Here is a 263,804-nt window from a genome sequence, read left to right as displayed (position 1 = left end):
CTCCTTCTCATTCTCCTTCTCCTTCTTATTCTTCCTCTTTTTCCTCTTCCTCTTCCTCTTCTTCTTCTTCTTCTTCTTCTTCTTCTTCTATTTTAATTCCATGTAAATAACCATACAAAAAATGAAAGTACATACCTACTGAGCACCATGTTACGAGTCAATTTTGTACATAATTAGCTTAAATTTCATAGTTTCAATGCTTTTGCAAGGGAAAAATCCTAGCTTGAAAAACCACATCTTTAAATACATGATTGTAATATGTAAAATATTCTGATATTCTATGCAATAGATTATATCTAATGTGCTCTCATTCTATGTATAGTGATTCTTGTTGGAATGTGCACTTTATTTGTCAATTTATCTTCATGAATAATGATGGAGCCAATTATCTTATTGTGCTAAATGCTTGTTCATTCTTAGTTTTTTTGGAGTTTTTCATCTATAGTTGCACAATGCCTCTCTTGTGAAAAATCAGAGATGGGACAATTCTTGGTACATTCATAGAGATTTATATTGTAAGTATGTGGATCATTGGTGGTTGCATGATTTGATAAGTTGTGAAACATCTTAAAGTCTTTAAAAGTTCCATCAATGTTGCATCGATGAAGTTACACCTGCACTACTCTTAATTTTGTTTGTTTTCTTCCATTCCCTTTGAAAATTTGAGTTGCAAATAGATTGTCAATGTGGCTCATGTCTATTTAAGATTAATTTTTGAGCAATTTAAAATTACCTTATCTCATTTGCAATTATTTACAAAATCTAGTTAACTTAGCTATTCATATGAGTTGCACACAAGAGATTAATTTCATTAAAAATTATACAATACAAAATTCATGTTTTCTACAAACATTTTTCAAGTTTTTGCATAATCACATATTGATCTTATAGAACTACCAAAGGCCTCCTTGTGAGAAAAAATATTTCTCTTCAACTGAGTCATCTAGGCAGCTGAAAATTATCCTCCCAAAAAATTGGAGTTGGTTATTTTATTAGCTTTTGAAGAGAGAAATCTGTAAGGATTTCTACTATTGTAATCATATCACAATGACGCTTCATAGAAGAGATTCTAGAAGGAGGACCAAAAAGAATCTAAAATTTAAAGAAAGCTGAAAAATTATGAGTTTTCTTCCTCCCCATGCAAGTTTGAGCAAGTACTAAGGTCATCACCAAACAAGGGAGAGTTTCTAGATCTCAACCACTTCTGCAAAACTCACACCAACAAAGAGAGTTCCAAATCCATTATGTCTCTTTGACTTTCATTTATTCCACCTCCTTTTCTACATTTATCAAGTGCTTCTACACAAATATTCATTTTTCCTATCAATCCACTAGCTACTCAAAATCACCCACCTCCACCCCCACTATTGTTTTCCAATGCCCAAATTTTTCCATTGAATGTCCAAGCTCAAATTTATGAACTACCGATGAACCTTGAAAAATGTTTTGCATAATTCATCTATCGAGAGTCATGAATAGGAAAAGAAAACATCAAGGCCTTTAAGGAGGTCTGCAAATGCAAACAAATTCAACATATGGATGTGGCCTTCCATTTTCTCCTTTACAATTGGGTGAAGCAACATTTAACTGGTACCTCAATTTGTTAGCTATATTGATTCAAGACTAGAAAACTTTCAAAATCAAGTTTCTAACACAATTGAAGGTGTATGTAGACCTATCAATTTTGCATCACTAGATCATATCAACAAGGAAAGATCCCTAAGAGCTCATTTTGATGTTCAACCATTATTTTCACAAGTTGCATATGAGGCCAAAGGCTTCCTATACATAGTATGTTGTAACATATTTACCTCAAGGCACTAGATTCATTAATTTTAATTTTTTTGAGAAAGGATTCCCCCTAGAGATATCAACACCCTTAAAAAGGCCTTTGATGAATATGTCAGATTCATGTGATAGATGGGCTTGCATGGTAGAGGAAAATTTGGGACACATTATGCTTAGGTAATGCAACACCCATACCACCATATCCAATAGGAATGCAATTGTAATCAAATTAAACACCACTACTAAACACAATACCCAAACTACAAGATGCTACTCAATCACCCATAATCACATATCCAGGGTATGAGCCCCATAAAACTACATTGTTTTGCAAAAATTTGCAACACTTGATAAGCCAAAAAGTATCCTGGCAAATAAGTTCAAAGTTAGGGAAGAAGAAAATCTATTATTTTTCCAAAGAACTCATGAGAATGAAGCTTTTCTAGGGATATAATCAATGCTATCAATACTCTATTGCTACCTAAAATAGAAATACATATGTACTGAATCAAAATTGAAACTATAGTTCCTAAAATACAACAATGATGAGAAAAATTGTAATGCACAATATTTCAAGTTGCTAATAGATTGCTCGTCCAAACAATAGTAGTATTCCTATTGATAATGCCAACCATGTTGATTTTCTTAACACAAAATTTGTAGGAACAACCAAAAATTCAAAAAGTATCAATGATAACTATTACTATAATGTCAATAATGGCCAATATCAACATCCTTGAGTTTCCAAAAATCCCCTTTTCAACTCAATTTCATGGTGTTAGAACCCTATGACACACCTTTAGCAGGGAAGGATAAATATAAAATGAGGAGTTCATGTTTCCTTTCAATCAAGGAGCTAAATGAGAAGTTGCATAAAATTTTCCCTTATGAAATGATAATAGGAACACTTATAATACACACAATAAGAGAGAGCCCTTGATTGATGGTATTCCTCTTTAGTCTCTTCCCACTCCATATCCATGGGTGATCAGAAATCTAGTGCCTCATAGGTATTAGCACAAGTCACTCAAACATTAAACAATACCCCTAGAATAATTAGAAATACAACATGGCATTTGATAAAGTATAGCATGTAATTTAAGAATTCAATAAGACCAAGGCTAAAATATCCATGTTTGGCACATTACAAAATTGTCCCAATCAGTGGGTGGTTGTGTTAAAAAATTTGGACCACACAAAATTTGTCACAACCTCAAGGATCAAAAGGAAACCACTCCTAGTGTTAACAAAAAAAAAGAAATATCCTTGATATTCAAAGATAGATTGGGAATACCTCCATATATACTAAGTATTAGGATCCTTGGTAAAAATATACATAAATATTTAATTGATTATGGTTCTTCTTGCAACATCATGTCGCTATTAATATCACAAGGTCAAATGTCATGTCATATCCCACAAACAAACTAGTGATACAACTAGACAAAATAAATGGGAAGGTGATAGATGTGCTAAAAGACATACATATACAATTAACAATATATCCTTGGAGTAAGGATGTAATTGATGATCACATAGTGAACATTTTTGAAACATACAAAATGCTCTTGAGAAGATAATGGAAAAAAATCCTAAGAGACCATTTTCTACTAATTTTAAATAAGTGTGGTTATTTTGGAAAGGGTTAAATAACTAGATTAAGATTAATTCAAATCCAAAGATAAACACAATGGTTATAAAATAAAATGTTTTGAGCAAAGCCCTCTTCCATTAGTGTGATCTAGGATCGTACTAAATACTAACATTTGATGTTCAAGAAGTGGAAACATCCAGTGTCAACCTAGTAACTAGTAGGATTACAAGAGTTCTCAATTAGTGATGAGGTTTTTGGGCATGACATGGATGACATGATAAAAAATTAAGAGTATCTTGGAGAAGATGTTAATCCATATATATTGATATTGGCCAGACTTTTTCACCTCCATCATGAGAGCCATTTGGAATTTGAGTGCCCATGGTATCAACATGTTGTATCATGGGTATTGGAAAGGGTGGGATCATAGAGAAATATGAGTCAAACCACTGATGTTACCAATTCCCCCACTAAAAATTTGTGCATATAGACAACAAAGGAGGTAGTGCTATCCCAAAGTGAGAAAACAACAAAAGATGATGTTGGTGCTCATGATGTAAAAGTTATGGAAAATACACCAACACTTGATTATAAATTTGACACAAAATATTTTCTCAAAAGTAGAAAAAATTATTTTAGAAGAATCACTTTTAGAAGAAGAACCTAATGCTTCATGCAATGACACCTCTACTAATTAAGGAGTGCTCCTACCAAGATTTGATGGGTTAGTGACCATATGTATGTGGCAATTTTTTATAAATGGTCAAGGTTTGATACCTATGGTAATCATACTTAAATAAAGTACTTCCAAGATCACAAAATTGATAAGGAGATTCAAGTTAAACAAGAGTAACATAACCTCTTTCTAAAATAAAATTTGATATCATTCCTATACAAAAGGGAAATACCACCCCAAAAAAATGGAGTGGAGGCCCAAGTCAATGTTCTTCTAAGAACAAGGTGCAAACAAGTGAAACCAAAGGTAAAAAATAATCCAACTAAAGATGATGGATTTTGGACTCTAGGATTTGATGGTTCCAAGTGTAAACAAGGAGTCGGACCTAGGATGGAGCTAATAAACCCTAGAGGTAACTCTTATTATGCTACCTATTAGGTACAATTAATTTTCACTAATAATGTTGTAAAATATAAAGCTCTTTTACAAGGTCTACTCATGGCCTTAGAAATAAATATGAAGGTGTGTATGGTGAAGGCTGATTCACAATTAGTAATCAAAAAAATTAGAGGAAAATGTTCATGTTATGATAAGAGGTTACTATCCTATAGAATGAGAGTCTAGGGTTTTATGGATAATGTTTATACTTTCAACATAAAATCTATCCCTAGAATAAAGAATTTGGTTGTCAATTCATTAACCACATTAGCAAGTACATTGAAATCAATTGAGATAACTAAGCTAAAGAGGTTCTTTGTGGAACTAGGTGCAACTCCCTCAATTCCTAACAACATAACAAACATCTAGGTATTTTAATATGATCAATACATTCTAGAATTTGTCATGAACAATGTTATGCTTGAAAGACAAAAGATAAATGATGAATTGAAAGAAGGAGAAGACAAAAATGAAGTCAAATATGAGGATGGGTTTATAAATTTGAAAGGGGCTAGTTGAACTAGAAAAAATATTTGACAAGAAAAAATCTACACAATAAAAGAGGCCTCCCATTGAAAGGGAAATGATAATTACAATTCAAATAATCTGGGTACAAAAGAAAACTGTAGAATGGTAAAGATTGAAAAAGATTTCAATGAACAAGAAAGAAAGAAAGGAGATGTTGTAGGTGTTAGGTGAGTACAAGGATGTCATAGAATGGAGCTATAAAGATCTCAAGACATATGATTCATACATTATTATGCATAATATATCCCTCAATACAGATGCCAAACCATTCCATCAACGAGAAAAACCAGTTAGATTGGTCATTAAACCATTGGTCATGAAGGAAGTAAAAAAAATTACTAGATGTAAATCATTTTCTTGATAAAAAATTATACATGGGTCATAAATATTGTCCCAGTGCATAATGAAAGTGGGGAAATCAAAGATTTGGTTTGATTTCAATATTTTGAATAGGTCTTCATAGAAGGACAATCACCCCCTACCCTAACTAGATGAGGTTTTGTAAATCATGAATGGGTCTAAGAGGATTTCTTTCTTGGATGGTTATTTTGGCTATAACCAGGTGATGATCTAAGGAGATGATAGGCTAAAAGCCACATTTACAACTAAGAGGGATACATATGTATAAAAATGCATGTCTTTTGGATTGATGAGTGTTAGGGATACATTTCAACAGGCTATGGATGAAGTATTTAATGGGTTAGTGAGCATATACATAGTGATTTACATGGATGATTTTACAATATTCTTGAAAAATAGAGCCAACCAAATTGATGAATTAAAACAAGTACTAAAAAATGTTGGAAGTATGAAATTTATCTCAACCCAAGAAGTGTTCATTTGGGTCACTAAAGTGATGCTCCTTGAGCATATAATATCTAAAATAAATGGGCATCTCCATTTACCCAACAAGAGTAGAACATTAATTGAAACTCCTACCACCCAACAATTGGAAGGATTTGAAATTTTTTTTGGGAAGATAAATTTTACTTGGAAATTCTTTAGTATCTTTGTAGAGATAGTGCACCCATTAAATGATATGCTCAATAAAAATGCTAAAATAAAATGGACATCAAAAGTGAAGAAGGCATCCAAGGATACACAAATTGTAAAACAAAAAATGATTACTTGAACTATCCAAATATGGATAAATAGTCATTTGCCTTGGTGAAAGCTATCAAGGAATTCAAACAATATATCTTCCAAAGTAAAGTATACATAATCATGCTATTACTTTTGATGTAGAATGAGCTAGGTGAAAGAAGATGCAAGGGTTTGATATGGAAACTCAACCATTAAACTTGTTTGATGGTAAGGCTAACTAAGATGATCACTAATACTAAGCAAGAGTAAAGATTGGTTTCATATGTTTTCACTAACAAGGGAATTATTTCAGGTGTTTGGTACAAGGATATCTTTTAGTACTTGTTGTAGAATAGATGTCTTGAAGGAACAAATCTCAGGGTAGAGAACTAAAAATGAAATATGGATCATACATGTTGAAAGATGGGTATCTGTACAAATGGAACTATGAGGGTATATATTTGAAATGTTGGAACCATAATGAGGAAAATCATGTACTAGAAAAATTTCACAATAAATATGGTATCAAGGATGGCTCAGCTGAAGTTACAATACATCAAATATAAGGACCTGGATACTACAAGCTGACATTGTTTAGAGATTACCTAGGAACATGTTCTCTCTTGATATGTAAAAGGTGTTCCCCTTAACAAAGTGTGAGCTTGATTTTATTGGGCCTATGAATTTTCCATCTTCTTAGGATATACGTACATTCTTATGACCACAAACTATTTCACATGATTGACTAAGGTCAAGACATTCCACAATTATACCACCCAAGTTGTTACCAGCTTCTTGGATGAACAAATTGCAACAAGGTTTGGAGTGCCCTTTTTTCTAGTACATAATAACAAAACCTCTTATGTAGATTTAATTATCATAGAATGGGCATTGCAAAATTAGTTAATTATCAAATTATCTTCTAATAACTATCCACAAGGAAATGGAGTTCTTGAGTTGACTAAAGAAAATATGATCATAGTTGTAAATCATTTACTTGATGAAAATCCAAAAGATTGGCACACACATTTGAAATATGCATTAATTGTGGACTAATAGAGTTACAATTAAGAGTGTCTTGGGTGCATCCCCCTACTTTTTGGTCTATGGTCAAGAGGATGCCTTCACTATGAATCTGAAAAATTCTCATCTTAAAATTCATGAGAGGTTATGCTGAAAATGAAGATAGGATCCAAGTTAGGCTGATAAATATTTTGGAACTTGACGAGAAAATATTGTTGCATTAGAACATATAGCCAAACATCAAGTTGTTGTCAAGTGCTAGTTTGAGAAGAGATCCAAATTTAAAGCTTTTAGGATCTCTGAGTCCTCATGTGAGATAAGGTGAAAGAAATATAGACAAGTCATAATAAGTTTCATTTCTTGTGGAAAGGCCCTTATCAAATTGTAGAGATCTTGGGAGCTAATACTTTCATGTTGTGTTCTTTAGATGGAGAGTTGGTCCCATTTCTTATCCATGGTCAATTCCTTAAATATTATTTCAAATCTTGAGTCTCTTTTCTAAAAAAAAACTTATATGTGTCTGTAGTTTGTATCTTTTCAAAAAAAAAGAGTCTTAGAGTTAAGGAGTTAGAGTGTTTTGTTGTGGTTGTTCCAAGCATGTGATCCAATCCAACTAGTTTAAATTTCTAGAAGAGGTATTTCTTGGTCAAAGAACTCAAGGGCTCTATCTTGTGAGAAAATTTTGATAGGTATCATGGAAAGAATGGTTGTTCTTTGGTTATCAAGATCAAATCCAAATTTTTATCATTCTCACCAATTTACATATTTAAGCAATGATACATAGGTTAAAATTGAAGATTTTAATTGCAAGATAGGGAGGCTTTGTTATCTCTTTTCGAACTTGTGTTTGGTTTATAACTTGACTAAATTTATGGGTTCTTTCCAATAAATATATGTCTATTTCATTTCTTCCTTTTGTCAAGGATATTAGTTGTGGTTCCACAACACACACCCTATTTTTATTTTCACAAATGGAGACAACACTTCTTTTATTTTTGGTCTTGCATCCTCTATCTTCTAGATTTTTCAGATTATAGTCTCTTTGAAGGCACCTCAATGGTCAAGAAGATCTAAGTCTTTTCTATTAGATCCTTGCTTTAGTACGTTTTAGATTTTTTCTCCTTGGTTTAAGTGATATTTGCACTTGCAAAGATGCTAAGGTGTGCATATTTTATTTTTTCTAAATACCCTTGTTCACCTTGTGTAGGTCTACAATGTCTAATGGTCTATTATGGAATTAGCGAATTCCAAATTTTCTTTTTATGCAGCCATTGACCTTGCACACCTACATAGGTGCCCAACTCTAACACAAACCTAGGAGGGTATAATTTTTGATGTTGATTTCAGTATTTTTTGTGGCCCATAAAATGGGCAATTGAAGGCCTCATTTGTTGATTTATTTATCTTTTCCTTTGCATCATTGCTCATCCAAGATCCAAGGTTCAACATCTACAGGTGGTCTTCTTTCATAACTTTGGCTTCCATGCTTAACTAACATTGCATGTTTTTCTTTGTTGTGTCTTCACCATGGCTTTTACAATTTGTGCAACATCAAACCTATATAGTGTTATAAAGATTAAAATAACTAGGGGGGCTGAATCAATTATCCTCAAGTGCATATGTACAAATTCAACTTTTTAAAACTTCAAAAAACCTAATCAAACTCATAAAATAACTCGATCCATATAGAAATCATCAGTAATTGAATTTAGTGTATGTGGAATTGCAATAAAATATAACAATAAATAACATGGAACATGAAAATAAAATCCATGCAAGTATGACACCAAAAATTATTTAAAAAACACAAATTGGGAAAAACCACCAAGTAACATGCTACCACTTTTTCACTCTTCTAAAGTAAGATCAATTAAGAGATAACCGGTTTCAAAATACATTGTTAGGTGTGATTTATTATAAGGATTTAATCACCTTGTTAGGAGTGGTCTTGTTAGATGTCTTCAAAAACATCCCATTAGAATGTCACCTTGATTATAGGATTTACAGAATGATTGTTAGGGCAATCTTTATTAAAGGATTTTACTACCACAATGGTTAAAACTAACATCAAGGTTGATATGATAAATAAAAACTCACTTTTCATGTTCAGATATTCATTCAGTTCATTCCCAATTCATTGACTAGTCTTCATCACATTCTTTGTCTCTGATCTACTTGGCAATATACCACAAGTAATCTCACTTTCACCAACTTCTCATTTTTCCTCTACAACTCTTGTTCTTCTACTTATTTTTCAAAAAAAATCTAGCCAACCAAAAAAATAAAATATCTCATATGCCTTCTTAAATAGACAAGTTTAATCTTTTTCTTCTTAAACATAACCATAGATCTTAGGGTTTGAATAGATTCATTGAATCAATTCATCATTTTGTCTTTCTACTTCTTTCCTTGAAACTTCTAGACACTTCTCATTGAAACTTCTCCTTATATTTCTTAACAAACCTAATTTATGAATTAAATATGGTAGCTCATCAATTGTTAGCTTTAGCATGTTTTGACTATTCCATAAATTCAACTATGTCAGCCTCAAATCTTGATTCTTTCTCAAACTATTAATATGGTGACACTCGATCATCACTATGTTCTTTAGCTTGGTCATCACTAGCTAGCTCTGTCACTACTAATTGGTCTCAATCAAATTACACTGGATTTCTCAAACATCTCTATGCTTGGTCACTTCTTCAATTTACCTTCATTTTGCTTGGTCATTACCATCACTCGACTAATACTTAAGTTCGCTAATCTTTTTCTTTGTAATGTTTGATGTCTTCATTGACCTAGTAACCTTCTACTTGGTAAAACTAGAATTTTACTTAAGTTTTAATCATCTCTTCTACACTTAATAAAATGATCAAATAAAATATTATCTTGTCAAATACCAAGTGATCAAGTTCCCTTTTTAGTTCCATCATACTTACTCCTCTTTATTCAACCACTTTACTAGTTCATCTTGTTAGCTCTCTTTTCAAATCCTTTTCATAAATCAAATTGATATGATACTCTACATTATTAGCAAATGTCTTACCAGAAAGGTTTGACATTTATGATAATATAAAAATTGTTCCAAAAATCTCCCTTTGATAGAAACACCTTTAATTACCATGCAATGGAAAAAGTGTTCATTGGATTTTCACTATCAACTCTTGACTTTTATTAATATCGTTAGTTTTATTTGATTCTCATCCATGAAATATTCATAGTTTTATTCTAATTCTCATCTATATGGATCTCTAATATGCTCCCTATTTGACATATTTCTCATTTCATTTCAGCTTCTCTTGACATGTTGGATGATAACTTGACACACATCTCCCTATTTGACAACAATGCCAAAGACATCATGTACACATCTCCCTCTTTATCTTATGTACTAACTATTCTTTGAACTATCTCTTCCTCTATCATCATTGTTTGCCATTTCCCTTGATTATATCAACATGTGTCTAATTGGTTTGCATCTTTACCAACTCTTCCTTATTTTCCTTTTCACAACTTTAGGAACCTCCTAAAGTGTGATCTCCTACATCAATATGTAAGATATTCTAATCATAACAATTGATGCATTGTTGCATCCCTTCTTAGTTTTCTTCAAAAGGGGAATGGCCCCTAGCTTACCTCTTAGAAACACAAATGAATCCTTGGATAATGCCTTAGTGAATATATCAACTATATGTTCCTTGTTATTCACATATTCGAGTCTTAATTCTTTGTCTTGTACGAATTCCCTTAAGTAATGATACATGATTGCAATGTTCTTTGTCTTTATGTGCACCACATGGTTCTTGGATATGTTTATAAAACTTATGTTATCACCATATATCACCTTAGGTTTAGTACTCTCTTCCTTCATACCTTCCAATAATTGCTTGATCCACACTATGTTTGAGCAATTAACTATTGTTGCAACATATTCAACTTATGATATGGATTATGAAATACAAGTTTTTTTCTTTCTTGTCTATGAAATCAATTTCTTTCCTAGGAAGAAAGATTCTCCTCTTGTACTCTTTCTATCATTGATATTTCCATCCCAATCAACATTTGTATAAACTTTCAACTCAAACTTATCATTCTTCTTATACCATAAACCATAGTCTTATGTTCATTTTAAATATCTCGATATCATTTTCATAGCAATCATGTGATTCTCCTTAGGATTAGCATAAAATCTTGCAATAATTCCAACAACTAATGTAATGTTAGGTCTTCTATAAACAACATATTGTAATTTACAAATCATTGACATGTACAATGTTTGATTTAATTCCACAAAATCATCATTCTTTGAAAGTGGTCTTTAATCTACCATTCTAAAGGTCTTTAGTATCTCCTTGATATATTTTGATTGTGTAATGTATATAGATCCTTTCATTTAATAGACTCGCAAACCAACAAAGAATTTTATCTCTCTAAACATTGACATGTGAAATTATTTCTTCATCTCATTAGCAATGATTTGCACATTAAGTCTTGTCCTCTAAATATGATATCATCAAAAAATATTTTAGATAACAATATCCTATTCTCATATTCACTTTTCAAGTATTGATTTCTATTATCATTAATTCTTGCAAAACCAATTCTCACCAAATATGCACATAATCTTTCATACCATGCCCTAGGATCTTATTTCAAACCATACAATACTTTGTACAATTTACATACCATGCTTTTCTTACTAGGTTCAAAAAATCCTTTAGGTTGTTCAATGTAGACTTCTTCTTGCAAGATTCCATGAAAAAATGCATATTTGACATCCACTTGATATACCTTGAATCTTTTGTAAGCAACATATGCACGTAATGTTCTTACTCCTTCCAACCTTACAACTAGAGAAAATGTCTCTCCATACTCAATTCCTTCCTCTTATGCATATTCCTTACAAAATCAATCTTTCTTTGTTCCTTATGACTTCACTTTTCTTATTCAACTTGTTTCTGAATACCCGCTTGGTTTGAATCACATTCTAATCCTTTGGCCTTGGAAACAATGTCCATGTTTTGTTATTCTCTATTTGATCAATATCCTCATTCATTTTTATAATCCAATATTATTAACTATTCTTGGATCAAACTCACATAGTAGACATGTATCATTCTTCAAATTGTTTCTTGTAATGAAATTTGAATCTTGTTCTACAATGATTTGATTAGGTGTGTGGGGTATTCTCACATATTTTGATAAAAATAGGTACAAATTGTCTTTCTTTGTGTTGTAGTTTACTTGGTCTAGTTTACTCATCTTCTCTAGGTATTTCATGTTGTAACTTGGCTTCCTCTATTTGATTATCAATCTCCTTTAGCCTTAATTTCTATGACTTAACTTCTATAGCCTAATGCTCAACAACTTGCTAGGACTTGGAAAAGCTTTTCTATTGTAACTCAACAATGCCTATCGGTTGATGATTGATGGTCTCTTTCTCTTGTTTAGTTAAAGTACTTGGTTCTCCTTCATATATGTATACAAAGTTTTTCGTAATATTTAGGTTCCTTCTTGCATTCTTTTCTTCAAATTCATCAACTCTAAAATTTGCACTTTCCACAATTTTGTTAGTGATAGTATTCAAAAACTTGTATGCCTTGCTTTTAATGGGATATCCTAAAAATATACCTTTATCACTCTTTGCATCAAGTTTTCTATACCTTGAATCCTTCAATTTATAATACTTGCTTCCAAATATTTTTAAAAATTTGACATTAGGTGCATAGATATACTACATTTCAAAAGGGGTTTTGTTTGTACCTTTCTTGACATGAACTCGATTAAGTGTATAAAAAAAAATACTTAGAACTTCTCTCCAATACTTTTGTGAAATATTATTTTGCATCATCAATGTTCTTGCACTGTCCATGATTGATTTGTATCTTCTTTCAATTATTCCATTTTGTGGTAGAGTCCTTGGTTCGGATATTTTTCTTTTAATTCCTCTGTCATTGCAAAATGTTTTCATCTCTTCTGATATGAATTCACCTCCTATATCTTATCTCAAGCATTTTAGAATTTTACCGATTTAATTTTCAACTCTAGCCAAATACCACTTAAATTTTTCAAAAGCATCAAGTTTTCCTTTGAGAAACATCACAACTATCATTCTAAAGAAATCATCAACAAATAGAATAAATTACTTATCACCACAATAAATTTGCACTCTAATAGGACCACATAAATCAGTATGAACCAACTCCAAAATATCATCAAAAGATTAGGTCTTTCTCTTGAAACTAGACTTTGCATTTTTCCCATTTGACATTGTTTGCATATCACTTTATTGGGTTTTCTCAATCTTGGTAATCTTCTTACTCTATCCATCTTACAAATGTTTAACAGATTATCAAAGTTCACATGACATAGCCTCTTATTCCATAACCAAACATCTTCAAATTATGCAAATAAATATGTGTTTTTCAAATAGGTCTAGATAGAAAAAGTTACCTCTTGTTTCCTCTCCACTTCCAATTAGTTCATTAATAGCATCATAGATTTTTGCCTTCTTGTTTTGAAATTCAACTCAGTAGTTTGAACTATTCAATTATGCCACACTCAAAAGATTATATTTTAGTCCATCAACCCAATATGCATTATCACATCTGATCTTGCCATTCAATATAATAGATCCTTTACCTTTTACATAACATGGTGCATCATTTCCAAACTTAACACAACTTCCATTATAGTGTTCTATCTTTTCAAACTTACCTGTACCACCAATCATATGATATGCGCAAACACTTAATTATCAATTTATCATTTTTACTAACATGTGAAATAAGAGTTTTTTTCACAATCTTTTCATCTTTCATTACAACATAAATAACTTCTTCATTGTGTTCATCAAAATCACTTTCAAAACCATCTTCTTTAGCAATGTAACAAGATTCCTTGCCTTTTCCCTTGTATTCTTTGTTACCTCAATTGTCTTAGTTGTCTCTATTGTCTTTCCTTCATTGGTATCTATTGTATTTCCTTTCCTCCTTTTCATCTATTTTAGGAAACCTCACAACAATATGACCAACTTTATTACATGTAAAATAGATTTTATAGGAAATGTACCTTTGTATTTTCATTTTCATCTTGGTAGCATTCTTTCCAATAATACTTCTAGATCCTCAAGGTCACCATCTAATTCACTATCATTATCCACAAGATTTTTAAATTTTTTTTTTCTTATTTTAGATCCATCAAGGGTTAATCGAGACTTGAAAATAGATTCAACACTAGAAGGTGTATAATTATCAAAATTTGACAATTCAAATGCCGTGAGTCTACCAACTAGACTATCCAAAGATAGGTTATTATCAGGTGTTCTAATGGCATTAATAGGTAGTAAAATTATTTATACCTTTTTGATCATAGTCTCTTCAGTTATGTCTTCTCAAACACCTCTAATTACATTCACCACTTCTTTGTTTCGACTACAATACTAGGCAATATGATCATTCTTTCATCCTCTCAAACTTTTAACTTTAGGCCTTAACACATATTTCTCTTCTCCATAAATCTATGCCAATTTATCCCATGTTTTCTTTTCAGTAGTACAATATTTCACATAGTCAAACTTAGCATAACTTAAGGAAGATGCCATATCTATCATCACTTTATTGTGCTCCTTCTTTTCTTTTACATGCTTAATTATCATGGGTCTAGGTACTTCTCTGTATTCATTGTCCATGTATTATAGTACATAATTGCCAACTCTAAATAAATGTTATCTCATCAATAGTTTTCATGCTAGGAAGTTCTATTTGTTTAGCTTTAATACCTCTCTTTTCTATGTCTTGATCTTTAGCTTAAGTCCCTTAAAAATTTTCTTTAAAGAACCTATGCTCTGATACCAATTGATAGAATGATTAGAATAATTGAGAGGGGTAGTTGAATCAATTATCCTCAAGTCCAGATGTAAAATTTCAGCTTTTATCAACTTCAAACAACTTAATCAAACTCATAAACTGACTCAATCCATATAGAAAATTATTAGTAATTCAACTTCTTCATATTAACATATATCTCTTTGTTTTAGTGTATGCCAAATTGTAGTAACATATAATAGTAAATAGGATGAAACATGAAAACAACATTCACACAAGTATGACACCAAGATTTAACGTGGAAACCCAATTTGGGAAAAAACCACCAAGTAACATGCTACCACTTTTTTACTCTTTTGAAGTGAGCACGGTGAAGAGACAATCTTGTTAAAGGTTAAAAAATAGACTATTAGGGTGACCCTATTAAAGGATTTAATCACCCTTTTAGGAATGGCCTTATTAGAGGTCTTCAAAATATCTCACTAGAATGTCACCTTGATTAGAGGGTTTATAACATGATTGTTAGGTCAACCTTGATTAAATAATTTTACTACCATAATGGTTAGAAAGTAGTAACTAGGTTGATCTAATAAATAAAAATTTACTTTGCATGTTCAGATATCCATTCAGCTCATTCTTGGTTCATTGACTAGTCTTATCACATTCTCCATCTCTAATCTATTTGGAAACACATCAAGTAATCCCACTTTCGCCAACTTCTCACTTTTCCTCTGTAACTCTTGTTCTTCCACTTATTGATTAAAAATTCACCAACCAACCAATACTGTAAAACATTTCATATGGCTCCTTATATAGATAGGTTTAATCTTTTTCCTCTTAAACATAAGCATAGATCTTAGGGTTTGATCAAATTGATTAAATTGATATATTACTTTTTCTTTGTACTTCTTTCCTTGAAACTTATAGAAACTTCTTATTGAATTTTCATCTTAGGTCACTTAACAAACCTAATTCAAGAATTAAATGTGCCAAATCATCAATCCTTGTCATTAACATGTTTTGACTATTCTGTAAATTCAACTATGTTAGCCTCAAATCTTGATTCTTTCTCTAACTATTAATATTTTGACAGCTGGTCATCACTATGTTCTTTAGCTTAGTCATCACTAGGTAGCTTCCTCACTACTAATTTGTCTCACTCAGCTTGTATTGGATTTCTTAACCATCTCTATGCTCAACCACTTCTTCAATTTACCTCCATCTTTCTTAGTCATTACCATCACTCGACTAATATTTAAGTTCCTTAATCTTATGCTCAGTAATTCTTGACTTCTTCTTTGACGTAGTAACCTACTACTCAATCAAACTAGTGTTTTACTTAACTTCTAATCATCTCTTCTACACTTAATACAATGATCAAACAACATATTATCTTGTCAAATACCAATTGTTTAAGTGTCCTTTGTAGTTCCATCATATTTACTCATATTTATTCAACTACTTTACTAGTTCACATTGTTAACTCTCTTTCAAATGCTATCCATCAATCAAATTGATATGACACTCCACACTATTAGAAAATGCCTTACTAGTAAGGGTTGACATCAATAACAACATAACACTTGTTCCAATTATGGTTCTAGCATATATTTGCATTAGTATGATGTCAGAAAATGTCCCCTTGTTTTTTCTACTTCATTTTTTTCTTTCTAAGTCCATAAAGAATCATATCTCTCATAGTTGTGGAGCTACATATCTTCATAGGTCATAGAGGTGCTCTAGTCTACCTATTTTGACCAACATCACGAGAATTAAACCTTAAGTCCCCTTTTGGGAGTTCATACCATAGTACTATGCACACCTACACAAATGAAATGTTTATTATTTAATGATTTATTTTTTTACACTCATGCAAGTCTACACCTTCATAAAGTTTGTAACTCTAAGATTGCACTTTTCTTCAATATTTGAGTCTTTTCACCTTACAAGTTAGTCTATTTAGGTCTTTTTAGTTATTTTTCAAGTATGTCTTATAACCTATACATTAATCATTTATTTTTGTGTACATAATCAATGACACTCATTTACGTAAAATTTTGTGGATCTATATGTAGAGATCAAAGATGCAAAATCGGGCAACATTGATTAGAATCATTTCTTGGCTATTTTCAAAAATCCCCAAGAGGGATAAAAAAATTATATTCTATGGTTATGGTAGGATTGGTTATGTTGCCCCATATCATGCTTCAATCTAGTCTTTCAAGATGATCATGACAATGGCCAATCATTATGTGTTCAATAAAAGAGTGCCAAAGAGTGTTATTGGGAGATTCTTCTTGACATTCAACCTAATAATATATAGAAATTGTTTCACTTCCCCCCTTAGATGAATATGATGTTATCTCCCTTGAGAGCACCCAGAGATGTTACAAGGAGAACCAAAAAGTAGCGATTGAGTTGGTACATAAGATTTATCTAATCACTCCAACTCCACATGGTAGAGCTAACATGGTGGGCTTGAGAAAAGGATACATGGTGGATGATATAGGATACTACAATTTTTTTCTCAATAGATTAGTGGGATTGTCTATATGATATATTTTATTAAAAATATTAGAACTAGGAGCAACAAGATTGATTAGGGGACCATAAGTAGTTATTCTCTTGATGGGAAACTCACCTTGATAAAAATAAACCTTGAGTTCTATATGAATTATTACATGGTATATTTATTGGTAACTCAGTCAAACTACTCAAGTTTGACAAAGAGGGTAAATATGCAGGAAGGGAGGAGTTAGCCTTATATTGCTTACCCATAGTTGGTACAAAAGAAGCTCCTTGAAAAGAGACCCAATTTTTGTATTGTTAATAATACCTTTATTTTTCTATAATAAGATTTAGTAAATGAGATTATGAAAAGAGGTTTTCAATGGAAGTTTCTACCAAAGCCATGCAACTTGGTTCCTATTTCATCATATTTAAAATATTCACATATATTAGAGTGGTGAGATCAACATCCAAGCCAAAGAGGATCCTGAGGTACCCTATGGATCAATCGGTGTTATTAGAGATTAGTCAATGGATAAGTTTAGCCTATTAGAGATGTAGAAGGGAGTGCCAAAAGACTTGTGATTATCCCATCTCTGGTGCAGGGGCCCAAGGTCATCACCAGTCAAGTCAAACCACAATTTTGATATGCTAGGATGGTAATAAGTATCTAAGTTGACACAAAACAATATGTTAGGTTTCAAGTGTCTTTAGAGTCATTTTAAGCAATTTTAATCATGTTTGTAATTAGACCTATATTTAAGGTCTAGGTCAGTCAACATTGGTCAATGCTAGGATTTGACCAAAATTATGAATTTTCATGTTTGTAATAAGTCTCTTATGTTTTAGAATGCATTTGAATCCATTTGGAGGTATTTAGAGGTTAGAAGCAATAAATATGAAAAGTTGTCAAGCAATATTTTTTGTTGCTGAGCAATTTTTATAACTTTTTGACAATTTATGGAAGGCCAACAATCATGGCCATTGTATGGTCAAGAAATCATGTAAGAAGGTAAAAGGTAAAATTTCATGAACTATATCTTTTTGTATTCCAACTGAGGAAAGGGTTGTTGGTTGAGGAGTTGAAGCAATAAAGCAATTTTCAAATTTTTGGTGAGAAATTTTATGCATAACAATAAGTACAATTTTGGCATCTGATTGTTTTTTGTAGTAGTTTTTACATGTTTCAACCTAGATAATTTCCTTTTTAATTTTAGGAGATGTGGTACATCATTTGGGTTGTTGTAAATAAGCTTGCACAAAATTTTGGATTTGTTTTTCTTCATTGGTTACCCAAACTTGCAACTAGGATTTGGAAGCAAAATGGACTCTCCCTCCTAAACCCCACAATGGAAAATATTGAAAAGTAGTATGCATAAGGGGTATAGGATTTATTACAACATTTTATAGCTTATTTTCATACTACCCACTAGCTTGGAGCCTTTTGGAGGTCAATAGTCTAAGCATTTTCATGTGCTTAGCGAGTAAACAGTTAAAGAAAATGTTGCAAAGAACAAAAAACATGGAGTGGATGCTGGAAACCATGGAGTTGGAGTTGGTTAGAGATTTCACTAGTTTTTGCATGATCATTTGCAAGGTGGGTTTTAGAGTAAGGAAAGTTTTAGAGCAAATTGTGATTTTAGCCCTTATTAGGCCTAAACTAGGGCTCGATAGTTAAGGCGTAAGGATGACAAAAAACAAGTCCCATATTTTGGATTTTGTTAGGGATAATTGAATTATGAGAGATTCCTAAAAAAAATTGGTATTTTCTTTGAAATATTTGTGAATTTAATGGCCAAGATAGTGAAATAGGACTACAAGGAAGAGCCCCCAATTAGGTCTCCTAGTGCAATTTGTTGCTTGAGCTTCGGAGAGTGCCCAAAACCTATTGGTTGGTCTTGAAACTCGGTGGAAAGATGGAAGGTAGTGTAAGGAAGTGTAGGAAGGCTTAAGATCTTGGAAGGTGCAAAGGAGTTAGGTGTAATTTGAAGTTTGGTTTCCTTTTGAAGTCTTGTGGTGTACCTAGAAGGTAGAGATGGTTTTGAAAGGTGAATGTGAAGTACTAGAAAGGTCATTCACCACATCTCTAGTCATTGGTAGGTCCTGAGGGAATTTAAGGAGTATTGGTAGGGATTAGGAGAATCCCAAGGAAGGAATTGGTAGTGAATTTTGGTAGTTACACTCATTACTTTCATCATAAGTGGTATCAAAGCTTAGCTTGGAGCTTGAGTGTTAGATGTTTTCACTTGATCAATGTTCTATATTAAATAAGGACAAGATGGCGATGAATGCAAAGTTGGAAAAGGAGTTACAAGAACAAAAGGATGAGAATAGGTTGTTGAAAGAGAGGCTTGAACAGTTGGAAAACAAGGTTGGGGTCGTAGAGAAGACTACAGAGAAGATTGAAGAAAATCTCAATAAAGGAAAAGGAGAGACTGAAGAGAAGGAAGAACAATATGTGAATTATGAGTATGAAAAAATGCATGTAGACCAGGAAACCTTCATAAAAAGCCTAGAATCTTTTTGAGAGAATCAATTGACACTCCTATTTTTTGGGGGAAGATGGATCTTGATGCTATAATGGATTTGATGGAGGATCTTGAGAGTCACTTTGAATGCTTGGAGATAACAAAGGGAAGGAATGTGAGGCTAGCACAATCAAGAATGAAGGGAGCATCCCTCACATGGTGGAACTTCATTTAAGAAGAAAAAACAAGAGAAGGTAAGAACAAGATTACCTAATGGAAGGTAATGTCAACCAAGATTAGGGACACATATGTTCCTAAGGATGATGAAGTCCAATTACATATGAGAAGACAAAACTTGAGGCAAAAGGAGATAAATGTGAGCTTGTATACTGAGAGTGTGAATGTGGCAATGTTTTGTCTTCTCACATGTAATTCAAACTTGAGTTAAATGTGATCTTGTATACTGAAGTCCAATCACGTATTAAAATATTATGATGACAATGTGGTTAGACTAATCAGAGGTAAGGAATTCATTTGGATGACCAAGGAGGGGTATTTTCAGAGCTATGTCCTAATAGTAAAGCCAAAGAATGACGTTGTAAACAAAGAGCCACTACTTTCAGAGGTTGAAGACTTGTTAAGACAATACCCCTCACTAGTTTTAGAGGAAAAGCCAAAGGAATTACCACCTGTAAAGAGCATAAGACATCAAATTGATTTGGTACTTGGTGAAACATTTCCAAATAAACCTACCTAAAAACTCACACCCTATCAAAATGAAGAAGTAAGTAGACAAGTGTTAGAACTAATAAAAAAAGGATTGGTGAAGAAGAGTTTGGGCCCATGTACATGTCCTTCAATTTTGGCACCTAAGAAGGATGGTAAATAGAGGCTATTTTTTGATTCAACAATAATCAATAAGATTACAATTAGGTATAGATTTCCCATGCCAAGGATTGAAAATCTAATGGATTATCTAGGAGATTCATGTGTATATTCCAAGCTTGACTTAAAATTAGGATATCACCAAATCAAGATCAAACAAGGAGATGAGTGGAAAATAGCTTTCAAGACTAGTGAAGGACTATATGAGTGGTTAGTAATGAAATTTGGCTTAAGCACTTCTCCTAGCACCTTTGTAAGATTGATGAATGAGGTACTAGTGAAATTCATTGGTAGATTTGTGATAGTATATTTAGATGACATCTTGATCTTTAGAAGGAACAAAGAAGAGCTCTTGAAGCATCTTGGAATGGTGTTGAGGAAATTGCATGAAGAAAAGTTACACATCAATTTGGAAAAGTGTGAATTTTTTTTAAATCTGAACTAGTTTATCTTGGTTTTGTGATTTCAAAAGGTTGCCTAAAAATAGATCCAATAAAGTAGAAGCCATTTTGAATTGGCCTAGTCCTAAGATAGTGTTTGATGTTAGGAGTTTCCATAGCTTAGCTACATTTTATAGGAAATTTATTAAGGGGTTCAATGGGATAGTAGCTCCCATAGTTGACACCATCAAGGTGGGTAGGGGGTCAAATGCAAGTTCAAGTGGATTGAAACAAAAGAGAGGAGTTTTTAGTTTTTGGAGAAGAAGGTTGCATAATTGCCCACTCTAATGTTACCTAGCTTTGATAAGGTATTTACTATGGAGTGTGATTCTAGTAAAAGTGTTATAGGAGCATTCATAAGTCGGGAAAATAATCCCATTGCATTCTTCTTAGAGAAGTTGAATGAAGAAAAGTAGAAATACTCCACTTATGATCTTGAACTATACTTCATGGTACAAGCCTTGAAGAAATGGAAGCACTATCTCATGCCAAAAGAGTTTATAGTTTATACTGATAATCACACCCTTGGCTTCCTAAATAGATAAGACAAGCTCGATCACGGACATGTCAAGTGGATGGAACATATCCAAGCCTTTACTTTTTCTATAAAGCACAAGAAGGGGACTACCAATAAGGTGGCCAATGCTTTGAGCAGAAGGATACTTGCAATTCAAGAAGTCAAGTTTCAGAATGTGGGATTGGAGTAGATCAAATACCTTTATAAAGAAGATTCTAATTTTAGGGAGGCTTATAAGACTTATTTGGATTATGCTAGTACTTTCCATGGTGAGTTATCTAATTATGTATTGCACGATGCCCTAGTTCAAAGGTAGCATAATATGCATCCTTAAGTCATCAATGAGGGAAAACATCATCAAATAAAAGCACAATGGTGCACTTGGAGGTTATTTTGGGTAGACAAGAAACTAGAACAAGTGGCAAGATTCTACTATTGGCCTGGAATACAAAATGAGGTAAGGAGATATGTTGATATTTATTTAATTTGTCAAAGGTCTAAAGAGACATCATCAAATGTAGGGTTATATCAGCCCTTACCAATACCTACAAAACCTTGGGACATTATAAGCATTGACTTTGTGCTTGGGTTAACTAAAACTACTAGGGGAGTGGATACGGTGTTTGTAGTAGTTAACAGGTTCACAAAGATGGCTCACTTCATCCCCTGTAGAAGCAATCATGATGCCTCTCAAATTGAAAACTTTTTCTTCAAATAAATAGTAATAATTTATGGGCTTCCAATGACTATAGTTACTAATAGAGAGAAAAAAAATTATTGGACACTTTTGGAGAACATTGTGGAAGAAGCTTGGTAGCACACATCTGACCTATTCATTAGCCTATCACCCTTAGATTGATGGCCAAACTAAGGTAGTGAATAGGTCTTTATGAAATTTACTTATGTGTTTAACAAAGAAAAATATGCCTACAATGACTCGATTAATAGATCCATGGGGAGAACACCTTTTGAAGTAGTGTATTTGTTTCACCCAAAGGGACCCATGGAACTAATTTATATACATGAATGAAGTCAAGAAGTGCCACAAGAGAGACACTTGTAGAGCTAATGAAGATAGTGGATGACCAAGTGAAGGATCATCTAGAGAACTTAGTTTCCAAATATAAGAACAGGGAAGATCAGAAGAAGAAGGAGGTTCATTTCAAGGTTGGTGACCTTGTCTTGGCATTTCTAAACAAGGATAGGTTACCTAAAGGACTGAGTAGTAAGATCCAAATGAAAAGAATTGGTCCATGCAAAATTTTGCACAAATATGGCAATAATGCATATGAGCTTGAATCACCACAAGGGATAGGTATCTCACCTATTTTCAATGTAGCAAATCTCACATTATTCAAAGGGGATAGTAGTAGCATGAATCCAAACAACAACAACAGGGCATATATTGAGATAGAATGGGTGAAGGATTTACCCCCAACAAACCATTACAATTGGAGTGCATATTGGACGCCAAAAAAGTCAAGAAGATAAGAAAAAAAACTTACAAGGAGTACCTAGTGAAATAGAAAGGCCTACCAAAGTTTGAAGCAATATGGATGACATAGGAAGACATTGTGAAGCATGGCACCACTCTTCAACACCTAGCAACTCAAGGGACTTAAGTTTTTCAACTGTGAGAATATGGTGCAGGGGCCCAAGGTCCTTAGTAGTCAATTCAAACCAAAAATTTTATATGTTAGGATGCTAATAAGAGTCTAAGTTGACAAAAAACAATATGTTAGATTTCAAGCGTCTTTAGAGTTATTTTAAACAATTTTGATCATGTTTGTAATTAGATCTATGTTCAAGGTCTAAGTTAGTCAACATTGGTCAACACTGGGATTTGAGCAAAAATATGCATTTTCATGTTTGTAATAAGTCTCTTATGTTGTATCATACATTTTAATCCATTTGGAGGTATTTATAGGTTATAAGCAATAAAAAATGAAAAGTTGTTAAAAAGTTGTCAAGCTACAATTTTTCTTGTTGAGCAATTTTTGCAAATTTTTGACAATTTTTGGAAGGCCAACATTCATGGCAATTGTATACTCGAGAAAGAATGTAAGAAGGTGAAAGGTCAAATTTCATGACCCATATCTTGTTATATTCCAACCAGGAAAAGGGTTGTGGGTTGAAGAGTTGAAGCGATGAAGCAATTTTCAATTTTTTTGTAGGAAATTTTGTGTAGGATAGTAAATACAATTTTGATATTTGATTGTTTTTGGTAGTAGTGTGTACATGTTTCAACTTATATAATTGCCTTTTTACTTTTAGGATATGTGTTAGATCATTTGGGTCATTGTAAATAAGTTTGCACAAAATTTTGGATTTGTTTTTGTTCATTGGTTACCCTAACCTACAACTAGGTTTTGAAGCAAAATGGACTCTCCCTCCTAAACCCCATGGTGAAAAATCTTGAAACTCAGTATGAAGAAGGGTATAGGATGGAGTTTAATATTTTTTACATCTTATGTTCATACTACCCACTAGCTTGGATCCTTTTGGAGGTCAATAGACTAAGCATCTTCATGTGCTTAGCGAGCAAACAAAGAAAACATTGCAAAGAACATTAGAGGAGTGGATGCTTGAAACCATGGAGTTGGATTTGGTTTGATATTTCCTTGGTTTTGGCGGTAATTATTTGTGAGGTGGTTTTTAGAGTAAGGCAAATTTTAGAGAAAATTGTAGTTTTAGCCCTTATTAGGCCTAAACAAGGGCTCGATAGTTAAGGGGTAAGGTGGACAAACCCAAGTCTCATCTTTTAAATTTTGTTAAGCATAATTGACTTAAGATATATTTTTTAAAAAAATTTGGTGGGTTCTTTACAATATTTGTGAGTTTAATGGCTAAGACAATGAAATAGTGATACAAGGAAGATCCCCCAATTAGGTCTCCTAGTGCAATTTTTTGTTTGAGCTTAGGAGAGTGCCCAAAGCCTATTGGTTGGTCTTAAGACTTGGTGGAAGGATTGAAGGTAGTAAAAGGATGTGTAGGAAGGTTTAATATCCTATAGGGTGCAAGGGAGTGAGGTGTAAGTTGAAGTTTGGTTTCCTTTTGGAGGCTTGTGGTGTACCTAGAAGGTAGAGATGGTTTTGAAAGGTGAATGTGAAGTGATAGAAAGGTCATTGACCACATCTCTAGCCATTGGTAGGTCTTGAGGGACTTGAAGGAGTATTGGTAGGGCTTAGGAGAATCCCAAGGAAGGAATTGGGAGTGAATTTTGGTAGTTACACCCATTACTTGCATCAATCTCCATAGGGGCATACACTATCAAAGAGTACATAAGATTGTTTAGACATTTGAACCAGATTGGGAGTAGTATCCAATGGAAGGTATTTTGACTTCTTACCTAGGTTTTGATCCCATTATAATATATTCCAATGTGATGGGAAACAAGTTCATTCATGATGTGACACTAAAGGATCACTAGATTAATTGTAAATGGTTATGAAGTGAGAACAAAGGATTACAATAGAGTGTAATGTCCTTTGGTAGAGGCAATTTCAGAGGTTCAAATATCCTAGAGAGAATAGAAGAAGGATTCTTTCAATGTATTGGATCCTCTTTTATAAAAAAGTTAAGATCTTTGATTGCCAAATTATGGATGCCAAGGTGGATAAGGATGATAATAATGATATTGAATTTCATGCTTGATATGTTGTGGAGTTAATGACCATATGGGTCACAAAGCCCTTTCCACTTGATCCAGTACCAAACATACCATCCTTAGCCACATTTGCACAACCAAAGAAAGGGAAAGGGAATAAGGTCAAGGTTTCCATGTGGAAACCTTCATCACCAATTAAGCTAAGTACTTCCTACAAGCACAAGAGATTCATGGCTTACCTTCAACAAGTGGAGAAAGGTAATGGGAAGAAATGAAAGTCTTTTTCTATATACAAGGATCCATCCACCAAATAACATATCACTCCCAAGAAGACAATACTTGAGAGAAAGAGGAAAATCTTAGTAATGAAAGAGCCTAAACCTATAACGGGGAGGGTATACAAGAGAAAGAAGAGTAGTTCCACTTCACCTTCTATCCTAGAATCAATTACTGAGGCAAAAGAAAAAGAGGATCTAGATTATGATGTTTCTCTCATTAGAAGGATGCTAACTTAGGCTGGAAAGGTTATAGAAGCTGAGAAAAGGAAAAGGAGTCAAACAAAAAATCCTCCTATTAAACAAGGAGAACTAATTCATATTGATGAACCTAGGGATCAAGGAAAGGGAGAAGCACATAAGGAACTCTAGACATATTTTTTTGAGTTGTAAGAATTTGATTCACACTAGTGACAAGGAGGAGAACGACATAGGAAATTGAGGAAGGAGAGACAAGGGATGCAAAACTCATGGAGGATCCTATGGGAGATGGCTATGATATTTTAGTCCTTCGAAGGAATACCCAGCCTCCTTCAAACCAATAAAAAGGGGTTCCTCTACCACCTCTTGACAAAATAGCCACTCCTCTACCTCCACCTCTAGAACAAGACAATGCAGTTGTAGCCTCTTCTCTTAATGAGTGATCAAGACCAAGAAATAGACCAAGGGGAGGAAAATACAAAGGAGGCAATACAAGTGGAACCTGTTCTTCAAATATCTTTGGTACCATTGCCTACATCACTGCCTAAATAGATAGAGACTATACCGATGGTAGAAAAAAATCAATTGACAAAATTTTGGGGCAAAGAAAAAAGTAAAGACAAAGCGCTTGCAACCATTGCTACAATGTCTTTGTTGGAGCTAGAGTCTTCATCATAGGACTCCCAACCAAGGTGGTTATCAAAGGTTATTCATCCAAGGAGTTGAACTTATACCATGATTGAAATTCTATGTACTCACCATTGGTGAGATATCCTAAGTTCTAGTTATCCCTTACGAACCCTAGGTGATGGCATTTGTTACTATGGACAAGAATGGTAATGAGAAAGCATAGGTGGTCATACCTCCTTCACATAAGGATGTAGAAAATTAGCCCCGAAAGACTATTGTACTAAGGAAATAATCCTCGAGAATCCTCACCTATATAGAAGGAAAAGTATTGACTACACTTAGAGTGAGGCATCTATTTTGAGAACTAGATAAGGATGAAGCAAAGATTCAGGCTCTCTGGAAGGAAAAAAAAGAAGAAGCCTAGAAAGATGTGTGTGTGTGTGTGTGTGTGTGTGTGTGTGTACATATATCTATATTTCTATATACATATATATATATGTGTGTGTGTATCTATATATGTATATATACATGTGTGTGTGTGTGCGCGCGCGCATGCACATGCAAAGGTGATGTAATTAGAGGTTTGATTGATCGAGAAGAAAATTCAAGGCTTAAAGTGTGAGAAATCAATTTAAGCACATTAAAGGAACTTTTATTGGATTTATAGATAGAGCAATCTAGACCATCTATTGTGGATTTTAGTTTATATGTTTTATAAATATAGTAAGCATCTATTTTGTATCTAAGGAGTGAGCTCGAATTCATATTAGTTGTACATTATAGCTACATTTCTTTAAAAGAATACAAAATACAAAAACATTGTTTTCCACAAATATTTTTTAAGTTTTTGTAGACTTATAAATTGATCCTACAAAACCAAAAAATGTCTCCTTGTGAACATAAACATTTTTTTTCAGCTAAGTTATTTAGGTAGTTGAAAAATAGCCTCATGGAAGTAGCTTGGAGTTGGTTATTCTATCAGTTGTTAAAGAGAGAAATCCATTAGAATTTATGTCATCCTCATCATGTAAAAATGATGCTCAAGATTCATTTTGAAGAATTGAATATATAATTGTTTAAGTATGGAAAAGAAAATAATTGACCATGTTCAAAAAATGGTTTAGTACAAATTCCCAGTTTCAAGTTTTGAGGTGCAAATCGAAGAGCTTGTTAGAGGTATAATATATCTTATTCCAACTTATTAACATAATGTGTTTATTTGAGTAAGTTATGAAAAATTATTTATCAATTTCCTAATTATTTCTAAAATAATAGAGATAGAGTTTGGTAGATCATTATAAGATCCTATTAGGTTAATTTTCTAATTGGTTTATGAGCTCAGGGACATAGAGCCAACATAAGAGAATGGTTAAATGTGATTGTTGGAGGTTTTTATTATGTTTTTCATATGGCATTGATAGACTCATCACATGCTACATTAGTTGTTCTAAGGTTGACCTAGTGATGATCTTAATTTTCACACACACACACACACACACACACACACACACACACACAGTTTGAGTAGTTAAATGGAACTTTTATTGGATTTGTAGATGGAACAATCTGAATCATCTATTATGGATTTTATATTTTATGTTCTATAAAGGTAGTAAGCATCTCATGTATATGAGTAGTGGTCTCTAGGCCATAAGATTGAATACAAGTGCATTCCCCTTTTTGTATGTAAACCTTTAACAAGTTTAATACTTCTACAAGCTATTCATTTTTGAGTTTCATCTCCACTATGGTTTTTTCCCTAATAAGGTTTCCACAATGAGAATCATCATGTTATGATTTTTTGGATGCCTATATTTTTTTAGTTGTATACATTTCATTGTAAGGTTGAATTTAATATTGTTGGTCACATTCTTTTGGTCAAAATTTCCATAATCACCTCCCTAGTTTTATATAAATTCAATGTCTACCTTGTACTTGACATTTTATTGTGGACAATAGATATTATTGTATAGACTTAAGATGCTCTTGTGTTGTTGTAAGTAGTCATTTTTTTGTAGTTTTTTTGTGCTCCTAATACAATCTTTCCGTCTTAAAATTTGCATATCTTTAGAAATCATGGGGTTTTTAACAATTTTATTTTGTTTATGATTTCAGAGTTTATCTCTTTCATAGAAATATTTTCAATTATCATATTTTCACAATTCATTTGTCATGAAATTTTGCTTCTGGATTTGATTGCGTGTTTTTTTTGCAATGCAAAAAAAAAACACAATCAAATCTAGAAGCAATTCATGAGAAATATTTTGGCTATTCATCTATTTTAGATTTTTAATGCTATAAATGAATTTTTTTTAACACATTATTTTATTAAGATATTGGAGTATCTGCATGATCTTGTAAATTTTCATATGCTCTTTTCCAATGTCATATAGTATGACCAATAATATTAAATACATAAATTGTCTTATGGAAACCACAAAACCCTAAAAATTATCAAAAGATTTCATGAGACAATGAAGATTATAAAATAAGTAAAAGAAATAGAATATTAAAAACTAGTTGTACTAGAATATTTTCTTCTTGCCATGAAAAACATCCAAGAATCCTAAAAGTTTGAATGGGAGAGAGAGGTGGGAGATTGGCTCTAGCTAGGGTTTTGGGTAGTTTCTCCACTCCATAGTTTGAATCTTGTGATGAGAAAAATGATGGTATGGGGAAGGGAAGCAATCATTGTTTATTTTGTAAACTTGAGTGACCATTAGTTTTTGGTTTCTCTTGTGGTTTGGTGTTGTAGGAAGGGGTTAGTCATATTTGTTTGTAGTTTTCTTCTTTTATGGTGCAGTTTCATGTTTCTTCTGTTGCAGTGGTTAACTATACATGTTTTGCCACTCCAACCCCACCATTGGAGGTAGTATATCCTTAGACCTAGAGTTGTAAGTGCAATGAGGTCAGTATACTTCATGTTAAATACTATTTAATGTAGCTATAATTAGATCATGTTTTTATTTATTGCTTAGGTCATATTTTTATGTTGGTATTTTATGATAAGGTTTTAGATCCATTACATTCAAGAATATCGGATTAATAAGTTATGATGAATGTCATTGATTCGTTAATATAGTATCTTATATTCTATTGGGTATCTCATGGAAATTTACATTGATAAATGCTCATGTTGCTAGAAATTATTACTTAGATGCTTTAAAGTTTAAAAATAATGTTAATGTAAATGTATGAGGTGTACTTCCTGACCTCACCATCGCTGTGCATTTTCCCCTTGGTGTTAGTTCAAAGTGAGATAGAGTCATAGTTGTTTGCTTGATCTACACAATGTCTCATTCTCCTTTACTATGTGATATCATATATTTTATGTGTTTTGACTATATAAATTTTATGCGCTAACATAGGAAGGAACCAAACATCAACTTCACCCGGTTACACAAGATTGAGTGTGCTTGTTTCCCCAATAGTGGTTAACAAGAGATGACACATTAGTTGATTTACATAATCCTATCATTGGCGTGCTCAAGTGAGAAAAAGTTGCCTTTGAAAATATCCTTATTACATCTATCTACCACTATATGATAAATCAATAACCCTAACCCTATATGGATATCTCGTCACAAGTGTCTTTGTGTTGAGACACATTTCATAGGAATTTTATTGTTGATTATGAGTTCCTGCTAAATAAATAATTTTTTTAATTTAAAGGTTGATTTTGATTAAGTTCAAATAGAATATTATATGAATTTGAATGATGAATGGATGTGTAGATATTATTTGGGGCACTTGAGAATAATTGGGGGTTGAAAAGGAAGTGATTCCTTATAAAATCTACAATTAAATGTTATAGTGAATTCTAACACAAAATGGTTATTAAATATTTGAAAGAGTTTAATTGATATTTTAAAAGAGCTAAATATGGCACATATATGCTGATTTTGATATGAATTGCATTAAAGATGTAAATTGGGCATTTGGAAATAGGTGTATTTTATTAATCAATTATTTTAAATGTTTTCAAATAGGGAAGTGAAAGTCATTAATTAAAAGGGGAAAATAATTCATTTTGGACATAGTTTTAGTTTGGGATCTTGGAGCTCTCAAAACCCTTCTTCATGGAAAAATTGGATCTTTTTGTTGGGAGAAAAACCTATTTGAAAGATTTAAGGAGAAGCATTTTCAAGACCAAATGTAAGATGGTAGGAAAATATTACAAAGTGATCATCGACGTGGCAGTTCAAAAAATCTGGCATTGGAGGAGTTGGTTAAAAGTTGTAGTTACAGAGGTTGAGACACCCCAAACCCTATCATGTTTCATGGATCAAGCATGAGCATAAATAGTTGGTAAGTGAACATTGTGTTGTGAAATTCAACATTGGAAACTACTTTGATGAAGTTTAGTGTGATATTATGCCTATGGATTGTTGTCATATTCTATTGGGTAGATCTTGGTAGTATGATAGACATATGGTGCATGATGGTAGATTCAATCAATATACTCTTTGGGTGAATGGAGTGAAGAAAAAATTGTTTTCTTTGATTAAAGTTCCAGATGATGTAAATTGTACTACTATTAGATTTTGTATGATCAATGGGAAATAATTTAAGAAGCAGAGGAAGAACCAAGTTTTTTTTTTTGTAATTCCTAGGGGGTTGAGTTTTGGTAGTAATGACGAAGTGGTAGAATATAATAAAGGCCAAGCAACAAAGGACAGTAGAGGCTGAGTGATAGAAGAAGCTAACAGTGTTAGTAAGTGCCAACAAAAATTGAGAACTTGTTGAATGAGTAGAAGGAAATTGTTGCTGAAGATATACCTAATGTTTTACCACTAGCAAGAAGTACAAGTCATTTTATGGATCTGATTCCTAGAACTAGTTTTCCAAATAAAGCACCATATATATTGACACCTATAGAGAATAAAGAACCTAACAAACCAGTGCAAGAGTTGTTGCGAAATTGTTTGACCAGAGAAAGCTTGAGTCTAGTGTTGTACCTGTTGTATTGGCACCTAAGAAGAATAGAGAATAGAGAATGTGTACTAATTCCAAAGCTATTAACAACATAATAAAAAAGTATAGATTTCCTATGTCGAGGATGGATGACATAATGGATTGTTTGATTGGAGCAAAGTATTTTACCAAGATTGATTTGAAAAGTGGTTATCATCATATCATAATTAGGGAAGGTGACGAGTGGAAGACTACTTTCAAGATAAAATATGGTTTGTATGAATGTTTGATTATGCCTTTTGGTTTGACTAATGCACCAAGTACTTTCCTGAGGTTGATGATTGAAGTTCTAAGGAGATTTTTGTGTAAGTTTGTGATTGTATATTTGGATCATATTCTAATATTTAGTAAGACTAAGGAAGATCATCTTGAGCATATTAGGCAAGTATTGTAAAGATTGAAAGAGGAGAAGTTGTTGAAGAAGTGAACATTCATTTATGAAAGAGGAGAATTGTGTATTTGGGATATGTGATTTTAGTTGATGGTTTGAGAATGGATTCTGAGAAGGTTAAAGTTATGGAGTGGCCTAAACCTAAGAATGTGGGTGACGTAAGATCATTTCATGGTTTGGCTAGTTTCTATAGAAAGTTTATAAAGAATTTTAGTTTTTTTTGTAATGCTATGACTGAGATTGGGAGGAGATAAAAAGAATTTCAAGTGTACACATGGAGCTGAGAAGGTTTTTGAGACTTTGAAACAAAAGGTTGTTGAGTTACATGTATTAGCTTTGCTTGATTTTAATAAGGTATTTTAAGATGAGTGTGATGCAAGTGGTAGTGCAATAGGAGTTGTGTTAAGTCAAGAAGGTAAACTTATTGCTTTCTTTAGTTAGAAATTGAATGATGCTAAAAAGAAATATTTTGTGTATGATCAAGAGTTCTATGTTATTGTTCAAGCCTTGAAAAAGTGGAAATATTATTTGAATCCTATGGAGTTTGTGTTGAATACTGATCATAAAGATTTATTGTATTTCAGAAGTCAACATAATCTGAATCAAAGACATACAAAGTGGGTTGAGTATTTGCAGAGTTTCACATTTGTGATCAAATATATGAGTGGAGCTACTAACTGTGTTGCAGATGCATTGAGCAGAAAAAATTCTTTATTGATCAAGATGAAGGTTGAAGTTCTTGGTTTTGATGAGATGGAGGAGTTTATGATACTAACCCTGGTTTTTCTAAGGCATTGAGAGAGTGTAGAGTACCAAATCTATCAAATCAACTGAGTAAGTATGAATATTATTTCATTCAAGAAGGTATGTTGTTCAAAAGAATTCAAGTGTATATACCAAGAAGTTATATGAGAGTTAATTTGATTAAGGAAAAGCATTATGGTGGATTAGTTGAATATTTTGGAATTTATAAGACATTGAGTTTTCTTAAGGATAAGTATTATTGGCCACATATGTATAAAGATGTTCAAAATTTTGTAAGGATTTATGGAATTTGTCAAGTTGCAAAAGGAGTAAGTCAGAATACTAGTTTGTATACACTTATTTATGTTCCTTGGAAACCTTAGAGCAACATCAGTATGGATTTTGTTCTTAGATTACCTAAGATAACAAGAGGGTATGATTCCATATTTGTTGTTGTGGATAAGTTTTATAAGATGACACATTTCATACCATGTAAGAAGACATCAAATGCAATGCATATTGTTTAGCTTTTCTTTAAAGATATTGTTAGATTGCATGGATTACCAAGAAGTGTATCTCTGACAGAGATAGTTTGTTGGTTACATTTGGAGGACTTTGTAGAAGAATATGGATACTGAGTTCAAGTTTTGTTCTCCATTCCATCCATAGATAGATGGATAGAGAGAGGTTGTGAATAGAAGCTTGGGTAATTTTTAAAAATGTTTAGTTGGAGATAAACCGAGTAACTCAGATATGGTATTGGCACAAGCTAAGTTTGGATATAATAATTTTGTGAATAGGAGTACTAGAAAAACCTCTTTTGAGATTGTTACTGGAATGTAGCCTAGAGGTATTTGAGATATGTTGTTGATGAAGAGAAAAAAAGTATTGAAGGGAACGTATTTGTTGATTTTATGAAGTCTTTGCATGAGGAAGTGAAATTGAGGTTGTAACAAAGTAATCAAAAGTATAAGGAGAATGCAAACAAGTCAAGAAGACATCATGTTTTTTAAGTTGGTGAGGTGGTGATGCTTCATTTGAAGAATGATAGATTTCCTGTTGGAACATGCAGTAAGTTGAAAATGAATTAGTTTGGTCCTTGTAAAATCTTGAGGAAATTTGACAATGGTAATGCATATGAAGTTGAGTTACCCAATGACATGGAAATATCTCCTATATTCAATGTTGTTGATTTGTATAAGTATCATGGGTCATAAGATGAAGTTGTTGTTCCTAATGATTATCATAAGAAGACAATTGAAGAGGTTGAACAAATATTGGATTAAAGAATTGATAAAAGCACAAGTGGAAAAAATTACTATGAATATTTGGTGAAGTCAAAGAATAGACCAGTGGAAGATGCTACATGACTTTCTCAATCTGAGTCAATGATTCAAGAGAATCATGTATGTCAACTTTAGTTGTTTGATATAGGAGCATCTTCGACTGCCTTACTATCCTACTCATCTTTGTTCATTATGCCTATTTGAGTCAAGTTGCAGTTAGTGTCGAGTTCCAATGGTTGTTGAGTTGCAGTTGTTGCTTAGTTTTGAGTTGGTTGAGTTGTTTAGTATTGGCCGAGTTGCCCAGTATTGACTGAGTGCTATGGTGGCCAAGTGTTCCTTCATGTGTCGAGTGAAACCGATGTTTGGTTCCTTCTTTGGCCAAGTTTATTTGTAATTGGTTCTTAATATGAGCCAACTTGTTCATTTAATTTGAACCATAAATTTAATATAAGGATTATGCATTGGGATGTGTGTAGACTATTGTGAGGTCGACCTTCTCTTATGTAATGATAAAGAATCTTTTATAAGTCATTTTGGTTTGATATAGGAGCATCTTCTACTGCCTTACTATCCTACTCATCTTTGTTCATTATGCCTATTTGAGTCAAGTTGCAGTTAGTGTCGAGTTCCAGTGGTTGTTGAGTTGCAGTTGTTGCTTAGTTTTGAGTTGGTTGAGTTGTTTAGTATTGGCCGAGTTGCCCAGTATTGAATGAGTGCTATGGTGGCCAAGTGTTCCTTCATGTGTTGAGTGAAACCGATGTTTGGTTCCTTCTTTGGCCAAGTTTATTTGTAATTGGTTCTTAATATGAGCCAACTTGTTCATTTAATTTGAACCATAAATTTAATATAAGGATTATGCATTGGGATGTGTAGACTGTTGTGAGGTCGACCTTCTCTTATGTAATGATAAAGAATCTTTTATAAGTCATTTTGGCAAGTATAAGTAGAGGTGTCTAGACTTAGGTTAAGTATCACTTAGAGAATACAAAAAGAAATATGAATGATCATAGATGAGCAAGTGTAGAGCTAGAATTAGCAGAGATTGTGGATCTTGAAGTTGTAGTCTTCTTGTATTGGTTGCAACCTAGAAAGCCTTATGACTAGGCATGTTTGTTGATAATTTGATGAATCAATAAAGACATTGTCATTTCCTCTCTCCTTAACCTTGTTTTTTGTTGTTTACTTTTGTTGTGTTTACTCTACAGGGTATTTGGACTATTAATTGTATCTTTGGCCCCAGTTTTCCCAACCATACCTATGTCAACCTTGTTCTATCTGGAGTAACGAGCTCCTTGAAAGCCTTCTAAACCTCTACAAAGTTAGGGTCCTTAAGATAGAGATTCTTTAGTTCATTAAACACCACCACCTCAACCTGCATTTCTATTAGTAATATTTGTCTTCTAATAAATGCATCTCAACCCTATTAGATCATCCACTTCTATTTTCCAATACAAATATATGGCTATGCGAGAACTCAACCCATATCAAGTATCTATAGTTTAATTTACCCTAGCTATTTAGGTTTTATAATGCCAGGTGATCAATAAAATAAAACAAATTTTTTTGGCAATAATTAGTGCCTTCATTTATTTATTGCCTAAACTATTGCATAGAACTCTTAATCATAAACACAATACTTCTTATTTGCATCATTTAATTTCTCACTAAAATATGCAAGTCTTAACTTCTTGGCTCAATACAACTCCAATGGCACTACCATTAGCATCACAATCCACCTCGAAAACCTTGTTGAAATTGGGGAGTGCTAATATACATTACCCTAACACCACCTTCTTTAACAACTCAAAACACTTTAGAATTGTCAAATGACATTAAAATAATTTAATTTGGTTTTTAAGAATTTTGAAAATGCCAAATGGAATTTGTTATTTCAAATTAATCTTTAAAAATAGATATTATCTATAACTCCTACAAAATCTTTTTTCTGGAATGCCAAATGGCATTTCATATTTTTATTTCAATTTTAATATTCAATTTCAATTGTAACTGTCATCTGATCTTTTTTCCTTAAAATAGATATTATTAAAACTCAATTTCACATGACAAACTAAACCCGCTCACATTTTCACCAAATTTGCTCAACGTGAAATCAATTTTCATTAAAAAATCCAGCTTTAAATTTTTATCAAATGTAAGGCTTAAATATTCAATTCAACAATTGGCATTTAAAAATAGATATTATCTATAACTCCTACAAAATCTTTTTTCTGGAATGCCAAATGGCATTTCATATTTTTATTTCAATTTTAATATTCAATTTCAATTGTAACTGTCATCTGATCTTTTTTCCTTAAAATAAATATTATTAAAACTCAATTTCACATGACAAACTAAACCCGCTCACATTTTCACCAAATTTGCTCAACGTGAAATCAATTTTCATTAAAAAATCCAGCTTTAAATTTTTATCAAATGTAAGGCTCAAATATTCAATTCAACAATTGGCGACTTCTGTATGTTTATAATTATCTACTTCAAAATTTAGACATTGTCATTGTTTTAACAATATGTTTTAAATATTGCCTTTAATCTCATGTTCTGATTTTGTCGGATTCTAGATTTATTAATTCAAAATTTGTCAGATTCTGGTTTTGTTGAGCAGAAAATTTGAAAATTCACATTTGATTTAATTCCAATTGCAATTGACAATTCCACGTCCACCTCTTGAGATGGAATTAACAAATACTAATTTCAGACCAAAATAAGAATTCGAAACCCATATTCCAATTCCAAACTAAGGATTAAAATGTTTTAGAATTTGCCCCTACCAATTCCAGTTTAAATCCAGCAAGTTTGCAGCCCTGGTTTTGCAGCTACAGATGTATACCTGTACTTGACCTAAAATTTTAGACTTTCACCTGCTGCACTGGCTTCTGTTCTGAACTCGTCAAAAAATCAGCTTTGATAACTATATTTACTAGGTTCTTGAAAGATTAAATCAAAAGGGTTATATCTAAACCAACTCAGAAATTAAGTACTCATTGCTTGCATGGTTAGAAGGAAACAATATTTTCGAGTACATATAATCAAATCATGTCATAACTGTATAGTTGGCTAAATATGCATGGACAATGTAAATTATAAATTTTGAAGCTTAGTGTAAAAAGAAGTACACAACCAAATTCACCATAATAACCGTCAACTTACCCTAGCTTTAGAGTAACAATTATATACAAGTGGAAAAAACATGATGGAAGTAGTGACAATTAAATCTCAACAGAGTTGCATACATTCACCACAATGCCAAAAATTCCTACAACAATATGCAACCAAATCTCAAGGGAATACATACCACACAACAAAAAATTCCTCCAAAAAATGTAATTACTGATTTGTTACAAATCCCCAAACAAGAAGTATCATACCACTACAACCATATTTGCATCTCTGAAAACAATCTAACTGTATTGATTTGTTGCAAACCCAAAAAACGTATGGACTCACTTCTCTCTTTCATCCAAGATCCTATCTATAAAATTGAATAGTTAGCATGTACAAATGATGAAACTGTATCGAGTTTTTGCAAATACCAAAAATAACTGTGACCCCTAATCATCTGCCTATTGAAGGTAATCTCTATAAGATTAATACAGGAGATTTGTCAATAATTTGACCAGTTTCTGTTGAAGATGTGTAATTGTAGCTGTATCCGCACCAGATCATGTATCTTTGAAAATTATGAAGCATGTCATCAAAGAACATGCATAAAGAGGCTTTCGAAATCTCATGAAATGTCATCTGAAATCTCTGCAAAGTAGTATCAGCTCAATTTCTTATATACACCTCGAGATTACTGTAAATTTATTCAAAACAATCACTAATACAGACCATTTTTGCCTTTAATATCATGGAAGTTCTAATAGTGATCTATGAGCTGAATGAGCAATAACTACTAAAATAAACAGCCTCAAAACATGATTTGACGAGAACTCAAGTCGAATTCAAATCATGATTCAGCTTCTGATCACACACAAAAAGTTTCGGGAGCTATATTACTTATAGAATGCATCGTAATATATCTTGCAATTCCTTTTTTAAACGTACCCAGTAAAAAGATGAAGTTCAATTATACTATAAGGCAATAAATATTTGAATATAAAATAATGGAACCAAAAATGCACAACAAAATATATAAGGCAATAATTACATGATATATGAATAGAACATAAAATGTCTCACTGTGTGGCCAAAAAACCTGCAGCAGTGCGTCCAAGGATTATTAAACAGATGGAAATAACATGGTAGAATACATCTATAATCAGCTAGATTTACATTTTACACAGGACACCCCTGAAGGTGCCTAAAGATTACATATGCATGCAATGCACCAACAGGTACTAAGCATTCAACTTTTTGAAGTTTTCCGGAATGCTCATAAGTATTGCATTAACTGTAAGGGCCGAACTGGGTAATACACTCAGCAAGATCACCAATAGAAGAACAAGATCAATATTACATTAACTGTCTCAAGTTAACTCGAATCTATGGCATCAACATTACAACTGAGAGAAGTGAAAGGAGAAACATCACTGCCGACACTCCTTTCTGCCCTGCAATAAAGCATTGGGAAACACAAATCATTAAAGAGATCAGACAAAAGACTACTAATGATGACTCTTGAAGATCTTACAATTTAACAAGTATAAAACATCTAATTATGCCCAAATAACTAGGTAATTTAATCTTTGCAACCTCGATGTCTTGCTAACATTCATCTTGATATTGTATTTAGACAATCTGGGTCCTTTCACATTGTAAACCAACATTGAACATGTTGGTGTCTTACAAACAAACAACCAAGATAGCATTGGTTGACAATGTGCAACTTAAGATACTAATCGAAGGAAGTGATGAGTGGTCAATACCTTACACAAGACAGTGCAGAGTATGGGGCAACTGACATGATATCATAAGCTTGTGAGTGGATTTTTTAGAGATTTGAAATAAAATAAAACTTAAAACTCAACTTTAAATTTTGTTTGATCTATGATGTAGAAAAGTCATAAAAAGAATGCAAAGCTGTGGAATTAATCACATTTGATATATAGTACAGGAAACGACATATTGAACTAAAAATAATACAAATAAAATGCATCTGTGCCAAAAGATTGCAGCTCAATTGGTTGAGCAGAATTCCTAAGGATGATGCCATGATGGTATTGGACTAAGATACCGATGTGTCACGTTTTCTGAGGATGCGGATGCAGATGCACGCAGATGCACAGATGTTTTTGGATTCTGCATGGAGGTGGGCAAGAAGCGTAACCCCTGCCCACCAATGCGTGCGGGATGCTTCGGAAAGCATCCACATAGCATTGGTCGAGCATCCGGCTGTTTTGAGCGCCAAGTCACTTAAGTGATTCAATAAAGCACGTGTTAAATTGTTTTTTTTAATTATATTTTGCCTCATTTTTGCCCCAAAACCCTAAAACGGCTTAATATAGGCCATTCATTGCTCATTCTTCTCATTTTGTTTGCAGTTGGGGTCTCTTCTCATTTGGTCTCCATTGTGGTATTTTGAAAGCAAGGTCATTATTTTGAAGAGGATCATTTGTAGGGTGTCTATTGAGCTTCCACAAAGGACAATTAAGCATCTAAGGTAAGCATTTGATCCATTTCATCAGCTTTTTTAGTGATTTTTTTGAGATGTTCAAGAATTTTTCGAGTTTTTTCCTCTTTTATTTTGAAGAAATTAAGGAACAAGTTTAACTATATTTTTTTTGTATTTTTGTATCTTATATTTGCACTTGTATGTTACATGTTCATAGTTTATTTAAACATTTCTAAGTTAATTTTTTTATTTTCTTATTAAATTCATAGTTTCTATTGTGCTAGAATGGCCGCTACTAGTCGTCAAGTTCAGCAGCAGGGCAAGGTGAACGAAGTGATAACTTCAATATTGATGTGGCATCTCCATTATGGAGACACACCACAAGATTATCACAGGTTTCAAGAGGTGGGTCATACATTTGTAAATGCACTGTATGTCATAATAAACCGTTCAATAGCTCATATTCTCAGGTCAAAGCTCATTTTATGGGCCCTCCTAGTAGAGGAATAACATTATGCAAGGGAAGCAAACATGGAAAAGGGATGAGCAATGCACAATTAGTCGGATTTATAAAAGAGCAAGAAGCTGTTGATCGTTTGGTGAGCAAATCAAAAACAAGTTTGTATAAACCTTCATCCACAAAGAGCAAAGTGAATGTGCCAACTGATCATGTTGCATCCTCCAAACATCCATTCTTGGAAGTGGGACAAGAAGATGAAGAAGTAGAAGTTATTACCCACAAAAGAGGTCCGTTAGATCAAGCATTCAAAATGGAAGCAAGAGAGCTTGCTAATGAAGCAATTGCACATTGCCTTTATGCGAATGGTCTTCTTTCAATTTGGTAAGATCGCCATATTGGAAGGAAATGGTTACAGCCATCTTTAAACCACCAACTGATTACATTAGCCTTGGGTTTGAAATTATGTGTACTACTCTTTTGCAAAAAGAAAAGATTTCTACAAACAAAGCTCTTCAACCAATTAGGAATTTTTGGAAAACTTCCAGTATAACTATTGTGTCTAATAGATGGAAAGACACAAGAAACTGACCATTAATCAATGTGATTGCAATATCCCCCAAAAAGGCAATGTTTTAGAGGGCAATTGATTGTAAAGGACAAGTTAAGGATTCACAATTCATTTCTAGAATTCTCAATGAGGCAATAGAGATGGTGGGCAGAGAATGCAGTCTACACGATCACATATAAGTTTATAATGCCAAGAATTGTAGGGGTGCAAGTGCTTTGGTTGAGTCTCGATACGACCATATTTTTTGGACACAATGCACTATACACTCTAAACTCGGTTATGCAACTAATTAGTACCCAAATAGATTGGGTGAAGCAAATATACCAAGAGGAAGAGGAGATACAAATGTTTGTGACAAACCACCACATGTCACAATCCATATTCAAATCATTCTCCAAGTTGGAGTTCTTGAAGGTAAATTTAAAATTGTTTGTAATTACTTGATTTCATTTATTTATTTATTTTGAATAAGTTTTATATGCATGTTCAATTATCAAATCATTTCTTGTTTATAAGTTTGCTTTATATTTGCTGTCATATCGTCAACTTGCTTAGGTTCCTAAAACTAGATTTGCATCTCATACTAGTGTTGTGAGACAACTCCTCAAGGTGCAATCAGCATTGAGCCAAATGGTTCTTTGTAACCAACGAGGTGTATGGAAGGCTTCATATTCAGAGAGAACCTTGAAGGTCAGGGGTATGGTCTTGGATGAGCATTGGTGGGCTCGTGTGCAATTTGTATTGAATTTCACCGAGCCTATCATAACTATGCTACGCTTTGTTGACACAAATGCACCTTGCTTGGGGGATGTGTATAATGGGATGGATACCATGGTAGAAAAGGTAAAGCTTTCTATACAAGCACATGAGACTAACCTTACAGAACGTGAAGCCTTATGCAATAAGGTGGAGGCAATCAATCATCATTGTTGGAAGAAGATGACTACCCCATTGCACCTACTTGCATATGCCTTATCTCCAAGGTACTATAGCCAAGAAATACTTGCTATGTCGGATAGAGTTGCACCATATGTGGATGAAGAAGTTGCTATTGAGTGCTACACTGCATTTGCGAGACTCTTCCTAGATGATGAAATGCACAAAAAGGTGAGGCTAGAATTTGGCTTATTTGCTTCACGATCAAAACTTACTCCATATGCAATAAAGGACCAAAATGAAATGAAAACTATCACATAGTAGTACATGTATGGTCAACCATTAAAAAATCTACAACCTATTGCAATCAAGATCCTCTTACAAGTAAGTTTCCATCTAATTTTTATTTAACAATTGTATTCTACAATTTAGTGTTTAACATTCTTTAAATTGTTTTTCATTTGTATGTTTAATTTTATGAACACTATCCAAGTTGCAAGTTATTTTGCTGCTGAACGGAATTGAAATACATACTCCTATATCCATTCAGTGAAGCACAACCGGTGGGGCTCAAAGAAAGTCGAGGACTTGGTTTATATGCATACCAACTTGTGTCATTTGTCACATAAGGAGGATGGATACAAGGAAAAGGGTCAACCAAGCTTTGGGATGTAGCCCTTGAATGTGGAAACTTGGATGCAACACTTCAAGATCTTACTGTGATGACAGATGATAATGTTAATAACATCATAGCACGTGCATCTAGCACAATTGGAACCATGTTTGGTTTAAATAAACTTGCATGTGTTGCAGCAGAAGGAGATGATGAGAATGTGGATTTTTTTGAGAATCCTTATAATTCTGGTTAACTGATTTTGATTTGTGAATCTTGAGCCTTGACTTTAGATTGATCAACATTGAACCATAAACTATGTTTTGAATTTGTAATTCGAATTGCATTGGAATCTTGAACTTGAGTAATTTACTAAATAGACATTACTATTATTTCAATTTGAATATGCTAATTGCTATGGAATGGTTTAGTTTTGTTTATTTATTGCATTTCTTTGCATACATAAATTATAGTATACACACACACACACACACACATATATATGTACGCACACAAACGCATTCAAAATCCCAAAAAACAAACTTCGCACATCAGCAACCTGCCCTACATCAGCATCAAAACCAGCATCGGTAACTTAGGTATTGGTTATTAGAAGCCATCCATCAAGGTCCTAACCTCTAGAGGAACTTACAGATCAGACTTAATCCTTAGATGAATTTAACAAATTGGGTCCCCATGCAAATGATTGCTTAGACGAAAGAGGCTTGTAGCTTAGATTTATGCTTACACAAATTGTTGTTATCCACTGTATAAAGGATGAGAAGCTGGCATCTATGTACGCTGACATGTTTCCATCAAAAGATCAAGGTCACCGAGAGACAGGGAGACCTGGAAGTCTCTGGTACTAGTACTGGTACTGATATGACAATTTTCCAAAAATAGGAGACGAGGGTACTTGGAGAAGGCGATTTTTTTTAATAATTTAAACAGTCTAATTGGAGTAAAGAGACTCGCTGCAAGTCGAGCAAGTCTCCCGAGTTGGCGAGTCAAGCAAGGCTTGTTAATTCCTTGTAACTTTGACAAGACAAGTGTTCTAATTTTCAGATCGGTCTGATCTGGATGCATGAGTTCCCCTAAGTATTGGTCACTAGAACATATTGTCCCCTCTAGATAGATTGGCATTTTCCTTGTGGCTTTAATGAGCCTTTTTATTTACTAATGTGGTTAGTTAGTTACTAACCATTAGTAATTCTTGGAATAGGCACCAATCTTGAGGAAACCATTATGTTGTTAAATAGGCCAACCTAGAGAGGGACATGTCCATTCAATGGACATGCCCTTTGAGTTAGGTATAAAGGAGGGCTAGATTGCAGATTAGAAAACACACCGAAATCTATAAGTCTGCTCTTCTAGCAATCTACCCAATTAGAATCATCTATACAAATGTAAGTATTTGCAGAAGATCCATAACCTTAACATGGTATCAGAGCAAGGTTCCTTTGAAGAAAGCTTTACCACTTAAGAAAGATCATACAGACTTGAATACAAATGTTGCGAATGAATGCAAAGGAAGAAAGTTATGTGATAGACATGAAAGACATTTTTGAAGTGTACAGAAATAGTACAAGGTACCTTAGAACAGAACCTTGGAAGAATATTAATATATTAAATAATTTAGAGAAGGAATACGAACTATCATACTCATATTCCCTTTATAGTCAACAACATGCAAATCTTTAGTGCAATATGATTGTAATCGCAAACTTCATCATCAATGGGTAGTATGTTTGATTTGGACTCACTAATAATAGAATACTGGAATCAAATAAGAAGAAGAATGTATGAAAAGGATAATATCACAGAAATATTGAGAACAAAAAAAAAACATCATCAAATGATAGAGGGGTGGTAATGTTGATAACTATTGATTATAGGCAATGGCTGCAAAGATAAATGGCATAGGAAATATGTGGCAAGAAAGACAAGAACCTCATTATCTATATTACAAGTCAATACATTTCGTATAACCTCAAATTCCTGCTGATGGAATGGAGTTTTCCATGGCTGTCAGCAAGAACGATTTGCAAGTTAGGAGGCAAAGTGGCATTTTGTCATTGCGGGCATCACAGAGGGAGAAGCTACTTTGCTTTGCTTTGAAGCTACTTTGCTTTGCAAATGACAAATCTTAAATAATAAATTATCATCTCAGGAAAGATCAAGGTATGATTGAATTGTTTTGTATTATTATGATAATTTATATTATTGTCAGGATATTGACTGTTATGTGACTTCACCATTTGTGTTTATTATTTAAGAGGTGATGACCTCTAAAATAATGCACACTTGTATAAAGACATTATAAGAGATGACAATATTTGAGGTGATGTTCTGACCAGTAGAGAACTACTGGCAGATTTGGATGAAATTAAGATCATGTTGTGATGGAGGCATTTCTATGTCTATGAATCACAATTTGGATAAAGGAATAATTTAATTATTCTCCGGATTTTATCCATTGTACTTACAGATCTTAATTCAGGTACATGTGATATGAGCTTGTCAGTGCCTATGAGTCACAACTTGGATAAAGGAAGAATTTAATTATTTTCCAGATTTTATCCTCTGTAAGGCAAGCATTCTAACAATGGATTGCTGGTAGGATCTAGATCTTGGACGAAATCAAGATCATGTTGTGATAGTGACATTTCTAAAACTCCAGATGTCACAACTCGGGTAAAGGGAGAATTTAATTATTCTCTAGTCTCTATCCTGAGTATTGCATTCTATGCAATACTATTATCACAAGTTTAGGTAATACTTCATATCACAAGCCTTGTCAAACACCGTGTTACAAGCCTAGGTGATTTGATAGTTTGTATTACGAACGATGCTTAGCGATTTGATCACAAGCTCTGGTGATAACTTATATTACAAGATTTGTAATATGATGTGTTTTCAGGTATCATTTGTATAATGATACATCATGCTTGAAATTAAGAAAGGTATAGAGTGTATATCTATGCTTAGTCATCTCTATTGATGTTGCTAGATATGTCTCTATCACTTATCTTATCGAGTTAAGAGGGAGTGTTAATTCCTTGTAACTTTGACAAGACAAGTGTTCTGATTCTCAGATCAACCTGATCTGGATGCATGAGTTCCCCTAAGTATTGGTCACTAGAACATATTGTCCCCTCTAAACAGATCGACATTTTCCTTGTGGCTTTTATAAGCCTTTTTATTTACTAATGTGGTTAGTTAGTTACTAACCATTAATAATTCTTGGAATGGGCACCAATCTTGAGGAAACAATTATGTTGTTAAATAGGCCAACCTAGAGAGGGACATGTCTATTCAATGGAAATGCCCCTTGAGTTAGGTATAAGGGAGCACTAAATTGCAGATTTAGAAGACACATCAAAATCTATACGTCTGCTCTTCTAGCAATCTGCCCAATTAGAATCATCTATACAAATGTAAATATTTGCAGAAGATCCATGACCTTAACAAGGCTTGCCAGGTCAAAATGACTCGTGACTTAGGCTCGACTGGTCAGGTCAGGTGACTCACTTGACTCGCAAGTCAAGGCGTGACGTGCAGGTCACAATTGTCATGACCCGGCCATGTCAATCAAGTTTCGGCTAAGACAAACAATTAAAAAATGGTTTTTTAAAAATATTTTTAAGGTGATGGATTTCATGGATTTGATATACATTTTGATGGGTTTCATGGATTTTATATATCTATGTTTTCTACTTCCTTCAGCTACTATTTAGTATTTAGCAATTTACCTTTGTACTTATGTAATCGATGTATGTTTAAGTATGTGATCAAATTACCTTCTATTTCATGATTTTTTGCATCCTTAAGCTTTATTCAATAATGGGTGCATGGAATGTTTTTTAAATCCTAAAAAATCTCAAAATTTCAAGAGTTGTATCAGTTTGCCTAGTCACTGCGAAACCAAGCCAGATCACGAGTTGAGTTACCCTTGCCGAGTCTGAACTGATTATGAGTCTTGATACTTTGAGTCTAGTACTAAATACAAAATTTGAAAATAGTAATACTATAAAACTAAAAGACTGAAGTAAATAATAATAGTAATGAAACATTACTATCGAGTCGAATATTTCAAAACTCACATAATCACAATATTGTATGTCACTGGTCTTAATTTTTGCATTAAAAACATTAAAATGAGGGCTAAAATATATAAAATTATTTAATATTATATTTTACATTTATATTTTATCAGGAGACTTCGGGGAGACTTCACTTTTTGGATTAGGAGACAAGGAGACTTCAAGAGACTTCAACTCAAACTGTCCAGCTTTTTTTGAGGTCTCCAAAGATGCGAAAAGTCTCTGAGACGCGTCTTGGTCTCCGAGATGCGGCTTTTAGGGGGAGATGGGTCCCCCCTTAACCATGAAAAAGATGTACAAAAAAAAAGTATTTACCAGTAAAAAAATAAATCCAAGAAAAAGATGAAAACTAGAAACTTCAAGTAGTACTGGTTTGATTTGTGTAGCCTTCTATGAATAAAGAGAGGAAGAAAAGGCACCCATCAGTACTGTAGCCTGTACTCGTGTATGAAAAAAGGAAGAAAAGGAACCCATTAGCAGTATGGCCTGTACATCAACTAGCTGACTAATTAAAAGTGGTTTCTCCCCAACAAGTCACAGCCTCAGTATATGGAAGATACGACACTACTCAAACAATAAAAAACAAATAACATATAACAAACCAATCAGCAGTATGGTCTGTAGTTTAGTTGAACAATTAGTAAAGTAGGAAATATTTTCCACAAGTCAAATTGTGAAACTGCTATCAGTATTCAACTGTAGAGTTTTTTATGAGCTTAAGGGGCTCTAGAATAAATGTTTCATAAGGCACAACACTTGTTGAAGGTTTTGCAAATGGGGTATCAAGCTAAGCAGGTTTAACCTTGCTAGAAACTCCATGGTTATGCATACTTGAGTTGAAGTCGCACTGGGATGGGTGACCTTCGAAGAAAGCCCAATACTTCACATTTGAGCATAGCAACATCTCCTAGGTGATTCATTCATTGTCATGAGAGATGGGTTATTGTGAATCACTACTCACGAAACACAGGTCAATGAATTTGACTCAAAAATTACACATTTGAATACTGATAGCAATATTACAATTAGGAACAGTTATGCCCTGACAAGTCTCATGCTTAGTATCTGGTAGATATGACAATAATAAACTGACACATAACATTATAGGCATCCTATGTTATACTTGTTACATGGGTAATAGCTGATGAATATTATTCAGAAATGTAACAAAGACAAGTCATAGTGATGATGTTCACAAGGTTTGGTAGATTTTGGTGTCTTGACCACCATAAGTTAACATTCCGAACAAGATTGTCAATGTTCGGAAGATAGTATCAAGCAATATTGCATATGATAAATAAAAGATATCACTGTGAAGTCAGAACAACTAAACTATGGCTTAGGTGCATGAATAAGCCATCGAATCCCAACAAAATAGTGATGAATCACCAGATGAACCAATAATTGGTTAATTTTCTCCATAAGACATTTGTAACTTTTGTGCACCATCCAAAACGATCCATTCCAATTTAATCACAAGATCAGCTTGACTTCATAAGATTTATGTCTGTTTATGATACAAAGAACAGATAACTGACAAGAAATGTTATTAGAAATAAACAGAACTTGCAAGATCCAGCGAAAAAGATGGTGGGTAAATTGAGGACAACTTGGAACTTCCATACCCAAAATGAAGCATCTTGAAAAGGCATTAACCTAAACTAGCTAACAAATGCTAAGGACATGGCTATAATAGTTAACATATGCAAGGTAGGTTACACAAATAAATGCTTTGACATTAAAAGGGCCAGGTCAAGGAGAACACAGAGGTTTGAACCTTTTGCGCTTTCCTTGGGATATGTGTTCACCTACCCATGTTCCAATGGAAGAATGGAAATTCACAACTTGCCACAGAAACATCATGAAAATTTTGAACCGCATCTCCATGAGTTCCATGCAATCAAAAAACATATTCAATATGAGACTATCTTAAGGCCATATCTGGGGTAGAGAAATGATTTATTAGGCTTGCATGCAGCAAAGGTAAGAAATATACATGCAACTTGCAAAAATGTTTACTAGTTTCCTCCTCCATCAAAAGATGCTTCATTCCAGAGTTTCCAAACATCTGGAAGTGCTAAAAGCACATGAATCTACAGATTCCAAAACTTAAATTAAAGATAAACAATGAAATGATTAACAATCCAGTTGATAGAGACCCTAATTTGCAGGCAATCACTTCTTGAATCAAGAGAACATCAATACTCCTGGACTCGCAATGTGGGCTGCCAGTGGCCAACTTACAGTGTTTAAACACAGAAAAATAGAACCCTGTGGAAGCAATTTGTGACATCGTATGAATCTAGAGTGGTAAAACCTTCGTGATCTTGGAAAAAATGCCAAGAGACAAACAAGATAACCATAAATAGCCCTAATATGCAAGAAATGCTAATCACAAAGATCTAGAGGACCCAATATATAAGAATGGGTAAAATGAGTAAGATCTGTATCAATAGATAACAAGCCACCACCCTTGCCAATAACTGTGAAGGAACCAATGTAAGATCTAGTTACATACCTGTAGAATTCTCTAGTCTAAAAGGCCCCGCTTTGAAGATCCCAGGGGGAGCCAAAAGGATTTCCCCTGACGAAAAGGCAGTTCCATTATGACACTAAAAGGAGAAAATTGTAGGATCCAAAATTGGTGCTGGAATGAGAAGATCCTGTGCAATGCCCAATAAATATTCATGGCTCCATTGCAAGGCATTAAATGTAAGTCTCTACCTCTGAGGCCAAAGGGAAATGAACTCAAAGTTTGATCACCAATGAATACTACCCAGGATTCTTTTCATGGAGAATGTAGAAAGAATTCTTTTGGTAAATGGTAGGTGAAAGGCAGACTCGTGCACTTGATCCCTGATATTGGCAGTCAGAATCTAAGTTTTGTGTACTCGCTCATCAATATCTGGGACCAAAAACAATGCTACATGCTAACTCTAAGTCAATGAATAGACAAGAGAAGGGAAGGCTGCCAAACTTGATGAGTGAGACTTACTTTTGTAGAATATGAAGTACAGGCTTTCCATTTACCTTAAATTCATGTAGCACCTTCTGCTATCACAGGTGCAGTCTTTCGGAAAACCATCCTATGATACCATATCATGGTCTTGAATCCAGATTCTAAAGTATAAAAGTCAGTGAGGAAGAAAAATGTCATTAAATACTTGTGTTTACACGAGAATTGAGTTTATTCCGAAGAGTCCAACAAGTCCTATTAAGGGGATGATTTTGGCAACGTTTTAACAGAATATAAATAATTCAAAATGCATAACTCATAATGATAAATTAGCTTTTAAAGGCCAAAAATGTTTGTTGTGAAATAAGACAAGACAGATCAGCAAAGCTTCCAACTGCAGTTTTCGTGATTGTTTAACAATGATAAGATGAGTTTGAAAATGCTTTCTTTTGTGGTAACTTTTGGTATGTAAGCAGAAGAATTGGAAATCTATGTAAGCAGGGAATGCCGAGTGTTCATAATAATGGTATGTGCCCATATAATTGTCACAAGCCTGTGATTTTTCTCCTGCTAGAACCTATCTTAGCTTAACTCTTGCAGCAATTAAGTACAGTGTAGGTGGCAATTATGCCATAAATAGTTAATTGAGACTTTTTTTAGTTAATAAAACGTTGTCCTGAAGGGTGTCAGTTGTGTTGTCAGTTGGTGATGGTTGGAAACTTAACCAACCCTGTCGAGTCTGTTTGTATGGAATCTCGAACAAATGAAGGTGTGGTTAATGTTGGAACTACTATGCTATGAAACATATGTCATTCAGTCATTTATGGTGTGAGATTCTATGTTATTCATGCTATTGTTGTATTTCATTTATCTCTGGTATTATGCAATGATGTTGAATCTGCGCACACAGACACACACAGTAACCCCTAGGGGTGGGAGGAGGCTATGGGGGATTCTAGCAGGTTAATGACGTAATCTGAAGGGTTAGAGTGGTAACAGGTGGAAGAATGGAGGCATAATGGGTCATACTTTTGACGAGCAAGTACTGGTAACAGATAGCAACATCAAGCAGGAAGTAACTCGAGAGCATCAATTGACACAAGACCATGCTCAAGCATGGGATGTAGAAGAAGACAAGTATGTACGACAGGAGGCAGAGCGAAGGGCTCTCCCCACCAATACAGTAGGTGTTGAACTCACACTAAATGAGGCAGTGTACGATCTTCTTTCCACGGTACTCACCTACAAATTGGTGGAAGTCAAAAGGCAATGAGAATCAACAGAAATAGAACAGTGTAGAAAATAGATACAACAATGGTACGAAGAGAGGAACCCGAGGGAGGAGGAAACACATTGCACTAGCAGGAGTAAGTAACTCCAATGATTAATGCCCAACCTACCAAACAAGGACATAAGGCAACGCACAAAGCCAAAGACAAGAGGAGATAAGGAAGTTGAAAATATCGTACAAAGGTCTTTGTGTATCCAAGAGCAAATCGAGAGACAGCAACGGCTACAACAACTAATGAAATAGTTTGTTAGTCCCTCATCATAGGCATAGGGTGACAAAATACAACCGTCAAAGAAATGGGAAGAGATTACCAAAGAAATACCACTCAAGCAATTCTTGGGTGCACCAAGGATATGACACTAACAGTTGGGAAGATGGCAACTCGATACCAACTGAACCATCCATACACTCAAAAGAGGACGATAACCAAGAGGGAAATGTCGAAGGGAGGGAGATGATTTATTTGAGAGTACCTTGCAAGGCATCAGCAATCTCGTTATCTAGGAGGGATCAAGATTAGGGAGGAAAAAAGTAGTCTCTAAGGAGAAGAGAGTTTTGGATGATTGAGAGGCGGAGAGGGGTGAATCAATTATCTAAGGCCCTTAAAACAATTGTGTACCACTTTGAACTTATAAAACTTATCATCAAACAACTCGATAAGGAATTCAACTGGCTATCAACAATACACAACTTTAAGCATATGAAAACATGAAATAACATGCAACACATCCAATCGCACATTAACACCAATATTTAATGTAGAAACCCTATTTGGGTAAAAACCACTACAAGAATTGTCACCCACAAAGAAATTTACTCTTTTGAAGTGAGCTTGATTAAGAGTCAACCTTGTTAAAGGCTACAAACACATTTGTTAAATGTGACCCTGTTAGGGGATTTTCGCCAAAGGTCGAACAGATTTTTTAACCTATTCATGAGCAACTTGGTTAGAGGTCTTTGTACATAGGATTTACAAAAAGGATTGTTAAATCCACTTTGTTTAGAGATCTTCTGCTACAATGGTTAGGAAGTAATAGTGAAATAATATGTTTGAAATAGGCTTCTAGAGTTCCGAGAATCACCATGAAATCACCTGAATCACCCGTTTGGCGATTCGATCCAACCTAGGCGATTTTTCATGAGTCGTGAACTGGATCAGCCAATTTTTTCTCATGAATCGCCTGAATCGGCTCCATGAATTGGCCACGTGGCAAGGCATAAAGTGGACTTAGTTTTTTAATAAAACACATGTTTTCTTTTTTGTTTTCTTTTTGGCCTTTCCTCTTTGTTTTAACCATAAAGGGCCTTCTAATTGTTGAACATGAGTAGAAGAGAGGAAAAGTGAGAGAGAAGAAGAGAAAAGAAAAACCACAGATTTCCAACCAGCGAAAAAGAAGAGCACCAAAGACATCAAAAGTCCATCTGAGGAGGCCATAAATTGCATTGGGAGCATTAAGGAGCCAATAGCAACACTCCTCAACTCATTTGCAAGAGGTAAGTGTTGATTTTTTTTTTGCATGAGTGTATTATGCATTTTTTGTTAAATATTTTTAGTTTTCATTTGCAAATCTTGAATGTTTTTTAGAAATTGCAAACTAGGGTTTGTTGTTTTGTAGCTTTTGTTTATTAGTTTCAAACTTGGATGTTTTACTTGATTTTTCTTATTGCAGCAGCTCGTTGCTTTCATTTTCTGCAATGGGTCAAAAAAATGAATGTTGAAAATATACCTAAGAGTTTCCTGGAAGAAGAAAATTTCAAACGAAATGTATGTTTTGTAAATAAATAAATTCTAGTGATATTTATAGATTCAAATACCACATTGCTGCTATACCTAGACATGATATTACAATTTGCACTCAACAAACTGCTGAGCCAAAACGCACTTCTTTAGTGGCATTAGAAAAATATGTAACTTGAAGGGTTAAGGGCTATTGGCTCCCATGCTCCCGTAGCCGTATCTGCATCTGCATCAGCTTCCACATCCATAGGTTGTGTTGGAGAGGGTTCTTCCAGGCCTCATTTTTGTCCTAGTTCTAGTGCTCATGCGAGTGTTAGTGCTAGTCGGTCTTATACTGAGATTGAGTCCAACTCCAACCTATTGCAGCCTACAGTGCGGGAAAGCAAAATGGATAGTTAATTTGGCCCCGCACTACTCATGGCTCACAACCCACACTTCAGGGCATGCGTTTGAACAAAGAGATTCATGATGCTGCCAAAAAAGAGATTTGCAAATTTTGGTACTTTTGCAACATTCCATTTGTTGCAGCCAAATAACTGATTCTTTGTTCTTTGTTTTCTTTAAGGTTAAACTTATAGTAAAACTTTAATTATATCTACTTGTTTTATGATTCATTGATTAATCATAGATTCACTTTACAAGCTTACATAATGATTTGACATCTAAATTTCTAATCATTATCTATTTGTGATAGGGCTCCTTATTGGCAAAACATGATAGATGCAGTTGCTATTTGCGGTCCGAGGTTTAAAGCCCCAACTGAGTCTGAGTTGAGTGGATACCTCTTGGATTAAATGGTAGAAGATATGAAGGTTGAGCTTGAGGAGTACCCAAAGAAGTGGATCGAAAAGGGTTGCACCATCATGACTAATGGTTGGACAGATAGGAGGAATAGAACACACCTCAATTTTCTTGTTTCCTATGGAGGTGATTGATCATTCTACATTCCTACACACATAATTGTGAATCGTGATTGAACATTTCAAATTTTGATTTTTTGATTGCTAATTTGTTGATGATCCATTATAATTCATTGTTTTGTAGGATATACCATGTTCCTCAAATCCATTGATGCTTCCGCTCATATAAAAAACGCCACATACTTGTGTGAGGTTATTGAGGAAGTCATAGCAGAGGTGGGGGGTTAACATGTGGTGCAAGTGGTGACGGATAATGCAGAAAGTTATGTTGTTGCAGGTAAACTTTTAACTTTTCAAGTTTTCAAAATAAATTTATTTGAATTTTGAACTTTTTCTAATTCTAAGTTTCCTAAATCCTAAAATTTTTGAATATCTAATTAACTTAAAATTGTTGTAGGTGAACTTTTGATGGGAAGGCACCCCACCATATTTTGGTCTCCTTGTGCGGCATACTGCATTGACCTCATGTTGGAGGAAATTGACAAGTTTGAGTGGGTCAAATCATGTGTCAAAAGGGCAAAAAATTATTGCAAGTTTATTTATAATCATTCATTCGTCCTTAGCACAATGAGGAAGTACACAAGTGGTAAGGAGTTATGTAATGTCCCCTTTATAGTTGTATCTCAAGTTGCTCTTGGTTCCAGTTTAAAGATTTCAAATATTAGTTTTATATTTGAAAATTATATGGGATTTGTAATTATCTTTAATAAAATTCCAATCTTTTAACTAATATACATATGTCTATATTGATAATTTGTATGTGAGATAAATTATAATTCGAAAAGCTCTCCTTATTATAATCAACTTAATATTCTTCTCATATTAATAGTTGAGTCAACATCGATATTTCTCTCCTATCGACTAAATTGAAATAATAATGAATCTGATTATTGTATTGAATGTAAATGTGAACCTCAAGAACGATCGGGCTTGCTGCTCTGTACCTACGTATTGTCCAGCGCACAGTGACTGTGGATTGTTTATTGTTTATATTACTTTGATGCTTCGTACTTTCTGCCTTCTTTCCTAAGTCCACGTCGGCACAGTGAGTGTAATATCAATGCTGCTGTTTCTTCGTACTTGCTGTAACCAATCAATGTCCTCCCAAGCCACTGCCTTATTCACCTTGACGTGTCAGGTTTCTTCCTTCTTATTTCCCCAGTGTCATTCGGTGGTATATATTCCTTCCAATGTGATTCCCTTTTTTTTTTCCAAAGTCGTACTACCACCCTTACATTTATATCGATATGTATATTGGTCTTGAATGGACGTGTCCAGATATGACATCAGTTTATATATAGTCTATTGTATTAGAGATATATATATATATTGTTTAGCCTTTGGTTAGTTTATTTTGTATTTTGTTTATTAAATTTATATTTAAATATCTATATGTAAATCTCGTCGGTTAGATTTAGTTATTAAAATATGTATACTATATAATTTATTTATTTATTAATTTATATAAATAATAATGTTTATATATTATTATGAATGATAATGAATAATATAAATAATTATGAAAGATAATTTATGTTATTATGAATAATATAAATAACTTATTATGAATGGTAATTTATATTATTATGAATAATATAATTAAGTAAAATAGATCATAGATATTTATCTATATCAATATTATTTCTTTTGTAAATAATCAATAATAGTATATGAATTATTATTAAATTTTATCCAATTATAATTATACGATTCTCTTTAGGAGGGGTCATGATAGTCTCCCCTTCTCAAAATTGCTTGTCCTCAAGCAATATTATTCATATGCCAGCTATTTCATAGACAAGAAACATATTTTCATACAAAGGCCTAGAAGATTTTATAAAACATACATCTTTAATGAATGAAAACATGGAGCAAACATGATGCAGACAGATGAAGACACGAAGCAAACACGATGCAAACACATCATACATCCTTTATAATTTTACACAATTAAGCAGAGTAAAGGGAATGATTTATAACATATAGTTCCCCAATACACCTTTTGATTGTGGATCTTGCACACACAAATAGTTATTAGCATGTACATGTATATAATAGCTTCAAAGAAGAGATTAGTCATGATAGATTAGTTCTAAACCAATTTCCTACCAAGCCTAAGAGCGAAACTTTAGCCCTCTTGGCCTTGATGGCAGCCTTTAGCATCCATCAAGGTGGTCTACTTGGCAGATTCTTAACTGAATTAAGTTGACATGATGTCAAATCTTAACTTAACCAATCTAAGCCCAGGAGCAAAACTTTGGCCCTCCTGGCCTTGATGGCAGCCTTTGACATCCATCAAGGCGTTCTACTTAGATGGTAATTTTATTCTTCCTACCTAAGCCCAAGAGCGGAACTTTGGCCCTCTTGGCCTTGATGGCAGCCTTTGACATCCATCAAGGTGGTCTACTTAGGAGGTAATCTTATTCTTCTTAAATATCCTACCTAAGCCCAAGAGCAGAACCTTGGCCCTCTTGGCCCTGATGGCAGCCTTCGACATCCATAAAGGTGGTCTACTTAGGAGGTAATTTGATTCACTAATTTTTATAATTCATTTTATTAAATACATATATGTATTCTTAAAATTGCAGCTCATCCAGTTCTTGTTGGTCCTTCGCATTTTCATTATGTTCTTGATTATATTTAGGTCTCTTATTTACTTTGTCCTTTGCTTCCTCATCAAGTGTAGCATCCATTTTTCGGACTTGGCTTCTCTTCCCACATGTGTGTCCTTGTTCCCAACTTTCCTTGCAACGAAAGCATAAATTTTTCCTTTTTAGTTTGTCACGATAGCTCTTGATCTCTCTTCTACATTTATGGCCACGTTCCCATGGTTCCTTGCAATGGTGACATAACTCATCCTTTTGGAAGTCCTTGGAGTGATTTCTTCCCTTTTCATAATGTTTGGAATGTGTGCTAGGTGTATGGTTCTTGGACCTATCATTTATTTGGTGCGTATCAAATTTTAATGCCTTTTGGATGGCATCTTCTAGTCTTTTTGGTTCATGTGCTCCCACTGCACTCTCGATTGATTCCTTCAATCCATCTATAAATAAATAGGTGAGTCTCCTTTGTGATATTTCGGGTACCATGGCCGATAACCTTTCAAATTCCCTAGCAAATTCCATCACTGATCCCTCTAGTCTATGTTGGGTTAATCTTTTGAAGTACCATTCTGCGTCTCTTCGATCAAATCGCTTTATGAGTTTTTGGGTAAATTCATCATAACTCTTTATTTTTTTATGTCCTTGGTTGTTAAAGCCATGTTGCCAACAATCTTGTGCTACTCCTCTTAAATGAAGGACAGCAAATTGAATAGCACTTTAATCTTTTGAAGTACCATTTTGTGTCTATTCAATCAAATCGCTTTATGAGTTTTTGGGTAAATTCATCATAACTCTTTATTTGTTTATGTCCTTGGTTGTTAAAGCCATGTTGCCACCAATCTTGTGCTACTCCTCTTAAATGAAGGACAGCAAATTGAATAGCACTTTTTTCTGTCATAGGATTTAAGGAAAGATATGTATCCAACATTTGCACCCATGAGCATGCTGTAGTTCTTTCTGCTCGATCAAATTTTGGAAGACTTACTTTACTTATCTCTTCTCTTAATCCCTTCTCTTGGTGTATCTGTTTCTCTCTATTAGATAGTGACTTCATCCGAGCATCACAATAATCTTTAAACGGTATCTCCCTTCTAAGTTCAGGATCAATTCTTGAGTACTCATTTATAATTTCATTTATATTATTTACTCCATCTACCTCATCCTCGTCTTCTTGTTCTTCTCCAAGTAGGAAAGGGGGTCTCCTTGTAATGTCCAGGCATCACAAGGTTTCCCTCGAATTTCATCACACTGCAGTCCTTGTTCACATCAAGGGACGATTTGAGGAGCATGTTTGTTGGGCGGGAGTGGATTTCATCTTCCTATGCTACAACCACTAGGGGTAGATGTGATCAATTGCATTTTTGATGATGATGGTTTTTGGAATCCTGCTAAAGAAATCCTTAAGGTAAATTTATTGCAATTTAACATTTAGTATTTAAAAATTTAATATTTAATTGTTTAATGATTTAGTTTTACTTTAAATTATATTATTTAATATTTAAGTTCTGACTCAAATAATTTTTTTACATTATATGCAAGCCACCGAGCCCCTTCTATCTCTCCTACGAACTACTGATGAGGAGAAGCCCTCTATGGGCTACATTTATAAGGCCATGGACATAGAGCCAAGGAGACCATTTGAGCCCAGTATGCAGGAGTGTAGAAGTATGCCCCTGTTTGGGATATCATTGATAAGAGATGGTAGAATCGGCTCCACCGACCCATCCATGCAGCAACTTACTTTTTGAATCTAGCATTTCATTTTTGTCCTGACTCCAAGGTGGATGAGGAGGTTCTCACCAGCTTATATACAATGATCCAGAGGTTGATTAGTGATGAGGATAGTGCACCTGCAACCATCGAGCTCGACAAGTTCAATAATAAATAAGGGCCACTTTTCTCTAGCAGGATAGCCATAGATGCTCGAACAACAATACAACTAGATAAAAATTAAATAATATATTCATGAATCTAAAGTTTATGACTTATAAGTTGTGCATTTTAATTGTTGATTATGTAATTTTAAAGTTGTAAATGAGACTAATTGTTTTTGTTTTCCTTTACTTCAAATAGATGGTGGCATGTGTTTGTTCCCACAACACCAAAATTTTAAAAAATTGCGATCTGTATTCTGAGTTAGCGAAGCAGCACTTATGGATGTGAGCACAATTGATCAATGTTCGAGCACATCCACTCGAAGAGGAGAAATAGGTTGACTATGCAAAGGTTGAATGATCTTGTTTTTGTTCATTACAACCTTCGTCTTAGGATCATACAGATTTTGAGCATTGTCTCCTCTCCGATCATTCTAGAGGAGATTGATCCAAAATCAGAGTGGCTCACTGAGGCTATAGATCCAGTCTTCATTGAGGAAGACCATGAGTGGGTTGCCCAGGTGGACAGAGAGGCTGAGGCTGTGGCCATGGCAACTAGAGCACATTCAAGCACTGGTAGACGCACACGTGCACACACAAACACAGGTCGTAGTGATGTTGTTCATGAGCCCATCTTACAGACTGGGGATATGGCTTGGCAGTCCTCTAAGACCTACCTTAGACGCCTCTCTAGTAGGCAGACTAGATACTCAGAGGCTGAGGTTGAGGCTACGACCAAGCTTGAGGATGATGATGAGGCTTCAATTGGAGCCTTGTTTTTTCATTTTGTTTATAAATATTCGTAGACGTACGTTTCATTGATCTTCATCTTAGATTCTTACATACATTTATGATTTGATGTCTTATGGATCTTCATCTTACATACATTCTATGATTCGAATCATTATGATCATATGATTTCTCATAAGTTACTATGTGATGGATGTGTTACGCATGTGATGGATTTATCATTTATGTTCCATGTTTATGTATGTTAACTTCTATTTGATGATGTTATAGTATGTTTAAGTTATATTCAATAAAGAGTGCATGAAATAAGTTTAAATTATTAAAATCTCTAAATTTAAAAGGTTTTTTTTAATTTGCCGATTCATAGCCGATTCATGGGCGATTCACGATTCGATTCGGCCTTGCCGATTCCGAACTGATTCCAATTCTCATTACTTTGGAAATAGCACTACCTCTGCTTGTTCAGATCTCGTTTCTGCTATATTATGTTCTTCAAACCCTTCTTTTCTAAGTTGATCAATACACAATTCAACTCTTTACTTTCCTTCCCCAGATTCGTACTTTCCTCTGCTCAGTGACTCTTTTGTCTTTGTTCAGCTATTAGCAACCATCAGCAACTTGACCAGCACCTTCCACCTTCTTGCTCAATCCTTATATAGGCAGATCTTTGCCACTTAATCACATTCATTAGGGTTTCATTGAATTCCTCTTATCACACAATCAATTATCAACTCATATACATTGAATCTGTCACTAGGTAAAACAATTTATGCATCGTGCCAGGTGCAATTTGTCCAGGAACTTGAACTTTTCCTTGGATCACTAAACCTTTCCTTAATTATTCTCCATGCGATCTTACTAACCAATTTTATCCGTAGATTTCACTAACAAACATATTTCCTTCCTTAGAGTCTTCTACAACAATCCAGCTCCACACTCAATGTCCTCCCATGATTGATTTTACCTAAACCGTCTTTCGCCAACATGTGTTCTTCCTTTACCGAATAACCTCGTCAACTCAATTGACACTGCATGCTCGTAAATACTATTTGTTTGGTAAAAATTACTTACTCAGTGAATACACATTCTCAATTCACTAACCTAACATTACACGAAACAATACACCTCACTTACTGACCAACATTTCCAACTCAGTAGCACACAAATTCCTTGCCTTTTCACTTCACAACTTTTCTCCCTTTATTACAAACCAATGCAACAACTTTGTGCATCATCTTAACACTTAATCATGTAAAACAATCAAACCAATATTATCTTGTCAAAGACTAATTCATCAATTGCCCATTTAAACTCAACACTTCACGTCACTTCTTCATCTTCATCTTCTATCTTTACTCAATCATTTCTTTTCTCAACACCACATCCTTCAGATGATTTGGCAACTTAACACAAATCAATATTGTCAATCAACTTGACATCAATAGCAACATAACAATAGATCAAGTTCTCCTACATGCCTTTCATAGCTTAGTATTTAACCTTTCAAACATTATCAAGATCAATTGGTCTAGCAATCTCCCCCTTTGGCTTTTAATGGAAACACATCTAAAATATACCATCCAATACCAAACTTCATCAACTTTGATCTTTCTCAACAATACACCTCAATATCAAATTTTCTCCCCCTAAGGATAATCTCTTCATTGCTTAGTCATCTCACATCTTACTTCTTTAGTTCATGTACTCCATTCATTTTATCATCTCCTCTTATACTGCTTCTTGTATGCTTCACTCCTTATAGCTTCATCTCTATGCTTCATTGCTTCACTCCCACTTTTGATATTTTCTTCTTATCTTCGTACAATATTTCTTCCTTTCTTTGCTCATCTCCATCCTTTCTCTGCATGTTCTCCCCCAAACTCTACTCATCTCCCCTTTGATAACAATGCCAAAAGTATCTACAAACCTTATTTCATGTAGTTGTACCTTGTTTGCACTAAATGCTTCTATTCATATCTTTCACCTTCTTCACAAGTTTCGGCAGCTCCTAAATAGTGAACATTTGCATCAACTCACCAATAGATATCCTGATGAAACATGAATTGATACAATATGCATCTTCTTCTAATGAACATTAGATAGGGGAATGAACCCTAGTTTACCTCTTACATATTCAAAGGCAAACTTAGGTAATGGCTTAGTGAAAATGTCAAAGTCTGCTCCGTGGATTTTAAATATTCTAATTGAACTTGTTTTTCTTCTTGTTCTCTCAAATAGTGATACTTGATTCATATATGCTTTGTTTTGGCATGCATCACATGACTCTTTGAAATATTTATAGCACTTTTGTTATCACAGTAGATTATTAAAAGACCATCAACTTCTTCTTGTATTCCTTCAAGTTACTATATGATCCACACAATGTTATAACAATCAATTGCAGCAGCAACATATTCAGCTTCAATAGTTGACTGTGAAATACAACTTTGCATTTTACTTATTGTGTCACTAATCTTTCTCCTAAGAAGAAAACTCCTCAACTTGTGTTTTTCCTGTTATCTACATTTCCTACCCAATCAGCATCAGATAAACCTTCAATTCAAAATCACCATCCTTCTTATACCATAAACCATAGTCCTCGATTCCTTTCAGATATCTAAAGATTCTTTTCACAGCAGTCATATGTGTCTCTTTAGGATTAGAAAAAAATATTGCAAATACCAATAGCATGAGCAATATCAGGTCTACAATGTACCACATACTATAGCTTGTCAATCATTGATCTGTACAATGTCTCATTTACCTCAATAGAATTATCTTCTTTTGACAATTTACAAGCAGTTATCATCACTGTTCTCACTACTCTTGAATCTTTCATACCAAAAGTTTTCAGCATCTTACTTGAAATCCTACATTATGGTGTCGTCAAACTCTTCCCAATGATATGAATTTGAACAACTATTTGTTTCCTCCCTATGTTGATCGTCAATGACATCAATTCAATGACTTGTTTTGCCTAGGGTGGTAGCTCAATTATCATCACTTTTGAGTGTCACCGACTTTGTTGATGATCACCGCTCTCAATTGTCGGATGCTTTGAAGTAAGTTTGTCAACTTGTGTAATGATCCCATCATAAAATGAATAATAAATTAAAACTTTGTTTATGGGCCAATTGATTTAGCATATTTCAGACCCATTTTTATTTTAATTATTTCCGTAGGAGTTGTCATGTTGCCTGTCAGCACTTAATTTCTCCCTTGACGAGGCATTTATGTCTGTGAGGTTGAGTTGTTTTGGTATGCAACTTTGGATTATTCCTTCGTACTACGAATTCCTGTTGGAGATCAATATTGTTCACCATTTCAAAAAGTGAAAGATCCTCCCTACTTGGGTGTTTTCAATTTTAGTGGGATTCAACCCTCACCCTATTTTGATCTATATTACTTTGCTCGGATCTGGCAAATTGGAGCACTATCATTATTTGCAACTATAATCTATGTTTTTCTATTAATTAATGCTTTGTGTGCACTCAGTGATTCATTCATTTGGCAACTCAAAGGTACTCATCAACCTTTGTGTTTGTGGCAATGTTGTTGATCAATTCGGTAACAACTATTACAACTCTACAATTCACCTCGGTTGGACCCTTACACTTGACCATAAGGTCACCCTCTTGCATATTCCACTCGTACCAACACAATCCATACAACCACACCAAAACTACACCATTGCATCATTCTTCGTCCCATATAGCTACAACTCTGAATGCCCATAGCATTTCCTCATCGTACCCCACACCCCCACTCTCTCCAACCATACGTTCTCTTCCCTCCCACCATTCAATCTCTTTGTCCACCTCATAGCGTACAGAAAATACTTTCCCTCCAACCATACAGTCTCCCCCCTCCATACAACAACATTCCCAACACTATTGAACAAACAATCCCTCAAGTACAGTAGCTCTCCAATCATCCCCCACTAAACAGATCCTTAGCTCTTCCCTTATCACCTACTGAACAAACATTGGCAGCCATTGTACATCACTCCACTGGCCATACCCATACGAACCTTGGACCAATTTTCTGGTTGATTTGACGCATACAAAAGCAAAATGAGTTTGGAAACATTACACCTCGATTGATGGTTCTTTGTAGCACCTACTATACCATGGTGTTCTACTCGAATTTACAAGAAGGTACTAGTTTTATTGGCAGTTCACCATTCCTCATTCTACTTCTTTGTAAGCTTGTCAAAGTCATTACTTCTCCATACCAATATCTGTGTGAACTGCCTTCCTAATGTAATGTTCTGCAAATTCTGAGTCTTGAATCAGACTTATAATTCAGTTCTGAGATTGGCTGAGAATGATCTTCTTAATATTATCAATATTAAGTATGTTGTTGAAGGTTTATCTTGAATGTAGATTAAATGTTCTATTTCCAAACAGATAATATATAATATTGCAGACTTATTGATTGCTGGAAGTGAGATGCCTATAGGAGCAGACTGTTGTGAATTGTGTGTCTTCTAATCTGCATCCACAACCAAATATATACCTTGCTAGAGGGTGTGTTCCTTAAGGGGCATAACCCTTCACTTGATATTTAATAATACCTCTTCCTAAGTCAGCAATTTCAGGAGACTTAGTTTAGGATTTAACTAACTAAACAGTAGTTTAGTCAAACACAAACAAAGACATCCCTAGAAAGTCACTGGCACCTCTAGGATAAACAAGTATAAATATTAGATGCCAATCTTGAGATGTATCAACACTAAGAGAGGTATGATCTGTACTGTCACACCTATAGGATTATATAGGTTAGAATCTTAACACCTAACTTTCTCATTAGATCACCAAAATTACCTCGTCTTGTTCCTCCACACCCAACATACTAATACTCTTTTTCTTCAAGTAGTCACCTCCATGGTCACCTGGTCCACAAAATTTGCACAACACTACCACTTTATTCTACTTGCTTTGGCATTCCTTAGCAAAATGACCTCATTCATTAAATTAACGACAATAGATCACCAGTCTTCCATTCACATCAAATTGAAAACTGCTTCTTGGTCCATATTTGTTGAACCAATTATATTTCCTGATCTACCACAGTATCTATTAAGAGATGCATTAGTGATATAGTTTGTCTTTTCAAGGTGTAATTGGTGGGGTTAATTATTTCCCCTCACTGAAGAGGACTAATGTTCTTCTTGTCTCCAAATTGTGTGAGAGTTTTGTTGTGAGGTTCTCACACCATCGGCCCAAAATTTTTGGGGAACCCCCTTTTTGATCGCCTCGACAAATTTTTGGGTTGTCCAAAAATATTTGAGTTTTGAAAATTTCACGCCTTGGACACCTTCAGGGCCAGTCGAGAAAGGGCTAGATTTATTTTCACCCGGTTTCAACTTGATTTTCCAAAGCCACCAATTTCATCCTTAGGCCGGACAAAATTTTAAAGAGCAATATTTGGCAGGATAAAATTGTAAATTTGTACTTAGACGTTTTCTTTTGAAAATCCGGATATAACTGTGAAAATTTGAACAATCTTTCAAAAGGAGAATTTTATTAGACTTAAGTTTTGGAAAATCTCAAATTTTGCTTTGGTGAAAATTTTAATTTTGTAGAAATAGGGCTAAATTGCAAAATCGATTTTTGGCTCTAGAAGCAATTTTATTTTATTTTTGTCAAAAAATTTCTAATTGGCATAGCAAAATCGATTTGGAGGAAAATTGCAAAAAATTGGCTTTAATAGATTAGTATTGCCTTGAAAACTTTTTGCCTTTAATGAAATTGGTAATTTAATATTGAAAAATGGCTTTTGGTTAGCCAAAATCCAATTTTAATGACATATTAATTACTAAATCTTCATTAAATGGAAATATTTAACATCTTCGAGGCACCATTTGATTTCTTTTTGCAATTTGGAGCTAATTGATAATTTAAAAAGGCAATTTTCCTTTTGGCAAAATTAAATTTAGCTAAATATTTAATTGAGGGCCTTGATTTTGATTTAATTTTGTTTTTTCTCTCCTCCAGGACCAAGTTGGCTAGCTTAGAGGGAGTGAGAAGTTGGGTACAAGAGGAGGTCTCTCTCCTACTTCTTCCTCACTTTTCATTTTTCCCCTTCATGCTTTGGCGAATTTCATTGAGTAGTAGATTTTGGGTGTTTAGCGATTTTGTTTCAAGGCAGATTTCCTCTATTCCTTGTCGATTTTTTTTCTTGGAACAGAATTCTCATTGTTAGAAGACTTTGCAAAAGGCAGATTTCCTCCATTGTTTGGCAATTTCTGCTAGGACAGATCTGATTTATGTGCCATGGGCGATTTGTGTGAAGGTCTGATTTTCTCCATTAAAGACTGCACTTTTTATATCAGACTTAGGCGATTTTTTTTGGGAAAGTGGATGCATGAGAAGGTCTGATTTTTTCTTTGTGGACAGGTGGAGGATAGCTTTAGATGTTTAAATTTCTGATTTGCAAAGGATTTGAAGTTCTTGAGGTCTAGTCCTAATTCGGAAAAGTCACTGTACGATTATTGGTTAAGGTGAATTTTCATCATTTAGAGTTGAAAGGCGTCCTTAAGCTGACATCCTTCTTTCGTTCTAGTCTAAGGATTGCTTCCCTTGGTTCTGCTTGCCTTCTGGTCCACCACTCTACCATCCCGTAATAGGGCGACAAGCATGGAGGATGTTAGTGCACGTAAGAGTCCCAAGCGGACAAACACTAAGAAAGACAAAGAGGATATGATGTCCAAAACACCCTCCTTCTTGAAAATGAAGAGAATTATCGACACCAATATTGGTACAGTGGACATGATACGGATGAAGGACAAACTAAAGGAAGGACAATCACCCTTGGCAAAGAGGATATACAGAAGCGAAATTGTACATGCGACAACTTTTCCTCCTACATTGTCGTGTCCAGAATTGATTATGGAATGTGCATCCAAATTTGATCTAAACAGTAAATCCATCATTTTTGATGAAGGGAAGAGAGTGTTGGCCAACATCGGCAAACAAGCAATCGAAGAAACATTCAACATTCCCCAATACAAAGGCATGACGGTTGTGATGATGGATCAGGCAACCAAATCATTTTAGGATAACCAAGAGGCCTATTTCACGCATATAAAGCAGAATTGGATTCACGAGGGAAAGAAGGGTGTTAGCAGATCATCAAGGTTCACAATGGCAAATTTCAAACCAGAATATGGTGATCTTGTTGTTCTTCTCAGCCGGATCATGCGCCTAGCTCAAGGGATGTAATTTGAAAACTCGATGTACTTCTTCATTGATGAGATTGAAAAGGGGAAAAGAAGATTTGATTGGGCTAAGATCACAAGCGAGAACTTAGAATTGCAACTCAGAACAGTACAAAACCAAAGGCAATTCTAAATGGGCTCCTATCTGTTCTACCTAATTGCTAGATTATACAAGAGTTTGGGATTAAAGGCCTTAGGAGAAGTTGGTAGTGGGTTAGGGCAATAGTTAGTACATGAATGCTATCTGCAGCTCCATTTGCATAACAACAAGGATTACAAGATATTTTGTGATGTCTTATTTGGTACATGAATGCTATCTGCAGCTCCATTTGCATAACAACAATGATTACAAGATATTTTGTGATGCCTTCGCCATGAAGACAGTAAGGGTATTACAAGGGACCCCTGCTAAGAGACTTTCACCGGAAGCAGAAGCAAGAATTAGGCAGTATGGGAGTTGGTTCATCCAATTTCCGCAATTTACATACATTAGAGTGGCAGGAAGTACAGTTTGTCCCAAGAGGCTTCCAAGGTACCCACCCACAAGATAGTTTTAATGGAATTGGCTAAGCAACTTGAGCACTATGATAGGATGATGAGAAATGAAGGGAAAATAGGTGTTACATTCTCAATCATAATTGGCAATGATAGTTGCCCAAATCGGGCCTCCTTTGAAGCTGCAGAGAAGGAATTGGAATGGTATCCTCTAGGATGGTACAGAGCAAGGCAAAGATTTGATCCTAATGGTCTTATCAAGGTATCTCATGGAAATGAATTCAAGCATGTTCCCACCATAGAAGACTTTTGGGCCAACGCCAAAAATGACTTTCACGTGAGAAAGCTAGCTTTCTCACGGCTGTCGATGAACATGATGAGGGCTATCAAATGGAGAGGCCTCGATATCCCAAATCAACTGGAGGATGATGGAAATGTGTTGAGAGAAGACTATGATACAGTTAGAAGGAACAGAATTGAATCCAGTGGATTCGGATGACCATCAAGATCCTTTCTTGGAGGCAATTACAAGGGTCGTAGATTTACATACTGAGTCATGGTATAATGAAAGACTAAGGAAGCTGCAAAGGCAAAGGATTCCCCTTACCTATGAGATGATGATGCCAAAGGAGAGACAAATAGAATCGGTCGGACAGAGGAATGAAGGAAGTAGCCGACAACAAGAAATGGTTAGAACCGGCAAGAAGAAAGTTTTCGAGGTAGAGAAGGGCAAAGAACATCCGGAACCTCCAGCCAAGAGACAGCACGCAGCACCATCAAGAGCGTATTATTGAGGCTAGAAGTCAAGAGGTCAATTCAAGTGATAAAGGGGTTGTGGTGGAGGTGAGCTATGATTCGGAATCAAGTGGCTATAGTGAGAGCACCGAGTACTCCCCTCTCTCGGAGAACCAACAAGGAAATGATATGGCAGAAACGAGTAGAGAAGAAGATGGGCCAATCAACATTGAGGCAACAAGTCAGGCACCCGAGGCTGTTGGTGATGCTTTGTTAGTGGAACCGAATCTAGATTTGGGGAGATGCATTGCACCACTATAGTTAAGGCAAATGCTTATGCAAAGAGGCGAGATGGTAACTGCCCATACAGTTGAGGACATCCAAGGGTTAATGGAAAAAGGTGATAGCGAGAACCAAAAACAAATGACAAAAACAGTAGCAAGGGTAATCAAGAGCGACAGTGATGGTCACCAAAAGGTTCATATTGCTATTCCAACAGTCAACAAGGTAGTAGATGAGATTGCGGCCCCGGAATATGAGATAGTAGAACATAACTTGGGAAGGAATACAGATGATATGGAATGTGAGGAGGTCCAAGAAGGTATAGCATCAATCAGAGAAAGGTTGAGGAAGGCAAATAAAAGAATAGTAAAGTTGGAGGCTGAGAACAAATATTGGAGAGATTGCCAGCCCATTCAACAACTACACCAGGCAACCCTTCCTCAAGACAACGGAAGCAATTCAGAAGAGATATCAGCTTAGCTACATGAAGTCAGGGGTTGGGTCCATGATACAATCCAAGATGGGCGAAATTTCTTACCTACCTTCATCTCGACATTCTGATCATTAGTGGTTGTTAGAGACAAGTTCAGATCATTCGAAGAGGAGTGGAAGGATTTCCTTCCCATCAAAGATTTAGCTATTCCTACGCTACAAGGGCTCATTGGGCTATCAGAGGCATATTTGCAAAAGGCCAAGTTGGTTGATGAGAGAGGATTGAGTATAGCTGAATCTCAATTTGTTGCATTGACTACCAGATTTAGAACACTTGAAGAAATACATAATGAGATTGCACGGCACAGCCCATGCGTTGACACTTCTAATTCAACCATGATGAGCGACGTTGGGGTGGCACTTGATTTTGAGGATATCAGAGAAGAGGATGTCAATGAGACAAATTTTGGATCGAAGTTGGATGAGTTGGGAAAGGTTGCTATCAAAAAAAAGCATTTGGGCACCCTTTCCCCTCTTAGTGCTTTTATTGGATTTGCGAAGGAATATGAGAAGGATCACAAAAAGATACTACAAGCAGCGAGCAGTGTGGCAAAGTCAGTAGAACTCAAGGCGAAGCACACACCTTCTCCTCCTATGGAAGAAGTTAATGAAAGGCTAGCTAAGTTCATTGTCTTAGCTAAGAAAATGAAAGAAAAGGGAAGAGTTATACTAGAAGATCATTTGATGTAAGCCCACGTGGCAAATTTCTCTTTCTTCTAGAATAGGAAAAGTGTTTATTTCTGATTGGCCACCATTTTGGTGCCTTCTCATTGGTTGCCACTTTTTGCACTTTTTTTCATTGGTCCATTGACGAGGTGGCGTCTTCTCATTGGCCAATGGGCTGGCAACCCTAATTAGATTTTTTTGGATCCACTCTGGATCGTTGATCTTGTTTTGATCTCCACCATCCGTTGTATTTTTGGCCCCTATAAAAGGCCATTTGCTCTCATTTGTAAAGTGTTGGAGAAATTGTTGCTAAAATAATACCAAAATCACTCTCTTTTTCATTGTTGTGACTTGCATGGTGATTAAGAACATTGGGTGTTATTGCATGTTTATTACTTCCACATAGTTAGATTTCTTTCCAAGTTGCTTTAAGTGAAGTAAAAGTAGATGGATAGTTGTATGGTAGCATTGGTAGATGTTTGATAGGGATCAAGACCACTAGCATCCTAGTGGCTGGTTGGGAAGCCTTGTGTGGTAAACTAGTTTATTATTCCTTCAAATCATTGCACCTGTGGAAGTGAGGCCGCTGGTCAGCGCTCATTAGGTTCGATCCCCGTTCATTTGCTAGCCTTCCATTCATAGGAGTACGAGTAGAATAGTAAGTAACGATGTAGTCGAAGTTCAGAGAAGGAAGTTAGAGAAGTAAGTCAAGTATCAAAATACATCCATTCATCTTCCACCAACATCATCATTGGCAGACACATCCTCCATCATCACCACCATCGACATTATCTGCCCCGCATTTCACAAACCAAACCACCACCTTCATCACACCTAAGTCCAATTCATCCTCAACAATTTGCATAAGGCCGCCTACGTGATTATCAGCAAATCACATCGATAAAACTAAGCGAGTATCCACAAGAGTAAGAAATATTGGAGTTATTCTCATATCCCATGAGCAATAGCTTTTCAAGAGAGGAATTGTATGTTTGATACTCTCTATCGGATATCCACTTACTAATATGTTATGTTTTCTCTATGGATGGTCCCATCACATGACAAACGTCACTAAACAAATTCTTTGAACAGTATGCTTAAGTGTGAACTTCCACTTTGCACTCTGGCACCATTATTCTTGAGGCTCTTGATATTTCTTTCACGTCTTTGAGCTTTATTGTTCTCATCATACCTCAAAGTAGGGGTTAAGATATCCTTGATTCTTTGTTATCACTGTCAAATGCACTCTTGCCATATTTGTCTTTTGCTTCCCATGAAGGAATGCCTTTTCCTCAACCTCAATTTATTGCCTAATAGTAGGCATCAGCATAAGAGCACAAAGGAACAACCTTCATTTCTTACGCAATGAAGGGATCAAGTATTCAATGAATGATCGTTTCTTCAATCCATCTTCTGACTACTCCAACTTCACTAACAATTCTTCAAGCCTAGAATTATAAGCTTATATATTTGCATGTTTCTCTTGCTTGGTGTTGTAAATCTCTACTATGATCTTATTGTCATCTCGCAGCAATTTAATTTCGACCTCACACTTTCTTCAGTGCATGCCATGAGGTTGTGGACTATGCGCAAGTTTCATGAACCAATCTATGGCTATACCTCATTGCAATACAAGGAATACTCAATCAATATAATATTTGTCTTCCTAAGAGCTCCCTATCCATATAGTCTCACATGTTTTACAATGTAGTACAAGATTCTCAAACCCATCCCTCATGAACTTTAAGAGTTTTTGTATAACAATACTTGCACACATAATTAAGCATTATTTTCAACTAAAGTATTTCTTGTGTGTTCTTAATTGGACTATTGACCTATATGTTTCAATATCTCCATTGCTCTCTCAATAATGTATAAGTCCTTAGCGCATGCTCCTTCAAAATCCCTTGCACTCTAGTTATCTTCAAAATCATTTTTACACTCCTTATGTTCAATAATCTTTGACTCAACTACTACAATTTTTTATTCCTCTTAAATCAAAAGCTCTTATATTTGTTGTATGTTGTTCTCGAATGTTCCAGTTAATTTGTTTCTAAGGTTTAGTTTCCCCTATTTGTTTGATGTTGACTTCTGGATGAATTCAGCAGTTTGACTTGTGGATGAATTCAGCACTTGGTCAATGAGGTCTTCGTATGCTTCGTTAGAGAATGATAGGTGTCTAGCTATCTCTTTCCACTCTCCCTTCACATGTTCTTCACTGAAAATCTTCCTTACCTCCCAACGATGGTTTTAGCTTTTGCTCTATGCAAGGCTTGGACTGTCCATCGAAACTTGTTTAATTTCTTTTCCAATTCTCTCAATATTGTTCATTGTTTTCTTTATGTACTTAGCTGAAGTGATCTTCTTGTTGAGTCTTTCGTCACTTTGTAATCCCTTGGAATACAAATCTTGTCTTTGTTAGGCTGCATAGGCATTAATTCTCAAAGATACACCTCATATTGGTGTCATGTTCCTGTTCTTCTAGTCATTTCCTCTCTTCATACCATGCAGTATTTTTGCCTCCATTGCTCCTAATGCCTCAGGTTATGGTGCCTCAAGTAACAGATAAGGCAACTTCCCCTTGTTCTCCAACACATCCTATCACTGAGGAATTGGAATGTTCAATAGGCCCCTCTAAGGGGTAATTAGTGCAAAATATTGAAGAAATAGAAAACAAAGTTGTATAGGTTGAGTGAAAGTCAAAAGCTCAGAAAAAGGAAAATTTTCAAACAATTCTGTATTATTTAAATGAAAAGGTAGATGTTAAATTGGCTAGTATACATTCTTTGTATTCTTTATCCTTTGAAGCAGTGCACAATTTTGACCAAGATAAAGAGATCACTAGGTCGTTATTTGACAAATAGGTTCAGAGGGCAAATCAATTGAGGATAATTAACCTAGGGCCAAACCACCATAAAAAAGAGGCCTCTGAGGATTCAGCCCACAGTTAGTTTTGTTAATGCAGGAATATTAAATATTGCCAGAGCATATAGAAGGTAGGATGAGAGAGATAATTAATAGTTTTAATGGAATGATAGACTTTCTCCTACCATGCATCACAGAGCAGAATGGGAAGGTCAAACCCTTGCAGGCCTGGCAAGACCAAAGCCAAAGCAAACATTGAGGACCAGGTTGCTGCAATTTAAGAGGATCTTGATGCAAGTAATTTGGAAAGCAGTATGGATAAAATCATCAGCACTAGTGCATTTTTAAAAGTGTTGAAAGGGAGGTGAAACAATGTGTTGTCAAATAGACCCCCTACAAGAAAAAGGCTGATGAGGTAATAAATTTTGACTGGCCTACTAATGACAAATATGCTGACTGGGTCAAGATGTACGCTGCAGATTTGATAAATCACAAGTTAGTCCCGCACTACTGAATAAGCCAACATGACATAAGTTTTGGCATCTGTTGTTGCATTTTACCTTTTTGGGCTAGATGTGCAATCACGAGTTTCAGAACCAGATCCTCATCAAGGGATGTGGTGCCAGAAGTTGTACCATGACGAATGTTCCCTTCATGCAGCTGCTACTTTTGTCCTCTTCTGCAAAGTGGTCTTCTAATGGAATTGTAATGTGTGTCAAACAAAAATATGACACTCGTGACTTCTCTAACTCAAAGCTTGTTGCTACCTGTGTATATATAGGGAATTCACGGCCAGGAGAAAAGGATTCCTAACTATACTAGATTTCATTTTAGTTTTCATGTCTATGTCCTGTGAGTCTAGATCCCAAAGTTAAGTTAGGTCCCAGAGTGAAGTCTAGGTGCAAATAAGCACAATTTGTAAGGCATTTTACAGAGGAAAGAACATCAAAGGATTGTGTGCCTCTTTCCTGCAGGTTTTAGTTTATGAATTTTATTTGTTAAATGACAGAATAGCTTTTCAAAATTAATGAAAATATCTTTTCTGACTCATGTCTCCCCTTAATGTTTTCTTTTTCTTTTTTTAAATGATCTAAATCAAGGATTCATTTCATTTAGTGCATTGTTATGATGTATGCAGTTTCTATTTGTGCTTTCGTTCAAAGAATCAATTAAATGCTTGAATAACACTTGCAGATTCTTAGGGTTTACACAAGGATAGTGATAAGTAGTTTGAATCTAATTGTAGTTGAAAAATGTTGCAAGGCAACATTATCTCAGAACACTGAGCTATTCCATTTAATTTTGTTGTGTTGCAGTATATATTTCATAAATTTGCTGCCCAATGGATTAAGGCACTGGTCATTATTTAAAGTCTTAGTAGGTCTATGGGTTTATTTCACTTACTTTACTGCAAAATTTGATAAATCGTGTTATATCTTGTTAAGTTGATGTTGTTGTTGTGTTATCTCATGTTCCATTGTAGTTTGGGATCAATGGATTACTAGCCCTTTTCCAGTATTCTCCTAGCAAAATTTGATAAATCATGTTATATCTTGTTAAGTTGATGCTGTTGTTGTGTTATCTCGTGTTCCATTATAATTGAGGATCAATGGATTACTAGCCCTTTCCCAGTATTCTCCTATCTATGTTGAGTCTTATATGAGAGATCTATTTGTTTATGTTTCATGTTCTTTGGTGCAAATATTTTAATAGAATTCAAGGATTACCATCTCGGGTGTTGTAAAGCCAAAAGTGCAGAAAGGTAGAGTTATCCTTGTCATTTAGTCCAAGAGCTACAGATTTCTAATCATTGGAGTTTGCTTCTCCATAGGCCATTAAAGGATCATCTTGGTTTCTATCTTTAGAAAACCCTCTATCCGAGGAACCAACACAATCATTCATCAAATGCAGAACAGTCACAAGAATTCATGCAAGTGGTACTCGATTATTTGTACAATACGAAATATATAGCCAAGACCAACACATGGATCTGATCTCAAATGCTAGGTTGGATGGCCTACATCATAGTGATTATCATTGGAAAACATATTACAAAGCAATCATGTCTCAAGGGCCATTCTCATTATTTAAGGTGGCTTCCTCTAATAAGAATTGACAATATATAATTGCTCTGCTCAGAAAATATCTTATAGCTATTAGAATAATATTTGCATATATAATTTAATGGTCAATAATGTATTTTTAGTTAGATTATATTTGTTTCTAATTTAGTCTTCAACATTCAATTGTTTCTTTAGGAAACATCCACAAGGTAATTGCGTATATATGCATGTTTCATTCTTTCAATAGAAGCAAGTAATTACCATTGTATCATGGTATCAAAGAAGTAATCTAATCTTAGGCAACAAAACCCAAAAAAACTTGTAATTTGTTTTTGACGTGAGATTCCTCTAATCTTTGTTGCAATTTTCAAATTTTGAGAGTTTGTTTGAAGAGGTTATTATGTGTTTGTTTGTGCAAATCAAACTACGCATTTCATCTGCCATTGTGTGCATTTTTGAGGCATCGCTTCCATGCATTTTACACCAGTGCAATGTAGAGATTTTTTTCAACCTGCGGTTTTGGAAGTCATTTTTGCATTTATTCTTCCAAGTTTGCAAACAAAATCATGTCATTTGTGCACAATTTGTGACTTCAACACACAATGCCATTGCTTGTTGTTTCTAGCCCACACATCCTCTTTCTTGGGGGTGTCCTCTACATTTTGCCATCCCAAACTTGTAATTTTTCTTCCCTTTGCATTCGCAACCCACATTTTAATCACAAATTACTTCATATTTCTCAAGCATTGTTTTTCTCTACCCTATGGTTACCACTTTCTTTGTCACATTTTTCGTATGCAACACTAGTTTTGTATTTTCTTGAAGACACTTGGTTTCAATAATCATCTATAATCTCTAACATGCTAGGGTTTCTATTTTGGACCTTTTTTCAAAGCCAATTGTGGAAATTCACAAATCTTTTGGTTGGCATTTTGAACTAGGGTTTTGGTTGCAAATTATTTTGTGACCTAGGTTTTGCAGATATATCCATGTTTTTTAGCATGTTCATTTATTATGCCTTGAAAGTCATGCTTAAAAATCTACCTCTATTTTCTATCCATTAGAATCTCTGCCTCGAGTTTCGTGCAATTAAAATTAAGCCACTTCGATTTCACCTCATTTGTTGCACCTTGAAAAGCATAAAAGATGGCTTCTTTGACTAGCATAATGTTTGAAGGTGGTCTAAAGTTTAATGACCTTAACTACAACACATGGAAGTAGCAAATGAAGACGACTTTTGAATATCAGTGCCCTAACCACAGTTTTCTAGGCACGTCTGCTCATTTTACAACAATAGGTCCAGATCAAGACAATTTTGATGAGTCGAACCAAAAAGTTGTGATGCTCATTAAATTGTCATTCACTAACGATTGGCTACTCAAGTACTCTCCAGTAAGTCTATTATTGCAATATGGGAATTTGAAATCTATACATGAAACATTAGATAAGAGTTGTGTGTTCGTTTGAAAGAATACGCCTTTCTAGACCATGATGGACATTTGTGATCAGTTCAAGGCAATTGTTTAGGTGATGGAAGAAGATATGTTAGTAAACACTCTAAAAAGTCAACCAAAGTCAAACGAACACTTTACTGAGACACTCAGCATTACATCAACTAATGTTGATTTGAAGTTTCCAGATATTTGCACCAAACTTTTGCAACAAGATCGATGGAGACAAACATTTGATAGCGGTGCTAGTACATCATCCAAAAAACAAGCTTTCACAACAAACTCCTCTACTAAGGACAAAGGGAATAGTCAGTTCTTAGAAAAAAGGCCCAAGTCAATCCCAAGACAGATCCAAGAAGAACATTCAATAAAATTATTGCCACCAATATTGGTGACGCGAAGAAAGAATATTAGCATTGATTGGCTTCTGAACAAAGGAAGCAAGGAGGGTCTTATCCAAAGGCCAAGGTAGCAAAGCACATTAAGAAATAGACTCCCTTCTATGCCTTTAAGGCCAAACGACCAATTGATCACACCAAATCATCTATCTAGTACATCGACTCAAGTACTTCTCAACACTTCACTCATCATTGAGATTGGCTCACTGACTATGGAACATTTTACTAATTCTGTTATTTATGGAGGCAGCAAAGAGTATACTATAGTTTGCAAGGGAAACCTACAGATTCAATCATTTTCTTCGATGTATTCTATGTTCCAAGCATGGAACTCAACCTTCTCTCTATCAATCAGCTTATGAGACACTCTCCTTGGCTACATATGGTATTCAGTTGCACAAATGCAGTATTGTTGATTGCAAGACATATGTGTGATGTTCCCAAATTCATTTAACTCCAAAGAAACATGCACTGGATCATGATAGGCATACAAGGTGAGATGTACGATTGGGCCAAGTTGGTGTACGGACTGCTTGGGTCGTACGGTAGATGCTTGGGACGTTGTAAGTGCTTTCCTTGGAGGACATACAATAGTATATGAGGGTTGTATGGTTGAGGGAACAACTGTTGGCCGTACGAGGAAGGCAATATGGGTCGTACGAGTTGATGGTGTAATGGTCATACTATGAGGAGGTGGATTGGTCGTACAGTATGTTAGAGTAAAGGTCGTATTGTAAGATGAAGTAAAAGTACAAATGTGGAGTTCTCAGACCGTTTGATAGGGTAAGGTTGCAGTACGGAGGAAATGGGCTTTGTGTTGTGGGAAGGGGATGGTGTACGGCTAAAGGGAAAACTCAATCATGCAATCCTAAACTTAGTGTTCCAAATTCATCAGATAAAACCAAACAATAATGGAGATTAGAACAAAAATAACCTTCAATTGATATTTGCCAAAAGATGGTGCTCTGCTTTGCTAGATCCGAGCGAAGTATTACATGCAACAGAATAGGGTGAGGGTTGAATCCAACCCAAACCGAAATAGCCAAATAGGGAAGATCTTTCACTTCTGAAATGGCAAATAATAGAGAATCCCAATGGGAATTTGCAGTACAAAGAAATATAATCCAAATCACATACCAATGACTACCTACCTATGTTACCCGAGGATGCGTTTTCGGCAAAAATTGACCCCGTCCCCACATCGGAAACTTTCGGAAACCTTTCCCTTGGCTGTCCCATAAAATTTATGTTTTAGTTTTGATAATTTCTTTGATTTTCACTCTCATGTGAACTCTAAAGTTAAATTATTTAACACAAACATTATATGTTAAGGTTTTATAATTTATATAAGCATGTGTTATCTATGTTTTTATATGAATATTTAAAATTTCCCTGTATATTTTAAATTTTCCCTACTTTTTATTCTGAGAAAAAAAATCCGTCCCGGAAACCCATTTCCCTATCCCCACGTCCCCCGTCCTAGAAACCTGGGGTAACATAGCTACCTCCAAGCCATGCTTAAATACCCATAGGGAAAATCTTTCCAAGGGTGTACAAAGATAGCCAACGGCTACACATACCTACGGAAACAAAAACAAAAATGGGTCTAAGATATACTAAATCAATCAACCCATTAGCAATAGTTTGATCAATTAATTTATATTATGACGGGAACATTTCAGTCCTCCCATCCCAAATTTTTCTTGTCTTCAAGAAAATGCAATGTCAAATGCTAAAGAATGTGCTCTCCCTCCCACGTCGCGTCGTCTAATGCCCAAGTGTCTCCAATGTACCAAATATTCCTTCACCGTGCGATTCTGCAGGGTTTTCTCACGTATTTTAATGATCTCAGCAGGTTCCAATATGAGCTTCCTTTTTTCATTGAGCAGCAGAAGGACTGCAGCTACCATGACATTCTGTCTCACGGCTTTCTTCAAGAAGGAGACATGAAAAACATTATGAATATGGCTCCCCTCTAAAAGTTCCAACTCATAGGCAACTTCACCGATGCAGCGAACTACACAACAAGGGTCATAAAATCGTGGCTTTGGTTTTTCTTTCCCACTTTCCTTCAATGAGGTTGATTGTTGGTATGGCTGATGTCTAAGATAGACCAAGTCTCCCACTTCGAATCTTCTCTCTATTCAATGTTTGTCAACGTACATCTTTTGTTGATTCTATGCTCACTGTAAGTTTTCCTTCAAGCATCTCAGGATGTCATGTCCCTCCTGAAGCTAGTCCCTCGCCTTTGGTGCGCAACTATCACCCACTACTATGCCAATGAATGAAAGGGGTTTGTACCATATAGTGTTTTAAAAGGTGTCATCCCGATGGAAATGTGGTAAGTTGTATTGTAACAATATTCCCCTAAATGCATCCATTTGACCCACACTCGTTGTTGTGCCGAAACGTAGTTCCCAAAGTAGCCTTCAAGCCACATGTTCACAATCTCTATTTGTCCATCTATCTGAGGGTGGTAACTAGTACTTGGCGACAATTATGTTCCTGCTAGCCGAAACAGTTTAGTCCAGAAGACACTAATGAATTGTCTATCCCGAGCACTAATAATGTTTCGAGGTAACCCATGTAGGCGAAAGACTTCTCTAAAAAATAGATCCATTACCTGTGCGGCCTAAAAATTTGGGGGGATGGCGAAGAAATGTGCGTACTTTGTCAATCTATCAACCGTCACTCTGTCAACCACCACGAAAATACAATCCTTTTTCGTTCACCTTGGGAAGTCCACTAATAAAATCCATTGAGATACTTTCCCACTTCTGTTCTGGAATAGGTGGAGGTTCCATTAACCCAGCAGGTGGAGTATGTTCAGATTTGTTTTGCTAGCAAACCATACACTCTCTTACATACTACAATAGGTCACCTTTAAGACCTTTACATGAAAACCTCTCCCTGAGACGTCTGTAAGTTTTGAGGAAGCCCAGGTGTCCTACCAAGGGTTAGTCGTGTACCTCTTTCAAAATTTTCTACTTCAGTTTGGATTATGGCACTAAGTATATTCGATTCTTATAGTAAATGATGCCATCCACCACTTTGTATCGATCATCCTGGGTGTTGCCATCCTAGCTCACATGCAAATGTGTTTTTGGAATATTCCACCAACAAATGTGTTTTCTAGTTAGCTAAAATCTAGGTCAGTAAGCAGATGGCATGTTTCCTAGACAAAGCATCTGCAACTACATTGTTCTTTCCCTTCACATATTCAATATCAAAATCAAAATCTTGAACTTTGCTTACCCATTTTTATTGCCTCTCGTTCAAGTCCTGTTGCTCCAGAAATTATCTCAAACTATTGTAATCCGTACGAACAACAAACTTTCCACCCACCAAAAACTACCAAAACTTGGTCACTGCGTATATGATGGCCAACATCTCTTTGTCATAAATAGAATATAAGTGCTTTGTTTGCATAAGCTTCCAACTCTCAAAAGCTATGGGGTGCCTATCTTGCATCAGCACCATGCCAATGCCTTCTTTGGATGCATTACAATCCAGAATGAAAGGTCAAGTAACACAAGTACGGGACAAGTGTTCATTACTTCTTTCAATTTATCAAAAGTGAGTGACGCCTTTTCATTCCACCAGAAGCAGCCCTTTCTTGTCAGATTTGGTAATGGTACGCTTGAGCTGAGAGAATCCTTTTACAAACCTCTGGTAATAACTGCACAGTCCAAAAAATCCTCACAACTCCAAGACTGTTTTTTTTTTTTTTTGGGGGGGGGGGGGGGGGGTGTAAATCAAGGATAGCCTGAATCTTCTCCTAATGAACCTATACTCCATATTTACTAACAACGTGCCCCATGTACAATATTTATGTAATACCGAATTCACACTTGGTTCGATTGGCGAACAAAGATTGATTCTTCATGGTCCGTAGGACTTCATCCAAATGCTTCAGGTGCTCTTCTTATGTCTCGTTATATATAAGGATATAGCAGATCCAGATGTTCCCAAATTCCTTTAACTCCAAACAAACGTGCACTAGATCACGATAGGTGTACAGGGTGAGATGTATGATTGGGCCAAGTTGATGTATGGACTGCTTGGGTCGTACGATAGATGCCTAGGATGTTGTACCATTCTTTCCTTGGAGCCCATACGGTAGAATATGAGGGTCATACGGTTGAGGGAACAACTGTTGGCCATACGGAGAAGGCAATATGTGTCATAGGAGTTGGTGTAATGGTTGTACGGTGAGGGGGTGGGCTGGTCGTATAGTATGATAGAGTAAAGGTCGTACGATAAGATGAAGCAGAAGTACGCATGTGGAGTTGTCAAGCCATTCGATAGGGTAAGGTTGTAGTACGAAGAAAATGGGCTTCGTGCTATTGGAAGGGGGTGGTGTATGGCTTAAGGGAAAACTCAATCATGCAATCCTAAACTAAGAGATCCAAATTCATCAGATAAAACCAAACAATAATGGCGATTAGAACACAAATAAACTTCAATTAATATTTGTCAAAAGATGGTGCTCCGATTTGCCAAATCCAAGCGAAGTATTACATGCAATGGAATAGGGTGAGGGTTAAATCCTGCCGAAACCAGAATAGCGAAGTAGGGAAGATCTTTCACTTCCGAAATGGTGAACAACAGAGAATACCAACGGGAATTTGCAGAACAAAGAAATATAATCCAAATTGCATACCAACAACTACCTACAAGTGGTGCTTAAATACTTGTCGGGAAAACCTTTCTGAGGGTGTACAAAGATAGCTGACGGCTACACATAGCTATGGAAACAAAAACAAAAATGGGTCCAAGATATACTAAATCAATCGTCGCAGTAACAATAGTTTGATTAATAATTTATTTTATGACGTGAACATTACAATGTGCTCTGTAATGCCCCCAATTTCTAGGGCTGAACTTAATAAATAATACCTATTAAAATAATAATAAATAAATACACTAATATTGTAATTTATTGCTTAATATATTTATCAAATTGATATAATATTATATTATATCAATTGATATATAATGGTACTATGCAAATAGTATAATATAATATAACTACTTGTATTAGTAAAACAATATAAAAGAATTCCTAAATAAATATATCATTCATAGTAATAAATCTATTATTATTATTATTATCTGATTATTATAAACATATTGGTACGTAATATAATGCATAACATATACATTTAGTAATAAATCTTATTAGCCTATCTTAAATATATATTATAATTAAAATATAAATATATGCTAACCAAACATTTTAATATAAACAAAACCAATATCCAATATGCTAAATGTAGACTTATGAATAGTCACAACTTTTAACTTATATATTAGAGAGGAAGATTACACAGAATAGGAGGGAGGATTATCAAGTATGAAGGAGATATATTTTGGAACTGAATAATTATATACAGAGAAGCATATACAAAAGAAGACGGAATAGACCAGGCATCCTTGAATTGGGAATCCTATCCAACAGCAATAGGGCGAGGAATAAGACATATGGAGACAATATAACGGAGAGTAGGAGGGAAAGGCTAATTCGGATGCCAACTAGATCGATGACGATGAGTTTGATGAGCATTTGGAAAGACATCTGGGTAGAGAAAATCATATGAGTACGACTGGAAATACTATTAAAAGCTATGTTAAGTATGAATCACTAAGATCTTAGTGAGAGAAAGTATAGCCAGCCAATGACTGGAAAGAACTGTGGCATCACTAATGGGAATACCAGAGACGGTGTTATGAGTATCATGGTAATATATATAACAAATTCGACGATGATATAAATGGTACTTAGTGTCAGCAAAGAATAGATGATGGGTACAAACAGTGAATAAGGAAGGTTTGAAGAGGAGTGGATTGGAATCAACACAAACACACTCATATCTGTGATACTGAGATCTCGATCAGGATTGTCAGCTGCCAAGAAAAATCAATATACTAAGCATTTAGGAAAGAAATTAATTCCGCGTTGAGTCAACAAAGATACTCTTAAATCATAGACTCACAGGAAGATATATTGCCCGTGGACCAGAGTATGAAAATGACAGAAGACAATCGACAACCAATGATATCAACTAAATCTGATCAATTAGAGGAAAACATAGAAGTTAGCGAAGAATCAGAATAGTCGTTCAAGCTACAGGTCAGCATGGTGACACTCAAACAGGAAGTCAAAAATCTAATCAGGGAATGAGTTGATTGGAGGTGCCCTGCAACATTCTGGCACACACATTCAGGAGAATTCTCAGGCCATTACTATAATCATCATTATCACTACCAGTGAAACTTAGATAATTATCCAGTTAGCAAGAACTGCTCCATTATTAGTATTTTTCCTACCATTGATCATATATAATCACTGTCATGACAAACATAAAACATGATATAGAATCCACAGAAGCTTGGAGACTGGCAACATCCAACACAGAGTATCATCAGGCAGATAACAGTGAGCACAGTACTAGAAAATAGTAAATCAAAATTTTCTCATCATCTCTGCAGCCACCAAGCAAAGAGCATAAAGGGGAGACTCATTTATAGGCATCAATTGAAGAGGATACCAGTCAGCAGCAGAGGGCTTGAGCTGTGAATTACATTGCTTATATAATCAAAATAGTGAATCAAAAGAAAACCACCAATGGACACCAGCATCAGTCTCTGAATAAATATTTTGTTATTCTAAGTTATACAGTGGCAAGTTGATCACATGACAAGGGGATATTTCAAATACAGATTATAATCTACCCTTGATATTAATCATAAGGAGCTAATAGCAATCCCCATTTGATTCACCAACTTTTCTATAACCTGAAAACATCTCCGCCATGTCAACAAGTTCATTAGTCATTTTGAATAAAGACTTTCCAAACATAATTCACTCATTAAAGTGTTAAATTAGAAAATATTTTTACAAGGGACATTACATGCTCAAGTTGTTCTTGGTATTGAGGATCATGGTCTTTACAGACTTATTGACACTAGTGATATTCATGAGCATGCCATGGAAGCCAAAAATTCTTCCATCAAAAAGTTCTATCATGAGCAATATGGGCATTTTAGCAGAAATTGTCTCTCTCAATTAGTTCAGGAGGATCCAGTTGTAAATTTCCTGAGATTCAAACTCAAAATCATGCCTTTGTAGAAAACAAATCAGGGTAACAAATAATAACTCTTAGATCAAACAATGGAGAGGAATTTTGTTCTTCTGATTTCTACATCTCGCATAAAGTATCCTAGATTCATTGGTTTCACAGACAAATGAACTAACAACAAACAGTAGGTGGTAGCTCTTTCCTCAATTGAAGCAGAGTATCAGTGAACTAACAAAGCAGCTTCTGATGTAGTATGGCTTTGAAAGACACTTTCTGACATGCACACATCTCAAGCAGGTCCTTGACAAAAAAGGGTTGCTCAAACATTCCAAAAATTCAGTCTTCCATGAGCAAATCAAGCATGTTGAGCTTCACTGTCATTAAACCTTGTAGAAATATAGCTCAGCACAATGGCAGTATGTTCCAATCAAGGATCAGACTGTAGACATTTATATAGGTCTCAGGGCCCAGAAAATTTGTAAATTTAGGGGGCAACTTGGTGTAGTTGACAAACCGACCATCAAGCAAAGGTATTAGCATAAAATTAAAATATTTGCATATATAATTTTATGGCTAACAATTTATATTTAGGTAGATTAGATATGTTTCTAATTCAGTCTTCAATGATCAATTGTTTCTTTAGGAAACATGAAAAATGTATTCTCTATATATGTACATTTCATTCTTCTAATAAAATCAAGTAATCACCATTGTAACATTAGCACATATGGCTGTGACTTTTGAGCTCAATGAGTTTGACCTCTTTGCCCATGAAAAGATAACATATGCAGAAAATCTAGACCAAGCTTGGAGGCACGAATTGTCTGAGAGATCTACTTCTGTAACAAAATGAAGCTGCCTTGGTTTTATCGCAAACAACAATCTCCATCATTAGTTGATCCTCTATCAAATGACGACATTTATTCAATCAATAAAGAATTGAGCTGTTTGGCAGTACAACATGAGCAAGAATTAAAAGAAGTACAACGAGGCTGGAATTTGAAAATTCTTTAATTAATCAAAAGACCATTTACAAGTATGTAGTGGGCAAGGAAGGGATTTCTTTTGTAATTGATTTTCAAGGTTCAATTACGTTCAGAATAGGAGAGAGACTCTTCAAATTGACAGCGGATCTTTAGGTAAAGTATTTTAGTGATTTATCAGATTAGAAAAACGTTTTGGTGAAATTCTAGACATTTCTTATATTCTCATACAGACTCTGTAAAACTGATATGTAAAGAGACTTTTGGCTCTGTAATTGGAAATTGAATACAGAAATTCAGTGTATTGTGGATCATCATTTCTGAAATTGTGCATTGTTATTGTGTTGAATGTGCAATGGTTTTCTTTATCATATATGTTATTTCATTGCTGTGAGAGATATTGGCAACTTTTGTCTACCCATTTGCTCATCACAGAATGATCTTTTTCTTATTTTGGAAATATTCTGGTGATGATTTGAGATAATTACGTAGGATTTGTGTTAAGTAAATAGTTGCTTGTAAGACTATGTACCCACCCTTCATTAGATATAATCATCTTTGCTGCTTTCAACTTATAAGCGTACCCCATTTTATTCCAAGCTTATTTTAAAAGGGAGCTCCCCATTTCAACAGGAGAAGAAGATTGCTTGCAATCAATCCAACAGCCAATAAGTTTTCCCAATAGGGCAAGTTACATATACAAATTGCTGGCAAAAATCTATGCACCATGCATGAAGATCAAAAAACAAAAGATAAAAAAAAAAAAAATTATAGCAAAACCCTTAGAAATCAATGAATCTGATGAGGGTACTGAAATTGGCACTTCCAAACCCAAAATATTTGGAGCTCAAATCTTACAGATCAACCCACAGGATTTTGCAGCAAAATCTGTTTCAAAAACAATCCAAATCCAATTCCAGGGCTTCATAAATTTGGTAACATGGTATTATTTCAACACAAAGTTACCGAACCGGCACAGGCACATATATAGGCATGTTTTGGGTACGTAACATCCCAAAATTTAATCCTAGTTCAAATTGCCTACAGATTCAACTAGGTTAAATGATTTTCTTGCCAAAAACATTCATAATTTCTTGCAACAAACTCAAGCAATTTCATTACTCAACCTAGCAGCTCAGAGGCACATTACGAGTCGTTTTAGTTTTTTAGCCATGAAAAGACTTAAAGTGCAACCAGAAAAGCAACATAACAACTTTTGGGTGATGCATGAAGGAAGAACAGCTAAGTGCAAACAACAAAGGGGAGAAAGGAGGTTAGCTATATTCTTCTTACTCATCAGCGAAAATTACATGGCATTGAAATACTTGCAATGCACCCCGCTCTCATTGCAAGTGCATAGTTAGTTTTGCATTCTTGTCAACTTTTTAAAGTGTTGAATGCTCATGCAAATGGAAGAATTGATCTCAAACTACCTTTCTGGTGGCCCCCAAAACTGCAACTCACTTTAACATTGTGCGGCAAAAGATACAGTTTAAGAATTAAAATAAATCAGCTTTGCGTACAAGTATTTAAAACATATTTATATTATAATACTTTAGTTATGATATTATTAATATTTTTAATATTAATATTATCATTAAATTATATTTAAATATATATATTTATTAGTTATCTGTATACATTATTTCGTAAAGTAAACTAAGATAGATTCATAACCATTTTATATTTATTTATATTATATAATTTAAAACATTATTATATATTTAAAACATTATTATTATTATTATTATATGTTTTTGAATAAACAAACCCGGAATATATAACCAGCCCCTAACAAGATTGTCATAACACATCAAACCCACATACCTGCACCAACCTCAATTCAGTAACTTAGTCAATACATGTGAGACTAGCATATTTTATAATTTCACTTGTCGCAACATTTGATAAGCAAGCAAATGATTATAAACAGTTAAAACCACACTTCAAGGGTCAACTTACTTTGTTATTTACTTGCTGGCTAAATGTAGCAAGTTGGCAAATACTTATAAACATTTAAACCCACATTTCCACCCGGGCAGCTACCTGTGGACCCTTTAAATAGCAGTTCCACATATAGTATCTATGCTCATGTCTTTATAAATTATGAATTAGAGAATAGGAAACTAGATCATATATAAGGTCCCTGTAATGATACCCTTTCAATAAATCTATTCTTCATAAGAGTCAGGTCAAGGGAGAGCATTTGGACTAATCCCTTAAAACCTGCTGTTTATGAAAATACTTCTCTCCTACTAATGTATGTTTTGTCTGATTATATATCCCTTGAAATAACAGTCAGAGAAGTACATCACTGAATTCTTAGTATAATGAGTAGTACAATTCCTTGTTTATTAGACTCAAACTTAATAATTATTGGTTAGGTATTAAGTCTACTGATTAGGTGATTAAATTGCTAGCTATAATTGATCCTGGGATAATCTATAGGCTTCCACAAAACATACTTCCTAAAAAAATTGCTCCAATATTAGCTTGGCATTTTATTAATATCTATGGTGCAATAATCTATCTTGGAACAGAGGTGAAATATTGGTTTTTTATCTTCAGTGCTCAGAATACTAATTCTCTCATCAATATTGAAAATAACCATTCACTGTAAACTCAAACTGTATATGATTTCTACTTCATCAAAGGGGCTGATTTGAAACTTGATCTCCACACTGGTTTTTTTTGCTGGTGGTACCCCCTGATGATTGGATTAAATTCAGCATAGAATGCCATATTATAGATGAGGATGGATATTACTTATGTTCTCCATCATTATATCATGTATTACCTATTCTCCGCAGAGTTTCCTGGACGGGGACAGGGATGTGTTTCTGGTAAGAGTACCAGTTAAGGCCAAAATTTAGGGGACAGGACCTCAGGGGACGACAATTAAAAACGTAGGAGATTTTTTAATATAGAGAGACAATTCAAATATGCATACCATAACATTGATAAACCATTCACCATAGATTTTGGAAGATCAATACATGGAAAATTATTAAATGACAAAAACTGAGTACTTCCATTATAACAATATCACATACATAAATAGCAAAAATCAAAATGCCTAAAGGATTAAAGTATCATGAATGAAATCATAATGAAATAAAGAGAAGTCCAACTAATTAGTAGTAAATACTAAATGTAATCTTTCCTCACTGCTGCTGGTGTTCTATGTTTTCTTCTTCCTCTTAGCAAGTATGTCAAATCTAAAAACAAGTAGAAGAGTTTAGTGTTTTAGTATTTTAACGGACCAGATATGGTTTGCATATCTTTATAATTTCTTTAAGACAACTAGGGGCCCATGTGGACAGCAAATTTTTTTTTAAATGATTTTGTAGGGGTGTTCTTTTGCCTTTACCGGACTGGCTGGAAAAATGAAATAGCCAATAGTTGCGGGGACGGATAGAGGACAGCAAAGCCATTCCCGATGCTGCTGGTCGTCCCCAAATTTCCTACAAAAAAACGTGACTGTTTCGGGGACGTTTCTGAATTTGAACAAAAGGAGACTGGCTCTGGGGACAGCAAAAATTTGTCCCTGCATCCTCGTTTCATCCCCGGGATAGGTACGACCCCAAAATCATAGGGGACACGTCCCTCTAGAACATTGTATATTACAAATTAGAGTCTTCATGGAATGAACCTCAAATTTCCTCCTCCATTATTTGAGATCTTTCTTCCCTACTCACTCGTATGTTTTGGTTGTAGACCTCCGTTGATGTTAATTTCCAATTGTGCCCACTCATATGCCTCCAGAATATGAATGATGTGATTTCTATATGTGATCTTTAAATGTGAATGTGATCTTGTGTATAGGATCTTAGTATGCTTCTGACTTCAAGGCTGTGAAAACTCATTTTGCAATTGAATAGAATATATTTGATATTATTCTCATATGTAATCGCTATTATAGTCTCTGCTGAATTGTGATCTTCATGTTTTCATTGTCAACGCAAAATATAGATTGATCAAGTTATTATGGAAATGGCCAAAGCTAAGTCGGTCTGCCAAATTATAGTATATGTTCCCTGTCCCTTTTTCCCTTTGAGAATGGACCCAAGTCATATTGTATATGTTCAACATACCCTTTGGTATGGGACATGACTCCTTCACTTATACAATGGCTTTAGTATATCGTTTGTATATTATTATTTATAGTGTTTAGCAAATATGTGTATTAGTAATAAACAATATGACTGTATAATAATATCCATATAATGTTGTATGAATAGTATTATATTATATGATAATACTATGGTTTTTGATATTATATACTATTTTATTTTTAATTATAATCATAATTATTTTCAATTCATTACAATGAATTATATTATATTGTCTTATTTATTTTTCTATTTTATTATCTATTATTTCTCTTTTATTGCTATGTATTTAGTGATAATTTATTATCATTATATAATGATATTAAATAAATACTATTATTTATTATTGAATCTATGTTTAAGAAGGGGACATCACAGGATATATATCCATGTATTTTAATTACAATTATATTTTTTATTTATTTATTAGTAATTATTAATATAATTCTTCGTTACTATAATAACAATCTAACTGATTATATGTATAATGTATTATTATTTATTATTTATTATTTTATTCAATTACTGATTTAATTATGTATTTTCTCATTATTTAATTGTTTAATCTTATATTTATTTCCTATCATCGTTTAATTTTGTTTTGAAAAGGGGACATTACATCCACAGGCAGGGAATGGTGCTGACTTATACAAGGTCTTTCTTGCACTGCTTTATGCCCAACTTACTTGAGATAATAGAAGTGTTATTTGTGAAATTTTAGTGTATTCATTGCTGACATGAGTTTTTATTCTTAATTTGTCCACCGACTGTGATGGAGCCACAAAATTTTGCCTCCGTTTGGAACATAATGTTGGATATTTATGATATAAATCTGAAAGATGCAAAGGTAAAGAGGGAGTAATTCTAAGATAATGTTGGATATTTATTTCCCATCATCATTTAATTTTGTTTTGAAAAGGGGACATTACATCCACAGGCAGGGAATGGTGCTGACTTATACAAGGTCTTTCTTGCACTGCTTTATGCCCAACTTACTTGAGATAATAAAAGTGTTATTTGTGAAATTCTAGTGTATTCATTGCTGACATGAGTTTTTATTCTTAATTTGTCCACCGACTGTGATGGAGCCACAAAATTTTGCCTCTGTTTGGAACATAATGTTGGATAGTTATGATAAAAATCTGAAAGATGCAAAGGTAAAGAGGGAGTAATTCTAAGATTGCAAAATCTAAATATAAGTTATCATCTCTTAGATTCAAGTGGAGGTGATTTTGGTGCTGCTTACCATGCGATATTTCAATGAGAGAAGGCAGCCATAAGGAAAATGAATATGCAGACCACAAAAAAAGTTCTTACCTGAACTTAAGGTTCTTACACATATTCATCACTTGAACCTGAAGCCAGAGGTGCGTCACCAATACTACCTACATCTCTAGTTGGAACATTTGGACATTCCCCCTAAAATACATTCGATTTGGAGATGTCTCTCCTATGGTGGATGCTTATGTATTTTAAGCTGTTTTTATGAAATGGCTTCAACCAATGAATCATTATTCTGAATATGATTGATAGATCAAACATGGATGACTTATTAGCATGAAACATTGATAAGTGATGAATTATTACAGTGCAGCTCCAGCATAATGAAGGTTACTGTCAAAGCTATGTTACAGAGATGCAGAGATATAAGCATCAAACTTTCATTAGTAAATAGAATAAATATTAATCAACTTTCATGATAAAATCCCGCCATGTGTAGGAAGGCTATGAAGATGTTATGATTTAATCTTGAAAATAATTGCAATCAAAGAGTACGGAATTGTTTAAAGGATGAGCAACGATTTAGTCCCTACATCCACAAGAAAACAAATATGGACCAAGAGATACTTTATTATCCATACTTAGCGGACACCAGGAGTTAGCGGATTGAAGCTTCAACAGCACAGTAGAGATCATTAGAGTCAGAACCAATACCATTACTGGCATCTAAACAAGACAAGGAGCATAAAGCAAGGAAGATTACTGCCAATGATAATTTGTTCAAAAGGTTAATCCTTCACATACAGTGCCCCTAGAAGTCAGAAGGTCAATAAAAAATCAAGCATAATAAAGAATGCACGGTGACAAAGAACAGTGAGTGCATATCAGAATATTGTGTATGAAGCGATTGGAGTTTCTACGCATAAATAATGAAGACAAGACAACAACTGTCTTCAAACTATGATTGTTTCCAAAATAATGAAGTAGCCAACAATTCATGAAATTACTACATTTTCTATATACCATTGGCGCTGTCAGAACCAAGGAAAATATATGGTAGAACAATGCCTTTGACGCACGAAGCAATAACAATGAGAAATAGATGAAAGTCATCGAGCACTCCCAAGGTGCCTCTGTTTTGGCTTGGTTAAGAGATTCATTTGACAATGATCATTATGAGGATGAACATCTATCAGTATCAGTAAAAGGACGAGTATACTTGGCCTGAGTAGAAGCATGTATATATCCATCCACAAACAGGACCTGAGTTATTGTATGAGACAACGGTGCTAAGGATACCATCAGGGGTCGAATTGAATAGGAGACGGATTGCATACGTAAATTCCGTCAGTCGTGAATGAACAGATGTTTCGCCTTTTAAACTTCATGCTCCCACCACAGTTAGGTCTCAAAGCACTATTAAAACATTTTGATGATACTTTATTGTTTCTTGCAGGTTGAAAGACCCCGTGTGGACTTAGAAGATGGAAGCAGTCAAATAGGAACATTTTCTTGAATCAAGCACTTCCAGATGATAATCTATTGAGGGCGTGTCATTCATGCTGAATATGTCACAGTTAATGGAAGAGCCCGGTGATTCTAAATATGCGAAGGAGGAAAGGTTTGCCTAAAATTGGAGCATAGGATTCTCACATATGGAGCAATTTATTCAAACCATTTAGGCCACCACGTAGGAAAAGTATAGACAAAGTTATAAGAATGCCCTCCATATTAAATCAAAATTATATCCAAGTTTTTAGTTATTTGTTAAGAAAAGGTGCAAATCTTTGAAAGGCACTCGACACCCTTCTAATTCTATAAATCTGGAAGCAAAAGATACAATTCATATGTATTTCCAAAAAAAATTGCATACTTTGTACTATACACACTATTGTCATATTATTCTTTCAACTAGAAAAGAAATGGAATTTTTGAACTAAGCTCATGGATGTTGGATTATTGAATAAATTTTTATGCTATTTTCGAGTCACACTGCACTAGATTGATCTGGATTGATCATCTATAAGGAGTGGCTCTAGTGTGCTTATTTCCAGCATATTATGTAAGCATAATTATTTATTTTAAGTTCTAGAGTTGAAATATTATTAAGTTGTGTCCTTTATAATTATTTTAAATTCTATAAATAATTTATATGATAGATAAGTGGACAAGGACAATTATAGCATTTTAAAATCAAACATCATAGATATAGTGGAATACTTAATTGTTCCTATATTTGTGTTCGGTTTGTCTCCTAACCATAAGAGTAAAATACATTCTAAAGTTAAAATCAAACATCATAGATATAGTGGAATACTTAATTGTTTCTATATTTGTGTTTGGTTTGTCTCCTAACCATAAGAATAAAATACATTCTAGACTATTTTAAAATCACGTCCATATATTTGATATGTTGTTTTTTGATTACTAAATTGTTTGACTAAGGTGTATAGAACTTTATAAAGTTGTACATTTTAAACTTATAATACTGACTCTATCGCCCTTTTAATTTCAGCACTGGTCTTTATGTTATTCATAATTCATAATCCATACGCTGACAATTATTTCATATCTTTTCTTTGAAGAATTAATATATTCATTTGTTCCAATCATCTATAATAATTATTTTTATTTAGAACACCTTCAAATTCATACATTCATTTAGTATTATCAATTCATAATTTGCAAGTTTGAAGTTTTCTCTAATCCTTATCATTAGGGAAACTTCTATTACATTCAAATTCTAATCGATCTGTTATAAGTATCTTGGACTGGAGTGATTTGCTCAAAATCAGGTGCACCTGCCTTGGCCTTGCAAAGCCAAAAGCACAAGGAACTCAAATCACATTGTTCAATTCCGTCAAGTTGGCCATGACCAATTGGATATCCCAGCATCAAGTTGGTAAGACTTGTAGGATTCCAATCTGCGGTTTTGGGAACCAACAAACTGTTTGTATCAAAGTGTGGAGTTTCAGTTGCTATCACAAACCTTGATAGCAAATCGCAATGCATCTACACTTACTCTATTTACAATATATCCAATCTAATGATACAAGCTAAAATTACCAAACTACCAAGCAAACCCATGCATTGCATACTATTAAATCAAAAGGCTCATTCGATAGATATCACAGAGTGACTCCATCAAACAAAGAATACCACAACTAGAAAATGCAAAAAATCAAAGAAAGACATGGATGGCATATCTTCAAATACTATAGCAATTGTTGTATAAATGAAATTGTTAAGGCAAGGAATAAGAATTATAATAAAACAAGCTTGCAGCATTTGCTTTCCTTGAGTTAAAGTTATTAAGGTAAAAGTTATTTTATAGGTTTTGAATGCAGTTTGCTTGTATGAAAAATTCAATCTAGGAGGTGTCTCTAAACTATGCTCAATGATCTTATTGTGTATATTAAAATTAAAAACGATTGTTTATGTATTGGCACAAGCCAGCACACCAATTTTGCATATGAAAGCCCCTTTTAAAAACAAGAGGCTAAATATACACCTTAACTTATATGTATATAGCTTCAGATATACATTTCATAGGTTAAGGTGATTGTTTATGTCCCAGCCTAAGCCAGCACACTAATTTTCCATAAGAAACCCCTTGGTAAAACAAGTGAATGATTTATACACCTTATCTTATATGTATATAGTTTCAGGTGTACACTTTCATGTGTTTTGACCTCATCATTGAACTCAGAAATATGCTGGGCCATACCAACCTAGCTAAACCCTCCGAGGCAGGCAATGAGATTGACTGATACCATTTGGAAAAATATTCTTGCAGTAAGGGTTTTCTGACTTCCATGTTGAGAAATACTTTAAAAGTTATGGTTTAGAAACACAACTGTGCTATGCAAGGTAAGAAACCCATGTAGTGCAGTAGAAGAATTGTTTATAAATTTTAGAAAGTAATAAAAACCCCAACAAGAAGAAACCAACAATTAATGCACACATACAAATTTAAGAAATAATCTAATTTCATATCTTCATATATCCTCAAACCACATGTCTCTATCTCAATGTTGATATGAAACAAAGAGCATCAAAAATATTATATTTGTCAATTAAAGGCAAGAGGGAATGTGTTTTCTAGCAAAAGATATCACATAATGTGAAATGACTTGCTCAAAAATAGGTCATGTAAACGATCAAAATTAGAAAATTTGACAAACAAAAAATAAAACATATAACATCAATGCAACCAGGAAATGATTAACCACTCGTCAAATAATTCAAGAGGAAAATTTGATGTTAAGTTCACAAAAAGAAATTCAATCTTATGATGTCATCCAAGCATGAATACTCACCATGCAAGTTCATGACTCTCTCGCAATGAACTCAATCTAATTTAGTAAAGGAGAAAAAGTATTAAAAAAAATGAGGAAAGACAATATTTATTTAATTATTTATTAGTATATTACTAATGGCATACCATTACAGGCTGATGTTGCAGCTGGAAAAGCTGGCATGTTAATTGCTGCACACATGAAAGGGAATTGTTCCAGTATCAATCCACTAAATAAAATATTTGAAAAATTAATTCATATTTGAAAAAAAAAAACTCGAGTCCAATAAGACAATCATGTTAATGTTTTAATATTTCAAATAACAAGAGTGTTTATTTACAAACAAAAGACAAACACGTGACCAGAAGTCAAACTTTAATAAAACTGATTGATTAATTCCAAAAAATCAATTCAAGAGCCAACCACATGCACATTTATAAACCTCAAATGGAAGTATTCCAGGTTTGCACTGGCATTCCATTTATAAAAACTACTACAGTGCAAAAACTCTTCAAGAAAAATAACCAAATTCCCATCTTCCAAGCAATAAGAACATTTTTAGAACTGTACTTCAACAGTCCAGAATGTAGAACACCTACACAGTGCAGAGGATGTATACTAAAGACTTTTGTAAACCTACATTTCACATATAAGTAATTGACAGAAACTTGAAGCTGAAGGAAGACAGCTATATTCAAGCACAAAGGCAGTATACAATAACTAGACATAGAAATTCCTGAGAAAAATCAAATGACAACAGCAAAAAAAACGTTTTATGACATTAATTTACACTAAGACCCTAGGATGTAAGCTAAGGTTGCAATTCATTATCTCAAAAGAATACAGCAATTTATATTGGAAAGCTTAGAGTATAATTCATTCGGAATAGGTCATGCAAATGTCATATTAACTATATTTACATTAGTCATGCACAACCATAACAATAAAGAGATAATAACATTCACAAAATGTTTCTGTCATTGATCTGAAAGTAGATTGATACCTTTATTGCAAGATGAAGGTGTTGACGAATGAGAAAAATGAGGCCAAGGAGCAGCAATATTATCATTTAGGTCACATGTGAAACTTATCCCAGAAGACTTGTCAAACATAGCATCTGAAGGCAAACTTCGAAGAAGACAGCCTGCATCTGAGATAAAAATTTGAGTCACTGAATCAAAACATTCATTTAAATGAATAAATTTATTTTTAAGGAGGACTACCACAAAATTACATCACATAGCTCAAGACAAGCAAAATAGATTACCATGTAACCATTCACAATGTTGGCTATATCATAAGGAATTTTAATGCAATTTTACATAATTGGATGCTAAATGCAAATCTCTTTCCCATTTTACAATGCATCAAATTATAGTAATGATTATCTTGCAGACACATATTATTAGATTGTAAATAAACTAAATACAGCTGAACTTGAACTATAATTCAGATATATTAAGCAACAATTAGTACCTTGAGATCCGAAAGCTATCGTACAAAGATGGGGGCCCCAATCACAGTCACAACACAAACAGAAAAGGATCAGATTATAACAAATATGACTCAAGTTATAGAAATCTAAAATGATATGCACCAGAAATATCAGATTTTGATGAGCCAATTTGAAGCTTCAATAAAAATATGCAGCATTACTATATTGTGCTTATTGAGAGGAAAATTGTAAACAACCTTGAAGAGAGAAATCCTTCAGGTTTACATGACAAAGAATGTAAATGTTCTCTGTAATATTCTTTCTCTGAAGCATAACACCAAGAGAGGAGGCACAGTCGAGAGCTTGCAGATTTGTGATGAGGCTTTGCTGTTGAACTCCAGAGATATAACTGTCCAGTGTCGTACAACATTTTGATTCATTTTTTAAGGCCTGAGAACAGTCTTTGGCCACCTCTGAAGGATCTGGGAAATCTAAAGGACAGACTGTGGATTCAAAATAGCAAAACAGCTGTTGTTAAAATAAAGTGCACTTGATCAAGAATAAAATACTAGAGACCAATGGTAGATAAAACATTCATTGTGTGTGGAATTCAACCCTCGTCAATAAGCTGACCATATGAAAACTAAAATAATTTAAGCTGCTTTAAAAGGATATAATTGCTTTCAAACCAGGTTCAGAATCCAAGAAAGTACTGTTGAACATTAAAAAGCAATTTGGCCAAGATCTTTCCTTGTGAACAAATTCTAAATGCATTGAAACTCAACAAAAAAATATCAGTTGCAAACAAGAGCTGCCCCTGAAGACCTGTCTGCCAAAGAACATCTAAAAAGGGAGAGAACACCATTTTGCTCAACATTCAATAAAACATGAAACTAAATTTCAGTTCCACAAGTAACACATATAATGCTCCATCTAATATGTGAAATCTCAATAATATGCATATGCATACCATGAAACAATCAGGCTCAAACCGTAATATGTGGTTCAGAAAGCATTTTATAATAGAAATTAAATATTTCATGTCCAAGTACAGGCATCACAAGCAGAGTATAACACAGATTTGCAGTATTAACACATGTAAAGCTCCATCTAACATGAAATCTTGAATCCATACGTATTCATATAAAAAACATTCAGGCTTACAACTATGTAGTTGAGCAAGCACGTATAATAGCAGTACCATTTTTAAGGTCACTAGTGATCTCAGTAACAGTTACATTTTTCATAGTTAAAAACAAGCATCACAAGCAAGCATAACACAGTTTTCCAACATTAACAAATGTACTGCTCCATCTTCTATGAAATTTTCAACTCCATACACATTCATATCCCAAACCAATTGTGCCTACACCTCAACATGTGGTTAAGAGAGAATTTGTAATAGCAGTTGAATTCTTTAATTTTTCAAGCCAACAGGGAACTCAGGAGTTCATGTTTTCTGCATGCCAAAATGCATGAGAAAAAATGTACAAGTATGACAAGGAAAGGTATAATAGAGTTCTACAAACTTAAAAGTTCAAAGAAACTATGACAGTCATCTGCCAAATGAAAACATCACACTTGATTCTGCATCTGAAAAATGAATAAAAATTGAACACGGGCATTTATTAACTCAGAACAATTGTGTTCCTAAATATCATAAATATAGGCTTAAAGATGAACTAAATGGCACATTCAATGAAATATTTTTCCATTTGAACTAAGCATGCATGCAATACGCCTCATATGCACATATACCTATTGGGCTCTGTATCTAAAAACTTCGTTGTTTTCTCTTAAGCCAAATGGGGGGGTCTTTGTCAGAACATCTTTTGTGGAAAACAAATCCCAGGGATCAACCCATCAGTCATACAAATTGTGGATAGTAAATAATAAAAACACATTTTCTCTAATCACCAACAACCTATTGCCCTCTAAGCCTGTTAAGAAAATACCGAACTCTGACATCAAAGGTCATTCATGCTTATTGTACAAGGAATGTCAACAAAAACAAATGAGTCAAGTTACTTCTAGAAGCTCATAAAGTGCATGCTTCAAGGTACAAACTGCGATTCTACTCCCACTTCACAACCACAAGGAAAGGTACAGTGCTAATACTATCAAAAAGATAAAATTTGGGCATGTGAAGCGAGATTGTAGGAAAAGCTAGCATGACATATTCCAGAGAAAAGATGCCTATGTGGTGACTAATGCTAAGGAAGACAACGATGAGGATCTGCATAAATGGCATTTTCAAACTATATTTAAAGCAATTTTTGACACTTTGTTTAAAGCAAAGTTGAAAATCGTGTTCTCTGCAACTAATCAGCAAGGCAAAAAAAGAAAAGGGAAAATATCTCTGTAGTTAAATTGGTAACATTTTGGGAAAATATCAGGAATTTTTAAAATGACTTAAATTTAATTGGAAATACATTTATTTTTTCCAAAATTCAATAAGGAGATGCACTAATGAGTAAGTATATGAGTAAACAAGCCCAAAAAGCTGGTCTAGATATATATAAATGTGATATGCAAAAAAACTGCATCCTCATGTGGAATGTCTATGGCTGGTAGCCATAGTCAAAGACTATAAACTCTGAAGCAAACTAAAAGTAGCAAATTATCTTTATAAAAATATAAGCAAATACAAATGTCAAGTACAATATGAAAATAGTCTACACCTTCCTCTTCCACTTCCAAGTAGCTCTAGTAAAAACTATGGGAGTAGTGGGAGGGTGTCTAGCCCTAGCAGTCCACTGTGGCTGTGGTTATGGCTGTGACTCAATATCCATCTTGAATGTAGTTGGTGTTGGCACTGGCAATGACTCATCATCTGTATCCTCACTCTCAATGTCCTTAGTGTCCTCACTCTCACTACCCTCATCCTAAATGTCCTCTACTAATTGCAGTGCAAAACCACCCTCCTTTGAATCTAGATTTGCTTGAAAATTTTCTTTGAATCCCCACTTTGAATCCACTTCAAATCCACTTACGATCGATCTTCAAGGCTCCCAATGACTATTTATCTCCATCAAAACCCTTCTTCTTTGCTCGAAAGGCAGCAAATTGTAAAATGGGCCACTAAATGATATCTTGCTAGGCATCCTAGTTTTACGGGTGTTGCTTGTGAGATTTTTTCAAATTATTAGATGTATGCAACTTCTTGAGAGAAGTATGGAACTTCTTGCCGATAATTTGAAAACTTCTCAAAATCAACTTCTAGCAATCTTGTTTTCCAAAACTTCTTGCAAGGAACGAAGTTCTCTATCACTTCTTGGCGAGATTTTGATCTGTGGTTGAAAGCACATCTGAACACTTCATCTGTCAAAAGACTAGTACGTCAAGTTTACTAGTGAACACAAAATCTTTGTAATGCTCCAACTTATTATCAGCACACCATGGCTCAATTTGGAGAGTCTTGTTTGAATGCCTAGTAGGATGGCATCTTCCTCCAATGAGTTTCGCGAAAACAAAGAAGGGATCAGTGGCCTTGCACTTCCTCACACCACAAAAGGAAATCAATTCTTCATGAAGCCTTGGAGAAAAGAAGTTTTCACTAAGCTTCTTAATTCCTACGCAATAATCTTACAGGAGTTGTTGAAGGACAACCTGGTGACCCTCACTAAGACTCAACCTCTTCAAGATTGTTAGGAATAACAAGGCAACACTTAGGGTGGCAGGATGCTTTAAAAAATTCCCCACCATTAGAACTTAAACTAAAAGATAAACATTAATGCACAATAGATAGCAACACCATAACACATAGCCAGATTTTTGCATGGAAACCTTGCTAGAGGAAAAACCATGGTGCAGATCAAAAGCACTACATAATGTACCCACACATATACCATGTTAAAGGTAGAAGGGGAATGAACATGCATTTCAGCAGACTGCCTAGACCTCACTACTCAAAGATACAAAAGGGCAACAACCCTGAGATTACAACAAGGTAAACCCTAAGATGTTTTCAGTAAGTTGATTAATTCCTATGCAAGTATCCTACAAAAGTTATTAAACGACAACCTAGTGACCCTCGAGAATTAACCTCTTCCAAGCAACCGTGCATACTATTGATGTAAGTTTGTGACCATTGCAAATGCAAGATAGAGTACATGTTTTTTTGTCCTCCCTCAAATAAGGAAACCTTATATGCTAAACAATTTCACACCATGTGATCAAATAAGGCAACCAAAAGCTTAGCATTGTGAATTAATGACTTTGTGTTGGATATAACTCAATGAATGTGATGTGATTTGTTGGTAACCACGAGGGGACTTACACTATTCATCTAATAGTACTTCAACTTTCTAAATGCAAATGATTTGACAATTCAATCTTTTCAACTAATCCTAATAAAACAAAGTAGAAAAAGGATCCACTTTAAGAAGCCAAGACAACTCTATCTCATTCTATCAATGCATGAGACTATTGATGATGAGGTCAAACTAACTAGCCCTTGCTTTGCCAACTAATATAACTATGCAAAGGAGGGTGTTATTTCCTAAGGACGTGTGCATAATCTTCAAACTACTCATGCACATTAAACCATAAAACATGTGAATCAATGAACATGAAGCAATTGGCATAAGTGTCTATGATGGAGTTAAATATAACCTTGCACTGTTATTTTCAGTCAACAAGTACTAAAAGAGTGACAACACAAGTTTCATCATGAACCACCAACAATTAGATCTTTCATCTTCTACTCAACTACTCAATAACTTCCACTCAACATAAACAAATCCAAGCTAAAAGCAGGAAACAATGCAACACTCCAAATTAACACAAGTACCACCATGAAACAAGGAAACTACAAATACTTTGGTAGTATCTAAACAACAATTTATCCAAAATCTCCCTTTACAAATGATTAATGCAAGTCTTATATATGCATGGATGGCTCAAATTGATTTGAGATCAACAACCCAAATTATTTAAATATCCCTAATTAGGGTTTGCCCTAACTACTACTTGCAAGCATTAAATATGAGCCAATGAAAATTATTACATTGCTTGGTCATGTTGAGGATCGACAAATGAAAAAATGCAATAGAGATAATACAATAAATGCATTCCACTTGGCAACTTGATATCTTGATTAGTTGAACTTGAACATGTCAACCTGCAATCTAGTGGTTGATTGAAGATGAGTGGCCACCACCTCGTCATATTTATCTTGTTATGACTACACTTCATCCTCTTCATTTGGACATCTTCTCATTGAAATGTTCTTGAAATAGTGCTTGTCTTGATATCTTGGGCTTGATCCTTCCTTTAACTTGAACTCATTTCCCTTGTTTGGGCTTGACTATGATGTCTGGCCATTATCTTCCATGCAATCACTTTTGTCTTTCAATTTGGTTTTCATTTTAACTTTCCTTATTCCATAAGATGTGTCTAGTTACAATTTGATCATCACCCTTAGCTGAGGTTTCAAAAAAAACCAGATATCCAACATTCACCATCACATCAATTGGGCCTTCTTTTTCCATGTTGCTTTGATGTTGTCATAACTTCCCTCTCAAGCACTATTGACTTAGGCCATTGCACTTGCAAGTTGATAATCCAATCTTCTTCACTTTCTCAGCAAAGGACTTGCAACTACTTTACTGATGGTTTTGTTTTGACCTATATATTGCAATCATCTCCATCTGAAAATCATATTATTTTTATTAGAAGTATTTTGGTAAGAGGTTGGTCATTAACATTTTTAATCAAACTTGAAAGAATTCAAATTGTGAAGATGTCTTCCACAGGATTCACAAAATTAAAACCTTATGCATCTTACGAAATCAACTTCCAACTGTTAGTCTAAGTCATGATTTTCTAAGTTTGAAGCACCCAACTTCCCCTTGAACACACCCAACAAAGGATTAGTTCAATCAGGGCTTCATCTTATATTGATACCTTTTAACAAGGTCAATCTCCTTCGATGAGATTTAACAATTTAATCTCAACTTTGATTTTCACCTACTCTTAACTTTGGTCGACAATTTGGTAATTTTTTTTGGGATTGCATTTGAATGGAACCAAGATTAGGCAATTAGCCTTTCTTTCATATGCATCCCTTCTAATATTCTTGGTGATTGGGCTTAAGGAGACCAACATGTCCTTAGGTGTTTTAAATTTGATTTGACCATCACTCTTTCCTTAGAAGGCCGACTTGATTGCATTTTGATTTATTTTGAGCACCTTTCTCCATGGTCAACTTAGTTTGCATTTTCAAGTTTTTCCTTCAATGAGGGTTGACAATCATTTGCATTTTCACCTTAGTGTAAAGCATTTTGCATTCTAGAATTCACCCCAAGTGTTGAGCAGAAATCACCATGTTCTTGGGCTTGAAACCATGATGGTTGGAATTTGGACATTGTTTGGGCTTGGAGTTCCAAAGGAAGCTTGGAACTTTGACCTCTCTTGGGCTCCTTATCAAAATCAATTTGCCTAAATCACTATGTTGAAAGGATATTTCATTTTTGACTTGTCCTTGGATTTTTAGTTAAAATATTTATTAAATTTCAATGCTTAACTTTGATTCATACAAATGTTTGCTACAAGTCAAAAGTTTGCTTGCAAAAGTACAACAATCAAATTGGATCGTTTAATGTTTGGCAATTTTATGCGCATAACTTGATCACACCTCCCATTCAAGTCTATTCTTGATTGCAAGTCAAACCTCACCATTGGTTTAGAAATTTGACCCCAATAGCTAGGCTGAAATCACCATGCCTTTGGGCTTGAAGCCCCAAAGAGAGGTCAAAATTTCAACTTATCTTGGGCTACTACATTAGGCTCAACTTCAAAAATTTCACTTAGTGTTGGATACTTCTCTTGCAACACCCAGATTTCATCTTGTTTTCAGTCTTTCATTTCAACATTCAAAATAAGATCCTCTTCACTTAATTGAAATTTGCATAAGGATTCCGTGAAAGTGTATTGTCTTGAAAAGCCAGCACCCATAATTGGATGCTTAATTAAGCCCCATTTAGGTGGTTTCAAGATTTCATGTACATGATGCTTGACCCGATTACCTATCTCCCCCTAATTTTGCACCTATCATATCTTCTAGGCTTCCCATTTGAATAATGCTTAATCTTTGTCCCACTCAGCATTCAAAACAAGCTTTGAGCATAGCAGGGCATCTTTATTCCAATTTGCACATTAAGAAAAGGATAATTATAATACCTTGCATTTTACCCTATATATACCATCTTTTCTTTATGTACATTTTGTTGAACCCGATACATGACATTTCCATTTTCATTTTGGTGTTGGATACCATTTATGTATATTGGATCCTCAATCTTGTTTTATAAATAGATGTATTGTTAATATGAATTTACATGCAATTATGTTTTTTAACTCCATTAATTTTTACATTCCTCTTTCAAATTTCATGCTTGCATTTGCTAAATGTATCTTTCATTTCTTCTATTGTCTATGAGAATTATAACGTTAAGCCCTACCTATAGTATTTTTGTTAGGAGAAGTCTCAAACTTATGGGCTCCTTTGATTCTGAGACGTCCTTATTTCCTAGGAATCTTGATGAGACACACATGCCAACTAATGACATTCCTACAATTGTTGAGAATCCTTCTTCTCACTCTTCTCATGATGAAAATGAATATTTAAGAGCTCCTCCTACTTGAGTGCAAAATCACTCCCATGAGTTTCAAAATTTTGAACATGGTTTAAGTCCAAAAAATTCAAATTTGCAAGTTATTTCCTTACTAGAAGGTTTAAGGAAGTTGATGCACAATGGTGAACATGGTATCAACTTGTTAAAAACTATTTCCCATTTCATTGATAGTAATCTTGAACCTTTGAAGGATTGTGTTCAAGATCTAGGATTAGGTCAACCTCCAACTACTGTTGAGACTTCCCACCTCTTTACCTAGTGTTACTACTTGTGATCCACCTCTCGTGACTACATCTACTTCAAACATTATTCTCATACATCTTAGTCTTGGAAGCATTCCTAATCCTATTGTTTCTCCTCTTTCCAGTATTCCATGTATTTCACAACCTTCATCCATACCTACATACAACAATGTTCCATTTGCATATTTCAATGTTCCTTATATTTCTCACAATGGTCCTTAACATTTTACATACGTCTCATACCATACTCTCTACCAAATCCACTACCAATTCTCTAGCTCAAACCATTTCATCCTTGCACAACAACAAATAGCCTCTATGAATCAATTCAAATCTAACATTCCTACATGTGGAATTCCTAACCTTTGTCCTTGAGCATTATCCATGTTGTTATCCATCAATACACAGAAATACTTCACTTACTTACATTGTTGGAAATGATTGAAAAGATCATGAGGAAAATTGTTGGAATGATCATATGCAACTGGTAAAGAATGTTCTCAATCATTGTTTTGTCATCGATGTCAAACTTGCTACTTGCAGGAATGACAATTGCTTTAGTGATCCAAATACTATCAATTGGTTGATTGACAAGGAGGAGGCAACCAATAAGATGTAACTAGAACACCTAGAGAAAGGTTGAAGTTATGATGTTGTAATGAAGTCCAAGGATCAACTAAGTCATTGATGAAAAAGTGTATTGATGACATACTCTAAGACACAGAGAATAGGCACATTGAAACATATCAAAGATGTAAGGTTTTAGCTAAGTCATTTGTAAAGACTAACTGAGATCATTAAGGAGCCGAACAAATTCCTAGTTGAAGCCGAGCAAGTGCCGAGTGAACTTCAGATGCCGAGCCAAATCAAGTGCCGAGTGCCAAACAGAATCAAGTGCCGAGTGCCGAGCAGAATCAAGTGTCGAGCAAATACAAGTGCCGAGTAACACAGAGGTGCCGAGCATCAGTAAACCAATAGTGCCGAGTTGCTGCATTATTTCGAAAATCGAAGATTCGCCAAATCTAAGCCGACAAGGTTGTTATCTAAAAATCTGTGAATTAAATGGAAGATAAGAATGATGAGCTGGTGGCACAAAAAACCATGTAGAACGTTTTTGGAGAATACAACTGGACTCTAGACGAAGTTTTCTAGATAAAAGCAAGATATGGGGTAGATACATTGTATCCTACCTAATCCATCTGAAACCCTAAAGTTGGAAAGGGAGAATCGAGCGGCAAAGGCAAACTAGATTTCTATTTAAGGAATCATAAGGTCATGAAGAAGAATAGAAGACGTCAAGCATGAAAGCATAAAGTGTTGAAGGAGGTGCTAAGGAGGAAGAAAGCACAGTTACTCTGCTTCAACAGATGACCACAGATATGGATGCATTGGTATGATGAGTAAGAAGACTCAAGGAGACAAAGCTTGAGATGACAAGCTATAAAAACTGAAGTGATTAAAAGCCAAGCAAAAGGACTGAATTGAAGAGTGATCTGAAATCTGCAAAGTATGTTGTAAGTTGTATCAGATCAACAATCCATTATTGTTACTCTCTAGCAATTGTAACAGATAGTTTAAATCCTATGGACTTAGGTTGGTTTAATAGCCATGTTGTAAATCCTTTAACAGGGTGACATTCCAAGTGAATGTTCTAAAGTCCTTTGATCAGGCCCATTCCTAACAGTTTGGTGAAATCCTCTAACAAGGTCACATTTAATAGTGTGTTGTAAGCCTTTAACAGGGCAGGCTTTTAACAGGGCATCACTTTAGAAGAGTGAATATCTAGTAGCATGTTACTGGTGGTTTTTCCCAAATTGGGTTTCCACGTAAATCATTGTGTCATGTGTTGATCTTGCTTATTTTATTCCTACATGTTGATTTGTTGTAACTTGCTAAGATGGTTGATTGAAGTTTGGATGGATGAAAAGTGTATGGATTCATCATAAGTAGAGAAAAAAGCATTATTAGGGCATTTGGACCTTGAATAACTGATTCACCCCCTCCCCCTCTCAGTTATTCTAAAGAATTCTAACATACATTAGTAAGGTGACCACTTGACCCATGTTAAGACCTTTCAAACATTTTGTAGTGACTTTTCATTTTATCATAAGTTCATGGCTAAATTATTAACTAAACCCTTTCAAAAGAAAGCCTTGCAATACCTCCTTCCATTGATTCGGTCCAAATATATGTTACTGCTTTCATTCAACAATTTCAAAGCAATATTGGTCCCAAGATTCCGTTGACTGATTTAATGCATTGTAAACAAAGTGTTAAAAAAATGATTGATTTCATTGGTAGATTTAAGCATTTACATTGATGCGCAAATGGCAGCATCATTCGAGGGTGTGGCTCCTCTGTCATCTTATTTGGAGCTTCTCGTAATTTTACATCTCTTTCTAAATCTTTGCATAATTTGATGTTGAAGTTGATTAATGCTAATGTCTTGACACCTCCCCCATTTAGTTAATTGATCCTTCCAAACAATTCAACCAGAACAATTATCCCCAAAAAAAATGGCAATATCATTGTCAACCAGATCATGATGCTTAAAAGTGTTTCCATTTGAAATCCATTGTTCAAGACCTCATTGATTCTAATGTTATACATGTTGAGGATGTTAATGGTCGAAAACAAATCTGTTGCACTTCCCAACCAAAACTTCCAAATTTACACCAATCTTTTGCCTTCCCATTCAACCAATACCATTGAGTATATTCCTTCTTTCAGTTCTTCATCTACCCATGTTGTTGACTCTCCTAAAATTATGAGTTATGACACTAAGTGTACTAAAGCCACCAAAGTTGTCAATCTTATTGATCAATCCCAACCTAAACCCAAACTCAAACCCAAACTGGATCTTTGCATTACATATGATTCTAGGGAGACTACTAGAGCACCTAGCGGTCCTCTTTACATAGATGCAAAGATTAATAATTTTCCCTCTCACAAAGTCCTTATAGATCCTACTTGCATGGTGAATATTATAACTCCAAAACTTCTTTACACTAGACTAGTCTAGGAAGATTTTTATGACAAATCTGATATGATGATTAAAACATTCAATGGTTTCACTTATCCTTTCCATGGTTCTATTAGTCTTTCCATAGAAGTTGGTAAGAAAATATTAGATGTCAAATTTGTGATCATCCCAAATTCTCATCAGTTTCAAGTTAGACTTGGCCTTCCTTGGCTCACCTCCATGAAAGATATAATCTCTCCTACCCAAAAGTTTTTGAAATTTCCTAGTGATGGAGAAATTTTCATGACAAAACATAGACTCTATCAACGTCTCGTTTCTCTACGGAACTTTGACCTTGACTTATTTGGCCTACCATGTCTCAACCAGTCCAACTCGAGTAGATAATGATTTCTTATTCTATCATAAATTTTAAATTTAGGAGACTTGTGAACTTAGCAACTACTAACCTATAGATCTATTTCCTTGCCCTGGACCTAGAATTCTTCCTAACCTTCTACACCTCTTATTTATGCTTCAATCCCACATACTATTTCATATAAACACTTTGCAACTGCTATCTATCAACCTAGTGCAAAACCTTTTATTCTTCCTCCTAAAGAAAAAAAGGACCTGATGTTGATTGATCCTAAACCAAATTAAATTTCAAATAAAACCAATGTAATTGTTGTGCTTTTGACTGTCATTGTAAATGTCATGCTAAACTCTTTTGGCATGCTTCCCAAAACCTTTACTCCCCTGAGAAACCTATTGATACTTGTGTGCCCTTCGATCAGCCTATGCATAACCCGAAGGAGGAAGTTAATTTTAAAAACATGAAACTGAATAACCATGATGATTCTATTCAAATTAGAGATCTTGTTTTGATTAATTTCGATGAAGAAGATACTCTTGATGATTTTAATGTTTCTAATGCAAATGATGTTCATGCAAGTGATTTTGATGTTATGTATGAGCTTACTGACATTAATCATGATTTATCAACTAGATTTTCAGCAAAATTATCTCTTGTTCCTACTGACAAACAAAAAGACTCATCCTTAGAGCATGGTCTTTGTTTAGAACTTTTATCGTTCTATATGTCATGCTTGATGTTGCTCCTCTTGTGTGTTGCCTACCTTCGCTAAACATTATAGACCAATATGTACAAATCAAGATGGGTCTTGATCAACTCCTCTTGTGTGATGGATTCATTTGCATTTGTCTATTGTAATGTATTTCCCCTTTGATTTGTTACTTGTTATATGTTTTGTTTAGATTTCTTTAAATGATCCCTGTTACTCCATTGGTGCAAGGTGATAAAGGAATCATCCTTCCTAACTTTCTTCTATTTGTATCTCATTTCTTATGACATATACATTTTATCTTATACATGTGTTACTGTTCGCAAATATGCCTTTGTTTTCTCTAAGTAGGGATTATACAAGATAGTAGCTATCATTCTTTTTGGTCACCTAATATTGGCCCAAAAAGACTTTCTTTGTATCTCTTACGTGGAATTCTTTCATTACACTTGAAGTTCTATTATCTTTGGGGGATCATGACAATTCAATTTGATATAATTGTGATATACATCAATCACCCTTCGTACACATGCAAGCCTCTGTCTTCGTGATCTTCATACACGTACACCACTTTTGTCGTCTTATTTCGTACGGTTGGCCTTGTGTGGTTTTTGGGTTGCTTCCTCATATTGCCCTTCCTTTACAATGTAGTCGTCGCCTTCTTGTGCTTGCCTAAGCGAGCTCCCTTCTTTCTAGTACAGGTTAATGTATACGAGCTTGACTATGTTCTTTAATCAGGCTTATGTGGTCTTACCACCTACTTCATTTAGGATTAGGTTTCCCTAATTGTTTTTTCAACCTTTAGTTGTACTTTCTTTTCCTTTGGTTTGCTCAGCTTTAATCTTATTGCATTCACTTTCTTTGTTCATACAAAATATACCTATTAGTTCTTTATGTCTTCGTGATGTTTGTTTTTCGTCTTAGCCACTGTAGGCCCCTCTGACAACTCTTCTTGTTTATGTTTTATTCCCCTCGCTTCATGACTTCAAACCTTTACTTCTAACGCGTACTGTCATATAGAAGTGCCTAGGAATGAGTGGTAGCATTAATTCTCGCAGCATGTTCCAAGTATTCCAAATCAAATAAAAAATCTTGTGAGGGGGCGTATCCCACCCCTTTAAAACTCCCATTTATACACCTCCCTCCATATCTTTGGTACCACTCTACTTCTTCCCCATTTACTATTGGAGGTTATGTTGGATTAGGGCTCACCTTCCATAATGCATTAGATTTCTTATTGTAGGGTGCTTCTTCCCTTTCATTCTTGCACTTCTAGATCATCTCATTCATATATTTGTCTCCTTCGCAAATGAATGAATCCTCTGCCTTTACTACTTGCTTTCAAGGGTGGTCCCACGTCACACGATATTCCTCCAAATCAATTTCTCCCTCTATGTCTTACTGTCATATCGAAGTGCCTAGGAATGAGTGGTGGCATTGATTCTCGCAACATGTTCCAAGAATTCCAAATCAAAAACATATTTCGCAAAGGGGTGTATCCCACCCCTTTAAAACTCCCATCTATACACCTCCCTCCATACCTTTGGTACCACTCTACTTCCCCATTTACTATTGGAGGTTATGTTGGATTAGGGCTCACCTTCCATAATGTGTTAGATTTCTTATTGTAGGGTGCTTTTTCCCTTTCATTCTTGCACTTCTAGATCATCTCATTCATATATTTGTCTCCTTAGCAAATGAATGAATCATTTGCCTTTACTACTTGCATTCAAGGGTGGTCCCAACGTTGCACTATATTCCTCCAAATCAATTTCTCCCTTTACGTCTTCCCTATGTCCATCCTCCTTGGGTGAGTGCTTCTTTGCTTATTCTTTCTCTACTTCTCTGTTAATATCATATGCGATAAATCCTTCACTTCTTCCCTCGTAGGGTTCTCTCAATTTACAATAGTCGTTAATCCTTACAAAAAGCGCAAGAGGAACAAACAAAGCATAAGATGTTTGTGTACTTGGAATTAGTACTGCTTCAACATGTTCTCTTACTAACCTTTCTTCAGGGTCTACCATTGCCTTCTCCCAAACTTGATCTGGCCTATTAGGTTTGAGATTGATTACTAGATCTTCTTCTATCACTCCTTGGTTGCTAATTGTCCAACCACCTCATACCCCAACGTGTTGATCCCCATTGTGTGATCTTTCGTTCTTGGTGGCCTTTAGTTTAGATCCGTTTGTAGATTCCTTGATACGTTTGTTGTCTAGTGTTGAAAATTTCACAACCCTATTGTCTCCTACTTCTCTTATCATGTAGGGTCCTAATCAATAGACTTTAAACTTACCACAATTGATTTTGTTGCAGCCATCACATTTGAGAACTAGCTAGCTTGGCCAAAAGTTCATTATGGGTAGGTGTTTATTGTGCCAACATTTTGTTCGATGTTGGGCTATGTAATAACCCCAATAGGTTATAACTTCTTCCAACACCAAAAATCTTTATACTTCAGTTGTTTGACATTTCGTCAAACACTTTGCAAGCAAGGGTCCTCTGACTGATATAACTTTTCAGATTGCTGCAGTGATTCTTGTTTGGATTTGCCTCAAAGAGAATGCTTACAAAAGACTCCAAATTGTCTAAACAATGACCTAACATAAATATGCAACTAATTTTGGCAATAGTAAATGCATATATGAGTTCTAATCATAAAAATGATCACCTACAGCCAACTAGTATTTTAACAAACAGTTGGTATGCAAGCTAACTGGCTCATTAAAAATGATATATTAACGCTCAAAGACAACTATTAATGACCAGCAATTGTATCTCCTTAATTGAGAATGAGTATCCAATACAATATTCATACTAAGGTAGCCAAGACTCTTGGCATTTACAAAGATATCAAAATATGATGATTGCTGGTAAAGTAATATGCACCTACAGCTGCCAATGAAAACTAATGCAACACTAAATATCTATCTTCAATACTCCCCTACAGCAATACGCTAATCACATGCATGATTAAATACAACTAAAGCCATGGATTGCTGATACCATTGTGAGGAATGTAAAAATGAATGATGTATCTATTAATGAATGATAGGTCTGATATGAAATGACAATTACAACAGCACTCTATAGTGAAAGGCAACTATGAAAATACACATCAGACCTGGCATATGAGGTCGCCTTAGAGAATAGATGTATTGCAATACCACTGAACAGAAAATAACCTCCTCAAATGCCCAAGTCGTGCCTCTCTAGCTGCCGCCCCTGATTGTAGATGGTTGTAATAATTTTCTTTGCTTTTTCGAATTTGCTTTTTCGGATTGCTTTTTTTTTGGATTGCTTTTCCGGGCCTGCTTTTTCAGTTCTGCTTTTTTGGCCTGCTTTTTTCAGACTGCTTTTTCGGCCTGCTTTTTTCGAACTGCTTTTTCGGCTTGCTTTTTGTATTCAAATATTTTTCCTCAATGTAGCACAAATAGAAGACTGAAGTATCATCCTCCCAGCTGCAATAATTCAAGTGATATTTCACACCCTCAAAATTGCGTACCAATTGAGAGTTTTCGTTCTCAATGGCCAGTTGTGACTATTACAGAAACCCTAGGCTCCACAATGCACATCAACAAACATCAACATCAACAACAACAAATCTGGATGATTAGAATGAAGCCCAGGGTGCCTATTTATTCTTTTTCTCTACTTTCTCCAGAAACTTCTAGAACATTATTTTATTTTATCTACTAGTGACTTTATAAAATATTTTATAATTCAAGTCACTTTATTAAATTAATTAAATATAAAGTTACCTTTTCATATTTATTTATTTGATAACTTTATAAATAATTAACTTAATACCACTTATTTATTTAATTAAAATAATTAATTAGTCATCCTCATAAAATATTCATTATTTTGGACAACCTAATTAATTAAATTAATTAAATCAAATTGCCTCCAAAATGGGGACATGACAAGCTACCTCAGTTGACCATTGCAAAGTCATTCGTCTTTCTTCCAATTTCATCAAGTTGATTAACCGTTCCTTTAGGTTATCAATATCTCCCCATCTATTCTCCACTACCACCTTGAGACTTGGCACCATGTATTCTACTAGTACGACAATCTCCAGGTCTTACATCAACTGGAAGGGTGTGTGGCTCATTGTTGCTTTATAGGTTGATCGGTACGCCTAGAGTACTATAGGTAGTCTTTCGTCCTCCTCGCCTTCTTCTACCCTACATGTCTTATATACAATTGACCCAATATTTTATTGGTGGCTTCAGCTTGCCCATTGGCACGTGGGTTGTACGAGCTTGACAAATTGTGGAATATGTAGAACTCCATGGTCATAGTCCAGATTACCTGATCAACAAAGTGTACAATTTATTCATATAAGAATCAAGCAAGAATTATTGCAGTTGTCTAGAAGTGCCCTCGCCTCTACCCATTTAGTTGATTATTATGTCGCCACCACAATGTAGCTGCAACATCTCATCATACTCGTTCTTAGAGGCCCCACAAAATATAACCCCCATCTTTCGAACAATTTCTGGGATTGTAAAGGGAACAAGGGCATAAATTCTCTTTTGAGAGTTTTTCTCGTCCTTTGGCAAGTGTCACAATCCAACACCCATGCCTTTACATTTGTACATAGTGTTGGCCACCATAATCCAAGGAGTGACACCTTCCAAGTTGTATCATCTAGACCCATGTGTCCTACTCAAGGCCTTCATGTGCTCTTGTAGTACAATGGGAATTTCCTCCTCCATGATGCATCCACGAAGTACATGGAATGGTGCCATTTTGTATAAGAACCCTTGGATGAGTTGATATGTCTTACTTTTATAAGTCAACTTTCTTTTCTCATTTAGTGGCATTTCATGTGGGGATGAGCTCGTAGAGAGGTACCTACCAATACGTTCATACCAGGAGGGTAAGATGGCTATCTGGAACAGGTGAGTATCTAGAAAATCTTCATTCACCCCTTTTGCAAGCTCATTTGATTTCCATGATAGATGATCTTCTGTGACATGGCTCCTGCCAGGTCGCACAAAAATAGTGAAAGCAAATTCTTGGCGTAGGAACGGCCAATTTGCTACGCCTCCTTTGTATTATTGCTTTATTCACGAGAAACATCAGTGCTTGATGATCTATATTAAAAGTAAAGGGTGTGGCTAAAAGATAATGTCATAACTTTTGAAATACGTACACCATACCTAGCGCTTCCATTTTTGTGATATTGTAGTTTATTTCTGCTTTTGACAATAGCCGACTAGCAAAATATATTTGATGCTCTAGTCCTCTTATGCCTTATTGAGCCAAAGTAGCCTCGATGACTTAGTTAGAGACATCCACATGTACATGGAATTCCTTGTTCCACTTCGCAAAGAAAAGGTTTTTATTGGTGCCCCTAACAACCTTGACTTCAACTCCTTGAATGCAGTGGCTTGTTCTATCCCCCATATGAATGGTTCTCTCTTCCTTGTGGATTTCTCCAAAGGTAAGAAAGTTTCTGCAAACCCTTTGATAGACCACCGATAGTATCACAGATGATCCAAAAAAGACTTGACCCCTATTACATCCTTTGGGTCCTCCATCTCAATAACTACTTTGATTTTATCTAGGTCGATCTTTAACCCCTCCTTACAGACGATGTGACCAAGCAGCTTGCCTTGTGTTATCATGAACTAATATTTCTTGAGGTTCAATTCGAGGCGTTCCCTTCGACACCACTCCATGCACTCCCATAATGTTGTGAGGTTCCTTGCCACTAAATATTGACCAGTCAACCAAAAATGCCTTCAAGTTTCCAATAGACAAATTGTCGAAAATTTGGAGTATATTTCTTTGAAAGCTGGTTGGAGTGTTGCATAAGCCAAATGGTGTCCAATTATATGCATACGCTCCACCTTCCACCACAAAGGTAATTTTTAACTTTAATTCCTCAGCAATATTGCTTTGATTGTAGCTTAAGAATTCATCCATGAATGAGTATATTTCATGTCCTTCCACCTCCTACAATATACCATACGTGAAGTGGAACGAAAACAGGTCTTTAATTAGGACTGTATTTAGGCATTGGAAGTCTACATAGATCTTGATCAAATTCACTTCTTTAGAGAGAGGACAATTGGTGACATCCACTCACTTGTCTATACTTTAAAAATAGTTCTAGCTTCCAACATTTTACCAATTTCCTCTTGTATCTTTGATGCATAGATTTTATTCATATAGTACAACCTTTTTCATATCAACCTTGCTCCTAGTACCATGGGTATTTTGTGTATACATAATTCTAATGGCACCACCTTTAATCTTTGTATGTCAACGCGAACACATCTTCATATTGAAGAAAGATTTTAAATGCAACTGCTTTTAGTACTAGGTCCCAATTGTCCCCCAATAGGATCACCTTCAAGCATTCTTCTTCACCCAGGTTTACTTTTTCTATATTTGGTTCCCTGTACTTGACTTCCTCATTTTTCTCAAATTGATGGGTAGGAGTCATCCACCCTTGCTACCCCTTCCTTATAATCCTCATATTTTGTCGAGTGTGTATCTATGTACTCCTCCATCTTTGTTATCTCCAACATGTGGCAACTCGGCTAGAGCATCTCATAATCCTCCATTTGCTAGTGGATTAATCCATTATGGGAGCTTGTTTCATCCTCGGAGCAGCTACCAAGTCTTAGTATGCCTTCATCTAGTTCCATCATTCCTTCCTCACCACACTCTCCTTCCTCCAAATGCAACTTCAATCGCGAATTCTTGGCTTATTGTTTGGCTCCGCAAATCAATGACATTTTTCCTTCGTTTTCAATGAATAACATGTTCTTCCAATTATGGTTGACCTTTGTTGTGATCAGCTATTCTCTACCAAGAAGAGTGTCGTATCCCATTTTTTCTAGGGCGATGACTACAAAATCTAGGAGCTATTATGTTCCAATGGTTAATTTATGGGCCATGAGTGTGCCCAGTGGTTCTATGCCATTGGGTCTACTCCTACCAAACAAAAGGTTGGCAGCCATAACAATGGTTTGCCCAAAGCCTTCCATGTCTTCTCCGGGAGTACATTTACTCTAGAGCCTCCATCCACAATGGTATTAATTAGTTTATGACCCTCGTGACCTCTATGTCCACTACAGTAAGGGTCCTTCCTATCTCCAACAACAAATTGAGAGGTGCGAGGTCCCTTTGTGGGGTAAGTCCTCTTCCAGCTTCTCCTTCCATGCCCTTGTCTTTCTTTGTATTGTTATTATTCTCTTCCACATTAGAGATTGCTACTCTTAATTGGGGTAATGTTTCATGTAGATTTGTTGCCCTTACTAGTACAATGGCTTGCAATATCTATTTATGATGTTGGCCTCTGTTGCTCAGAATATTTGTTGCCTCGTGAGTTTGTCTATACTCTTCTTCCACTGCCAATTGTGCTTCCTTCAATATTTCCTTTTTAGTTTGGGGATTCAACTACGTAGCTTTCTTTGCTTGGAGTTTGGTACTCACCATCACTCTCTCCTCTGGTTCTGTGACTTCTAGCATGTTCACAGTCTTCCCTTTCGATCATTTAGCATCTTTACAATTCCTCGACCCACGCCACTTGACAGTTATACTTTCGCCACTTCGTTAGCTTTAACATTATCGAGCGAAGTAGCCCCATCCATTGCATCTCTTGCATTGTATGATTGGGCACCCTTTCACATCGTACTAGGTGCAGCACTGTGGTGTGTTATTGTTGTAATTATTGCCTCCACATTTTTAATTTCGATAACCTCCTAGGGAGGCATTGCTAGTTATTACTCTAGATGATGTGTTGGGTGGGGTTGCTTGTTTTGTGGTTAGGAATACTTGCATACTCCTTACCTTCAAATTGTACACGCACTCCTTAAAGGAGTGTCCCATCACCTAATAGATGTCGTAGAATGATTGGTTTGGACAACTGGCTCCTGTATGCCTTTCGTTTTAGCATTATATGCACCATAGTTCTTTGTTATCATCTTTCTTTTTCGCCCATCATTTCCTTCATCATTTGCATCATGTCTTTGCGCAATGCCTAGATTGTTTGAAACTCTTCATCATTGTCCCTATCGCTGCTATCATCACTTACTTTCTTCTTAATTATTGAGGTTGTGTTCTCACTTTCGATATCCATCGGTTGATCAAAGACCTCCTTGTACGTGAAGGGGGTACCACCTTCATTTTCTTCCAAACGAATGGAGTTAAACCCTCCATGTGTTAAAATTAGAGCCCAAAAACTAATGATAAAATACAATAATCATGAAATCATTAGAGAGAAAATTGACACCAAAAGATATCCTGGGAAAACCCTTCAAGAATGAAGGGAAAAACCCAGCCACACAACAAAAATATATCTTTATTGAAAATGAAATGTCGAGTGTTCAATGCCCATTGCTAGATGTGATATATATAACTTAAGGAGACACTCTTTCCATATCAACCAAAGGTCTCTCTAGATTCCCAAAACATCACTCTATTACAATTATAATTACAACTCTTCAAATTTCCATGCCTCAACACATGTCGAAAGACAGGTCATTACACTTAATAAAACATAAGTGTCCTTTTTCCGCTGAAGGTGACAATAATGATAATAACATCCATATTTCAAGAGATAAAGATCTCTATCGCAGCTACAAACCTTACACCATGAACCACCTCTGTTTTAATCCATAGGTTGGTTTATTCTCCAACTTGCTTATGAGCTCCTTCAACATACAATCGTAGTCCTAAATAGTCTCACTCTTTCCTTGGTGTGTGTCATATATTACCTCTACTACCTTATCATCTTCCCACAACAACCTAAATTTTGCTTCAAAGGTTTTCTTCAAATTGTACTAGTTTGTCTTTTGTATGGTTGGAAGGTCAATGTATAAGTCAATGGCTATACCTTGTAGAGTGGCAAAAAAGGCCTTCACCCATTAATCTTCATCCTCCTCTTTAGTTGCCTTCTGAATGGTCACGCATGTCTTACAATCTCATGTTGGGTCTTCCGACCCATCACCATTAAATTTGGGAAACTTTTATTTGTTTGGAGTGTAAGACATTTTTCTCCTTTGATTGGTACCCTATGTATTCTCAAAATTAGGTGGGTCGGTTGTTCCTCGGTCCCCTCTTGGTACCTCTCCCGTATTGTTAGAATATGAGTCTTTCTATCTCCCACCGTCTTTGTCTATACCTTGGCGGTACTGATACTCCCTCCTTCCTGGGGTCTTTGACTTTGTCTGCCCTATCCTTACTTTGTTGGATATGGCTAGCCCCCTTATCCAAGATACCGTATTCTCCAATAACTCAATCATCTCTCCTTCCAAACTTCTTTTTTTGTCACTAGCTTTGATGTGCACAAAGGACTCTGTTTTCACCGCCCTCACTTCCCCAACTATCTGTGTCTACATCATTTAAGGTAGTACCACGTATTAATTATGCCTTGGCAACACCACTAAGTGGCAAGCCCTCCTTATGGTTCTTAATGGGTTTGTGAGGACTATAGGACCCTCCCACAACGCGTTGCAACCTTCGTCGTCTCTCTATCTATTGTTGGGTGCCTAAGGGTCATCTCATTCTGTCTTTGTGTTCCTCTCCACCATAGTTACACCGCCCTGGGGGACGGGGTGACAGTGAAACGGGGGGACAAGTTTTGGGGACAGGGGGACCTTAAATTGGGGACAATGGGGGGACGACGAGGAGATGGTGGCGGGGTACAAAAGGGGTTGTAAACACCATACATATGGTACTTAAAATGCTAGTTATAAAAAGATGTATTGCAATATAAAATGTAAAGATGTAAAAGAGTAAATGCTTGAATATTGCATTGAATTGGAAAATTAAACATTGAACATAAATGGTAGAATCAGAAAATAGTCAAAACTAGGACGTTACCCCATCCTTGGCGAAGGTGGCAAAATCTGGTGGCACTGCTGGGGATGGGAGAACGGAGTCCCTAAGTCCCCGATGTGTCCTCGTATCTAAGATGTAAGGCAAAAGGGGGGGGGGGTGTGTCCCTGTGTTACTATGCTCTCCACCTATTTGTGTCACGGAGTTCCTCCTCGCATCGGGTCCTTTCTTGGTATCGTTGTATTTGTTGTCTTCATTGTTCTCTTTGGATAGCCTCTCTCTCTTCTTCTATTCCCACCGACCTACATACCGGTAACCTCAAAAGGCTCTCGAAGTGATCTTACACTGCTTTGTTCACCATGAGTTCCACCATACTATACATGTGGGAAGAGCCCTATACTCTACCTTTTGTCGTACGTACTAGTCTACCACTATATCCTACACCTAAACGAGGTCATGTGTCAATTGATCCTCTCAAGTCACTTCCTCCTCAATGTCATTGTGTTATCATTACTTCCTGGTTAAAAGTACGACCACTATACCTCCATCCTTTCACCCATCACCTCAAGACCTCCAAGCTCGTACTAGGAAACAATGCTAGAAATGTTACGAGCCAAATATGGAAGTGATGTTATTACATGCCGACTATGTAATTGATCTTAACATTGTGCATATGTACTAATGTAGCAAGTTTATGATTAACAGAAGAACAACAAAAATAACAATGTCAAAGAAAACACATGACAATGGCAAAATATACTTTTATTCTAAATTGCCAGTTCGGATTTTGGTTCAGAGGCAGGTTCAACATTCGCGTTTGGAATTTGCTCAAAAAAAATTTGGTTTAAGTTTAGTATCGTTTTGTTTTTATATCTATGTAAAAATATGCTGCAACAAATAAGTTCACACACCACTATGCTAATATAAAGCTATGTTCCCCGAGGATGCATACCCAGCCTAAACCTGGCGTTTCAAGGACGGGGACGTCCCGAGGACGGGGGGACGAGTAGGGGACGTCCCCTAGCCGTCCCCAAAAAGTGAAAAAATGCAAGGGATGTCTTGGAAACTTGGGGACGGCAAAGGAAAGAAAGGGGGACGGCCAACCGTACCCGGTACGGAAAGGGGACGTTTGGAGGTCCCCTTTACGTATTGGGTACCGCTGGTCGTCCCCCTTTTTTGTTTGCATAAAATTAAAATATTTTAACATTAAAAAATATTTTTAAGCCTCCAACTTGGTCAGCCAGGTTGGCCCCACCCCTCCAAATGCCCTAAAAGGTAGTAGAGGCAGAATAGGAGCAGCAGGCTGCTTCATTTTTCTATGTTTTGTATTTTATGTTGAACATGAACATGATTATGATACATTGATACTTATTACTTTATGGCAGCCCTCTACCCTTTGGGCCTATAGCTTTGGGCATATTTTGATTTTGATTTTCAGATTTATAATGTTTATCATTATGACATTATCATATTGACAATTGTTAATGTTCATTGTTCAGTGTTCACTGATATTGATATGCATTTTGACAATTGGGTACTAAAATCGGATGTTATTTCCTAGATGGCATTCAAATGTTGTATGTTATGATTCTGTAATGTTTAAATGACATGCTCATATGAATGACATGTATATTTGCAAATTTCAATGTATATTTTAAAATTTTCCTATATATATATAGCCGTCCCCGTTTGTCGTCCCCCCCCCCGTCCCCAAAATTGCCGTCCCAGAAACCCGTCCCGCCGTCCCCTGCTGTCCCCATACCGAAAACTTGGGGGAACATAGATATAAAGCAATTTATCAAAATACACCAGCAGATATATTAAAAATTTTGTTTGAATGGCATGACAAAATGTCAAAACACACAACCCTATGAATGTTTTGGTTCAAAAACTTTAAAACACCAATGTCAACAATACTAATCAATAATCAGTCAAACTCATATGTGATCAAATATCAATGTATCATCAAATAATAGCCAAACCAAGCCAATAAACGGGGACAACCTCCTTCCAACAAGGACCAGACCAAGCCAACAACAAACATACACATCCAAACTGCCGCTGCCAAAAATCCCAAACTGTCGCTGCCAAACGCAGGTTGCAATATGGAAAAATCCCAAACAGCATTGTTTTAGGTTTTAATATGTAAATTGCTACCTAAAACTAAGTTGACAAGTCAATTAGACGAGGTGGGCTCGAAATTCGTTTCACATTCCTCTCGACCTCTACTAATGACAACCAAATCCGCTCAGAATCCCTTTGAATTCTACCAGGGTTCAAAACTACAAATTTACAAGGAATTCTGTGATAACAGGCGAATTTGTAACAATTTCGAACCAATGCCGAATTTCTTGATTTTTAAGCGAATATGATAACTTACAAAAGGATTGTACCAAATTATTACATTACCAACAATACCAACATATCCTTCATTGTTCTAAACCATAGTAACGAGAATCGCGTGAATCGACGATTCAGCGATAAGATTCAAGGTGGGCAATTTTTTTGGAGTCGGGAATCGCCACACCCGATTTTTTTGGATGAATCGCCAGAATTGGTGATTCATCAAAAAAATCGCATGAATCGCATGAAAAAAATCGGCAAAAAATCACCTGTGGCCAGAAAAGTATGGAGTTGTAAATTTAAAAAAAATAACTTGTGTTTTTTACTTTCTTTTTGACCTATTCACTTTGTTATAACCCTAAAGGGCCTTCTATTTGTTAAGCATGAGCAGAAGAGAGGAAAAGTAAGAGAGAAGAAGAGGCTTGAGCTAGAGCCTTGTTTTTATATTTTGTTTACACTAAATAGATATTAAATGTGATACTGAATCACTGATATACATACGTTTCAAACTTTCATGGATCTTCATCTTAGATTTATACATACATTTATGATTTGATGTCTTATAGATCTTCATGATTTCATCTTACATACATTCTATGATTTGAATCATTATGATCATTTGATTTTTATTTACTTCAGCTAGCCTACAATTTACATTTTAGTACATAATGATAACATAGTTACGTATGTGATGGATTTTATGTTTCATGTTTATGTATGTTAAGTTTTAACTTCTATTTGATGATGTTATAGTGTGTTTAAGTTATATTCATAAAGGGTGCATGAAATAAGTCTTAAATTGTTAAAATCTCTACATTTAAAGGGTTTTTCAAATTTGCCGATTCATCATTCACTGGCGATTCACCCCCGATTCACAATTCGATTCGGCCGTGCCGATTCCGATACAATTCCGATTCTCGTTACTTTGTTCTAAACAACCCTTATATATAGCACTCCAGTTGGTTAAGAATACCAACTGTTGTGAATCTTCAGTATATCGTATTTCATAACAAGTCTACTGATTATTCACTAATTACTTATTACTAGCCTCATGCCTTGACCAAATTCAAAAAATACCTATTTGGTGGAAAGGTTGTGATAAGGACTGATCACAACAGTTCATTCTCTAATGTGTTTACCATTGAATGTCTTTTTTAGCATTGTGTAATCTTAAGATGTTCAGCTACCCAACAATTTTATTTTTGAAGATAAACATTCACTTTTGACAATAAAGCTCCATTTGGCAATCTTATTAACAAAAGTTAATCATTATATAGCAAATAGTGGAATTATAGCAAGAACAAATCAAAAAAAATTGATCCATTAAAACCTTCACTCATCAAAATGCTTCAAAATTTATGTTTGCTAAAAAGACTTTTATAACCATTAACTGTTTGCTTTCGATTAAGATAACAAATATAAAAAGCAATTGAGAAAAAACTTCTCGACTTGTGAGACCAAAAAGAACTGGGCTAGAATAATTCTTTGACAATAATTTACAATAGGAAATACAAAATAAGTTCTTAAGATCAAATATAGTCCAAAACTAGTACCTCTATTCACATTGCAATTGGAAAGCCCTCGGAGAACTGATTTTGCCTTCTCTGGGGTAAGCTGACTTGATAACCATCTAAGGACAACTCTATGACAATCATCAACAACAGTTTGTTGTAAAGGTGACAGTCGCACATCATCTTCACTGAATAATCCAGGAGCCTTCAAAGCAAGTCTTCTTGCAGCTTCTGAGATTGCAGGCTGGCAAACAGGGCTGCAGCATTCTTTCACCGGATCAACTGTTTTGCAATCAATCAAAAGTTTGCTCCCATTGACTGTTTGTTCAAACTCCTTTACACCCTTGACTGGACAGGATCCTTCAGTTAGATTAGATGGCAGTGCAGAGCATATAGATGGAAGACTTGCATTTGCACCCTGACTAACCAAGATAGTTTGGACATCTGAAAAACAGTATTCTGCATATGTTGAATTCAAGGCAAGTAACCCATTCAATTTGCTGGATTCTCCAACAAGAATGTGAAGCAACGCCTCATACTGAGGACAGCAAATGACATTTCCCAGATATTGAGCAAATGAACTCCAACAGTCAATTGCTGTCTGACTGATCACATAATCTGATGTTGAAAAATTGAAAGCACAGAGCCCTGCAAAGGTGACAGGGAGTAGCCTTTCAAAAGCATATTCCTATAGTTTTTAACAGGATGCAAATATAGATACAAAATTAATTGAATTCCGATCAAAAGCATTTACATACCTGATACAGTAGGTACAGTTGAATTTGGAGTAAAAGGATTCCAAGGAGAAGGAGCAAGTAATGGAATCAATGGATCAGGTGCAGCAGTCGGGGAAACTTCTACAGAGAAAATATTACTTTTCTTTTCCACAGCATGAGGTTGTGAAGAAGTCAAATGAAACAATGAAGAATTCCAAGGAAATGAAACAATGGGCTCATGTACAACTACAGTAAGACCTGACGTCTGAGTTGCACCCAATTTTGGTAATGACAAAGCCTGGAATGCATTTACAAACCCTGCAACAAAAACAGGTTTTGTTTAGCAAATAACCAAACTAACAAACAACAAAGCATACCCTTACATTGTCAGAGACAAGAAATTAACAGGTTTTCTAATTACAGACGTACGAAAAGAGTTATCTAAACATTTGACTTATTCATATATTTTATAAACTTGAGGAAAAGGTTATTAGAAAATGAGCTTTTACACCAAAGTTGAAAGATCAAGTCACATTCTAAGAAATAATTTCGGTCATTTGTTAATACATCAAATAATTAACCAATTACTTCTCAGTAATAAATGACTGAAAACAAGTGGCGCCTCGAAACAAAATACAGGGGAAACATAAAGCTACGGCTTTGAATTCTGACAGACTTAAAAGAGCATCAACAGGAAAGAATTACAAACTAGAAAAATAATAATAACAATAATATACAAAATTATATTCAAAACAAAAAAAATGAATCGCTTACAGTCTTACAGTAGTTAACCTATGGAAAAGGAATTTTGTTTTCAGCAATTTGATGTATAGAATTTTCAAACACAATTCACTTGAAATATGTAATGAGCTCCATGTCAGTCTGATTTCAATCATAAAATGTAATAATCAACATATTGCTTGAATTTAACTCTTCTGGGTCAATAGCATTGCACGTTAGAATGGAAGCTTAGTTGACTGTATTATTACCAAGCAATTTGACTAACGGGTCATATCCCAACTGAGAACACAATCACCTTTTCTTATATATCTGCATTGAACAAATCCAATCTGTTGAATAAACAGCCATTTTTGCCACTATAAAACGAGAAGCACAACAAGAGATGCAACTTTTTGAACCCTAAAAGCTGTCTGCAACAGAAAATTGTCACTGTAGACAGTCTGAGCTGTTTCTTCAAGGATAAAAAGCATTGTCATTAGTGCAATGGCAACATTACTGTTTACGTGGTGCTTTCAGGACATTGCATGAAGCCACAACCCCATAGCAGCTGCTTTGGTTTTTTTAAATTCACTCCAAAATTGTGCAAATATGTATTTTAAAGAATATCTGACTAATATCAGACATCAAATATCTAATTTTTTTTTCATATTTCCACAGAATCTAGGAACAGGCAGATGGAGTGACCATGGGCCACTTAATGGGGACAGCAGGGCAACAGTTGTGTAGATATATGTACTTGTAGTACTTGACCATTTAGTTATAAAAATAAATTTAAAAAATAACAAGTGGAACATTGAAATACCAATCAAACTGCATTGAAGACTTTGAACAATGAAAATTAGCATACCGAATGGCGAATACATATTATATTCAAAATTACAACTACATTCAAAAATCAAATACAATTGGTTAATTGGTTACTGGACTCTTCCAGGAATGCTCCTCCACACCAACTCCAACCAACCCTATTTGTGCCATATCATCATTAACTTATGTTAAACTCTCCTTGTACATACACATGTTGTGGGCAATGAGATACAGGACACAGCGTAGAGCTATAATCTTTTCGCCCTCTTAGAGGCAAACTTGTTCCTCCTAATAGAGAGGATGAAGCTAAGAAAAAAAATTAGTTCCTATTAGTGGCAAAAGAACTAGAAACCTAGGACACTAGATAGATGGTTATCATGGCTGTCAAAGAACTAGGCGCATCTATAGCCCACCACAGAATTTTGTCTTCTTGTGCACTGGTCTTGCTATCTATCTTGATCACTTTTGAATTTCCCCAAAAAGCGACAAATTTTGTCAACTCAATCCAAATCGTGGCAAAATTCCTCACCATTTTACAACTTCTAAACAGCCTCTATGACCCAATGGTTACTCTAGGCCTTTGAATGCACCACTTCAAGTTCAATACATAGGCAGCCATATGCAAAGGAGCGATAAACTTCTCCCATCCCTAAAGATTGATTGGTTAGATATGTTCATTTGGCCAAGAATGCTATTGATGCCCTCATACAACTCTAAAAACATATGAGCATTAGAGTCCCCATATTTGACAACTATGAAAACTGAGCAATGATAGGTATTAGGGACAATGAACCTCATATCAACACAAATATTGTCCCTCTTAACCACACAAAAATTGTCCCTCTTAACCACCTCCTTCAACCTCTTAGCCTACTCTAACTTTCAAACAAGCTACCAACCACTATCATGGCCATTTGTTGCAACCCCTATTGCAATTCAAGCATCCTAACCAAGAGGATGAAATCAATGCATGTATAATCTCTACAAGTTTTAAAACACCTCCATCAAGAAGATCTTGAATAATGCATATGAAATGTGGTGGCTACACATAAACATCTACACATTTGTACAATCATTAACAACCTATTTAACCAAACCGATTTTTCCCAAGTTCTTAAGTGCATTATTCATGGCATACACAACATCAGGACTACCAAACATGATTGTAGGCCTCAATCAGTTTCCCTACAACTCTACACAAATAGACAACATTTGTCACTACTTGCACTGCATTCTCTAGCTCAAACCCCTTTTTTGCATCTCTAAGGATTTGGATTTGATAATAGTAGGGCATTCTCAAGGTGCCTTTTACTATAAGCAACACATAAAAATTGCCCTATGTACGTGTGTCCATAATGTTTGTAAGTGGATAATGCCTAATGTCATTCACTCATCCATGACTATACTATAGTCATCAATGACCCTTTTAGCTTCATTATATCTATTATAATATTGATCTTTGAATGGTTCTTATCCAAGATTGTTCTCCTTAATTTTGCCTCCCACATATACAGTGGTCCAAATTTTATTATCTTTGCCACAACCTCCTTATAATCTAAAAAAAATGAGCCATTGAATTGAATGTCTTTAGCAAAGAAGAATTTGACAATATCATCATCCGCCTCATCCTTATTTTGCAATTGAATAATTCTGCCATGTTGTCTATAGCATATATACTAGTAGTCATTGTATACAACCTCTTAGGCAACAGATGCCTCTAAACTACATCGAAAATCAAGAGATCATGACTCTTGGAAAGTTCTACTTGGAGTAGAAGTAGGACCCCTCAATGGCATAGTAGCAATTACAAGCCTTTTAGCCATTTTCTTCACCACAACCCTATAATCTCTATATTTCAGCCCTTTGTTTAAGTGGCAGCCTGCCATATACAACCACACCTTTGTCTTTAAGATGGAGGTGATGTACATTGACTTTTGTAATGCTGCTTTGAAATTCAAATTGACAAAAAAATGAGATTTCCACAACCCCTCATTTTGTAGTTTGGGTTCAAATTGGCTTATATAAAGTCTTGTTATCGAAGAGGCCCTTGGCGAATTCCTCTAATAAGTTGGAGAGCAATTAAAATGTACACTTACAATAGAACTAGTTGCATCACTTCCTGCCCATATCGAAGTCTCAAATTCAACCTACATACATTCGTTTTCATTACCCTATCATGTGATGAGAAATCAAAGTAGCACTAGAAGAATGAAATGTGTTTGAATTTTAAACCATACATTATCATTATGCAAAAGCTCAAGACAAACATATTTTCTTTTTGTTTTCTTGTTTCACATCAGTGAACCATGATAATAGAGGATATACAAAAATAGAAACCTTTCTTGAACAAGACTTCCACATTTACTTTTCTTATTTCAGGTTGCATGAAGTACAGAAGCAAAGGATACATAAAAGATAGAATCTTTATTTCGTAAGCATTAACAAAACTATTTGTTAATATTTCTTGTTTCACATCAGTGAACCATGATAATAGAGGATATACAAAAATAGAAACCTTTCTTGAACAAGACTTCCACATTTACTTTTCTTATTTCAGGTTGCATGAAGTACCGAAGCAAAGGATACATGAAAGATAGAATCTTTATTTCGTAAGCATTAACAAAACTATTTCTGTATATTCACAAATGTTTCTTTTAATGATAAAAGTCGGAGTAATTAGGAAATTATCTAATTTTTTCTATAACTAGCTTCTTTAATTACTTTATTCACTTAAGCTAAACTTAGGTGCTTTTATCTTTTATTATAGTAAACTAATAACAGCTTAAGTTGTCTCATTGATATGAGTGTGGCACTTGACACTAGCTTATTCAAACCTTCTATAGGGTTTGCATCTAGGGTTTAATTTATCCTTTTTCATAAGGATTGATTTGTTATTTATAACAATAATCTTTCTACATCAATATACGATGCTCAAGCTGTTTAGCAAATTATCCTTGCTAGATCTCCATTTGTTATACATGTTTTGCTTGCAAGTGATTTATGGGGTTGTGTCGTTAAACAAATAATTCTAACATGTTTTCAAAAAGCTTTAGACCTACTAAATTCTTGTCAAAATTCCTGAGGAATCCAAACTTCAAAGAATTTTCTATGTAGTTTGGGCTCAAACAAAGGTCTCCATTGTGTGCATCATCCTAAACCTTTAAATCGAATGTTCTGTTGAAATCCAAACAGTTGATGTCTTGAGTTTTTTTGTCTATGGGCAAGAAAATCAAGGCAGATATGGCGATTGACACAAAAAAGGAAAATCGATACAAACTTTTTATGGGTTTCTTCCACGAGGAACATAAATCCGTAGAGACCATACAGCCACACATGCTATAGGAAATAACATTAATCAGCAAAAGCTCTTGAACTTCTTTTTTTAAATCTAAAAAAAATTGCAATTTTTTATTGGATCAAATTGAAAAAATGAACAATAGAATAAAACCAAGCAATCTATTGCATCTTGAACCCTGTGCAAGCCCTTTACTTTTCAACAGCCCACGTTGCTAGCCAACTCATACCATCGACAGCCTCTTCCTAATAGCCCTGCCACCTCTAGCTACAAATTCCCGACCCTGGATTCCCCTTTCAGTAACTATGCAATGGCCCCATTCTAAATTGTCCTTGTAATGAACTATGGATCAGTTTTAGGATTGGGATTGCAAGAAATTAACAAGTAAATAGTTAACTTATGCTAACTATATTCCTTAAGATTAATACATTGCTATTAGTATTTTCATTTCATGTAGAGAATCAACACATAACACAATTACTTAATTTGGGATCAGTTTCTCTTCCCTTTTTGTCTAATTCCCATAGTGGATGGTGTTAAGGTTGTAGCTTCAGTTTGATTGATTCGATCATGAGATACATTGTTGTTGATAAATCATCATTTAGACAAATACTCTTACATCTATATATGTATTATATATATATATGATGGTTAACCATAGAGACATGTGTCCTCTCATATTTATGTCATTCAACTTGGCATTTGGAATGCACCAATACCATTGCTGTGTTATTACATTTGCAGAAGCGATCGCAGTTACTCAACATAATATCAGAGCCTAACTGCAAATGAAAAAAAGAAATGTTGCAAGTTGACATATGATATTCCCAAGCTCAATGTCTTGCCACCAAAAATTAGCCTGGGGTTGATGTGCAACCGTATGACCTTTGGATCTCAGAATCAAATGTGGTGCTTAAACTGAATAAATGTTGCAGGACTGGCTCTCTAAATATGTTGCGCAGTACGAATGCTCACTGCAAATGATAGAGATATGGCTCATATGGTCTGAGATGGTTGGAGTCAGATATACATCCGATTTGTACATTTGCAGTGCGTTTGGGCAGAAAGAAACTCGAGCGATCTCAACGATATCATTAAGTGGCTGATGGACTCAACATTGGAATATTATTTTAAATGGGCATGAATGGAATAAAGGAAGATCATTCAATGTATCTTGGAAAACTGTCATACTAGCAGGGAAGATTGCATACATAGACAAACTCAACACAGAACATTGAACCAATGTTAGCACCGAAAAAGGTTATTGGATACTCAATATAGCCAAGATCGCTGTCTATAAGAGTCACTTTTGTTTCTGGCATTAATATCGAATGGGGTCTTGAACATCCATGACAGTTTGATATGAATTCAATCTAAATACGCAGAGACTGGGGAAGATTAAACAATGAAATATAATAGCAGACTCACACGGTGTATATACCACAGAAGATAATACACAATGAAAGCCAATACCAATAAAAGATGATGTGAATTCCAGCAGTGACCAGAGGCAAGCAAGCAAGAAGATCTTATTCATATCACACACTAGAATCAATTGTGGTGGAAGGTATCAAAAAAACATTATTTTACAAACACATTCCAATATACTTCATCTGGGACAAGCAGAACTATGCATACTCGAAGAGGAAATTTATGGCATTGTTATGGCAGCACTCAGGAAAGACAGAATAAATAAAACCAGTCAAAATCCGTTAAATTGTAGATAGATTGGCAGAAATAAGGACTCCCGCTGATAGCCATATTAAAATATTGTAGATTCAGGACTAAGAAGCGACAGTCATGATTGAAAGAGTGCACAGATATCAGATAAAGACAAGTCCTCTGAATATTGTGTCGAATCTGCACTCCATACCTGGGTACCAACAAAATTGTAGCTCATTAGCAAATTTAAGCAGTGATACCTCTCTTTGCATTAGTACTCTTAGTAATCCCTCTCATATTGGATTTGACAAATGTGGAAGCATTAAATTAAATAAATGTCACAATATTAGTAAGAAAGTATTATATTGGAGACTAATTGAATACAGAAACTAATATAATATTGACAGAAACAGATATAATAAAAATGAAGTCCTCTTGCATACACAGATATAAAGAACAGTCATCGCTGGTATTAAGAAAGATATAAGAGTGAACATTGTTTATTCAGAAAGGAAAATAGATTATTAAAGAGCGATAGAAAAGTCATATTACCTGCGTAACGCAAGGACCAGAGATGAGCAACTCAAACACAACGCAGATACCTTAAATGCTTGAAGATGTAATTAATTCTTAGCCCCCTATTGTTATTAAAGGTGAGATAGGGAGGAAATAACAAGAATCAGAAGCTTGGCTTTAAAAGAAAAGGCTCCTAGCAATCCACCATCGCCTAGTTACTTTGTCAAGAGTAGAAAATCTTTTTCATTAACAGATAAAAAGAGTATGAATATATTATATCAGAACAAGGAGGAGTAAGGATCGAACTGGAAAATGGTTGTCATAAGCAGATCAATTCAGTTATTACCCCGCAGTCATTCTATTCAATAAATTAACACCTCTCTGGCATAAGCTTGAAGTAATTAGAAGAAATTGATGGTCAGCTTGAAATTTGATTGATTTTAGTTGAAGAGTTACAATGTATAACGATTCACAGATATCAAATACCTACATGACCAAAGCATGATTACAAGCAACTATTACAATATCTAACTAATTGATGATTAATCAAGGAAGATTATCATTAATCAATGAGTTGGAAATTACAATTCAATTGATTAGCAAGTGATGTGACTAACATATAAGGCAAAGAAGAAATTTTGAATAAATATTGTTCTTGGAAACAACCTATCATTGCAATCTGCAAGATTATAAGAAGTTAATCAATACTTTGTACCAAGTTAATTATTAAAAATCTTCGTATGATAAGGTTCTAGTACAAGAGTTTGAGGATGTCGAGTTCAAATTCTTCATTGGTACTAATGATGACATGACAATATTTCCTTACTAAGATAATTCTAAGCAGAAATATTGGTCCAAAGTGGTTGACTTTGAGGATGTTTCTTGTAATGTAAAGCGAGATGTAGCTGCCTTCTCAAAGAATAAGATATAATTGCTTTTGTACAGAGTGATCAAGAGACACCAAATGTGATTAAACAAGAAGAGAATATTTTTTTATGAGGAAAGATTTAAAGGTACAATCCCAAATCACAGAGGAAAATTTCTAGATGGAATTTTGTCCCAGAAATTACAACTGGTTATGTTGTGGGTAGAATGTAGAGAACTATTCAAAATACATGATCCATCTTGATTTTCCTGAGTGGGTGTTGATTTGGAAACAAAATCAATCCGTCTCATCATTCAATTTTTTGTTCATACTCTAGACAAATATGGAGATCAAAATGTATAAGGGAATTGCTAAATTGATCAACAATATAAGGATTAAAGAAGGTTGAGGAGGACGACACTTAAATTTTCAGTCATTGGGGAAGATTAATGTGTTGGAACATGGGTACAGAACCAGAGCAGAAACACAAGAATCATCCTGAGAGGACTGAATAGGAATATAATTCATCTGCAAGTGGGAGTGATGTTTTCTTTAAAGCTGTTGAACTAGACTATTTGATGGTTCAAATTAATAATAATGAAGCATGTGGGAATTATACATTGTGGGGGGTGAATGATTACCTTAACCAATGTTTCATTCCCCATTGAAAGCATTTTCCGATTTGATGTATAAGAACCTTCATTGGAACAACTTATATCAAGGATGTTGATGACAGATAAGTATTTGTTATCTTTGAGTATTACTCTTATTTCTTTATTATAGTCTCTTGTTTGTATGTTTAAATAATAAGAGTCATGTGCCTTGATGTACTCTTGTTCCATTCTTTGGTCTCCAAGGATGCTCTTGCAAGAAGAGAAGAATGGTGCATTAGGTATGTTGCCAAGGCATTAGTGCAAGACCTAATCTATGAGTTTTTGGAGATAAAATATCTTTGATGATTGGGACTATGTGAGATGAGTATTCTTCTATATTAAGAGGGAGCGTGACACTTCTTCAAGGCAACACAAAAGCTTAGAATATTGATACTTAGAGGAAGTCTAGAAATACATGTGTGACTGAATGATTTTGATGGGCCTACTCTTGTGTACATCATAAGGAAGTAATGACTTATCCCGAGAAAGTCAGAAGATCGATATCAGATTCAGAGGGAGTCGAACAGGCATCCTTGGGCGAAGAGAGCCTCTAAGGAAGTAAATAAAGGACCTGACTTCCCAAGATCGTTGTTCAGAGGGAGATTTTCAAGGTGCAATCCCTTGTTAATGATCTCTTCTCAATAAGGGAGAAGTTCGAAGTGAAATTCTCTATAATGTACTCTCCTCTATGAGAGAGAAGTCTAAGGTGAAAACCCTTGTTCAACCCTCTAGGAGCAACTATGGTAGATCCACCCTCTAACTTGGTTCATGGTGGATATGATTTGAGTTACTACATGATGTTGTTGTGATTTATGTCATAAGAGGTGACGATCTTTCATTTGATATATGTGTGGGGACGTTATTGTAAGGTGACGATCTTCTCAATAGCTTGACCATGTTATCATGATAGACTTCATTAAGTTGTTGTCCTAGAATGTGCCAATAATCATGTTAACAAAATGTATCATGATCGACTACATTAAACTATTGTCCCGGAATGAGCTGGAAATCATGATAATGTGTTTGTTGTGTTGTATTCTTGATCCATTGCCATGATAGACTACATTAAACTTGTTATTCCGGACTATGTCAGAAGGCATGACAATAAGTAAGTCATTGTAGTCCTGGATTGTGCCGGAAATTAGACAGTATATATTCTTAAAGGGATATAATTGTGTATAAGCGTTTTGATGCAAACTGAAATATGAGATTAAGAAATTGATCATATCCTCCCTCACTAAGAGAGAATGTTGAAGTAATAGCTTCGGTTGGATCTAATAAAATTGATATCAGCATATGGAGCAAGTTTACACATACATATACATGTATGTATATGTATATGTATATATGCATAAGTTTGATTTCCTCCACATTCTGATATCACAAGCTATTTGATACTTTATGATCGTGCCCAGTTCTTCACTACATTTTTTGTTCTTGTGGTCTTGTTCTAGTATCATGATAACAAACGTATCATGACACACTACATTAAGTTGATGTCCCGGAGTGTATCGGAGGTCATGATACTTATCATAATGGAGAATATATTAACTTGATGTCACTAAGATCATGTTGTTATCTGATTGACAACATTCAATTATTGCCCCGCAATGTGTCGAAGATCAGATAACTCATATCCTTCTTGGATATATAATAATATAATTACTGGTAGGTATCATAATGTTGATGCTAGTGTTTTATGTGTAAGAGATTATCATATTGATCAAATCGTACCTCAAGATCATGGTACTCATCATGATAGACTACATTAAGTTGTTTTTCCTTGAGATCATGGATGATATTTGATAGACTACATTCAGTTGTTGTCCCGAACTGTCAAAGATCGAAGAACACATATCTTTCTAAAATATAACATATTCTAAGGATTAATGTCATTGCACATAAGAATATAAGTATGATGAATATCATATGATTGATATTTCTTGCTGAAACCTACTTCGGATTATATTGAAAGATAACATCTAAGTTGATGGATATATGTTGATATCCTTAAATACGTCATTCTAGGAATATCTTATTGAGATGATATTTTCATATGCTTGAGAGCATAATGTGTTCTAAAACAATCCTACCTAGCTAAGAGGGAGTGTTAAGGTTGTAGCTTCAGTCAAATTGAAACGATCATGAGATACATTGTTGTTGGTAAATCATCATTCAAACAAATACTATTACATCTACTTATATATATATATATATATATATATATATATATATATATATATATATATATATATATATATATATATATATATATATATATATATATATATATATATATATATATATATATATATATATATATATATATATATAATTGTTAATATATCATTATTATCTAATGGTGGTTAACCATAGAGACATGAGACATGTCTCCTCCTCTCATATTTAAAAGTCATTGAATTCAGCATTTAGAACATGCCAATACCATTGCAATGTTACTACATTTGCATAAGCGATCCTAGTTACTCAATAGATGGTAGAATTATTGTGCTCACAAGAAGCTCCCTCGCGGTTCTAACCTGTCCTAGGAATCTCTGCCTCAATGTGACTAGACTACTCCTCACCCTTTACAAACTCCCTACCCACTATAAACCTTAACAAAATCAAAGACTACAGACTTATCAAAATTACTAATAGCTACATATACATATTGTATAACCAATAATGTTTTTAAACACCTTAGATTGATCACAACTATAATCTGATAAAAATCCTATTTCATATCCATATAATTTTTAAGGGAATATCTCAAAATTTCAGACATATACACCCCTTTATGTATTCAAACTTGCCATGGAAAAAATCTATGGCACATCCTCATAGTGTCTTGCCTAGACTGCAATCATTGTAAACTTTCTTTTTCTTATATTTCATTTCATTGATCCCTATACTGATCATTGCTTATATCATTTGTCTATGATGTCAGTTTGTTATTTCTAAAGCATACTTATATGTATTACGTATGTCACTAGTCATAGGTCTCGACTTTACTCTCGCCAATACAACTAGCATTTCGTGTTCACAATTTGTTAATAAGTCAATTAGTGTTGTCATTGACTTAGTAACATTGCTTTCTTATCATTATCCTATTACTAGTATCGTCAACTTGGTCTCACCAACTTATAATTTAAGTTGATTAAATATGGATTATATTGTCTAATTAAAAACTCAGACTCGTCTATCACTAGGCAAGGTCAACTTGACCAGTGACTCGTCGATCACTCGACTATCACTCAACAACATGAAAAAAAGGCATTTTCAAGATTTAAAACTTGTTTCATGCACCCATTATTGAATAAAGCTAAAAGACACTATAACTACATCAAATAAAAGCTAATTTGATCACATACAGAAATATACATCCATCACATAAGTATAGGAAAAGAAAATATATATATATATATATCATGTAATAGTTACTAACTATTAATAACTATTATATATATATATATATTCCTTGCTTGCTTGTAAATGTGTCTTTAGCAAATACAAGATCCCTGCTTAGGAATAGAAAATCATGTAAAAATATTATTGAAATTAGTACACAAAATAAATCTAAGACAATCTCTAATGTATTGTAGCTGATTGAACTTGTAATGCACTATTTTCTGGGCTATACCTTGCATCTTGCAATAGCCATAGCTTAGTGATTGATGCAATTTTAATGCATTAATTATATATTGTTGAAGTTAGCTACTCATAGACAAGCATTACAACTTCTTCCTCTAGTATATCAAAGTAAGCATAGTACTATAAACTATTGTAGCTTTAAGATATAGAAACTTCTTTCTACACTATGCAAGAATCATGATCGTCGGACCTAACAAGTCATGGCATGACCTGCATGACTCAATTTAAGATAAAGAAACCTCTTTCTACAACATGCACGAATCAAGATCGTCAAACCTGACAAGTCATGGCATGACCCGCGTGACTCAATTGAGTTATGGTCCATGACATGTTGAGTCGTGGTGACAAGTTATGAAAAACCTACCAATGACTACACAACTTGCAACCCACCTAAACTCGCACGTCTCATTGCAAGTTATGGAACTCTAATTTAACTATAGGGTATTTGGTATTATTATTAATTATATTACATTTATTCATTAAATATATATTGATATTATTAATATTAATATGTATTATTATTAATATTAAATATATATTCATTAATAAATTATAATGATCGATTATTGATACTATATCATATTAAGTGGATTAATTCATTATATTTATATTGATATGGTTTAATATAAGTATTGATTAATAATATTGGTTATTCTCATTATAACATGGTTTAATATTAGTATTGATTATTAATTATTGTTATTTTCATTAGATAGATAACTAAGAATTAATTAATTATTGTTATTTCTAACAATAACATTAATTGTATATTGATTAACATGTTTATGACGAAATTCAAATAAGTACATTAAAATAAAATATATTTGTATACATATCAATTATGGTTTGTGGTAGTCCACCCCTCCCAAATTTGCTTGTCCTCAAGCAATTTTGGATGAGAAATGATCTCTTCTCCCACCCATTTAGCATCTTCTTTTGGTAGGCTTTTCCATTTTATCATGTATTCTAAAATAGTCAGATTCCTCAGACTTTTCTCATGGTTATCAAGGGTAACTTCAAGTTCCAAGAAGTGTTCTCCTTCATCATATGGTGGTGGCAATTCGACACAAAGAATGACTTTTTGCCAAAAACTTTCTTAAGTTGTGTTAAGAACTTTAGGTTTTGGCCACTCTTTGATTACCTTAATCTTCTAGTCATCCACACTAACTCCCATTGCATTTATTTCATGGCCTACTTATAGGATTTCTTTTAAGCCAAACTCACATTTGGAAGCTTCAGCAAATAATGATTCAAATTCTAGGATACCAAGAATTCTTCAATGTATTAAAGGTGCTCTTCCCACATTTTGCTATAAATGACGATGTTGTCACAGAATATTAATAAGAAATTCCTTAATTGTTTTTGAAAGATACAATTCACATATGACTAGAAATTGGTCAAAGCATAAGTAAGACGAAATGGTAAAGCTAGGAACTTGAAATGTTCGTAGTGGCATCTAAAAGCTATTTTAGGAACATCTTCTTCCCTCATCCTTATTTGATGATATCTTGATCTTAAATATTTTTGAAAAATACTTAGCCCTGTTAAGTTCATCAATAAGTTCATCTTCTCTCAGAATGGGGCAGTATCTTTTCATGGTTTTCTTGTTCAATGCTCTGTATTCTATACACATTCGCACCATTCCATCTCTCCTTTTGACAACTACCATTGGTAATGCAAAGGGACTTTAAGCTAGGTTGTATGTGCCCCATCTCTAGGAGTTTTTTTTGTTGTTTTTTGCAATTACATTTTTATACTTTTATGGGTGTCTATAAGGGGTAGTAATCACAGACTTTACCCCTTTCTCTAGTTCTATGATGTGTTTGAATTAGTGTTACCAACCTCGAACTGAGCTCGAACTCGGCTAGGCCCAAATCGAGCTCGAACTCAAACTCGACGACCGGATTTAGCATGGACTCGACAATTAAAAACATATGAAATTTAAAGATTTTTAAGGACTTTAAGATTTTTTTCATGCATCATTTAACCAATCAACATCAAATACATGATAATTGAGATAAATAAAAGCTACTTTGCACACATCCACAACTTTTCATCAATTACATAAGTATTAATGCGAAAGAAATTACTTAAAGTTAAACTAAATAACATAACAGAAATATAGTGTCATTGCCAAATGTCTATAATATTCATGGAATATGCAATCCATTGAATAAAAAGTTCAAAACATATATCAAAATAAAGGGTCATAGTAGCCTATGTCCTCCTAGGATTACGCCTAAGAAATGTCATGGAAAACTCTAGAGCCATCATCTCTCCTTGTGTGTGAAGTTGAACCTCTGTGACATGCTCATCATGATCATCCTGCTCATCCTCATAATCCTCATTATCAGAGTTGGATCGATCAATCTCAACCTCCGACCTGATCAACCCACTCCAAGTCTTCATCACTAAAGACGGGATCATCACCTTCTAGCTTCTATTTCACCTCCAATAGCCAAGACAAGTTGTGTGAGATAACATTGTTAAAGGCATGCTGAATCCTAAAATTTGGCTAGGCCTGGAATCTTTTGAAAACCTCCAAAAATCTAAAATATGCATTTTAACTCCTATGAAGTTGAAACCTATCTCAAACATCGTGAAAGTATTTATACAAATATAACTTAAAGTATAAGAAACTTATACTTAAATGTTATATTTGTATAAATCCTCCTGCCCCTTTACTAAAAAACTTTTTTTTGGCTAATGGCAAAGTCCAACTAGCGAGACTCGGCGAGTCAGCCGAGTCAACTGCCTTAGCGAGTCAGTCAAGACTCGGCCAAGACTCAATTGAGCCTAGGTCCTAAGGCATTTTGGTCGGCTCGCCTCGAGACTCGTCAAGTTTTGTAATGCTGGTTTGGATCCTCTTTTAGATCGTAAAACAATTTTTAATGATTCTTGATGATAGGTTGAATGTCAAGATGAATGATTGGCCCCTTTGGAGTAGATTCGTTCAAGCCTAAGCATTAGCCAGCCCACTCTCCTCGTTCATACCTAAAAATTATTTCAATCATTTTAAATGAAACTAATTGGGGGGACTTGTAAGAGATTCCTTCTAAGGTTGTCTCATGACCCTCATGCATGAATTGGACCTTCGAGTTATGTAGATCAAATTTAAGACACACTAAGGAGTAAAGCTATGGGGCTTCTAAGATTATAACATGAAAGTCTACCTTAACAAAATATTTTCCCAACATGAATTCTTGTTGTGGAATTATTTTCGAGCATCTAACCAAGGATCCTATGGCTTGGTTATCATAAACCCCTTAACACTCTTGATCTTCAGTCCCATTTTGCAACAAGCTTTTCATTAATAAAATTGTGGGAAGCTTAACTATTGATTAAAGATATGAATTTGTGTCCTTTAATGATGCTTCTAATTCTCAATACTAGGTGCTTTGTTGATTGTGTGAAGAGGGCTATCACCGCATATTCTTTATCTTCCTCTTCACGTCTCACTTTACTACTAGTGTTCTCTTCATTTTCTTCATCGAACATAATTTCTATATTTTGGGCTCTTCCCATCTTCTCAAATTTATGCCTTGGTTCCCATTCCTCTTTGCATCTAAAGCATGTACTTTTCCTTCCAAAATCTTCCCTTTTGTTACAAATATGCCTTCAATTCAATGGACCTTTACATATGTAGCATTGCTTCTTCCTTTTAAGTCTCTCCTTTTCTATTTTCATAGGTGAACTTTTATGGAATTCATCCCCTTTGTAGGATTCATTTCTATTGTGAAATTCATCTCTTTGTGGAATGGCTTGGTATGGTTGACTGAGGATCTATTGTTTGATGAGACTTCTAGCCTCATTATTGTCTCAAAAACATCCTCAAGAGACAAGCGTTTAAGGGTGCTTACTAACCCTTTTACCGAGTCCTTTAATCCCTCCATGAATAGGAAAGTAAATCAATCACTGACTATAATTGTCACTCTGACTGAAATTTTTTGAATTTCGGTAATATAACTCTTGATTGTTCGTTGTGCCTTAATTTGGGTCAACATTTTAAAATTCTCTTAGGGTTGTCTTTTATCAAATCTTTTGATAAGTCTTTGTGCAAATTCTTCATAGGAGATAACATTTTGATGGCCTTGGGTGTGAATTCATGGTACCACCATTTGTGAGCTATGCCTCTAAGTGGAGGATAGCAAATTGGAGTGCATCCTCCTCTGTCATTGGCCTAAGGGTAAGGTAAGTGTTTAATTTCTACAACTAACCATGTGTTGTGATTTTTTCGGACCCATTAAAATTTGGAAGGGTTACTTTGTTTACCTTAAGTTCTAAATCCTTATTTGGGTTTAACCTTGCCCTTTTTGGTGCTTCTTATGTTTAGCCCTCACAAAATTCCCTAAATGGTTTAAATTCTCGAATTTCCAATTCCAAACTACCATATAATGATACAGAATTAACACTAATGGCTATAGATAGATTACCAAATTCATGGGAGACTTTTGCACAAGGAATAAGTGCCACAGATAATCTTCCTGATTTTAACAGACTTAAGAACGATTGTCTTCAAGAAGAATCAAGAAAGCTAAAGAAAGGAGGGAAACTAAAAACAGAAGATGAAGAACTTCATGTTTTTAATACAAACTCCTATAAAGGCAAAAAGAAGCATTTCAAGAAGACAAAGGGAAATCAAAAGAATGGGAAACCCAAGAAAGATCTATCTAAAATAAAGTGTTTCAAATGTGAGAAATTTGGACACTACAGATCAAATTGTCTTGAAAATTTTAAACAAGCAGCAAACTATACAAATGTCAGTAGGGAAGAAGATACCTATAATCCTGATAACCTTGTTTTGTACTCCTCGCTATCAAATGAAATTTCAAATAGAGCATGGGTAATTGATAGTGGGTCTTCTAGACATATAACGGGACAAAAAGAAACACTACACTCTTTATCAGAGAAGGTGAACAGTGAAGTTACCATTGGTGATAATTCAGCACAACTTTGTTGAAGGAATTGGAAATTGCACCTTGAAACTAAAAATAGAAAATACTCTTCTTCTCAAAGGTGTACTCTACGTACCAGGGATTAAAAGAAATCTAATCTCAATTACAACGCTTGAAGATGATGGGCATAATGTTGCATTCGTAGATGGCAAAGTATTAACTTGGGCAAAGAACTCCTCAATCAAGAAAGCGAAGTTGACTGGTTAGAGAAAAGAATTCTTGTATGAATTGAATACATAATCTAGTCAACCTATTCAAGCCTTAGTTCATGAAGCTGCAGACGTAAATGAAATATGGCACAGAAGATTAGGGCATCTGAATTTCAAAACCTTATCAACTATGGAGAAGATGGTTACTAGATTACCTAAACTAAATAAAGACCACTCAAGCATATGCAAAGGGTGCACTTTGGGTAAGAACACCAGAAGTCCATTTCATGATAGGAAAACAAATAATGTTTTGGAATTGATTCATTCAAATTTATGTGGACCTATGTTTGTTCCTTCTCTTGGAGGATTCTGGTATTATATTTTGTTCATAGATGACTTCTCTAGGAAAACATGGATTTACTTCTTAAAATGCAAAGAATCAGAAGAAATCCTAAAGAGATTTAAGGAATTCAAAATATTAACTAAAAACTTTTCAAGGGATAAAATTAAAACCCTTAGAACTGATAACAGAGGAGAATATACCTCAGACTTGTTAAAAAGGTTTTGTAAAGAATCAGGGATTAAGAGGGAGTACATTGATCCTTATACTCCAGAACAGAATGGGGTAGTAGAAAGAAAGAATAGAACAATTATAGAAGTTGCCAGAGCTATGATTTTTGATCAAAATCTAGAATATTATCTTTGGGTAGAAGCCTCTTGTACTGCTGTATATATTCAAAACAAAAGGCATCACTCCTATCTTAAAGATAAAACTCCTAAAGAAGTATTTACTAAGGTAAAACCCAATAAAAGTCATCTTAGAATTTTTGGGTGTCCCGTATATATACATGTTCCTAAAGAAAAGAGAACCAAGTTGGAACCCTCTGGGAGGAAAAGTATTTTTGTGGGGTATAGCGAAACATCTAAGGCATATAGGATTTTCATACCTAGACAAAAAAATATTGAACTTAGTAGGGATGTAATTTTTGAAGAAGATCTTGCATTCAAAAGAGCCCTAAGTTCTAAAGAACCTTCTCCTTTATCTAGTTCTGAAAGAAATAGTGAATCTAGGTCCCAAAGGGAGAACTTAGAAGAAATTGAAGATGAAATTCACAATTTGAACCTTGAACAAATGCAAAATTCAAAGAAAGGACCACTTTGGGCCATTAAAACAATCGAGGCAGCTCAAGACTTTGTTGCACCTTCCGAAACAGTCAGAGAGAGCAAAAGACCTAAAAGGTTCTCTAGTTATACAACAAACATGAGTGATTTATTCCAAATAGAACCAACCAATCCTTCTGATGCTATTAAACATACAGCTTGGAAATAAGTTATGACAGAAGAATACCAATCTATTATGAAAAATGATGTTTGGGAAATTGTTCCAAGACCTGAAAGGGAAAATCAGTTGTTACTTCCAAGTGGATATTTAAAATAAAGCATTCTGCTGACGGTAGCATTGAAAAGTATAAAGCTAGATTTGTTGCCAGAGGATTTTCTCAAAAGGAAGGGATTGATTATGAAGAAACCTTTGCTCCTATTGCCAGATATACTTCCGTAAGAGCAATCTTAGCAATTGCAGCATCAAAAGGATGGAAAGTACATCAGATGGATGTAAAAACAGCATTCCTAAATGGAAAGATTACAGAAGAAGTATATCTGGAGCAACCTGAAGGATTTGAAACTCATGATCCTAACACTTTTGTTTGCAGGCTCAAGAAAGCTCTCTATGGGCTTAAACAGGCTCCCAGGGCCTGGTATGAAAGAATTGATAAGTATTTCGTTGGCTTAGGATTCTCCAAGAATGAAGCTGATCCAAATTTATATTATAAAAGAGATAAAGATGATATGGTAATTCTGATATTGTATGTTGATGATTTACTAATAACAAGTGATGATCATCTCATAGACCAATGCAAGAAAGATCTAACTAGAGAATTCGAGATGAAAGATTTGGGACTCCTTCATTACTTCCTAGGACTAGAAGTGCGGCAAAATTTTGAAAGTCTCATACTTAATCAAGGGAAGTATACATCAGACATTTTGAAGAAATTCGGAATGTGGCATTGCAAGCCTATGTATTTTCCAATGGAGACTAACCTACATAAACTTAAAAAAGCAACAAAAAAATCACCTTCTATAGATTCTACTCTCTACAGACAGATGATTGGGTCCCTTATGTACTTAGTAAATACAAGACCCAATATTTGCTATGTTGTTAATGCCTTAAGCTACTTTATGTGTGAGCCAAAGGAGATTCAACTAGTTGCAGTGAAGCACATTATGAGATACTTACAAGGCACTATAAATTTTGGACTCAAATATGAGAAGGTTGCTTTAGATTTGCATGGATTCACCAATGCGGATTGAGGTGGAATTGTTAAAGGCAGAAAAAGTACTTCAGAATGTTGTTTCAGTTTAGGATCAGCTATGATATCTTGGATATGTAGAAAGCAGTCTTTGGTAGCTCAGAGCTCCATAAAAGCCGAATACATTGCAGCAGCGATGGCCTCTCGAGAAGCAGTCTGGCTAAGGAAGTTACTTGTAGGATTATTTGGGCAAGCCATGAATCCTAAAATTATTCATTGTGATAATCAAAGCTCCATCAAGCTTTCAGTGAATCCACTTTTCCATGACAGGTCCAAGCATATTGAAATTCCTTACCATTATGTCAAAGATATGGTAGATAGGAATTCTATAAAATTGGAATACATTTGCACTGCAGATCAGACAACAGACATACTCACCAAACCTCTATCTAGAGTGAAGATAGAACACTTCAGAAGGAGACTTGGTATGGTTGAGTTGTAATCCATTTGTACTCTTTTAATTATTTATAAAATATTTTTATTTTGTCAAGCTATTAATTGTTATGGGCTCCACCATTTGTATTCATTGTTTAAAGAGGTGACGATCTCTCAAATAATGAACACTTGTATAAAAGACATCATAAGAGGTGACGATCTATTAGATAATGTGCTAAAAGAGTAGAGTTCTACTGTAAGATCTAGATAAGTTTAAGATCGTATTGTGATGTAGACATTGCTAATGTCTATGTCTATGTGTCACAATTTGGATAAAGGAAGAATTTTAGTATTCTCCAAGTTTATCCTATATTCTGGTAGATTTTAAACTCAGGATCATGTTGTGATATAGAAATACCAGGTTCTATGAGTCACAACTTGGATAAATGAAGAAAGTAAATTACTCTTCAAATTTATCCTGTAACTTATCACTAGTAGCAGTGATTTGTCATATCATAGGTTTAGTAATATGACATTGTATTCTATGTTCTATGATATCACATACTAAGAAGATTCAAACAGATATAGAGTATTAATTCTTGCTTATTCATTTGTATTAATGTTGCTAGATATGATATCTCTTTGTGGGATTATCAAGTTAAGAGGAGTGTTAAGTTTATAACTTGATAATCACCAGGTTAGAAAGTGCATACCGTACTTGATCTTCTAAATTCTAAGTATCTACGTATGGCTTTATGAATCTGCTCCTCCAAGCATCAATATCTAGCGATTATATTGCAGAGATACTCCCATTTAATATTAGATCAAAGGTTAATTATTCCTTCTTGCATTGGCATTAGAGAAGTACAGTGTTCACTACAAATAAAGGATAGTTTATAAGTCTGATCAAAGATCATAGAATTAGCAAAAACTTTATAGTGAAGTGCTTGGTTTGGAAAGAGATTGTTTGTGGAGCTGCAAATACCTCGCAAGAAGTGATTAAGTTAAGCATTTCAACCATTTTCTTTTGTTCTTTCATAATAGATTATTTATTACAAGTTTTTCAAAACTAATAAATTTTTTCCAAGTTTTTATATAAGTGTTGAAGCATGGTTTTCTTTATTTTTTTTCTAGATTGCAATAATCATACAATGAATAATCAAGGCTTAGTGTGTGGGAGGGGATCACCAAAATTCAAAATTGATAAGGGGTCTCCTTTATGGAGACACACAACAAGAATTACACAATGTCCTAGGGGTGGGTCATGTATGTATTGAAACTACATTTTTTGGGTCCTAGGGGTCAAAGGATTAACATGTGTAAGGGTAGTGGGGAAGATAAGAAGGGATTATCAGTTGCACAAATAGAAGCTTTAGCAAAAGAGCAAGAAGATGCAAATAGAGCACTTGCAAAAGGAAAACATGGTGCTTCCAAACAAAAAAAAAAACTAACACCACCATCCAATCAAACAAGCACAAGAACACATCCTTTTTTGCCTATGCCATCTATAGGTGATGAAGTTGTAGACCAAATTCCACTCACCAGCAAGAGGGGCCTATTAGATAGGGCATTCCAAAATGAGTTGAGAGACATTGTTGATCATAAAGTTAGAAGTTTATTTGCAAATGGTGTTCCATTCAATTTAGTGAAATCACCTTGTTGGAGGGAGATAGTGCAAGCAATAAATGGAGCACCTTCTAGTTACAAAGCACTTGGTTATGGAAAGTTGAGCACTACCATATTATAAGATGAGAGGAAAAATGTAGAGGCCCAGCTTCAACCAATAAAAGATTCTTGGGTTCAATCAAATGGGTGTGTCTATTAATTTGGATGGATGGAAAGATTGTAAAATCCATCCATTGATCAATATTATTGTTGAATACCCTAACGAGGTAATTAATTGTAAAGGACAAGTCAAAGATGCAGAATTAATTTCCCACATTCTCATTGATGACATAAAGTTAGTGGGTGTTGATAATGTTGTCCAAGTGGGGTCACGAACAATGCAAAAGTATGCAAGGCTGCAAGGTTATTGGTAGAGTCTAGATATAATCATATCTTTTGCACACAGTGCACCGTCCACTTTCTCAATTTGGTGATGAAATCAATTAACACCCAAATGGATTGGGTGAAACAGACATATGAGGAGGCTGAAGAGATTCAAATGTTTGAAACAAATCACCATAACAAGCAATTTTCAAGAGTTTCTCAAACTTGGAATTATTTATGGTAAATTTGTAAATTTAAAATTTATTTATATATTACTAGATTACAGATTATTATTTTTTGTGTTGTTTACGTTAACATATATTAAATGCATTACTAACTTGAGTTTAACATGTTCCCAAGTTGCTGAAACCCGCTTTGCCTCTCACACAATCGTCTTGAGACAACTTGTGAGGGTAAAGGATACATTAGCACAGACGGCCATTAACCCAATGGGGCATTTGGAAGAATTCTAATACAGTAAGGGCCAAAAACGTGAAAGAAGTGACACTAGATGATGATTGGTGGGGTCACGTGGATTATGTGTTGGAATTCACCGATCTAATCATGGCAATGCTTCGTTTTGCGGACACTGATGAGCCATGCCTTAGGGTATTTATGATTCCATGGGCACTATGTTGGAAAAGACTCAAATGGTAAGTTATACATTCTTCTACCATTGTTTATTTGAGAGATATCTAGATTCTAGCATTTAAAATGACATAATCACTAATGATAATTATTATTCATATCGCATATCATAGGTCTGTAGGGAGAATGATCCTCAGGACACTTTTTACAAAAAAGCGGATGCAATTGTTCGTCATCGATGGAACAAAATGACCACACCTTTGCACGTCCTCCCATATGCTCTATCCCTGAGGTATTGTAGTGCTTATCAAATGTTTGTGCTTATGTTATCCAATGTCTGTGCTATTGATATTTGATAATATTCAATTGTATTACATTATCCCCCAAGTACTATAGTGTAGAAGTACTTTGTCTTCCAAGTAGAGTGGCACCATTTAGAGATGTGGAGGTTGCAAATGGGTATAAGAGGGCACTAACTAAAATCTTCCAAGATCCAGAAATTGGAGTGATTGTGAGGAATGAATTTGTTGCCTTCATCTTAGTAAATGATTTCCACCATGTTGCTAGAGCAGACCAATGCAGGATGGATGCCATTAAATGGTGGTACGTTCATGGGCAAGACTATATGTACCTCCAATTTCTTGCCATAAAGATCCCATCCCAAGTACGTTTGTAAAATTTAACACTTAATTTCTTAAACTTAAAGTTAACACTCTTGATTCCTTGAATTTATCTTGATTCTTGTATTGATATTCTTTTAATTTCTTCCGAGGTTGCAAGCACTTTTGCAATTATGCGGAATTGGAGTACTTGCTCCTTTATCCACTTAGTCAAACATAACTGATTGGCTGCAAATAAAGCAGAAGACCTTGTGTTCATTCAAAGCAATTTGTGATTCTTGGCACGGAAGGATCCCAAGTACAAGAAGTGATCTGAGAAGCTTTGGGATGTAGAACCTGAGACTCTTGATTTATATATGACCATCCCGAAATGCAAAAGACCTTGTGTTCATTCGCAGCAATTTGTGATTCTTGGCACGGAAGGATCCCAAGTACAAGAAGGGGCCCAAGAAGCTTTGGGATGTACAACCCAAGACTCCTGATTTATATATGACCATCCCGAATCTTGCTAGAGCCACTTTGGCTGATATGGATGATGAGGAGGATTATGAGTTCACAATCCCCTCTACTACTAGTGGAACCAATTTGGGTTCTTCCAGTGATGTAGAGATGGCACTTGCAGCTCATCAATACCCCCTGGTGCGGATTTTCTTGAAAATCCATTTGATGATTGAAATCAAAAACTTTAGTCTTGACTCTAGACTCGTTTATGAGTGAATCATGTTACAAACTTTAAGTTTGATGATCTATATTTTGAATTTTCATAATTTCATTTTGTAATTTAGCAATTCAATGTGAATGTGTTGATTTTCTTTATAATAGTGAAAATAGATCAATGATCAAGTATACTAGATTCATAGATCCATACTAGAATCAAAGATTCAAACAATGAAATGATTTAGTTTTAGATTTATGTATTTTCTCTTTTTTTAGTATATATAATGCATATATATAGACACACGCACATGGATCCCTAACGAATCATAATTGGAAAAAATAATCCACAAATCCAATTCATGTGCTCGAATCGGATTCATATCCCAAATCGGCAACTATGACAATTAGTAAAGAAAAATCCTGCTCAAATAGGAGGAAATTATGGTGCCAATCCCAATGCCCTCTTTAGAACTATTGTCCATACTCTCAAACATCAAATAAGAATCCTAAAGAAAGTATTTCAATTCATTTCTAAATCAACCCTACGAAGATTGAAATGGACCTTGGTCCATTGACATTTTGGATGACCTTATTGCCATGAGAAAGATTGCAACCTGTTATGCCTTTACATATATCAGGTTATTGATACATCAAAACCCCTTCCACAGCACGTATATAGTTATTACAAAATGATCCCATGAATAGGGAATCCTAATATTTCTCAATGGGTGCAAACGAAAACTTAGGAGTTGTACAGAGAAAGATGACCTTGTTGTAAAACAAGCATTTCTCTGCTACTCGCAGTCTAATTTGGTCAATTTACTAAAATTTCACTTGCCAACTGTTGTTGTGATAGAAATATTAAAAACAAAATCACACCACATAAAAGTTTGGGATGAAATGATCTCACCAGATACTCCTGCCCTAGCCCGCTCAAATTTTCAACTTAAATAAAGCTTTGTTTGATGTCTCAAGTAAAAAATACACCGGCCCACTTTGCCTTAAAATTTGCAGCAGTGGCCTCGTACAGGATACCATATCCTAAGGATGGTACCCAATAAAATTGGATCAACTGATTCGATTTCAAATCAGAAAATCTGTACAGTCCTGTTATAGCTATAGCTTATCTAGGCTTCTGTTTCGCATGGTCGCCATAAGCCACACTGCAATCAAAGCACAATTAAGTTTTTGGCATCACTCCAGAAACATCCTGATGTTCTGTATCAAGGCCTGCAAATTCTAGGTCTCTCACAGGGAAGTTCCAACTAATATAAGTGCAAACTTTAAAAGGTATAAAACCAGAGCCGATATTGATTTTAACGAAGCTTATCTAACGGCCAAACTTCAGTATAACATTTTCAAGTAATTTTGCCACCATCGCACAGTTGTCTATGCATTACACTAATAATAATATTTGTCATTGAACATGGGTAACAAATGATTGAGCACAAGCTGATCGTTAACCAAGTTTTATAAACACGAACTGGTCATACAGTTTCACGTCATAAAAGTTTTTCAGTCATCTTCTATCTGCGAACTCCTCATTAAAGCACTGTACCATGTTTTTTTTCCAATACTGTACCATGTTTTTTTCCAATATAAAAGGCCACCACAACAATCACTCAAAATTCTGCGATTTTCTTTTGAAGGTTCGGAGCTGTAGGCAACCTTTTTTCCCTAAAACTAACTGAACAAAAGAATTTTAAAAAAATCAATTGAATGGAAATCCCAATTCAGCAATGCGTATGGCCAATAACATTGGGGTGCAGAAATAACATCGTCGACAAGTTCGCCAAGGACTTTACCAATTCATGCCGATTCATGGTTCAATTCTAAGACCAGAAAATCAGGTGAGCTAAAGCAACAACGAAGATGAAGAAGTTCATTTACAGCGCTGTAAAGCGTCAGCATCAATCTGATACGTGAGTAAGCAAAGAATTGTGCAAGCGCACGAAATCTTAAAAAGAGAATTTCGCCAACGGAAGTTCATAGCTAGGGCAACTTTCCCTCAGAAAAAGGTTGCATGTCTTGTCAATCCAAGAAAACTACACCTACCTATCGGCCAACGCTATGCTCAATTTCCTTGAAAACAAAAAAAGATACTGCATCAAAGCGGCAGCAAACGGGAGGTGTTAAATTCGATTCCTTAACTGGTCCACAAAAATTTTAGCGAAAGCAAACGGAAAGCTTGTGCACCAAAACAGGGATTTGGAGATTTTATTTTTAAAATCGATCGACTACATATTCATAAACGATCTAAGGATTCTCAGACGAATCATACGCTAGAATAAACAGAAAAAAAATACAGCGTTAGAGCGACAACAAATGGGAGGTGTTAATTTCGATTCCTTAACTGGTCCACAAAAATTTAAGCACAATCAAACGGGAAGCATGTGCAACGAAACAAGGCTTTGGAGATTTTATTTTCAAAATCGATCAACTACATGTCGACAAACGTTCTCGGTATTCTCAGACCAATTATACGCTAGAATAAACAGAAAACGATACAGCGTCAGAGCGACAGCAAACGGGAGGTGTTAATTTCGCTTCCTTAACTGGTCCACAAAAACTTAAGCAAAATCAAACGGGAAGCATGTGCAACGAAACGAGTCTTTGGGGACTTTATTTTAAAATCGATTAACTCCATGTGCATTAATGCCTTTAGGGATTCCCAGACCAATCATACGATCAAATAAACTCAAAGCAAAGTTTGACCAATCATACGCTCAAATAAAGTCAAAGCAAAGTTTGCCTTCTCACAGTACCAAAACAGCAGCAAACGGGAGGTCTTGAGTTCATAACTGGTCCATGAAAATTTAAGAAAATCACACAACGAAACAAGGCTTTTGGAAACTCTACTTCAAAATCGATCAAGAACACATCCGCAAACGTTTCAGGGATTCCCCAGACCAATCAAACGCCCAAAGAAACTCAAAAGTCGGTCTACTCACAGCAGCAAAAGAGAAGAAAACTGATCAGCTTGCACGAGCAGCGCATCCGTTTCATGCCGGGCTCCCGTTAAGAAACGCCCCCGTCCCCGCCTCTGCCTCTCTTCACAAAACCCTAGAACGGAGTGAGGGAAGACTCGAACTCAAGACGTGCGGAAAAAGTGTAATGCGAGAGGAAAAAGCATGGCTGTGGCGAAGCAGCATTAGTGGGGCGAGTGCAGTGCATAATGAATGAGGCTGCAATTAATGGCAGGCAGAGAGAGAGCAGAGCAGAGAAGTAAGAGCAACAGCAACAGTTGCAGAGAAGAGGAGCAAAAAAGCATAGGCGAGTGAGTGCGCGTGAGAATGAGTGGGCAACATAGCTGGCAAAGGTATCTCTACATAGGCCCACTCAACAACCATCTTTACACCATTTACTCCTCTTTATACCCTTTTGCCCTTTCCCTTTCCTCTTCTCCTGTGTGAACGTCCATCTTCCCAGCGTACAATTCTTCATATTGCCCGCCAATCATGCGTCCGTTTTTTTCTTCTTTTTCTGGTGAAATATTTTTTGGTTCGGTACGGAAAATGGTTGGCGGCCATATGTATTTTTGTAGTTAGTTCAAAGCCTAATGTAGGTGGGAGATTAGATGAATTCAGATTTGATGACAGTCACAGAAGTCTAAATTAATGCTGTTTGCATCATATCATGTCTTGTCTACTCTTCTGCGGAGGAGTTGTACTTAAAAATCGGAGGTTATTTATGTCAACCAGAAATGGACAATGCCCGTGGGATGTTAGGAGGCGAGCCCGTGGTTTTCATTTGTGTGATCGTATGATGCATGCCAACTAAATTGGGCGAGCATTTCTCTAGCCCAAAAAAGAAGTGAAAATATAATATTTGTGGGGTTGGATGCATGTTAGTTTCTCTAGCCAAAAAAAGAAGTGGAAATATAATATTTGTGGGGTTGGATGCATGTTAGTTTTCGGTTCCAAACAGCCAAAGAAGTATCAGGAGTCTTATCTTCAAGTTATATTCAACATTCTATTATGAGACTTGTTGTTTTGCAAATAAGTCAAATATAGCATTTTGGATTTGTCCTATTGATATCAGATATGAGCATTATTGTAAGTTTTGTAATATATGATATCATATAAAGTATCATTATTGGTTATGTAATTTATGATGTAGTGTCATTCTATTTCTATTGTCCACTTATATACAAATATCATTCTAGATTGTGTAATTATGAAGTGTCACTCTATTTCTATTGTCAACTTCTTATGTGCAAGTATTATAGTAGGTTGTGCAATCTATGATGAAGTTATTTTAAGTTGTTTTTATATTAGATACAAGTATCATTGTAGGTTGTGCAATATATGATGAAGAGTGGTAGTGACTAAATAGCCAACTAAAACTTATTGTTTATAGAGAGAATCAAAAAGTTAAGTGTCTCCTTCGTAAATGTTTTAGTTTGTTGTTTAGACATTGTCGTGAATTGTCATTGCCCACTTCCTGTACAAAATAGTTAAATAGGTGATAGAATTTTAATTTATGTTTATTTTAAATAGTTTAGAATTTTGAATCAATAAGAATGTGTTTTTTATTTTAATTAACAAGTCACAAATATATGTTTAATCTTTGGTATTCAGTCAACTAAACAAACATTAGCCTTCCTATATACAAGTATCATTGTAAGTTGTGCGATCCATGATGAAGTGTAATTCTATTCCCACCAATCACAATCTATAGAATGTGCATGTTAGTGTTTCTTATTCTTCCTTCATTATAGCCCATCTACCCATCTTATGCCTAGGATGTTGCAATTTAATCCTCAAATAAGCAATTAACAACTTTTATTTCTCCCTAATTGCAACTCTCACATGTGCTTTTTCATTGTGTTGTAATGTAAGATTAAACTTTTTGGCATAATATTATATATTATGACCAATTTGCTTTATTTGTGTGGCAATCTTGGAACTTTTATCACGTATTGTCATTTGTGTAAAGTGAGTTGGCTAGAAAAAAGTCCCTTAATGTACCAAAGAGTTTAATCCTACATGAGAATAGAAAAGAAAACCCCAAATGCTCTCTCAAACTATGATAAAATTTTGTAATTGAAAAAAAAATGTTGAGATATAAAAGCAATGTCACTATGCATATATAGAAAGTGTATGCCTTCGGGCAACAAATTCAATTACACACTCTTCAGGATTATTAATGTATTTTTCAAACAAAGTGGGGGACAGCAATGCTAATGTCACTTCAAAAAAAATTGATATTTTTTAATCCTTTTCTAATACTAACCTAGCATATTTATGAAGCATATAAGTTATCATTCTATATTCATCTAGAATTATGTATTCATCCATCATGCTCCAAAGTTTGTACTTTAGAATCATGTTAAAAAGGTTTTTCTTAAATCTATAAAGTAATAAAAAACTTCTCCTTAAGTATCCCATATTTTTCCAATCACGTCCTTTAGAATGATCCCAGTGATCAATAAAGGAGGGTAATGGCTAAAAACCTACCTAGCACTTCTCGCTTTTCCCTTGTTTTGTCTAGTTGCTAACTCTATTTTTTGTCACACTTCAAATAAAAAATTCTAAAAGGCAGTTGACAATATAAGAATGATAATAAAATTATTAATATCTTTTATTTCAAATAGATGAATGATGGCACTTATCATCTACTCCACTAAGAAGCCAAATTAGTTAATATTATTGAAAATTATTTTGAAGTAGTGTGTAAGGGTCTTTACTCCTTATTTCAAATAGATGAATGATGGCACTTATCATCTACTCCACAAAGAAGCCAAATTAGTTAATATTATTGAAAATTATTTTGAAGCAGTGTGTAAGGGTCTTTACTCCTCACTTGGATCTATCCATGTCTTGCATTTTACCCCTACTAGACCATATATGTCTAGCTTGGTATCTTCTGTAGGGAATATTTTATGTGTTGTCCTAGTTATAGGAGGGAAGTAATTATCTTGGATATGTTATCAAAGTTGAGTTGTGCTAGAGGAAATTACAAATATGAAATTATGTCATTAATTAATAGCGTGGAAATCCTCTAGGGCTTGTGGGTTTACCATACGTTAGAGTGGTCAAGAATTTAAAAAGTGTTTACAATCGTAAAGCATCTAAAATTATTATTTTTGGTCTTGAAAATGAAGTTTATTGTTATTTTGTTATACAACTGCATTTTTTAGTTATAATTGTTAGACTTGGCATATTAGTGTTGGCATTAATTATCATTGATGTCAAAGCATCCATACTAACATTCTATTGGTATCAGTTCTTGTGTGACATGTTTTGGTGTGTGTTGCTTAGTTGGTTGCTATTTTGACATAAGTTTTCATCAAAATGCAGATATCTTACATCTTATGTTTGGTTGGTCAAATAGTGCATCTAGTTTCTTGTCTCAGTACAACTTGTGTTGTTTCCTACTACAATTTTGGTAATAAGTAGGATTGATTCTAAAGGATTTGAGCAATACAAATCCACAAAACCCAAAGAACATCTACATGCAAGAACCTATCATAAAGAAGTAAAGACAAAAAGAAGGCAAGGGTTTGGCTCTGAAAATATGGAAGTATATATTATCAGACTAAAAGAATGAATTGAAAATATAATGGATTAATCCTAATAGAGGAGATTATAAAACCCTAATAGGGAAATCGTAAAAGGTAAATGACATTTAATAATTAATATTAAATTATTAAATGGAAATGCATGTGCATAGAGTGAAATCTTAAGAAGCAAGTAAAAATAATTTAATAAATTAAATTAAATTAATCATTTATTCTAACAAGTTCTAATAGAAGATATCTTGCATAACCTAGTGCAATTGAAAATTTGTTCGGTTCTTTTTGTTTTTGCTCATCGGTACACCAATTAGTCTCTTGGATGGCTTACAATTTTTGATCAAATATTCTTTCACGTTTGGGATCAGTATTGATCAATAATTTTTGTGTTGGTGCTTGGCCACAATTGTTCATGGTTCTCAACTTCATCGGCAGGCTACATAGGGTCGTCGATTCATCTAACAATCATACATTTCCATCTTTTGGACTTGGCTATGGAATTCCTATGGCATTGTTGGTTGTGCTAAAACATGGTATATCTAATGTGTGACCCTTTTTGTAATTGTTAGAATTCTTTAGAATAACTGAGAGGGGGGGTGAATCAGTTATCCAAGGTCCAAATGCCCTATTAATACCTTTTTACTACATTTAATGAATCCATACACTTTTCATCCATCCAAAATTAAATCAATCATATAAGCAAGTTATAGTAAATCAATATGCAAAGATAAAACATCCAAGATCAACACATGACACAATGATTTACGTGGAAACCCAATTTGGGAAAAACCACCAGTAACATGCTACTTGATTCTCACTCTTCTGAAGTGATGCCCTGTTAAAAGCCTTCCCTGTTAAAGGCTTACAACACACTGTTAAATGTGACCCTGTTAGAGGATTTCACCAAACTGTTAGGAATGGGCCTGGTTAAAGGTCTTTAGAACATTCACTTGGAATGTCACCCTGTTAAAGGATTTATCTTATGGCTATTAAACCAACCTAAGTCCATAGGATTTAAACTTACTGTTACAATTGCTAGAAAGTAATGATAATGGTCTTTTGATCTGATATAACTTACAACATACTTTGCAGATTTCAGATCACACTTTCAGTTCAATCCTTATGCTTGGCTTCAATCACTCCAACTCTGACTGCTTGTCTTCCTCTCAAGCTTCGTCTCCTTGAGTCTTCTTACTCATTCTGCTAATGCAATCATCCTTGTGGTCGTCTATCCAAACAGAGTTCCTGTGCTTTCTTCTCCTTAGCACCTTCTTCAGTACTTCATGCTTTTATGCTTGACCACCTCTCTCTTTTTTTCATTAACTTATGTCTTCTTAAATAGAAATCTGATTTGCCTTTGCCGCTCAATTCTCCCTCTCCAATTTTAGGGTTTCAAAATGGATTAGGTAGGATACAATGTATCTACCCCATATCTTGTTCTCTTTTAGAAACTTCACTAGTTGTATCCTTAAAAATGCTCTACATGGTGTTCTGTGCCACCAGCTTATCATTCTTATCTTCCTTTTAATTCACAAATTTCTAGATAACAACCTTGTCGGCTTAGATCTGGCGAATCTTCGATTTCCAAAATAATGCAGCAACTCGGCATTATTGATTTACTGGTGCTTGGCACCTCTGTGTTACTCGACACCTATACCTGGTCAGCACTTGATAAACTCTGTGTCACTCGGCATCTAAACTTGCTCGGCATCTAAAGTTTACTCGGCATCTGAAGTTTACTCGGCATTAACTAGGAATTTGCTCGGCTCTTACTAGCTTGCTCAGCTCCTTCTCTCTAATGAACTTAGTTGAGCTTTACAAAAGACTTAGCTAAAACCTTAAATCTTTGATATGTTTCAGTGTGCTCATTCTTTGTATCTTATAGTATGTCATCAAATACACTTTTTCATCAATGGCTTAGCCGATCCTTGTACTTCATTACAACATCATAACTTCAACCTTTCTCTAGGTGTTCTAGTTACATCTTATTGATTGCCTCCTCCTTGACAATCAACTAATTGATAGTATTTGGATCACTAAAGCGATTGTCATTCCTGCAAGTAGCAAGTTTGACATCAATGACAAAACAATGATTGAGGACATTCTTTACCAGTTCCATATATTATTCCAACAACTTTTCTTATGATCATTTCAATCATTTCCAACACTAATAATGTGATGTGGTGATATATTTCCTAAATTTATGTTTGATTATTATAATTAATTGTACTAATTAAAGTGATGTATGAGCAGTATCACATGTTACTAGTACAAAAATAGCAAATATGTAACTAAATAAGCTACTAAAAACTACTGATACACTACTAACTAGTAGTTTATTTGTAGTTTTTATTAGTTTATTTAGTCACATATTTCTTGTTTTTGTACTAGTCTTGTTATCGAAGCTAATAGATATAATCTTGAATACCAATATAAATAAAGAAGACTTGTTGTGCTCAAGGTATGCATGGAGTATATATGTGTGGGCTTGTAGTAGTGCAATGCATACTTGTTTAAGTTGTGTGAAAGCATTATAATGGAAGTGTGAACTTACTTAGATAGTTGATTGAGGATTGCAGATGGTTCTAAACTAGAAATGTAGGGCTTGACACTATACTCTGTACTAGTACCAACTATCATCCACTTCAACAACTAAACATGTCATCTTAGTAGAATTCAATTGAAATACATTACCTCTTGTCCTTGTACCAATACTAATCAATGTACCATTTTTATCTTTAATAATGCAAGTCTTCTCTGTAAACTACAACTAATATCCTTTTTTCACTTGTTGTCCAACACTCAAAATATTATTTTTCAAATCAACAACAAAGTAAACATCATCAATGTTAGTCTTTCCGTCAAGTGTAGTAGATCATTTTCCTTTTATATGATAGGTTGCATTGTTTCCAACTCTAACAATTGATCTATCATAGCTATTAAATTCGACAAACTTATTCACATCTCTAGGCATGTGATGGGAACAACCACTATCAATAATCCAATCAAAAGAATTTATTTTTAACTTGTGATACTAATGCTTTTTCTTCTCTAACTTCTTATTTTTCATGGATTTCTTCCTTACCAGCTAGTGGGGCTATAAAATAGTATATTTTTATGTGTTTTATAGTTACTTGGAAGGGTCTTTTTCTTTAAGTTCAAAAGACTTTTAATCATATGCTCTATATAAACCTATAATTATTGTGCTTTGTTATGGTTTCTAAAGACATAACATGGTTTCCTAAATATAATGTTATAGTTATAGTTTATGTAATAAATGAAATCATGTGTGTGTATATTGGTAGATATTACTTTCTTCCTTCAAACTTTTATGGGGTAGGTTCTTGTAGCCATATGTTGGGAGAAAGGATTAGTCTATTTGTATTTAATATTTTCTATGAGTTATTGAGATGGATGTATGTATTGATATTTGGCATGTGTACCAATCTTTTGTAGGAACAAGTCAAAGAGAAGTAGAAGGAGCATGATCAAGGGAAGTAATGATAGATTTATGTGGCATCCTATACAAATGGTTTAGAAAAAGATCAGGCCAATGCAACTATAAACCACTAATTTGCAAATCTGGACTTATGATGTGCTACATTTGGTGAAGACTTGTTCAATAAATAAAAACATGTTCTGCATTGATGTATTTTATTAATGATATTGCTAAATACTTGTTGTTGAAGGATCCTAGATTAGGGAAGTTGGTTTTCCTTAGATGTTATAAATAAGCTATTGACTCAAACTTCTTGAGTTAGTTTAGAAGTGACTATAATTCATAGCAACATTCAATATATAGTTTGTTATTTCTAGTTTGTATTGTTGATGGTCCAATATCAATAAAAATTACATTGTTACTTCTTGTCACTTTATCTTGAGTTTACATTCATTCATTCATCCGAGGGGGGCCACTTGGTGAGAGAATCTAATTAGTAGGAGTGGTATTATATTGCTTTCTAGAATAGATAGAACTATGTTGCTAATGCATCCATTTATAACAGAACTATTGATTGTTACTACAACAAAGGCAACAAGCATAGAATCTTATTTGTATTTCAATTCATGCATGCTAGATTATTTGCTCAATTATGTACTCACTTTAGTATTTCCATTCCCTTTACCATTCCTATTAAGTTTAGTGTTTCCATTCTCATATATTAGAAATGGAAATTAGGAGGTTTTAGAGCATATACTTTGCAGATACCATATCTAGTCTACGTCCCTGGTTGATAAATTAAATGAGTTCAATGGGGTATTTGGGTGCTACTTAAGGATGTCCAATACATAGGTCATGAGTGTAAGATCTATTTTACAAACCAATTAATTGACCAAGAAATAGAAAAAATCCTATTTCATCATTGTCATTGTCACTTTCATTCAAGAATTCTTCTAGTTTAGCATGAAATTCCTCATCATTTGCAAAATGAAAATCCTTAGGCATTCTTGATTTATAGGGTTTCTTAAACTTATTTACCCCCCTAGGATATTTAGAAGAATAATGACCAAGTTCATTACAAGTCCAACACTTAAATATTTTGTTACCTTTAGCTTCTCTCTTCATGAGCAGGGCAAGACCTTCCTTAATCTTCTTGTCTTCTTCAACTTCTATTCGGCTTCTATTGGCATAATCTCCACTTGTAATTGCATTCCTTGTCAATATGGGTTGAACACTTAATGTGTTGGAAGTAGTTTAAACTCTAGGAAATTATCCACTCTATCTCATCCACATCTCTACTAATTGAAGTCCTCCAAGAAGAGTTTCTCTTGTAAATTTAGTTGTCAAGGGAATAAGTTGTTCAATCATTTGTGTTGTTTGTCTATATGAAGGTGTCAAAGTCTTCAATATCTTCCATACAAATTCATCTTTTGATTTCTTTCCTCCGTGGGTTTTAATTCATGAAATAATCTCTGAAACTCTACCAAAATAACTTCTCACAAATTCATCTTCCATCATTTTAGCATCTCGAAATAAGCATATCTAATTCTATAACCTAACCTTCTAAGCATGAGTATCACCTTCAAATATAACTTGCAAAGCTTTCCAAATTTCATGAGAAAGTCTCAAAGATTTTACTTATGCAAATTCAGTTTTAGGTTGAGCTAATAATAACGCTTCTCTACAAAGCATATTGAACATGAATACATCTTTCTGATTTGTATCACAACCTTCAAGCTTGTCTTCTTCAATAACATCCTTCAAACTTTTCCTAATAAATCAATATCTTAGACTCATGGATAGAAAATTTCTCTTCATCTTCTCTTTCCAACTGTCATAGTTAACTCCATCAAACTTCAAACTTTCCTTCCTGAAGTAACTCGCCATAAATCTCCTTAAGTTGTTAAGCTTTTCCTTCACATACTAATTGTTAGAAGGTAAATTCCACCAAGATAACTGAGAGTGGGGGAGGGTGTGAATTAGTTATGCAATTAAAATAACTCCCAATATCCTTGTTAATTCTAAAATATGTAAATAGTAAATGTGCCAACCATAATAAGATACCATACACAATAACACCAGATCAGTTAACTAGGGAAACCCTTGATCAGAGGGAAAACCCCAGTGGGGATAGTACCCACAAGATGTTGTACTAATATAAAAATTCCCTATAAAAGGATGGACTCTATTAGGAGTCAATTAAATATATTCAGTGCATATCAGTCCCTGTTAGGAGACTTTGAATCCATGTCAGGAGATTCCAACCTAATTAGGAGTCGAATAGGAAGACAGATGGACCCACTGTCCAAACAGCCTTAGTACTATCCTCGCTAAATAATAAAAATGCACTTCACCACTATCCAACAAAAAAATCTTTTCCAAATATAGTTCTTTGTTAGCTCACTACGCCTTAATCACATCAATCACTTGTGTGATCCAAAAGATGTCTGCATGTAAGTTCGCACAATACAATCAATAGATATGACTCCATATCCACACTCTACCCCAAGGAAATAATTTTTCCTTTATACCAAGTCCTAAAATTTTTATTGATATTCCCTTTAAGCTTTCCCAATTTACAATAATAATATATGACAAACTTAAGCTATTACATTTACACATTAGATTACAACTTTACGCTTTTCACAACTACACACAAATTGTGAGCTCACAATCTTCTTATGCCTTTACTATCTTCTCACCTTGATGTGTGCATTTGACCACAACATATTCATCACTTCTTCTACCTCTATCCAAGTTTTCTTAACTATATTCTATCTCTGTTAAGAGATACAATCTAAACAATTGTAATTGTTATTTAGAAACTCTACTTGAACACCATCTTTACCAAAATCATCATTACTCTATACAGTCTTCATCTTTATATATGCCCTCTTAAATATAGCATGCATACACCCTATGGAACATTATCCCAAGTTTTCATAAGCTCATCTTTATTCCTTGAACTGCGCAAAGCCAAACCCTGTCTGTTGTTGTGCAAGTCTTCATGGAATAACCAATATATTAACATAAATGATAAAATCTATCATGAATGCAACATATAACCTCTAAATAATGTCTCCAAAAATGATAGGACACTCTTACATAGGAATACCACCAATAATCATGCTAGCAATCTCCTCCTTTAGCATTGATGGTAACATAGATGAAAAAACATCTAAGTCCCATGAATACCAAATGTATCTACAACAACTGCTCCCCCATTCATGTTGTCCATTAATGTCAACTATATTGTAATCGTCATGCATAAGGAATGTGTTAATCTCCCCCATGCATCAACACCTTTTCAAATCCTCTTCATCAATAAAATCTATCCCCTTATAAGGGTTCATTGATCGTATTAATTGTATTAAGGGTAGTATTAGTTTATATTTGGGAAAAATCATCCTTGGTGCATTAGAAATTATAAAATTTTATGCTAAAGGAATGCAATATTTTAATTTATATTTGAAATTTATATTGATGCTAACCCTAAGCTTTGATGTTTGGTTCTCTATTTTGATACCTTTAAATAACACAACAATAGTTTGTTAGACATATTGAAGAAGATTTAAAATTCAAATTGATAGTGTGTTTGTGATACAGGTGTTGGAAATACAAAGGAGTAATTGAGGGGGGGGGGGGGGGGAGGTGGCAGGGGAGCATGAATCAGTTACCTCAAAAAAAATCCAAGATCCCTTAAGATGTCAACAATAAAAAACCTTGTTGTAACTCAATTAGTACTAAATATATTATTATCACTCGGTCAACATTCGATGACGACACAATCCAAGACCAAAATGAACACAACAGGAAAAGGGAAATATTATTATCAGAAGTGATCTGCTATTACATTCAGTACAATGAAAATAGACCCAAAGACGTGCCCTATGGGCTTACAATGTTGTCTGATCCTGGACAAAAACCCTCCTCCAATACCTTCTACTAAACTCCACCAAAAATTGCCTTTACAATGCCAGAAATGTCCTTAAGTAACCCAAATTAGGTTTAGGATTAGGAATACATTTTAGAATATGCCATTTGGCATCCACGACCAAACAGAAGATTCTAGAAAACACGTCAGAAGTTAGTGTAAAATCAGAAGAATCCAGAAATGGTAGTCCAGCTTTTGTGAGGCATAACTTTTCATCTAGGACTCTGATTGATGAACTGTTTACATTTCTGAAAAGCTCTCCAAGCACTTTATAGCCATGTGGATAGGCTTTACCCATCCCCATTTTTTGGGCCCATACAAGGCCGTTTAATGCCTCAAATTTAACTTTGAAGTTCTCTTAGGGGGTATCTAGGCAACTTAAAACTACAATAACTTTCAAATCATAAAGCCTTTTGACTTTATTCTTTTTTTGGAGTGCTTTAAATTACAATTATAATCATTCCTCCAACTTACACCCTCTAAATCATCATAATTATGGCTCAATTACAAAATAACCTATTTTCTACATTGGCACATATCCCAAGGTGCTCAAAAACTCTAACCTAGAAAACCAATAGTGAAACTATGAGAGTTGGAATCTCTATTTGACCCAAATGGGTATCTAGAAATGAAAACATATTAAATAGAAACTAATACTAAGCATATTTTTGGGTGATACAGGATTGCCCTTACACCACTGGATGCTCCTGCATCAAACACCCAGGTAGATTGAAAAGTGACCCTGTCACTTTATAGTTGGTAGAGGAAAACCCAAATGGGAAATCTTCATTACAAATATCCAAGTTGAATCTTCTACTAGTTGTCCTTTTCACTTCACTAGGTATTCTTCATATTGCTTGTTTATGGTACTCTGGCCCACATGACTATCTAGAATTTCTTCTATCTCTTCCTTCTTAGAAGTAGGAAAATGACATGGCTCCAGCATCAACTACTCATATGCACCATCATCATGATATTATGTTAAGTCCACAATATTGAAAATATGAGAAATGTGAATCCCATCCGGTAACTCCACCTCATATGCATTCCCTAAATCATGTTTCTTCAAAAATTTGTAGGGGCCAAATTTCTTCATCTTCAGCTTGTTGTAGGTACCCACTAGAAATTGTTCCTTCCTCAAGTATACCATATCCAAATCCTCGACTTAGAACTCCTTATGTCTCCTCTTTTGATCTGCCTTAGCCTTATATTGAAGGTTCATCTTGGTAATATGTGATTGCACCTCCTCATGTAGGTTCTTGACATGTTTAGCAAAGTCTTCTACCTCAACACTTGTCCTCTCCCCTTGCTCCATCTTCCTTAGCTCTAGTGCAATTGTTGGACTAATCCCATACACAATTTGGAATGGTGATCTACGAGTACTCTATTCACAAAATTGTTGTAAGCAAATTCTGTTTGTGGTAGAATCAAATCCCATCCCTTGGGCTTATCTCCTACTAAACACCTCAGCAAATTGCCCAAACTTCTATTTGATCATCAGTCTGTAGATGATGTGCAGAACTGAACTTCAATTATGTCTTTAACTTCTTCCACAAAGTCCTCTAGAAATACCCCACAATTTTGGTATCTCTATCAGAAACAATACTTTTTGGGAGACCATGTAGCCTCAACACCTCTCTGAAAAATAAGTCTCCAATATGCACTGCATCATGAGTCTTGTGGCATGGAATGAAATGTGTCATCTTGGAGAACCTATCAACCACCACAAATACTATGTCATTACCCCTTTGTGTCCTTGGCAATCCAAGAACAAATCCATACTTATGTTCTCCCAAGGTGTCAATGGAACAAGAAATGGCTGATAGAGTCCAGTATTGTGACTAAATCCTTTAGAAGTTTTACATACTTGACAACTTTGCACAAACTTCTTGACATTTTGTGATAATTGAAGCCAAAAATAATGCTCTATAATAATGACAATGGTCTTATCTTGACTAAAGTGTCATGTCATCCCTCCACTATGCTTCTCCTTGATCACATTTCCCCTCATGAAACTCCTTGGAATATACAATTGACTTCCCTTGAACAACATGTATCCTGAATCATGTAATCTAGCCACCTAGTTTTGTCTAGAGTAATAGGTTCTTTACAAGCCTTCCAAGCCTCTACAAAGTCAGGATCCTCTAGGTACAAATTCTTGAGTTCATCAAACCCAACCATGCCAACCTGCATTATTGTCAGCAACAATTGTCACCTACTTAATGCATCTGCAACCCTATTAAACCTTCCACTTCTATGTTTCAATACAAATGTATAGCTCTACATGAACTTTACCCATTTCAAATGTCTCTGATTTAATTTACCTTGGCTATTTAGGTATTGCAATGCCTGGTGATCAGTATGCAAGATAAATTCTTTTGGCAACAAATAATGCCCCATTTTTTTAAGGCCTAAGCTATTGCATAGAACTCCTGATCATAAATAGAGTCCTTCTTCTTTGCATCATTCAAATTTTCACTAAAATAGGCAATAGGTTTACCTTCTTGGCTCAATACAGCCCCAATAGCACTGTCACTAGCATCACAATCCATCTAGAACACTTTGTTGAAATCTGGAAGTGCCAACACAATTTACTCTGTCACCTTCTTCTTCAGTAATTCAAAACTCCTTGTAGCTCCTATAGTCCACTTGAACTCTTTTCTATACCCCCTCATTGTTTCAGTTAGGGGTGCGCATATACTACTGAAATTTCTAATGAACTTCCTGTAAAAATTAGCCATGGAATGACCTCACCTCAGTGGCAGACCTTGGAGTAGGCCATTCGAAGATGACCTTCACCTTCTTTGGGTCCATTTTGAGACCCTCAGTTGATACAACAAACCCCAAATAGACTAACTCCCTTTTGACAAAGCTACACTTCTTCAAATTATTGAAAATCAAAATATCATCCAAATAGACAATAACAAATTTTCCCAAAAATTTCTTTAGTACCTCATTCATAAGCCGCATGAAAGTGGTCGGCACATTGGCTAGTCCAAAGGGCATGAATAACCACTCATATAGACCCTCCTTGGTCTTGAATACAGTCCCCCACTCATCTCCCTCTCGTATTTGTATCTGGTGATAGCCACTCTTTAGATCTATCTTAGTAAAGTACTGAGCTCCACTCAAATAGTCCATAAGATCATCCATTCTTGGAAAAGGAAACTGATACTTGATGGTTATTCTATTTATAGCCCAAGAGTCTATACACATTCTCCACTCTCCATCCTTCTTTGGTGCTAGCACTATAGGTACTGCACATGGACTCAGGCTCTCTCAAATCAAACCTTTGCTCAGCAGCTCCTGAACTTGTCTATTTAGCTCCTCAATCTCAATAGGAGTCATCCTATAAGCAGCCTTGTTAGGAAAACTAGCTCCAGGGACTAAATCTATTTGATGACTAATTTGCCTTACTAGCGGCAACCCTTCTGGAACATTATCAGAGATGACATATCCATACTCACTTAATAGACCTGAAACTTCAAGTGTAACTTCACTACTACCTTCCTTATCTTTTTTAAGAATCAAAGCATAACACATATGCTGATGTTTCATGGCATATAGAATTTTTTTTTCCATCAACAAGATATACCTTAGCACCACTGAATACCTTTTCACCCTTCTTTATCAATGACTTCAATTTGTGGTAAACTTCATCCTTTGTCAAAGAGTATGTATTTGCATGACCATTATGTCTAACATACCTATCAAATTGCCACAACCTTCCTAACAATAAATGACAGACATCCATTGGAATGATGTCATAGAGAGCCTTGTCATGGTAACTCCCAATCTTGAACTTTACCAAACATTGCTCACTAACCAGGAACTTATGATCATCCCACACCTAAGAAATCCGATAGGGTTGGGGGTGTTTCTCCCTCTTGAGCTTTAGCTTTGAGACCATCTCCTTTGGCACCAAGTTTTCAATGCTTCCACCATCAACAATCACATCACATCATTTACCCTTGCACTTGCACCTGGTACAGAACAAACTCCTCCTTTGTCTGGGTTCAATCTCACTACTCAGTAAGACCCTTTCATTAACTAGAACCTCTCCTCTTTTTGCATCCTCTAAATGGGATGACTATGCATCATCATCCACATGAGAAACCCTTATTTGACCATCAACTCTCCTATCTATCTTTCCTTGGCAGTGAGGGCATTTGAAGGCATGATGACCTTCTTCATTGTAATGAAAATAGGTACCACAAAAGTCTCCTCTTCCTTAACCTTGTCCACATCCTCTACCTCTTCCTCTCTAATCTCCAAAGTTTTGATCACGGGAGTAATTGAAACCCTCATTCCTCTGGTTTTGGCTAGTACCCACATCTTCATTTTTTTTTGGTTCTCACTTCGACCTCCAAATGTCCCACAACTGTTCCTTCCTCCTTGATTGCACCCTCTTTGCCTTCCATCAAACTTTTTGTTTAGCTTCTCCTCAACTTGCAAGGCAAAATGGTATGCCTCTTCAATGCTAGTCATTCTAACCAAACTTAACTCCTCATGAATGCTAGATCTTAACCCACTATGGTAACAGGCAACCTTCTGCTTGTTTTCTTTTACATGCCCCACCCTAATAAGGACTCAGTAAAATTCCTCTGTATATTCCTAGATAGATTTTCCCACTTGCTTTAACCCTTGCATCTTCTTGAACAAATCAAGCTCATAATCAAAAGGAATGAACTGCTTCTTTAGTTTGTCCACCATGCGATCCCATCTTATGAATTTCTCCTTTCCTCTTCTATTTCTTTTCAACTAAATCTCTTGCCACTAGATTTTGGCATGGCCTTTCATTTTGGCCTTTGCAAACTTAACCTTATCAAGGTCCCCAATATCCTCATACTCAAAATATTCCTCTAGCTCATTGATCTAGTTGATCAACTCATCCAAGTTTAGATTTCCCAAAAACATGCTAACGTCAATTTTAGGTCTTTTTCCAAGCTTGGCAATGGCCCTAAAAAGCTTCTCCTCCACTTGGTTTAAGACTTCTCCGTCTCCTTCCTTTTCCTGCCCAATATTTCCTTCTTCATTTTCTTCCTCACTATCATTGCCCACGATAACATTCATCCCTCTATGGATCTCCTCCTGCAATGCCTAGAATTGTCTCTAGAGGGATCTAACCTCAGGAGTAATAACTCCGACCCTTCCACCATGCTCCCTTCATGGAGTTATCTTCTTATATCAAAATCCACAACCACACAGTCCTTGTACAAATTGCCTCACAACTGGCGCTTTGTCTACACACTCAAGAAAACCTAATCCGATACAACTTGATGAGGGCATAATCTAAGACTAAAATGAACACAATAGGAAAATGAGAATATTATTATTAGAAGTGATCTACTATTACATTAAATGCAATGAAAATTGACCCAAAGACGTGCCCTATGGGCTTACAACGTTGTTTGATCTTGGAGAAAAACCCTCCTCTAGTACCTTTTCCCAAATTCCACCAAAAATTGTCTTTACAATGCTAGAAATGTACTTAAGTAACCCAAATTAGGTTTAGGTTTAGGAATACATTTTAGAATATGCCATTTGGTATCCACCACCAAAATAAAAGGTTCTAGAAAACATGTCAGAAGTTGGTGTAAAATTAGAAGAATCCAAAAATGGTAGTCCAACTTTTGAGAGGCATAACTATTGATCTGGGACTCTGATTGATGAACCGTTTACATTTTTAAAAAGTTCTCCAAGCATTCTATAGCCTTGTGGAAGGCTTTTCCTGTCCCCCATTTTTTGGGCCTGTACGAGGCCGTTTAGTGCCTCAAATCTGACTTTGAAGTGCTCTTAGGGGGTATCTAGGCAACTTAAAACTGCAGTAACTTTCAAACTGTAAAGCCTTTTGACCTGATTCTTTTTATGGAGTGCTTTGAATTACAATTATAACCATCCCTCAAACTTAAACCCTCTAACTCATCATAATTATGGCTCGATTACAAAAGAACCTATTTTTTGCATTCACACGTATCAAGGTGCTCAAAAACTCTAACCCAGAAAACCAACAGTGAAACTATGAGAGTTGGAAGCTCTATTTGACCCAAATGGGGATCTAGAAATGAAAACACATTAAACAAAAACTAACACTAAGCATATTTTTGGATGATACAGGATTGCCCTTACAACACTGGATGCTCCTGCATCAACATTGAATACGCTACTATTACTCAGTTAACATAGAATATATGCACCTTAAGATATTATATGTGATTAACCTTAATTAACTTAGTTGTAGAAACATAAAGGAAATAATATGAACACATGAGACACCAAGATTTAATGTGGAAACCCAATTTGGGAAAACCACCAATTGTAACTAATTACTATTTTTCACTCTTTTGAAGTGAGCCTTGTTAGGAGCTAACCCTATTAAAGGTTACAAAACACATTGTTAGGTGTGACCCTGTTAGATGATTTAATTCACCCTATTAGGAGTAGCCTTGTTAGAGGTCTTTAGACACTTCAATCTAGAAATGACACCTTGTTAGAGGATTTCGCAAATAGTTGTTAGGCTAACTCTATTAGGAGATTTGATTCACTGCTACAATTATTAGAGAGTAACAATGACTTGACCTAATTGTTGATGCAATTGTACTTTTCTGATTCAGATCTCCATTTTGGCTTGATTACTTGATCCTCCTTTATCATAATTTTCTTTGTAGCTCGGTTAACTTGGATACTCTGTCCTCTTGCAGATATCCTTCTAATTTGCTTTCTTAATTCATCTTCTTCAATTCCACATGTTCACTTACTTCAATCCTCAACTTGACCTAATAATTATATGAAATACCTTGCCAAGTTGACTTGAATACACTTATAATCAAATGATTATCCTCCCTTAAGTCAACTAACATTAACCAAACTCAATATTTTGTCATTTGGATAATATAGAATTGAGTAGTCAGTCAACTCAGAGAAACTCTTCATTAATCAACCCAAATTGATCAATAGTGACTCTGAACTAACTTTTCTTTGGCAATTGAGTGAACTCAGTCAACACAGGATCCATGCTAACTTTCCTTTGGCAACTGAGTAAATTTGATTCACAAAGGATCTACCTTCGATGCCTGAGTGAACTTGGTAAGAACTATCTTTGAACTTGGTTATAACTGGAATGCTCAGCATACACAAGAAACTGTCTTCAATGCCCAAGTGAGCTCAGTTGGCACTAACTTCTTGGTAAGGCTTGACATTTTGTGTAACATCAAAGACAACATACAATTGAATAATTATTTTCAACAATCTCCCTCTTTGACATTGATGACAACACAACATGTCATAATACGATGAAATTTTAGAGAAAAATAGAAGTAAGCTTAATATCCTTAGTTTGATTCTAATTCTCATCCATGAGAACTCCCTCTATCAGTGAGAACTCCCTCTGATATCAATCTTTGCCTCTGGAATGATACTCTAATTTCTCTGACTACTCTGACTATAATTTATCCCTCTAACAACAAACTCTTCATTTGACTTAATAGAAAACTCTCCCTCTTTATTGACACAAAATTTCTTGATATGACAACAAACTCTCTCTCTTTTACATCTCATGCCAAAGATAACTTTCAATGGATATATCATGTACCTTATGTACTTATTCATATGCAATATTCTCTAATAATACTACATAAACTTGATTGATCTTCAAAGTGCTCAGTTAATGCATCACTAAACTTTTGTTTAGTGAGCTTCAGATAGGGGAATGACCCCTAGCTTATCTCTTAGATACAAAAATTCATCCTTAGATAATGGCTTGGTGCATATGTCTGCAATTTGTTCTTTTGCATTCACATATTCTAATCTCACATCTTTTTCTTACACTAATTCTCTTAGAAAATGATATTTTATTGCAATGTGCTTTGTCTTGGTATGCATCACTAGATTCTTGGAAATGTTAATTGTACTGGTGTTATCACATAAGATAACTACAGGATCTTTGATTCCTTCCTTCATACCTGACAATAGTTGTTTGAACCAGATGATGTTGGAATTGTTCGAAGATTCGAGAGATTGTTGAAAGATTGGTTGGAAGCATGAATGTTGATGGTATTCCTATGGGGGAGTACTACTATGATGATATGTTACATTCATAAGTGAGTTTGTCATTGATGTCAACCTAGCAATTTTTTGTGGTATCTAATAGAAGAATAATAGAAAGATCAAGTTAGTATGAATGACTAGTTAAGAATTATAACTATCCAAAGTTATGGGAGATACTCCTGAGTATCTAGCATATGTAGTTAATGTTGAAAGAAGAAAGGATAAATCTGGAAGAAGTTATGTAAGTCTTGGTGATGTTTGTTCTGAGATAGAGTTTACAGAGGCATATTTTGGTGAACTTGTTATATCTCTTAGCAGAGTTAATATCTTAAGGATTGGGGTTGATGACATCAATAAGACATGTTGAGGATGGCATGACTAAGCTCCCTCGTCATGATATCGTGTGTACGAAAAGTTATTCAAGTTGCAAGGTGGAAGATTAATGTTATCACTATGTGTAACATGTTCTTAATGTGGTCCTACAATAATTAATTGAGAAGATCTAATAGACGACTTAGGGAATTGTTTTATGGACTTCATATAAAGGAAGGACATTTTCCTTTATCATGAGATGAGATGATATGATTTTATGATCAATGATAAGAAGCAAAGAGTGCAGAATGTGAAGTTGTGCAGAGTAGTGTGGAAGTGAAGGAAAGTTCATTGCCAATGTTTTGCTAAGTGATCTGAGGTTTGGTATTTGGATTTGAGCTTCGTTGCTTGGTCTAATATTGGAAATGATTGAAAATATCATGAATGAAGAGAAATGGAATTGGTAAAGAACGTTTCAATCATTGTTTTGTCATTGATGTCAAACTTGCTACTTGCAGGAATGACAATTGCTTAAGTGATCCAAATACTATCAATTGGTTGATTGACAAGGAGGCAGCAATCAATAAGATGTAACTAGAGTACCTAGAGAAAGGTTGATGTTATGATCTAATGAAGTATAAGGATCAACTAAGCCATTGATGAAATAGTGCATTGATGACATACTCTAAGACATAGAGGATGGACACATTAAGACATATCAAAGATGTAAGGATTAACTCAGTTCTAGTTAGTGCCGAACATATTTTCAGTTGAAGTTGAGCAAGTCCAACTTTAGTGTGTGCCAAGTGATCTTCATGTGCCGAGTAGTCTTCAAGTGCTGAGTAACACAGAATCCTTCAAGTGCCGAGTGAAGATCAAGTGTTGAGTGATCTTCAGGTGCTGAGCACTAGTAAATAATATTAAGAAGCCGAGTAACACAAAAGGTGCTGAGCATCAGTAAACCAATGATGCCGAGTTGCTACATTATTTTGAAAAGTCAAAGATTTGCCAGATCTAAACTGACATGGTAGTTATCTAGAATTTTGTGAACCAAATAGAACATAAGAATGATGATCTGGTGACATAGAACACTATATAAAATGTTTTTGGTGAATGCTAATGGATTTATTATGAAGCTTCTAGATAGAAATAAGATATGGGACATATACATTCTATCCTACCTAATCCATTGAAACCCTAAAATTGGAGAGGGAGATTTGAGCAAGAAATCAAGAACAAAACTTCTTTATAAGGAGTTACAGCTCAAAGATCAATTGCGTATGCATGAGAGGGAGTTGGTCATAAGTGTATTCATGTGAAGAAGCCAAGAGGAGTAAGAACAGAGCATCAAGACTCTGAATTAATCAAGTGACCAGAAAAGAGCATTGGCATAACGAGTGGAAGAACTCAAAGAGACAGATCTTGAAGGGTGAACAAGCTATCAACACTGCAAGGGAGGAAAGCCAAGCAAAAAGAAGAACTGAAGAGCGATCTAAAATCTACAAGGTTAAAGTTGCAATCTGTATCAAGTCAAAACCCTTCTAATACTTTCTTACCATTGTATTAGATATTGAAACCCTACATTGCTAGGTTAGCTTAACAGCTAGGTGGATAAGCCTCAGGAAAAGGATAGAAGATCCCTAGGAGAAGGATAAAGAGATCCTTAAGAGAAGGATAAAGAGATCCTTAGGAGGAGGATAGGAGATCCTTGGAGAGGGATGAAAGATTCTTTTGAGTAGGTGACTGTAAATCCCATAGACTTGGGTGAGCCTAACAGCTCTATGTAAATCCTTTAACAGGGTGACATTCCAAGTTGAATATTCTTAAATCCTTTAACAAGGTCACATTTAACAATGTGATGTAGCCTTTAATAGGACAGACCATCAGAAGTGGTTGAAATCAATTGCACAGTTATTTTGTGGGTATCATCCCTGTTAGTGTTTTATTATGATGTTAAAACAGTGCTAAAACTACTAAGCGACAAAAGGCTTAATACCTAGATATCAGTACATACACAACCTAAAGAATAGCCAATTCTCATTATCACTTGCATATGCAAAGTACTAGGACCCAACTCCAACAAAACCTTAGACGGTTTTCTACTCTTTTGGCTCTGTAAAAACCAAGGCGGGTGTACCCGGGGATGGTTCAAAGATGGAACAATTGTATGAGAATTATTCTTAGTTTCATTCTGATTCTCATCTCTAAATCTTCAAACATATACATAAATCTTACCGAATTGATAAACACATCCCTTGAATAGATATGGCCAAGAAATCTTCTATAGCTCTGCAGATGTTTCCAACAGCAATGGCTAAATGAAGCTAAAACAATCCATGTAGGCAAGTGCTGGCCAACTTTGAATATCTTACAGGAAATATAAGTAAAAATTGATTTTATGATGTACTTTGAAAAAACCAATCATAATATACTTCTCTTTTGGCTAAAATACTTTCGATCAGTGCCTAATCCATTGGGGATTCAGAGTCAAGTAAATTCTTAGATCTAATTTGTTGCTTTGCAACAAATTCTTATCAGCAATTCTTACCAGAATTTATCATTAAAAAATCCTTTTAACACCTAAGCAACCTCATCACATTCATCAGAGCCTTTATTTAATCCATTGAATTAATAGCAATAACAAATGGATGTACAACCTTACTATATTGCAATCAATTGCATAAGCTTTTACTCACACAACATCAAGGTAGCTAAGTATTTAAAAGGAGACAAAATTCAGAAAGAACAGATATGGGGACAGTTCATAATTTGTATTCATTTCCTTTGAAAATGGTATATCCTTTACAATAGACCCAGAAAGACCTTCAGAGAAGAAGCACAGTTCTTTCTACATTCATCTATATCTTAGAAATTTTGACAGAAAAGTATACTAAAAACTTCCTTTTCAAAAATGTTTGGACCAAAAACAGAACTAAGCACAATACTTAGTAAAAAACAGAATTTGGACCATTCTTTAGCCTTGGGATCTCACTTAAATAGTGTGAGATGCAACAAGCTTCAGGGTAAAGAAGGTGACAGGTGTCCTTCTTTAGAAAGACAAAAACAAAAATAACAGAAAGGTTAATTACAACAACAATTCTTGGCGGGTCCCTTTCTGTTATGCTTCTTGGTTGTTGTGATTTGATCTTACAATCATTCTTCATCTTCAGAGTACATACCCATAAGGTCTGTAAGTGATGTATCATCTTCTGTTACCTGCAAACTCACTTTAACCTGGGGATTTTCTATGTCATCATTGCTGATTACAAAAGTAACTATTACTCTTACATCTTCTTCGTCATCATCTCCTGACATCTGCTCACTAAACTGATTTTTCCATCTATTAAAAGTATCATCATCTGGCCAATCAAAACTTAGGGTTTCTCTTTGTATCTTTATTAAAGAATTGGCATTTTCCTCTAAATCATCGAATTCTTTTCTCATAGCAGCATAATATAATTGCACTTTTACCAGCTCCTCATTTGTCTTTGCCCAAAACCAATGGCCAGTCTCACTAATGATGTTTATTATTCTGTTATCGAATAATTCATCCATTTCCTTTTTCCATTTTTCCTTTTCCTTTACTGTATCAACAGATTCTAAAGCACAAGGAAATAGGGTGAATTTTTCAGCAAGATATTTTGAAAAACAGAGTATCAATTTTCTTTGTAAAGAATCTCTTTTATTCTCAAAATTATCTAATTGATTCAATAAATCAAAAATCCTTTCAACCTGATGATAAGGCATTTGGACTGTAGATATACATATAATTGTAACATCATTATTTCTCTATCTCCATTTCTGTGCAAGAGAATCTAGTCCATCCTTTTCTTTATTCAACTCATCCATGAGGGTTACAATCCTTGTCAACTGATCATAAAAAGTTGACCATTGTATTTTATCCCTCAAATATGTCACACCCTGCCTCCATTTCTCTTCCTGCTAATTTCTAAATTCTATCTGCCACTCATGTAATTTGGTTTTTTCTGCTTCAAATTCCTCTGCAGTATAGAATTGGGGTCTTTCAGGGGTGTCAGGTATCTCAATAATAGGGGTTAATCGCACAGATGACTGTGGAGGATATGCAATTCTCAGTGCACTGGATTCTCCCACTTTCCTCTTTCCAAGTACCTTCTCTAATTGAGATACCCTGTTTTCCAACTCAATCCTCCTTTTTACCTCTTGGTTATAAGCATCCACCACTATTTCATATTTATTATGCATATCAATCATTTCCCTCTCTTCTCTTTCTGCAGTAGCCAAGGCAAATTTAGAATAATCCACATTCATGTGGGCTGCCTGTACATTTGAAGTATCAGCAACTCTCCTTACAATGATACTCCCTGTTAGTCCTGAATCATCAGGCTGTGATGAAGTAGTTCTGGATCCTCTTCTCAGGGACCACATAATAAGGGCAGCTTGATCATTGTGAATGCTGTACCCAAGAATTCCTCTTTATTTGGATCCTGGAGTCCTAAATTATTTGAAACAGAATTAAAAATTAATGCGTCAGCAATATCCCAATTGGGCAATAATAAAACATTAGCATTTTTTACCATCTGTCTTCCCTCATCAGGGGTTATATTTTGGAACTCTTGCACCATTTGTTCCTTTATTTGATTTTGAATGGAGGTCTCATCCATTTCTGGATGTTCTGTTTTCATATTCTTACACCTTTGCTCAAAAATGTGCATGTTTACCCTCCACGCAAACTGATGGAAAGCCTTAGATCTTACAAAATTGTTATCAGACAAAAAATGCTGACTGGCTTGTTCCAAAACAGGGTCCAATTCCCTTCCTCTGAAATCTGCTATAGTTAATTCAAAACTTGGCACAGGAGGTTCTTGGGGGTTCCCTTCATCAATTTCTGCTTGTGTAACAAAAATTTCTCCTTGTGACCCCATTTGTTCGAATTGCTCATTGGTGAGCTGTTCTTCCTCAATTCTTATTGGGGTTTGAGAAGGTGAGTAACTTTCATCAGGGGATTCTTCCTCCCTTATTATTCTTCTTCTTTTGGGAGAAGGTTTAGGGGGTCTTTCTTCCAGGACAGTACTGGTGGATTCAACTATCTATTTTTCTTTATGTACAATGGGCACCTGCTGTCGAACAATAGTATATCCTGTCTTCTTTCGTACCACCAGTGGACCCATTCCAATGTTGGGGGTGAAACCCAATTTTCTCATAACTTCTCTGGCTTTATCTGGGAAAGAATTAATAAAATGTTGTTTCTTCTCATTCATTACTTCCATTATCTCAGAGAAAGTACTCATGAGCTTATTTATTTTATCTGCATTGGTTGCAGCATTACTAAGAGGACTGTAATCTTTGTCAAAACAATTAATGAATTCCAAAACTTTTGAATAGACTCTCCATTTTTCTTTCTTTATTTCTTGCTCATGGAGAGAATATTCATTTCTTATTATATCTTCAGGAAAATAGAATTCATGCTGAACTGGACGAAGCTTGATTCTAAATCTAAGAGCAGAGTTAAAGAAACCTTCTGTATCACAAAAATGAGAATGAGACACTGCCATCTTATATTGATCCAAAATTTTGTGGAGAAAGACCCACCCTTCTTTAGTTATCACAAATTGGTGGGCTATAGTACAAGTAGGAAAAAATGATCCTGTCCCCCTTTTGTGCAAAAAGGCCTCCTCCACTCCTCCCAACTGCCACAAAAATTCAGCTATCCCTACCTTTAAAGGTACCTGATAGGGTAGCACATGGGGTGTTCCTTTGAATCCATAGACCCTGATGACAGTTGAGACTGAATATGGGATAATATCTCCCCAATTATGTGAAACTTTTAGATTATGGGCTTTGTCCATAGGCCTAACAAGGTGCATTAACGCCTTAGGGATTCTAGGATTATCACTCAATATGAGGCATCTTAGTTTGGAGGCAAAGTGCCTATCAAATCTAACGAAGCTAGCATTTTCTGCTTCCCAGGTCATGTCTGCACTCCATAATTGGACTGGCAGTGCCTCCCCCTCTTGTTCTCTATTTAAAACCATTTCTTTACCAAAATAAGTGGCCCCTTTAAAAAGAAACATATGCATCAATAAGGAGTACTGACCCCAAACCTTTTCCACCTTGCCCTTTGCAATCCCCACCAATCCCTGCTGAATCTCATTTGCCAAGTAAGATGCAAAATAAAAAATTATTTCCACACCAAAAGAGGAGATTTGGGTGATCATATACATGAAGCTCACCGGAATAAAATCTTCTTCGCCCTCTCCGAAGACTTTGCACAGGGTCCTATATATCTCTACTGCCCTGGCATTAAAGCATGATTTCTTGAATGGTTCTTTAGAAGATGATGTTATGGTTGGGAGGCCTCCAATCCGGCCTATGTGGGCTTTCAGTGCACCCTGTCTAACTACATCCCTCTTGGATATATATTCTTTTTCTAACTCTATCAAATTAATGGGCACATGATACATGGTGAGAGGTCCCAGACTGAAAACCTTCCTAATCTCCTCGGGACTGATGGTAACTAAAGCCTCACCATCCACTCTTCTCACTACCTTAGTGGCTTGGTCATAGTTTTTTGCTATAGCTTCAAGCAGGTCAAAATCCATAAACACGCTGGGGACACAACAAGCTTTCCAAGATCAAAATTCCATATATTAGCATGAGGGGCATATAACTTCCTTTCCGCAAACCATTTTTTGAATAAACTCAAACCAGTTTGAGAAGTTTGAGCATCCTGGACCCAATTACCCTTATCATACAATCCATCGGCTATCCTTAGCCTAGGGTTCAATGAGGTTAACCTCTTAACTTGCACCGTTTCTACAGTAGACTCAGGAAGTAACTCAAGCAAATCATCATGCACATTTCTATCCAAGTAGTTTATTGCACCTATAAATCCCTTCTTCGGAGGCATCTTGGGCTATCTTTTTAAAACTTAAAAGCTCACGAAGATGATGGTAGTTTTACTTACTTGAATTCTGTCTCAATTCTCCTCTGTATTCCTGCAAATTTTCCGCGAACAGACAGCTTGACAATTTTTTATCAAACCTTGGCACGCTTTTCTTTCAGTAATGGCTTCTGCACAAGAATGGCTCCAAATATTTTCTTGCGTGAAATGAAACTGATGAAATCTCTCTGTATTATACTCTGTTTTTCCTCACGGACGAAGCTTTCTTGTCTAATTAATACAGAGAGTGGCACTACATTTTTTATTTAAAACTGCACCGTCGATCTTCAAAGATCCTACGATCATGCGGTACAGAGAGAACAACTAGGAGTTATATTTGCCATGTCAGTTATTTTACCCAATGAGAACTTGCCACGTACAGAATTCTTTCTTTTGATGGCGCTTATATTTGGACCCACTGACGACGGAGAATACGTGTCAGCATGTCGCTACTTCGTTATGCATAAAGAACAAGCACCTTGCCATGGCAAAGCGGCGACAATCGTTGATCAGATCAAGAAATGATCGAAAGATACGCTACAGGGCTTCTTAAGAAAGAAGGTGGCGGGCCCAACTCGCTATGTCGCTATAATTATCTCCCTTGCAACTCTTCATAGCGAGGAGACGATAGCCGTTGATCACTTACCAAATCAAAGGTGAAGAAGAAACACAAGATCTCTTGATTTATATTTGCTATGTCGCTATAATTATCTCCCATGCAACTTGTCATAGCGAGGTAGCGAGCTTCATTGATCCACTTCAAGCTGACGTTCAAGATCTTTTGTACATTCAGTCAGATAGGTATTAATGAGAATCAGATCTCTGCATAGTTGGCACATGTCAAAATTTATCATAGTCATCTGTCATTCCACGTCATCAAAGATCTTGCCGATCTTTTACCATTTTACGGGGCCTCGCTAACTCGCTAACGGTGAAGCACCTGAATTTTTCAATAGCGAGGTAGCGAGCTCCAGCACTTAAAAGGATTCCGTGCCAGAGAATGCAAGGGTTACCCAGTAATTACTTTTGTTAACTAAAACTGATTCTGACAACGGTATTTATGACTGGTCATGCCACCTGGTGTAATTATGATACAAGCAAGATGCAATGTCATCATTTTTAGATTTTCACGTGGCCTCGCTACTTCGCTAACGGTGAAGTGTCTGAATTTTTCGATAGCGAGGTGGCGGAACGTCCGAAAAAACCAACATTCCGGCTCTGATGTCAGATATTCTAATGGGTCCCTATCCTTTTTTGGATGGTGAATTGCAAAGTGTACCTACACAATAAATCATTTAATAAGCAAATCTCCGATCGCCGCATCTTCACTTTACGGTCCCACCGCTTAAAATACTCAATACTCGTTATCTCGCTATACTTAATAAGCATGCAACTTGTCATAGCGAGGTAACGCCAACGGTAGATCTAATCGGATCCGACAGTTGGGACAAATAGGAAGAAAGGTAACCCGGGAGAAAGGAAAAGGAATATGACAGCATATTCGTCTCTTTTGAAAATTCAAAATTTTGCGCCCGACAATTTATGAATAGAGATGATATAGGGTTTATATGACGATTATTTCTTATGGATGGTTTATCCAAAACCCTATGCTTCACTTAGGCATAGAACATTTGACTTTTCTATGATTTAACTGAAAACTTTTACTACACAAAAAGTCAGACCAACAATCCCCACTCCAGTTTTACCTTCTTATTCTTGGAGGGTTTTTGGGTTATCAAATCCTTTGTGTTATGGTGTGATGCATGTTTACTTTTCATGGTTGTTTAAATGTTCAATTACATGCATGATAATTTCAGTTATGTGCCATCAAGGTTTTGGAGAAAAATTTGTATTGGACATCATTGGACCTTGAATAATTGATTCACGCCCCCCCCCTCAGTTATTCTAAAGAATTCTAACAATTGGTATCAGAGCAGACTGCTGATTTGTTTCAAGGTACTAGCAGCAAGACGATCAAGATGTCCAAGAGAGAAGTTCCCAAGCTAAACAAAGACAACTTTGTTGCATGGCAAAGTCTGATGAAGCTACACCTCGGATCAATAGGTGACTATGCACAGACCTCAATCACAGTTGATCATGTAGACCCTGCAGGACCCCTCATTGCAGATGACATGAGCAAGAAGAAGGAGCATAATCGAGCTATGTTAGATATTGCTTCAGCATTAAGCTATGATGAGTATGATGACATCAAAGGATGTGATACTTCACATCAGATGTGGAACACATTATCAAGAATCTATGGAGGAGATGATAATGTCAAGAGAGCCAAAAGAGAAAGCCTAAGAGGAAAATTCGATGATATGAAAATGGAAGAAGGAGAGAATGCTACTCAATACGGTGCAAGAATGAAGGAAGTAGTCAGTGCCATAAGAAGCCTAGGAGGACAGTTAGTAGAAGAAACAATATGTAGCAAATACTTGAGAACTTTGCTTCCCATCTATGCTATAAGAGTATCAGCCATCCAAGAACTAAGGTGTGTACCAGGCAACACAGTGACATTTGAAGGAATAATTGGAAGACTCACTGCCTTTGAGCTATCCAATTTTGACAACTACAAGCCAAAAAATTTTGAATCTGCATTTAAAGCCAAGATGACAATAAAAAATAATGATGAGGTTCAAACAAAAAAAGGGAATGGAAAAGGAAAGTATGTATCTAGTGACAACAACACTGATGAAGATGATGTGGACCAATTGGAGGCATTATTAGCAAGAAGATTTCACAGAGGAAGAGGAAAATTCAAAGGTAAGCTACCAATCATTTGTTTCAATTGTAATGAAGTTGGTCACATTGCAGCCAGATACACACAAAAGAAAAATTACAAGGATGGAGGCAACTTCAAGAACAAGAAAGAGAAAAACAAGGACTATAAAGGTAAATGCAAAAGATGCTACATTGTTGAAGAAGACTCTGATGAGAATGATGGTGAAGTAGTCTATGTGGCTATGAAAGATGAATCAGATGAAGATGAAGCAACTGCACTGGTAACCTGCATGAACAAGAATGATAGATGGATCATAGACATCGGATGCTCTCATCACATGACTAGAGACAAAAGTAAGTTCATTACCTTTATTCAATATGAAGGAAATAGTGTTAGATTTGGTAACAATGCACCATGTCAGATCAAAGGGAAAGGTAGTATCAAGCTTACTGAAAGGATATCATGTGATAATGCATACTATGTTGAAGGATTGAATTATAACTTGTCAAGTGTCTCACAGTTAGGAAACATAGGATGTAAGGTTGAATTTGGAAAAGGAGTTGGTAAGATTTATGATTCTCAAGGAAGTCTAATAGGAAAAGGTGATCAGACTAAGAGTAATCTATTTTACCTAGACATGGAAGATGCTTCTTGTCTTATTGTTCAAACTGATGATGTATGGTTATGGCACAAGAGACTATGTCATGTAAATTTTGACAATATGATAAGCATCAGCAAAATGAAGAAAGTCAGAGGTCTACCAAAGTTGAAGAAACCTGATAACATCATGTGCAAACAATGCCAACTAGGGAAGATGACCAAGTCAACTTTCAAAAGCAAGACTTATACTTCCAATGAAGTATTAGAATTAGTTCATATTGACTTGTGTGGTCCTATTGAAGTGCAAAGTTACAAAGGTGACAGATACATAATGATATTTGTAGATGACTATTCAAGAATGATGACAGTCATGTTCCTGAAACAAAAATCAAATACATTCCAAATGTTCAAATGGTACTTGGCTAGCATTGAGAAAGAAACTGGAAAGAGCCTAAAATGTCTCAGATCTAATAGAGGAGGCGAATTCACATTAAGAGAATTTGAAGAGTTCTGCAATGAAAGAGGAATTAAAAGGCAGACATCAACACCCAGAACTCCACCTTAGAATGGTATAGCAAAGAGAAGGAATAGATCAGTTATTGACTGTGCCAGGACCTTAATGATGGAGAAAAATGTTGCACTCAAGTACTAGAGAGAAGTTGTAAGTACTGCAGTCTACACACTCAATAGAGTTCAAGTCAAGAAAGGTACAAATGCAACACCTTTTGAATTATGGTATGGGCATTGTCCTAATGTAAAATAGTTTAAAATATTTGGATGTAAATGCTATATATATAAAGAGTCTAGAAATGGAAAGTTTGATGTAGAAAGTGAGGAAGGCACATTTCTTGGTTATTCCACTAGAAGCAAAGCTTATAAGTGCTTGAATGCTAACACTAACAAAGTAGTAGAAAGCACAAATGTGAAATTTGATGAGCTTGCAGAAGTTCAAAGTGATGAAAACACCAAGAAAGCAAAAAAATACAAGACCTTTGTATACTTTTATGAAGGTATACCTAATAATGGTGAAGTTGCAACTCAGAATGACAATCAACAACAAAATCCAGTATCTGTCGAGTCACAGACAGTGAATGTTGAACAATAGACACATTCAGAAGCCGAGCTGCAGAATATAGAAAATGTTCATTCAAATTCTGAGAACAGCCAACAAGAAGAAAATGGACAAATGCCTGATGAAAATATACATGAAGATTCAGACTCTGAAAGAGACAACATTCAAACAAGGAAAGAACCTATATTGGCAAAGTATTTGAAAAGACATCATCCTACAGATCAAATTATTGGAAACAAAGAGACAGGACCAATGACAAGGAATAAACTCAGAAATGAAACATGTCTGCTCAGCAAAATGGAACCAAAAATAGTAAGTGAAGCCATAACAGATGATGATTGGTATAATGCTATGAAAGAAGAAATTGAACAAATTGAGAAGAACAAGACATGGACCTTAGTCTCAAGACCAGCTAACAAAAATGTGATTGGAACCAAATGGGTGTTTAGAAACAAGTTAGATGAAAATGGTGAAATCATAAGGAAAAAGGCAAGACTAGTTTGCAAAGGATATGCACAAGAAGAAGGACTAGATTATGGAGAAACTTTTGCTCCAGTTGCTAGAATGGAAGGAGTAAGGACCTTACTGGCATACGCAGCTTTCAAAGGATTTAAGGTCTATTAGATGGATGTAAAGTCCACATTTCTGAATGGTATACTTGAAGAGTAAGTCTACATAGAGCAACCAGAAGGTTTTGTTGATGAAAAGAACAAAAATAAGGTATGCAAATTACACAAGGCTCTATATGGATTGAAGCAAGCCCCTTGAGCTTGGTATGAGAGACTTTACAAATATTTGGTGCAAATAGGATTTGAAAGAACTGATGATAACAACAACATGTACATCAAATTAGAAGAAGGTAAGGATATTCTTGTATCTGAAATATTTGTGGATGATATAGTTTTTGGAGGAAAGGAAGAGCTTTGCAAAAGTTTTGCTGACAAAATGAAACATGAGTTTGAAATGTCTATGTTTGGAGAAATCAAGTTCTTTGTAGGATTGCAAGTACATCAATTAAAACATGGCATATTCGTGACACAATCAAAATACATCAAAGAGATACTCAAGAAGTTTGGATTGGAAGATTCCAAACCTGTTAGCACACCAATGGCAACAGGACATAAGCTATCTAAGAATGATGAATCAGCTAAAGTCAACCAAATAATGTATAGATTCATGATTGGAAAACTACAATATGTTGAACATAACAGACCAGACATAGCACTAGTAGTTGGAATAGTGGCTAGATTCTCTGCCAATCCTAGAGAAAATCATCTCATGGCAGTAAAAAGGATAATGAGGTATCTCAAAGGAACTGATGATTTTGGCCTATATTACAAAAAGAATGAGAAGTTTGAGCTCAATGCATACACAGATGCAGATTAGGGAGGCAACATTGATGACAGGAAAAGCACAAGTGGAGGAGCATTATTCTTAGGAAAAAGGCTAGTTACTTGGACTAGTAAGAAATAAACATACACATCTTAGTCCACTGCAGAAGCATAATATGTGACAGTAGCAGTCAATTGCACAAACATTGTGTGGCTCAAACATCTATTGAAAGGAATGAAAGAAGAGGTAACTAAACTCATGATACTGTATTGTGACAATACAAGTGCTATAAACATATCCAAGAATCTAGTAATGTATGCAAAAACCAAGCATATTGCAATCAAGTATCACTATGTTAGAGAATTGGTGGAAGACAAACAAGTGAAGATGGAGTACATTCACACAAAGAAACAAATTGCATATATCTTCACCAAACCATTTCCAAAGGATGCTTATGAATATCTTGGAGGCAAGTTGGGGGTATTGCCCCTAACTCAAAAAGTCTAAAGCAACATAGAAGCTGCCCTACATCAACAGGAGTAGATCATTGAAATATCAGAAGAATGATGCAGAGGATGACAATAGGAGCAGAAACTTTAGATCAGTCACAAGCATGGTAATAGAGGGAGAAAATATGAAGATGCAAAGTCTCTATTTAGCATGTTAAAGATGCTACATCTTTGGCATTTATGTCAAAGAGGGAGATATATGAGAAATTGATAAATACAAAGAGGGAGATACATGTGAAGGATCAGGAATATAGAGTAAGGATGCAATAGTCTAGAGGGAGAAGCAAAACAAAGGATTCAGATTTTGGTGGTAACTAAGTTGATCAGCTTAATCATTTGATCATTTTGGTTTGCCATCAATGCCAAAGAGGGAGATTGTTGGAAATGATTGAAAAGATCATGAATGAAGATAAATGGAATTGGTAAAGAACCTTTCAATTATTGTTTTGTCATTGATGTCAAACTTGCTTCTTGCAGGAATGACAATTGCTTAAGTGATCCAAATACTATCAATTGGTTGATTGACAAGGAGGCAACAATCAATAAGATGTAACTAGAGTACCTAGAGAAAGGTTGACGTTATGATGTTATAATGAAGTATAAGGATCAAGTAAGCCATTGACGAAATAGTGCATTGACAACATACTCTAAGACACAGAGGATGGACACACTAAGACATATCAAAGATGTAAGGATTAACTAAGTTCTAGTTAGTGTCGAACAAATTTTCAGTTGAAGCTGAGCAAGTTCAACTTTAGTGTGTGTCGAGTGATCTTCATGTGCCGAGCAATCTTCAGGTGCTGAGTGAAGATTAGGTGCCGAGTAACACAGAATCTTTCAGGTGCCGAGTGATGATCAAGTGCCGAGTGATCTTCAGGTGCCGAGCAAGATACAGGTGCCAAGCACCAGTAAATAATATTAAGAAGTCGAGTAGTATAGAAGGTGTCGAGTATCAGTAAACCAATGATGCCGAGTTGCTGCATTATTTTGAAAAGTCAAAGATTCGCCAGATCTGAACCGACATGGTAGTTATCTAGAATTTTGTGAACCAAATAGAAGATAAGAATGATGAGTTGGTGACACAAAACACTATATAAAATGTTTTTGGTGAATGCTAATGGATTTATCATGAAGTTTCTAGATAGAAACAAGATATGGGATAGATACATTGTATCCTACCTAATCCATTGAAACCCTAAAATTGGAGAGGGAGATTTGAGCGAGAAATCAAGAACATAACTTCTTTATAAGGAGTTATAGGTCAAAGATCAAGTGCGTATGCATGAGAGGGAGTTGGTCATAAGTGTATTCATGTGAAGAAGCCAAGAGGAGTAAGAACAGAGCATCAAGACTCTAAATTGATCAAGTGACCAAAAATGAGCATTGGCATAATGAGTGGAAAAACTCAAGGAGACAGATCTTGAAGGGTGAACAAGCTATTAGCACTACAAGGGAGGAAAGCCAAGCAAAGAAAAGAACTAAAGAGCGATATGAAATCTACAAGGTTAAAGTTGCAATCTGTATCAAGTCAAAACCCTTCTAATACTTTCTTACCATTGTATTAGATATTGAAACCCTACATTGCTAGGTTAGCTTAACAGCTAGGTGGATAAGCCTCAGGAAAAGGATAGAAGATCCCTAGGAGAAGGATAAAGAGATCCTTAAGAGAAGGATAAAGAGATCCTTAGGAGGAGGATAGGAGATCCTTGGAGAGGGATGAAAGATTCTTTTGAGTAGGTGACTGTAAATCTCATAGACTTGGGTGAGCCTAACAGCTCTATGTAAATCCTTTAACAAGGTGACATTCCAAGTTGAATGTTCTTAAATCCTTTAACAAGGTCACATTTAACAATGTGTTGTAGCCTTTAATAGGGCAGACCATCAGAAGTGGTTGAAATCAATTGCGCAGTTATTTTGTGGGTATCATCCCCACTCCAGTTTTACCTTCTTATTCCTAGAGGGTTTCTGGGTTATCAAATCCTTAGTGTTATGGTGTGATGCATGTTTAATTTTCATAGTTGTTTAAATTTTCAATTACATGCATGATAATTTTAGTTATGTGCCATCAAGGTTTTGTAGAAAAAGTTGTATTGGACATCATTAGACCTTGTGTAGTGCCTCTCCCATTTGACTTCTGTAAGTCATCCTGATGGATGCAAACTTGTTGATTTTTTGTTGTGATGGGATCATGATTGTGACCCTAAGTGGTCTACACCATCAAGGTGTTTGGATTTATGTTTCCGTAGTAGTTGCTTTGTTTATGCTTTTGACTGATCTATGAGATTATGTTGTATTTTTGGTTCACTGAGGTTTGTGCCAATGGTTACCAAGATCGATGTGGTATCATGAGGTTGTTCCGTGATTACCCTGAGATGTGTGCAGAGATTGCACTATGTTCTATTACCATGCTACACTAGACTAGGTTCCTGTAGCAGTGGTTAGTCATGTTTATGATTGTGTTTGCTTGTGTGTTTTAAGTGTCTTTTTGTTGATTCTGTAATCAATCATTATTAAATGCTTAAGTAATTAGAAATGGATTGTTCATGTGGGATTATTTCGTTATGTGTTGCAGACATTTACCTTGTTATATTTTGATCTGAGAGATATATGTTCTTATGTGATGCTTTATATTTGAGAGGACCTGAGGGTCATAAGTTACACCTTGATTCCAGTATCATAGATTTTAGACTACTATGCTATTCAGTTAATCATATTGCATGACGATGCCATTTTGAGATGACAGTGTGTTTTATGATGATATCTGGTTATCTGGTTTTTGGACATACCTCTGATTATGTTATGTGATGGATTTAATGCTATGGTTATTTACTTCATTCCTGCATTGTGATGCTTTATGCGAACGTGAGTGATGTAAATAGATTATTTTAATATAATTAATTAAATGGTTAAATTAGGTGATTTAATGCATTTATTGCTTCGGCTATGTTATTATATGAAATTGCACTTGATCGTGTTGTTTAGTGTGCAGGATTTATATCCTTGACAGTGGCACATGGAATTAGTGATTCAGCCATTCATATTTTACCATTGTCATCCTTATATGGTCAACGTATCCTTTATTAAAATGTTTAAATTAAACCTTTCGATGATTATTAAATCCGAACTCATTTGCACTATGTGATTAGACTAGTAAGCGTGTTTGTGCATTTAGAAGTTCGCATTGTTGCGAAAGTTATTAAGGAGATTTATGTGTTTTTGGGTTTTCAGGCTTTTTAATTGATTTATTTTAATTTCCGGCAGCTTTGCCATAGATGAATTCCTATTTATAAGAATAGTCTGTTTTCATTTGAGTCGATTCGAGGTTTAACTAGATTGGCTGGTTAAATGCCCTAATCGATTACTCACCCGAAAAGTAAATAAGTATCCAAAAAGGAATTTAATTCCTCACTTCTCACTTTTGAATTGGAAAGTTGGAGAGTAAAACCCAAAATCCTCTTCATGAGGATTTACTGTTTTGTTCGTTGTGGAAGCTACGGGTTTGGGAGAGGTTGAGCTCGTTGGATCCAGCTCGGGAAAAGCTTAGATTGTCGTGATTTTCAACTATTTCTACGAGATATTTATTTTATGGTTCAGATTCCCATTCTTCCCTTTTGGCTGTGAGGTAGGGCTTTCCCATTTTATTGTTTTGGCTTCGTTTTTGCTTCTGTTTTTGGTAGCTGTTTGTTTGGAGGTTAAGAACTAGTGTTCCCCTCCATTTTTGTATGCTAGTTCTACCCAGTTGGGTGGGTATGAACATTTTCCTATTTTTCAGGATGAGGGTTTGGGTTTATGGGCCGTTATGCTGGCTGTTTTTGCATATGGTGTCTGATTCCTTTTATTTTTGAATTTTTGGGGTTTTTGAACCCAAAGGTCAAATGGGTTTTAATTTTGAAATTTTTCTAAAATTTGGGGTTTTTACCTCGTTTTGCGTGTTGCCCTATTTTCTTGGCACAATGTGGGTTGTGGACTTGGATGATCCGTTTGGATATCAGTCAGACCACTTTTGCACTTTTATGTTGCATTGGGATGCATGTTGCATCCGTACTCCCGACATTGTGTTCAGTTGAGTGATTTTATACTTGTTGTTATGGTTTCTTTTGGACCTTTGCTTTGTTTCATGGACACTAAGATTCGTGTAGAATCCATACTCTCGGATTGAGGTCGGTTGAGTAAGTTCATGAATTTTGGTCTTATTACATCATTGGGATTTGTGCAGAATCCATACTCTCGAATTGAGGCCAGTTGAGTGATTTTATGATGTATGGTTTTATTGGCTTTGGGATTCATGTAGAATCCGTCCTCTTGAGTTGCTTTCGGTTGGGTGTTTTGTTTTTGCATTGTGTTCTCATTCCTGTCCTCGTGTTATGATCTTCATGATGGTGGTGCGCCACACACGAGTATGTGCACGTACATTTGTTGGGTGACTTGCGAGGCTCGATCTTTCGTGGATTTGCTGAAATTTATGATCATTGGGGTTGGGATGGGAGTATGCATGCCCACGGGCACTTTTCGTAGGATGAGCATGGGTAGGGTAGGGTAGCATATGGAGGGGGCTTCTATCTCATAGCCCAATGATCATGACGCCACGGGTATGGCTGAGAGGAGCTTGATTAATTGATAACTAAAGAAAATGTGTGAATGGTAATAAAACTTCGTGTGATGGTTCCAAGGAAGTACCTCGAGAGGGAAGTACCTTGTGAGAGTTTCCACACATGATCTGAGCTTGGGCTTGTCGATGCCAAGTGACTCTCCATGATGTTAGCCCCTACTTAGTAGCCTTTTGAGTGTCTAACCAGGACCTGTACTCCTTGCATTGTCTTAGGTTCTTGGTTGCAGCCATCATACTGTCTGGCGTGAGTGTTAGCCTTCGATGTTGTGCTTTATGTGTGTTTGTGGTTGGATCATTATCTCCATCAGCACGGTGGGTGTGGACCTATGGGTGCCACGTGGTTGGGAGGCGTAGCTACCTTCACCACTGCTAGGGATCGGTGTACAGAGACGATCTTTTGTCCTAGTGTGATCGTTGCTGGATGTCTTCACTTGATACTTCGGGTTTCGGAGTATGCTTTCTTGTGATTTTTTCTTTCTTTGAGATGCTTGTATATCATGTTTAGATGATGTTAGTTTATTTGATGCATTCTCTTATCATGTTGTTTAGCATATGATTAGATGATGTTATTTGATTTAGTAGTATATATGTTGCTTACTGTTGTTGAGCATGTGATAGGTGATGTTATCTACTATAGGATTATCTTATGCGTTATCACTAGCATGTTAGATTTCCTTATGCTGATATTGTGCATGTTTTTAGTAGTGACGTCCTTATTATGATAGTACCGACAATCTGGTCAGTGGCTTGGGATGTTACGCATGGGGGATGGCTAGGACCCACGATGGTCTTATGATGCTATTGACAGATGGGAGGATCCATGTACTTAGTTTGGTTGTTTTGTTCTTGAGATGTATTTCTGTACATTGCGATCATTGTGATCCCTATATGATGTTTTCATGTGCATTCATACTTGTAAAAAATAAATTCTTGGCTTGTATTTCATCCTTGTTTCCAAGGATCTCCGGGCGGGGCATTACACCTTGAATAACTGATTCACCCCCCTCTCAGTTATTCTAAAGAATTCTAACATCTACAAGGTCTAACAGTGATTGGTTTGGTTGAAAGGACAGAGGAATGAGTAGAGGAAAAAGAAAGATAACAGTAAATTACTTGTTTGAGTAGTGAGCTCTTCTTGTAGTTGAAATTGCATGTTTGGGCAATGGGCTCTTCTTGCAGAAATTATACCACAACTCTTAAAAGGGTTGGAATCTCCTAATAGGGATTCAAAGTCTCCTAACAGGTACTCATTGTACTAAATGTTGTAATAGACTCCTAACAGGGTCCATCCTCTAACAAAGACTATTTATATTAGTACATCATCTTGTGGGAATCATTCCTAGCGGGGTTTTCCCTCTGATCAAGGGTTTCCCTAGTCAACATATATGGTGTAATTGTCTATGTGCATCTTATTATGGTTGTTGTTTACTTTTGTTGAATGGTTAAGTTTGTTTAAGGAAGATAAATATTTTAATTATTGGATAACTGATTCAGCCACCACCCCCCCTCCCCCCCTGCCCCTTTCAGTTATCTTGGTGGACTATTATTTCTAACAATTGGTATCAGAGCATTAGGTCCTTGAAGAAAAATTCTAAAAACTTTGGGAGATCCATGGCGAACATGTTAAAAAAAGATAGTCTGAAGTTTGATGGAACAAATTATGATAGTTGGAAAGAAAATATGAAGACACTTTTGTTGTGTATGGGTCCGAGATATTGGATCTTGACAAAATTAGTGAAGATAATCATTGAAGAAAAGGATTTGGAAATTTTCACTGAGGTAGAAAGAGATCTTTTCATGTGTAAAATGAGAGCTAGAGAAGCATTATTGATTGCACTTCTTGAAATTGAGTACAATCAAGTAAAATCACTTGCTACTTTACATTTGATTTGGAAAGCTTTGGAAAATAGTTTTGAAGGTGATGCACATCCTAAGAAGTTGAGGTTACAAAGTTGGATTTGTGCATTTCAAGATGCTAAAATGATGGAAGAATAATTTGTAAGAACATATATAGGCAGGATAGCATAAATTATTGCAGGTATTAAAGCTCAAGGAGGAACCAAAGAAGATGATGAGGTTATATAGAAGATATTGAAGACTCTAAGACCACCATTTAAGTCAGTAGTTTAGATGATACAATTGTTAATATCATGCACCAAAGATTTCACAAAGGAGACATTGCTTGGAAGACTTGAAGCAGTTGAGAATGAACTTAGATAGTCTAGAGAATTGACCAGAATAGAGACAACTTTTGGTGCCTTGAATATTTGACCTAACTTATCAAGGAGCACAAGTGTTAGAAGAGATTTTGCTAGCAACAACAGATATGAGGAAGACATAAAGATTGAAGGAGTAGCCCTTTTGTTAAGAAGAGAAAATGGAGGTAAAAAAATCTTTAAATGTTGGACTTGTGATGAATATGGTCATTATGCATTTAAGTTTCTTAAAAGGGAGAACAAATTTAAGGGAAATCATAAGCCTAGAAATGATAGAGAATGTTTGTATGCAAATGAAGACAATGATTTCGATGAATAAGCATTAAGTGCTAGTGATGATGAAATTGGATTTGTGGCAATTAAAGAAGAAATTCTAGAGAAGGTAGCTTTAGTATCACATGTTGAGAAGAAATCTAGTTGGATTATTGACAGTGGTTGTTCACATCACATAATTGGTGACATGGACAAGTTTGTGAACTTCAAAAGTTGGGATAGAGGAATTATCGGAGTTGGAAACAATGCAACATGCCAAGTAAAAGGTATTGGATCTATAACTCTTGATGGTAAAACTAACACTAAGGATGTATACTTTATTGATGGTTTAAAGCACAATCTTTTGAGTGTCAGACAGCTAGTAGACAAAGGTTATTAGTTGCAGTTCATAGAAAAGACATGCATGATCAAAGATAAAGATGGAAAGATAATTGGAACATGAACCAAATCTAGAGGTAATGTATTTTAGTTGAATCCTACTAAAATGACATGTTTGGTTGCAAAGGTAGATGACATTTGGTTATTGCATAAGAGATTTTTCAGATAAACTTTGACATTATCGTTAGGACTGGTAGAATGTTTGCAGTTAGAGATTTGCCAAAGATTGTAAAGCCTACTAACACAATTTGCAAGGAGTGTGTTTTGGCAAAGCATAACAAAACTTAATTTCCTAGCAAGAAGTTTACTACTACATCAAAGTTGGAGATTGTCCACACAGATCTCAGCGGTCCTACAAAGACTAAAGGATTTTATGGTGAAAGGTATTTCATGATTCTAGTTAACAATTTTTCTAGAATGCCATGGGTTGCATTTCTTAAAGAGAAATCTAAGGCATTTAACAAGTTCAAGATATTCAAGAATAGAGTTGAGAATGAATTTGGTATAAGATTAAATTTTAAGATCAGATAGAGGAGGAGAATTTACTTCAAATGAATTTAACATGTTTTGTGAAGTAAATGAAATTAAAAGATAGCTATCAGCTCCGAGAACCCCTGAACAAAATGGTGTTGCTGAGAGAAGGAACAAGTCAGTTACAGAAGCTATAAGAGCTATGTTAGTAGAAAATAATGTATCCAAGACATTTTGGAGAGAAGTTGTGAATACAATAGTCTACACTATTAACAAAGTGCAAGTTAGGAAGGACACAAACAAGACACCTTATGAACTGTGGTTTGGTCACTCACCTACAGTTAAGTATTTCAGAATATTTGGAAGTAAGTGTTACATAAAGAGAGATGATGACATTAGAAAGTTTGATGCTAGAAGTGATGAAGGTATGTTTCTTAGTCATTCATTGAAAATCAAGGTTTATAGATGTTATAATCAGAGAACTAAGACTATTATGGAAAGTGCAAATGTGAGAATTGAAGAGAAATTTAGAATACAAGAGAGAATAGTTGATTACAATTCAGATGATGATATTGTTACTAAGCCAAGGAATGATGAGGTATTTCTTGAGACTAACAATGATTTGTAGAATGAAGGAGAGCCAAGGCAGGAACAAAGCTCAGAACCTTCAGTGTAGCCAAGAGTTGAGATAAAAACTCCTACCTCAAGAAAGAACATGATAAAGAATTACCCATCTGAATAGATCATTGGAAGCAAGGACAAAGGTGCGATGACAAGAAGTAGAATAAATGAAGAACTATGCTTGATATCTCAAGTTGAGCCTAAGAATGCATATGAAGCATGTAAAGATGAGTATTGGAAGCAAGCTATGAAAGAGGAATTGGATTAGATAGTAAAGAATGAGACATGGGAATTAGTCCCTAGACTAGCAGATAAGAATGCGATAGGAACTAAATGGGTATTTAGGAACAAGATGAATGAGAAAGGAGAAGTTGCAAGAAATAAAACAAGATTGGTATGTAAAGGTTACTCACAGTAAGAAGGGATGGATTATGAGGAGAGTTATGCTCCAATGGCTAGAATAGAAGCAATAAAATTATTCTGAGCCTATGCAACACAGAAGAAATTCAAAGTATATCAGATGGATGTCAAGTCAGCATATCTTAATGGAGAACTTGAAGAAGAGGTATACATTGAGCAACCTGAAGGATGTCCTTTGATAGATGACAAGGACATAGTATGCAAATTAAGGAAAGCATTTTATGGATTGAAGCAAGCACCTAGAACCTGGTATGCAAGGTTGGACAAACATTTGACAAAGCTTGGATATAAAAAGGCTATGATAGATAGCAATCTATATTGGAAAGAAACCAATGACGATTTGATGATTTTGTTAATATTTGTTGATGACATCATATTTGGAGAAAACAATGAAGACAGTAAGAAGTTTGTAGAAGAAATGAAGAAAGAATTGAAATGAGTATGATAGGAGAGATGAAATATTTCCTAAGATTATAAATTATACATAATAAAGAAGGAATCTTTGTTTATCAGACTAAGCACTTAAACGATTTGCTAAAAAGGTTTGATTTGGAAACATGCAAACTCATTGGACCACCTATGGTAACTGGACACACGTTATCTACAAAGGATGAGTCACCTACTATTGAGCAAAAAAGGTATAGATCTATGATCAGAGGTTTGCAATATTTGACTCATGCAAGGTTGGATATAGCAAATGCAATTGGAATCGTTACAAGATTCTAGGATAATCCTAGAGAAGCACATTATGTAGCAGTAAAAAGGATATTTAGATATCTAAAGGGAACATTTGAGTTTGGATAATGGTATGAAAGATCTAATAATTTTACTCTAAGTGCTTATACTGATGTAGATTGGGCAAGAAGTATGGATGACAAAAAGAGCACCAGTAGAGGAGCTTTCTTTCTTGGAGGAAGTTTGGTCTCTTGGTTAAGCAAGAAGTAGGATTGTACATCTGAAAGTATAGTGGAAGCAAAGTATGTTGCAGCAACAAATAATTGTAATCAAGTCATTTGGATGAAGCAGATGCTGAAGGATATAAGGATAGAAATTAGTGAACCTATTATTATACACTGTGACAACACAAGCACAATAAATATGTCTTAAAATCCAGTATTGCATTTGAGGACTAAGCACATTTCTATTAAGTATCATATGTTGAGAGAATAAGTTGCAGAAAAGGAAATCAGATTAGAGTATGTAAACACTAAAGAGCAGATTGTAGATATATTCACTAAGCCTCTTCCCAAAGAGACTTTTGAGTATTTTCAAGGTATGCTTGGGGTTATGCCCCTTCCTACATCAGAGTAAGAAGATGCAAGAGTGCATTAGTCTAGTGTAATAGAGCACCATTGTTGTCTAGACTAAACGACGATGCTTCCTATATGGGGGAGTATCTATGATGGACAGAGTCATCTAGGACTCTTGTTGACGTTGTTTTGAACAATGTCTTTTGACACTTGAGCTAGTAAGTTTTTGTAGAGATCAATGTAGTAGAGTTGGTTACCTTTGACATTGATGTCAATTAGGGAGAAGTTTGGCATGAAAAACATTATGCTAAGGGAAGATGTTTGACATAAGCATAGTATTTGGAATAATAGTTTGGTATTGAACACATTGAGGTATATCAATGGGGGAGTATGATTGATGAAGAGGATTTGAAGATGAACAATCTTTTGTCAGTATTCTTGGAACTAGATGTTTTTCATCTATGTTGCCATCAATGCCAAAGGGGGAGATTTTTGGAAGATTGGGAAGATTGTTGAAAGATTGGTTGGAAGCATGAATGCTAATGATATTCCTATGGGGGAGTACTACTATGATGATATGTTACATTTGTGACTGATTTTTTCATTGATGTCAACATGGCAATTTTCTATGGTATCTGACATAAGAACAATAGAAATATCAAGTTAGTATAGATGGGTAGTTGGGAATTATAACTATCTAAAGTTATGGGAGATACTTCTGAGTATATAGTATATGTAGTTAACATCGAAAGAAGAAAGGATAAGTCTAGAAGAAGTTATGTAAGTTTTGGTGATGTCTGTTCTGAGATAGATTTTATAGAGGCATGTTCTAGTACACTTGTTATATCTCTTATAAGAGTTAATATCTTGAGGATTGAGATTGAGGAAATGAATAAAACATGTTGAGGATGATGTGACTAAGCTTGATTGTCATAATATTGCGTGTACGAAATGTTATTCAAGTTGCAAGGCAAAAGATTAATGTTATCACTAAGTATAACATGTTTTTAATGTGGTCCTATAATACTTAATTGAGAAGGTATAATGACTAACTCAAGGGATAGTTTTGTGGACTCAGTATAAAGGAAGAACATTTTCCTTTATCATGACATGAGGTGATATGATTTTATGATCAATGATAAGTAGCAGCGAGTGTGGAATGCGAAGTTGTGCATAGCAGTGCGGAAGTGAAGGAAACTTCATTGCCTGAGTTTTTGCTGAGTGATTTGAGGTTTGGTATTTGGATTTGAGGTTTGTAACTTGGTCTACAAGGTTTGAAAGTGATTTTATCAGTTTACAGGACAGAGGAAAGAGCAAAGGAGAAAGAAAGATAACATTAAATTACTTGTTTGAGCAGTGAGCTCTTCTTGTAGTTGAAATTGCATCTTTGGGAAGTGGGATCTTCTTGCATACATTATACCACAACTCCCAATAGGGTTAGAATCTCCTAACAAGGATTCAAAGTCTCCTAATAGGGAATCATTGTACTAAATGTTGTAATAGACTCCTAACAGGGTCCATCCTCTAACAATGAATATTTATATTAGTACATCATCTTGTGGGCGTCATTCCCACCAGGGTTTTCCCTTTGATCAATGGTTTCCCTAGTCAACATATTTGGTGTAATTGTTTATGTGCATCTTATTATGATCACTATTTACTTTTTTTGAATGGGTAAGTTTGTTTAAGGAAGATAAATGTTTTAATTGTTGGATAACTAATTCACCCCCCCACCAGTTATCTTTGTGGACTATTGTTTCTAACAAGAACAATTGACTGTTACTACAACATATTCTCTTTTTTTGTAGACTGAGAGCTACAATTTTGCTTCTTGCTTGTCCAAGACACTAGCCTCTTTCCAAGAAAGAATGCTCCACCACTAGTGATTTTCTTGTCATCAATACTACCTGGCCAATTAACATCAATGAAGGCTTTTAATTTAAGATTGCCCCCCTTCTTATACCACAAACCATAGTCTTCAATACCTTTTGGATATCTCATAATTTTTTTTATTGCGATCATATTATTTTCCTTTGGATTAGCAGAAAATCCTGCCACTATACCAACTACTAGCACAATATCAGGTCTTGTGTGTACTACATACTAAAGTTTTTTGATCATTGATCTATATGTAGTTTGATCTACCTCTTTGGAATCATCATTTTTGGAAAGCTTATGTCTAGTAGACATGGTTGTTCCAACTAGTCTATAATTCTCCATTCCAAATTTCTTCAATATCTCCTTGATGACTTTGATTGAGTAATGTATATGTCATCCTTCTTATGTTGAATTTGTAGGCCAACAAAGAATTTAATCTCTCCAAACATTGATATTTCAAATTCTTTACTCATTTCCTCAGAAATCAATTTGCATAAGTCATCATGTCTAGTGAATAATATATCATCTACGAAGATTTTTGCCAACAATATATTCTTTTTTGGTCCTTCCTTTATGTATAGATTGTTATTGTCATTTGTTGTTTGAAAACCAATTTTTCCCAAGCAACTATGCAATCTTTCATACCAGGCTTTGGGGGCTTGTTTGAGACCATATAAAGCTTTGTGTAATATGCAAACCATATTCTTTTTTCAAGGATCTATGAAACCTTCAGGTTGCTCAATGTAGACATCTTCTTCTAGGATTTCATTCAAGAAAGTAGACTTTACATCCATCTGATATAATTTGAATCCTTGAGTGTTCTAACAACTTCTAGTCTTGCAATAGGAGAAAATGTTTCTCCATAATCAATACCTTCTTCTTGAGCATAACCTTTGCATATTAGCCTTGCCTTGTTCCTTGATACTTATCCATTTTTATTCAACTTATTTCTAAATATGCATTTTGTGCCAATTAGATTTTTGTCCTTGGGTCTAGAAACAAGAGTCAAAGTTTTGTTCCTTTCAATTCATTCAATCTCTTTATTCGTTGCCTCAATCCAACTTTCATTGTCTAATGCATCTTTAACAGTTCAACGTTCAAACTTAGTATGCAAACATGTACCTTTTAGTTTGTTCCTTGTCATTACACCTTTTGATTGATCTCCAATGATCTGCTCAAGTGCATGATGTCTTCTAAAATATTTAGCAAGTACGAATTCCTTATTTCTAGATTCACTCAATTCACCATGCTCAAAATGATCTTTTGAATTATGCTTAGGTCCCATTGTCTGTAACTTGGGTCCTTCAGACTATGACTTAGTTTCTACTATCTAAAACTCAGGTCCTTCTAACTAAGACTTGGGTCCCTCATACTATGACTTGGGTTGCACTAGCTACAACTCAGGTTGAACTAGAGATTTAGGGGACTAGAGTGGTGAAGACTGCTAATTTCCAATTACATTTACTTGAACTTTAGGTAAAGTATTAGGTTCATAGTAGACAAAGTTTTGTAGTTTTTAGGTTCTTTGTTGCTTTGCTCTTCACTCTTCTTTTCAAAATCATCATTTTTTACATGTGCACTTTTTATAACCTTGTGAGTACTAAAATTCAAACATTTATATGCTTTTCTTTTGTTAGATTATCCTAGGAATATGCCTTCATCACTTTTCACATCAAATTTTCCTTTCCTTGCCTCTTTTAAGATATAACATTTGCTTCCAAATACTTTGGAATAACATACATTAGGTTTATAGTCATACCATAATTCATAAGCTCTTTTCTTTGAATGTTTCTTTAGCTAAACTCAGTTCAAGGTATGAACTATTGTACTGCTTACTTCCTTCCAATATTTGATTGCAAGATTTTTCTCTATCATCAGTGTTCTTGCACAATTCATAATGGATCTATTTCTTCTTTATGCTACACCATTCTACTGAGGTGTACCGGGTGCAAATACTTGTCTTTTGATTCCTCTTTCATTGCAGAATTCGTTGAATTCATTTGAGATGAATTCTCCTCCTCTGTATAACCTTAGACATTTCAATATCTTTCCATTTCTTTGTCTACTTTAGCCAAATACCACTTGAATTTATGAAAGGCTTCAGATTTATCTTTCAAGTACATTACTATCATCATCCTAGAACAATCATCAACAAATAAAATGAAGTACTTGTCTTCACAGTAGCTTTCTATGGCAATAGGTCCACAAAGATTTGTATGAACCAGTTCTAGAACTTCTTCATAATGATAATTATTTCTTTTGGATCTTGTCTTTCCCATCTTCCCAATTTGAAAATTCTTGCACATGCCCATATCAAGTTTCTTTTGCCTTGGAATGCCTCTCACTCTTCTATTCTTGCTTATGTTGACCAGGTTATCAAAATTCACACGACACAATCTTTTATGCCATACCCAACTTTCCTCTACTTGAGCTAGGAAACATGAACTTTTAGTTAGATCTAGATAGAATATATTACCTTTTGTTTGATTTCCAATCCCAACTAGATTTCCTTTCCCATCTAGTAGCTTGGCCTTTCCATTCATGAGTTCTACCTTGAATCCAATGTTGTTCAACTATGCCACACTAAGTAGATTATGTTTCAGTCCTTCAATCCAATAAGAATTGTCACATTTGAGTTGATTGGTTAATGCAATGCATCCTTTTCCATTTAAATAATAGGGTTCATCATTTCCAAATCTAATACTCCCATCATCATAAAGTCATTTGGTGAGAACAAACAATATCTATGATCCATTTACCATTCTTTCTAATATGGAAAATGAGGGCCATCTTATCATTTTCACCATCTAATTAATCTTTAATAACAATGTAAACAATTTTATCATCATCACTACTATTAGAACCTTTAGCTATGTAATAAGATTTCTTACCTTTATCCTTTTTTGTCTTTGTAACTTTTGAAATCTTTCTTGCCTTTATACTTGTTGTACTTCTTTTCTTCTTTTCCTTCTTTGTTTGGACAGCTTGCAGCAATGTGACCAACTTCTTCATAAGAGAAATATATTAGGGGTATTTTACCTTTGTACTTTCCTTTGCCTTTAGGGAATCTTCTTATAAGTAGGGCTTCAATGGTTTGAAGGTCATCATCATAATCTTCTTCATATTCACTATTAGACTGTTTGCCTTTAGATTTTCCACCTTTCCTTTTGAGTTATGGCTTAGCTTGAAATGCACACTCAATGCTACCAGAGTTAGGAACAAAATTATCAAAGTTTTCTAAATCAAAGGTTGTCAACCTCCCCACTAGTGCATCCAAAGTTATATCATTTTTGGGATCACATCTCATTTCTTCATTATCTTAAACTCTAATTGAGAAAATAGGAAGAAGAATTATGAGTACCTCACTAACCACTGTCACATCATTAATTTCTCCTCCTGAGGCTTTGATTGCACTTACACTTGCTTTGGTTCTTTCACTGTACTGCGTAATGTTTTCATCTTCTCTCATCTCCATTTGATCAAACTATCCTCTTAGACTTTCTTCCTTAGCTATCCTCACATTGTCATCTCCTACATAGATATATTTTAGCTTGATCCACATCTCATGAACAATAGGACATCTTTGACTTCATCAAACTCAACATAATTGAGACTAGACCTTCAATCCAATTCAGCATAATTCAATATAATAGGTGAATGCATTCATCATGTCAAGACCTTCGAAAAAATCTATGTGGCACATGAGTACCAAGAAGCCAACCAAGTGGCGGACAACTTGGCTAACTAGGTAGTCAATTACAATGAAGTGACTAAGTGGAGAGATGGTCATAATTTTCCATGAGAAATTAATGATTTGATTGAAAGGGAAAGGATCCCGGGTAGATTGGGTATAATTAAAAGTCCATTATGATTGCAAATAAGTTACGGGGAGTGGTCAAATATTTTATGTGTAAATTTATTATGATTGTTAGTGCTTTCTAGGGAATGTGCAAAAATGTGATGTGGAAGTATGATAGCACTCGTACTTCTCACATCAACCATATCTATCAACTTAATTCTATAATCAAATTCATGCAAATTATTCATAAGGTAGAAAATAGCTCCAAGAAAATGAGTACTGCCATTTATTCTCTGGACTTGAAGGGCTTCAATACCGGTTATTTATCTTGCACCGAGGAAGATAAAATGGTAGGGGAAAGACATAGGAGGGAACCAGAGGACAAAGCCCAAAGATGACAGAGATGGTCCAAGGTGTGGAACATTTTGAAAAAATGGGAAATCATGAACTTCATTAATCGACTCCATGGCTGGAAACCCTTTATTACCAAGATAATGGTTAAGAGTTGGAATGAGGAAATTGTTAAAATATATGAGGTGGAGTTCACGGTGACAAAGGATTTCATTTCCGCTGTCACTAGCATTCTCATCTTGGTAAAGAAATTCTACAGAGACAGGAAAATCTCAGGGCATGTAGTGGTGAAATTTACAAAGGATCAAGAGGAAAAGAAAGCACTGATGAAGAGTACCCATTATCTTCGGAGCTCCATGAAGCTACTATGGTGGTTTATTTGGTGGGTTATCATCAAATATATCATCCTGGACACCATATTTGATCATCTTTGCACCTACCACTTTGTGTTACTCAACCGTTTCAGGTATGGGGCCAAAATTTCCATCCCCTTCTACTTATACCCTTCTATGAATGAAAACATTAATTAATATTAGGAGAAACATACTAGGAATCTGACGCTCCATGAGGGGCTGTTACTTTTAATATATGAATTCTTTAAAGCTAGGACAATGGGAAAACAAATTAAGATTAGGAAGGAGGGCAAGAAGGGTAGCGGGGATTCTGAAGAATCAAGGGAGGACTATTTGCCTTCAGATACAAAAGACAACCTTGATATGCATATTGATTCGGAGAGGGATGAATCTCCACAGAGTGGCTCTAGAAAAAAAAATCATCAAAATGGAAAGTAAGGGGGAAAATGTTATCCCTAATCCCAAGCAGGGCTTTGACTCCTCCTTCGACATGGACTATAATGAAAGGGTTGAAGGCATAGATACAGGGGAAGATAGTGTTGATGGTTAGGAGGAGCTTAGAGAAGGGGAGGGTTGGAGAGGAAGAGGGGCAAGAGAACCATCACCATCAAAATGCTAAAAAATAAAGAGGAATTCATCCACACTTCCAAGGGCCAAACAAGTAAACACTCTGAGGACAAGAAGGATAAATAGGGGATTGAGAAGGAGGAGGTAGAAGGAGACCTCAATCAGAGTGAAAGGGAGGAATACGAGTAGGGCTATGAGGAATTCAAAACCAACAAATATAGATGCTCGATTACAGGAAAGGATAGAAATGTGGTGTAGCAAAATTTTGACACATCTTCTGCTAAAATGGGGATTAATAGAGAATTAATCATAACACTAGTCAAAGAGGGTGATGAAGGAAAAATCCAAATGGAAGAATTGATTGACCCTACCCTAGTCATTTTTAGTGACACCACAAAGGAGAACCTAGATATAGGTGTCCTCAACAATGCCAAGAATAGTGCAGTAGATAGCTTCCATACTACCAAATGGATTTTTCATGAAATCCAAGATCTTAAATATAGGGTGAGCAGTCTAAAAAGTGAGAACTACAGCTTGAAGAACAAGATATCGAAAGAATAAAAGAGCATGGAAAACAGAGTGTAGGAGGGCAAGAAAACTTGGTTCAAATGATGGAGAGATCTATGCAAATTATAGTGGAGCAAAGATATAATATTCTCCAAGAGGCCAATGAGAATATTAAGATACTCATCAATAAAATGGAGGAGTAAAGAATCAACAAGGAGGAGGACCCTTGATGACAGCTTGAGGAAGCATACTAGATCTAGCTTGAGGAAGAAGGATACCCTGGAACTTGAATAGGATCTCTCAAGCATGAAGGAGGTGGTAGGAAGACTGTCTGAGCTCAAAATCAATGCAGTGAAAATGCCAAGAGATATCTCTTGAGCGCCTTGGCTTTTCTTGGCTAGTCCTGGTTTTTTGTTGTCTCCCTAGCTTTTTTCTAGTTTTTTCATTTCATGAGGGGAGCTATTTCAAATGTTTCCTTTTAGTTTCTTTTGATACTTTAAGCATTCTCTTTTTGTCAGAACTATATATTGTATGGGTTTCAGGGCCCTATTAAAACCTGTTTTCCTTAATAAAAAACATAATTGAGAGTAGAGACAATGTCAATCATCATTATGTTGTGATTCTTCTTTTCTGTAATTTTTTCCACAAATAAAGGTCCAACAGGTGCCACATACTTGTGCTTTAGGTATTTTAGGCTAGTGTCTCCAATGGTTGCCAAATTTATCTTCACGAGTTCCCACCATGCTTTGAAGTTATCTATGTTCAACTTAGGAATTTCCCTCCTATAAGACATCTTGATCTTTAGCTTAGGTCCTTGAAACCTTATCTACAAGCACCAAAAGCTCTGATACCAATTGTTGGAAATAAAAAGGAGTGACTAAGAGGGGAGGAGTGAATCAGGTACCACAAAAAAAATCCAAGATCCCTTAAGATGTCAACAAAATAAATCCTTGTTGTAACTTGATTAATACTAAATATATTACTGTCACTCAATTAACAATAAATATGTTATTGTCACTCAGTTAACACAGAATATATGCACCTTACGATATTAGATGTGATTAACCTTAATTAACTTAGTTACAGAAACATAAAGGAAATAAAATGAACACATGAGACAACAAGATTTAACGTGGAAACCCAATTTGGGAAAACCAATAATTGCAACTAGTTATTATTTTTCACTTTTCTGAAGTAAGCGTTTTTAGGAGCCAACCCTATTAAAGATTACAAAACACACTATTAAGTGTGACCCTATTAGAGGATTTAATTAACCCTATTAGGAGTGGCCTTGTTAGAGGTCTTTAGACACTACAATCTAGAAATGCCACCTTGTTAGAGGATTTGGAAAATAATTGTTAGGCTAACACTATTAGGAGATTTGATTCACTGCTACAATTATTAGAGAGTAACAATGACTTGACCTGATTGATGATGCAACTGTACTTTTTTGATTCAGATCTTTCTTCTAGCTTGATTACTTGATCCTCCTTTATCAGAATGTTCTTTATAGCTATCAAAATGTTCTTTATAGCTTGGTTAACTTAGATACTCTATCCTCTTGTAGATATCCTTCTAATTTTCTTCCTTAATTCATCTTCTTTAATTCCACATGTTCACTTACTTCAATCCTCAACTTGACCTATTACTTATATGAATTACCTTGTCAAGTCAACTTAAATACACTTATAATCAAATTATTATCATCTGTTAAGTGAGCTAGCATTAACCAAACTCAATATGTTGCCAGTAAGCTAATATAGAATTGAGTACTCAATCAAATTAGAGAAAAATTTTGTTAACCGACCCAACTCAGTTAATATTGAGTTTGAACTAAATTTCCTTTGGTAACTGAGTGAACATAGTCAACAGAGGATCCATGCTAACTTTCCTTTGGTAACTGAGTAAACTTGATTAACACAAGATCTGCTTTCAATGCCCGAGTGATCTTGGTAAGAACTAACTCTAAACTTGGTTATAATTGGAATGCTCAACATACACAAGAAACTATCTTCAATGCCTGAGTTAGCTTGTCTAACACTGATTTCTTGGTAAGGATTTAAATTTTGTGTAACATCAAAGATAACATACAATTGAATAATTGTTTTCAACAATAGGTTGCATTGGAGATAGAAATAAACAATGTGTCTTCTTGACTTATTAATTAGGCATTTTAATAAGGTTCACTTGGAGTGGATTTTTAAGTGATAGAGGAGTATGATCTTGTCTTTGTAAGATGATAAAAAACCTACACTCATTTAATATTTTACTTAGAAATAAACCTAAAAAATGAGCACATGTCTTATGTGCTTGGGGGAATCAAATGGAATATGAATGTATGCTCTTTTCCCTAGAGGAAAATAAAAAATTCATACCTCTACTTCTCATCCATTTTATTTTCATAATCACCTAGTATAGGGTATGTCATTGAGGGAAAAATCTCATGGAATGACCCAAGTGGGGACAAGCTAAATCCAAGATCTTTCATCCACTATAATAAATACATCATTTAGCTCAAGCTAAGAGGGAAAATATATCTTGTCCTTCATCTCCTCTAGGATCTATAATATCTAATTTTATTTTTTATGCTACTATAATACCTTTTATAATTCATAAGATATCTTTGAGCAGTGAACTTCCCAGTTCACTTCTAAAAGGGTTATAATATTTGTACAACTAGTGGGAAGAATATCTCCTGAAGACACTCACCATACATATTCCATTAAGTATTTTAAAGTGGTTAATATGACAATAGAGGTCTCATGGTAGATTCTTCTTTGACTATATTGCACAAAACTCTTACAAATGAAAAAAAAACATGGGCATATTCTAGGCTTGAAAAGGTTGTATGAGTCGAAGGAATACCATGTTGTGGTAAAATATTTTGATTGTTAAGTTGATTCCTTGGGGTAAAGCATGTCTAATTATGTCTTAAATTGTGTTAAATTTATGGAAATTAGGTCTTCTTTAAGACAACAAAGAATGCACTCAAATATAGGTCTAAAGAGACTTGACATATGTGTCTTTTATCTGGCATGTGTGGCCATGGGTCCTAGAATAATCACCTTCAAATTGGAAACAAATTGGTAGTTCATGAACTCAAATTGAAAGCTCATTGGTAGAATGCCTAACCTAGTAGTAGAATCATACCAAGTTATGCCTTTTCTCATACCTAGTTCTTGATTCATATAGGCCCTATCAGAAAATCATACCTACTTTTCATATAATACCTTATTTTTAGGATGTACTTGGGTTTTAGGATTGTACCTAGTTCCTGATTCATATAGACCTAAGTGGAAAATTGTTTCTATTTTATAGGATTGTATTTGATTACTTCTTGAGTCCTATGGAAATATTTATATATGGGATAAAAGGGTACTTTAGTACACTATCAAATCAACCCAATTATAGATTTAGATACCCTTTTGAGTCATCTTTTAGGTAAATCATCACATATTGCATAATGAGGTCTTATCACCTTATTGTTATCATCCTTGATTCAATTGGCCATTTTCTATTCAAATATAATTCATATTTGTATCTTGTATTATCAATCCTTGGATATGGCTTTAGAGATCATCACAAAGGATCATAAACCCCTCAACTAAACTCTTAAGATTAACATAAACCATCATTTAATCTTTCAAATAGGGAAAAGTTCTTGCATGTATTAGATCACCATTAAACCTAATCAAATGAAACCAATAAATCGTAGCTATGTTTTATGACTTTTCCTGAATTTTTCCAGAATAGACCCAAAAATATAAAAAATTCTAAAACTTTGAAGAGGAAAAAATAATTTATTTTTACCCTAATTTGGTAGGGCCATAACTTTTGACTCGGGACTTAAAATTATGAAATGGTTTCACTGTCCAAAAGAAATAGAAATCTATTTTTAGTCTCTAAACTAGCATGCATTTGGAAATCTAATTTTAGAGACCAATAAAAGTCCCAACATCAAATTTTGACTAGAATACCTCCAAAATTGCAATTTACAAAAACCTGGAAAAATACCAAGAAAAAATAAAAAATTTACATTTTTGATTCTCCATTAGATCCATACTTATGCTATCCTTGATAAAATAATACATAAAGACAAGAGATATCATCTCATTGATAGTCATCTAGACAAATGAATCAAAGAAATCATACTATGGCTGAGCATTCTATCACAATCCTCACTAGGCAAGTCCAATCTTTGCAATCTAAAATCCAAGATATGAGGAAAGAGAAGGATATGCTATCTAAAGAGTATTCCTTAAAATCAATTATTCCTTTTATAGTTTATCATGATAAATATATGTCTCTCTCTCCATAAAAAAAGAGATACCTAAGTATGAAAATCCAATCTTTGATCAAGAGACTGTCAAAACTTCATGATAACCCTTTCTACGATCAAGAGATTAAAGAGGAAGATACATCATATTCAAATAAGAATATTGTCTATCAAACACCAAATCAACTAATAATCTTGAGTATCAATTATATTTAGCCAACACAAGTGAAATTATATGCACTTTGGATATATCATTCACTCCTTTAGGACACTCTTGAATCACCTTTGGAAGAACTTCTTAATAAAAATCTCATTACATTGCCTGAAGCCACTTTATGTGGTTTCATATTCTTGAGAAGCTATTATGTGTATCTATTTGAAAAGTGTTCTACACTCCCCTAAAGATTCATGACAAGGATTTAATTGCCTCCTATGTACTAAAAGTTGAGTGGTTGTATCAGGCATTGATAGATCGATCTTTTGGTGGAATGACAACCCCAGTCTAACAAGTGGTATTAGAGCTTGATCATAGGTTTGAGTCCTTACAACCTTGGATAACATTGAGGGGGATATTGTTGGAAAAATTTTTAGTACTCCCCTCATGATTTATGACAAGGGCTTAACCACCTCTTGCGTACTATAAGTTAAGTGGTTGTATTGGGCATTGGCAAATCAATCTTTTGGTGCAACGACAACCCCACTCTAATAGTATCATAGACATAATAAACATGAACTTTGTATTACATGGAGTTGAAGTATGAAATCCACGATCTCGTTGATGATAAGATAATTCAAATTTAAAGTACTTATGAATAATCCAATGAATATAATACTCTCAATCTTGACATACATCATGCACCTATGTCTTAGTAATGGATGTCTTGCAACCTCTACTTCTTCCATCTTTCCTTCATCTCCTAAAGAATAAAATCTATCGAAATTTATTCCATCACATAAAATCCTAATGATAATGCCTTAATACTAGCTATTTCTACCCTGAAGGAGAACTATTAAAATAAATATAAACTAATCAAAATACCACTACAAGTATTTTCCATGATTCAAAGACCATAGATCCCAAGATCTCATGTGCTTTAATGCTTAACATATCTACTACAAATGATCCTTCATAAATCCTTCAAGAATCCCTCATCTATATCAAAACTCCCACCTTTCCCTTAAAAAGGTCTTATCCTTGGTTAATAGATCAACCATATTCTCCATCCTCACTTCAATCATATTATCTACAAGGAAAAATACTTTGATTATGCCTTTGTTGTGATAAAAAGTCAACCTATATCTCACTAGCTCTCTTCCTTTGTATGCTATGCAATCCTTAAGAACTCTATAGGTTTTTGTTTGATGATAAATGGAAGCAATGAATTTAACAATGTAAGATAGATGAGATAAATATATTGACAACACAGTTTCACTCTAAGCCATTCAATACAAGAAAAATTCTTTCAAACATAACTCCCAATATAACCTAAGTTAGAATAGAAAAACTAAGTAGGATGAAGGGATGTCAATACTAAACTTAAAATATACCAAGGAAGTATGAAAGCAAGTACTCTTTCATGCAATGCTATTAACTTTAAGATGTGCAATGTGAATGTGAATTAAACCAATTGATTAATTGACAATAGTGAAATAGATCTAGGTGTTATATGTATACAATTAACCTAATTAATAAATGGAAACATGTCTATGATAAGAGATAAAAGAAAGGTTGGAAAATTTACTTTGAGAAATTAAAGAGAAGATTCTTTTTCACTCTAAAAATCGTGGATTCATAATTCTGATTGTGGTTATGTGGTTAGGATAGAAAACCCAAAAAACTCTAAAAAACCTAGGCCTCCAAGTATAGGTTTACCAAAAGAAAACTTACTAGTAGGTTTATCAAAATTTGGACATGTTCTCATCGCACAATAGAAAAATCTACCCAGGTTCTCTTGAAAGCCCTTGATGAGTAGTTCTTACATCTAAAGTCAAAATTTTGATACCATGCTCTTGCATACAAGAAGACTTGATCTTTTTGTTGGGGGATGGCTTGCCTTGGTCAAGCCCTAGATTTAGGAATCAACCTTGAAATGAAAGAAAATGTAAATCATGTAAAGAAGAAAGATAAATGTAAATATTCACCTTGGTTGATTGAACCATTGTCAATAAGGATTTTATTATGCTTGTATGTTGTTGATGTTGGATTGTCAATGAAGGATGTAGGAAATATCCACAAATGCAATAGATGTACCAAAACCACAACATTGATCCATGGATGCAAGTGTGCATCAAAGAGGAAAAAGATGAATGTAATAATATAGATCTCCTCCCTTGATGGCCAAAAAACTTCTAGATTTTGAAGAGGAAATGCTCATAAAGGATCCTAGAATCTCTTAAATTACCTCTAAGTCTTGAAATACATTAGAAAATTTGCTAGCTTGAGTGCTTGAAATTGATTGAGTATGATTTTGAATTGTTGGGTATTAAAACTGAGTTGCCTAGGCTTCATTTTATACCAATTTTCAAATACAAAAACAAAGAAATTTGATGGGTCACCTAATTTCCAATTTTGAATCCCTAAGACAAAATTGTCCCTACAACCCAAAATGCTTGTGGTATAGGTTGACTTTCCTAGGTTATCTCAAGAAGGGGTAACCCCAAGGTCTCAAAAACTACAAAAATAAAAATAAAAGAAAATGAACTTAGTGGTAAAAAGAGTCGATTGAGTACAAATCCATCTATAGTCATGTTATGCACTAAAATTTGCACCATATTGAATTAAATGACTTCAAAAATCGTGGCATAAAATGATATTCACTTCAATCTGGGACATAAAAATTTAAGTGAAACCTCTAGAGAGGGTCTCACCTAAAACTAAAACTTTTAGAATGGAAAGGGGAAGAGGTAAACAATAATTTCAAGTAACTTGAACTGTAACCTAGATATTGCTATAGGAGGTGATACACCAAAGTACTTAAAGTTGCAAAAAGAGAAGTAAACTACATGAATAACCCTCACATACATTTATATATGACACAAATCACAAATCCATGTATGTGCATAAATGTTTCACAAAGAGGCCTGAAAAAAATCATGAAATAAGATAGTAAGAAATTAAGCCTTCTCTGCAACAAATTTAAATAAATTCCCTTGACACTATTTGCACCTACAACAAGACACCTGAAACCACAAAATAGGTACATTTATGAGACAAAAATGAGAGTAAATAAACTTTCACTAACAATATCTATCAATCATATGCTTAATACACTAACTCTGCAATGTATGACAAGGTTTCAATGCAAAATAATGGCTCGCAATATATATTTTCATATGTAACAAGTGAACTATAAAACTCCAAACAAAGAAAATCTGGGATTGAAAAAGAATCACTAGGTGTCTCCCTTTGTCAAAAGCATGAGTAAGAAATTCACTAAATAGAACCTTCAACCAAGTGGGGTTAAATGCAAAAAAATAGCCATATAGATAACCCACTCCATCATAAAAAATGATTTCATCATCATGAAAAATTATCTCTAAGTCATTAACAACTTTATGAATCATCAAAAATGCCCCTAAAAGTGCTCCAACCAATCATAAATGCCTTTCAAACTCTAGGGAAAAGTCAAAATTGACCCTAAAACTTCTCCAACATCCCTATATTTTCTCCATATGTTTGTAAATTGACACAACTTCTAAGGAGAAGTCTATGTATCCATTAATACATCATTATCCACTATGAATGGTGTCATTACTTATTTTCCTTTGTAAAAAACTTTAACAATTTATTAACTTATTCATAATATCAACCAGTTAAAATTATTAAATTAGAATAATTTGATGTGAAAACAAGAAACTAATATTTTATTTTATTCAATAACATAGTAATATTAATAAAGAGATACATATTAATATGTTACTAAATAAAAATAATATAAGAAACATGGATATGTTATGAAAGAGCATGTCTTTGCAGGCCCGCAAAAAATTACAAATAAATTTACTAGGGCACTAAAATACTCTACATCCTTAACAACATACTCATTTTCATTTATCACATTTGAAAATTTGGAGGAGAACATTCGAGGGTTTTGGAAACCCTATTAGTTACCATGGATGCAAAATGAAGCTTGACCCAGTTTATTTTTTTTGTCCCTCTTCACATATATTGAAATATGTAAGTTCATTGGATGAAGCTCCATCATTTATATTGAAATTCTTGCACTTTTTCATTGGTCCTTTTGGGAAATATTTTCTATTTGTACATTGGAAGTTTTATACAATTTTTCCCCCATTTTTCAATTTCTCTTTAGAAAAGTGTGGCAATGTCTTCCTATTGTTTTAACAGCCTTATGGAGTTTTACACACATTTCTAAATATTTCTCGTGTCTCATTTATGGTTGTTCCTCACTATTACAGATGCACTTTCACATTTTTTTGGATCTAGTGATGTTATAAATTGTCTATTTAGCAATTTAGATATATGCTTTAACACCCATTATAGAAACACAATCATGTTTCCATAGCCTACTATCATTGTTAACCTTTGATATTCCTTACTTTCAATTTTCGTATTCCCACTTTTCAAATAACTTATATTTTAATTTCCATGTTCATTACTGTTATCTGAATTCTCCATTTTTCACAAGGATGATTCTAATATTGAATTGTTGATCAATCCTCAACTAAGATAAGAGACATTCTTTCCATCTTGAACCTTCCTTTTTGTTGGAATGATTTGAAACTTTTTCATTGAAAACTATAAGTAATTGAAATTATATTTCTTATAGCTAAAAATTTGGAATAAATATATTTCTTTTGATTCTTCAATATTCCAACATAAATATGCATGATGGTGTAGATTATCATAGATGATCTCAACATTTTTTTCCTTTCTTGGACTTTGTTGGTGTACTTTACTCCTTTGGATCCTCTCTATAATCTAGTAGTTGATTGCTTTTACTTTGTCTTGTTTCTCTATTTTTTTCCATAACTATTGTTGATTGAGACTTTACTCTATTGATCTATTATTGATGTTAATAAGATACGTTTTATATTCTCTAATAAGATATTGTTTGGGTCTTGTTGATAATTCTTTAAATTACAACTGCTCGTCCATCGAACTGTTGATTCTTCTTACCTTCCATCTCACTGTGATTAGCATCTCGTTGTTAATTAAGGATATACTTGATGTATTACTTGTGTCATTTCATGATAACTATCATTACATATTCATTGTTAATGCAACCACAAAGTATTTACAATCTTCTTATCACAATAGTAACATATTTACAATCTTCTTATCACAATAGTAACATAATCTCACACACAAGATTATAGGACATTTTTCTGAAAAATGAATTACATAATCACATAAAATATCAAAAAAAATTTCTAGAAAGATTTTTTTTCATAACGTCAATATCTTACTCCTTGCCAATTTATTGGGTCATACTAGTATAAATGTAGATATAGCACAATTTTATTTTGGTTTTTAGTTCAAGAAAACATTTCTAGACAAGGTGTTGTCACTAAAATGGACATACACTACAACATTTGGTGTCAAATTGTGATGTCAATTTGCGATGATAGTGTATTTTGTGGTCATTTTCATGTTTTTTAAATTTTTGTAATTGTGCCTAATCTCATCACAATACCAATGTTGGCATCGTAATTGTGACACTCACGTGAGTATAAACAAAAAAAATGACATAAATCATTCCCCATTTATTTTCATTATGGTGGAGAGCTATGCACGAAATAGGGTGGAGAGCTCCGAGCAAGGGTGGAGAGCTCTAAACATTGTCGTGCCCTTGTCATTGGTGCATTTTATTGTTGTGATCTCTGCATTTTGTTATCATGCCCTTGCTCTGCAATTTCTTTGTTGCGTATCTCTATATTTCATTGTCGTGCCCTTGCTCTGCAATATGGTTGTCATGCCCTTGTGATCTCTGTATTTTTTTGTCATGCCCTTGCTCTGCAATTTTGTTCATGTGCCCTTGCTCTTAGATTTTGTTTCTATGTCATGCCCTTGTAATCTTTGTGCCTTGGCTCTATGATTTCATTGTTGTACCCTAGCCCTACAAATTTCTTCAAGGAAGCTATGTAAATGTTCATTTATTTTCCTTCTAAATAGGTATCTCTTTGTATTTCCTTCTAAACATGTATATTTGGAGATCTTTTTTAAGGTGCCTTTTACATATTAGCACAATAGAAAATTGATCCAGCTGCATACATATTTGAGAATCCAAATAATAAAATAATAAAACTCACTCAACCTATGCTAAGTGACTTACCTCAAGATCCTCTACAAAAATAATGTAGACTAGGAAAAACGCATAGAGTTCACATGAAATTTTACAAAAATATATCATAGAAGATGTTTTTAGAAAGAAACTAGCCATAATGTAGTTAAATGAGTGTAGTTACTAATTATTTGGGTTGATTAAAAATTCCTATAGAATTGTCATCAAATTAGGTACAATAAAATGAACAATCAGTTGTTTCTTGCTAGTAGGATCAAATATAGTTTTCTAAGGTGATAAAATTGCATATGCAAGGAATTGAAGAATAACTTCAGTGAAGAGTTGAGTGTAAGGAGTTGAAGAAGCAAGTTCTACTCCTGTGTAAATGTCATAATCATGAGGCTCATTCCCTTGTAGAAGCATTTGCCACAAAGACATTACCTCTAAACCATGCATAGGATGTTGAATTGGTTCCCAACCTTGAAACACTCTTATAAACATTTGATACTTGGGATCATCATAGGGAAACTGTGCGAATACTTGAAACACTCTTATAAGCATTTGATATTTGGACTGTAAATTCTCAAAGACACTTGCAAGTAATTCTAATGTCATAGTACCTACCGCAACACTTTCCTAGATTCTATCTAGTAGCTCCCATACTATTGTCTATGTTGTCTAGCTATTGTTTATGTCATCTAGTCTCTTTCTAAAGTCGCTCCTTCTCCTTCTCTTTCTAAAGCCGCTCCTTCTCCTTCACTCTCATGCTTTAAATTTTTATCATCAAACATTTGAATATTTGCCTCTACCTTTTCTAAAATCAACTACACATTGTTTTGTAACTTTGGCATATGTGTTTAATGATCAATAGCTTTCATTTCAGCAGTCAAGTTTTCAAGATTGGTCAACAACCTCACTTGTGGACCTCTCATGTCAAGCACTTTTTGTACTATTTTGACACCATGTTCTTGCTTCTAAGCTAACAATTCTTTAAGTGCATTTTCTTGCAAAACATTAATTTTGTTGAACAATTGTAAACTCATAGAAAGTGCATTATTGTTTTCATGTATGTATGTATATATAACAATGAATATTAATAATAATTTCATGTATGTCAAAATAATAACTAACAATACAATTAGATCATATAATAATGAAGCAATCAACCTAGCTAATTAGTAAATAGACCAATTTAACTAGTGTTTCCAATGTCATAGTACCTACCACAACACTTTCCTAGATTCTATCTAGTGGCTTCCATAATATTCTCTATGTTGTCTAGCTATTGTTTCTGCCCCGCAGTCTCTTTCTAAAGCTTCTCCTTCTCCTTCACTCTCATGCCTTAAATTTTGATTATCAAACTTCTTAATATCTGCCTCTACCTTATCTAAAATCAATTTTACTGTGTGTTGTAACTCTAGCATAGGTGTTTGATCATTGATAGCTTTCATTTTAGAATTCAATATTTCAAGACTTGTCAACACCCTTACTTATAGACCTCTCATGTCAAGCATTTTTTGTACTGTTTCAACACCATGTTCTTGCTTCTAAGCTATTAGTTCTTTAGGTGCACTTTCTTGTAAAACATTAATTTTGTTGAACAATTATAAACTCTTAGAAAGTGCATTATTGTTTTTATACATGCATGCATGTATGTATGTATATATATGTATATATGTATGTATGTATATATGTATGTATATATATAGAGAGAGATCTTTTGGATTGTGGATTATGGATTATAAACAAAAAAGAAAAGAAAACATGAGATTAATCATTCCCCGTTTGTTTTGATTGATTGTGAAGAGTTGCACACAAAAGAGGGTGGAGAGCTCTGACCATTGGTGGAGATCAGTGGAGATCTAGGATTTTGTTGACATTCCCTTGTGATTGCTACTTTTTGTTTCCATGTTGTGCCCTTGTGATCTCTATGTCCTTGTTTTGCAATTTTCTTTAAGGGGAGAAGAGGGACCTATGTAAATATTATTATTTTTCCTTCTAAACATGTATCTCTTGTTCATATATAATAGCTTTGATCAGATTCAAGAATAACTGATTATGATGATTGTATGCACATGTGCATGTATGTATGTATATCAGTTCACTATGTTAACTTCTTCACATGCACACACACACACACACACTCACACACACACACACACACACACACACACACACACACACACACACACACACACACACTTGCATAGTACTTGTGCTAAATTAAATTAATCATTCATATCTTGAATTCACATAAGCAATTATCCTTGCATTTAATCAAAATTATTCATACCAAACTAATATGCAAAAATCTGTACTTATAGATTATATTATCTCTTGGTGATTGAGTAAAGATCTTATGCATAATATCATCTAAGTAATGATCAGATGCATTCACATTACGTCATAATAGGATCGAGCAAATGATCCATATACTTGTTTTATTGAATTTTTTTTTTAACATAATGAGTAATACTACATTTATACAACTACAACTAGTATTCTTGCTTATTTTATTTAATTATATATATTTAATACTATTATTTTTCTTAAAATTAGACTATATATTTGTTATCACTAAAACACAAATATAGATCTCTGATAGTTATCTTTTTTAATTTCAAGATCTTCATATTTAATGTGAAGAGTTTCTATTGCTGGACAATGGAATAGCTACAATGTGGAGCCACATAGCTCATGGATTTTTCCACTGAATTATATTTTTGTTAAATCTTTGTTGTTCAAAAATATTATAGGTGAATGCTCTTCTAATTTTCCATGCATTTAATAATTTTTCGCTTTTTGTTTGAGGTATTTTTCTATTATGAGATAGAGACATCTATCATAAGGATGGACATGCTATTGATCTCAGATTGGTTTTGACAAATGAGTGTCAACACACTTATGTTATTTACTTAGTTCATGCGAAACTAGTAGTACATGCCAAGCACAACATGTAAATAATAGAACATGTCAAGTCATAGTGAGTACCGAGCCACTCATGTGCCAAGTCACTCAAGTGCCGAGCAGATAGACTATGCTGAGTGATTCACGTGCCAAGTAAATAGTGGATGCCAAGCACTATAGATGTCGAGTCATAGTATAAATATTAGTGTATGCCGAGCATCCAAGACTTCAGATGTTAAGTAAGATAGTTTTGACATATTTGTTTGTAAGGAACAAACAAATATGTAAACAATTTTTGAGTCAACTTAAGATTGAATTTTGATATTTTGGAGATAAGGACAAATCTCTAGTTGGATTCCCTATGCAATTACATGAAACCAATCTGAAAATGGGAAGGATTAATAAAAAAAAAAGGATGAATCTCAGCCTAGATTCATACCTAACCCTAAGTCACCAAAGTCTTCTTAAGTAGGAAAAACCCCAAACTTTCTATGAGTGTTGAAGGAGTGAAGAGGATAGTTTGCATGCACAAATAGAGCATTCATGGTGGCTTAGAAGTTATGAAGTAAAATTACATTGCATAATTAGTTAGGGAAGAATAGAGGATAGAGAAAACAAAGAGACATCTGATCAAGAAGGATCAAGAAGACATTGTTTAGAGGTGATCTATTATCAAGCAATTAAGTGCTAACCCCAAGATCTATGCTGAGACATTCTAGTAGGTGATTTTAGTCAAAATATTTTAATAGAGTAGTCCTTACATGCTATATGAAATCCTTTAATAGGGTTCTTACTTAGTTGTGAGTTAAAGTCCTTTAGCAAGGCACACTTCTAACAGGGTGTTGAAATCCTCTAACAAGGTGATACCTAATAGTCTTTGTAAGCCTTTAACATGGCAGACCTTTCACAGGGTAGATCATGTTTCATGGTCAAAACATTGTAGCCTTCATTGGATACACTTTATTACTATAGTAGTGAAGATTTATGGGTGTCATCCCCACCTCAGTTTTACCTTCTCACTTGGAGGGTTTCTAGGTAATTATAGCTAGTGTCATATGTGTGTGATTACTTATTTGTGTTTACATGATTTTAGATGTATATGCTTTATATATTATTCATTAAATGTATGAAATGGATGTGTGGTGAAATTTTTATGGGTCCAAGCTTAAATTACTAATTCACCCCACCCATAAGTTTACCGTTGCTATTTGTAATTTCAACAATTAGTATCAAAGCTTTGTTCTTTGAAAGAGAAGCTTTGTAGCTTTGAGGAAGGATCTTGAAATGGAAGTCTACAAATTGGGAAAGATTATTGAGAATGAGGGAATTAAGATACAACTCATTCTACATCAATTCAATGAAGTAATAGAAGAACTAAGGAAGTCCTTGAAGAGAAGGAAATAAATTGTTATTGTAGAAAACGACACATAATACAAAGACATTGACACTACCAAGCTATTTGCCAATGGTGGCTTTACTGAACTTGATACAACAATTGTAGATCTAATGGAAAAGAATAGAGTCCAAGTTGAGGAAATCATAAATCTCAAGTTAGAGCAAGAATCATAAGCCATACTGCTATGTGAGGCAATTGAACAAAAAAAGAAAGCTATGGAAGATAAATTCATGATTGAAGAAGACAAAAGAATTCTAAGCAATAGACTAGAAGTGAAGTCAACAAAGCTAACCAAGATTTCCAACATGCAATTGGATACTCTAAGTCAAATGATGAATACCAACTATGAGTTAAATGTCAAGGACATTGAGATAACTACATTCAAATTTCATAATGAGAAATTGTAGAGTGATCTAAAGAGAGAAAAGGAATCTGTTGAAATTTTCAATAAGCCAAATGAAGCCATCAAATACTTTGAGCAATTATTGAGATCCCCTAGGTCCAATAATGACACATCTAGACTAGGATACACAAGTACTAAAGAAGGAGAATTATCCAATAGTGCAAAAGACAGGAACAACAAAGGTAAGAACTCCAAACCTATTTGTCATAATTGTAGTAAGAAGGGACATACTGCTAATATGTGTAGGAGCAAGACTACAAATCAAAATGTCAAGCCTAAGAACATGGTTTATTGCCACAAGTGAAACAAGAGAGGTCATCAAGCACATGAATGTAGAACCAAGACCATGCACACACAAAGATTTGAAGGTTATTTCTACAAATTTCAGAAGTATGGACACAAAGCTTTTGAATGCAGATCTAAACCCATGTGGTCATCAAACAAGAAAACAAAGGTAAGGAACAATGAAAACTCTTATAACTAGGATTATAATACAAGGTATAGCTGTCAATATTGTCAAGAATATGGACATGATCTTGAAAATTGTATCAGGACACACTTCAAAGGTAATTACCAAAGGTGGTTAAGCTAAATCACTTGTTTCAACTATTTGAAGACTTGTCTCAGTAGGTATTTTCTAACAAAATCCAAAGCACCAAGTTTTTAATTTGATAAAGGAAAAGGAAAAGTAGATGTTGAACACATCAGAGATGAGATGAATAAGACATGGAAGAAAAAGGATGATTATAACACATCAATTGGAGAAGGGATCACTTCACCCAATGGGCCAGGTGATCACACCTCATTAAATAAGGCAATCAAGAGGTATGTGGGACTGATACTTAAAAGTTACATCATACATCAGTTCCAAAGGAATCTAGTACTGAAGAGAATACATTAGCATGAATAAAGATGCAAGATATTGTTAGGAATACAAGATAAATCTTTGAGTTTTTCATGTTTCTATCCTGTACGATAAGTTTTCCTATATATTTTAAGTGGATGTTAGAAGATGTCAAGCTATCAAACTAGCTAGTTAATGTCAAGCTCGTAATGGTTGTCGAGTGATGGAAATGTCAAGGGATGCCAAGTGAGCTTGCAATTGGTTGATGCTATGCTTGTAGCTATGTAAGCACTCAACATTTATTATAGGTTTTTCAAAGGATATTTGATCGATTTATAGCTCATTTCACATCATTTCAAATTCAAGAAAGAGCGAATAGAGTAGAAGGCAATCTGGAAATCCATTCCAAGTAGTTTCAAAAGATCCTAACAACGATCTCACACCAAGTCATTAGATTTCATAAGGTATTTATCAAGAGCCAAGATATGCAATTTTAGTTTTGTAAACCCTAGTTTCTCATTATGGCATCGAGTTCAAAGAAGGTAGAAGGAAATGAAGTTTTGAATGTTCAGTTAGTAAGTAATAAAGTCAAAAAACCCATTTTCAAAGTTATTCCTGATATTACTTATAAGCAAGACCCTTCTAGTGCATTGTCAATGATTCCACTGAATGTGATAATGGTTCAATATGTAATAAAATGCTACAATTGTAAGATAGGAAGCATTGGTGATATGGAGATTAAGGAAGCATATGACAGACTTTGTGATAATGGTGTTTTGAAAGAAGAATTCAAAATTGTTGAGAGAAAGGGATTAACATGAGCCCTAGATTTTCCAAATGTATTCAAGACATAATGGATTAAAATAGTGCTTAGCCAAATTCATAATGGTTCACTATGGCTAGACAATAGACCTAACAAAATTACTAAGAGAATAATCCATAGAGTTACTGGTTACCCAACCCTAGATCGACCTAACACACTAAGAAGTGATATGAAGGAAGTGATTAAAAAGAATACTTGAGCTATCTGGAACAAGAGAGGCATGACAATAGACATAATCACCGATCCTCTGATAAACTTTATTGTAAGGGTTGTATCAAACAAGTTCTATCAATCTAGTAGATTGAATAGTGTGCCCTGTATAGCTATGGATTTTGGATACAAGATTGTCAAGAAAGATCATACATATGATAAAGTAGAGCTACAATTGCAACAACTGATGAAAAACCTCAGAGCAATCAAGAAAAATAAGAGTGCACACTGCAAATTTGGCTCTATATTGATTTGTACATTCTTTTATGTGCAAAATACATTTCCAACATTTGGAAAAATTGCATGAAAAACCAATAGGTTAGTAGTTGTACAAATTGGTGATATATTAAGCAGTTAGGAGAGAATTTTGAATATGTGATGACTAGCTACTTCGAAGATTTCAAGCAGTCAATGAAGAAAAGGTTCAAAATACCAATGTCACTAGTTGAGAAACACTATAATGATGTATGTTTTCTTGTGGATGCTGATTATACATTTGTACAAGCTTCTACACCAAGGGTAAGATGGTTGAGATCCTTACGTTATGAAATAAATGTGGATGAAGCCTCTGTAGCTATAACAACTTTATTGGCAGAAGAGGTAGATAAAACTACAAAAATATTTGGAAATTATGAGATGGTAAAGTCCAAAATTACTATGGAATTGAAGAATGCTTCAACTTTGAAGAAAAAGGGTAAAGAAGTTGAAATCTAAGTTTTTAGAGGGTGCTGTGGAGGAGGAAGAAGAAGAAGAATAAGAGGATGAAGAGGAAGAATAAACCCAAGCACAAGCACCTCTAGCTTTGACACAAGGTATGGGAGAAGACCAAGAAGAGGAGGAGACTGAAGGTGTCAAGGGAGAAGAAGCTGAGGAAGCACCTACTCCTACCGAGCCAAAGAAGAGGAAGGCCAAGGCACAACCTATGGTAAGGGCCAAGAAAATTGTCAAACCAAGCCAGTCCAAGCCAACTGCACCAACTACAAGAGCCAACACACGTGCAACTACACCAAATGCCAAGGAAAAAACCAAAAAAGTAGAGCAAAAGAGACCAATAAGGAAGTATGTTGCACAAGTAGATTTTGATGAGGAGAAAATAGATTTAGATGACAATAGTGAATTTAAGGCGGTGAGTCACAATCCTCTTTTAGATTTGAAAATTTATGTGAAAATGTCAAGAACAATGCAGACTTGTTAGTATCTACACGTATTAATTTTGATAAATTGGGTAAATTGGAGAAAAACCAAGTGGAAGAAGCCATATATGCTATGATGGAAAAATTCAAGACAACCCCAATAGAAATTGCCAACTCAATGCCAAAGAGTTTATATGACATAGTTGAGAAAAAATGGCACTATTGTCTAAACCTGGAAAGACAAATTAGGGAGACCATACTAGCCCAAGTGATGCCTAAATTAACTAAGGCACAAATTACAAAGGCTGCAAAGAAATATGTAGTTAGGTTCATAGCTAAATACAAATCCTTTAGTATTTTACAAAATAATATTGAGGATGTTGTCAAAAAGTCTATATAGATATGGAAACTCACTTATGCGTTGACTACAACAAAGGAAGGTGAGGAAGAACCCATTGAAGTCAAGGATGATGAAGAAGAAGATGACAATGATAACACTGTTGAGGGAGGAACATAAATGCAAGTAGATGAGAAGGCAACATTTGAGCTAGAGCAGCCAGAAGAACAGAGTGAGCAAGACACACAATTGTTGAGTGTTAGTCCTCCATGTGCCACAACTGAGACTATTGAAATAGTAACATTCAAGGATGTTTTTGATCTATTAGCTCAGAACATCAATCCACTTATAGAGGAGGATTTGAAGAAGATATTAGATCAATATACACTACAGGCCAAACTTTGTAATAATCCTATTTTGGTCAGTATGCATGAGCTACAAAAATCAGTGACTAATACTGCAAGGGAAAAGGTGAATCCACAAGAACCACCTTCTATCATCCCTCCAGTCATTAATGTACAACCTTTGGTCCAAATACTCGACGATACATCTAACAAGATTAATACAATTGCTAAGGTTGATATAGTAGAGAAGAGCATAGTGGAAACACATGTTGCTACCGTAGAACAACAAGAAACAGATCAAATAGACCTATTTGCACCTACAACACAAGGACAAGGTGCAAGTCAAGTCATTATGGTAGAACATGGCAAGCCTAAAGAGAGTGAGGTGACACCACAACTGAAGGAGCAAACTCCCATCCAAGCACTAGTAACCTTCCCAACGTCTAGCACCCCATCAAGTCATATTCTTTAGAAGCCAAGCATAGATGCTACTCCATTGTAGATCTCAATGCCGAGCCCAAGTTCATCAAAGGCTAAAGAATTAATTCAATATGGAGATGTGAGCCTTAATGAAGAAATTGTTCTACCCAAGTATGATTATGATACCATGACCATAGAAAAAATGGGCATATTTCAGTAGGTCCTAGCAAGGAAAAAGCATCAGGAAATGCTTAGAAGAGAGCATAGGTAGAAGTATGCACTACATGATATTAAAGACATCTTGTTAGATGCATTTAGTCTACCAACTCCTAATGAGACCAAACTACTTATGGAACAATTGACAGACATAGTGGAGAAGGTTAGTAATAAAGACCAAGATACAAATGCTAAGTTATTCGAATGGTCAAAAAAGAAGTTTCAAAACAAAGTAAATGAGAAAATATCTAGTGACATAGCACTAACACAAGTTACATTGGAAACTAAGGTTGAGGATGTGAAGAAGGTACTTGAGAACATATTCTCATTGTACATTAAATTATGCAATCCCTCACTCTTCACCCAAGAGACTAGAAGTCACATTCTAAGTCTAGAGAGCCAAATTATTGCATTAGGTGCAAAACTACCAATCAATCTAGTTCAGAGTGAGAAGCATTTTAGGACATTGCTTCAAACCTAGAGTTAGTTAGCTGTATTGACAACATATGAGGCTAGCATAAGGGCCAAACTAAGTAGCATCCAGGAAACTCTCACCCCTCATATGGAAATTTTGCACAAGGAACTAGGCTATGCTAAAACCCTAATAAAGAAATACCCCAATCTTTCTACCTTAGATGGTCTAGTCCACCTTGCTATCAAGCTTGCAATCCAAATCAAGTTATTGGATGTAGCATGTGATAACTGGGATGCAAACCTTAAGATGATATTGGATGTCCATAAATCTTTTCTAGACAAAAACACAATAAGTGTATAGCCCACTAACATAATCTCAAAAAAGGGGAGACATATTTTTGGGGGAGAAATAGAGCAAAGGGGGAGAGTGAAATAAGAGAATGAGGGAGACATAGGGGAAAACAAATAAAGAGGGAGCATCAAAAAATACAAGAAATATTAGATGAAAGAATATCAACAAAACAGAGGATGAAGTCAAAGTGTATCAACAAAGAAACATTTACTTAAAAGGAGTATAGAATTTTGGTTAGATAACAAATCTATCAACTCAGGGAGGGTTATCAAATTTTGAGGTATACAAGTTATTACAAAATTTTGAAATTTTGAAGTTTTGTATATAAGTTGAGTTGAGATATGTTATGCTCAGAAGACTAAGAATGATAATGTATACTCAAGTGTTTTTGACACTCATGTCAAAGGCGGAGATTGTTGATCTCAGATTGGTTTTGACAAGTGAGTGTAAACACACTTAAGTTATTTACTTAGTTCATGCCAAACTAGTAGTAAACGCTGAGCACAACATATAAATAATAGATCATGCCAAGTCATAGTAAGTGCAGAGCCACTCATGTGCCAAGTCACTCAAGTGTTGAGAAGAAAAACTATGCCGCATGATTCAGGTGCCAAGTAAATAGTGGATACTGAGTGCTATAGATGCTGAGTCATAGTATAAAGATTAGTGTATGCTAAGCATCAAAGACTTCAGATGCCGAGTATGATAGTGTTGACATATTCATTTATAAAGGTAGAAACAACTATGTATACCATTTTTGAGCCAACTTAAGATTAACTTTTGATATTTTGGTGATAAGAAAGAATCTCTAGTTGGATTCCCTATGTGATTACATGTAACCAATCAGAAAATGGGAAGGATTAAGTGGAAAAATGGATGAATCTCAGCCATAGATTCATACCTAACCCTAAGTCACCAAAGTCTTCTTAAGAAGGAGAAACCCTAAACTTTCTATCAATGTTGAAGGAGTGAAGTGGATAGTTTGCATGCGAAAGAGGAGCATTCATGGTGGCTTAGAAGTTATGAAGTAAAATTACATTATAGAATTAGTTAGAGTAGAATAGAGGATAGATAAAGGGATACAATAAAGAGACATCTAATCAAGAAGGATCAAGAATACATTGTTTAGAGGTGATTTTTTATCAAGCAATCAAGTGCTAATTGCAGGATCTATGCTGAGATATTCTAACAAGTGATTTCAGTCAAAATATCTTAACAGAGTAGTCTTAACAAGTTGTATGGAATCCTTTAATAGGGTGCTTACTTAGTTGTGAGTTAAAGTCCTTTCGCAAGATATACTTTTATAACAGGGTGTTGAAATCGTCTAACAAGGCGAGACCTAACAATCTTTCTAAGCCTTTAACAGGGATAACCTTTCACAGGGTAGATCATGTTTCATGGTCAAAATATTGTAACCCTCATTGGATACACTTTATTACTACAGTAGTGAAGATTTGTGGGTGTCATCCCCACCCCAGTTTTACCTTCTCACTTGGAGGGTTTCTGGGTAATCATATCCGGTGTCATATGTGTGTGATTACTTATTTGTGTTTACAAGATTTAAATGTATATGCTTTATATATTATTCATTGAATGTATGAAATGGATGTGTGGTGCAAGTTTTATGGGTCCAAGCTTAAACTACTGATTCACCCCCCACCCCTCTCAGATGTTTACCTTTCCTATTTGTAATTCCAACACATGCCAATTTTGATCATCCCACTTTCAAAGATGATTCCTTTATCAAATTAACGAAACTACTTGCAATTGACACCCTAATTTTTTGTAACTTTCCTAATCAGCCATTCACACAAGCATCTTCCTCCTACCCCACCACAACATGCATAACTTGTTTAAGATTTAGATCTTAGTCTTCTTGGGTTTTGAACCTCATTGAACCTATTTCAAAATGGTTCCATTTGATTAAATGAGGTTCATATGTTTGATAAGTTCACTGTCCTAGGTAGTTTAGTGGTTTCAATGTTCAGAAGGCTCTTGGCTTGGATCTGAGTACTGAGATTCAAGGACTTTGTAATTTAGATATATTGGAGGAGGATATATTGGCATCACAAAAAAATCATCCCATATCCATAAATAGCATCTAATCTTTTGTAAGTCTCTTTCCTTTAAAGACCTAATACACGAAGCCATTATCATTATGAGTACACTCACTCTCCCCACACAAATTCAATCAAAACTATTCATACCATACTAAGTATGCAGAACTGTACTTATAGATTATATTATCTCTTGGTGATTGGGTAAAGATCAAATACAAATTTTCAAGGTGATAAAATTGCATATGCAGATGTATGTATGTATGTATATACGTATGTATGTAAATAAGTATCTTTGCATCTCATTATCGTGCCCTTCTAATCTTTGTATATGTATGTATGTATCTACATATATATACATATGTATATGTATATATATACATACACACACATTTATGTCTATGTATATATGTATGTATATAAACAGAGAGATCTTTGTATATATACACATACATATACATAAAGAGAAGCTTCTGTATACATACATACATACATACATACATAGACACACACATATGTGTGTATATATGTATGTATGTATGTATACACATACATATACATAAAGAAAAGCTTATGTAATCATCTGCCGGGGGAAATATAAAGAGATACATGTGTAGAAGGAAAAGAAAAGAACATTTACATAGGTAAATCTTCTCCCCTTGAAGAAAATCGCAGAGCACTACTACATTTGGGCCCGAATACACCACAAATTAGACCATCATCACAATTTTTCATCACAATTTGACCCCAAATATTGTAGTGCAAAGGAGATATAGATCACAAGGGCACAACATGACAACAAAATTGCAAAGCAAGAGAAACTAAAGGAGCTTCCAGTACTAGCCAAACAAAATTCAATAATAACCTATCTTGGTTGGTCAACAAAGAAGTTAGAATTAACTGAGCTTGGTCGATCATCAAATCAGTTAGTGTTTACTGAGTTTTGTTAGTTATTGAAGTTAGTTTTGTAATAACGAGTGATCATTCCAGTGTTAGTCGACTGTCAAAAAATTACTTTTGTTAATTAATTGGTTAATACAAGCCAACCAAATGGATGTTAATGTTTGTATGGAAGGGTATTCAAGCCAACTTGACATTGAAAATCATATATATGAAAGGTCCATTTATGGATTGAATCAAGCAATTATAAACAATGTAAAAGGGGTGAAATGAGAAGGATGTTTGATAAAGGATAGTGCATCTAAGTTAGAAGACCAAGTTACAAATAATATTCTAATCAAGAAGGATCAATAGGTTAAACTAGAATAGTGATTTGAATTGGTAAAGTTAGTTTCTTCAATAGTCAGGTCAATGATTTTTACTCTCTAACAATTGCAGCAATGAAGAAATATCTTAACAAAGTTGGCTTAATAGTCATTTTTTAAATCCTCTAACAAGGTGACATTTCTAGATTGAATTGTTTGAAGACCTTCAACAAGGCCACTCCTTAATAGGGTGATTCAAATCCTCTGATAGGGTCACACTTAACTATGTGTTTTGTAACCTTTAATAGGGTTGCATCTTAACAGGGCTCACTTTAGAAAAGTGAAAAGTTGTAACTAGTTGCATTGGTGGTTTTCCCAAATTGAGTTTCCACGTTAAATATTGGTGTCTTATCTGTTCATTTTATTTTCTAAATGCTTTATGTTTCTACAACTAAGTTAATAAAGGTTGATACACATTAATTTTTTAAGAATTCTTTGTTAACCAAGTTAGATTGATTATCTAGTTCTAACCAATCAGAACAATGATTTGGTTTATTAAGTGAGAAGTCTGTATTAACATCTAAGGGACTTGGAGTTATTTTTGTGGTAATTATCTCACCCCTCCCCTCTTAGTTACTCACATTTCCAATAATTGGTATCAGAAAGAAGAAGTGGCAAGGAACAAGATGAGGCTAGTGTGTAAAGGATATGCTCAAGAAGAAGGTATTGAAAATGGAGAAATATTTGCTCCTGTTGCAAGACTTGAAGGAGTCCAAGCACTACTTGTGTATGTTGCACATAAAGGATTTAAAGTGTATCAAATGGATGTAAAATTAGCCTTCTTGAATGGAGTTCTAGAGGAAGAAATCTACATTGAACAACCTAAAGATTGCATTGATCCAAATAAAAGAGACATGGTTTGCAAACCACACAAAGCTTTATATGATATGAAACAAGATCCTAGGGCATGGCATGAAAGACTACATGGGTATCTGGTAATGATTGGTTTTCAAAGAATAAATGATCATAATAATCTATATATTAAAGAAGGACCACAAAACAAGATATTGCTAGTAGAATTTGTTGTAGATGATATCTTATTTACAAGACATGATGATCTATGTAAATAATTTTCTAAAGAAATGAGGAAAAAATTTGAAATGTCCATGTTTGGAGAGATAAAATTCTTTGTTGGTTTACAAGTTCATCAAATGAAGGATGGTAGACATATTCACCAAGTCATTACCTAAGGATACAATTTTGTATGTAAGAGGTAAGCTCAGGTTCATTCCCCTATCTGATGCTCACTAGAATACATATTGATGATGCATCAACCGAGCTTCATTGAAGAACTATCAAGTTGATGCAAGATTGTTAGAGTATATTGCATATGAATTAGTACATTAGGTACATTGCAATTTCATTATATGAAGTATTTGGCATTTGATGTCAAAGAGGGAGAGATTGATGGCATGCCAAAGAAAATATTAAGAGGGAGAGATTTATAGAAGAGCAAGAGGGAGAGATTGATAAGACAAAGTTTGAAGATAGATGACAAAGGGAGAATCTCATAGGGAGATCTCAAGGATGAAGATTCATAATCAAACTAAGGATATCATAAAATCTTATAAATCATTTTGTTGCTCTAGTTTTTTTTTTGCATAATGACATGTTGTGTTGCCATCAATGCCAAAGAGGGAATTTTTTGAAAATAATTATTCAATTGTATATTGTCATTGATGTTAAATAAATATCAAGCTTTAATCGAGCATAGTGTAAGCTGAGCTCAGTTAGGCACTAAAGGAGATTAAAATTGTTGATATATGATTGAAAGGAGCATTTGAGTAAAGATAACTATTGAAAAAGTGTTTTCAATCATTGTTTTGTCACTGATGTCAAACCTGCTATATGTTGGTAAGACAATTGCTTATGTGTTTCAAGCACTATCACTTACTTGATTGATGAGGAGGATTTGATCAACAAGATGTAATAAAAGTACCTAGAGGAAAGGTTGAGTTATGATTATGTATTGAAGTGTAAGAATTAGTTAAGATAGTGATAACATAATGTATTGATGATCTACTTTGAGGGTACAAAATGATTAGCTACACTAAGAAAGTTTAGAAGGAAAAGATTGGACAAAGTTCATTTGCTAAGCTTGACCAAGTTGATAGAAGGTGTCGAGAAAAGTTTGTGCAAGTTGAGCAAAAAGTCAGTTGGAGCTGAGTGAAAGCAATTTGTAGCGGATGCTGACCAAGCTAATGGATGCCAAGCAAGTTAGTTGATGCAGAGTGATTTTACAGTAGATGTCGAGTAACATAGTATGTGTTGAGCATCAGTAAATTGATAATGTTGAGCTGCTGCATTATGAAAAAGATCAAAGATTCACAAAATAAAAGCTGAAAGGTCTATTTTCTTGGAACTTGTGAATCAAGAGGAAGATAAGATTGATGAGTTGGAGGCACAAAATCTTATGTAAACCATTTTGGAGGCAAATTCAAATGGATTCTAGGAGAAGTTTCTAAAGAAGAGAAGATATGGGGTAGATACATTATATCCTACATATTCCATCGAAAACCCTAATTTTGGTGATGGATATTGAGCGAGAAAAGAGTTCTAATTTTCTATATCAAGGGATGTTTGGTCATGAAGCAATGTTGGTTTGAGGTTAGAGAGTTTTGAAAGTGAAAATTTGATAAGGAGAAGGAAGATGATTTGCTTCATCAAGTGACCCAAGAGAAGAAGTCTACAATGGTGAGCTAAGTAAGAAGGCTTAAAGAGGATGGATGCTTAAAGGGTGAAAAAATTGTCTGAGCTGCAAAGATTGGAAATCAAGCAGAGATGAGGACTGAATAGTAATATGTAATCTACAAGTAAGGTTGCAAGTTGTATCAGATCAAAGCTCTATTGTTCATTTCTAACAATTGTATCAGATTAGGGTAAATCCTTTGGAGAAAGGTTGACTTAACAGTCATTGTAAATCCTTTAATAGGGTGGGATTTAAAGTAAATGGCCTAAATTCCTCTAACAAGGCTCACTTTTAATAGGGTGATTGAAATCCCTTAACTGAATCACATTTAATAGTGTGTTTAGTAACCTTTAACAAGGCATCACTTGAGAAGAGTAAAAAAGGAATAGCATGTTACTGGTGGTTTTTCCCAAATTGGGTTTCCACATTAAATCATTATGTCAAGTGTACTGATGGATATCTTGTGTTTTATGCTTTATACTTCTACATGTTGATGTTATAGTAACATATCAATTTAGGTTAACATACAATGAATGCATGCATGGTTGAGAAAGTTTTAAAGGTTCATTGAATTGTGAAAAGTTTTATTTTGTACATCTAGAAATTGAATAACTGATTCACCCCCCCCCCTCAGTTATTCTAAAAGAATTCCAAAATCCAATATCATCTGAGTAGAAGTCAGTATTAACCGAGCTTGGTCAGTCAGCAAAGAAGTTACTATTAACCAAGATTAGTTGGTCATCAAAGTAGTTAGTGTTAACCAAGTTTAGTTGGTCATTGAAGGAAGTTATGTATTAACCTGAGTGATCAATCTAGTGTTAGCTGACTATCAACAGACTAAATTTGTTAATTAATTGGTCAATAAAATCCGACCAGATGGATGTTAATATTTGTATAGAAGGGTATTCAAGCCAACTTGACATTGAATATCATATATGTGAAAGGTCATGTTAGCCCTTTGTTTTTGTGCCCCATGGTTTAAAATAATTCTATAATATTTTTGAATTTTCAATGGTCATATGCCTTGGTTAGGGTGGGAATTGTGAAATAAACCCTAAGTGTGAACATAAAATATCTTGAAAAAACTCTAGTATATTATAAAAGACCTTTGGTAGGGTTGTTTCCTTGGTTTTTTTTTTTTTTTTTTGCATTAATTATTTATATTGTCTCTTTGCTCAAACCTTGGTTAGGTCATTTTCTACTTGTAAATGTGCTTCTTCTAACCCAAGTGATGAGTTTTTCTTTGTAACCATTGATCTTCCTTAGATCTATGGCTCTTGCTTTCTCACAAAATGAAGATGTTGTCTATTTAAGGAATGCGAGAATACAAGTTTTTGACACCTATCCTATCGGACTGAAGGTTTGCGGTAATCCTCAAGTTTAGTCTCAACATCAATGCTTCTCACTTTGTTGTTGAATAAAGGTGTTCAAGTTTTAACCAAAGCGAGAATGCGAACTCTCGATGCATGTATATGTAGGACCATTTTTAGGCTTCTTGATGTGCATCATCATATATTGGCTATCACACCACAATTGGTTCTCAAGTTAGACTAAGCCTTCTCTTCTAGTTAGTTCTCGATCTTTGATTAGATTGAAGATCAAGGATTTTGATATCCTCGTGAAATTGAAGTGCTTGATGTTTAAGAAACATGAGAATGTGAGAAGTTCATGCATGTCCTTGTGGGTCCATTTTACATTTAACAATTTGAAGAATGAGCAATTTTCTTAGCCATTGATTTAGATGAAGATCTACGATGGTTGTATTCTCGCAAAAGGGACATGAAGGGTCTTTAACAAAAGCAAAAATGCAAGGGAGTGACATATGGAGTTGGTTGGACTTGTCTATCTTGTGAGTTTCAAAAGGGATGATGTCAACATAAGGTACCACATGGCATATTCTACTTTGCTCTCCACATTATGTGTAACAACATTAACATCTTTTCCAACCATCAGATCAAAAGGTGATCTATGCTTCTCACTAAATAAAGGTGTTTGAAATTAAACTAAAGCAAGAATGTGAGAACTTGCCACATGTCCCTAGGGGCTAGATCCTTAAACATACCAGCATGCATAAATCATAACCATCCATTGTCAAAAGATCTACGATGGTCGCTTTCTCACAAATTGAAGAAGTTATTTGTTTAACCAAAGCGAGAATGTGACTAGCTGAAATGTGTCTTAGTGGGCCCATTTTCTATGAGCAATGTTAAGAAAACATGGTTATTTCCTGATCATATGATGCAAGTTTGATCAAGGTGTCATGATCTCACAAAATGAAAGTGAAAGCTTTTAAACCAAAGAAATAATACAAGAAGTTGACACATGTCCCACTAAATAAAAAGTGACACAGTGTCAAGTCCATCAGATTTTGCCCAGATTAATGACCAGTTTTCAAATTCTTCACATTACATGCATAATTTTACTGTTAGAGCATTAATGGTGTTTCAAGGCAACCTCGTGTGAACAAATTTTGTAATTCATTCCATAGTCTGGTACAACAAAAAATATAATTGAAGTAGAATAAATAGAGCCTAGATTTCTCAATTGTCATACTGTGAATTATTATGAACGAGTTTTCTTGTGGTTATCAAAAGTTTGTGAGTAAGTACCCTAAAGTCTACTATTAAGAGTTTTTCTATTTCAAAATTTGTTCAATTAGTAAAAATGCCTCCACGAAGAGATTTTTCTAGAAATATAGACTACCAACATAGGAACATGCATGTTGATTTCCTTGAACAATTGCCCATTTCTACAAATGAAATTGCAAAGGGAAATGAATTGGTCCCAAAAAATCCTAGATTGAGAACTGATGAGGATTTCTATGATAAAGTAAATTGGATAAGAGATGTAGAAACATCAATGGGTGGTTTGGAGCTGTTTAGAAAATGGTTTTTGTAGAGAAATCATGATACGCCATTGAATAATGTTAGGGAATTCAACATCGGAAAGCTGGTTGTGCCAAGTGTCTTCATGGATGATGATTTGCTGACAATGTTGGCAAAGATGTATGACCCTATGTTGTGGGTCATGGAGAACCATGCTAGAGACAATCTATTTAGGGTAATTGTTGAGGTGATCAAAGAGGTTTTTATGTTAAACCCTAACCTTGCTCTACATGAGAAGATCATTTTGGATGATTTGCACTCAAGGTATGATGCTCAGAGAATATACCTTCAAGGGGGACCACTGCAAGATAATTTTGCAAAGGTAGGGCATCTAGCACTTGTAACACCTTCTATCCTAGAGCCCTTGTTAAAGAAACATTTCAACCCTAGGGCACATGCCCTCTATATTTCCCTCTACAAGATTTTTAGCATGGATGAGAAGGATCACATATCAAGGTCTTTAATCTTTATGATGGCTCAAAATTTGTAGTATGGAATGAGCTCCATTTTTTATTTTTCATCCCATTTAGTTGAAGAAACAAATAGTGGGCTAATTGGCATAAGCAAGGGTAAGGTTGACAAACCCTTTTGCTTGTATTCCTTTTTGATGTATATGTGCCTATACAATGGTGTTTCTATCTTTGCTAAAGACATGAAACTAGAGCAAGAAAGGGATGGAGAGAAGTTACCAGTTCAACTCTAGAGTGCATATATCACTTGGGAAGTCACATATGCCAGTTTTGCTGATTTTTATAGGTATTTTACATCAAATATGAGGATTTTGTTAAGTGGAGATAACCCTAAAATTCCAAAACCCTTACTGGAGATGATTAGGGCTAAGGATCATGCTAAGAGTATGAAGGATAGCCATAGCTGGGGAGACATCATCCCATATTTAGTGTCTACTATGTTTAGAGTGTATGGTTTCCAAGGGAAGCCTCATGTCTTCCCATACCAAGTGCCCTTAAATGTAGGGATTGCTGAGTTCTTATGGTAGATTGGAGGACTTGAAGATAAGGAGTTGGTAGGAAGGTCTAGGGGAAGAAACTTTCCAAGTTTTACAATTATCCATAATTTTATTCTGACCAAAGGGGAATGGATAGATTTGGGTAAGTTTCTTGATAGATATCAAATCAACCAATCTCATTCTCATTTTATAGATCCAGAAGGATTTCAAGAAATGTTTAAAGAAAAGACTAAGGCAAAATCCTATGAACATGTATTTTACTTTCCTAAAGATATAATTAGGAATGAATTTTCTTTACAAAAATGGGAAGTAAAGAAAGAAAAATGGAGAGTTTATAGTAGGGTTTTGGATTTTGTTAATGCTTTAGATAGAAAGTATGATACTTTGGTTGATATCAAGTTTTGGGGAGATAAGGTAGATAAATTAATGACACATTTTGTTAGGATTAGGATCATGCAAACCTTAAATGAAAAGAAGGTCATTGATAAAAGAATACCCAGATTAGGCCAAGGAGGTAGAAAGGAGAATGATGGATAAGACTGTCATCAGTCCAGGGAAGTATACCCTCTAAAGGAAGGTCGAGTATGTAGTTGCTAGGAATGTGGGGGAACATCTTGTGCTAGTTTATAAGAGACAACATTCAGAAAGCCCACCCTCAGAAGCAACAGTGAAAAGGTAGAAGATGAAAGAGGGATCTTCATCAAAGGTACAAGATTACTCTCCTTCCCAAACCCCTATTCTTTTTTATAATGAAGACTTTTTGAGGGATAAATTGAAGCAGATGGGAGGTCAAGATGATGTTCTAATAGCAACATTAGAAGTAGAGGAGGCAATGCCTGAGGAACCCCCAATGTCACTCTTAACCCTTACTGTTAAAGATTTCAAAGGGAAAGAGATGGATCTTTTTATAGAATAGGCTACTAAGAAAATTTTGGATCATGATTTCTTTGTGAATTTGAGGACTTTTATCCAATTCTTATGGAGAAGTAATATATCCAATTTTGATGCGAGGTATAAAAAGGTAAAGACATAGCAACTTGATAGAGAGAAATCTGAGCTAGAGGAAGAAATAAAAGTTGAATTAGAGAAAATATTCAGTCAAATAACCCCTAAAGGGGGAAGACAATTATTAAAGGATTCAAGAGTCTTCATACTTCTATAATGGGACACTTATAATGCAATGGTTTTTGATGCTATTAGGAAGGAAAAAGAGACAAAATTCAATGCAGAAGAAGAAGTTCGTAAAGGTGTAAAGCATAGTAATGATCATAAGGCCTTATTAATATGGTCTATTCATAAAAGGGAAAAAAGACTCTAGGAAACTTTAGATGCAGAGCATATGGGAAACTCGGTACTATATAGGGTGGATGTAGACAGTGAGAAATTTTCCCATAAAAATAAAGAGATGGCTGATTTTGGTGTAAAGGTGGTAGTGAAAGACAAATTTTTTTTTCTGGAATTCAATGATAAATTTTAAAAAGTATTAGAAGCTTATGATGAGAAGGGAAGGAAAATAAATGAAATAGAGAAAATATTTTTCAAACTTGCAAAAATAACAAGGTAGGAGAAAGGTGGGAGAAGAACCTAGCTAGCTTTTGATTGCATCCTCTCTTGCTCCACCACCTCCCACTGGACCTATTGTAGAAATCCCAAGCACACCTCAACATCAAGAAATTTTAACTACAGATGAACTAAGTGAGGAAAAGGCCAAACTTAGGGCAACACAAGTAGAGGTGTAGATTCAATATGAGGATAGATTTAGAGATATAGTTTGTTTCCTAGTAGATAGAATAAACTAGCCTCTATTCTATTTGGAGATGTCAAGGTTAGTAGATTTTTGGAAAGAATTAGAAAATAATGATGTTACCTTGAATTTTTTTTTGAATAAATGGATTAGGAGGGGGGATAATATCACTGCTCTATGTTTTTCTGTCATTGTCAAGATTGATGATTAGATTGAGAAAACATACTATCAAACAAGTGGACTACTAGATTCTAATTTTAAGAGAGATATATTACAAAGAAAGTTAAGAACATGTTTCTCTAAATATCTTAGTAGAAATTTTGATCTTTTCCCTCATGTGCTAAAAAGACCTTGGTATTATAAAAGATAAGGAGGAATGGAGAAATGAATTAAAAGAAATAATGAGTTTCATAATGAATGCTATTGTAAATAAGGGCAACTATATTTGGTTTACAAGAATTGTTGAGGAAGTGGTTAATGTCCAAATATTCTTTTATTCTTTCCAAAAATATTTTGAGGAAATAAATAAGTTAGGAAATGATATCTTAAATTAAAAATAGGAAATCCTCAATTTTAATTGGCCAGATGACACTGTTTTCAACAAGTGGATGAAAGAGTATTCTTTGGCTTCCAAACTCTTATAGGTGGCATTAGAGGATAAATTCATGGATAAATCCATTGCTACTAAGGAGAGAGAAATGTTTGACAAATCCATTCAAGTAACTATAGCAGAGCTGGATGAGAAAAGCCCTCAGCCAACATAAGAGGTTAAAGACATAACATCAGAGATGGTTGAGAAAAAAGAAAGCTAGTTACCTATTACAGACACTTCAGAGTCAAACCCAAGCAGAATAGAAGAAGAAAATATGGCCCCACAACCTGAGGAAAAACAAGAAGATAAATACCAATCATCAAGTGTTGTGGTGGAATAAGGAACATACAAAACATGCCCCACCACCAAACACTGAATGAAGGAGCTACTCTTTGTTAAGTAAAATGCCATGAATGTGTTTTTTTTGCTCATGCTATGAAGAAAGTGACATTTTGTCTTGTTGTGTAATCTTTAGTTTTTGATTTTTTCTTTAAGGATAGTTTTCCATTTCCTTCTAGGAAAAAAGCTTATTGCAACTCATGCTAAATGAGTGAGTTCCCAAGGCTAGAAAAATTGTCTAAAAATTCCAATTTGAACAAAGTTTTATTCATTTTTGTCAGTCCATGTATACTGTGTAATTTTGTTTGAAAGTTTGAATGAGAAAATTTAATAGTTGCTGGTCTTATTGAGTTGTCTTCTAATAGGAATTATCATTGATTTGTATAAATTTCAAAGAATTTAATACAAAATGCAGAAAGTTGGTTTTTCATCCTAGATCTTGGCTCTTCTTTTATCTCCATTTTGTTCTCTGAGATTTAATGGAAAAGCTTATTAAATTTCAGTTGTAATTTTTTTTGAATTATATTTTAGTTTACTTTTGTTAACAATCTAATGGGTTATGTAAATGTTTGATGTAAATTGGAAGAATTTAATGGTTTTCATTGAACATTTTGATAAGTATGAGATCTAGAAATGAAAATTGATAATCTTCTCACAAAGTTTTAAGATTGACCCAAAAGTAGATGTCTAATTCCTACAATTTAATAGCCTAATAAATAAGGCACTAGTCATCCTTGAAGTTGATCAAGTTTAGAATATCTTATATAGTGAAAAGATTCATATAAATCAATCATTTTATTGTTTTGTTGTTGAAGTTTTGAAATATTAGCCTATACTTGATTCATGGAGTTCTAGGGTTTGATGAAATATCCACTTGTCATCTCTTTTATTATCCTAGAGTCAGAAGAATTAAGGAAATCATCTGTTATTTTGGAGTTCATGTTAAGAGTTTTTGAAGTTTATATAGGTACAAAATAAATTCCTAGGTATACTTGCTTGAATCCTGTAGAGTTCAAAATGGAGAAGACATTAGAGTTGTCAGTTGGTCCTTTTAACTTGTGTCTTAGAATACCTATTATAGTGTCAAGATAATTCCTAGGTTTTTTGATCTTTTTAAGAGGTCATTAAAATTTTGTCAAGTAATAAGCCAACATGTCAAGTTGTGGATTGAATAAAGCAATTGGGAACAATGTAAAAGAAGAAAAATGAGAAGGATATTTGATTAAGGATAGTGCATCTGAGTTAGAAGACTAAGCTGCAAAGAATATTCTAGTCAAGAAGGATCAAGAGGTTAAACTAGAAAATTAAAAAATTTAGTTGCTTCAATAATCAGGTCAATTGTTGTTACTCTCCAAAAAATATAGCAGTGAAGAAATATCTTAATAGAGTTGGCTTAACAATTATTTTGTAGATCCTCTAACAAGGTGGCATTTCTAGATTGAAGTTTTTGAAGACCTCTAACAAAACCACTCCTAACAGAGTCATTCAAATCCTCCAACATGGTCACACTCAACTGTGTGTATTCTAACCTTTAACATGTTTGGCTCCTAATAGGGCTTACTTTAGAAAAAGTGAAAAGTTGTAACTAGTTGCATTGGTGTTTTTCCCAAATTGGGTTTCAATGTTAAATATTAGTGTCTTATGTGTTTATGTTATTTGTTTAATACTTTATGTTTTTGCAACTAAGTTGCTAAAGGTTAATACACATTAATATCTTAAGACTACTTTGTTAACTGAGTTACAATGAATATCTAGTTCTAACCAAGAAGAGCAAGGATTTGGTTTATTAAGTGAGAAGTTTGTATTTACATCTAAGGGACTTGGAATTATTTTTGTAGTAACTAATTCACCCCTCCCTTCTCTATTACTCCTTGCATTTCCAATAACTAGGCCTCCTAAAATATTAATATTCTAAAGAGAGATCCAAAAAAGAACAACAAGGATCAAGCCCCCTAAACTGTTGATTGGTCAATAGAGGGCTTGAATAAGAGCTACAAGGATTAAATCCCCTCCCCCCCAAACTGTTAATAGTTTGATAGAGGGATACAAGAAGTTTAAAACAACAACCAACCATAAAAGTGTATGTGCACATTGTTGAAGAAGGATATCATTGAAACTAGATTGATACAAGAGTGATAAATGTGTTTCAATCATTATTTTGTCATTGATGTCAAACCTACTATTTTTCTAGTAAGACATTTGCTTATATGGTTTAACTACTACTACCTATTTTGATTAATGAGGAGGATTTGATCAAATATGTAACAATAACACCTAGAAGAAAGGTTGAGTTATGATATGTAAAGGAGTACAAGAATTAGCTAAGAAAATGATATCATAGTGCATTGATAATCTACTTAAGGTTGCAAAGGTTGGTTACACTAAACAATTTTAGAAGAACTAGTTAAACAAAGTTTGTTTGCCAAGCTTGACCAAGAGGATAGTAGGTGCTGAACAAAGTTAGTGCAAGTCTAGTAGAAAATCAGTTGGAGCTGAGTAAAAGTTCATTTTAGTGTATGCCAAGAAAAATAGTGGATGCCAAGTAAAGTTTAGATGATGTCGAGTGCTAGTAAACTATAGTTCGTGCTGAGTGATTTTTCAGAGTATGTCGAGCAATGGAGTATGTGCTGAACATCAAAAGCTAGTTAATGTCGAGTGTCAACATTATAAGAAAGATCATGGATTCATTGGATCTAAGTTGACAAGTTTGTTTTCTTGGATGGTGTGAACCAGGTGGAAGATAAGATTGATGAGATGGTGGCACAAAATACATGGTAAACTGTTTTGAGATGAATTCAAAGAAGATTGAAGGAGAAGTTTCTAGAAGTGATACAAAATGAGGGGTAGATTCATTGAATCCTACCTAATCTGTCGTAACCCTAAATTGGATGATGAAAAATGAACGACAAAAGATCTTAATTCTCTATTTATAGGGATGGTTGGTTAGAAGCAAAGTTTTTCATGTGCAAGAACCTAAGGAAGACAAGGAGTCTTGGGTTTTTGCTTCATCAAGTGACATAAGTGAAGAGTATGCATTGGCATGTTAAGTAAGAAGGCTTAAGGGTATGGATGCTTGAAGGGTGAACAAGCTATCAGAGCTGAAATATGTGAAAGCCAAGTAGAATGGAGGATTGAAACAAAGATCTGTAATCTACAAATGGAGTTATAAGTTCTTATCAGATCAAGCCTTATTGTTACTCTCTAATAATTGTATCAGTCTATGGTAAATCCCTTGGATTAAGGTTGACCTAATAGTCATTTGTAAATCCTTTAGCCAGGTGACATTCCAAGTGAATGGTCTAAAGTCCTCTAACAAGGCTCACTCCTAACAAGGTGATTGAAATCCTTTAACAGGGTCACATTTAACAGTGTGTATTGTAACCTTTAACAGGGTTGGCCTTTCACAGGGCATCACTTTAGAAGAATGAAAAAGAGTAGCATGTTACTGGTGGTTTTTTTTGAATTGAGTTTCACATAATTCATTGTATCAAGTATGTTGTTGAATCTATTATGTTTCATGTTTACATTTCTACAAACTGATTTGACATTAACCAACAAGTTTTAAAGTGGGTGCATAATCTTATGGATGCATGCATGCTAATAAATGTTTTATGAGTTCACTAAGTTGTGAAAAGTTTTATTTATACATTTGGAGCTTGGATAACTGATTCACCCTCCCCCCCTCTCAGTTATTATAAAAGAATTCCAACAATTGGTATCAGAGCCTCATTGCTTAAGAGGACTAGTTTGAAAGTACTAGGAGCACAATGATCAAGATGTCAAAAAGAGATGTACCCAAGCTTAATAGTGATAAATTTCCTACATGGAAAAGTTTGATGAAGCTACACCTTGGAGGACATGGAGATCATGCACAATCTACCATTACTACTGAGCATCTTGATCCTACTGGAGCCCTAACTACTAAGGATATGAAAAAGAAGAAAGAAGACAACCAGACAATCCTAAAGATTGCCTCTACCCTAAGCTATGCTAAATTTGATGATATCAAAGGTCTTGACAGTGCAAAGAAAATGTGGGATGCTCTACACACCATCTGTGGATGAGACATGAATGTTCTAAGAACCAAAGTTGAAAGTCTTAGACATAACTTTGATGATATGAGAATGAAAGAAGGTGAAAATATTGCTCAATATTGTTCAAGGATAAAAGAGGTTGTTAATGCAATAAGAGGAGCTATTGGTACACTAGATGATGATACTATACTAAGAAAAGTATTAAGAACACTATTGGCTATTAGAATTTTTGCAATACAAGAACTGATATGTATACCAGAGAATAATCTACCTCTTAAAAGGGTAGTAGGTAGGATCATTTCCTTTGAGCTATCTAACTTTGATAATTACAAACCTAAAAAAATTGAATCTTCTTTCAAAGCTAAGCTATCATTAAAAGAACTTGATGAGAAGAAGAAGAAGAAAAAGACAAAATATATCTAGTGGTAGTGACGCAGATGAGGAGAATTTAGACCAACTTGAAGCACTACTGGCAATGAGATTTTATAGAGGTGAAGGCAAGTTTAAAGGTGACCTATCATTTATTTCAATTGCAATGAGGTTGGTCATATAGCTGCTAGATGTCCAAAGAAGAAGAACTATAGAGGTGGTGACAAGTACAAAAGTAGAAGAGATGAAGAGAACAAGGATTACAAAGACAAATGCAAGAAATGGAGTGGAAACAAAAGATGAATTTTATGAACATGATGATGAAGTGGTGTATGTTGCAATGAAGGACAAATTTAACAAAGATGATGCAACTTTACTTGTGTCTTGTGTGAACAAGAATGACAAATGGATCATTGACAACAAATTTTCAAATCACATGACTAGAGATAAAAGTAAGTTCATTACCTTGAATTGTTATGATAGAAATAGTGTAAGATTCAGTAATGATGCACCATGCTTAATAAAAAGGAAAAAGGCTCTATCAAACTCATAGAATTTTTTTAATGTGACAATGCTTACTATGTTGAAGGACTTAACTATAATCTATTGAGTGTGTCACAATTGAATAATTTAGGATGTAAGGTTGAGTTTGAAAATAAGATTGCTAAGATATATGATACTGATGGAAAACTTATTAAAAAGGGTGATCAAACTAGGAGCAATCTATTCTATCTTGATATAGAGGATGCTACTTAACTAGTTGTAAAATTTGATGATGTGTGGCTATGGCACAAAATATTATGTTATGTTAATTTTGATAACTTGGTCAGTATTAGTAACATGAGAAAAGTTAGAGATTCGCCTAAGCTGAAGAAGCCTGATAACATAATGTAAAAAGAATGTCAGTTAGGCAAAATGAAAGTCAAGTTTTAAGAGTAAAACTCATACCTCTAAAGGAATACTAGAGATTGTTCATACTAACATGTGTGGACCAATTGAAGTGAAAAGCTAAAAAGGAGATAAGTACATTATGCTACTTGTTAATGATTATTCTAGAATGATGATAATTATGTTTTTGAAATAGAAATTTGATGCTTTTCAAATATTTAAGTGGTACTTAGCAAGAGTTGAGAAGGAAATAGGTAAAATTTTGAAATTTTTGAGATCTAACAGAGGAGGAGAATTTACATTGAACAAGTTTGAGATGTTCTGTAATGATAGAGGTATCAAAAGATAGACATCTACTCCTAGAACCCCTCCACAAAATGGAATTGCTGAAAGGAGGAACATGTTTGTAATGGATTGTACTAAGACACTCATGATGGAGAAAAATGTTGCTTTGAAATACTAGGGAGAAGCTGTAATTATAATTGTCTATACCTTGAATCGTGTACAAGTCAAGAAAGGTACTCATTCAACACCTTTGGAACTATGGTATGGACACTCACTTAATGTAAAATATTTTAAGGTATTTGGAAGCAAATACTATATTCTCAAATATTTTAGGAATGGTAAACTAGATGCAAAAAGTGAAGAAGGTATATTCCTAGGTTATTCCATAAGAAGTAAAGCTTATAAGTGTTTAAATACTAACACTAACAAAGTTGTGGAAAGTGCAAATGTGAAATTTGATGAATATATAGAAGTATATGAGGCTGAACCTAAGAATGAACCAGAAGAATACAAATAATTTGTGTACTTTTATGAAGGCATGCCTACTAAAGAAGGTGCTGCAAATCAAGCTACAAACCAACATCAAGTTTCAATGACTACCAAGTCACATACTATGAATACTGAGTTGTATTCAGGAACCAAGCTGTATTTAGATGCTGAGTTACATAATGAAGTTGAGGCACATTTTGATTCTGAGGATAGTGTACATGAAAGAGATGCTAAAATTCTTGACAGAGATGTACCTAGTGACTTTGAAGTTGAGAGACAAAATGAAGAAACTAGAGATGAACCAAGGTTGTCCAAATATGTTAAGAGACATCATCCTACTACACAAATCATTGGAGATAAAGATGCTAGACCAATGACAAGGAAAAAATTGAGAAATGATACATGTTTGCTAAGCATGAAAGAACCCAAAATAGTAAAAGATGCCTTAGAGGATGTGGACTGGAGTAAAGTGATGGAAGAAGAGATTGAACAAATTGAGAAAAGTAAAACATGGATTCTAGTTCCTAGACCAGAAGACAAAAATGTGATTGGTACCAAGTGGGAATACAAAAATAAGCTAGATGAAAATGGTGAAGTCATAAGGAAAAAGCCAAGATTAGTTTGCAAAGGATATGCAAGAGAAGAAAGAATTGACTATGGAAAAACATTTTCTCTTGTTGCTAGAATGGAAGGAGTAAGAACTATGCTTTCTTATTTTGCATATAAAGGTTTCAAAGTTTATCAAATGGATGTTAAATCTACATTTCTAAATGACATATTAGAGGAAGAAGTTTACACATAACAACTAGAAGGATTTGTTGATATTAACAATAAGAACATGATATGAAAATTACACAAAGCTCTATATGGTTTAAAACAAGCACCAAGAGCATGGTATGACAGACTTCATAATTATCTTGTGAAGATTGATTTTGAAAGGACTAATGATAACAAAAATCTATGCATGAAGACAAAGAATGGAAAATATATTTTTTTATTTGCAATTTTTGTTGATGATATCATATTTGGAGGTCAAAATGCTTTATATAAAGCATTTGCAAATGAAATGAAGCAAGAATTTGAGATGTCTACGGTTGGAGAGATCAAATTCTTTGTGGGTTTGCAAATACATCAGATGAAATATGGTATATACATCACTTAGTCAAAATATGTCAAGGAGATACTAAAAACTTTTGGATTGGAGGATTCCAAACTAGTAGGTACACCTATGGTAATAGGACATAAATTTTTAAAGAACGATCATTCAGCTAGGGTAAATCAAACACTATATAGGTCTATGATTAGAAAATTACAATATTTAGTACACAGAAGACCTGATATTGCATTATCTGTAGGGATAGTTGTAAGATTTTCTATTAATCCTAGGGAGAATCATTTGATGGTTGTAAAGAGAATAATGAGATATCTGAAAGGAATAGAGGAATATGGTTTATACTACAAGAAAAATGAAAAATTTGAATTAAGAGCCTATATTGATGCTGATTGGGCTGGAAACATTGATGATAGAAAGAGAACTAATGGAGGATAATTTTTCTTAGGTAAGAGGCTACTTAAATGGACTAGCAAGAAACAAAATTGCACTTCACAATCTACTACTGAAGCTGAATATGTTGCTGCTACTATAAATTGTACAAAGGTATGAAGGAAGAGATCAATGAACTAGTAATACTTTATTGTGATGATACAAGTGCTATGAATATATAAAAGAATCATGTGATGCACACAACAACTAAGCTCATTGCAATCAAGTATCATTACTTGAGAGAATTAGTTCATGATAAAGAGGTGAAGATGGAATATGTTAACAAAAAAGAGCAAATTGCTGATATCTTCACAAAAACATTATCTAAGGATACTCATGAGTATCTAAGAGGTAAACTAGGGGTGATTCCCCTATTAAAGGCTATCTAAGTAACAAAAGAGGTGCCCTGCATCAAACAAGTTGATTGCCATATGCTACAAATTGATGTAGTGGATCTTACTTTAGGAGTTGCCTAAAGAAATCAAAGAGTTGAAACTACAAATTAGTCACAAGCAAGGTGACACAGAAGAAACTTAAGAATTTTATATTAAGATGAAAAGTCTTTGGCATTATTGTCAAAGAGGGAGAAATACAAGAGAGATTGATCCTGAAGAGAGAAATACAGCAACTGAAGGGAGAAATACAAGAAATCCGGAAGATTTAATAAAGAGGGAGAAATCCTAACACACAGTATGAGGGAGATGTACCTAGTAAGAGGGAGATAACTATTGATGGAGATATAAGAAGAAGTAATTAAGAGGGAGTCATAAGGATGAATTTATTATTGACTATCTATTGATTATACATAATAAAATTTTGTAACCTATTTAGAAGATAAAAGTTGCTGATAGAGGAAGAGACTTCAATACAAGAAATTATTTTCATTTTGGTATTTTGCTAGTCTTACTATTTTAACCAAGTAAGTTTGGTTGATCCGTTTGGTTAGCCATCAATGCCAAAGAGGAAGATTGTTGAAACCATATTGATACAAGAATGATAAATGTGTTTCAATCATTATTTTTTCACTGATGTCAAACCTACTATTTTTGTAGTAAGACAACTGCTTATATGATTTAAGATGTACTATTACCTATTTTGATTAATAAGGAGAATTTGATCAAAAGATGTAACAATAACACCTAGAGGAAGGGTTGAGTTATGATATATAAAGGAGTACAAGAATCAACTAAGATAGTGATATCATAGTGCATTGATGATCTACTTAAAGTTGCAAAGATTGGTTACACTAAACAGGTTCAGAAGAACAAGTTAAACAAAGTTTATCTGCTAACTTGACCAAGTGGACAGTAGATGCTGAGCAAAGTTAGTGCAAGTCAAGCAGAAAATTAGTTGGAGCTAGGTAAAAGTTTATTTTAGTGTATGTCAAGAAAAACAATAGATGCCAAGTAAAGTTTAGTTGATGTTGAGTGCCAGTAAACTTTAGTTTGTGCTAAGTGATTTTTTAGAGGATGCCGAGCAATGTGGTATGTGTTGAGCATCAGAAGCTAGTTAATGCCAAGTGACAACATTATTAAAAAGATCATGAAACTGATGGATCTAAGCTGACAAGTTTATTTTCTTGGATTGTGTGAACCAGGTAGAAGATAAGATTGATGTGTTAGTGGCATAGAATTCTTGGTGAACCATTTTGAGGCAAATTCAAAGAAGATTGAAGAAGAAGTTTCTAGAAGTGATTCAAAATGAGGGGTAGATTCATTGAATCCTACCTAATTTATCCTAAGCCTAAATTAAACAATGGAAAACAAATGACAAAATATCTTAATTCTCTATTTATAGGGATGGCTGGTTAGAAGCAAAGGTTTTCATGTGCAAGAACCAGAAGACAAGGAGTCTAGGGTTTTGCTTCATCAAGTGACCTAAGTGAAGAGTCTGCATTAGCATGTTAAGCAAGAAGGCTTAAGGGTATGGATGCTTGAAGGGTGAACAAGTTAGAGCTAAAATATGTGAAATCCAAGTAGAATGGAGGACTGAAACAAAGATCTATAATTTGTAAATGGAGTTGTAAGTTGTTGTCAGATCAAGCCTTACTGTTACTCTCTAATAATTGTATTAGTCTAGGGTAAATCCTTTGGATTAAGGTTGACCTAATAGTTATTTATAAATCCTTTAATCAGGTAACATTCCAAGTGAACAGTCTAAAGTCCTCTAATAAGGCTCACTCCTAATAGGGTGATTGAAATCCTTTAATAGGGTCACATTTAACAGTGTGTATTGTAAGCTTTAATAGGGTTGGCCTTTCACAAGGCATCACTTTAGAAGAGTGAAAAAGAGTAGCATGTTACTGGTGTTTTTTCTCAAACTGGGTTTCCATGTAAATCATTGTGTCAAGTGTGTTGCTGGATCTATTATGTTTCATGTTTACACTTTTGCAAACTGTTTTGATAGTAACCTATAGGTTTTAAAGTGATTGCATAATCTTATAGATGCATGCATGATAATAAGTGTTTTATGGGTTCACTAAGCTATGAAAAACTTTATTTATACATCTAGACCTTGGATAACTGATTCACAGCGTCGCCCCCCCCCCCCCCAAATTTAAAAATAAAAATTCCAACATGTACAAATGAGTGGAGTGTATGCCTTGTATTAGAAATATGGAATATTGAGAGGGGGTGGAGTTGAATCAATATTCCACCAAAACATTTTTCCCAACTATGGATATCAATTACAAACTTTTAACTTTCATAAATGAGTAAATTGAAAATTAATATCAAGCATCACATGAGGAAACTCATAACACCATATTTTGTTAACTAGGGATTCTATTACATATGTATAGTTAAAATTACAATAAGGAAAATCTTTTGGGCATCATTGCTACTGAGATTTTCCCTCTGATTAAGGGTTTCCCTAGTTAATACATATGGTATTATTTTGAAAATTTATCTTTCTATGGTTGTTTCACCTTTTGAATGTATTTTTTAGATTTGATAGAGTTATTAAAATTTATTTTGAGCACATAACTAATTCACCCCACCACTGCCCCTCTCAGTTATTTGGTGGACATTACTTTCTAAAAATTGGCATTAGAGCATCACATCTTTAAAATAAAAGATTAAAAAATTGAGGAGATTCATGGCTTCTTATTTTAGGAAAGAAATCCTAAACTTTGATGGAGTAAATTATGAAAGTTGGAAGGAGAAGATAAAGACTCAATTGATGTGCATGGTTCCTGAATTTTGGCTAGTTACAATGAAATGATAGACTACAACAGATGAATACAAGATTGGACCCTATCAATAAAATGATAAATATATATATTCATGTAGAATATTCTTGCTAAAGAAGCACTGTTGTCATCTCTTCCTAAGTCTAAATTTGCAGAGGTAAGAAATTTAAAGCTTGCACATGAAATTTGGATTAGATTACATAATATTTTTTAAGGAGAATATCATGCAAAGAAAGCTAGATTGCAGAGTTAGATATGCATGTTTCAAGATGCTAAAATGTAGGAAAATGAAATTATAAACAAGATATTTTAGTAGGATATATAAGAATTTTGTAGGAATTAGAAGTTGTGGTGTAAAAAAGATAGAAGATGAGATTGTATGGAAGATTATGAAAAATTTGATACCTACCTTTTCTTAGCAGGCACACATTATTAAAAAAGTTTATTCTGTGCACACCTAACTTTACTTGAGAAATTCTTCTTGGAAAGTTGCAAGAATCTAAATTATGGATGAAATGGAATAAAGGACTACCTAGAGGTGAGAGTGCTTCTAGTGTGTACAGAGACATACCTACATTGACAAGGAGTGCAAGTACAAGTGTAGGTTGTACTACAGAGTGAGAAAAAAAAGCAAGAAGAAGACAAAAATATTGATGGACTTTCCTTGATTATGAAGAGAGAACCTAAATAAATTTTTTTTTTTTGTTGGTTGGACATGTAAAGAACTTGGTTATTATTCATGTAAATATCCTAAGAGAGAAAATAAGATTAATCTTAGAAAGCCTTACAAGTCAAGAATACCTAAAGATATATTGTTTATTTTTTATCATTAAAAATAGAAAGAGGATGTTGGCCCATATAACAAACTAGCATATTAATAGGACTAGCAAATTTCAACTATGAACAACTAAATCTATCTTGACTCTATCAAAAAAAAAAAACATAAAGTTTAGAGTATCAATGGTACTGGTAATGTCAAGTAGTAAAATAATAATAATAGAGTAGCTATGCCATGCAGGGTGGGTAAAAGTTCTAAAGCCATCCAGCTTGAATACAAAACAAGAAAAACTCATAAAGGAAAAAAAACTAGAATTTTCCCAACCACTTAAACAACAAAGTGGAGGTCCACTCTTACTTAAGGAACTAAAAGACATCCTTTTAATCTTCACCATGCTTCAGCTTAGTCCTAGTCGACTTCTCATGTAGGGCACAAGGGGTCATTGAACAAGCAAGCATAACTTTAATAGAAAATTTATTAGTCCTCAAGGAAGTTGTTGAAACTATCGACCTCCCTTCTCATCTCCCAAATCTTTGAGTCCTACTTATCAATTTTGTCCTTCATTTTTCATAGCATCTCACCAAAATTTGAACCACTAACATCCTTATCCTTCTCTAGAATCTACACAACAAAGGGGTTGGGAGCGACATTTAGGATTAGGGGGTTTTCTTTGGGTCTCTGAGGGGGAGGAAACATGGGTATTTTTGATATCAAAGGGAGGTGGGGAATCCAAGGATTTACTAGAGGAATGGCCAAAAATTTCCTTAGCAGAGTTAGCCAAGGAACTAATAGAGTCTGACCTACCAACATTTTTTAAGGCTCGTTTACACTTCTCTTTGGTAAGGAAGTTAGAGCAACGGGCTCTAGGGGTTTCAATAACATCACCTGACTCAACATACTAAACCTTACACTTGCCTTTTTTTGTCAGGTGGAGATTTTTAATGAGGATAGTGAACTTGATTTTAAGATGGTAAATTTCCAAGATGATTGTGATGATTGTGATGATGAGATATGATTTGTAAATATTAAGGAAGAGAGCCTTGAGAAAGAATAAATAAAAGAAGAAACAACCTTAGTATCACATGTTAAGAAGAAAAAGTCTGATTGGATTATAGATAGTGGATACTCTCACCATATGACTAGAGATATGAGTGTTTTTTGTTGAAATCAATACTAAAAATGGAGGAATAGTTAGAGTTGGAAATAATTGAACATGTCACATTAAAGGAAAATGATCTATTACTGTTGATGGAAAGACTACCACTAAGAATGTTTATTTTGTGGATTAAAACATAATCTGTTGAGTGATGGCCAGATTGTTGACAGGGATATCAGTTTTAGTTTATAGAGAACATAAATACGGAACATTAATTTGTATAGATATGAGGAAAAGAGCTCATGTTTTTTAGTTAACACCTATAGAGATGACATGTTTAGTTTCTAAAGTGGATGACAGTTGGTTATGGCATAATATATTTGGTCATATTAACTTTGATAACATTATGAAGGTCAGTACAATATTTGTAGTTAGATATTTGCCTAAGATTCTGAAACCTTCTAACATGATTTACAAAGAATGTGTGTTGGAAAATTAGAAGAAAAGCTCATTTACAAGCAATATGTTTACTACTTCAGCAAATTTGGACATTATACATATGGGTGAATGCAATAAGTTGTGGTTCCAAGAAGATGACACACAACTAAAATTTCAAAATTTCTAAAAGTGCACACACACTTTTTAAAAACTCTATAAATGGGCGACAAACCCATGTCCCATTCTATTTTCCCTTTTTTCTTTGTGTTGGTTTCTTCTTTCCCCTCAATGATGTGCACATGGTTTGTGGAAGTTGAAGAATTTTCTCTCTCCTCCTCAAAATACCTCCTCATCATCGGAGATCAAGATCAGGATCGCAACTATGTTTTCTATTTTTCTTTTTGCATTATTTTGTATATTTTTTAAAGTTTTGCTTCAAATTTGTTTATTCATTTAAAATGCAATTGGTTTATTATCAAGAAATGTGAATAATCAACCACTACTTCCGCAACCTAATAAAAAAATCAAAATGAAAACCATCCACAAGATCAAAATCAAAACTCTCCACAAGAAGAGTAAGAAATTTTGCAACCTCCACTGATTGAAAGACCTCTCCTGGCACCCAAGACAATATAATTATTCAAATAGAATGAGGGAAAAATGAACTAGAAGCAATCATTGGTAGGTTGAAAGCTTGCAGGAAAACTAATCCTATGAGAGCACAATTGCCATCTTCCCTTGAGTCCATTATGAACCATATAGCTTCTATTAGTGGTCAGTTGGATATTTGGCATGTTAAGAGAGAAGAACAAAGAAGATATTATGCAAAAAAATTATCCTATAAAGATGTAAGAAAAAAGGATATAGAAAAAGGTAGCATATGTTTATTGTTTAAAAAGCCTAGAGAACAAGAAACTGTTAAACATACAACTAAAATATTCCCCATCCATTGGTGAGAACATGATGATATTAGAAATAACTTTTGGGATAGATGGTGGATGGTTTTTGATGCCCCTCCCTGCAATAATCACAAGGTTCCAATTATTTCTTAAAGAAATTGTATTGTCAAATTGTCCTTGGAGAGATCCCCAATTATTTTGATATTTTAGATTCTTAGGGTAGAGGTGGGGGGTCATCATTTGAGAGGTCAAGGGCATGTCATTACCCTAATGCAATTATGGTGCCTTTCGTCAAGCCACATGGTGAGCATGTGATCATTCCTTTAGTTGTAAATGAACATGTAGAGATGGGGAGGAGCTTCCATATGTTGCAAATAATATATGACATTGGTGTACCAATCACAGTGGTCCATGTCGCATAAGTCAGTTCTGAGATCATCATTTACCAGATTTATCTGATTTGCCTCTAGATTAGTTTGAGCCATGAGTTTGGCCAAACCTTGACCTCTTACTAATTTTGTTATTTGTATATCAATGTTAAATTCTTGGATTCTATTGATCCATCTACATCTCCTGCCTGACACTTCCTGCTGAGAGAATATATCCTTGACTGTACCACTAGGTACAAAAGTGACAACAATAGCACCCACCAAATAACTTCTGAAAGCTTTTATAGCCTTTACCAAAGCATATGCTTGCTTTTCATTTATTTCATACTTCAGTTCAGTGGGCTGTAGGGACTTGCTAAAAAAGGCAATAGGCTGCTCATATCCTTCTTGATTTTTTTGTAATAAGACTGCGGCTACAGTATGGAATGATGCAAAAGAGAAAATATGCATGGGCTTTGCATAATCTGGGGTCCTCAATACTAGAGCATTCTTTATTGCAATTTTTATATCTTGGAATGATTGTGAGGGTTCACCATTCCAATCTATAACAGCTCCTTTTTTGAGCATCTTTGAGATGGGTCTACTAATTTCAGCAAAATTTGTAACAAATCTCCTCAGAAAATTGACTTGGCCAAAAAAGGACTGAATTCCTTTCACATTTTTTGGTTTGGGCACTTTTTCAATAGCTACTACCCTCTTAGGATCTATTTTTACCCCATCCTTAGACACTATGTGTCCTAATAACTTTCCTTCTATGACCCCGAATGTGCATTTCTTTGGGTTTAAAGATACCCCATATTCCAGGGCTTTTATAAAGATTTTTTCCAAGTGTTTGCAGTGATCTTCAGCCTTGTTAGAATACGCTATAAGATCATCCTGGTACACAACCATAAATTTGTCAATATACTCATGAAATGCTACATCCATGGCTCTTTGGAAAGTAGCTCCTGCATTAATCAAGCCAAAAGGCATCCTCACATACACATATGTTCCCCAAGGGGTTGTGAAGGCTGCCTTGAACTGTTCACTTTCTTTTACTAGAACTTGATTATATCTAGAAAAGCCATCCATCATTGACATCAATTCAGAGCCAGTCACTTGTTGTAACATGGCTTCCATATTGGGTAAGCCATAATTGTCCTTCAGAGATGCAATGTTTAGATTTCTAAAATCAACACAAAGCCTAATATCTCCATTCTTCTTCCTAACAGGAACCAGTTTTGAAACCCAGGTGGAATGCCTGATTGGTTTGATTATTCCACCATCTCTCAGTTTTGTCAGTTCTTCTTGCATTTTTGGGGCAAGGGTAGGATTGATTGGTCTCTTTTTTTGCCTAAACGGTCTTACATTTTCCTTCAATGGTATGACATGCTGGAAAAGATCCTCCCTGTAAGCCTTAAGGTCATCATATGACCAAGCAAAAACATGTCTGTATTTTCTAAGTAGGTTAATCAATGTTTTCCTGATTTCAACAGGCAAATGTTGACCAATATAAACCCTTTTAGGAACTTCATCAGTACCCAAGTTTATTTCTTCTAACTCCTGGGGTTTGGGGTCATTTACTACGGATTTTACTCTGTCTTGATTATCAAAAATATTTTCCAAGACTACTAACCCCTTTGGCATCTTATTTGTTTTTAATTGCATTATCTCTTGACCAAAAATGGTTTCCTTCCCATTTATGCTTTCAATCAGTCCACTACAATCCATGTCCTGACCGTGATACTTGTCTTCATTTAACAAAAAAATTGTAATATCCTTATCATCTTCAAAAACCTGCCAATTTTCAATGTTGTCAGGTATGGAAGGCCTGTTTTGCACCTCAATCTGGGAGATTCCTGCAAATGATATTTCTTTTGGCTTGATGGCTACATTTGCCAATAGATTAGCCATCTTATTTTGTGTTCTATCTCTCCATGCGATCCCAAATGCATCAAAGAATTCTATCTGATCCCAGACTGTATTTCTATATTGTTTCAGTCTCCTATATTTTGATGAATAGGTTCCTTTGATCTGAGAGATAATTAGTTCAGAATCCCCTATGACATATAATTTCTTAATCTTATGATGTATAGCAACTTTGAGCCCTAGCAGCAATGCTTCATACTTTGCAATATTATTAGTGCAGGCAAATTTCAAGGTGAATGAATACCTAAAAGTATTATTTTCAGGGGACACAAAGACTACACCTGCCCCTGCACCCTCTTTAGACCTAGCCCCATCAAAGAACATTGTCCATAATTTTTGTGAATTCATGCAACATTCAACCTCATTTTTGATGATAGCAGGTAAATTTTCAACTTCCTGAATAATTAATTCAGCCCTGAAAGCATTAATCCCAGTATCTAGGAAACAAGTGGTATCTTTGTCAATTTCTTCACCTAAGATGTGGTTAACCCTTGGTTCCCTGTTTACCTTGATAGCTTTGTCCCCTATATGGAAAGTGGCATAAGTTAGATCACATTGTAGGCTTCCCCCCATGGCAACACTCCATTTTCTAGAGAGTAACATTCCGTAATGTGGAGGTATATCTACCACAAGGACAGACATGGTTAATTCTACTTCAGGATACACAGCCAATCTGAATGGAAGAGCATTTATAGTACCTATGACTGGGACTTCTCTAGCATCCATCCCTCTGCATCTGCCTTGCTTGGTATCTACCTTCAATCCTAAGGCTTCCATTACCTTGAAAGGCATTATAGTGTTGGAAGCTCCTGAGTCTATCATGCAATTTTTCAGGGTCTTCCCTTTTATGATTAGACTGAGGAAAAAAGTATCAATATCTTCTATGAATGCCACTGAGGAATCATCTAGGAACATTTGAGGAATCTGGGATATGATACCACTGTCCTCTATTACTAATGGGGTCTGTTGGGGCATAGTTTGGTCAACAATAATATTATTGTTTGCTATTCCACCCAACCATGACAAAGCCTTATTCTTATGTTCTTCAATTCTAAAAAGTTCAGATAGGGGCACTTTTACAGTAATTTGAGATAACATGGATATCATATCAATAGGTTCAACCACAGTAGGTTTTACAATAGTACCTGGAGTTGAAGTCTTTTGAGCAGTAGGCACCACATTTTGCTTTACAACATCCAATTCTGATTTCTTCGGTTGCACAACTGGTTTTGTTGCTTCGTTTACCTGAAATTGAACCTTCTTCTTTGGTTCCCATTTCTTACCCTTGTTCTCCTTGATTTTAGGCACATCTACATGGACTTTCTTGTCTTGATCATTTATCTTATGAGTGATGTCCTTGATGAAGACACTAGATGGCTTTCCTGCATCATTTCTTATTGCTCTATTTCTCAAATTATAATTGCTACGAACTTGTGAAATTATTTCGGCTGTAATTCTATCAATTTCCTCCTTGGAGGGCATTCTTAGACTTGTGAGACCCACATCAGAAAATGTACTGCATACCTTATCTGCATCATACCCTTCAGCATCTAAGAGTACTTGCTGATGATGTAGCTGGTAAGAAATTCTTTGGCTAGTGACATCATTTTCAGGCTCTTCTAAATCAGAATCCATCAAATCATCATAGATGCTCACCATATTGCAGCTTATATCGTCATGGCTTTTATCTTCAGTTTCTTCTTCAGTTTGCGCTCCTTGGGCTTAGGCAAATGACTGAGCAATAACACAATAATCAGCAAAATGAGGTGATTGGCATATAATGCACCATGGTACATCATCATTCATATTTACAATGTTCCTTTGCAGAGGGTCTGGAGTGCCCTTGTCCTTCACATTTTGGGTCTGGTTAGGAACTGGTTTACCATCTTTCCACTGAGTGGTATAAGGGTAATTCTGCATCCTAGGCTATCTATTGAAGTTGTTGTTATTCACAGGGGGTCTTTCAACAATATTTGGCTTATTGAAATTAGTGGGATTCATCTTCTTGAGCATTTCTAAAACCTAGCCTATAGTAGGTTCTTCGGGCTTTTTTCCTATAGGAGTTTTGTCACCCTCCCTTTTATTATTGTTTCTAGTATTAAAAAGCTTAGGATCATCCCTTCTACCTAGTTTTCCAGATGCCTTTCTATTATTCTCTATATTTACAACAACTCTATAGGCATCTCTCAAAGTCTTAGGATCTTTATCCCTCAATTGATAAGCCATTTTGCTATCAAAAGCATTGAAATAAGTTGTAAGACAGACATCTTCATTTAACCTCATGAATTGAAAATTTTTGTACATACCCTTTTGGAATCTCACATTGAAATCAAATGTGGACACATTTGGATTCTTCTTGATATTATTGAATTCGTTCAACATGAATCCTACATTGGTATTGTCTCCATACTGCTCTTTAAACAACTTTTCCATATCACTCCATGAGGTAATACTGTCATCAGGCAACCTCCTGAACCAATCCCTTGCATCCTCTGTTAATGAATGCACAAACAATTTCATTACCATGTCTTCATGTTCAACTTCATAATCATTCAACATGTCAATGAAAGTCCTCAAATGTTCTTCACCAGTAACAACATTATTTCTAGAAAACTTAACCACTTTATCCCTTAAATCAAAAGATATGGGATGGGGGGCACCTGGAATACCAGCAAATGATATCTGTCTGTACTTTTCCAGGTATATAGGTTTCTTTTGGAAACTAGGAACATTTGAGGTGCTAGCTATATTAGCTTGACTCAGGGGAGCAGCTTGGGACTGTTGTGCTGGGACAAATGGGACTTGGGTGCCAACATTTGAGGATGGGGTAGGGTCAGATTGGGGCATTCCATGAGTTGAAATTGTGGGAGCACTAATTGGTACAGTATTTATAGGTGGGATAGACAGATTGGGCCATGAAGCTAATGCAGAATTAGACTTTATGAATTGGATTTTCCTTCTAGTTTCTGCAGCTTGAGCTTCATTCTCAACCTTCTCAAGCTCTTTTGCAAGATCTTCCCTCTCTTTTCGAGCCTTCTCAAGATCTAGATCTAACTTAGTCATGGAGGGTTGTATAGGTTTGCTTGGTATAGCTTGAGGCTCATTTATTTGGATTCCTATAGCCTTGCCTTTCCCTTTATCTGGAGCTTTTGCAGTGGGATCTACAGGATCAACTTGAACAGGTTTATAGGCTTGAACTTGAGCAATAACTGGTTCTTGCCTTCGATTTAGGTGTTTCTCCTATTCTCGCACTTTAGCTCTTAGATTATCAATATCTCCAAAAACATCCTTATGGAGAGTAGTGGTATTCTCTTCTAATTTTTTATTTTGCTCTTTCAAAGCAGCCATCCTTCTTAACAGAGTATCTCTTTCTATTATGGCATCTAAGGTGGCCTGCTCCTTCTCATTTTCAAGATGAATGCATTTAGCTTCTTCCTCAGCAATCCATTTTTTCAAAAATTCTATCTCAGAGTGCACTTCTTTAGGATTTGTAGAAGTTTCCTCAGAATCAACAGGGTCATCCAGATCTATTAGGTTTGGTTCTACATATGGGGCTGCCCTGGGATTAAAAGGATTATCAGATGAACTCCTAAATCCTAGCCTATAATTTACATTGGCTATAGGATCTAGTCTTAATGAAGCAATTTCCATAGTAGATACGTCCTTGTCTTGAAAAACTCTCTCATCTGGTAATGGGGTACTGAAGATGCCTCCTAATAGTCTTGTAGTTTCGGATTCAGAGCTAAGGGAAGAAGATTCTCTTCCTATTACTGGCTGATAGCGAGAATTGACGGACGCATTACCTCTGGGTTTCCAAGTGGGATTTGGATCTATCTTTTTCTTATTTTGGTTCTTTCTACCACCTTGGGGTAAATCAGTATACATTGATACATCTGGATTGGCTCTCATGTAAGCTCTCGTATTTTTCCTTTTTTCAGCCATATTTACCTTTTTATTTCAATAAGCACTAGCTTCAAAACCTTGACTGAGTCACCACCCTATTTCGGGAAAAATATAATAAGAATTTTAGCTGATAAAGAGATACTGACACTCAAATAGGAAAAAATATACGGCACAGACAGACCAATCACTGATGTCGTAAGGCTGCAACTCTTGCTTGTTTAGATAAGACACTTGGATAGGCTGGATACGTTAGTGTGTAGCAATGGTACTTGGGCTCAATCTTCTTTAAATTCTCAAAGTTTGACACTAAAAGATTCCCTTATAACCACGGGCAAGACATAGATCACATGACACACATGTACACAGCAGGACCAAAGAAACTGCAGTACTTTTCACAGAGGTGTTGGACAAGTCCCCAGTAGAGTCGCCATTTTGTTGGTGTTTTAAAAAGTACTAAAACTACTAAGTGACAAAAAGCTTAATACCAGAATGACAGTACATACACAATCTAAAGACTAGCCTATTCTTATCAACAATTGCATATGTAAGGTATTTGGACCCAACTTCAACAAAACCACAAAATGGTTTTCTACTCTTTTGGCTCTGCAAAACCAGGGTGGGTATACCCAGGGATGGTTCAAATATGAAACGACTATATGAGGATTATTCTTAGTTTCATTCTAATTCTCATTTCAAAATCCTCAAATATATATATATATATATATATATATATATATATATATATATATATATATATATATATATATATATATATATATATATATATATATATATATATATATATATATATATAAGTCTTACTAATCTTGCCAAACACATCCCATAAACAGATATGGCCAAGAAGTCTTCTATAGATCTGCAGACATTTTCAACAACAATGGCTAACTGAAGCTAAAAAGATTTCATGTAGACAAGTGCTGGCCAACTTTGAAGATCTACAGGAAATAAAAGTAAAATTTGATTTGATGATGTATTTGAACAACCATTTGTAAGATGCTTCTCTTTTAGCTGAAATAATTTGATCAGTGCCTAATCCATTGGAATTTCAGAGTCTATAGCAAAATCTAAGATCTAATTTGTTTTCTTACAACAAATTGTATCAGCAATTCTTATCAAAATTTATCATTCAAAATCCTTTTCAATACTTAAGGAATCTTATCACATTCATCAAAGCTTTTACTTAATCCATTGAATTAACAACAATGATAGATGGATATACAACCTAACTAGATTGCATTCAATTGCACAGGCTTTTACTCATACAACATCAAGATAGCTAAGTATTGAGCAGGAGACAAAATTCAGAAAGAACTGATATGGGGACAGTTCATAGTTTGTATTCATTTCCCTTGAAAATGGTACATCCTTTACAATAAACTCAGAATAGCCTTCAGAAATAAACACAGTTCATTCTATATTTATGTATTTTCAAAGAATTTGATAGAGAAACACATTACAAACTTGCCTTCAAAATTTGGACCAAAAATTAGACTAAGCACAATACTTAGAAGCAAAAGAATTCGAACCCTTCTTTAGCCTTGGGATCTCACTTAAATAGTGTGAGATGCAACAAGCTTCAGGCTAAACAAATGACAGGTGTCCTTCTAAAAATAGGAACAAAATAACAGAAAGGTTAATTACAACAAACATTTCTTGGTGGGTCCCTTTCTGTTATGCTTCTTATTTGTTGAGATACAAATAAAAACAATCTGATCTTACAATCAATCTTCATCCTCGGAGTAATTAGCCATGAGGTTTGAAAGTGATGTGTTTTCTTCAGTTATCTATACATTTACTTTAGCTTGGGGAGTTTTTGTGTCCTCAGTATTAACTTCGGGGGTGATTGCTACTTTTTCACCTTCTTCCTCATCATCTTCTGATATTTGTTCTAGAAACTGAATTTTCCATTTATTAAAAATATCATCCTCTGGCCAATCAAAACTTAGAGCTTCTCTTTGTATCTTTATTAAAGAATTTTCACTTTCTTCTAAATCATCAAATTCTTTCTTCATAGCAGTATAAAACAATTGTATTTTTACTAGCTCTTCACTTGTATTTGCCCAGAACCAGTGGCCAGCCTCACTCATAATGTTTATTATTCTTTCATTGAATAACTCATCTATATCCCTGTTCCACTTTTCCTTTACCTTTAACGTATCAATAGATTCTAAAGCACAAGAAAATAAGGTGAATTTTTCAGCAATATATTTGGAAAAATAGAGTGTTAATCTTCTCTGTAAAGAATCTCTTTCATCACCAAAATTCTCTAGCTTATTTAACAAATCAAAAATCTTCTCAACTTGGTGATAAGGCATTTGGACTGCAGATATACATATGATTGTAATATCATTGTTTCTCTCCCTCCATTTCTGCGCAAGAGAAGTCAGTCTATCCTTTTCTTTATTCAACTCATCCAAAAAGGTTATAATTCTTGTCAACTGATCATAAAAAGTTGACCATTGTATTTTATCCCTCAAATATATTACACCCTACTTTAACTTTTCTTCATATTGATTTCTTACTTTTATCTGCAACTCATGCAACTTTATTTTTTCTTCTTCAAATTCCTCTGCAGTATAGAATTGTGGCTTTTCAGGGGTGTCAGGTATTTCAATGATAGGGGTTGATCCAACAAATGACTGTGGAGGGTACATAATTCTAGGCACACTGGATTCTCCCACCTTTCTTTTCCCAAGTATCTTCTCCAATTGAGATACCCTGTTTTCCAACTCAATTCTCTTTTTTACTTCTTGATTGTAGGCATCCACCACTATTTCATATTTATTCTACAAATCAGTCATTTCCTTTTCTTCTCTCTCTGCAGTGGCCAAGGCAAATTTAGAATAGTCTACATTCATGTAGGTTGCCTGTACATTTGAAGTATCAGCGACCCTCCTCACAATGATATTCCCTGTTAGTCCTGAATCATCAGGCTATAATAGAGTAGTCCTGGATCCTCTTCTTAGTGACCACATAACAAGGGTAGCTTGATCATTACTGAATGCTGTCCCTAAGAATTCCTTTTTATCTGGATCCTGTAATCCTAAATTATTTGATACAGAATTAAAAATTAATGCATCAGCAATATCCCAATTGGGCAATAATAAAATATTTGCATTTTTCACCATCTGTCTACCCTCGTCAGGGGTTATATTTTGGAATTCCTGTATCATCTGTTCTTTTATTTGATTTTGAATGGAGGCTTCATCCATTTCTGGATGTTCTGCTTTCATATCCCTACACCTTTGTTCAAAAATGTGCATGTTTGCTCTCCATGCAAACTGATGAAAAGCCCTAGATTTAACAAAACTGTTATCAGATAAAAATTGCTGACTGGCCTGCTCCAAAATAGGGTCTAATTCCCTTCCTCTGAAGTCTGCTATAGTCAATTCAAAACTTGGCACAGGAGGCTCCTGGGGGTTCCCTTCATCAATTTCTGCTTGAGTGACAAAAATTCCTCCTTGCGACCCCATTTGTTCAATTTTCTCATTGGTGAGCTACTCTTCCTCAATTCTCATTGGAGTTTGGGAAGGTGGGTAACCTTCATCATGGGATTCTTCTTCCCTTATTATTTTTATTCTTTTGGGAGAAGGTTCAGGGGATCTTTCTTCAAGGACAGTACTAGTAGATTCAATTACCTATTTTCCTTTGTTTATAATAGGCATCTGCTCCCGAATAACAGTATATCCTGTCCTCTTTCGGACAACCAGTGGACCTACTCCTATGTTAGGGGTGAAACCCAATTTCCTCATAACTTCTCTGGCTTTATCTAGAAAAGAATCAATAAAATTTTGTTTCTTTTCATTCATTACCTCCATTATTTCTGAAAATGTACTCATGAGTTTATTTATCCTATCTGCATTATTTGCAGCATTATTAAGAGGACTGTAATCTTTGTCAAAACAATTAATGAATTCCAAAACTTTTGAATAGACTCTCCATTTTTCTTTCTTTGTTTCTTGGTCTTGGAGAGAATATTCATTCCTTATTATATCTTTAGGGAAATAAAATTCATGCTGACTTGGATGAAGCTTGATTCTATGTCTAAGAGCAGAATTAAAGAAGTCTTCTGTGTCACAAAAACAAGCATGAGATATTGCCATCTTATACCGATCCAAAAATTTGTAGAGGAAGATCCATCATTCTTTAGTGATTACAAACTGATGAGCTATAGTGCAAGTAGGAAAAATTGATCCTATTCCTCTTTTGTGCAAAAAGGTTTCCTCCACTCGTCCCAATTGCCATAAAAATTCAGCTACTCCTACCTTTAAAGGTACCTGATAGGGTAGTACATGGGGTGTCCCTTTGAAACCATAGACCCTAATGACAGTTGAGACTGGATATGGGATGATATCTCCCCAATTATGTGACACTTTTAAACTATGGGGTCTGTCCATATGCCTAACAAGATGCATTAGTGCCTTAGGAATTCTGGGATTGTCACTCAATATGAGGCATCTTAGTTTAAAAGCAAAATGCCTATCAAATCTGACAAAACTAGCATTTTCTGCCTCCCAAGTCATGTCTGCACTCCACAATTGAACTGGTAGTTCCTCCCCCTCTTGTTCCCTATTTAAAACCATTTCTTTAGCGAAATATGTAGCCCCCTTAAAAAGGAACATATGCATCAATAGGGATTACTGACCCCAGACCTTTTCCACCTTGCCCTTTGCAATCCCCACCAATCCATTGTGAATCTCATTAGCCAGGTGAGATGCAAAATCAAAAATTATTTCTACACTGAAAGAAGAGATTTGGGTGATCATATACATGAAGCTCACTGGAATAAAGTCTTCTTCACCCTCTCTGAAAACTCTTCACAGGGTCCTGTATATTTCTATTGCCCTGGCATTAAAGCATGATTTCTTGAAAGGTTCTTTAGAAGATGATGTTATTGTTGGCAGATTTCCAATCTTGCCTATGTGGGCTTTCAATGCACCCTGTCTAACTATATCCCTTTTGGACATATATTCTTTTTCTAACTCTATCAAATTAATGGGCACATGATACATGGTGAGAGGTCCCAGACTGAAAACCTTCCTAATTTCTTTTGGACTGATGGTAATTAAAACCTCACCATCCATTCTTCTCACTACCTTAGTGGCTGGATCATAGCTTTTCGCTACAGTTTCAAGCAGGTCATAATCCATAAACACACTGGGAACAACAAGCTTTCCAAGATCAAAATTCCATATATTGGCATGAGGGGCATATAATTTCCTCTCTGCGAACCATTTTTTGAACAGACTCAAACCAGTTTGAGAAGTCTGAGCATCTTGAACCCAATTACCCTTATCATAAAGTCCATCAGCTACCCTTAGCCCAGGGTTCAATGAGGTTAACCTCTTGACTTGTGCTGTCTCTACAGTAGACTCAGGAAGCAACTCAAGCAAATCATCATGCACATTCCTATCCAAATAATTTACTGCACCTGAAAATCCCTTCTTTGGAGGCATCTTGGACTTATTTTTCACAAAACTGGAAAGCCTACGAGGATTATGGTAGTATTACTTACTTGAATTTTGTCTTCGTTTTTCTCTGTATTTTCGCAAACTTTTCGCGAACAGACAACTTCACAATTTCTACCAGGCTTTGGCACACTTTCCTTCAGTAATTGCTTCTGCACAAGAATGGCTTCAAATCTTTGCTCGCGTAAGATGAAACTGATGAAATCTCTTTGTATTATACTCTATTTTTTCTCACGGACGATGCTTTCATGTCTAATTAATACAAGGAGTGGCACTACATTTTGTGTTTAAAACTGTGCCGTCGATCTTTAAAGATCCTACGATCAAGTGATACGGAAAGAACAACTAGGAGTTGCATTTGACATGTCAGTCACTTTACCCAATGAGAACCTACCACGTATATCATTCTTTCCTTGATGGCGCTTGTATCTGGACCCATTGACATCTGAGGACACGTGTCAGCATGTCTCTACTTCGTTATGCATAAAAAAATAAGCATCTTGCCATAGAGAAGCAGCGACAACCGTCCATCTGATTCAGAATCAATCGAATGATATGCTACTAGGTTTTCTCAGAAAGAAGGTGGTGGGCCCTATTCGCTATGTCGCTATAATTATCTCCCTTGAAACTCTTCATAGAAAGAAGGCGATAGCCATTGATCACATACTCAATCAAGGGTGAGGAAACTGCGCGGGGTCTTCTGATTCATACTCGCCATGTCGCATGGCTTAAAGAACATGCAATTTTGCATAGCGAGGTGGCGAGGACCGTTGATTCCGTTCGGAGCTGACGTTCAGGATCTCTTTGCACATTCAGATAGAAAGGCATTAATGAAAACAAAGATCTCTGCATAGTTGGCGCCTGTCAAGATTTATTGTAGTCCTAAGTATCATTCCACGTCACCAAAGGTCACCGTCGATCTTTCTTTTTTACGGGGCTTCGCTACTTCACTAACGGTGAAGTATCTAATTTTTTCGATAGCAAGGTAGCGAGCTCTGACGTTTTAAAGAATTCAGTACCGAAAAATGCAAGGGGTAGAAGATAATAATTGCTGTTACTTAAACTGCTTCTGACAACGGCATTTATGACTTGTCACGCCACCTGGTGAAGTCGAGGCACCGGAAAAATGTAACATCACCACCCCTTCAGACTTTACAGGACCTCACTACTTCGCTAACTGCGAAGTGTCTGATTTTTCTGATAGCGAGGTGGAAAAGCATCGGAAAAATCATCATTCCGGCTATATTTTTAGATATTCTACTGGGTCCCCTTCCCTGTTGGGATAGTAGTTGCAACGTGTACCTGCACAATGAATCATTCAGAAAACCAATGTCCGACCACCGTATCTTCACTTTGCGGTCCTGCCTTGTAAAATAATCAACACTCGCTACCTCGCATGGCTTAAAAAGCATTGAATTTTTCATAGCGAGGTAACGACAGTGGTAGATCTACTGGGATCTGACGGTTAGAACAATTGAGAAAAAAGGGAACCTCGGGGAAACAGAAAATAAAATGGACAGAATATTCTTCTCATTTGAAAATTTAAAAGTTTCGCGCCCGACAGTTTATGAACAGATAGAACGTAGGGTTTTCATGAGTTTTTTTTTTTATGGATGGATTACCCAGAAAACCTATGTTTCAAATAAAATTTCTGACTTTTCTACAATTTAACAAAACTTCTGTTGCACAAAAAGTCAGACCAACATATACTTTGTTTGTATCAGCTCCAGTTAGAGAGGAGCCTAAACAAGAGGATGATCAAGTGTGTGAGGAAGACCCTATCATCCCCATCATCTCCCTCCATGCAACGAATGAAGACCTCTATGGATTTGTTTCCTTCCCATCATGGGAAGGAGAAGATATAGGGATAGACAACATGTACAGGCATTAGTGGACATATATCTTAGATTTTATGTTAGTGGACATATTCGACATACACATGATGTATATATGAAATTTTATATTTTATGTATGACATATATTTGATTCATGATAGTATTAGACTTATAACATTATTGGTTATCATAATATATTATATGTTTGTTCATGAATGACATTATTTGTTATCATAATTTATTATATGTTTGTTCATGTATGACATTATTGGTTATCATAATGTATTATATGTTTGTTCATGTATCAAATTATTGGTTATCATGATATATATCTTTTTTTTTCTTGTTTACATTTCAAGTATTTCATGTATTTAATTTTAATGTAATTTGCATCCAAAATGACACAGAGTTTTCGCACCAAAAGCTAGTGGATTGCTAGCAAGAACACTTTTAAGGTAAACTACCTTTCCCACCTTCCTAAATGCCTTCAAAGACTCTTTTCAACTTGGTTACAACACTGAACAAACTTCTATCCAACTTCACAAAACTACTTGATCACTTTCCCTATTTAAGACTTGGGAAGCAATAAGGGAAAAATGAGCAAATTTGAGAAATGGATCCTAATCAACTTCTTGCTTCAAAATAACACATTTTAAACTTCAAGGAACACCTAATGATAAGGTTTCCACAACTGGTTTACTCTCCTAACATGTATTTTGCCAAACTGCCCTCAATAGGCCAAATTGCACTTATAACCCTTTTTGTGGTTTTGGGACAACAACTTTGTTTTTCTCCACTAAATCTGGCAAAAAAAATAGGTATTTTGATACCATTTTTGAAGTTATACAAAACCCCAAAGCTTAAACTCTTCAAACTACTCCAACACTCTTGAACTGATGCAAGCCTCACAGGCCTAATTGGCCAAATCAAGCCTGGAATACTTGGAATGTGCAAGAATGGGTTCTTAGGATTGGTTTTATTTTATAGAGGGTCTTATTAAACCTTTCCCAACATAAAATTATTTTTTTCCAAGTTTCATAATCCAACTCTAAGCCCTATCCACAAAATCAACATGTTAAGGACTAAGAACACCATATTTTCACACTAGGGCATGTTCATTAACCCCTTAGATCATTTGAGAAAATTATGAAACTTAAGAATCTTAATCTTCCTACCTTAACCTTTCAAATTCTATAAGGCCATTGAAAACCAACCATAGAAATGTAGGTTAGGGCCATGTCTTGCTTGAAACCCTCAATTTTAGGGTTTTGAAACCTACTGAAAAGAAAATTCTCTAACTTGCTTGAAATTTAATCAGTCAAATTGAAACAAAATGCACTATAATCTAGAAAAATTTTATGTTCAAAACATCCAACTAAATTTGGCCTCCCAATCTATACAATAGGCAATTTCTTAGAAAATTCATATATTTGGTATTAAAAATTTGCTGAACGTACATGTTATGACTTATCTAACTTCATAGAAGGTATTTTCATCATTTGACAATTCAAATAGTTGTCAGCAACTTTTATTGCAGAATTCAATTTTTGCACTAACTCTTCCTGAAGCTTAATCTAGTAGTTTTTGGTAACACAGGACCTATATAAGGTGTAATGACTCTTAATAAACTTCTTGAGTCAACTTATTAACAAAAACAACAAAAAAGAAAAAATCCTTCGGACTAAGCCAAATTGGCTTTATAGGTGACCTCAAGTTCCTTGACCTTACAAACAAGGATTGCCTTATTACCATACCAAAATAACATGTTCAAAATAAGGTGTAATGACTCTTAATAAAATTCTTGAGTCAACTTATTAACAAAAACAAGAAAAAATCCTTAGGACTAAGCCAACTTGGGTTTATAGGTGACCTCAAGTTCCTTGACCTTACAAACAAGGATTGCCTTATTACCTTCTATCATGAGTCTCCATCATTGGAGGAGATGACATATGTTGTGGAGGAGGACCCTTCAAACCTTGCTTCTCATGAGGAGGGCCAACAGAAAAATTGGGCAGGGACTAATGTTTCCAAGTGGCCTTTTGGAGGTGGTCTTCCTATTTTCATGTCAAGTTCTCAATAAACTAATGCTGCACACAAAGTGTATGTTGAATCCATGGCTTCTTGCATGGAGAAATAATCATGACATTGGGCTTCTTATCTACAATAATATAAAAAGAAAATGGAAATGCAACACTATTTGTAAAATGCTTGAGCAAAACCAGTATCAATCAAACAACTTAGAAGAATTTCAAACACAATCTCCATGAGAGGGTCTAAAGAGGAAACTTTATTAAACATTGAAGTTTTACCTTGGATTAAGTTAGTTCATGTTGGTAACTTTGTACTCATCAACACTACAAGTTTCAACGTCACCTAAGATGGGGTCACAAAATCAAAATAGAATCCAATCTCCAAAAAGAGAGAAAGGCTATTGTAGGTGTCATCAACATGATCTTGTAGCACCTAGAATTTCATCCATACCTCAAACAAGCTTTGAGATATGCCATGTCAAAGATCTCTTCCCTATGACATTTAATGACTCTTAGGGTCAATTCAATTCAGCATGCCCGAGAACATTCGAGTAGTCAATAGGATGGGATGAGTTTGGGACTAGGATTTACCTGGCTACCCAGAGACATAATAAATAGTTTGATCCCATGATGAAAAATTAGAGAGATTCACCAGTTGACAACTTTGTATTGGCCAACACTACAAGTTTCATCATCAGCCAAGATGGGCCCACAAAATCAAATTGGAATCCACTCTCCAAAAAATGAGAGAGGTTATTGCAGGTGTTGACAACACAATCTTGTATCACCTAGAATTGCATCCATACCTTGCACGAGCTCTGAGATATGCCCTGCCAAAGATTGTTTCCCTATGACATTTAATGACTCTTAGGGTCAATTCGGTTCAACATACTTGAGAATGTTTGAGTGGTCAACAATATGGGATGAGCTTGGTGTTGGTACTCAAAATTGTAGCCCGAATTTTGAGCACTGTTAAAGAAATTGAGCCTTATAAATGCTTTTGATGTGATTGTCCCTGGTTGTACCTTTGAGGCTTAAGAGGTGTTCAATGCTTCTAACACCTTTCATTTAGTGCGTCTACCTATTCCATGAAGTTAAATCATCATTTTGAGCCATTTCGTGAAGTCTTGTTTTGAGCTAGTTCCAAATCTGCATTTTTACCCTGAGTGTTAAACAACGACAGGAGGCCCTATTTTCCAGTGAATATCTCACACCCATAAATGTGTCATGACTTGCCACTTTGGGAATATCTAGTGTCCATACCCAAGAACCAATGTTTCAGATTTTGAGTCATTTCAAGTTCGTTTGATTAGGTTTTGAACCCCTCAAAGTTGGTCAGTTACCGTTTTCATGCATTTGCACTTTGCACATAATTTTGGGAGGCCCTATTTGACGAGCTATAAATTTGACCTATTTGACCCAAATGATGAAATTACTTTTGTGTTATATTGTAGGTATCAGAGACTTGTTATGTTTCAAATTTCAACTTATGACAAATCCATTTGATTAGTTTTCAAACGCGATTCCAAATGAAATTTCTAACTTTTTGCTGGTGTCAACATTTGTAGATTTTTTAGTACCCTTGTTCGTGGCATTATAAATCCTAATCCTTGATTGGTCAAGTCAAATGGATTGTACCACTATGTTGTCCTCTAAAAATACTCCAAGTGTGTCAGTTTTTAAGTCATGACGAATCCATTTGCAAACTTTTCCAGGTCAATTCCATTTGCAAAAATCAATTTCTTGTCATTCTTTCCAGTCAGCAAATCCAAGTAGCTCACTTTGACTGCTCACCAAATGCATCCCATTATTTTTCATGAGCCCAAATTATAGATCCATAATGTCCTCATGACAGTGAACCAACGTCCCATTTTTCATTTTCCCAAGTGTCAGTTTGCCCAATTTTCAAAGCCAAATCCGAACCCAGTTTATTGCTTTCTGACATATTTTCTTGCAGGTAGTTCTGAGAGGTCAACTTTGGTAGTCAATATATTTTGATTGGGAATTCTTCATGAGACAAGATTTGACAGGGTGCAAGAATCTGGAAAAAAGAATCAGTATGTTCAATTTCAAAGCCCGGTCAATGTGTTTGGGTCAATTTTTAAGCCCAGTCAAAGGACTTCCTAACGCAAAACTGACAGTTTGCAGATCAATGGTAAAATGGGTTTCAATTGATTGATCAATGGTTGAACTTGGTTCTAATAAGTTTAATGGGTTCGGTTGATCAGTTTCAAGGTTTAGTTGTTTAGAAATGTATTTTTTTTTTGTCAGACCCACTTTGGGGATCGACTAATTGCACCAAATTGATAACTTGGGATTGTTTTCTCTGATTATAATTCATAAATGGAATTAAATTTTACAACTGCAAGAAATATTATTTGGATCAATTTTCCATAAATTGATGGCTTTTTAGTGAGAAGATGAGTGAGAAACTAGAGGGAACTAGTTTGAATGAATTGCCATATAACAAGATAGCCCAACCACTGAAAATTGATTATCTTATGATTAAATGTGAATCACTGTCCAATTCTGAAGGAACAAAATTATTAGAAAGTGTGTGTGATAGGCATATCATCAAACCTATTTACATGGTGAGGAAGTTGCATCTCTTATTTTAACTAAATTTTCATAAAGACAAGGAGGCAAGGTCCCCACACAAAGAATATACATGGAATTTGTGATTTCAAACCAATGATAACTTGAGTGCAGAGGAGAGCCTTGTTATTAGTAATGAAGGTATTGAAGAGGATATTCCATGTCAAGAAATGAGCTTCATTGTTAGTAATGAAGAGGCACTTTCCCCTGATGAGGCCTTTGACAGTAATGATATGGATGTGGACCTAATTTCACTGTCACTGAAGCTTATTAACAAGGTGCTTCCTTCAATTTTGCCTCTGCCTTAGTCTTCAGGAGATGTTCCTTTACCAAATAGTTCAGTTCCCGATCTTTTACCTGTGTATACCTTTTTAAGATCATTTAGTGATCTCTTACTTTTGAGTCCATTATCTCTTCAAGATTTTGTGGGAGCATTAAATTGCAGGACAACAAATTCACTTCTAGATAGTGTGCATGTTTTTCTTCTGCACGCATTGAGATGACACCTAGAAATGATTTCTAAAGATGGGAATGACACTCCATCAAAATTTTTGAGGCATTTGAATTAAGATTTCTTAGATGTGGTGACTTTGGCCTGTTCATTTTGTCGAATATCTTCTAATGCAGGGGATGGGGAGGCGTCAAAATGGTGAAGCCAGACTTAAACTAAAAGCCACAACAAACATAAAAGGAGATCCACATTTTAAAGAGAAGCCATATGTTCAAAAAGGAAAGGACAACCCACATAGAAGGAATAGGGGCTGACCATGGAGGAAATCCACATCAAAATGGAAGAATACGTTAGCAGGAAGGGAAGTTGGAGATTTAAAGACACAGTCAATGCTTATGGAAGGATGCCTACATAGCTGATGAACACTCCAAGCTATAGTCAATGCAAAAGGAAAAGGATGAAGCTATTGATTGAAGAAGAGGTGCCATCAAACAGAGCAGAGGTGTTAATATTCATGAGAATTCGCAGCAAACAGAGCTTCTAATGCAAGCAGAAGAACCCACACACGTAAAAAAATCAAGCAGCCAAGAGGAAAGCAAGCGATAGGCAGGGAGCTTAAAAAACATGAAGGAAGCCGCATAGTGTAGAGCATGGGTCATTCAAGTCCTAAAATATATTTTACAAATCAAAGTTCCCAACATAGGATGCGTACACCCTAGTCTTTGGAGCTGCTCTGATAAAGTTTACAAGGCACTTGCAAGGGATAACATAACAACTCTTGTTCATAAATTCTACTCTGATAGTGACTCTATAATTGTAGAACTCAACTCACTCTTTCCCTTTGACACACATGTAATTGAGTGGACTCGTGATAGTGCAAACTTCATTGTTAACAAAAAAGATGGGAGCGAGAGAAGATGAGAGATTATTCCTATGGAGATAGCATTAGCTTGTTCTCACACCATTAATTTTCTTGTGTCGATAACAATTTTAGGCCTATGTTTTTACTGGGAAGAAATACTGCAGTCATTGGATAGTGGT

General features: G+C 34.9%; 1 protein-coding gene across 3 annotated transcripts; it reads right to left on the bottom strand.

Annotated features, from left to right (window-relative positions):
• Window positions 1–38,035: 38,035 nt before the first annotated feature.
• Window positions 38,036–147,851, bottom strand: LOC149572306 (putative GPI-anchored protein At1g61900). 3 transcript variants are annotated; one of them, XM_089813515.1, is made up of 8 exons: window positions 147,147–147,851; window positions 120,346–120,621; window positions 119,630–120,235; window positions 94,264–94,509; window positions 94,048–94,062; window positions 93,575–93,721; window positions 92,718–92,762; window positions 38,036–38,453 (listed from the first exon to the last, which is right to left on the bottom strand). In XM_089813515.1, the coding sequence occupies exons 1-8, from the start codon at window positions 147,199–147,201 to the stop codon at window positions 38,386–38,388; spliced, it is 1,458 nt and encodes a 485-aa protein (XP_089669641.1). In that variant the 5' UTR covers window positions 147,202–147,851; the 3' UTR covers window positions 38,036–38,385. The 3 variants fall into 3 exon arrangements, with proteins under 3 accessions (XP_089669641.1, XP_089669642.1, XP_089669643.1); XM_089813516.1 differs by having other exon boundaries at window positions 93,575–93,715; XM_089813517.1 differs by lacking the exon at window positions 38,036–38,453 and adding an exon at window positions 92,592–92,628.
• Window positions 147,852–263,804: the final 115,953 nt, after the last annotated feature.

The sequence above is a fragment of the Cupressus sempervirens genome, chromosome 2 (assembly GCF_028749045.1).
Source record: "Cupressus sempervirens isolate cs-2001-9-10 chromosome 2, ASM2874904v1, whole genome shotgun sequence".
NCBI lineage: Eukaryota > Viridiplantae > Streptophyta > Pinopsida > Cupressales > Cupressaceae > Cupressus > Cupressus sempervirens.
The sequence above is the reverse complement of the archived record's forward strand: the minus strand, read 5'-3'. Positions and strand labels throughout refer to the sequence as shown.

Excerpts from the sequence above, each read along its gene's own strand:
- LOC149572306 (XM_089813515.1), bottom strand. The coding sequence starts at position 147,201 with ATGAAACGGATGCGCTGCTCGTGCAAGCTGATCAGTTTTCTTCTCTTT. Across the intron at positions 120,622-147,146 it reads TTTTCTTCTCTTTTGCTGCT|GGTTTGTAAATGCATTCCAG; the intron begins GTGAGTAGACCG and ends TTTTTGTTGCAG. Across the intron at positions 38,454-92,717 it reads TGCAACATCAGCCTGTAATG|GGCAGAAAGGAGTGTCGGCA; the intron begins GTATGCCATTAG and ends GCTTTATTGCAG.